This window comes from Sciurus vulgaris, assembly GCF_902686455.1.
Source record: "Sciurus vulgaris genome assembly, chromosome: 15".
Lineage (NCBI taxonomy): Eukaryota > Metazoa > Chordata > Mammalia > Rodentia > Sciuridae > Sciurus > Sciurus vulgaris.
In genome coordinates, this window is record NC_136476.1 from 20134001 (window position 1) to 20422358 (window position 288358).

A 288358-nucleotide genomic window follows, 5' to 3' on the forward strand; every position below is an offset into this window, starting at 1 on the left:
GGTTAAAATGGAAAAGTTTATGTAGATTTACCCCAATAAAAAATTAAAATGCACATAGGTCATTGGGTACAGTTCACTACCATGCCAATGAACCCTAATGAGGGAAAAGTTATCCTTATAAATAGATGGAAAAAGACACCTCTCTGCCTGGAGAGTTTCCTTGGTGCTTCAGTCATTTTTCCAAGTTGCCTCCTTTCCGAGGCCTATAATCTCTACTAGAAAATGGAATAAGTGATGGTGTGGCTCCTGTCCAGGCCTCCTCACAACCTTGACCTGGCCCAACCCTCATACTCTTCCCCTGTATGCTTAGACTTCCAGGCTGGGGGGAAGCTGAACAAAGGCCTTGGGTTCAAGGGGAGGGCAGGGTACAGGGTAGGGCAGAGACAGGAGGGAAAAGGTTCTGCAAGTATCTGCTCTCTGCCTATCTCTGGCTTCACCCACCTCTCCTCCCCCAGCCTCGGCAGGAGGCAAATGTAGACTTTTAGTCAGGAAACAGACCTTAGGTCATCAAGATCTACCTCCTCATTTTGAAATCATTTCATTTTTTAATGAGACGAGGAAACCACAGAGAGATGAAGGGGCTTTTCTAAGGTCACACAGTAGCTAGAGGCTAAGCTGGGACTGAAAGTCAGGCCCTTTCATGTCTTGAACTATACGAGATCTACGCTTTGTGTACAGTCCTGCCTCTGCTGCTCCCGAGTCCCCGTATTCCTTCTTCCTGTTCTACCCTGACATCCTGCCAGAACATTTTTATAACAACTTTATTGAGGTTTAATTCATATGTCATCAAATTTACCCAAAGTTTACAATTTAATAGGCTTGAGTATATTGAATGTTATGCAGCCACATCAATTTTTAAATGTTTTCTTCCACCCAGAAAGAACCCTGTACCCGTGAGTAGTGACTCGCCACTTCTAGTATGTGATCCTTGTGACTGGTTTTTGACTCTTAGCATAATATTTTCAGGGTTCACCCATGCTCTTGCCCTCGGGATCATTAAGTTGTCCTTGAGTAAATGGAATAAAGGGGACAGAGAGAAGAATAAGAAAGAATTCTGAGTTACAACCCAGCAGCACCATGAGACCAGGCAAGAAGTAACTCCTTCCCATGTACCACATCTTAAGCAGTCTCTAAAATCTCCTTTAGTTTCATCTTCATAGTCTAGGAGCATCCAACCCTAATTCAGATACGGAAGAGGTATTCAGTAGCCTCTCCAGGGGAACACGCAGGTTACAAGGAGCAGAACAAATATTGGAATTCAGGTGGCCTGGCCCCAAAGCCTTTCATCTCTCACTGGATTGGGCCACCCTGGAACTGGCAATGATATCCACTACTGGTGGGGACTTCTGGACAATGTGAAAAAGCAGTAATCACTGTGCTTTGGAGGCATTTACTTCCCTGGTCCAGACACTCCTCATTCTACACCCAATACCCATCCTTTCCACATTGCTACCCTATTTGCCCTATTTGGGATTTTTTGTCACTGGGGACTGAACAAAGGGGCGCTTAACCACTGAGTCAATTCTCCAACCCTTTTTTTATTTAGAGACAGGGTCTCACTAAGTTGTTTAGGGTCTAAGTTGCTGAGGCTGGCTTTGAACGTTTGATCCTCCTGCCTTAAGTCTCCTGAGTCACAGGGATCACCACCATGCCTGGCTTGCCACCTTATTTCTAAGAACAGAGGAAGAATATAGCCTACAAACCAATGTAGGGCACTGGATGAAGTGATGCACGCATGCAGAGGGCACAGTTGCAGAACGAATTGAGGCAGCAGGGAAAAATCTCCCTGAACACAGGGAACAAAAGCCACAAGCAGAACAGTCACCATTGTATTAAAAATGGCCTGGGGTTGCGGGGGGGAGTGGAGAGTAGATACACGTCTGCGTTTGCCTGTGTGTGTATATACAATAACTGAAGAAAACCAGAAACATAAAACTTACTCGCCTCCATGAGGGGAACTCCGGGACTGGAGACAGAGGTGGTGGAAATTTCACTCTTCAGCATTTTGAATCGTTTACCTTTGCAACCATCAAAAATAAATACATATTTCAAAATCTACTCACACATTCAACAAATACTAATAAGGTCCTTGGGCATGATAGGTTCTGGTCTAGGTGCTGGAGATACAGTTGAGAACAAGAACTGTTCAAACAGAAGAGATTTAGAAGACTTTTGTAGACTCTACACCTCTTTGCTTCTATGTCCAAAAGACCAGCTCCAAGGTCAGCTCCTCTGACAGTCAAAGCCACTCAGTGAATTGGACTCTTCTCTCCTCTCTGATTTGATGGCATTTATAGACTGCACTACACTGAACACTGAATCACCTGCCCCTTTAGTTCGTTATGGATTTAAGCGTGCTCAATGTAGATCACCTTTATTAAGTTGCCATCACCCTTCACATAATTGTTTGAGATTCTCCCAGGACCTGCAGAATACCCAGCTTCTCTACTTCCACCACCTACGTGTTCCCTGTTGTCACTATGTGAGGGGCAAGAGATGGACACCAGGAATGGGGTGAAGATTGTAAGCCTGGGTCCAACTCCTGCTGTTCCTCTTTTTCTTTTGGGGTGCTGGGGTGTTCCTCTTTTTTTAGATTTGGGCAAGTCACTTCATCTCCATGCACCTCAGATTCCTTATCCGCAAGGTGGGAATAAGGATAGGATATATGTCAAGGGTTGTTAGGATAATTAAATGAATTATTAGAGAAAGCACTTATAAGTGTCAGGCACATGGAAAGTTCTTCATGAATTTTGTTAATCATTGCTACTATCTTTAGTCAGGCCCTCCCACCAGTCATTCTCTGCCCCTCAGGTACAACCAAATGTAGCTTTTCCTCATTTATGAAAATATATCCCATAGGCATACACTTGCACACATCTGTACCTTTATCCTCCTGCTTGACTTCCAGGCTGGCCTGGTAAGTCTGGGCTCTGCATCTCTCTCCTCTCTTCCCTCAGTAACTTCCTCTTGCGGGTGACTGTCTTTAATAACTTTTCAGTAGAACATTTTATTTGCACAGCCACCTTCTCTGGTAATCATGAGCTTAAGTCAACTCCAGTCTGGGGAAATGGCAAATTCAGGAAAGACCCAACAAGAGCTGTCTGAAGGGCAAAGATAAAATGGACATTCTAGATCAAGCCTCTCATTTACCAAAGATTTGAGTGTACCTCCAACTGTGTTATCCCATGTTGACACAACTTTTATTTGGGACTCTCAAAAAAATAGAAGTCTATAGCAAGGGTTACACACTTTTTAGGTAAAGGATCCAATAATAAATATTTTATAATATGTGGGCCTACTGAACACTGTCCTTGCTATCTACAAAGTAGCTTCAATAAGTAAAGGACTAGGTGTGGCTATGCTCCAGTCAAACTTTATTTATAGACACAGAAACTGAATCTTCTATCATTAATGACCATTATGGTACCAGGGATCGAATCCAAGGCACCTTAACCACTGGGCCATGTGCCCTGCCCGTTTTATTTTTGATTTTGAGACAAGGTCTCACTAAATTGCTTAAGACCTCAATGGTTTATTGAAGCTGGCTTTGAACTCATGATCCTCCTGCCTCAGCCTCCCTAGTAGCTGGGATTTGCTAGGATTATATGAGTGTGCCACCACACCCAACAAAATATTGTTTTTTATTTTCTTTCAACCACTTAAAATGGAAAACCCATTTTTGGCTCACAGGCCTTACAAACACACAAGGTAGGTTGGATTTGGAACGCAGGGCTGTAGCTTGGAGGCCTTGGGGCCAGGATTAGTGGTACTTGTCTGTAATCCTAGCTACTCCGGGAGGCTGATGCGGAAGGATCGAAAGTTCAGACAGAATGGGCAATTTAGCACAAAATCCAGTCTCAAAACAGAGGGGCTGGGATTGTGGCTAAGTGGCAGAGTGCTTGCCTAGCATGCATGAGGAACTTGGTTCAGTTCTCAGCACTGCATGTAAATAAATAAAATAAAGGTTCATTGACAACTAGAAAATATTTTAATAAATAAATAAATAAAAATAATAAATAAATAAATAAGAGGTTTGGGGACATAGTTCAGTGGTAGAGTGCTTGCCTAGCATGTTAAAGCCCTGGTTTCTCCAATGCCCAGCACAGGGGGTGGGGGAAAGGAAGCCCTTCCAAACATTCTTAAGAGTAGGGTTGCTAGGTTTAGCAAGTAAAATTAGAAAACACTCAGTTAACTGAACTTTATATAAATAAGAATTTTTTTTGGGGGGTGTAAGTATATGCATGCAACATTTTTATGCATTTTATCTGACACCCCCTATTTCTGGGGTTATAGTATTATCTAAGCGTAAGGATACCAATCATACTCTTCTCACCCCACCCCCCAGCACCGCTGTGTCCCTTCCCCCGCCAGGAGTTAATCCCACGTGGAGATTCCTGGGACTTCACTGCGTGGGCGGGAGAAGAGACACAACTTGTCAATCACTGGGGAGGGGCGGGTGTTCCGGGCAGGAAATAGGGAAAGAGAAGGGGCGGGGGAGAGGCTTCGATGCAGCTCCTTCAGAGGAGCAGCGGGTGGAAGGTGGTGCCCATCACGTGGGCGAACCTCCTGGCCCGCAGGGGGCGCGCCTTCGAGTTGGAGCCGCCTGGTGGCAAACCTGGGGGCGGATTGGGAGAGCCCAGCCCAGAACCGTTCCGCTGGGGGCTTCCCAGGAAAAGGAGTTGGGGGGTTACACTTTGCCAACCACAGTGTGTGGACTCACCGCAATCACTTTGATTATTTCCTCTATGACTGCCTCCCTCTTTTACTAATAAAAGCTATTATTAATAAATAGTAATAGATAAAAACACTCCAGCCCTGTCTCAGTAAAGCTCCTGGAAGCAAAAGAAGGGCTTTGTATTCCTCCTGCGCTTATTTAGGTAGAGGAATGCTTTCAGGAAGCACAGTGCAAGCAACAAAGAGTGATGGGCAGGGGGAACTGGGCACCCCAGGATGAAAATGTCAAGGGCGGGACTGGGGTACCGTGAATGTCCCCACCCTGAGCGTCCCAGTCCCTTCTTCGAAGAGCTACTTCTACTTCATATCATTTTAACACCCCTTCTTGATTTGGCTCATTGATCCAGTTGATTGATGAATCAGGCTCTTCTGAAAGCCTGGTTCTTCTGGGAAGCCTCTTGTCCCTCGCCAATCCCCAGTGTTTTTCTCATTTAAACTCCTTAGGGCGCTTCCTGTCACTGTTCAACTGGCAGTGAATCCTGCACTTTTAGGGCACCTCTGCAAATGAATTTTTTGTTTTGTTTTGTTTTTTGTTTCTGTTACTGGGTTTTTCTATGGTGAAAATTTCACTTGCCAGGAATATGGTTTTGTATGCGTGTTTTGGGGTAAGGTACTTTTGACCCTTCAAGTCAACAGCAGTCAACTCTGACAGTTATCATATAATCAATTCAAGCAATATTTATCAATAGGAATATGGAAATAGAAAAGTGAATATAATTTTTTGTCATTTTATAGTTTTAAGTAATTTGAACCAATAATTACTGTGATGACAATCATCTAATCCTTTACATCAAATGCTGTATCAGTCCACACAATTTTGAATCTTATCATTTTTTTCTTCTGTTAATTAGGTGAATTTTAGGTTTTATTACACACCCCTAAAATTCTTTGTAGTTTTCTCTCATTAGTTGGTAAAGTGGAAACCTGACAGGCTGCCTTTGGGGTGTGAGGGGGAGAAGAAAAAAAGCTTGATAAAATACATAATAGCTCATATGTATATGACTTCTTAAGGTTTCAAGTTTTAAACTTTGAATTAGTCACAAACTATTCATTTTCCTATTACCAATTCTCTACCACATGTAAGTGGTCTATAGTTAAAAATACTGGTACGCTTACATTGTTATTTATCCCAGCAGTATCAGCTCTGCTAATCTATCTGCTTTTCTTGTTTTTATTTTGTAAGCCAGAGAAATCAGCAAGATAGTGGCTATTGAACCCAGTGGGGGATGATATGTGGGCACCTTGGCTAATGTACATTTTAACTTCCAATTCATCTTGAAACTCTAAAATGAATTTTATTTCAGGATTTGTTTTCAGCATTTCCTCTGTTCTTTTAAGTCTCTTACAGCATAAGGCACAGGAAAACACTTGAGATAGTTTTGACTTATCAGAGCACCCACTGTATAAGAAAGTACATAAATAAAGAGATGGTATTTTGGGGTGAATTTTTAAATTTAAAACACTATCATCTTTATTTTTAAATGGTTAAAATAAGGTATTTGTAAGTTAAATCTTAAGTAGCAATTTGACATTTGCTCGTCACAAATCTCAAACGATAAATGTATATTACTATTTTTTATCAAATTCAACTATAAAATAAGTCTTTTTTAAAAACTGATTTATTCTTGAAGTTTTTAAAAAAATTTTAATATATATATATTTTTAGTTGTCAGCGGACCTTTATTTAATTAATTAATATGTGGTGCTGAGAATTGAACCCAGTGCTTCACACATGCTGGGCAAGTGCTACCCCAGCCCGTATTCTTGGACAGTTCTTTTTTTTTTTTTTTTTGTGCTTTGGGGGATTGAACTCAGGGCCTTGTGCTTGCAAGGCAAGCACTCTACCAACTGAGCTATATCCCCAGCCCTTCTTGGATGTTTTAAGCAACTGTGTGAGAAAAATTTATGATAGTAAGCCATTTAAAAAAAATCACTGGGTGTTAGTATATATACTGATAATTTCAAAACAACCATCAATACTGAAAAGTCATCTACAATTATCTTCAAAAACGCATTTCTTAATTTGTCTGGATTATGAGTTTATTTTCTCTGAATCACTTTAACTTGAATGATGTCCAGTGATTCTTCTAGATGACAAACTTTGTCTTTTACATATCAGAAAATTTACATTTTAACAACTTTTATTGAGGAAATTCTAGAGTATTTATACTCTGAGACAGTAATGAACCAATCATGATTTAATCTTGAGATGACGCCTCACAGGGGCATTCCTTGAGAAAACCATTCCTTGGACAGTCTTATAAGATCATGATGGCCCCTGCGCTGAGTGACAGATGGACTTCCCCGATTTTACGGTGGTGCAGTCTCCTACCATTAACCCTGACCTTTGCTATCCTGCCAGTGTGCTGCATATGATGTGCCACCCCAAAAGATGGTATTCCTAACAGCCTGAGACTGGCTCTAGATGCTGTTGATATTGTGGGGATGATATTCCTTACCTAGAGGCTTTATCATGTACCCCGGGGCTCCAAGTTGGGCTTCTATTCCTGACCTTGCTGGGGCACCTTATTTGGAAAGAACTAGCAAACTGTGGAGACCCTAAAGCCTGCCTCCTGGCTCCCCTTCATCTTGTGCTTCCAAATTCTTCTTACAAAATCTGAAAACAATAGCTCACCCTTAGATTACACCCATTCTTTCAGGCACTGTTGAAAGCCTTTCACATATACCAATCATCGTATCCTCACCCGAGGAGTCGCCAAGTTAGGCTTCTGACGGCAAGGCCTGTATTCTTAACTGTCATGATAAGCAGAATTCTGACTGTCTCCATCTTCCCATCACTACTGGGAACTTGAATGCACAGAGAAAAGTGGCTACTGGTAAGCAGGTTTCACTACTGTAACCTCAAGCTTCCTGAACAAGTAGGTCTTTGCCAGCACTATCTGCTTTCAGATTCCTCCTGCTCCTTCAATCCAAGCTACAATCAGCATCATCTACCAATGATGAAGCCCAGTGGTAGAGCACTTGCCTGGTGTGCAGAAAGCTCTGGCTTCCGTCCCCAGCACCCTCCCCGCAATCTACCAATGATGATGAATCACTTTTTATGTGATAGACAGCTTTCTGGACATTTTTAGAGATGTCTGTAATCCCTGTGATGTTGTTGTCCCTACATCAGACTAGAAGGCTCAAAAACACTCAGTCACAGGCTGGGGTTGTAGCTCAGTGGTAGAGTGTGGGCTCAGCATATGTGAGGCCCTGGAATCAATCCCCAGCACCAAATAAATAAACAACCCAAAACAACGCCCCTCCCAAAACCCCCAAATTCTAAGTGGTAGTGGTTCAAATCACAATGATTGATCATTCAAATCACAGAGTGATTTGACACTTGCGTTCCTGAAACACCTCAAGGACAAACATCTCCATCACTTTCTATTTGCCTATAGGACAGAAGCCAAATTCCCCACTGGTAGGCAAGGTGCCATGCTATCTTCCCAACCTTATCTCCTGCTGGGCTCCAGCTTGACTCCTCTGTTCCAGACTGGCATGTCTGCATCTTCTCCCCCAACCAACAGGCTGGCACCCAATTTCTAGCCTTCAATTTGCTGTTCCCACGATCTAGAATGTCCTGCTTTCACCTTTATGCCTCTTCATACTCCTGCCACTACAGGGCAGTTCAGTCTTCTTTATGCCTATTCAGATCCGGTTCAGCAACCTGGTAGTTGGGTTCCATGTCAAGTGAGGTCCTTCCTATTAAGTGCTCAGGCCCTACAGTCCATGTCTCCCTTAATTCCTACTGCTCCTGTCAGTCATGGGCCACTGATCACACACAGCTGTACATTAAATAATTAGTTAAGACCAGCTGACTCACAGCTGCATGCGGGGACATGGAAAGCTGAATATTTTAATTCATATAGTATCTCACTATGTGTGTGTGCGCGCGCGTGTGCGCACAGAGAGGCAGAGACAGAGACAGCCCATCCAGATAATTTTCCCTTGACCTGTTTCACCAAGACCTGGGGCAAAAGAAGCTTTCCCTGGACAAAATGCAAAGCAGACAGAATTTATCATTGATGCCTTCTAATACAGCTTTCCCTCCCCATGGGTTCTTCAAATCTGTAGAAGGTGTGCCTGCATAAGTACCTTGCTTTCTCCCATTCTTTTCTTTCCGATGTAGAAATACCAATGACAGACGTTGTATTATACGTCAGATACTTTTCTAAGCACTTTGTATTAACTAACTTAGTCTTCCTAAAAACCCTTGGAGGTAGGCTTTATTATTACCCCCTCTCCCTCTTACAGATGAGGAGACTGAGTCACAGAGCGATTAAATAACTCTACTAAGGTCTCATACTGGGAATCAAAGATAAGCATTCAGTTAAAATGCCATATACTGCCTAATCAATAAAATGATGCATTTTTTTCTGATAGTGCAAGTAATGCCTGTTAAGTGTTTGAAAAAAAAAAATCAGAGGGGCTGGGGGTATAGCTCAGTGGTAGAGTACTTGCTTAGCATGCGAGAGGCCCGGGGTTTGATTCCCAGTAGTGCAAAAACAAAAACAAAAACAAACCAAAATCAGATAATAAAGTAAGAGGTATTGTCCATAATCCTATCACCTACTCAAGCAGATATAAACATACAGCAGTTGGTATTTCAAAAATGAAACTATATTTTACATCATAGGTGGTTTACTTTTTGCCTTTTAATTCAAAAATTTGAATAGCTTCATTGAGGTATAGTAAAAATTTCTTTTAAACCCATTTGTACTCACTCCCATTTCCTACCCTGAGTCCTGGTAACTACTAGTCTGTTTTCTGTTTTGATTTGCCAGTTCTGGACATTTCATATGAATGGGTGCTCTTTTGAACCTGGCCTCTTTTATTTAGCACAATATTGTCACATTTCATCCATGCTGCAGCATGTATCACTACTGTACTCCTTTTGATGGCTGAATACTATTCCATTATATAGGTAGGCCACATTTTGTTTGTTTATTCATTTATTGATGGACATTGGATTGTTTCAAATGAGTAATACTGCTACGAATTTTCTTTTTCTTTTCAGTGCTGGGGATTGAACCCAGGGCCTTGTGCTTGCGAGGCAGGCACTCTACCAACTGAGTTATATCCCCAGCCCTGAATTTTCATTTTCTGGTGTAAAAACAGAGGAGTGGAAATGTTTGATCATACGGTATGCATTTCAAAATGGTTGTATAATTTTACAATTCCATCAATAATCCATGAAAATTCAAGTTTTTCTACATTCCACTCACCATTTGCTATTGTCTTTTTTGAATATTGATATCCCAATGGTTTTGATTTGCATTTGTCTAATAACTAATGGTATTGAACATATTTCCAATTGTTTATTGGCCATTCGAGCATTTTCTTTGGCGAAATGGGCACTTATATTCTTTTGTTTTGTGTGTGGTGTTAGGATACAACCCAAGGTCTTGTTCATGATAAGCAGACACTCTATCACTGAGCTCTATCCAGCCCCTGTTTTAAAATTATTGAATTAAAATAGTTCTTTATATATTCTGGGTACAGTTATCATATATGACTTCTAAATATTTTCTCATAGACTGTGGCTTTTCATTTTTTAAATTGTCGCTTTTTGAAGCACATTTTAAATTTTGATGAGGTTCAATTTTATTTGTATTGCTTGTGCTTTTGGTCTCCTATCTAAGAAATTTTATCTAAGACATATTTTAAAACTGTCTCCTCACCCCACTCATCAGTATGTTTTGGGCATATTTCCAAGTCATTAAGTACAGATCTGCATCATCATCTTTGCAGTGTGGGCTTTGGTTTCTGGAAAGAGTTTTGAAAAGGAAGAAAGGAGACAATAGGGCTAGACTGTTAAAAAATGTCCAGTATGGTTGGACTTGGTGGTGCTCACCTGTAATCCCAGAGGCTGGGGCAGGAGGATCTTGAGTTCAAAGCCAGCCTCAGCAACAGCAAGGTGCTAAGCAACTCAGTGAGACCCTGTGGCTAAATAAAAATACAAAATAGGGCTAGGGTTGTTGTTCAGTGGTCAAGTACCTCTAAGTTCAATCCTTGGTACCAAACCAACCATCCAACAAAACAAAACAAAACAAAACAACAACAACAACAAAAAACCACATCCAGTGTGACTCTATTTGTTCCTGGGGTCTTCCTACTTCCTTTTAGGATCATTTCCTGCCTGGTGCCTCCTCTGTAGCTCTTGAATATAAACTTCACTTGGCTATGAATTTCATTACCACATTTTATGTTTGAATACTTGGGTCACACCTGTTCTTAGTACCAAATTTTCTATAGGTTTAAATCCCTCCATCACAGGTTCAAGTGATGGAATGTTTATAAGGAATATATTTCCCCCCATGATTTGCAGTGTGACAGCTACTGCTTCCTGAATCTACATTATGGTCTAAAGCTAGACTGGGCCTTGGGAATGATTCATCTTCATTTTTGGGTACTGAAGTGTAGCTATATAAAAAAAGAAAGTAGTGGATAATGGTAATTGGCTTATGTGTTTCAATAGAAGACTTTAAGGGCTAAGGTCGTCTCTGAATAAAACAGTGGTTATCATATAAGAGGTTCCAAAATGGGTGTCTGGTTGTAACTTGGTCCCTGTCAGGAGTAAAGCTTCATTGACTTCATAGCCAGGGTGTGTGGCATTGTGTAAAGCTGGAAGCTTCTTCAGGAAATAATTTTCAGACAGCTAGTACTCATGGAGAAAATCCACTCTGAAGATTGTGTAAGGAATTAGAATGGGGGACAGGCTGGTACAAGGACTTCAGACCTCAGTGGTGAACATGCCAAACTGTTGACAGAAATGGTCACTGGACAACCCTTTCAGTGAGAAGCCAAGGGGGGTGCCTATGCTCCTTTTGGGAACTACCCCCCTGAGGCTGTGGTGTAGAATGTGCAAGGCAAAATACTAACTGGTGAAAAGCAAGGAACGTGGGGGAGGGGTGTAAGCCCAAAGCACAATTGCCATTACAAGGTTAGAGAAGTGACAATGAACAAAGAAGCATGTACAGGGTCAACAATGAGCTCATCTAAGCTGGTAGGAATAAGATTCGAAGTGCTTTAAGACTAGGCCAAGGTCTTCAACTTGTTTTTCACGTGGAAAACAATACCTAGTCACCGGAGGGGCCCTGGGGCTGTGTACATAGAATATACTGAAGAATAGGAAACGGTGAGATCTATTGGAAGCTACTGCAGATTCAGATTTTAGGTGAAGGGCTGGGTTTTAGGGAGACAAGTGGATATGTGGGAAGAATTGATCAGCAGGCCTAGGGATGGATTTGCTGTGCGCCTGCAGAGGAGACAAACGTGGCAGGGGATGGGGGGTGGGGAGTTCTGGGTGGGGACCAGGAAAGGCGGTAAGATCAGAAGTCTTTTAAAATGTACATATACGCACAGATCTCAAATGTAGAATGAGTTCTGATAAAAGTCTACATCTGTGTAACCCTCCCACCTCCCCATTCAGAGTCTAAATGAAGCTGCCTCAAAGGCAAGAAGTGAGAAGAAACTAGGGCTGGAACTATACAAACAGGAAAAGTTATCTCGGGCCATGAGGTAGAAATCTTGTGAGCAGAGGAAAACAGGTGCAGGAGAGGATAAATGGGGGCTAGAAAGCTCCAACCTTTGAAATTTTAGGGTCTTATCTACCGACATAAATGTAGAGATCTCTTGTCTCAGACTTTCAACCTCACACTCAAGGGAGAAATAAACCACTTTCTGAGTGGCCTCTGCAAAAGTCTTCTCTATTCATCCTGGAGAATGTGCCTACTGGGGTGGGGATGGAGGAGGGGGAGGGGGAGGGAAGAGGGAGGGGAGGGGGGGCGGGAAGGGAGCCAGACAACCCCACAGGTGGCTGCACCTCCTCCAAGTAGCATACAGGACTCTGCTCTGGACCTGGGAGGCTAGCTTCCTTGGTAAGGCGAGCTCTGGCAGCTTGGTCCCGGCACCCCGGAGAGCTATGAGGTCATGCTCTGCACCTCTGTGCGCTTGCAGCATCCCTGCAGCAGCGCCCCGTAAGCGTGCAGCTGGTGTGCAAGCTTGCACGCAGCGGGAGCTCAGTGGTTGGAGTTGGGGTACAATGGGCGTGGCCGAGCTCCCTCGCGCCCTATCCCGCCTCTGCAATCCCGGGAACATTCTGAAAAGTATCCACAAGTTCCACGCCGAGCGCCAAAATAAAAAAAAAAAAAAAAAAAAAAAAAAAAGGGCACAACCCCCCACCACTCCCGGCGCTGCGTGTCCCGACCTCGCCACTCGGGCTGCACCTCCGGCTGCTGCATACACGCCTCCTGCACCTCCTCCTCTAGAGCCTAGCCGTCGGTTGGGTGCTGCCCTTGCAGCCGTCTCCGGGCGTGAGAGGCGGTCGGAGTACTTTCGTCGCTCCTTGGGGCAACATGCCCAATGACGACGCATTCAACAAGCCCTCGGCACCGTCCGAGACCCCGCATGCCCCCGGGGCACCGTCGCAGGGCAAGTCCGGGGGCTTCGGCAAAGCGGCTGGGGCGCTGCTGGGCGCTGGTGGAGGCTCGGGCGCCGGGGGCAGCGGTGGCGGCGGCTCAGGCTCTGGCTCCGGGGCGTCGGGCCTGGGCGCCTCCAGCAAGAAGTCCCCGCGGCTGCCCAAGTGTGCTCGGTGCAGGAACCACGGCTACGCCTCGCCGTTGAAGGGCCACAAACGCTTCTGCATGTGGCGGGATTGCCAGTGCAAAAAGTGCAACCTGATCGCCGAGAGACAGCGCGTGATGGCCGCGCAGGTGAGCGCGGGCGCGGGGAAATGGGGTTCAGCTCTGAGCTTCGGGGATAAAGTCCTTCGACGTGGCCGGCGTTATGCCGGGCCCGAGTTCGGGAAGGACCCGACTAGTAGCGCCGACGTTCGCGGCGCGCCGCGGACCCGAGTCTCCCAGCCACGGTCGAAGCCACTCTGGGGAGGCGGGAACGAGTCCCGGTTCCCGCCTGAGCGTTCTCCCGATCCTCCAGCAGAGTTGCGGGGCTGGCTGCAGCGGGGGCCCCGCATTCTCCATCCTTGCCCTCTCAGCAGAGTTGAGTTCGTTCCGCCGGGGATTCTCCACGATCTCCGGGCCGCCCTTCAGCAGAGTTGCGGGGTTCGCTCCGCAATCGGGCGCGTCCCAGGGTCTCCAGCCCCGCTCTCAGACCCGACGACCGCGGGGTTCGCTTGGCTGTGCAGCCCCCGCGAGCTCCAAACCCATCCACCGAGCGCAGTTGCGGGGTTCGCTGCCCTCTGGGGTCCCCGACTACTCCTGGCTGAGCTGTGCTTAAATCAAGTAGGGTCCTTGGGGCGCCGCGCGGGACGCTTTGTACGGGTCAGGGGAGGCCCCTGGGTCGCCGCGGAACCCGACGCCGCGTTTGTTTTTCTGGAAAAGTCCCCGCGATGGACGCCGCGCGGCGTGGTCTCCTGCTCTCGGCGCACTAGGCGTCTTGGCCCCCAGCGGATCTGGGCCAATGGCCTCAGCCATTTTGAGCACTGGAAATACTAGTATTTTAAAATTCGTCTCTTGGACCCAATTATTTAAATGTTTTGACTATATTTAAGAATTTTTTAAAAACTGCCAGGGTTTGAAGCCGGTCTATGATTTTTTTTTTTTTAAAGCTTTTACAGTAGGTTAATAATTTAGCATCTTAACGGAAAGTTCACTCTTTGGCTTCCTAAAAAGTTTTTAAACGGTAATATACATTCTTTCCAGCTAAAAGTTGTTTCATCTGTTAAAGATAGATTATTTTAAATGAAATGATGCTAAGGAAGCATTTGCCAGGGATGTGCTCCTTCTGACTAGAAATGTGTAAAATATCCTTTTTTAAAAATGACTTAGATAAGAAAGCTGATCATAACTGCACAAATTCTTAAAGATCGCATGCTTTCTACGTGCATCAGTTTTAAGCACATAGAAATTAAAACACTTAAAATTAGATGTCTTTTTGTCTTCAGATATTGTAAGGGCAGTCAATGAAAATATAGGTAGTTTCTTCATAGACTTTAACTTAATCTGTAGTGAATTGTTCCCCTGGTTGTAACAAGATGCATCACGATGAGATTTAAAAATGTCGGGACCTTTAAATATACTGGTAGACAGAAAAGTATTTGGGACATTTGGCCATTGGCTTACATATTTAACGTGGAGCAATACTCCGATGGAATTTTCCTCAAAATGTAATAAAAATATCCTAATAGGGGAATTAATTTTGAATATCCTTTTTTTACGGGGACTAATTTTGAGGAGACTGCTGAATTAGCAACAAAAACCACTCATGATTACTTTTAGAATATGAAACCAGGATTTTTTTTTTTTGTACCAGAGGATTTTTACTGTGCTAGATGAGCCCTAAAAAAACTATATAGCAATTACTTTTTAGTTCTAAAATAGTTTGAATTTGATAATAGATGAGTAAAACAATGACATTTGCAATCCATTGCCAGCCCCTTCCCTGTCTAAATAACATTTCCTAACAAACCTTGGAGAAGATCTTTGTGTAGGTGTCCTTAGTTTTTGAACTATTTAAGCTGTGTGTTTTGGGTGTGCAAGAGGTTTGTGTAAAGGAGAGTGCAAGTATGTATTAATATTTTGGAGGTTTGTAGGGTTTTTAAAAATTTATTTTTGGGCAGAGTCATTGATATGCTGTTTCTAAGCCCTTGGTTAATAACAAAAAATAATCTAAGCTATAAGCTTAATTAGTCTTAAATAATTATTTAAGGTTTATTTTTCTAATGTGAAGACTTCTTTGGTTATGAGTGAAATTTACCTCCACATTAATCAGCTAACTTTGGACTGTAGTTTCCCTAAGCCAACACGTAGATTGTATTGGGTTTCTGATTTACCATTTTTTTCAAATCTTCAAAATAGTCTTTTTTCTACATCTTTAGTATAAAAAAATCCCCAAGTTAAGTGCACCACACTGTAGATGATTTGCCATTTTGATTTTACCTCTCCTCTTGTCTTTGAGCCATTGAGGTGCAGGGTACTTCACTTTCTCATTTCATGACCACCCATGGTCAAGTTCAATAAAAAAGTCTCTTTTTGTTACAGGTAGTAAACAAAAACACAACTTGTTTTAAGCCTCCCCCCCCCCCCAACTTTTAACAATGTTATTTAAAAGACTATAAACAGAAGAAGCACCATGAAGAGTTGCCTAAGTATGTCAGGTTCTTACCTGTCCCAGTTCTGCTCTTTCCCTCCTGCCTAAGTCCAAACCCACCCCACCCCCAACCTATCCTCTCCCTTGCTCCTCACCTCCTACCTCTTCTACCAGGGATTTCCAATATCAGATTCCAGCCCCCTTACTGAACATCACTTCTCCACATGCTCCCTCACCTCTGGGAAACTGGATTCTGTGGGGTTTCACTTCCTAGCCACTCTGTTCCATACTGTTCTTCCCCTTTCTCCTTCCCTGTGTGAGTACTACTCATTCCATGCTTCAGGGCTCTGCTGCATTTCGATGGCAGGCTGATTCTTAAATTTTTGCTGTAGATTGGTCTGTACATCTCTTGTGTTTGTCACACTTTGTCCTGTCGCATAGTTGCATGCTTACTTACCTCCTGTATCCCTTTTAAATGTGGGGGAACTTGGGATCTAGTCTAAGTTTGTTGATTGATGTTTCCAGATCCCATCCATCAGTGTGTTTTCTACTCTCCAGCTTGAACTCCCCTCCTTGGATGAGTTTTTCCTGATCCTTTACAGCCCACCTTATTTCTTGATAGTTTGTGTCCTCATGTGTTTTTGAGGCACCTGTTTTGGGCCAGAAACCATGACTTTACGCCATTTTTCAGGCTTGGCTGCACATTATAGTTACCTGGGCAGTCAGGTAAGAGAAAAGAGAAATTTCTTATGTTCAGACCCTATCCTTGGAACTGGTGAATCATGTTGTGGCTTTGGCAAAGATGCACAGGTGATTGTAGAGTGCTGGAGAATGATTCACTGTCCTGTGCTTTCAGGTGGCTCTGAGAAGGCAGCAGGCGCAGGAGGAGGAACTGGGCATCAGCCACCCCATCCCGCTGCCCAGTGCAGCTGAGCTGCTTGTCAAGAGAGAGAACAATGGTGGCAACCAGTGCCTCATGAATGAGAGCAGCAGCTCTTCACAGCCGCCAGCAGCCAGTACACCCACAACGGCGGCCTCAGGTAACCTGGGGGGCCTGGGGTTCACATTGGGGTCTGTCATGAGGAAGAAGGGCCGTGGCCACAAAAACAGCCTCAGGACCCTCCTGGGTCACACATAACATTTAGAGCTTAGAGGAGTTTCTTAAGGAATTCTCCCTCTGAGGGTCTGCTTTTGTCTGTCTCACAAGGAGGAGGTCGTAGGTTCTAGAAGTGAAGGTTCAACAGCTTTACTTTCCTGTTGATTAGTTAATAGTGAGAATCAAATAATGTCAGGGAGGAGTGAGAGTGTTCACATTTCATCTTGGACCACCCCTCTGTTTTGAGGTCATGTTGGGTGGGGCAAAGATCCTTGTTTCCTAGAACTGGAAGTTCATTTCTCTAGCAAGGACAGCATCCCTTTGGCAAAAGTGTCTGAAAAGATCAAATCCTAGGTGTCAGACATGGGTGAGCCTGGGAAGGAATATGGAAAGTGTACCATGCGGGCTTGTAGTCTCTCCCATGTGCTAAGCACTGTGCCAGGGGCTGCATATGTGCCAATTTGTCATGCTTCCTCCCAGAGTTTTTCTCTTAAGTAGGAGGTGGTAATCCTTTTTAACATGAAAACAGAGGTGTAGGAAGTTAAATTTTAGCCAAGATGACTGAACTAGAAAGCATGTGAATTAGTCCATCCATCTCCCAAGCTCAGTGTGCTTGCTACACTGGTTCCCCAAATTGTCTCAGAGAGAGAGGAGAGAGAGACAGGAGAGAGAGAGAGAGAGAGAACGAACCACAGTGGTCTGGAGCTCACTGTTCACTATGGAAGCCCCTGGCCATAGCTAGTTATTTAAGTTTAAATGAATCATTGAAATAACAAGAAAACATTTGGTTTCTACTGTGATCCACACTTTGAGAGCTCACTAGCCTCATATAGCTAAGGGCTGCCATACTGAATGATGCATTTGTTTCTCAAAGTTTGATTTGATGGTGCTGGTCTAGAATGCAGAAGCTCTAAGAAATCCACCAAAGATCTGTGGAATTCTGGGGTCTGGCAATTAAATACAGTAATCCCTCCTTATCTGTGCAGCATAGGTTTCAAGACCCAAATGAATTACTGAAACCTAGGATAGTACTGAACCCTGTATACATGTGTATATTTATGTATATATAAACATGTATATATGTAATATACATTTTATTTTTTCCTATATCATACCCATGAAAAAGTGTACTTTATAAATTAGGGACTATAAGATTACTAGTATCTAGTAATAAAATAGGACAATTATAAGTATACTGTAATGAAAGTTATTTAAAACTTGTGAATTGTTAATTCAATTTTCCATTGAATATTTCTGGATCATGGTTGACCTCAGGTAACTGAAACAGCAGAAAGTGAAACTGAGTAAGTGGGCCTAATGTATACATGCTGAGACGAAAAGTGTCTTCAGGATCTACTATGGCTCCATGAAATATGGCTTTGCCTTGTGGTACCACCTTCACTAAGCTTTGATGAGTTTCTCAGTTGTCCGTGCTTAACCACTAGGCTCAACTGCGTGTCTATAATTAGCCATGCAGCTTTGGGACAAATCACTTAGCTCTCTGGGTGTTTTATTTCAGCTTCTCAAAAATGAGGGAAAGGGCTGGGGATATAGCTCAGTTGGTAGAGCGCTTGCCTTGCAAGCACAAGGCCCTGGGTTCAATCCCCAGCACTGCGGGGGTGGGGGTGGGGTTCTTAAAGATTGCATGAGTTGGGGCTGGAGTTGTGGCTCTGTGGGAGAGTGCTTGCCTAGCATGTGTGAGGCCCTGGGTTCAATTCTCAGCACCACATAAAAATGAATAAATAAAGCTATTGTGTCCATCTACAACTAAAAATAAAAAATAATAATTAAAAAAAAAAAAGATTGCATGAGTCTTGGCCATTGTAGGGAAGAAGATAAGCACACATCAAGGAAAGCAGGTAGGTGTGTCTGTCTTTGTGTTACTGGAGCTATAGATTCTGTAATTAACAGAGGACAAGGTACAGATGCTCCTTGACTTATGTCCTGATAAACCCAGGGTAAATTGAACAATTCCTAAATAAAAATGCATTAATACACCTGACCTACTGAACATTACAGCTTAGTAACAGTGCAGTGTGCAGTACCAGTTGTTTACCCTTGTGAGCACGTGGCTGATTGGGAACTGCTGTTGCTGCACAGAATTAAGAGGATTCACACATTGCCAACTTGGGAAAAGATCAAAATTCAAAATATAGTCTCTACTGATTTTTTTTTTCAGTACTGGGGATTGAATCCAGGGCCTCACGTATGGCCGGCAATCTCTCTACCAATGTCCCCAGCCCTTATGGTTTTTTCTGAAAGTGTATCACTTTTACATGGGCTTTTGCACCATTGTAATGTCAAAAAATTGTAAGTTGAGCCAGTATTCTTTTTTTCTTTTTGAATTAGTTACTCATAGCATGTACTTAGAATAGTTTCCAAACTTTGCTTTCCATAGGGCAAAACAGGTTCTGGCAAGGTATTTTGGAGTGGCAATAGGAGGAAAAGTTACAGAGAGGAACCATAGGGTAGCAGGATTTAGGGTTTAGGGTCAGGGAGGATGTACCCAGTTCTGGCAGGGTATTTTGGAGTGGCAATAGGAGGAAAAGTTACAGAGAGGAACCATAGGGTAGCAGGATTTAGGGTTTAGGGTCAGGGAGGATGTACCCAGATCCCTTACTTATCTCTGCAGTGACATGCCTTTAGTCATCCTGAAACCTGAACCAGTACTCCAAGGCAAGGGGAACGTAGGAGCCAGTATGTGTCCTGCCCATTTGCTTGGGCATAGGTGGGAAGGGTTGGCTCTGGAAGGCTGTGCCTTCCAAAGGGAATTGGGCTCCCCACTAGACAGGTTATTTCTGGGGCAGGAACATAGATGGTCTTCCTTCACAGGATTTCTGTCAAACCTCTGGAGCTGGAATTAATAACTTACTGACTGAGGATGTGAGTGAGAGGGAGATGGAGATGCCAGTAGAATACAAAATACAGAAAGAAAGAGGGAAGAGGAGGGTGAAAGAGTAAGAGAGTGAAAATGAGAGTGGCAGACAGACAGGCAGACTGGAGTCCTACAGCTTTCAGGTGGCTGATGGAGGCCAGTTTCTTAGATAACTCAGTACTAACAAGTATATAGCTTACTTTAAATTTTTCAGAGATTGCATTTATTTAAAATAACATTTAATTTATGCAAGGGAAAAGGCAAACATTTGTAGTAGAGTACAGAACCTGTTCAAGGAGAGAACATTGTTCTTCCAGCCCCAGTCTTCAGTTCTCACCTCCGTGACACCAGGATTACTTGCTGAGCGTCCAGGGTTTTGTGTCTGGTTTTTCTTTCCATATATGTGTGTGTTTATGTATGTATATAAACATAAATAAGTATATGCACACACATAATTGTACATACATATATATATATATAATATTACTTGTTTAATATAATGGGAGTGTGTTGTCCACCTGTTGTCATTAGCTTTTTAGCATTTAATGCAGCTTGGAATTTTTTAATGACCTAGAAATCTATTTATATATGTGGAAGGCCAAGGTTTGAAATGATACAGTTGAAAGTTGTAGGAGTTGTCATAGAATAGTAAGACTTACTGACCTGGCTTACCTGGGTACAGTTGCTAACCTTCCTACCCCTGCTCCCTAGGGTCTGTTAGGCCAGTTGCTTGGTGAAATTGAATAGAATTTTATGTCCTTGAAGTTACTTAGTTATCTCCTGTTGGCTCCTTAAAGTGCCAAAAGTGAGAGTAAAAAATGCTCAAGAATTACTGCAGAGATTATTGGCTGAATTCTAAGGATACTTCAAAGGAAATTGGATTTACCAAGTTGTGTTTCATTTATTGGAGAACTAAACCTTGTAAATAGTCTAATGCACATTAGAAGACAGTCTCTATAGTCCTTGGTCAAAGATCAGCCAAGAATCACCAAAGGATTGATTGGATATCCTCAAGAATGGGTGCAAGAAACTTCTGTTGTTGTTTTCTTCTATGATTGTGGGTATTACTGTGGGAAAAAAAATAACCTTTTGAAGAAATTGTTGCTAATCAGATGTTGGAAGGTATGTTATTGATTAGAAAAGTTTCTTCGTAGTCATTTTTGGGGCACATAGAAAAAAAGGTGAACATTATTGGCTATAAAGGATCATGAATTAATAGCAATGTCAGCATTTTCTGTGTCTTTGTCTTTTTAAATATTAGCATAAAGTATACTTTCTTATTTCAAGTTATCAACCTTTTAAAAAAAATTGAGCCTTCTTCCTTTGTAAATGTGGACTCCTCTGTTTTATTTTACATTTTACTTTTCCTGCAACCTCCTGCACACACATAGAATACTGTTCTACCCAGTATGTTCCCTGAAGCCTGCATAGTTTTTCATCTTCTTTTCTGTACAGAAACTGTCAAATGAAGGGCTGTATTGTAGAGAACTTGGTCCTGCATGCATGGCCTTTGTGAGGACCTGAATGTTATCTCTTGGACCCTCCCTTCTGGAGCACCCTGGACTTGCATCCACACGCACATCCACCCTCCCCCAGATCAACCCACCTCCTACCGTCTGGGGTTTTCCTTGGCAGCTCCAGCCTTTCCTGGGGCCCACAGCTCCATTTCTCTCCCCTTCCCCTGTTGGATGGGTAGCCCAGGTCTGTGCCTAATAGTGGAGGGGCCCCTCCTTCACCTTTCTTCTTTAGGAATTCATTTCAAGAGAGCGCAGACCAGGGCTGGGGTTGTAGCTCAGTGGTAGGACACTTATCTAGCATGTGTGAGGCAATGGGTTCGATTCTCAGCACCACATATAAATAAATAAAAGAAAGATCCTTTGACAACTAAAAAAAAAGCGCAGGCCAAAAGTGGAGCACATTTCCTTGTGGGTCTTGAGGGCTTAAATATTTTACAAATGTGAAGTTTTTCCTAGTCATTTTTGGGGCACACAGAAAGAAAATGAACATTTTTGGCTATAAAGGACCATGAATTAATAACAATCTCAGCATTTTCTCTGTGGCTTCATCTTTTAAAATATTAGCATAAAGTATACTTTCTTATTTCAAAACTCCAGTTTGAAAATGGAGTAATGTCCCTGGAGTTTTTTTTTTTTTTCTTTGTTTATGTGTTTTGGGTACTGAGGATTGAACCAGGGGTACTTTTCCACTGAACCACATCCCCAGTCTTTTTTATTTTTTATTTTGAGAGAGAGTCTTGCTTAAGTTGCTGAGGCTGGTCTCAAATTTGTGATCCTCCTGCCTCAGCCTCCTGAGTTGCTGGAATTACAGGCATGTGCCACCATACCCAGCTGTGTGCAGTTTTTTTTTTTTTTTACCAGTAAGAGATAGGACTGATGAATTAACAACTGAAGACACTGAATTTAAATTTATAGAAGACTAGACTATTTTTTAGAGCAGTTTTAGGTTTACAGCACAACTGAAGGGAAGGTACAGAGATTTCCCATGTATCCCCTGCCCCAACATGTGTAGCCTCCCACATTACCAGTTAAATCCCCCATCAAAGTGGTGCCTGTGTTACAAATGAACCTGCATTGTCACATTATCCCCTGAAGCTTGTGTGCACAATGGGGTTCACTCTTGGTGGTGTACATTCTATGGGTATAGACCAAAGTATGATATGTGTCCATCTTTATGTTGTCACAGCGTAGTTTCGCTGCCCTAAACGTACTCTTTGGGGTTATTTAAATTTAATATATAACATTTCAATTTTTATCTTTGCAGTTTTCTGACATTGTAAAAAAGGAAGCGTTTCATTCAAATGAATGATGAAAATGTTTTTATACACAATGAATTAGGAGTTTATTTTTGAAAGATTCTGACCGTTTACATAAGATAGGCTCCCTTTGATTTAAGACAGCTCTTAATTGCAGGTAGAATAGGAAATGATGCTAGATTTTAAAAAGCCTTCAGATAAAAGCATTCCCATGCTTTTAGAGTCTAAGAAATGGCCAACAAATGGTCTAAAAGGTAAACTGAAGCAACAGTTGGAAATTAGAAAGAAAGAAAATGCTATATGGCAGGATCATTTTGATAGCTTGCTGTTTTAAATAGTGTTTCAGCCCGTTTTATTCATTTCAAGGGTGTTGTGCTTTCACGTGTCAAATACAGCAGTTTAGTTGGCCTGATAGAAACTCTCCGTGGATAGTATTTTAGTTTAGCAGTTATAACAACAAAGTGCACAGAAAATAGCCTACCAGACTACCTTTAGCTAGAAAGGAAATTTAGGTAGAGCCATAAAGAAACATAGTTTAAAGTCACAAGTTTTATAACAGCATATATAAAATCCATAAAACCACTTGATTGACTTACATCCATATCTCCCTTGATAAAATAAGCTGAAGGACAGCGATTGCCTTTCATTCATCATTTTGTTCATCTGTGTAGAGTGAACTGTCTGACTTCACAGCTGATGGTCAATAAACCTTTGCTGAATGAATAAATACATGATAGTTAAATATAGAGTTGTTTTAAAGCACTTGATAAGTTATCACGAACCCACGTACAGAAGTCAGAGAGTAAAATCTTTGATGTTCAGTGTACAGTTTGTATATTTTTAAAATGTATTTGAATTTTAAAAATAGCTAAAAATTCAAATTAATTTAGCAGGTTAAGTAAGGTATGTTTCATACACTGCATAATTAATTTGTTTAAAAATGTTTGATACAGGGATTGGAGTTGTGGCTCAGTGTTAGTACAGTGCTTGCCTGGTATGTGTGGCACTGGGTTTGATCCTCAGCACCACATAAAGTAAATAAACAAAATAAAGGTATTGTGTCCATCTACAACTAAAAATATTTTTTAAAATGTATGATTCAATTTTTGAGTTTGTGGGCGGTTCTTAAGGTTGAACTCAGGGATGCTCTACCACTGAGCTATAGCCACAGCCCCCAGCCCTTTTAATTTTGAGATAGGTCTCATACAGTTTCTCGGCTGGTCTGAGACTTGGCAGTCCTTCTGCCTCAGCCTCCTGAGTTGCTGGGATTATGCCACCATTGTTGGCTATAATTTATTGTGTTTTAGTAAATTAACAGTGTTCAACAATCACCAGAATCTAATTTTGGAATATTTTTGACTCCTTTTCTAAAAGAAGTTGCCCATTGGTGGCCATTCTCCATCTGCTTCCTACCTGAGCTCTCAGCATTCACTAATAGACTCCCATCTCTACATTGCCTATTCTGGACATTTCATGTTGTTGAGACATTTCTTGTAAATGAAACAAGACGTGTGACCTTTTGTGTCTGGCTTCTTTGACTTAGCCTGATGTTTTCAAGGTTTATCCATGTAGTAGCATGCATTTATTACTTCATTATTACTCCTTTTTATTAGCAATTAATGTTTCATTGCATGTATATACTACATTTTATTTTTCTGTTCATCAGTTGGTGTACATATGTGTTGTTTATAAATTTTGGCCATAATAAATAATGAACATTTGTGTACAGTTTTTTTGTATAAATGTGTGTGTATTGGGGTTGAAATTGATGAGTCTTATGGTAATTGTATGCTTAATGTTTTGAGGACTTACTAGACTGTTTTCCAAAGAGGTTGCACTATTTTACATTCCCACCAACAATGTGTGAGGGATCCAGAAAATTCACACTTAAGTTTTTTTTTTTTTTTTTAAACTGGGAATTGAACCCAGCAGTGTTAACCACTGAGCCATGTCATCAGTCCTTTTTGTATATTATTTAGAGACAGGGTCTCAGTGAGTCACGTAGGGCCTCACTGAGTTGCTGAGGCTGGCTTTGAACTCTTGATCCTCCTGTCTCAAGCTCCCGAGCTGCTGGGACTACAGGTGTGTGCCACTGTGCCCTGCTGCACTTAAACTTTTTTAAATTGAAAAGACTGATGCCTTCATCCTGGTAAGTATCATAGAGAGTTCAAACCAGTGTCAGTCCCTTGGATGAGAGGTTCAGATCATGAAGGAGTCTTTAGGTTTGCATTTTATTATCACTAGAACTGTGTTAATGTTCAGTCTCTGTAGAAATTTCCATATTTACCTCATTGTCACAGTTTGTAGTGAAAGGGAGAGTGAGTAAGTCAACAATTCATAATGGAACCAGGGATGGGCTTTCCCTGACATAGTTGTATGGTTGGCGGTAGAAATACTGATCTTTAGGAAGGACTGAAGCATCTTTTCAGGCCTTAGACGACCTGTAGTTCCTCAAAATGAGGGTGCAGGAACTCTGTTGCCCTCAACACTTAGCTAGGATAATTTTTATCTTTGATTTTCTGAAAATGGAAGGCCATTGTCACCTTTCTGGAGAGTGAAAGAAAAACCTGAGAGTTGGTGAAAATAGACAGCTGTCCTTCATGGTACCCCTGGAAGAGGGTGGTTTACATGAACTCTTAGAACTTACTGCCACCGGCTGGTTACAGCTTTGGAGATTGTGTGTATGTATGGTCCTGGGGTTGAACGCAGCGCCTCACAAATGCTGGTCCTGGCACTACCACTGAGGTACATCCCTGCCCATGTTGGGAAAGCTTTTATGGATGGTGACATGAGGTGCTGTCCTTGTGTGGTGTAGCCTTTAATCTGCTGCCCTGTGAAACTCTGAAATGTCGAAAAGTTCCTGTGTCGTCTGTCCTTGCCAGTTCCCCGTGTGGTGCTGGAGTCCTTGAACTGTATTCCTAGTCCTGCTGGTCTCAGGAGCCAGCTCATTTTCCCAGCCTCCTCCTACTTTCTGGGTCTTGTGGATGCCTTTCTGTCTCATCTGTTGTTTTATTCACTTGCTCTTTTTAAACGTTTTTCTTGTGATAAAATGTACAGCATTCGAAATTTGTCAGTTCATCCCTTCTTAAGTGTGGAATTAAGTGCATTCATGTTGTTCAACCATCTCCAGAACTTCCCAAAGGAAATTTCTGTTGTCATTCAACTATGACTCCCCATTTCCCTCTCAACGACTGAGGCTAGCCTCTTGGCCCAGCTTCACTTTTCTTCAAAGCTTCATGGCCTTGGAAATCATCTGTAGATTCCTGGGTGCTAAGACAATTCCTTCTGTTTCTGCCAGCATCCTTTCTTTCCTCTGCTGCCCCTCCTCCTCCTAGTCCCCAAAGTTTTACTCTATTGCTGATTTCATTTTGTTTAATAGATGGGTCTGATCTATGTCTTTGGGGTAGTGGAAATCTCTTCCTAGGCTGAGGTTTGTAGAGAAGGGGCCAGGACAGTGTGAACTAATACCTTTTGCAGGATGAATTCTGTACCTTGTCTGATGACCTGGGCTCATTACCTCGCAGTGCAGTGCTCGAAGCCATGAAGCAAAGAAGAGGAGTTGGGATTCTTGGCCCCCTGTGGCTCTAGGTGTTGCCTCACTGGTACTTGTCAGAGGCTTGTGTGTGTGTGTGTGTGTGTGTGTGTGTGTGTGTAGTTTCACAAACAACCAGGCAAGGGCATATCTGCATTTCTGTCTCAGCCTGAGGTGTCTCTTACTTTTCACTTGATAAAAAAAATTCAATTTTGGTGACGACCTTTTTGACTCCGGTGTGAAAATTCACATAGATATTGATCACTGTTGCTGAACAAATGACATTTCAAACAGAGCTTACTTGAGTCTTTTATGTCTGTGGGCAGACTTCATAATTGCTATTTTTGCGCTTACTTGATAACACCACTGGACATGCTTTCCAGAAAAAAACATGTAATAGATTCTTAAAGTAAGACTATAAATAGCTGGCTGGATGTCAAAAGAAAATACTGATTTAGTGTTATAGTAATGGCAGATTTTCTGATGTTTATTGGCAGTAAGAGCTCTTAGATATTGCTTTAGCCATCCAATGTCAGTTCAGTTCAGTGTATACTAACAGATGACTTTCAATATTGATTTCTGCACTTATAAAACTATTCCCCATTTTTTGTACCACCCCTTAACTCTGGTTTCACAGTTTTGGGGGTTTATCTAAACTATATAGAACACGCATTAATTCAGTGAAGCAAATTGGATTTATTAAACACCAGTAAATCTTTGCAGAACTAAATTAAATTTGTTTCTGTTGGTGAGTGTGCTGTCTGATCAAGAGTCCTTCCATGCTTCCCTTTCTTCCTTCTTTTTTTCAAAGTTTGTGTATTTAACAATTATTGCTAGGGATATAGTTCTGTGGTGAGGTGCTTGCCCAGCATACACGAGGCCCTGGGTTTTATTTATCCCAAGCACTGAAAAACATAAAACAAATATTCATTGTGTGACTGCACTGGGCCAGACCCTAATGTAGGCATATGATGTAGATCAGTGTATAAAACATCTGCCTCTCATGCATCTTACATTTCCAGGGGGTGGAGACAGTTGATAAGCAAGGACATCAATAAGTACATGAGATATTTTTAGGAAGTGGTATTATGGAGAAAAACGAAGTGATACGAAGGATGTGACTTGAGAGGACAGTGATTGATTTAAATAAGGAGTCAGTACTAGAGCTAGACCTGAATGATAATGACCCTTTTGGGTCAATCTGAGAAAAGAGCATTCCAGGCAGAAAGAGCAGCAAAGTGAGACTCTACTGAGAGCAGCAGGCAGGTGGTGGGTGTCCGGAGGGCTGTGATCAGGGGTGCCAGCAGTGGGGGCTGCATCTTGAAGGGCTGTGTAGGCCAGGGAAGGAGCTGGGATTTTATTAGGAGTGCCAGGAAAAGTCATTGGAGTGTTAAAGCAGTGAATGGTGTGACCTGATTTACTCTCTTAAAAGGTCTCTCTGCTGCTGAGTGGGGTGCAGCTCGAAGGCACCAAGTGGGAGTGGGGATTGATGTGAAGGCTGGGCTGTTGCCCGTGTCGAGGGGAGAGCTGCTGGGACGGTGCTGGTGGTAGTAGAGGTGGAAAGAAGGGGTGAGACAGGAGGGTCTGTTTTGGAAATAAGTTTAAGTGGCATTTTGGTAGACGCTGTCACTGGCAGTCCCTCTGGAGAGCTGCAGCCACAGCATGTCAGGGCTAGGCTGTTGTTGGAGCTGTGCAAGTCTATAGGTGAGGCCATGTATTCAGTGTGGTCCGAGAATCATGCCAAAGAAGTGCACACCCAGTTTCTGGGACCTATCAGATGACAACTCACATGCCAGGAGGGACTTTGCAAAGGTGATTAAGGCCAGGATCTTGAGAGGGAGAGATGACCCTGGATCTTCCAGGGTCTAATGGCACGATAGATGTGTTAGCTTTTTGTCGCCATGACAAATGACAGAAAATACAACTTAGAGGAAGAAAGACTTATTTTGGCTCACAGTTGCAGAGGATTTAGTCCGTGGTTTTTTTGACTCCATTGCTATGGGTCTGAGTTGAGGCAGAACATCATGATGGAGAGCGTGGTGGAGGAAATTGCTCAGCTCATGGCAGTCAGGACGTGGGGCGTGGTGAGGTGGGCATGGGGAACAAGCCAGGGACAAGAAATACCATTGCAGGGCATGGCCCTAGTGACCTGCTTTCTCTAACCATGCCCCACCACCGACAGTTTTCAGTATTTCCCGTAGTTCATTCAGCTGTCAATGGCTTAATCTACTGATGAGGTTAGAGCTCTCAAAATCCAGTGACTTCCTAAAAGCCCCACTACTTAACATTGCTGCACTGGGGACAAAACCTTCAACACACAAACCTTTGGGGTCATTCTAGATCCAGTCATAATAGTGGAGAACTTTCCCAGGTGCCCCAGACACCACAGCAGAAGACAACTAAGAAGAGTATCCAAGCTTCTGGGACTGAACCTGCTGCGTCTGGATTTAAAGATGGAGGAAGGCCTTCCCCTTCCCCAAAGAAGGCAAGAGGCCTTGGAACAGTGCTCAGCTGACAATCGGTAAGGAAGTGGGGGCTCAGTCTTAAAACTAGAAGGAACTGAATTCTGCCAACACTTGACTGAGCAAAGAAATGGATCTTTCCTGAAGCCTCCAGAAAAGGATGCAGTGCTGCCAACACCTTTAGACTTCAGGTCTGTAGAACTATAAGATAAGGAATTTGTGTAATTGAAGCCACTAGATTTGCTGCAAAATGTTACACAGTGAGAGATAAGTAATACAGTTAGCATAGTTTATAACCCACATTTTCTTTGTTGGTGAGTTTTATTATCTTTTCTTCTGTTTATGGGCCCTGTGTATGTGGGTTGTTGCACTTTTCCACCCCTCATTATTTGTTATTTTAGACCATAGAACTGCAAGAGACTGGCTGGGGACAGAGTGCAGAGACAAGAGCAGCCATATGACTGAGTCCTGGTCACTGTTCTCAGGAGGTCAGAAGCCCCCAGCAATTCCAGCTCCCACAAGCCCATTAACCAGATCAAGTGAAAATGTCTTAAGGATGGCTAGGTTGATGAATTTATTTTATCCTCCTAACTCCACAACTCCTCAGTTCAATTTTAGCTATGAGCAGATAGGTTTCAAGTTAAGCTAAGGGCCTCAATTTACCAGACCACTTCATAGTCATGATCTTGAACTTTCAGTATTACCATTTGGTGTGGTCATACCAGGCTGAGGAATGAGATACACAGAGGTCCCTTGGTGACCTCAGGGATTGGTTCTGGCCCCCTCCTCAGATACTAAAGTCCTGGGAGGATCAAGTGCCTTATTTTAAATGGCATAGTATCAATCTTACAATCTATACAACCCTCTGTTGTACCTTAAATCATCTCTGGATTACTTATAATACTTAATGCATGTAAATGCTCTGTAGATAGTTGTTAAAACAGGTTGGGGGTTCAATTTGTGGTAGAGTGCTTACCCAGTATTCATGAGACCCTGGGTTCATTCCTCAGCACTGAAAACAAAATAAAACAAACAAAAATGCCCTGATATGACTGTATTGTTTGGAGAATGACACAAAAAGTGTGCATGCTCAGTACAGATGATTATCAAAGGCATCTCATTACACAGTATATGAAGGAGATTGAGACAAGCCATGCTCAAACAAGTGCTGGGGGGAGAGAGGACCTGTGACCTGGTAGGGGTCTACAGCAGGCATACTTACATGTGACCTCATTAATATGGATTCAGCATAGTTCCAGTTTTTCTTTTTGGAACTTTCCAGAATTAATTTTGTTCATAATTTTAATCTACAGTTGCTTGAATCCTCAGATGTAGAACCTGAGACTAGGGAAGAGCTGACTGTACTATCTAGTTCAATGTTCTAGTTAATAGACTAGTAGACTAATTTTATTCTTAGCCAATACTGCTGGTTTGCTTGAAAATCAGAATGCATATTACTCTTCAACTATTTTAAAGTCATTTTACTGTTTGTGTTGATGTGGAATGAATGTTATCATTGCTGCATAACAGTGCCAGATTTCTCTCCAAGAGAATGGCACATGATACTAGAAGCTTCAAAGATCTTGAAGATTGAAGATACCTAGAAAAACAATTCCTGGTGTTATCCTTATAACTATAGTGCAGAGGAAGCTCCAGCTGATCAAAAGAAGCTAAGACTTAGAGTCCAAAGACCTGGTTCAGTTTCTTACCCATCTGATTTGGGGCAGGCTGTTTAATTTCTTGTGTATTCATCTTTTCATTTGTGAAATGGATTAATGTTCTATATGTCTCTCAGTATTGCTGTGGTGCTCATCTTTTTTGTGAAATACTGTGGTGCACAATTTTTTATTAACTATAAGATGGAAAATTATTTGAGACCATAATGAAGTACGCAAGCAAGTTCTAGAACTCAAGTTTCAGATACTAGTATGAGGAGCAGTGGAGTGAGTTTTGGTATATGGTTTACCTTATTGTCATAAACCGGTTTTTGCAAAGACAAAGCTATCCAGACAACAAGAATCCTGTGAGATTATGTAATCCATCATGTTTTCCTACAGCCCCAGACAGGAATCTCAGATCCAGCTTCACACTCAAACATAGTAAATGTATTAAGCCTTCACATTAAATACAAGTCAACACCTCCCTTTTTTATAATGTCCCTTTTTTTGTTTTGTTGACTTTGCTGATAGATGTCTTGAGTGTTACCCATCTGTTATTCTTTCTAAAGGGAGTGGAGAGTGTAACAGAAGCCACTAGAAACCACCAGAACATTCACATAAGATTAAGGAGCAGGGGACATTCACATAGACCTGCTGGGGATGAGGGAGTAGCATGGCATGTCATACTTGGACATCACCGCCTTTGAGAGGGAACACTGAGAGGCTGAACTGGGTGTTTCACAGTTGTCCCCTGCAAAAGGGACTCATGTACTTGGTGACAGGGAGAGAATTTTTAACCATTTAATTTCAGAAGTTTTCCTTCTTAAAACACTTCAAACCTGTGTTTATTTGAAAATAAACAGTGTTGATATTTTTCCTTAGGAATAAAACAGAAAGCAACAGGGAGTCTCAAGGATACTATTCAGCTACTACACTGATTCTGAGTGCAGTGCAGTGGACAGGCAAGGATTAGCAAGTACAGTTGGTGTATAGCATGTGTAGTTCCTCATTAGCAGGTTGGAGATGGACCTGAGATCGTCCCTGGCATCCTGACCCAGGAGTGGCTAGCTCGCAGAGCCCCAGCATCCACTTGATGAAGATGGTGTTCATATCCCTTATCACTCTCTCCTGCAATTTTTATCTGAGAGATGGAATTATGAGTTATAGAAGAAAAGGAGTAAGAGGCACATCAAAGAATTTTTTTGTGTGTGTGGCTTTGAAAAAGGGGCCTTCTTGGTTTGGGGTTGTTAGCTTTGGGTGTGCTGTCTCTATCATGCAGCACCTGGGTTTGTTTTTCTCTAAAAGATGTAGATAAACTAGAGAGAATCCAGAGGAAGGGCAACAAAAATGATGTATGACTTGGAGAGAAGGAGAATAACAGTCTATAAATATTTGAAAGGTAATATAAAAGAGGGAGAGAGATTATTTACAGCAGTGGAGAGGACTTTGACAGGGAACAAAAGCTTGCATCTAGGAGCAGGAGAAAATTGGGTGGGCTGGGGGAAAAAACCAGCATAATAAGGGTGATTAAGCAAAGAAATGTAATTCTCACATTAGTTTGTGTCGTCAGGAGCCAGAGGGCAGGAATAAGTGATATTTCTTAAACCCATGCATGAGTGTGAACCATATTTTCCTAGTTTCTCTGTGTGCTTTACTCTTTCTCCCAAGTGTGTAGTTTGTTACTTTCCAGCTCTTCAGTGATATGTTTTCAGAGATGTTAGTAATGATTCTAATAAGACTAGCTCTCTTTGAGTGTCCCCCTTGTGGCAGGTGTTGTCTTTGCTGCTAGTTTGTTTATATTTTCATTTGATCTTTATAGAAACTCTTTAAAATAGAAACTAATTTTTCTATTTATAAGGAAATTGAAGTTGGATAACTTACTCAAGATCACATGTGTATTGAGTGGTTGAGTTGGGATTCAGATCCAGGTTGGTGACTCCCAACCCATGCTTGAGTCCTACATTAGATTCTATGGCCCTGGTTGGTGAGGTCATGTTAGTAGTAATCAGGACCCACTAGATGGTCAGGTAAACAGTTGGTATCCAAGTGCAGAGGTAGGTGAAATAGTTGTTGCCTGGGGTTCCCTTTGGTTTACTTTTCTCACTTCTCTTAGAGATATTTTCTCAGTGTCAGTAAATGCTGTGTTAATAGTATTACCTTTTCTTGTTCTATACATCCAACTATAACTTAGGCTTTTGGTCATCCTTGTGATAATAGAATGATCTGTACCTTCCTATTTAGGAAAGAAATATTTCATAAGGCAGGCATTTTTCTGGATCTTACATGCTAGTTGTTATGGGCATCCCTTAGCAATACTGTATAATTTCCTTGCCTTTCTGACTCTGCTGTTTTATAGTGTCTGGTGTTTAGCATCCAAACATCAAAATAAAACATGCAGAATTAACTGCTTAGAGTAAAGGTGAAATGCTGGGGTATTGGTGGTGTAGCTTGTGGTAGAGTGTATACTTAACATGTGCAGAGTCCTAGGTTTAATCCCTAGCACCTCCCCAGTTCCCACAGAATGAAAAGCTAGCTGTCTGGGGTTCTTGATGTCATTGTAAGAAGTTACTAGAGTTGGAGTTCAAAGGCCTGGATTTTAATCCAGACTCCACCTACCACCACATTTTCTTGTGTGCCAACAACCTTTCCAAACTATAGCTGAATCCTCTGCCTGGGGAGCCTAATAGTTCATGCTTTCTCAACCTCCAGGGTTGTTGTGGGTAGCCACTGAAGTATGTAAAGTGCTGCTAATTATTAATTGCAGAGTGCGACATAAGTGAAAGGCACTAAGATGGAAAGTTAGCATCATTTGTATCAATACATCTTCTCTGTAAAAATCTGATGCAATCAGCAAAGGTGGAGCTTTTGAAGAAGTTGTCATTACTCAGAAGGGCAGTGTCAGGTTTGTTGTTATTTCTATTTGAGGCAGGGTCTTGCTGTGTTGCCCAGGCTGGCCTCACACTCGTGGACTCAAGTAGTCCTCTTGCCTTAGCCTCCCCTGTGGCTGAGGACATTGACTTGTGCTTCGGTTACCTGGCTCTGGTGTCTGATGTTTGTTAAGGACAGAAGTATCAGTAAATTATCACAACCTTTGCCTCTGCCTCCCCTTTAACTTTGGTGGTGTGAAGTGAAGACCATGCCAAATCCTAGCCAGAGCTAGGAAATCCAAAATTGACTCTAGACATGGGCATTTTTCATTTACTATTTTCTATGTGCCAATCCCATTCTTCCCTTTGGAGTTGTGTACCCTTTTTAAAATAAAGAGCTTTTTGTTTTCTGTCCCTGTGCAGTTGCTCCCAGTAGTGGCCTGTAGTGAATTCCTTGCTAAAATCATTCCTAGATTACTTTTGCTGTAAACTGTAATGATTTGCCTCTGGCCGTATTTCTCCCAAGGTCTCCTATCTCGGTTACTTGTAAGGCTACTCCTCCCCTCTCTTGTTCTCTTTGATCTTTTATAATTGGCTTAAAACCCTCCATATTTAATCTGCAGTGACTTTGTTTCTCCTCCCTAGTTTTTCTTTCTCAGTCCCCGAGAATTTAATAATCTTTTTCTTACTATTTTCTAATTTTTTAGGGTGTCATATTTTCTGTGGACTGTTAATAGCCTTTTCTCTTTGTCTATCCATTTGTTTTATTTCAACCGTTAATGCAGTCTGCATTGTGTCTGTATTTTGGCCTATAGTAAAGTCCTACACCTTCTGTGGAGCTGGTGGACTTGTAGTTACAGACTTTGCAGATGCTACCTCCCTTGATGCTTGGTAATGCGATAAAATGAGTGATATAAAGAGCTGGATAACAGTTGAGCACCCACTTGGCATTGAACAGATGAATTGGAATGCGTGAATGAGTATGTTGAGCTTGAGAGCTTTTTCTCACCAGTTATCCTTTCTAGATCCAGATGCTTTGACTTCCCAACAGGTAAGAAAGAACAGCTCTGCCGTCTCCTCTGCCGTTGACGTTTTCCTGAATCCTTTCTGAACTGCATGCATTATTGTGGGTGTTTCTCTTCCCACTAAGCCCAGCTCTTGAGTTCTGAGATCCTCTCAGCCAGAGCTCTGTAAGCTCTTCTCAGAAGTTCAGATTTTCTGCCACTTTTCTGGTTCCTATCTGACTTGGAAAGATATCTCAGAGGAGTCCCAAGATTCTGCCTCTTTTGTTGTTGAGTCTTAGGAGTTGGCATTTTTCATCTCTTGCCTCTTTAAGAGGCTTTTTATTTATTTATTTATTTATTTTTAATACCTTTAATTTGTTCATTTAGTGTTTTTATGTAGTGCTGGGGATTAAACCCAGTGCCTCACGTATGCTCGGCAAGCACTCTACCACTGAGCCACAACCCCAGCCCATTTTTAAGACTTTTTACTTTGGAGCCCATGGTGGTTTTCAGGTGGGTCTCTGAACTCTTAAATCTGCATTTCCCTTGGAAGATGGCTCTGAATTTTTCTTATCTGATTCTTCAAGGGGTCTGTGACCTAACAGATGTTAAGACCCACGGCTTTAGGTTTAAACCACAACCTTTTCCAGATTCCATTTCTCATCTTACCACATTTCCTTCCTCTTTCTGTGTACCTGTTTGCCATTTTTTCTTTCAATTTCTGCATAAATAAAAGGCAAGGACTAGGGATATGGGTCAGTGGTAGAGCACTTGCCTACCACGTGGTGCAGGGCCTTGGGTTCAATCCCCAGCACTGAAAAAAAAAAAAAAAAAAAAGAAAAGACAGAAAAAAGGCAGAAATTCTATTATTTTACTATTGAGGGTATTTTTAAAAATCAGCAGCTTGCCTGGCATGGTGGGAGGCTGAGGCAGGAGGATTGAAGGTTCCAGGCCAGCCTAATAGACTTAGTGAAACTCTGTCTCAAAATAAAAAATAAAAAGGGTTGGGGCCGGGTTGAGGTTGTGGCTCAGTGATAGAGCACTTGCCTAGCATGTGTGAGGCACTGGGTTTGATTCTCATCACCACATATAAATAAATAATAAAATAAAGGTCCATCAACATCTTAAAAAATATATTTAAAAAAAAAAAAGGGTTGGGGCCATAGCTCAGTTGTAAAGAGCCTCTGGGTTCAATCCCCAGTACAAAAAAAAAAAAAAAAAAAAAAAAAAAAAAAAAAAAAAAACCCACCAAACACTGCAGCTTTATCGAAGTGTAATGTTACATACCATAAAATTCATCCTCACACAGCTGGGCAGACATCATTATTTAATTCTAAAACATTTGTATCCCCCCACCCCTGCCCCTCCGCCTCTTTTCCCCGGCCTCTGGCAGCTGTTAACATACTTGCCAGCGCTGGACTGCAGGTGTTCCTGTCCTGGACATGTCACACGGTGGAATCATGCAGTACTTGACCTTTTGTTTGGCTTCTTTGACTTGGCATGATGTTTTCAAGGCTCATCCATATGGTGGTGCACATTAACACTTGGTTTCTATTTCATCAGTAGCTTAACCGTCCATTGTATGAATACACCATATTTAGGATATCTGTTCATTAGTCACTGGAGAGCATTCACTTGCAAATTTTTGCATGAATGTATGTTCCATGCTCTTGAGTATATAATATACTAGGAGTGCAATTACTGCGTCATGATGGTGACTGTTTTTAACACTTGCAGGCTGTTTTTCTAAAAGTAGCTGCCTCATTTTACATTCCCTAACAGCAGAGGCAATGGAGGGTTCCGTTTCTTCACTCCAGCAACACTTGCCGTGTCTTTTTGGTACAGCCATTCTTGTGGATGTGAAGTGGTAATGCATTATGGGTTTCTTTTTGTTGATTTTTGTTTAGCACGGGGAATTGAACACAGAGGTACTCTACCTTTGAGCTATATCCCCAACGCTTTTTATTTTTATTTTGAGGCAGGGTCTTGCTAAGTTACAGAGGTTGGCCTTGAACATGCCGTCCTCATGCCTTAACCTCCTGAGTCACTTGGATCACAGGTGTGTGCTACTCCCCACCCCACCTACATGGCCCACTACATTATGGTTTTGATTTGCATTTTGCTGATGGCTGATGATAGTGAGCATCTTTTCACAAGCTTATTAGCTACTTCTTTATTTTTACTAGAGAAATGGCTATTCAAATCCCTTGTCTTCCCTTTTTTTTTTTTCAGTGTTGGGATTTGAACCCAGGGGTGCTTTACACTGCATTCCCAGTCTCTTTTATTTTCTATTTTGAAATAGTTTGGTCCATGCTGACCTGGAACTTGTGATTCTCCTTCCTCAGTCTCCTGAGTTGCAGGATTTCAGGTGTGTGCACCATTGCATCCACCTTGCTTTGCCCATTTTTAAAGTGGATTATTTTTGCCTTTTTATTGTGGAGCTTTTCAGCACAATTCTACATGCTCTTTAGACCCCTTGGTGTGGATAGGTGCTGTGAAGGAAGAACGAGAGGAACGGTCACAGGTTCTGTGCTATGTGCTATATGCAAACTTGTTTGCAAACTGAGTAAGTAAAGGAAAGGAAGGGAAACCATGGAAGCCATGAGTTTAGCAGTGGAAAAGTCAAGGTGAAAGGTGATGGGAAGTTGCTAATAAATGGGGGGATAACCTTCTGATGCTTTTTAAAACATTGTCTTTTTGTGGAGACTAAAGCTAATGTTGGCATACAGGAAGAGGATAGACAATGCTTAGATGTGGAAGTGAGAAAAGGAAAAGAACGAGAGTAAGTTTGTCTTCTGGTACTTCCCAAAAGTATTTGAGTTATTAGGGGGAAAGAAATATCATAGGAAATGGGCATAATTTAGCCTTGAGGTAGAAAATGCCTTGAAACTTTCAGGGAATTGAGCTGTGCTTACATATTATGGGGATGGTATATTTTATTTTTAAGATTAAACGAGGAAATGAGTTTAAAATGCAGTCCTCCTAGTGGGGGTTTGACATTGGCATGGTGCCCTCAGACCGAAGAGGGGACAGAAGCTTGTCTGTCCCTGAGTATTAGATCCTATTTGGAGGTAGTGAGGGGGTACACTTGAGGATTTACCCAGTCTTAAAGAGTTTCTGTTAAGTGATTCTGGTTTGTTTTTTTGAGATTCTGTAAGTTTTGATTAGCGTATAGGAACATTGGAATTATTTTTGAGTAGTTCTCAGAAAGATCATAGAAGCTACTTCTAATCTCTATATAGTTAAGATATTAAAGATGGGTCCATTTTTACATCTAGTAAGATCTAGTTCTTGCTTCGTTTGCTATTTTAGGTTATTTTCATAGCCTTGTATTTAAAACAATTTTTTTTTAGGTAAGTCCTTTTATTATACACAGCTGAAAGTGTACGGGACATAGAGATTCATGCAAACTTTAAATACCGTTCACACTAAATCAGATGTTTTTGTTGACAACAGTGGCATTCTTAAACTGTACAACCAAAAAGGCTGTGGCACCTTAGAGGAATTTGAGTAAAGCTGCATCCCTTTGCTCAACTCTTGATATGTTGATTCTGCAGGTGAAATTTCAGCACACATCCCTGTGGGGACAAAAGGCATTTCTTTCTAGACTGTCTCTGTCTTGGCTTCTCTTTTCTCCTTTCCTGGGGTTTCTCATAACCTTTTCTTGTCATTCTCAAAAAACAAAAAGCCAGCAACATACTTAAAAGCCTGAGTTCGTAAGAGTGTGTGCCCTTGCCTCAGGTAACTGCCCTTGTCTCATTGTTAATTAAAACAAACAAGCACTTTATTCTCCTACCCTTCCAACCAATATTGCTTCTGTTTGAAAGAAGCCATTTTGTTTTCTCATCCCACGTGAATAAACCTAGAGACTCAGGGGACAGTTGGCGGTTGACACACTCGCAGATGATATCAGGTGCTGCCCCTGAACTTGCAAGCTCCTGTTCCACAGAGAGGGCTGCCCTCCTGCCTGGGTCTGATAGCTTATAGTGCATGTCCTCTGACACAGGCTGTTACTCTCCATCAGAAGCTTTCATTGCTTCTAGATCTACTTTGGATTCTACTGAGTAGTTTTTTTTTTTTTTTTTTGAGGGGGGTGTGTACTAGGGATTGAACCCAGGGGTGCTTAACCACTGAGCTATATCCCAAGCCCTTTTTTATATTTTATTTAGAGACAGGGTCTCCCTGAGTTGCTAAGTGCCTCACTAACCTGCTGAAGCTGGCTTTGAACTCTTGATGCTCCTGCCTTAGCCTCCCAAGTTGCTGGGATTACAGGTGTGTGCCATCGCTCCTGGCCACTGAGTAGTTCTTGATGCTTGAGAACTTTTTGCAAGGTAGGATTTCTGAAAGTGTTTTAGGTTTCCAGTAATCCAGATATACAGAACCTGTGCACCATAGATCAGTAGATGAAGAAAATGAATAGAGAATGTGTCAGGTGGGTGACTGTAGTTGGTGGCTACTAAGTTTTATAGCTTTAGTCATGTTATTTGTTTCTTGGTTGCATAACAACATTCTAGTGGACAGGCCCAGCATGACTCTTGGTAATCATTTCTTTCAGTTAAGATTTGATATTCTTTTCAATTAAGACTATTTGTTGCAGTTAAGGGTATAACTCAGTGGAAGAGCATTTTCCTAGCAAACATAAGACCCTGGATTGCATTCCCAGTACCACAAAAAATAAGTAAGTAAAAATACAAAATATATTAGCTAACTTCAGTGGTGCACGTCTGTAGCCCAAACTACTTGTGAGGCTGAGGTGGGAGGATCTCTTGAGTTCTAGAATTCCTGACCAGCCAGGGCAACATAATGAGACTCTGTCTCAAAATAAAAACAAAAGGATTTTGAGATGTGAGTGTACATATGTATGTATGTGTGTATGCACGTGTGTGCAAAACACATGTATATATACCCACATATATACACATATTCCAAGTTGCCAGAGTCTTCAGGTCTTTGAGTTGCAGGAAAATAACCACCTTTGCCACTATTTAAAAGCCAGAAGACTCTTACTCCATCACTAAATAAAAAGGGTGCTATGTCTGATTGCCTGAGCTATGTCACTGGCCTGGCTGGGAATTTAAATTCCAGCCCTACATTAGGGAGGCAGGAATTGTCACAAGTATGACATTGTTTGCTGTACCTCCTACCCTCCATAGTTGGCGATAGATCTGATGGGGCATTGAGCTGTAATGCTGCACTTGAGAGTTGGGTGACAGATCATCATGTACAGTTCAGTGTAGCTTGTGCACCCTCTTTGAGAACAGCACAGAACAATTAGGTTGGCAGCAGCTGGCAGACGAGGCTGTCATTGCCAAGGGCACAGCTAAATAAGAAGTCAGTTGGAGGGGGCTGCTTCAAGGACAGAGTAGAGGAGCCACAAGTTGGGTTTTGGGCCAGTGCAAAGGACCCATGATCAAATCACTACTCTGGGCCCTGCCTTGCCAGGCATTTCTCAGTGAAGGAGAAGGACCCGACCTGTGTCATCTGTACTGGGAGCTTGAGTACTCCCCTGGCCTCTGTGTGACACCTGAGTCTGCACGATCCCTGGCAGTCGTGCATCATCTTGGGCGACTTGTCTTCCACCTGACAGTTTTGGACCACATCTCCATGCTTCCGTCCCCTTTGTGACTCGGGGTGGTGTGGAAGGCCAGCTCTCACCACTAGGTCCTCAGCTGTGGTCCCACTGTCTGTTACTTCTGGGACTTGCCATCTATACTTCTCAGGATGTTGAACAATAGGGTAAAATTGCTTCCAAGGCCTTCCCTGTGGTTCCGTTTTGTGAAAAGTTGTTGGGTTTAATTTTCTGGTTTACCTGACACGACATTGGTGAAAAAGTGTGATTACGGTTGAGAGAATGGCTGAGCTTTTATTTGTTGAGTCACCTTTCTTTTTTCATTTGAGAGGAGCTTTGTTCCAAAGGAAGGGAGGGCAGAGGAAAGTTCATTAAGGGGAGCCATAGAAGAACTGGGTGGCCTCATTCCGAGCACTGTTCACTCTTTCAGACTGTTGAGCTCTGTAATACCTTTACCTACCCGGTGCAGTGGGGTGTCTGAAGCGGGTGATAGTGGAGGAGAAAAGGAAATGCCAACGAAGCACATGATGCCCACGCATGCAGCCAAGTCAGTAGCCCCAGCCCCCTTGCTCTTTCCCTGCTAGTGTTGAACAGTGAACTGAGTGGAGAACTTACGCTTTGAGTTGTGACACTAGCTGTCCATTCTAGGATTAATATTTTAAATCTATATGAAATCCCCAAATCTTATTTTAATCACTGATTGGAATATGGTTCCTCCTTCCACTCAAACCCTCCCTCCCGAAAAAACTCAACATGGAAATGTATACATTGAATTTAAGATTTAAGTTTTCCTGTCTCCGTTCTCTTCACTATCTCCACCTTTTCCCAGTTGTAATCTTTCAAAAGCATGATACAACTAAATAGAAAAATCGAAGAAAAGGGAGTATAAAGGGCTCCAGATAATTCCCTGGTTGGGTTATCAGCTCCCACATAATGGAGAGTGGATTATGTTTTATTTTCCCTTTATTTGAGGGGAGGTAAAACTCCACAGAGGTGAGAAAAGTCTATCTGGGAGAGATCTGAAATATTCCAGATTGTGGTTAAGTGTGCCTGTAAAATGATCTAACTTTGGCTTTGGAATATACCTTTATGGTCCTAAAGGTCACTAAAGTTTCCTTCACAAATTTGGTAAGATGGAACAGTTAGCTCTTACAGTGAGTAAGCCGGAGGTCATAGACCAAGCTAGGAGGAATAATTATGTATGGTAATGGGCAATTACAGATAATGGCCTTCCGGGGGTGGCAGAAAATACACAGCCCCTCAGTCTTGGCTAGAATGAACATTGAATAGCACATTAACTTTATAGCAAGCTAAAAGTTCAGCCCTGAAACGGCAGCAGCCATTCATTCCCCCCTCCCAAATAAATAAAAGCTCTGTCTTACTTAAGGGAAGCTACTGTAGTAGCCACATTTCTCAAAAAGCAGAACTCAAAAGAGGAGTGAGTGGGGCTTGGGAGACAGAATTTTGGAAAGGGAGGAGGGCTTTACCCGGCCAGGTTGTACTTTTTGTCGCATGGTGGGGGTGTTCCTGGCTCCCAGGGGGTGCACAGTAAGCAGTTGTTGCTTTCTTGGCACCGGGCTTCTATTTGACATTTAAAATAGCCCCGTCATGATTGCCTTGTGGGAGAAACACATTGTTCCTGCATTTCCTGATTATGACTTTAGGGAGTGATATCACCCCGGCTGCACTCAAGGCTACTGTCTGACTTCAGTGAAGACCAGGAGCAGAGGATCCTGCTCTTTTCCAAGTTTAGTTGCATTTGGGAAGTCCTCCCAGGGGCCGCCCAGGCCTCCTGGGTGCCCTAATGATGAGCACTTGGAGCAGGGGCTTTAGTCACAGAGTTGTTCGGTGGCTCTCTTACTTGATAGCAGAAAATGTCACTGTGCCCTGGTGGAGTGGCAATAACTAACATTTACGGAGCACTTCCATGTGCCAGAGCCCAAGTATTTGATGTGTATTCTCTCATACGATCCCCAAGTAGTATTTCCCCATGTTACAGGTAGATGCTGGGATGTGCAGAAGTCGAGTAACTTGCCTCAAGGTCACACAGCAGTAGATTCTAGATCTGATTAAGCAGAGAGAGCCAGCGTTTTCACCCCGAGATTTTGCTGCCTGGCCACACTGTGGTCATTGCAGTGACTTAGGCTTAAGGAGAAAGCCCAAGATGCCTCGTTAGACTTTTTTGTGTAGAGAGCCAGCTCAGAATCAGACACTGGTCTTGCATTTTGAGTGAACCTTTCATTCATGCATGACTGTAATGTCATGTATTGGTCATTTGGAATATATGATTTCTCTGAGTTAGGCAGATCTTCCAACATTGACAAATTTCATTACAATAAAATCCCATTCATTAATATGACTATTGATCTAGTCAGAGGAATCTTTGAAAGGCTGTCTGTATTGCAGTGAACATAAAGTTATCCACGTACCTAGTCTGGACATAACTTTTTTCATAACAGTTTTAATTTTTATTGGAAAACTCAGATTTTGACTAAATATTGTCAGCTGTTTTTCTTAAAGTGACAGGCTCACTTTGTTCATTTTCAAGAAAATGTCTGCCTAATACCTGAGTCTCAGCACCATAGCTGCTTGTCCTTCTTTCAAGGAAATGGTATTTCTTCAAAACAAACAAACAAAAAACACAGTGGGTTTAGTTTTTAACTCCCTTACACTAGGGCCTTTTCAAGATAGCAATGTCCTCTGGTATGCAGTTGAGGGGCCATGCAAGCCCTTCCTATTCAGTCCTCAGACATGTGCTTAGGGCCGGGGGTGTTGCTCAGTGGTACAGGGCTTGTCTAGCTTGCATGAGGATAGCACCACAAGGGTAGAAAAGAAAGATGGTTTTGTACTCAGACATACAGAGTTGATCAGTTTACTTGATGTCGGCTTCATTAGGCCATCTTAAACAAAACTGACATAAATTCAAAGTTAATGTTTTACATCCCAACAACAAGGAGTAGTGACCATTTGTGCAATTTGAATGGGCTTTCTTGAATGGTGTGGAGGTAGCAGTGGTTTTCTCCACATTTCCTTCTATGTCGTCAATGCAAATGGCAACCCAGCAAAAGGCAAATAACCTCTTTACCGTGTATTGACCTTGTAGGACCCTTAGAAGGGAGTTGTGGGCAGGGACCTCCAGTCACGTTTTGACAGTTGCCACAGGGAGATTTGAAATCTGTGATGTCAGCACATCACAGATGTGATGTGCTGCCACTTCTGTAGTCACCTGGAAGTACTGAGCAGTTTCGACTCCAGGCTGCCACCCCAGAGCTGCTCAGGTCTGGAGTGTGGCCTGGTCATGGGGAATTTTGCACCCTCCAACCCTCTTGTGCAGTCAAGATTGAGAGCAGCTGCTTTAGAGGCAGGTTTCAGAACATTGTTGGGAGGCCCTCCAGTTTCCTTAGCAATTGGAAAAGTTATTGTTCCTAAGAACTTGAAACATTTAACAGGACGATTACCTGACTGAAAACTGGAAAATTGGGTATGGTCTTCAGTTGAACAAAAGTCATGTGAAACCATATGAGGCATAATTCAGTTTTTATCTCTTCACTTTTACGTGGGGTCTTCTTCACTTCACATCCCTTCTGGGGCCCTGCAAGAACAAAGGCAAACGTCTGTAATCTTATTTTTGAAAGAAATTACAGACTGAGGATGTAACTCAGTGGTAGAATACTTTCCTTCGTATACTTGAGGCCCTGGGTTCCGTCCTTGACATTACAATAAACAAACAAAGAAAAACGAGGAAAATTATGAAAGCAGAATATAAATTCTGAATCTACCTGAGACTGGCTGTGAGCAAAAATGGATTCTTGACACTTCTGTTCAGCACCTTGCATGACCCAGACCAAAAGACCCTGATAAATTAAGCCCCTCCATTTTAAGTTATTATGAATACAGTTCAGAGACTTTTCCTGTGGAGACCTAAATATGTTTATACAGACAGTCAAAAATGTTCCTAACTTGAAATTTCCTCAGTGTAAGAAATACTGAGGTCTGAGAAGGAATTACCTGTAGGATCGATCTCTCAGGATGTAGTTTTTGATGGAGGGGAACTGATTGGCAGTTCTTCCTTCTCTCATCTTCTGGCCTGTTTGTGGTCCTGCCTGCTTCCCTGAGCTGCTGGGAGGCGTTGACAGGGTTCCAAACTGTCTGTGGTATTTTGCAGGTGATAGGATGCACTGAGTTGACTTCAAGAAAGAAAACCCCTTTCTTAGCCAGGAGTCATTTTCTAGGAGGGTCAGAGAAGTGGCGTTTTCTCCAAATCTGACTCTCATTTTGGGATTAACAGTTTGCCTGGGTCATCCAGGGCAATTTCGGGCACAAGCAGAGGGTTGGAAGAAGAGGGACAATTCTGAGAGTGGAAAGGGAGAGCAGAGCCCCCTGGGGCAGGGTACACAGGGTGGCCTCAGCGTTAGCATGCTGCTGCCTGTGCCTGGGTGCCAGCCTCGCCAGGCCCAGCTGTCTTCTTGTGAGGAGCCTTAACCTGTTATGTACTATCCAGCGGCCCCTGGTTCTCATCCTGCCGTGGATCCTGTCCTGCTTTTCTCTGCAGTCTGTTCTCTTAAGTTTTGTGTTCCCAGTTTTTCTTGTGCTTTCCCTTCCCCTTCCTTAACTTGGAATTCTCATTCTCAGGCCTAAAACTTTTGTTGTTTAAAGTTCTCTTGTACCACAAAACCTTGTCTGAACCCCTCAGCTCTCCTTTGTACTCTGCGTCAGCTCAGGAGAGTGAGTACCTGGCAGCAGGCTTTGGCCTTTGTGCCTTTGCATTTCTCTCACACCAGCATTTTGGAAGTTTCTGCACACACCGGACTGCTGTGATTCCTTGGGCTCTTCAGTGGCCTCAGGGCAACTTGTTTCAAAATCAGGATAGGCTCGCCTTGAAGATCTGTGTTGGCTTTCTGTCCTGTATGTATTTTTACCATCGTCCCCTGCTGTTGTCCTTGATTTGTTTGATCTGGTTGTGCCAAACAATCCCACCCCCTCCTGCCAGATCCCCTATGCATAGCCTACCATCAGTCACACATTGAAACTTCTACTTTGAACAAGGTCTGCTCCTTTCCTTAAAAGCCAACTTCAAGTTCACTTTGTTATGAAAACCCTTCAACCTAAAAAGAAAAGTGAGTGGACAGATTCCTCCAGGACCAGGTTACAATTAAGGACTGGGTTGTGACTCAACTGGTAGACCACTTGCCTAGCATGTGTGAGGCACTGGGTTCAAGCCTCAGCATAAAAATAATAAATAAAATAAAGTTATTGTGTCCATAAAACAAACAAGCAAAAAAAAAAAAAACCTCAAAAAAACCTCTTGCTAGGAAAAAGAAGTAGGCCCTTTAACATTCCATGCCTTGTGTTACAGGGATATTAGTGGGCTTACACCTGCAGAACTTGTACTTTGCTCAGAAGAGAGAGTTTTTCTGTTTCCTTTGTGTGTGTATGTGCACTCGTGTTTCCATAGCCTTGATCAGTTGTCCTGTGTGTGTGTATTTTGGAATCTTCCCCCTTACTAAGAAGCCTTGTGGGGTCATGAGCTACATTCTTTGTCTGTTTCCCACGGTTCCCAGTGAGTTTCCTTGCACACAGTAGGTGCTTAGTAAAGGTTTATTGCATTGAACATGAGTTGTCTTTGTGATGGCACAGGTGACAGGTTATAGTACTTCTTTATTTATTTATCATCACGGTTAGCAGGGAATGGTAGAGAACAGTAGGTATACTGCCCCCTCACTTAGGTCTCTCTCTCTCTCTGTGCCAGTTCTGGATCTTAGAAAACCAGTCCATTCCTTTGATCATGATGGTGAGCGTTTCTTCTTGGAACGAGATGTGTGCTTAGATGCCCAGCTGTCAGCTCATGGAATGCCTTGTTTCTCCTGGGTATCTCCCTCGGACCTCCTTCGAGGGGAAGAGTTCTGAGATTACTCAGTTGTTTGAAGGTGTGGGAAATCCCTGGGCATGGAGTTGTCCTGCAGAGAATACTACAAGCAGGGCATCTGAGCAGGACTTCTTGCTCCAGTGAGGAGTGTCCCAGTGTTTCACAAATGCAGTCTTTTTTTTTTGGGGGGGGGGGGGGGCGGGTACTGGGTATTGAACCCAGGAGCACTTACCACCAAGCCACATCCCCAGCCCTCTTTTATATTTTATTTAGAGACGGGGTTTTGCTGAGTTGCTTAGGGCCTCACTAAGTCGCTGAGGCTGGCTTTGAATTCGAGATCCTCCTGCCTCAGCCTCCCGAGCCACTGAGATTACAGGCGTGTGCCACCACTCCTGGCCACAAATGCATAGTCTTTTTAAAGACATTAATTTTTCCTTAAGATAAATTGGGCAAATGATTTGTACTTCTGTACCCTCCTAACACTCAGTACAACCTGTTAATTTATTATGGGTAATTTTGAGGTCTCAGACTCAGTGGTGAACTATTTTGCCTAACTGGTAACTCTTAAAACTCAGAAGTTGAATAGGACAGGCACCATGAAAGGTGTGGAGGTTCAAAAACAAAATCTAAGACACATTCATCATTTGTATGAGACCATTGTATGAATCACAGAGCCTTATTGTTTGTATTGCCAGTTTGGGTTTCATTTGTGATCTTTTTTATTTCATATAGGAAATTTGGGTTTGGTTTGGTCAATGAAGAGGGAGTATAACTTCAGGTTTGAACATAAAGAACTCAAAGTGCAACAACTCTGGGAATCATGACACTAGAGAAGAGAGAGGAAAGCCTTCACTGACCTTAAAATGAATTACTGGTTAACTACTATTAATATGCCATGGGCCCAGAGACCAGCATATAACACTCCAAGATCAATAAGGGCGTTTATCACGTGTGGGTATCGATCTCTCATGAAGGAGTGAATCATATTTCACGCTGCATATGTTAGTGCAAGAAAAAAAGTAGCAGAAGAATAGTGAAGCCCTATGGAAGAACTGGATGTTCAGAAAGTTCATGTTCAGAGCCACGACTGTGAGCATGATAATGAGAAGTGATGGTTTGCAAGCAGCATCTCTGTAGACGGGTCTGCAGGGAGATGGAGTGAATTGTTACGGTCTGTGTGGTATGAATGCTGTTGGTAATTTTCCCAGATATATTCTTCTTTAGGTCCTGCTGCCTTTCTGAGCTGTCAGATCCAGGCCTGCTGATATTTCTTCCTTATCCCACACATTAGAACTATATAACAGTAAAGACAGCATTTAAAACATCTAATTTCCTACTTCCCTTTGCTTCTTGGTAGAGGACTACAGGCTGATAATTCTGTCAGGGACCTCTGGTTAAGACAGCTACCACATTCTCTTGTGAACAGTGCTGTCTTGCTTTCTATTATTGATATCATCATTAAGCAATCTTAGCCAGTTTTTATTCTAGAAAGATAACAGATGGAGATATACCTGAAGAATTTTCAGACAGATTGTTAAAATGTTTCCTTTCCAGTATACTTCTGTGCTCTTTGTATTTGGTCATTTGGCTATGAAGTTTAACATTTGTATTGGCTATAAAGTTTAAAGGTTCTGTCACGGTGTACATGATACTTGGGGACCTGTAGGAATTCACCATCAGACCAAGGGACCTCATAAACAGTCATAGATTCAACTCAGGTTTAGAGAGCTAACTGTCAATTCTTACATATCATTTTTTTCTGTGATTCAGAATGAGTTGTTTGTATGTGAAAATTTACTTGTTGAAAATTATATATGTATGTGTAAATGTGCACATTCATAAATTTGTTGAGTTGGTTTATATATTTTGCAGATTATGAGTTGGAAATCTTTCATGTTTATCACCAATTAATCAAGCTATTTAGCCTGACTTAACTAACTTGGATGAGATCCCAGTGTTGGAGAAAATGTCTCTGGTTACTCTTTGGGAAATTCTGCCCTGATTCCTGCAGTAGCAGACTTTGGTAGAGGGCATGTTCTGCTTATGTTATTACTCTCTGACTGTCTGGACCCAGAGCTGTATGTTCATTCTTAGGCTGAAGTGAGTGTTGTGTGATCTCTCAGCACTGAACGGGGTCAGAAGGAAAACCAATGGCTTCCCTGGTCCCTGGACAATGGGTTTGAATGATTAACTTAGTGGTTTGAAGGGAATTCAAACAGATATGTGTTGATTTTTACAAGGTTCCCCTCTTTGCCGTTACTGCAGCCTCCTGTGCTAGCTCCGAATGGCTTCTTGTTTAGAGCATTCCCTAGTCTATTTTTCTGCCTCCTTATTCCCCTAGATCATCTTCTGTGCTTGGTTCATATTAGTTGTCTTAAGCATTTTTTATGTTTCCAAACCCTTCATTGATTCCCTGGAGGAGACAACAGAACTTCTTGATGTGGACTTCAACATTTAAGCTCTTTGGACCCCAGTGTAACTTTCCATTTTCCTTCTCCATTGTCCCTTAATGTGAACTCTGTTCCAACTCAGCTCACCTGGTCACTGTCCCTGGAACACTTCTTCTTTTCTTTGTCACTCTGTTGATACTGTTCTTTTTTTTTTTAATATTTTTAGGTTTCAATGGACCTTTATTCATTTATTTATTTATATGGTGCTGAGAATCAAACCCAGTGCCTCATGCATGCTAGGCAAGCACTCTACCACTGAGCCACAACCTCAGTCAGCCTTTGTTACCATTTTTTGAGTGTTTCCCCATCATCTCTAAATACTCTCTGTCCTCCCTTACCACACACAAAGGCCTTTACTGACACCCTACTGTGTAGAGTTATTTGATGACATCTGCCTGTACTTCCATTGTGGCATTTAGATAATTGTTTTTTCAGTCTGTGCTTAAGTTTTCCCAAAAGATGGCAAATTCTTTTTTTTTTTTCTTTATTTTTTAGTTGTCCATGGACCTTTATTTTATTTATTTTTATGTGGTGCTGAGGATCGAACCCAGTGCCTCACATGTGCTAGGCAAGTGCTCTACCACTGAGCCACAACCCCAGCCCAAGATGGCAAATTCTTAAGAGGAAACAAAACATTTAAAATATTTCTTTGTGCTCTGACAACATCTAAAACCTTTGAACATAGTTGTTATATGATAACTAGTGAGTGAAGTAAGTCTAAATATAAAAATTGAACTTAAAAACTTAATAAGGTCAAGAATAAATGACTTTTTATTACCTGCTCCCCCAGTTGTCCAGAAACCTTATGAGGAATATCAGTGCTTGGCTTTGCAGGGTTACCCCACCCAAGTATCTGGCAAGAAGTAGGTGCTTAATAAGTATTTGTCAAATGGAGGCTGGGCATAGTGGTGTATGCCTGTAATACCAGTGACTCAGTAGGCTGAGACAAGAGGATCTTGAGTTTAAAGCCAGTCTCAGCAACAGCAAGGCACTAAGCAACTCAGTGAGACTCTGTCTTTAAATAAAACACAAAATAGGGCTGAGGATGTGGCCCAACAGTTGAGTGCCCCTGGATTCAATACCTGGTACCAAAAATATATAAGCAAACAAAAAAACAAATATTTATCAAATGGATTTCATGCTTTAAGAGTTGAATTGAGTTTTGTGGTTAGAGTAAGTGAAGAGAACCACTTGGCTACCCAACATAGAAATCAAACTTTTGGCAGTAGCATACACACAGCTGTACAGCTTGTGGTCTGAGTTCTGCCATGATCTGGTGATTTAGGTAGAAATCCAACTTTATACAACGGAATTCTTTTGTATGCTCTTGTTTGATAGGTAGGACCGACAATAATGTAGTTAGAGCTGGTAGCTGTCACTTATATTTAGGAATAAGTTATGGAGCAATTGCTTTGAGTCTTTAGAGTAGACCAGTGGTTTTCAGATGGCTCAGCATCTTCTGAGATCTTGTTAAAGCCTGGATACTGGGCCCACTCTCACAGTTTGTGATTCAGTAGGTCTGGGTGCTGTTCTAGAGTTTGCATTTCTAGAATTCCCAGGTGATGCTGATGCTGCTGATTCAGGGACCACACTTTGTTAATTGGTGGAATAGACACATAGTTGAGATGTTGATTTCAACCATGGAAAATTTTATGTACTAATAATAGCATGCACTTAGAAGATGGGAGTCATAGAGCCATGCTCAATATTTTTTTAAAAATTTTTTTAGTTGTAGATGGACACAATACCTTTATTTATTTTTATGTGGTGCTGAGGATGGAGCCCAGTGCCTCACAGGTGCTAGGGAAGCACTCTACTACTGAGCCCCAACCCCAGTCCCAGCTGTGCTCAATATTGACTAAAAGTTTTAATTTGCAACTTCAAAATACAGAGTTGTGGGTTAGGAGTGTGGCTTGTTGGTAAAGCACCTGTTTTTAGCCTAAGGTCCTGGGTTTGATCCCCAGCTCTACCAAAAAACAAAACATCAACAATAACAAGAGAACACTAGAGTTGGTGGATTATAAATAGTGCTTTAAGCAAAAAATCTCAATTGTTGCTGGGGGAGGTAATACATGCCTATAATCCCAGCTACTTGGGAGACTGAGACAGGAGGATTCCAAGTTCAAGGCCAGTTTTGCCCTATCTCAACAAAATCAAATAAAAAGGACTGGGGGTGTAGCTCAGTGGTAAAGTGCCTCTGGATTGTATCCCCAACCTTCTTCCCCCAAAACAGAAAAATCCTGAAAACACCAACCCCCGCCAAAACTCATTATGTTATGGTTTAAATATGAGGTGTCCCTCCAAAAGCTCATGTGTGAGACAATGCAAGAAAGTTTAGAGGTTGAAATGATTGGATTATGACAGCCTTAACCTAAACAATGGATTAATTTCCTGATAGGGATTAACTGGGTGGTAATGGTAGGCAGGTAGGGTGTGGCTGGAGGAGGTGGGTCACTGTGGGTATCTTTGAGGTTTAGATTTTGCCCCTGGTGACTGGAACAGTTTCTTTCTTATAGCCAAGTCCTGAGCTGATTTCCTCTACCACACCCTTCTGCCATGATGTTCTGCCTCATCTTGGGCCCAGAGCAATGTAGCTGGCTGTTTATGGACTAAGATCTCTGAAACCATGAGACCAAATAACCTTTTTCTTCTCTAAAATTGCTCTTGTCAGTTCTTTGGTCAGAGCAGCAAAAAGCTGACTCAAACAAGAGTGCTTAACCATTTAAAGAGTGTAAAATTTTTATAGGCATCTACTTTTAAAAAGTTCAGATGGTTTTATTATCTAAGTAAGTACTGGTATGAAACTGAACTTTCCCCTCTGTATCTGTTTATCCTTAAAGCTTAGTATAACTTGAAAGAGAAGAGAAAATGGGTAAGTGGAGAAATGATGGGTTGGTTAACTAATTACAGGCAGCTATAGCAAAGCACATTATTGCTTTGACCTGACATTATTTTATTTGAGGTTTACTATGCAGTTTATGGAAGCCATTTTCTCGTTAATTTGAGAGTTATTATTGCTGTCAATTTGCTACTTGATAAACTGAGTTCTGTTGAAAGGTTCTGGTCAGAATTGTGCTGCAGAAATTCAGGAACTTCTGCTCTGTCCAGATCTCAGAAGACTGGAGTCCTGGGTTTCTATTTTCATTCTTTGCATGCAGTATTTTGTTTTCTTTTTGAAAAATGTTGCTTTTGAAGGGCCCGCCCTAAGGGATCTCTAGCTTTGTCTACTGCAGAGACAGGAATAAGTGTCTAGCATGCCTTCCTAAGTGTCTGTAAGGTTATGCAGGAATGAACCACCAATGTTGATGGCCGGGTGGGGGTGGGGAATGGGAGATAACTACATTCATTCTTCTTCTGATTTAAGATGTTGACATTTATCATTTTGGGGAAGTACGGATTGCTTTTGTAATCAGGTAAATAATAAAAGATGTCAGATACTGAAAACCACCATTTGTCACCAGATTGGTGTTTTAAATAAGAGAAAGCTCTGGTGAGGAAGTTCAGAAGGAGAGAATGGACATGTGCCCTCTCTGGATACAGAGTTGGGGTGTGGAATAATGAAATTGGATCGACTCATCTCATTAGCAGGGAAGAGGAGAAGAAAGGGAAAGAAAGAAAATAACGGTGCCTTGGTAATGTAATCATGGAGCCTAGGGCGGGTTGATTTGCTGTTCATTTACACAGAAGAGACTCTAGTGCTTACTGTGAAGGGAGGTTGTATGAAAGTTTTTGTTGTAGATTTCGCCCAAGCCTTCCAGAGCCTGTACTTTTTGCGTTACACGCTCCCTTGCATCTCTTCTCTTTCTCCTTCCACACACTCAGGCAGTGGACACCTTCTGAGTGCCTTCTTTGAGCCACACACTCTGCTGAGATTTTCTCTCCACAAGCCTCCTTTCCTGCCTAGAGACTCTTAAACTTTCTCTTAATTTTTTTAAAATGAAATAGATCTTATGACTCCCTGGAGCTTCTGTTTGTAACTCATATTTGTTTTTTGATTGTAAGTTACTTAGAAAACCATTATTCATTGATCCCTTTGGCAAGTGCTTGCCACTCTGCCTGACTGTGTGCTAGGCACAGGGGACAGTGGGAGCCTAGAGGTGGGGTGGAGATTGATCTCACCTTCCGATCTTGCTTGAACTTATCTTCTGGCAGGAGAGAAGGCCATTCACTGACTTCATCTGTTTCTGTTTCCTTTGCTTGCTGTCAGCTGTCTTGCAGGACACCTACTCCTTGGCTTCTTGCACCACATTGAAATGACCTAGTCATCTGTGGCTCTTTTCCAGAGTGGATTTTGCTTCATCTCTTAGCAACAGTTGACACTGCAGCCTGCACCCCTCTGCTCTCCCATTTTCACTTTGGCCTCAGTAACATCGCATCTCCCTCCTCCATGAATCTAGTCTTGGCCACGCACCCCTACCCCATACACAGACATTGGATCGGATCTCAGCATCAGCCAAAAACACAGGTTTCCAGTTCCTCATGCTTGCTCAGCCCTCCTGGATCTAGGTTTAGCAGAACATCCTCTTCCCCTCCTGCCGCACCCAGGCTCTGTTTTCTGTCTCCAGCTGAGTCTAATTCATTGTTGGCATCCATCAGCCCTTCAGTTCTGTTGGATTTCGTTCCCTGCGTGTCACACTGGACAAGGCCTCCTCTTTAACACTTGCCATCTTCTGAGGTGTCTTCCTGGATGATGGCAGTCGCTTCTTAGTGGGTCTTCTTGCCTGTGGGCTCCCTCTCCTTCATTCATCCTGAGAATTTCCACTGGGTAAATCTCATAGCACACAGATCTGCTTGTGTAACCTCCTTGCTCAGGAATCCTTAGTGGTTCCAGCTGCTTTCCAAAGGGAGTCCAGAGTGCTGGGCAAATGCTCCCGTCACCTGGCGCCAGCCCATCTTTCAGTTTATCTTTTCTCCATTTTCATCCAGTTGTTCCCCTCACTCCTCTGCCCATCGCCCCACACTCTTCTGCACTCCACTGCTTCTGTTCCTCTGTCCTTGCTGCCCTTTTCTCCTTCCTTTCTCTTCTCTTCATTTTGCACATATATCTTGCTTGTTTCTTTCTTTCTTTCATGCTGAAAATCAAATCCTGGGCCTGGCAAATGCTAGGCAAGCATGTGCCCTGACTCATATTCCAGCCGTCCTCCTTTTCTAAGGAACAACGCAGATGCAATCTTTTCCATGAATGTCTCTGATTCCTTCCTAGGCTGCAAGTCATTTTTCTTCCTCTGACTTTCCCTAACAGTTTATGGGCATTCCTGTGATACCAGATTGTGGTGTGTTTTGTAATCCCAATGGGTCTTTCATCCTAGAGGGTAGGCCTCCTCTGGGCAGGACAGCCAGATGAGTCACCTGACTCAGCTCTTAGAACATTGTTTGATAATATCCACTGAATGGGTAACTGAAGAGTTTGTTCAGTCATTTATTTTGACAATAGTTAAAGCCTATTATGCCAGCACTTGGGAAACTTGGTTAGTCTTTACCAAATTGGCCCTCTTCCCATTTATGTGAATAAAATCTTATTGCAACATAAACTCTCTGAAACATTGACTGTGTTTGGCAAAGCCTCACATAGTTTCTAACTGACCTTTTACAGAAGGTTGTCTATCCCTGGTCCCATACTATTGTCTGGACTTCCAAAGGATACAGTGTCAGCTGTGGAAGGAAGTTAGGAAGCTGTATGCTTAAACTCTTAGCCTCTTGCTTTGACTTTCTGACATGTCTATGTGGCTGCCATAATTAGGGTGCTTGCTGGGGTGTTTATACTTTTATCTAAAGTGAACTGCATTTAATTTTATGGTAAAAATGTACAGTCAGGTTAACTGGATTTGATCTCTAGTTTCTTGACATCAAGGTGGGGATTTCAGGTTATGTGTTACACTGTCAGGCTGTATGTAATTAAAATAAGCTTTAAAATGGTTTGGTGTTTGCAGTAAAAATATTCAGTAATGGTGTTTGAGCTCTGCCACCAAATACTAGCATGAGAAATCCCGTCCATTTTGGCTGTAGATGCAGCAGATAACTTTGTCCCAGCAGATCCAGGTGGTTGGCTCTGTAGACACGGCAGAGGCAGGTGATGCATTTAGAGGGAACGTTTCATGTTCCATAGATCCCCACACGAGTAGTGTCTTTTTCTTTTCCTTTTTAGAGGGACGCATGGTCATCCAAGACATTCCTGCTGTCACCACCAGAGGGCACGTGGAGAACGCACCTGACCTGGTTTCAGACTCCACCTACTACAGCAGCTTTTACCAGCCATCTCTGTTCCCTTACTACAACAATCTGTACAACTATCCGCAGTACTCCATGGCCTTGGCTGCTGATGCCTCTTCTGGGGATGTGGGAGGTCCCCTCGGGGGATCCCCTGTGAAGAACAGCCTTCGGAGCCTTCCAACGCCTTATGTGTCTGGTCAAACAGGAAACCAGTGGCAGGTATGTTGTTACCCAGGGAGTTAACTGGGTATGTGAAAAACACACATGCACAATATGCACATACATGCACATAACATACGCAAGACATACATGTACATGTGCACACATAAATACACCATGTACCTGTACATGGTTGTACCAATTTAGCACACGTGTAGGCTGACACAATATGCAAAACATAACAGAATTTTTCTATTCTGCTAATAATGCCATTTAATCTAGAAGTTCAATTGCAAGGAATTGTAAAGAAATATGCATATAGTTGGGTTTATTTTCAAATTTTACTTTACCCATATGATCATTTTGCATAAATTCCTAGTTGGCCTGAGTTAGTTGCCTATATAGCTTACTGGATGAAGTCCCACCTCCTCTGTACACCATAGAGCATCTTAGAAAAAACTAGGTGCAACCTTCTGGCTAGCAGTAATTTTCCTGATGAGTTTACACCCTGGGAAAGAAGAATATTATAATCTGTATGATTACATGGAAGAAAGGTAAGAAAAAAGGAGTTAGGTTGCTGTTGTGCTGGGCCAGCTTGGGTGCATTTTATGCTAGGAATGGAGGTTAGTCTTTCATATGCTTAAGTATGTATTTTTAAAATGTGTGCTAAAAAGAACTTTTAGTATTTGGAGTAGAATACAGCATCTTGTTTTACCATGGAAAGAGCTTATCTAGAGCTGCTCTACTTCCTAAGGTATAACTGTTTTCACCATGCCAGTGTATTAGCAGGTTCATGGTGCTGAAAGAAGGCAGTGTATGCATGTGTCCTGGGAAGTATACACAGCAGAGGTTGGACTCCACACCACCAAGACCCCTCCAACCAATATCCAAAGAGATAATTAGGATTCTGCAAGGCCTGTTCTCATTTTGGATGCATTTACCATTCTCAGGCTTTCTCTGCTGTGATTTGACTGACAAAATGCTGCAACATAAATATTTGGGAGTAGTGCAAGTCTTTGACTTTCCTTTTTTTTTTTTGTTTTTTGAGGCGTAGTTGACAAAAATTGTGTATATTTAAGTTATGCATGTGATGGTTTGCGGTATTATACATTGTACAGTGATTAACACAGTAAGGCTAATTAACACATCCATCATCTCCATTTTTGTGTGTGAGTAAAAACACTTAGGATGTAGTCCCTTGATATTTTCAAGTATATAGTATTATTGATAGTCACCATGCTATATATTAGACACCCAGAACTTACTCATTTTGTAACCGAAGTGACCCTTGACCAACATCTCCCCCTCCCAGTCCCTGGCAACCAGTGTTTTACTTTCTGTTTCTGTGATTTCAGTTTATTTTAGGAATCTTTAATAACCTTCCTCAGCTCCCTCCAAAACATGAATTGAAAATTTCCCTTGAGCAATTCTATTTCATTTCGCCTCTGCCTTTATTTGCTGCCTGTGGGGCCTACTGGGAATTGATCTCAGAGGCGCTTTTCCACTGATCCACATTCCCAGTTCTTTACATTTTTTGAGGCAGGGTCTTGCTAAGTTGCTGAGGCTGGTCTGGAACCTATGATCTTCCTGCCTTGCTGGGGTTACAGGTGTGCCTGGTTTTGCTTTTTTTTTTTTAAAGTGTGGGGGAAGTTAGTAATATTCAAGTCACCCCATTTGGATTCTCTTGCTACCCTCAGGGATCTGACTTCTTGGGAAATTAGTGTTAGCTTTTAAAATGTCAGCTTTAATCCCCTGAGCTATAAATTTCCAAAAAGTTTTTCATGTATTTCACTTTTGGGACCATGCTTTTTTGAAGGGGGTTTAAAGCACCTTGCTACTAGAATTGAGAGGTAGTATGAGCATAAAGGAAATAAGATGATTTATGGAACTTCAAACTGAACCTCTCCACGCCTGTCAAAATGCAGTTGAAATTTTATGATTTAGGACAGATTTGAGGTTGATTTCTATTGGAGACTCTTCCCAAAGGAAGAAAGAAGCATCATGAGAATTTAAAAAACCTCAACCCCCCCACCAAAAACAAAACAAAACAAAACAAAAACACCCAGCTCATCCTGCTCCTTATCCAGGGATGAGGAGCTGCTGTCAGGTTATCCTGGTTTTCTGACTGCTTCCAGGCTTTGAGGATGAAGTGGTTGGGAGGGTGTGAGAACCTGTTTGTGAACCTATTGGATTGCATGATACAAGTTGATAAAGAAAAAAATACTTTTTTTGAAAGAAAGAACTATCTCAAGATCAACTCTAGAGAAAAGTCAGAAATCTCCTAAACCCAAGGGTCTCTTCCTCATTGTCAAACCTTTCAGATGGTAGATGGTGCATGGCACAGTGATGTTTATCATATTTTTTAAGATGTTGGTAGACATTTGTTTTATTCATTTATTTATATGTGGTGCTGAGACTCGAACCCAGTGCCTCACACATGCTAGGCACTCTACTACTGAGCCACAAACCCTAGCCCCTGTGATATTTATTCTTAATCTTCCCAGAAAGCCAGGGAAAAGTGTGACTGAGGTCTTGGATTGTCTTGGAGTTCCCTCACACCAGAGTCCACATCCCTGGGGACAATGTGAGGAGACCTGCTCTTGGAGAGCCTATCATGCCCATTGCCATGCCCAGGGAGAGATCCCTGAGGTCGTGGTGTGCTGAGGCTTAACTCAAGACAGTTTATGGCTGGTAGTCAGAGTGGGAGGAAGAAGATTGGTTAAACCTTCTCAGTCCTCGATTTGCAGTTTTGATACTTAGTACCTCCCCTACAACCTAACAGGGATGGGGAGAGGCACCACAGTTAGAGTCCCAGCACAGACACTGAAGCACCATTTCATGTATAGTTTGTCTTCCCAGAGACCCAGGTTTAAGTTTTCTTATTCCTTAGCCAGTCACTGTCATTGATCGTTTCTCATACAACAAATTATTTCACAACAACGTTATTGCATAACGTCGGTGATGAGAGCATTTATCGAGCAGGTGAGGACATTGAGATTCAGGACTGACTGACCTGAGTCACACAGGGACCAAGTGGAAGAGTTAGGGTTTGAAGCTGGGCCTGTCTGGCTCCAAAGCATGTCAGCACTATCTTGTTGTCACGGGGTCTGCAAGAAACTCAGGTCTATCAAGACTACCTCCCTCTGGAAACTCAGATCTCCAGGGAACGTGCAAAATGTCTCCACAGGTAAACCCTAACTGTGGGATGGCTTCAGTAAGAATATTCAGGCCCTTTCTAGTTCTTTAGGGCTTGGAATTACTACCTTTTATTTTCCATTGGAGATCTTTTCTTCGCTTGTAGAGGTCAGAAGTATGCAGAAATTTCTAGAACAGTGCTGATGGATGATTATGTCACAGAAGTTGAGAATAGAGCCCTGACGCTTTTCTGAAATATGCAGTTTTGACTGTCAGTATTAAAAATACGCTGAAGTCCTTGTGATTTTGAAGTTACTTTTGGAATCTGCATACTAATTTTCCATGAATGTGATTTTAAATGAAGCACATTTGAGTCCACCCACAGGTGTGTGTGTGTGTAACATAAAAATGATCCCCACAGTTTGGATGAAGGGACTCTGCTATGACCTGTTCCTTTGAAATTTGACTTTTTATGAGTTTGTGGATCAATCTTATAACCAAATGAAAACACAAATTGACTTAAAGTTTTAAGTCGTACGCACTGAAATCAATTCCACTGGAAATGAGCTTACATTAGAAATACAAGAGCCAACATAGATGTAATCCATTAGTTTGCAAAATGATAAAAATCAGGGCAGCAATGATTAGAGTTGAAATGGTTGCTAAAGAGTTCTAGTCTGCCCTTTTCTTCAGACAGAACTGGGGTCTAGAGCTGATGGGAATTACTCAGCTCCCACAGCTGGTGATCACCAAGTCTTCTGATTTGGAGGAATGATATTTTGTGCTTTAAGGAACCTGAGTTTCAGCACTGGAAGATCCATGCTCAGTTGTAACTTGCGATTGAGCTAAGTCACCTTGAGCAAAATACTTTATCCTCCAAATCTCAAGGTTTTATCTGTAAAGTGGGTATGGTGTCACCTTTGTAGGACTGTTGTATACCTAAGGCCATGTGAGAGCTGAAGGGAGATGAATAGCCCATGTCAGTCTCTATAAACCCAGAAATGCTATGCTGATATTAACTGCATCAAATTTTTTTCACTTTTTTTTTCAATTGGCCTTGCTTTCTAAAGCCCTATTTAGTTTTTCTCCATTTCTTCCTATGTATTCTAGTTAGCTGCCTTGGGAACCCCTCCTAACAAGTTGAGTATAAATATAATGCACATTTTAATTATTATTAAGACTGTGACATGTGAATATGGACCAAGTATGAATGTATATGGAATGATTTTTGTATCATGGGGGAAGAATTTGATCCAATTAGGAAACAGGAAACTTAAAATATAAAGGTTATTATAAGGTTCCAAATGTGTAAAGAAGTATTACACAGTAAAAACCTACAAATAATACGTTTAGCTAATGTTGAACAGATAGGAATGAGCAGCTCATTTTATAACTACAATCATCTTTTTTCCTGGGAACAGAAATCAGAGATGGGTGAGTGTCCCTCACCATGTTGTTTGTTTCCAGAAGATGCTCAGAGTTGGCTCTTTGGTAGATGCCTTATCCCTCCTGGTGGAATTTTCCCTGGGGAAGGCGAGTTGGGTCACTTGTGGCTGCTGCCTTGCTTTTCTGTCTCCTTTTGTGGGAGGTGTTCTTCAGCTGCTTTTGGGAGCCCCGTGTGCTCTCTGTGACCTGATGCCTTTGGTCCCACCCATGCTCAGCCCAGGGGTCCAAATCAGGTGCCGAGTCTCTTGCATTTATTTTCTTAACTTTATTGCTAAGACTCAACTTTTCTCCTCTTTGCCGGGTGGACTCTTCCTTTTATCCATTGTCCCTCATCCTTTGCTGCTTTGAGGGCTGGTGTGTACTGGGGGAGCAGGGTGAAATGTTTCTCAAGCAAGAGCTACTTTGTGATTACAACTCTGTAGTGGAGATCACCATGAGTTTTTAAATCTAGACTTCACAGGTGAGTAGGGAGGGTGTGGGATTGTTTGCAGAAAAGAATCCATTGACTCTTTGTAGAGTTGAAACTTCCTGCAAGTCTCCCTATAAAATCAAGCAAGTCATACATAATGATTCGGCACCTACTAAGCGCAAACCCTATTTAAAAATAAGAGAGAGCAGTCTCCTGGAACAGCATTCCAGAATCTCAGAGCGCCATTGTTTGCCCGCCACACACGCTGAGAGCTGCTTTAATCGCTTTTTGGTCTTGTCTCCAGCTGGTGGAGATTTGTGGCCCAATCACAGATTCCTGTCTGTTGTGAAACAGGAATAACATTTGTGACACTGGAACAAACTCACGATGAATGGCTGGTTCCGCTGACCAGCAGCTCAATTTCGCTTCTGCATTTAATTGCCTGCAAAAGCTGTTTATGGCCTTGTGCACTCCTCCACGGCAACATTATCTCTTAAATAAACATGTTGTACCAGGTTGACAAGGGAGAGGTGCATATCAAGTGAGCAGAAATAAATATGGGAGGACTCTGAGCTGTACCTCGGGTCTCTTTTCAGTCCCTGATTGCTTTTCCAAGGCTTGTGCCACCAGATGTCTAGACTTACATTCCAATCAGTTAGGGCGCAGTGTGGCTGCAGTTGGACAGCTACCTGGGGGATTTCCTTCCTCCTGGTGGTTGCTTCGCTCTCCCTCTGTTGCCTGTATGTAGGGGTTGAGGGCTTATTATGCACTAGGATCTGCCACTGAACAAATTGAGAAAATGGTAGTAGGGTGACTAGTTAACCAGAATTCATTATATATTTCAAATTATCAAATTAGATAGGGGACAGGATGTCAGATGTACTCCCCACAAATAAATGATAAATGTTTGATGATATGATTGGTATTCTGATTACCCTGATGTGATCATTATGCATTGGGTACATGTATGGAAATATCACATTGTACCCCATAAATATGTACAATCGTTATGTATCAGTTTAAATTTTTAAAGTTAATTTTATCTTTTGTAGTACTGGAGCTTGAACCCAGGGATGCTCTACCACTGAGTTAGACCTTTTTATTTTGTATTTTGAGGCAGGATTTCACTAAATTGTCAGACTGACCTTTATGATCCTCCTCCTCAGCCTCCTTAGTCAATTGGGTAGCAGGCATGAGACTCTGCACCCAACTAAGTTAAAAGACGTTTTAAAAAAGAGTTGTGTAAAGTGGGTCCTGAGGAAGCTGTGATTTTCACTTAGAAAGGGAGAAAGGAGGTTAGGGATCACTTACGTAGTCCTGTGTTTGAACTGAGATTGAGACAGGAAGGAAGACAGACCCTGGCACCTGGTACTTGGGCCACAGGAAAAGGTGCTCCTGGGATGGCATTCTAGCACCTTCAGCCTGCTGAGGGCCAGAGGGCCAGGCCCCTGCACAAGAAAGCCACTGTGAACTACTTGCATGTCCACCAAGGTTCTCAGACCTCTAAACAATGACCTGACTGGTCCCTAGGTTTCATAATGCCTCTTTTTTTCTTTTTCTTTCTTTTTCTTGTTGCATGGTGCAGCATTGTTAAATAAAAGAAGAGTCAAAAGAAGTGATTTTGGGTGGGGTTGTTTTTTGTTTTTGAGGTACTGGAGATCAAACCCACTGGTGCTTGACCACTGAGCTACATCCCCCAAGCCCTTTTTTATTTTCAGATAAGGTCTTTAGTTGCACAGGCTGGTCTTTCACTTGTGACCCTCCTGCCTCGGCCTCCGGTGTGACTGGGACTACAGGCATGTGCCACTTTACCTGGCTTTTGGCTTTCCTTTTTTTAGAACAACCTGGTTACTGGCCACTATCTGTTGATAGACAGACACTGACAGACTTTTTCCTCTAAAAAGAACTGATAAAAATTTGCAAGCAGTTGTAGAAGAATTTATAAGGACATACTGAATTTTAAACATTTTTGAAGTGATTTCTTTACTCTGGAAAGGGGATCAGAAATAGATAAGGTATCCACCTTGGACAAATAGGGCTAACAGATCTAATTTGATTTCTTAAAGGGGAAGTACAGATGCATAAATTTCTGTTCATGCCTGAAGGATTTCTTTCATATACATTCTCTTGCTATGATGTGGTATGCTTATTTTGTAGCTGGATACTTTCATAAACTCAGTAATTACAATCATTTTATTGCTTGTTTTGGAGTTTCTAGGTAGGTAGTCATTTTATAGAAACATTTTGATCCTGACATTTTTCTTTGCTCTGAATACCTCCTGTTTTAATGTAAGTTTTTAGCACATTATTCAGCTTATATACCAAAGGTGGTTATGGGTGTCATTGTCTTGTGGCTCTTCGTCTGGAGTCACAGCTGCAGGAGAGAGGTGGTAGGCTTTACTAGTACTGAGCCCAAGGGTGAGAGGTGGGGCTGGGAATATTCCTTGGCTAAACCTGTGCTCACAAGAGACACTCCTTCAGAATATTTTAGTTAAAAATGAATTCCAGAAGAAAGTTGAACTGGGCCCTGGACACCTGGCACACTAGGGACTGAGTATTTGACCTAGAGTAGGCCCCTGCTTGTCCTAAAGGAATTGATTCCTCAGCCTGGCTGAAGTGGTCCAGCAGCAACCCAGAAAATCCAGATAAAGTAACTTCAGATTTTCTGAAGCCTTTGGGAGACTTTTGCAAGTCCTGGGCTATGCTATGGATTCATTTCCCTTATGAGAGATGGGTTCAGTCTGGACTGAGTTGGAAACCCCTCTGAAGGACTGGGGTACACCAGCAACTGTTCCACAACTGAATTGGCGGCAGTCTTCTGCCAGTCTGTAACATTTCCAATATTCTGACACCATAGCATGGGGTTAGTAAATAATGTAGTCATTTGGGAATTCTGTAATCTGTTTGAAAATTGGATAATTAGATCATCGTGTTTGAAAGCTTTCAGATTTAATTTGGATGGGCTAATATCTATTTATGAGTTTCTCCCCCACTCCCCCTTTCTCTCTTTTTGGTGTTAGGTTTGAACCCAGGGCCTTGAGTATCTAATCTATTTTTAGTCTTTTCACCTATTTTTGTCTGCTGTTAAATGATGTGAATGATATAAAATTAGTTGATTTTCAGAAATGTTTACATACATGTATGAGTGATTCTCAGATTTCTTGGGTGTTCATATTTCTATGGTTTGTTAGGTGAAAATAGAGTCTCATTAATTGAATAAAGATCAAAGTCAAAGGAATGCATAATAGACAGGTTGGCCATTATTTTTAAATACCATGTTAGAAATATGAGAGACAAATATAAGAATGGGGTTACAAAAACTCTCAATATTATGGAGTATATATAAAAACCTCCTTTTTGATGACCTGCTCTGGACCTGGTGCTATACTAGCAGATGAGAAAGAACCAAGACACATACAATTCTGATTGTCCTTGAGATCAGAGTCTGGAGGTTTTCTGAGAACTGTGAGGCCTGGTGGAAAGATAGGCTCTCTACGGGGCATGCCAAGGGGCAGGCTGAGGAGGAGCGTTTCATCACTGCTGTGGTTCAGAATCGCTAGTGCATGGTAACAGAGAACCAGACCGACTTGTAGTGGGTTTTACGATTTTAAAATCCCCTACATCGAGTGCACCCCTTACTGCCCACACCCAGGAGGAATTGCTGAGAGTGTAACCCTTGATATGCACAGCTCCTGGGTTTACAAGGAGAGTGAAGATAGGGGAAAACGATGTTATCTACTTGTTTTATTTTTTACACCTTTTAAAAATCACATCCCTTCTTACGAACACGCTTTTTGTACTTTTTGGTTTTTATCAATCCATTCTGGGAGAAGGAAGGCAGACATCCTCATTCTGTGTCTTGAATATCTGTATAAAACCAAATAATGGGAAGGCCTGCAGCTTCTTTCTCCCTCTCCCCTGTGTGTGTGTGTGTGTGTGTGTGTGTGTACAGGAGGAACACATTTGATAGTGGCAGTAGTAAATCTTGAGTTGGTTTTCAACTTGTTTTAAAATTTGAAAAGCAGTAGAATTTCAGAGAACAAATTTTATTTTGAATATTTGACAAAATGCTTATGTATTTAACATTTAAATATATGATGGGTGTTTTTGTCGAAGAGTCATTTGGTGGCAGACTCAGAAGAGGGACCCATGAGTGTGACCATCCATCAGAGACAGGAAAGATGCACAAGACAGTGGTTGGCAGCCAGTGGTGCCAGGCACACTGCGGCTCATATTCTGGTTCATCCTTAAACAGATCCCTGTCTGGGATGGGTGGCCCTGGCATGGGTGAGGAGACTCAGGCTCAGGGAGGAGAAAGCACCTGCTAGTACCTCACTGCTGGTTGTGGGGAGTTGGGTCTGAGCTGGGGTGTGCTGACTGCAGGACCATCTTCCTTCTAAGCCTCCCCTGCCTGCCTTGCAGGACAGATATGTTTGTTGGTCTTGTTTGTATGAAACCTGAAAATTCTGAAGAATCACTAAACATGTTGTCTCTTTAGGCACGTTTCTCTGCTTGAGCATGCACACACACACACACACACACACACACACACACACACACTTCTGTGTGCTTCAGGGAAATGTGTTTTCAGTCATTCTTGTGTTGTATGCATTACCTAGAGGTAGCCTCTTTCTGTGATGGTCTTCTAAGCAGAAAGGGCCTTTCCATGCCACCCATGAGTCAGGTGTGTCCCCCAGTGCTCACCAGCCCACGTTTTAAACTAGTCTGGGGGAAATGTGTGGAAATGTGCTTGTGCTTCCAGTTGGAAGGTGGTCCCAGGCAGTGGCCCTTGCTCTGCAGGCAGTCTGTCATGTTCAGTACTCATAAGATACCTGTCACACCACTGATTTATGCTAAAAGTATCCTAATGTTTCTGACAGCTCATGTGTGACATGAATATAATCCATATTTCTTAGAGCAGCTAATCCAAGTGGCTTATTTCCCGATACTGCTGATAGGGCTATATCTCTTGGTGTCGCTGCCGTGGAGATTTTGATGGTAACATATTGTTTCTGGGTCACCAGTTTTGTCTAAAACAGTAGGTTGGAACAGAGTTGCAAAGGTTAATTAAGTTTGTCCATCAAGGTAGGAACAGATATGAATGCTTCTGGTCTCAAAATCAAAGTTCCTGAATGTGTGGTTACGGTCATCTTTTCTTCTCTTTTTCAGGCTATCAAAAAAAAAAAAAAAAAAAAAAAAAAAAAAAAAAAAAGTTTCATGTTTGCTCTAAAAGTAGGAAAAACATGAGTTGTTAAAAGCCAAAGGCATCGAGTAGCTCTCTAGTAAGCAGGTGTATTCATTTAAATTAGCAAGGTGGCTTGATGTAGTAGAGACCAATGGGGAGCTTCTGTGTGACTTACTTTGAATCCTGCTTTCTCTGCTTAATGCCTCTGAGCAGGACTGTGTAATTTGATCTCTCTGAGCAACTTCTTATTTGGTGATTACTAAATTGAGGACTTGGTGAGATAACAGGACATCTAATATTTCTCAGTGACTGTTCATTCTCTTCCTCAGAAGTTCCTTACTTGTATAGTCAACAACCAACATTTTCTCTGGATAATTGCATCAACAATGTCATCGATGCAGGCCCTTCCGCCAGTCTTAGGAGTGCTGCACAGCCTCCCGAGACTTAGCATGCTACGGAGGGTGGATAGTCCCATGTCTGGGTAAACATTAACAGACTTTTTAAAAAACAGACTTTTTCTTGTCCTTTTCCTCTAAGTATTTTACTGAAAATGTTTCCTGTTGGTTCTTTCATAAATCACACTTGAATTTATGCCTGGCCCTATGCGTTGAATTAGTTTGAGAGGTCAGGGACTGAATTTTAGATTGCAAATGAGATAAATGTTAGTTTCTGACCCAGGGGCTAAAATGTACTGCATAAATATGTAAAGATGAGGAAGACACTAAACTGGTCCCAGCCAGAGCCTGACCTGCCTTCTCTCTTTTGAGAACCTGCTGCATGCTGCACCAGGACCTTCCAGATTCCAGGAAGAGGAAGCAATTTTTAAAATGGACTTTTTCTTATTGAGATACCTCTTTTTTAAAGCTACTTGGCTTCTTTCTGCATGATTGGTAGATATATCAGTGTCTTTTAAAGCTTTTAGACTGACACAGTAAGAAACTGACTTAGTGTGCCTTTACATATACATACATACACAAAAGGTAAAGTTCTTTGAAACGGCTTTTATCCATACCATGTATCAGTAGGTTCTCATATACTTTCTGTTCTCTTTATTCCATGTCTTACCTTTTTTTTTTTTTTTTTTTTTTTTTTTTTTTTTGTACTGGGGTTTGAACTCAGGGGCACTCAGCCACTCAGCCACATCCCCAGCCCTGTTTTGTGTATTATTTAGAGACAAGGTCTCATTGAGTCACTCTTACTGAGGCTGGCTTTGAACTCATGATCCTCCTGCTTTGGCCTCTGGAGCCACTGGGATTACAAGCGTGCACCACTATGCCCAGCACCATTCATTTTTTTAGATGGGATCTCCTTATCTCCCTGGGTTATCCAGGCTGGTCTCTGACTTCTGGGCTCACGTGTGTCTCCCTCTTCAGCCTCCTCAGTGCTGTGACTACAGGTGCAAGCCACTGCACCCACCTGAATTCCTTATTATTCCTTTAAAAGACTATGTGATGATTGCAAACTGAATTATTTCAGGGCCTGTAAGGAGTAGCATTTCTGCATTTTGGAAAACAGAACCTAAGGGAAGTAAACTATTCTGTTTGTGCCACAGATGCAGAGGGTGAAAACAATTGAGTTGTTACATATTATTATTTTGGGTTTTTGAAAGCATATAAGTACTCACATCTTAATTGCTTTTCTGATGAAGACAAGCACAATGGAGCACTAATACGTCCAAGTGGAATCCCAGTATCCTGTGGGGTGTCTTTCCCCACATTCAAGGCTGTGTGGATCCCTGTTCTTACCTGTCCACTTCTCTGGGATTTGGCAGGTGGTTCCCTTACATTCTCATGGTCAGTTTCAGTTCTGTATTTCCCCATGACTGGTTTATTTTTCTGTAGGACATTTTATGACTATTTTGTATTATTTTGAATCTGCTTTGGTATTAATCCAAGCTTGGAATTTAGGTCCTTTCCTTTTATTTCTATTTGAAAAGCCTCATCCACACGTCTCCTTTTGTTTTTGCATATGTCACAGATTTTCTCACCCCTTGGGAACCTGGTATTTACAACTTGAAACAGCTTAGATGAATCATTTTTAAGTATTTGTGTTCTCTCTCTCTCTCTCTCTCTCTCTCTCTCTCGCCCCAGTGGCACTAGGTATTAAATCCAGGGACACTCTACCTCTAAATGACATCCCCCTCTTTTTTTTTTTTTTTTTTTTTTTTAATTTTGAGACAGGGTCTTGCTAAGTTGCCCAGGCTGATCTCAGACTTGTGATCCTCCTGTCTCAGCCTCCCGCATAGCTGGGATAACAGGCATGCACCACCACACCTAGCTAAATTGTTTGTTCTTTCTGTCACGTTGCATAAGCATCCTCCTTTTCCCCCTTTTCTCCCTCCCCACCATCTCAGGGTAGGAAAGGCATCCTTCCCGTTTGGACAAGCAGCTATTATATTCTTCAGCATCTAAGTGCGACCCTCAAGCGCAGCGTCCTCTCCTCAGGGCATTGAGTGATTCTTGGGACTCTTCAGGAATTCCTCACAAGGGTCTGAGTCCTCACAGGCCTATCTGCCTGTCCATCTCCATTTTTCCTCCTCTGAGGGCATCCAGAGGAATGGCCTCCTAAGAGAAGGAGGAAAGTAACAATGCCAGTTAGTAAAGAGAAAGCAAATCTTTAGAGGATTGTATGGACAGGGAGGGGACATGGGGAGCCGTGGATTATAGCAGTGGGGAGTCTGTGCCACATGATTTAGCCTGTCGATGTTTCAGCTATCTCTAAAATGTGTGTGTAATGGCAATCACTTTCAGCCTACATAGTAAAAATAATTCCTTCTAGCTGGTAGGTGTGCAGTGCCAGAGGATGAATGAGCTGTGTATTTCGGTAGGTGAATGGGGCCTTTTGGGTGAAGCTCCTTGTGAGGTGCAGTCTGTGAGCTAAGACAGCTTAGATTATGTGGTTAGGTGAACATGGGAACAGGTGTCCCATTCAGACAGTTTGAAAAGAAACTTACATTAAATTCAAAGATATTGTTTACTGAAGGGAGAATTCAGCCCTGACCTTCACTCTCAGTTTCACGGGGAGACCTGAAATTCTGTAGCCTGTAAAGTCCAGCATTCTTTTGTAAAATGTTTCTGATTAGAAAACCAAAGATTCACCCCAGATAATTTGAAAGACTGTGACTCACATGTCAGTGCCAAGGGACTCTTTGCAATTAGGACTATCATCGTATAAAACTCTTCTCAAGAACATCATTCCCTTTCCTATCTAAACTCCAGTGTTAGGTAGCTAAATGAGGCTTAGTGGACAGCAAGACTGTTCTGTCTTCATGAGCCCCTTTTAGCCATTCACCTAGACAAAGTGTTCAGTTCAGTGTAGAACTAGACATTCTTCCTATGAAGCACTAGTAGACACAGTGAGTAGTATTCAGGAATTTCTTTTTTAAGAAAAGAAATAAGGTCAAACATTTTTATGCTTTGTTTAGATTATTGTTACTGTGCAAGAGGGCAGTTACGATATATAAAGGGAACCTATGGTTCAGGTTATTTTGATGCATGTTCTCAGCAATTTAATAAGACAAAGGCCCAAGCTCTTAGCTTCTTTGGAGTTAAGACTTAACAGCATGTACATTCTCTGCAAGCCCAGCTCCTGTCTGTGGGTCCTGCTTTGGCTGAGAGGCTGGGGTGGGTAATAAGATTATAAAACATGCCTCTTGCTTGCCAGCTACCACGTGCTGATAATAAAAGTAGCTATAATTCACCAGAGTCCTGGGTTTTTAGGTTTTACTTGGTTTGTTTGTTTAATTTAAAGGAATTAAAAATCTTGAAGAAACAAGGTAGCATTGCATAAGGAAAAAATTACATACCCCTTTAGCAGAACTGAACAGTTCTAATTTGTTTGCAACTTCTGTCCCTCAGTTGAGCTTGGCTGTTTCTTTTTCACGGCTGGTGAAGGACTGAGCCAAGTGTTATCAGGTTAGTTTATAGCTCGGTTTCTCAACCTTGGCGCTACCAAGATGTTGGGCCAGGGTACTTTGTCATGTTGGGGACTGTCCTTTACATTGTGGGAAGATGTCACCTGGCCTTTACCACTACGTACCAGGAGCACTCCCCTCCCCCCAGTTGTGACAATCCGAATTATATTATTGATGTTGTGTGCAGTATAGATATGTAACAAGAAATCCCACCATTATATATATCTATAACGTATAAGAAAACATGGGATGGGGAAATAAGATAATGTTTCCAGACAACCAGAACTTCCCCAGGGACCAGTTTGCCCCCATGGAGAACTGTGGGTTTAAGGGAAAACAGATTTCAGAGTCTTCATTATTTGCCCATTTTGTCTAAGGTAAAAGTAGCAGGATTGTGATCTTTTTTTTTTTTTTTTTTTTTTTTTTTTTAAGTTAGAAGGGAGCAGGAAGTGATAAAGTTTTAAATAATGTTCTATCACACCTTTTCCCTGAGATTTCTGGGTGAATTGTGATTCAGTTACACAGTTTGAGAGATGTGTGCATGCACTTAGAAACATATAGGGCCATGCTTCTTCATGTATGAGTACTCATGTGGGTGTTATTTGCGGATTGTGTTGGATGGAGCTAAATGATTGATGACCTCAGTAAGTTCACATTTTAATAACGTCAAATGGAGTCTGACCCTTTGTATTTTTTTCTTTTGCTGGAAGTGTTTTGTAGCTCAGTGGTCTTGTGGGTTCATTGAGGGAATTAAATAAATACAGAGAACTCAATTCTTAGTTTCAAGTAATTCTTGTAATTTGATGCTTTCTACAAATATAGAAAGGGAATTATGGGAAAGTTAGCATATGTATACATTTGGAATTGTTTTTATTTTCCAGCAAGTTTTATTTTTTAAAAAAGAACTCTATCATTTATCTTTCTTCTCAGATAATACACATAGTGGGATTGGCACTATTTGTCAGAATTGACCTTTTGCATTTTTCAAGTAATACAGTGAATATTGTGATCTCATTCTTCTCAAGCGTATAGAGATATGTTGATAATTTTAGAGGATTGGTTTTCAATCTTCATGACATTTTAGAATTAATTACCTGGGAAGCTTTGGAAAGGCCTATAGCCCGGGTCACATCCCAAACCAATTAAGTCCGATTTTCAAGGGGTAGATCCCAGACCCTCAGTACTGAGTGAAGAAGAGCCCTTATTGTAGTGGGAGTCAAGTTTGAGAATCAGTGCACATATTTCTAAATAAAGTTTTATTGGAACAGAGCCAATTGATTTGCCAGTTGCCTAGAGATGACTTGTAAAGCCTAAAATATTTACTATTTGACTATTTACAGTAAAGAGTTTGCTGACCCCTGCTTTGGGTTTACAGTGAACATTTGTCAGACATCTTAAAAAGATTAGTAGAAACTTTCATAGTAAAAGGAAAAAATAGAGCATTTTTTCTCTAGGACCTGCAGGCTCAAGACCTGTGGGTTTCCTTGTACACAGGGAAAACTGAAAAGCAGCTGGCCCACCTTGGCACACACCTGTAATCCCCAAGATTCTGGAGGCCAAGGCAGGAGGAATGCAGATTTGAGGTCAACCTGGGCAATTTAGCAAGATCCTGTCTCAAAATAAAAAGGGCTAGGAGTGTAGGTCAGTGGTAGAGTGCCTCTGAGTTCAATTCCCAGTACCCAAAACAAACAACAAACCCCACCCCCAAATTAAAAAAAAAACTGAAAATCATTTTCCTTGAAGAACTAACATGCCCTCAGATGAGACAGGCTCCCTACCCAGAGTGGGGACGCCCTGTTATTGATTCCATGGCCTTCCGTACTTTTTTGTCAGTCCCTTGCTGCTAACTCGTGCTCAGACTGCATAACTGACTTGATGGAAGTCTGTGGAGGCAGAAATGGCTCTTAAAAATGTGCTTGAGTTTGTTACTAACACTTTCAGAAGAAACCAGAGCCCTGAAAAAATTCTTGGAGCTTTGGGGAATTTTGCAGCTAAAAAAAGAAAAATAATAAAAACAAAACAATGCCTTTTACCATAATGTCTACCCTATCTTCGTTCCACTGGAAGTTGGGTGGTTATAAGCAGTTGCTAAAGAATTTTTTAGAACATTGGTAATAGGCTCTAAGTGTGGGAGAAAGTATCATTTTTCAAGCTCTTATTCACCAGAGCGAGGTTTGGGGACCAAAAGAATCAGCTTCTCTGATTGTGAGGCAGTCAGGCCCTCCCCAGACCTAGCACATTGTATCTACACTTGACAGATCCCCAGGACATTTGTATGCCAGTTCAGGGAGTGCTGGGGAGCACTGGTCTAATTGAGAACTGAGTTTGCGTAGTAATCTACTACCATTGATTGTCCTCCCTTTTAAATGATTTTGTGGCTCCCTAATGGGCCCTTCTGACCTGGGCACACTCCTTAGGGTAGCAGGCAGTTCTTGCCCTTGGGCTATTTTCTAAGTACAGCTTACTTTGACCTCCTATTTGGTAAAGATTTTATATGACAGAAGAAAATGAAAATGGGGTGAGTGACCTAGGAAAGATGCCACTGGATATATTTTGAAAAACAAATTAAAAAGAATAAGGGTAGTTTGCCCATTGAAATCTCACTTGAAAGGAAATAATCAACTGTAATAAAGTCACCTCTGCTTCTCCAAGGGATGAGAATTCACCCCTCAGAGCATGCATTTGAACTGGGAAGATCAAACGTGAATCCTTCAAGCATTTCAAATTATCATACAGAAATCAGGAACCTTCCACCAAACAGTTCCATAATTTTCAAAGTCCACTTGAGCCAGAGCGGCTTGGGAAATTATCAGAATTAAGGTATTCATAGAAAATCTCCAGGAAACCCAGTACCTAATTTTACCTGCCAGGTGTGTTAAGTTAGCACACAGTTGATTGAAAAACACAATTGTTGAAATTAGTTCTTAATTTTGATCATAATTGACTTAGAATGACTTTTATTTAAAAGTGAATATCATCTATAGGCTAGGAGTATGTATCAGTGCTGGAGAGCTTGCTTAGCATACACAAGACCCTGGGTTTAATCCCCAGCATCTAAATAAATAAATGCAAATACCATCCAAATTCAATTTTTAAAAGCACTATAACTCATCCAGCTCTGCTATTGTCATAAGGATATGATCATGAGTTGAATGCTTAGTAGCTCTACCAACATTCATGCAGGAAACAATTCTAGATGTTTGCACAGGTGGCCCCTCTGCAGTCATCAGAAGGACTGGAAAAACTGAAGTTGGGGCCCTTTCCAAACTGTTAGGTCACATCTCCTGAGCTTTGAAGAGGTCAGGAAGCAGCAGAACGGCTCCTTACATAAAAGCTCCCCAGGGTCTGGTTTCCAGAAAAATGTGTGACTGCCAGGCTTGTGTGTCAGCTGCCAGTGCTCCTGGACAGGTAGCTTGTGCTTCCCTGCTAGGCAGCATCCCATCCCCACCCCATGTGCCCACTAGTAAAATCCAGATCCCCTCAGAATCCAGATCCAGACCTCTTCCCCTTGCTACAGGGAACAGCGTAGAATCTGGAGGTGGGAATGGACACTGACTGACAGGAGCCATCATGGCACCCCACTTGGGACAGCTTACCTCTGGGCATGGTTTGCATGTTATTGTTTACAGTCTTTTAAAGTCATTCTTATATGAATAGTGTAAGGTAACCAAGGCCAGGTGCCCTTTTTACACAGAAGGAAACATGAAGAAGGTCGTTAGCTCATTTCCAGTATCAAAGCAGCTAGATAGCCTTCCAGTGGGTTATGTCGGCTCCTAAGCACGGCTGTTCCCTCTCCACCACCCTGCTCCCTTTAGTAGTTGGGTGATTTGTTAACCGAGCATCATAAAACCAGAGGGAATTTTAGGGGTGCTTTTGAGGGGACCCTAAGATAGAAAAGACACCTTGAGGGTACACAGTTCTAGATTTTTTTTTTTTTTAATAATTGTAAAATGCAACTTTGGTCTCATTGTGTTCCTTCTTTTTTCTTAAGCAGATGAAAAACTCGGAGAACCGCCATGCAGTGAGTTCCCAGTACCGGATGCATTCTTACTATGGGCCCCCTTCCTATTTGGGCCAGAGTGTGTCCCAGATCTTCACCTTCGAGGACGGCCCTTCCTACTCGGAAGCCAAATCGAGTGGTAGGTGTCTACTCTCAGGCTGGCTTTGGGGTGGGAGGAGGATGTGCAGCCAGCGCGGGGTTACTACCTCTGATAGCTTGTCTGTTAGGAGCTGTTGGGAAGTTCATGGTGTATGAAACTTAGATAACTATCCTTTAAAATATTTAGCAGTGGATTGATTTTGCTTTACTTGATTATTAATATAACTTTTTTCTTTCTGAGTACAATAGTGATTTTGCTTTACTTGATTTTTAATATAATTTTTTTCTTTCTTAGTACAACAATAAGATGTGGGAGTTCTATTCAAAAGCTAAAAATGTATTTTCTGGAAGCTCAGTGTGTAACAGGGGCACTCTGTTGGTGGTGGTGGTGGGTGCTGGGAATCAAACTCAGTGCCTTGTGCTTGCTAGGCAAGTGCTCTACCACTGAGCTACATTCCCTGTTTCAGGGACACTTTATTTTTTATTTTTATTTTTATTTTATTTGGTACCAGGGATTGAATCAGGGGCACTCAACCACTGAACCACATCCCCAGCCCTGTTTTGTATTTTATCTAGAGACCAGGTCTCACTGAGTTGCTTAGCACCTCGCTTTTGCTGAGGCTAGCTTTGAACTTATGATCCTCCTGCCTCAGCCTCCCAAGCCACTGGGATTACAGGTGTGTGCCACTGCACCTGGCCCAGGGACACTTTAAATGTGGTTCGAGTCTGGGTATTTTTTTCTGAAGTGAATTTTTGTATACTGAATACTTGTTTTTCAAATATTTTCATTTTTAAATTGAAGGTGTATTCATCTTTTGGGGGAAAAATAAAATAACAATAAAACATTTTTTAATACAGTCAATCTCAGAGTTTATGCAGTAGCAATGCAAATAACTCTGATATAATGGCTTTAAAATAAAAAATGACTGTTTAATGAACCAAAGCACTTTGAAGTACACAATTCCTCAACTTCAGTTTTAACCTTCTCCCCAACATTTATGCTGTGATGATAGGCAGGTCTTTTATGGCTGCTGTTTCCAGATGCTGTTTTTAAGTCCTTTATATTTATACATCATCTTTTGATTTAGAAAAGTGAGGAGCAAACACAGTTGAGGCAGTAAGTGGAAATCAGGGCCTTAGTGAGTGACTTGGAAGAGACACTGATCTGTCAAAGCTTAAACTATAAAAACAAATAAAAGGAGAAGTTTGGTTTCTAAATAACTTGATTCTATAGAGATCATTTTTCTTTGCAGAGCAGATGTTTTGAGAATCAGAACTGTGCCTTGATTTCAAAAATCAGAATAATAAAATCTTAAAAATCTGGGCAAGTTATGCTTTATTTACTGTACTAAAATAAAATAATCGGCTTCCATGCCCATCTGCCTACCTTATGTCTAAATGTTGAAAGTTGTAAGTCAAGCTACAAGATGTTAAATAACAAATATTTTTAAATAGTGGCTTCCATTAATATGGAATACATAAATCATGAGGGCTGATCTGAGCTGTGGAGTCTGAAGCACACATTGCTGATTGCATTTTTACTTTTATTAATAATTTTTCTCTTGGGAGTGGACAAGACACTTCTGCTTTATAAACATTCATTCTGTACGCGCATGCTCATATGGTCCTTCTTTCATGCTGCTGTCAATTCTTTGGATCATAAGGACAGAGACACATCTTGTATGCCTTTTTATTTGCTCTGATGACTTGTTTGCTGCTTGTTGGAGTAAATGAATGAGTGACTGATACATTTTTAAGTGAACTTTCTCTGTAAGGGAACACAACCACAAAAAGTTCAGAAGCCTACTGCATTGCTTGTCTGATGGAGCCAGTGAACAATTTGGGTTTGAAGCAGTTAAAGAAACGTTTGTTCATACAGAAAATTAAAATTGAAACCCACTTGTAGGAAGAAATTGCCTGAGCTTCTTACTCCAGAAATAATGGAGTATATTTAGAAGCACTGGCATTCTTGAGACAAAGGTGTAAATTCAGAGCAGGGCAGTAAGACAAAAATATAAGAGGCAATTTATTAGAGCAGAGAGGAACGAATTTGGAGAAGAGCAGTAGGCATTGGAATTTATGGCACAAAAAGAAGCGACCAGGAGGAAAGAGGTTACAGTCCAGGAAAGTGAGCCCAGGGTAACAGTGCTCATAGGGAAAGACTATTGGAATTTCTTACATTTCTTTTCCAGAGATGTGTAAGACTGAAAACATGGGTGTGAGAAGGCTGTAGGTTTGACTGTCTCGGACCTTCTAACTCCATAACAATTAATCAGGAACTCGAGCTGTGGAAATGAGAGTTAGCCAGGAAGAGCTACAGTGAAATCTCAGCAAATACTTACCTTATGATTACTGTGGAAAGAAAGAGAATATGAATTAATAGGAAATCCAATCCCAGCTAATTTTTAAAAGAAATATGACTTTATAACTTCTAAAGATGTGCTGTCTTTGGGTGCAGTGCATGGTGTTTGTACAGAGCAGATGGGAATGGAGAGGGAAAATTGCGTTTGGGGACAAGAATGCCCAGTAGTAGATCATCTTTTGGGACATGGAATCGTGTTTCATCATCAGCACTGACACAGCGGGGAGCACTTTGGGGCAAGTTAGGCCCTTTGTTAATGGGGCTGAGGCGGGGGAAGGGTGGGGTAGGATGCAGTGGGTGGGATAGGGGACATCATTATACTTAGGAGAAATTCACTGCTGATTTACCAGTTCCTTTTAGCAGTCCTATCAGTGTTAATTTAAGTTCCTTTGATTGGTTGCTTTAACATGTTATAATTTCTAAGTGGTAAATCAATTATTCTAAATGATTTGAAGAACAGTTTTCTAAAATAGACAATGTTTTCTTTAAAGTCCTATTTGAGTATAAATGTGCCCATTAAATCCATGTATCTCCAGTTTTTAAGCATAAGCTTAGCTTCTCTTTGGCATTTGACTTCAGTGTTTTTTCCTCTGATTTTGCTGAAATTGGTAACATGAAAATAGAATGTTGAAGGGAAAGATTCACATAAGTTTTCCTTTTTCCACTTCACTTCTGTTTAATACTTTTGTTTAAAAAAAAAAAAACAAAACCAAAAATATTTGCACCATTCCCTTGCTTTTCCATATCCTAAAAAGTCTCAATGGGTAGATCAGAGAAATGGTAGGCTGGATCCTGTAGGACTTGGGGAAGCCATTGAAACCAAGTGAGATGAGAAGCAATTACAGGATTTGTAGCAGATGTTGACATGTCCTGCTTGTGGTTTTTAGAGATCACCCTGACTACTGTTTAAGAGTGGACTCTAGGGGTGCAAAGGTAGAAACAGGGAGACGAGTTAAAAGGCTGTCGCAGTCACTCTAGCAAAAGATGATCGTGACTTAGCGTGGGAGCATGTGGTGATGACAGGTGGTTGAATTCTGGATATATTTGGAAGATAGAACTGACAAAATTTGCGGGTGGAATTGGGATACAACAGAAGAAAAAGCGGAGAATGACTTCATAATTTTTGACCTGATCAAGTAGAAGATCGGAATTTCCATGTATTGAGGTAAAGAAGACCACGGGAAAAATAGGTTGGTGGGAATTAGGAGAGTTTATTTTATTTTTTTCACAGTGTTGTGAATCGAATGCAGAGCCTCACACTTGCTAGGTAAGCACTCTGCTACTGTGAGCTATGTTCCCAGATCCTAGGAGATTTGCACATGTTAGATTTGGGAAGTTCACAAGTCATCCAGGTAGATTGTCCAGTGGGAGCTGGATGTATGGAGCCTGAAGTTGAAAGGAACACCCTGCTAGAAATGAAAATTTGAGAATTTGATGCACTGACATTAGTGTCACCTAGAGAAGTGAATGTAGGTGGAGAGTAAAGAACCAAGGCTGAGCCTGGGAGCCCACCAGCTTAGTGTTCTGATGGACGGGGAGGACTAGCAATGGAAGAGGAATGAGGAGTACCCAATGAGGTAGCAAGAAACTGCAGGGCAGCGGTGTCATGCAACCAGGCGAAGACAGTTTTTCAATGAGTAGAGCCAAACAGTGCTGACAGGTCAAATGAGATGGGTGCTGGACTTGACCATTGGCTGTTGCCAGGTGGAAATGATGGATGAATGGCTGCTTTTGTGGAGAGGTGGGGACCAAAGCCTGAATGCATATTTAGGAGTGCATGGGATAAGGAACAGGGGCAGGGAGTCTAGGCAGCTCTTCAGGGAGTTCCCCATAAGGGCAGTGGTGAGATGTGGCAGTCACTAGAGGGGAGGGGAGCTCAAGGAGGGGTCTTTTCTCTGTTTTTCAAGAAAGAATAGTCTGGGGCTATAGTTCAGAGGCAGAGCGCTTACCTAGCATTTGTGAGGCATGGGGTTCCATCCTTAGCACTGCATAAAATAAACAAATAAAATCAAGACATTCTGTCCATCTACAACTACAAAAATTGTTTTAAAAAGAAAGGACATTGATAGGTGTGTGTCTGTGTGTTGATAATAGTGATGCAGTTGAGGGAAAATTTGCTGATACAACTGATGATTGGGGGCACAACTACTGTAGCAGTGTCCCTGAGGCAAGACAGGATGGGACACAGGGCAGTGGTGGGTCTGTGGGTGCTTTGTTACTGTTTCAAGAGAAGAGATGAGTAAAAGAATTTAAAGTAAATGGAAATTTCATAGCAGTTTGGTGAAGCAAGTTTGTCCAGTGAACCTAATAAAAATCTGGGGCTTATGTTTTTTTGCTTTTTTTTTATTGAGGTAAAATTCACCTAGTGGAAAATCACCATCAAACATTTTAAAGTACAGTGGCATTTGGTGTACTCTCAGTGTTGGGCAGCCATCCCTGCTGTCCAGTTCCAAGTCTCTCATCCACCCCAAGAGGAGACTTTGTACCCATGAGGCAGTTATTTTCTTTTCTTAAAACACCTGGTTAATCACTAATCTGCTTTCTGGACAACCATTCTACCACTGAGCCATGTCCTTGTCTTCTTTAAGATGCTTTCTGTCTGGATTTAGCTCTTCTGGGTTTCATGTAAATGGATTTGTCTGGTATGTGGCCTTTTTCTTCTTTTATTTGTCCTTTTTAAATATATGTGACAGTAGAATGTATTTTGGCATACTGTGTGTACTTGGAGTAAACTTACTCTAATTAGGATCCTGTTCTTGTGGTTGTACATGATGCAAAGTTACCATGGTCGTGTATTCAAATACAGGCAAGGAAAGTTATGTCTGATTAATTCTTCTGTCCTTCCTGTTCCTCTCCCTGCTCTCTTCCTTTCATTCCCCTTTGTCTAATCCAAGGGACTTCTGTTCTTCCCCTCCCCATTCTCCCTTGTTGTGGGTTAGAATCCACATACCAGAGAGATGGTATGTGGTCTTTCATGAGTGACTTCCTTCTCTAAGCCTACTGTTTTCATGGTCCATCTGAATAGATCAGTACTACTTTCCCTCTTATCGCTGATATTTTATGGTATGGACAGACCTATCCATTCATCAGTTGATGGACATTTGGGTTGCTTCCATCTTTTGGCTGTTGTAAATAGCATGGGTATGATGTTCATGTACACATCTTTGTTTGACTATCTGTATTCGGTTCTTCTAGACATACACCAAAGAGTGTATGCCAGTCAGCTTTATATAGCTGAAACATGTGTTTCAACTACAGCAAAATACCTGAGGTGATTAACTTGTACAGAAAAGGTTTATTCTGGTTCACGGTTTTGGAGGTCTTAGTTCCTGAAGAGTGGCCCCATTGCTTTGGGTCTTTGATGGAGATGCCAGATGGTAGTTGTGGGGAGTTCATGGTGGAGCAAAACCACTCACCTAATCAGCTGGGAAGCAAAAGAAAGGAAGGGACCAGGATCCCACTTTGTCCTTCAAGGACTGGACTAAGGTTAAATGGAATTGCTGGATCACCTACAGGTTCTTTGTTTAATTTTTAGAGGAACACCAACTCTTTTCCATAGGACTGCACCATTCTACATTCCAACCACAACATATGAGGGTTTCCGTTCCCCATATCCATGTCAACACCTGTTTTCCATTTTTTTCAGCTAATGGCTCTAGTGGTTCATTTATATCAAATATTTTTAAAGTATCATACCAGGGTGGATTAGAAACTGAAAAAAAAATTAATTCAAAACAAACCTCGCTCCTTTCCTACAGAGGGACGTAAGTGGAGGACTGGCTTATGTGACAGTATGGCCAGTTCCTAGTAATAGAGGCAGACTGTTCAGGGGGTAGTAGTGGGAACAGTCTGGAAATGGTACCTCTTCACCTGGGGATCTTGCAACATCTCTTTTAATAGGCGTGCACATGTCTGCGAGTGGGTAACATTTCGTATGTGTGAATAGGCACCTTTTTGACTCTTGAGAAGTGTAAGTCCTTGGGTACATGGCTGGATAACAGTAACACTAGCAGTGTGGTTTAGATTTAACTTGGTGAAGGTGAACATACTTAGATCTTGCCTACTTGGGGATCTTGCTTTCAGTGTGAGCAATGGTGCCTCCTGTTTCTTTTGTTTTGGGCTTCTCCTGACTCAGATACAGAGGCACACACTCAGCCTTCCTTCACATTGAGCCTGTGCTTTTTCCAGGAGAAAGAAACAGACATTTGAGGTGGTGCTTCTGGTTTCGAGGTATTCACATATTACTTAATACGCAGAGGGTGTCAGCAGCTCTGCCAGGTGAGGTGCAGAGCATGTGCCTTTGCCCAAAGGTCAGAAGGCCCTGTCAGTTGTAGGGCCTCTCTGAGTTGGAAGCCTCATGTTCCTTCAGTGATATCAGAGCACCGTGCAGAAGCCTCTGTGCTTCCAAATGGGACTTTTTGAGTCCATTCAGCATTAGCGGTTTTGTAGGCCAGGAATGTACAAGTGTCTGATTCAACTGGTGTGCCCTTGCTCCACAATAAGTAAAGGTAATATGATTAAGTTGTCACCCCAGCAAATGGACTTGCCTCAAGTTGCATGTTGGAGCTGGACTTTTAGGAAAAGGTCATCTGGTAGAACCTCCCAGTAGCAGGTAAGAACACTGCGGCTGTGCTGCCAGTTGGAAGTACCCTTAGATCTCCTTGCCTGCCATCCAGGAGTCCAGAGCCACCTTTTATGTGAGGTGAGGTGACATACTACAGTGAGTGATGGCACAGTAAGAGACGGCAGTGTGATCATGGCCCTCTGCTCCTTCTGGCAGCATTGGGTTGGTGCTTCAGGCAGTTCTTCCCATAAGGGAGAAGGATGTTCTGGAACTTTTAGAGTCTGACTCAGACAGGAAGGACAGTGGGCCAAGGAATCTGAGGCTGCTTTTGTGTGTGGTGTACCCTATGTCATATGGCAAGCCTGAGGAGAAACCCTGACCCTTGTCTCCCTGCTTTAAGGAAAGCCAAGTGCGTTTTATGCAACATTTAGAAAATGTTGAGCTTAATTCCAACTTGGCAGTTTAGGAAATGGCTTATCATTTGCTAAATTTCAAAGAAAAGAGCACTGAGCTGGTAAACCTGTTTTCCTTATGTGACCTTTAGCTTTAGCTTTGCACAGAGAGGTAAGTGGAGCATTCAGTGGTGAGGACTACGGAGGCCAGCACGTTGCAGGGAATGGATGCCACCCTTGGGAGGGCGAGAGGAGGTCTGGCTCAGACACCCAATTCTCAGCCTGGCAGTTAGATGCTCAGTTAGTGTATTGGAGCTTCAGCTCCCTCTTCCAGAAAGTTGAAAGCCATAATAGCTTTATCTGTTTTACATATGGATCACATAAAGAATTATGTAAAAGCATGGCAGTAGTTCTGTTGTCATATGAAGAGTGTCACTGTGTCTTACATACCTTTCTATTTGGCTCTACCCCTGAGCCCCAACCCCAGCCCTCCCAGTTACTTTTGCTGGGTGTTCTTTCTGATTTGTTTTCCCTTCCTTCCCTTCCTTTACTTTTCCTTCCCTTACAAACACTTGTGTAGCTCTTCAGTAACTATAAGACAATGCCCTGTGCACTTTATGGATGTAGCTTACCATGTTATTATCCCCATGTTACAGATGAGGACACTGAGCCATAGAGATAGAGGTTGTAAGATAGGGAAGACAGGGCAGTCTTGCCATGTGCCAGGTGAAGGAACTGAGGCCTGCTGTCGTTTATTAAGCCTCACTGACCTAAGGTCTGAGGTTTGTGTTCGAACTATTTTTAAGGGAATAGGACTGTGATCAGAGGTTGATAGTGCACTTGGACCTGTCCTGTCTGCTGGGACTAAAAACATGCTGCAGTAGCACTTTTTTCACTCTACTGGTAAAATGCCAAAGCCCGGCCCTTTCACACGGGCCCCATACAGAAATGTTCCCTCTGGAGGCGTCTTCTGTATTGTGCGGGGGTCAGCAACAAACTTGAAAGTAGCCAAAATCTACTGATGAATCAGGTGTGGTGTTTCTCTTTACACCTTTATGATGCAAAAGAACACACCGAAGTCACCTTTAGTTTTGTGGTTATATTTGGACTTTATTTTTAACAGGAGAAAGTCAGATGCAAGTGTTCATATTTGACAGGGGTGGGTATACGATTAAATAACTAGTTATTAGCTTGGAAATTATGTGCAAAGAAGAATACCACCAGGTACTTTGGAAATAATTATTTTTCATCTGTTTTCTATGATCTTAAGCTGTTAAATAGTCCCATACCCTCCTTGTTACTTTATTTTTAAATTAGTGAAAATAAAAGACCCGCCAATTTTCCCCACATAGTTTTAGAGAAAGATACTAACTTACTGTCTACCTGTTCCGTCCACGGCTTGTCAGGACTTCGCTTTTCACATCCCTAACTTGTTCTTTGAAAGCTACCAGTTTGGTCCACAGAGCTGAGCACACATCCTCAAGTTTACCTGCATCATTACTTATTCGGTGACCGGTGTATTTAAGAATTCTGGCAAGGCCAGTGTCCACATGAGAGTCCTCAGCTGGATGCGACCTGGTCACTCGGTTAGAACCTCCAGCATTGTCACTCATAAGATTTCTTCCTTTGAATCTGACTTTAGTCCTCGGGGCACTAGTGCTTTTTTCTGGCACAGTGTAGAGTAACTCAGGAGTTTATTTTCCCTGCTTGGCTCTTCAGAGGCACGGCCCAGGCCAAGTACAACTTGAATAACCTTCAGGAAAGCTGTGCTGTCCTTCTGTCGGCCGCTGTCTTTGAAAATTGCCTCCAGAGTTAGTGAGCAGGAACAGTTAAGATTTACAAACAATGATGAAGCTTGTCATGCATCTTTCACCATTCATCATCCAGGTGCCGTGCCTGGGCGGTGAAGTGTTCTTCATAAAAACCAGCTCAGTGTGAAATACACCTCGCTGCAATGTTTACTGCTCTGAAGCTCGTCAGCGGCCCTTTATAGTAAATCCAGATTGCGATGTGACATTACAGTATATCATTGCCCGGCGCGGTGGGGTTTACACTAGGAATGAGTGCAGTGCACACCAGATGAGGTGTCCAAATTGAGTTATGTCAGAATTTGGCTGTTATATGGGGATAGCTTTTGTTTTCTGAACACTGAAAGTTAGCTTTATATGTATTTATATTTATATATGGGCATATACTTTCCATTGAGCACATATACATAGGGTATACACTATATGCTGAGGTCAGGTTCCAAATGGGCTTCTGGAATAAAGAGTGGTGACCAGATTTTATGTACCTTCCAAACTGTTCTTCAAAATCGGCATAAGTGATTTTGGGGGGAACTAGAGTGGATGGTTATTTCTTCATAGAAGTGGGTTGGATCTTGCTGTGTGTAAAGTGATCATGTTCACTATCCTTTCTTACAAAACAAGGAACCCCTTCCCCTGGAATTGTTGTTGCACACCAGACTGATCCCTTTGATAGGAGGGCAAAAGAAGAAACGCCACAGGACAAATTCCATCTACTGCTGAGCACCTTACCTGTCCTCTTGAGCATGTGCACTAGGGGAGGTCTCTGAAGTCAGTTGCTTATTTACAGTTTTTTAGTGGGTATCAAAATCCAAGTGCTGCCTCTGTTATCTTGAAAGATGCTGCTTCCAAGAAGAGATTTATGGTGTTTTAGTCTAAATCTGCAAAATAAAAGAGCACACTGAATTTATTGCATGATCAGGTTTATTTACATTCATTCTAAAAGCGCCAATATTAAAAACGAGCTCCATAAAAAAATAATATTCAGAGATAACAGCAGGCTCTGCAGTCCCATGATCATTTGCTTAACACACATATTTTAAAACTCTCTGTTAACTGTAGCAGGGTTGTTGGGAGAACCATTTTGTGGTCTTTACACACCTGGCTCTTCATTGAATTCAGGGTCTTTCCACCATTTACACCTGCATCAAATCTAGGTTGGGGCCCACACGTTAGCTACAGAGGTTTTTTCTTGTCTATGTCCACTCCTTGTTTCCTCTTAGTGGCCATGATGGAGATTGATGAACAGCACCATGTCTGAGCTTTCTGAAGCAGCTGCAGGAAACTGTCAGAGTGCATGGTGGTGGCCTTAGACACCGTAGAGGAGCCAGGAGCCTTCCAGTGGCTTTCACTCTTGGGGAGGGAGAGAATGACTCCAAATCAGCCTGGGTTCCCTTTGCCTAGGTGGTTGGGCCACCGATGCAGGCACTTCATAAGAATTTTGAGATAAACACAGGATAAATTTCTGAAATCTGAATTTCAGATAATGAAAAACACTGAATATAAGCACTTTCCCCAGATTTTGATTACACTGATAATTCTTTATTGTTTCTGGAATTTAAACTTAATTAGGCATCCTGTGTTTTTCTTTGCTAAATCTGGTCACCCTTCCAGTCCATAGATGTCTTCTCTGGAACACTCCAGGTTAGAGGGCAGGAAGGAAAGTGGACCCAGGAGAGCAGTCCCTTCTTTAAGTAGTTCTGGCAGTTTTAAGAGTTGTTTAATTTTTATTTCTATAGAACAGTTCAAGTGGTGGCAGTGATCATGGTTGAAGTCATTTCATGGGTTTCTCAGTGAATTTCTGGATTGAAATCTCTCTTTGAACACACCGTTATTTCTTCCGTGTAGCACATTTTGATCCAGTGTCTCAGTAGTGTTGCCTGGCATATTAATGGCCCTTGTTCTCTCCTGTGGGGCCAACTCTTCAGTCTCTTTCCTTGATCCCTTCAGGAGATAAACTGATCACTCAGTAAAGCAGTGGTAACCGGTATGGGTGCCAGTTGTGTGTCTTTGGGCTAGGGCTTATCCCATAGGAGGTGACCATGGCTGAGCATGGCTGCAGTGATCACCAGAAGACGGCAGAGCCTTAGGGATACCTCTCTTCCCTTCCTCGTCCCTAAGCTTCTGTAAGGTATGGAATCCAGCAGTGCTACACACACCTGTCTTGATCTTATTGAAGATTTGTTTGGGGTCTTCTCCATAAACATCAAGGAGGGTTTCCTGCTTCAGCTAGAGAAACCAGGATTGCAGCCAAACTCTGGAGAGAAATGCTCCACATTGCAGCCTTATTCATGCATGTTTCACCTCTGTTACTTAAATGTCCCCAGAAGTAGGATGGAGCTTGATTTATTAGTTTATTCTTAACAGCTTTATTGAGGTCTAATTCACATACCATAAAATTCACACTTTGAAATGTACAATTCGGTGGTTTTTAATATATTGACAGCATTGGGCAACCATCACCACTATCTAGTTCCAAGACATTTCCGTCATCTCCGAAAGAATCCCCATATGCATAGCAGTAACTCCCCATTTCTCTCTCCCTCCAGCCCCTGGCAATGGCTAGTCTATTTTTTGTACCTATAGATTTGTCTGTTCTGTATGTTTTTTTATAAGCGGAACCAGACAATACGTGGCCTTTTGTGACTGCTTTCATTTTGTATGTTTTCAAGGTTCATCCATGTTGTAGCAGGTATCAGAGTTTCATTCCTTTTTATGGCCAAATAATGTTCCATTATATGGAAGGAGTTTATTTTGAGTTCAGAAACTTGTATGGGACCCGGCAAAATCATTAAACCACGAGATTTTCAAAATGAACTGTGTACTTTATCTTGGTCTGTTTAATCTTTGGCTCTTTGATCTGCACAATGTGTAATGAGGAGAGCCTACTGTATGGAGAGGAATGTGCTGGGCAGGGATCTGGAGCAATCCCAGTTGTATTAGTTTCTGTTTCATGCTGATACTATCTGTGTTGTCTGCTTGGGCTGTCATCGTAAGGTACCACGGACTGGATGGCGTAAACCACAGAAATTTGTTTTCTGACAGTTTGGAGACTGAAAGTCCAAAATCAGGGTGCCCTCAGGATTGGTTTCTAGCAAGGCTTCTACCTTTGTGGTGTGGTCTGTCATCTTCTCACTCTGTCTTCCTTACAGGCCTTTTTCTGTGTGCAATGGGAGAGAGAGAGGAAGAGGGAGAGAGAGATAGATCTGGATGTTTTCTTCTTTAAGAATTCTAGTCCTATCAGACCCAAGTTATCTCCTTATTAAATACCCTGTCTCCAAGTTCAGTCCCATTGAGGCCTAGGGCTTCACCAATCGGAGAGAGAGGCATTTCAGTCCGTAATACTGTGGAGGGCTTTCTGTCTCCAGGTGTCTTTTTTCCTCTCCGTGAGGTTCTTGGGAAACAGGAAACAGTTGCTAAGCTTTGGTGACCAGAGTGAACAGAAGAATGGAGTGTGTTTCCTGCTTACTGCCTCCTTTCTGGGGTTGCTGACCACTCCCCTCTCTCCCACTTTGACATGCTGAGCCTGCCCCTCGCCTGCCATTGGATCCCCCCTAGCCAGGGGAGTTTCTCAGATGGAGAAGTTTGCACACCCCAGTACCTGGAGCTCTTTGTTCTAGACTGTTGCTTTTCATTTCCTCACCACTCCCTGCAGTTTAACTCATTCCTTCCTTGCATTCCATCCTATTCTATCCTGTCTTGTCTGGATTAAGGGAACAAATTGCTGATTCCTCACCCTTGAAGCCTCTTCATAACCTTGAACAGTTTAGCCCTGATGTACTGCCACAGGTGAGAGTCTCTGCCAGTTTCCCCAGCAAACACGGCAGGGAATCTGGCCCCAGATGTAGGGGCAGGAATGTGAGAGGAGCACATTGTTTTCCAGATGTTGTTCTGAACCAGCACAAAGGTGGCTTCAGAGTCAACTTCTCATGGTTAGTGATACAGATCAGCCAAATATGGAAACTAATCTCTTACTCTGTGGAACACCTTGACGGGGATCATTTTGTTTAATCTTAACAACTGTCTTATTAGGTAGCAGAAGACTTTTTCTCCTTCTGACACCAACCAGTTCTAATACCAACTGGGTGTCCTACAATTCAGTTCAGTGCTCACACTAGTTAACTATCTGGAGTTTGCCCAGACTCCACAGGTGAAGGACTCAGTCCTACAAAACTGCCTCCATTTCAGATTGCAGTCAGAATCAGCACTCAGCCTTTCCGTATTTCTACCAAGCTGACTCAAACTCAAGGATTCTTACTGCCTTCCCCTTAGGCTCAGTAATTCACTTGAGCAACTCGGAGAACTTGGGAAATGCTTTTTTATTACTGTTTCTCTGTAAAGGATTCAACTCAGGAACAGCCACGTGGCGAGATGCAGCGGGCAGGGTGCTGGGAATGGGCCAGGGGTTGGAGGCACAGAACCGATATGGTCTCTCAACCTTCCATGCCCCCATCCTGAGGTCATCTAGGGACCCTCCAGAAGTCACCTCATTAGAACGAAAGAGGCTTCCATTGCCCTTATCACTCAGGAAAGTCCACGGTTTTTAGGAGCTTTGTGCCTATAACAGGCACAAAGACAAACTACCTTTCTATATCACCACAGGTAGGTGGAGCAAAGTCACCGACCTTACTTCAGAGAGGAGCAGATTGCTGAACAGAGAGCAGAGTGCACAGCTGGGAGTGAAGCAGGGCTGTGGTCTGGGTGTCCTATCAAAACTCAGGTAGAAATGTAGTCGCCACGTAGCAGGAGGTGGGACCCTTAAGAAGTGACCCGGTCATGAGGGCCCTGCCCTGGTGAATGGATCAAGACCATTACTGCAGGCAGGGCTGGCTATCCCAGGAATGGACTCCGGACAGAGGAGGAGCCCCATCCCATTCCCTGTCTTGTGCCCTTGCCCTTTTGCCTCTGCAGAGGATAACATGGAGAGAAGGCCCTCACTGGGTGCCAGCCGCAGGTTCTTCCACCTCCCAGCCTCCAGAACTGTGAGCCTAACACACTTGTGTTCATTATAAAGTCCCCAGTGTCAGTTATTCTGTTATAGCAGCCTAAATCAGATTAACACAAGCTCCGAAGGATCTCACCTCTCCTGACTTGTTGCTCAGGGACTCTTTTCTACCTCAGGCTCCAGTGTTGAAACTCCTGTCTTCAGCCTGATGCTTAGACTTGTTCCCTCCAGGATAGTAGCTAATAGCCGTATAGGGCCGTTGGGTTTTAATAAATTAATATTTAAAATCCAGTTCCAGTCATATTTCAAGTGCTCATCTGTCACAGATGGCTTGAAACAGACATTTTAGACTCTGCAGAAATCAAACATTTCCTCCACCACAGAAAGTTCCATTTGACAGGACTTTTGGACTTTCGTAGTGACAGGAATGTGCAGCTCAGAGTGAAAAACTGAGAACAAAGGCGTGAACACAAGTGCCCTACGCCACACAAGAGCAAACACCATCTTAAAAGTCTTAAGTTTGGTGGGAATCTCAGCCCTATTCAAATAACCTGTCAGGTTGAGGAGGTGCTTTTGACAGAACTGTCGAGTGAATGCTGACAAACTTGAGCAAGTCCTTGGACCCACGCTGTGATGTGCACCTTTTTTTAAGTAGTCGAAGGTGAGTAACTAAAGTCAAACTTAGTCGATCTCAGTCCAGCTGCCCAGGAGAGAGCCTGGGGGGTTGGGGGGCCGCTTGTGAGCCTTGGGAATTTGGCAAGGATAGCAGACACTGAAACCAAGGCTGGGAAAGGGGCATTCACCCTTTCAAACTCATGACTGGCTCGCGTCTTCTCCCACTCTCTGGGTTGCCTCTTAACTCTGTTGATTGTGTCCTTTGATGCTTAACATTTTAGAATTTTGATGAAGTCTAGTTTGCTTGCTTTTCATCTGCTGCCTGTGCTTTTAGTGTCGTGTTCAAGAAATTATTGCAGGGTCTGGGGTTGTGGCTCAGTGGTAGAGCACTTGCCTCGCCTGTGTGAGGCACTGGGTTCGATTCTTAGTGCTGCATATAAATAAATAAAATAAAGGTCCATCGACAACTAAAATATTTAAAAAAATAAATTATTGCAAAGTCCAGTGTCATAAAACTTTCCCCTGTGTTGTCTTTTAAGAGTTGTATACTTTATCTCTTTACCTTTTACCCAGGTTTTTGATTCATTTTGAGTTAGTACTTGTAGATGACGTTGGGTAAGGGTCCATTGGTCATTCTTTTGCATGTGGATGTCCAGTTTTCTCAGCACCTTTTGTGGACGAGGCTGTCCTTTCCCCAGCTGAATGGTCTTGACACCCAAATGAGAAGGTGGCAGAAGGGTTAAAGTTTGACACTTTCCTGTGGTCATTTTCTGTGAGCTTCAGAGAATGTCAGACATGGAGTGTTAAATTCCAAGCAGACTTGGGAAGTTGCCAGGTGATGATTCATCCCACCTCTGGTGAATGACTTTCTTGGTCATCTTCTACTTTTATTTACTTGTCTCTGCCAGCTTCCTAGTAGTTTTTACAGTTGAGAGATAGAAGAATAGGATAACAAGGGAAGGGAATCTTTCCAATCAGAATTTATAGCAGAGCAGTGAGAATAGTAGTACATATAAAAGATTGACTGATTTTGCATTTTTCTAATTGGAAGTGGCTAGAATTTTTCTATTTGAAAGTGGCAAATGTTCATCTTTTAAAAACCCAGTTTTTAAGAGTCATCTGTAGGTGCTTCTGTGCAAGATAGGGTACTGCAGTGGCAGAGCCCTGGTAATCCTTTCCTGTCCCGTGGAAATATTGCTAAGGAAATGTACTACCAAGACCAAGAGCAAGATAAGCAAAGAGGAACGGATGATAATGGCAGGCTGCTTGCAGCTCCATGTTGTCAATCACCCCTTAATGTTTACAGAAGCGAAAAGTCAATGTGTACTTGTTTTAATTTGACACACTCTTGGGTTGAGAGAGTGTAATCGCTGGAGGGGACAGTTAAGTGACTGTGCTCCTTGTCAGCCTGTCTGGGTCTAACACCAGTGCTAAGCGCTCCTCTGATGAGCAATAGATTGGGTTAAATACCAGTGTAATTGCTTGCTTCCGCATGCCGCTCTTGCCATGCCTTGTACTAACTACATTTCTATCAGCATTTGCCTGAGGCTGTGAGGGTTTATGTGCGAAGAGAGTCACATGGTCATTTTCATGAATCAATGTCAGTTTTTGAAAAGCAGTTGTTACAATGCTAAGTGGACTGTAATAAATTACACCCCCTCCAGACCCACTGGACTAAATCAGAAATGTTTATATTCGTCCAAGTGGTCTTTTGAGTATGAATGACTTTTTGTTTACTTACCAAACCAAATGTTTGTCTTCAGTAAATGGAGGCATATGAATAGTACTGTGAATAGTACTTGAAACTCTTGTGTATTCTTAGGTGGAAAAGTCATTCCCCCCAGCCCTCACCCCCATAAGTGAAGTTACTGAAGGTCATTTCCAAAGCTGGAGACACTGTTATACCAACGGTGGTGTCTACCTATCTCCAGTCACTGCTTGTATGTGTCAGTGATACACTGAGCTCTCAAAATAAAGCATTGGTCCTTGTGCCAGTAGTTGCTAAAAGCAGAGAAACTAAAGTTTGAATAATGTGTTTCTTTTTCTTTAGATTGCTTGGCTCTGTGTCATGAAGTATGTGTGCTACCTGATATTTATTTACTCTCTGAGTCTAGAGAAAACTGTTGAAATGGCCGTAATCATTTTGCAGATCAGGCTAACCAGAGGTCTGACCTTTCTTGACTGGATGCAGTTATGCAGAAGGGTTTGACTGTGGTGATGTTGTTGTTGTGAAATATCCATTTCATATTTTAAAACTATTTAAAAGGACTATATCATGACTTTCTGTTCTTCTGTGTCTTTTGGATGGATCATTATTAGCTTCCACTGATCTTTTCCTTGAAGATCTGCTTGGCCATATTAATGATGTCTCTTTTCATGTGGCCCTAATAGTTTTTCGTGTGTTTGTTTGTTTGTTTATGTGCTGGGGATGGAATCCAAGGATTTGCAAGTACCAGGCAAATACTCTTACCACTGAACCATACCCCAGCCTCATAATCATAATTTTTATCATATACATTTTCTTTTAATTCTAAATACATATAGTAAAACTTGCCATTTTAACCATGTTTGTATATATTTTGTACACAATGCTGTTACCATCACCATTATTGATTTGCAGAACTTTTTCATCATCCCCAAAAGGAAACTCTGCCCATTAAGCAGGACCTTCCCATTTTTTTACGTCTTCCAGCCCCTGAAAATTTTTATTGTGCTTTCTTGGCCCTATGAGTTTGCCAAATTCTAAATACCTCATATGAGTGGAATCATACAAAATTTGTCTTTTTGTGTTTGTCTTATTTCACTTAGCATGTTTTCCAGGTTCGTCCACGTTGAAGTACTTATCAAAGTTGATTCATTTTTATGGTTGAATAATATGCCATTATATGGATAGATCTCTTTTTTTCTTGCCTCATCTCTTGATGAGCACTTTATTTCTCCCTTTAGGCTACTGTGAATGAATGCTGCTTTGAACATTTGTGTGGAAGTGTTAGTTCAAGTCCCTATTTTCAGTTCCCTTGGAAATACCTCCAGGTGTGGAATTGCTGCATCATAAAATAATTCCATGGTTACCTCTTTGCAGAACTGCCAAGCCCGCCTACAGTGACTGCATGGTTTTATATTCTAGCCTGCAATGCACTGAGTTCCCAGTTCTCTCACAAGTCCCATTCCTGACACTTGTTTTGTTCTGTTGTTGTTTGTTTTTTAATTTATAGACTTTCTTGGGGGGTGTGTGTAATCACCCACAGTATAAATCATTGTGGATTTGATTTGCATTTCCCTGATGTCTCATGATGTCGAGTATGTTTTCATGTGTGTATTGGTCATTGGTATAAATTGGTATACAATTTCTGCTGTGCAGAAATGTTTATTCATGTTCGTAGCCTGTTCTAAGAGTTACATGTATTAGGTAAGGTTATAGGTCTCTGATCCAAGTGAAGGCAAGGGTTCAATTCAGCTTTGTTTCTGCCAATGACACCTATTTCTTCCACATGTAGACTTGCCCCTCAGAATCCTCTTTGTCTACATGATTTCTGGACCCCAATCCAGCCCCTGCTCACCTCCCAGTGTCTTGGATAGGCCAGCCTCTTCCTTGTGAGGTGCGCTGGTCAGTGTCCATCCTCTGCTCCAGGGACTCTTCACCTGGTCACCAGGGACCTCCTTTTTCACTCTGTGCTCATTTCTATTGAATTTGCTCTCAAGTTGCACTAAATGCTAGCAGTGATCTTGATTCCCTCTTGCCGGTGCTCTCAACCTCCCTCATTCACTAATTCTCCTCCTTTAATCAGCCATTACTAACACTCCAGAATCAATGAAAAGCATCAGGAATTTTCCCTGGTCAGCTTGTTTTGTGATATGAAACATCCCCATGTGTGCTGAAAATACGTCATCCTGTCGTGTTGGTCAGCTCTGCATGGCTGTGACAAAAGACCTGAGCAGATCATTTTAGAGGGATGAATTGTTTGTTTGGCTCATAGCTTTGGAGGTTTCCGTCGATAGTCTCTTGGCCCTGTTGCTTTGGGGCCTTTTCCAGGAGAGTACGTCATGGTGGAAGCATGTGGCAGTGGAAACCTGGTCACCCGTGGTGCTGGGAAGCAACAAGAGAAGGAGAAGGGTGGAGGTCCCAGTATTCCTCTCAAGGGCACCCAGTGACCTGTCTGCTCCCACTAGGCTCTACCGCCAATGGCACCACAGGCTGGTAACCACATTTTTAATGCCTGAGCTTTGTGGGGTACCTTCTAGAGCCAAACCACTCTCTGTTGTATTCTTTCTCTTCATTTGTTCTCCAGACTGTTGATTTCTTTATTGGTATTTAATGCAGACTACAAATACCTGAAAAGGACTTTGCATTATTCTCTGGATAACTCTTCATTGCAGGGCTTCATACATTACTCTAATTATTTTCCCCAAAAGTGGTATGAATTCATTGAGAAAAAAATGGTAAGATACATAATAAATAAAACCAGAAGTTTTGTACTGAAGTTCTGTAATTTCTTTCATGTAGATATTGTACATTGTTTTCCCTCCTGTACATTGTGTATGTTTTAATAATACCCGTTAATACCTATAGGAAAGGATATTATCCTGGCACAAAGATAGACTAGTGGAATAGACTAGAAAGCCCAGAAATAACTCTCACATGGATGACCAAATGATAGGTGACAAGACTGTTAGAAATGTCTGATGGAGGACGTTCAGCAAGTGGCTATGGGAAAGCTGGATATGCACTTGGAGAGTGGAGTTACTTTTTATCTGACATTACCTGTGGAAGTTAACTCAAAAAGGATCAAAGACACGAATGTGACACCTGAAATGGTAAGACTCCTAGGAGAAAACATAGGGCAAAAGCTTCATGATCTTGGTTTTGGCAATGATTTCTTGTATCGAACACTAAAGACGACTGAAAAAACAGGCTTTATGAAAATTTTAAATATTTGTTCATCAAAAGACACTATCAAAGAATAAAAAGGAACCCTCAGAATGGAAGAAAATATTTGCAAATTATATATGGGATAAGGCCCTAATATCCAGAATATACCAGGAACTGTTAGAACTCAACAACCCAGTTCAAAAATGGGCAAGAGAATCAAATAGACATTTCTCCAAAGAAGATATACAAATGACCAATGAAGATATACAAAGAAGATATACAAAGTATATAAAAAGATGCTCATTTTCACTTATAGGGAAATATAAGACAGAACCACAATGAAATATGGTCTTAACACCCCCTGGGATAGTTACTGTAGCAAACAATGAAACAGAAAATAATGTGTTAGCAAGGATGTGGAGTAATTGAACTCTTGTGCACTGTTTGTAGGAGTATAAAGTGTTGTAACCTCTATAGGAAATAGCATGGTAGTCTTCAAAAAATGAAATATGGGATCACCACATGATTCAGCAGTTCTATTTCTGGGTATATACCCAAAATAATTGAAGGCAGGGTCTTGAAGAGGTACTTGTATACCCATGTTCATAGCATTGTTATTTACAATAAGCTAAAACAAACAACTGAAGTGTCTGTCTGTAAAAGACTGGATCAGCAAAATATGGTATCCATATATAGTGGAATATTATGCAATCCTAAAAAGGAAGGAAATTCTGACTGACACTTGAGAACATAAATGAAGACATTATGTCGAGTAAAGTAAAGCAATCACAATAAGACAAATCACGTTTGATTTCATTTATAAATTAGTCATAGAGAGAGAAAGTGGAATGGGGGAAGGAGAGAATGGCAAGTTACTAGTTTATGGGTACAGAGTTTCAGGGTAAAAGATGGAAAAGTTTAGAAGATGGAAGGTGGTGATGTTTGCACAACAATAAAAATATACTTACTCTGAACTGCACACTTAAAAATTATTAAGATGATACATTTTTGTTATAATAACAGTAAAAATATTGGGGAAGAATGGACATTGTATTTGCATCAGACATCATTTTTACATCTGTCAGAATGACAGTATTATTTTTCTTTTATTAACATTGGGAGAAATACATAAAAGCAGAATCAAAGACAAGGACCTGTGTGCACGAGTATATCAGATGGAAAGTCAAAGGAGCAAGAGGGAAAGGTCAGGGAAGGAAGAAAAGCCAGTGTAAAGTTGCGAGGGTAACAGGTGTGAGATTTGGGGCCTTCTGCCGGGTTCCTAGAAAGACTTCCAAATTGTGGATAAAACAGAAGCGTTTACCTACCTAGGGGCTTCAGATGTTAACCCCGGATCCCCTCACTTTAGAGTCACCCACCTGTGCCTGAGGAAGGATGATCAGAGAAAACCTGGGACGGAAGATACCTGTCACCGGGAGCTGAGTGACACTACACAGAGGTGCTGCCAAGCACAGTCTGTTCATAGTAATACCCCAGAACGCATCCCTGACAGTACATTCACCCAGCTGTTTCCCAGCAAAGGAACAGGTGCCTAACACCAAACGTAGGCCCTGGGTTTTGGGTGTTGTGACTTCTTCGTTAAAGTCACTGGGCTGGTGAGACCTGTCTCTTTTCCGGATGGACTTCCTTTTCCACTGCGATGACCACCAGTGAGTTCAGAGGTGACAGTGTGCGTCTCATTTGGTTTTGTGTGGATCATGTGACATAGAGCATAGAAAGAACTTAGCACTGGGCTGGGATGTGGCTCAGTGGCAGAGCACATGTGAGGTGCTGGATTTGATCCTCAGCATCACATAAAAATAAATACATGGAATAAAGATATTACAAAAAAAAAAAAAAAAAAAAAACCAGCACTGCACCTGGCACCTGGTAGGGGCTTAGTTACTAGTAAAATTCTAGTAACTTTAATCGGTTGCAGGAATTCCATAATATTCTTAATTGTATATTCCTGATTGGGTTTGAGCCTGCCAAAATTCTTGAAAAGTTTTCAGTCGAAAGTGTTCCAGTCAAGACTAGTTCCAGGAAGGAGGCCAAATGGTGAGTGGGGCTGAACGGCCGCCCTTCCTCCTCTGTGGTCCCCACATGGTAAGCCCTCTACACACAAACAACTTTTTCTGACTTTCAGCAGCTTCTTCCCCTCTTGCCCCTCTCATCCCTTGAGAAAATACAATTGGATAAAGAACACAGTACAATATCGATTTTATGTCTCTGTCCTCTTGATTATTTGTGTTTTAAAAGGTAATCAGTGTTTATTGTGAAATGAATGTTTAATGATGAAGTTGGAGATATTTCAGTCCTTGGGTGAGCTCACGGCACATCTTGAGGACAGAATCTCTTGCCTCCTAATCTCAAGTCACTCGTTCATAAGTAACAACCTCTTTTGTGTACCCGATAGTTGGGTTTTGAAATGTTTTAAATGTTGCTGTGTTTCAAATTATTTGTGGCCCTATTATAATATCACATGCTGGTCATAAAGGCTGTTTTCCATAAAACACTACCACTCTGTGGTGTTTCATAGATATTGCACTATATTTTTATTCTCTTTGTCAGTTGTTTGCTTTCAAAGTTGCATGACCACTGAAGTTTAACAAGAAAATTCAATAAATCTAGATTGTTGCCTAAAGTTCACTACCCAAACCACTGGCTTAACCTATTGTCCAGGCCTCTGTTGAGCTGCCGGGTCAGTACATATTAGCAGTAATAATGAAATCCACTCTTAAGTTTTATCAAGTTAGATCTTTTGCAAAGTAGCATTTTCAAAACTCAAAATAATTTACAGTGGTTTACATCTTAACACTGTAGTTAGGCTTCAGTTAATAGGTTTTTTTCCTTTCATAATAGTTTGCAGTCAGCCATTTCATACTTCATCAAGATGAAACTTGCTACAGCTATCTTTCATACTTTACTCATCTAAAAAGTACCTTTTAAATCAGAGATTTAAAAGAGAACAGTCAAAAATAACTCTGGAAAACTGGTTTTTCAGACCCTGTTCCTGAAAGGTTATGACAGCTTTATTTTTGCTTAAATGAACAAAGAACACTGCTGTTCTTATTCTCTCCATAGATCTTAACAACTTACTTTTTTTAAAAATGTAGATTTTTTTTTAGTTGTTATCTTTCTTGGCATAATAGTCTGCTGTGGCCTGTTTCCCCCCTCACTTTGTTGCCTTGAGAGCTGAACTCATCAAGTTATGTCATTATTCTAGACCTTTTGCCGTGAAATCACACACAGACGTGTTTCTGCAGAAGTACATGGTTTGCTTGGTTTTGAAAACAAGTGGTGTGGTAGTCGACACATTGTTCCTTTCTCAGTCAGCAGTTGGTCTTGGAGATTTTTCATGTTGGTGCATGTAGGTCTTCTCTGTTTTTATTTGTTCTAATTAGTCACATGTGACAGTAAAATGCATTTTGACACATCATACATAAATGGAGCATTACTTCTCATTCTTCTGGTTGTATATGATGTAGAGTTACACGGGCCATGCAATCAAATATGCACATAGGGTAATAATGTCCCATTCATTCTACTATCATTCCTACCCCCATACTCCCTCCCCTCCCTTCACTCCCCTCTGTCTAGTCCAAAGTACCTCTGTTCTTCCCTATTCTCTATTCTTTTTAATTGGCACATACTGTTCCACAGTATGAGTGGATTGTCCTGTGTTGGTTAATTCCTCATTTATTGACAGACATGTCATTTCCCTCTTTTTTACACACAAACAGTGCTGCCCTCTCCTTGGGAAAATATGGTGGTGTTTTTCTGGGGAAGAAACTAAGAAAAGGCATTTCAAAAAGAGCCTCCATTTTGGATTGTACTGAATACTGCCAAATTAACCCCAAGACCAGGTTGCATTTCTAGTAGCAGTATTGTCCCGGCAATGTGGTATTTTCCAACATCTACATTTCTCTTATTCGGTGAGTAGAAATGAAGTCCAGTGGTGGTTTTCATTTCCATTTCCTTCAGGGCCAGAGTAGTCCTCAAGAATCCTCATTCGGCATCTGGCCAGTGCCTGGAGTGTCAGGTCACTAGACCATTTCCTCCACTACTGCTCCCTCCTCTCCCTGCAAGAAAAGTGTAAAAGTGGGTCACAGGTTACAAGACAAGCCCCTCCAGCACAGTCCATCTCTGCCTAACAGCCACCTTGCACTGAATCCCAATAAATCTCCACATTAAAACGCCAGCACTTTGTACAAGCAGAAGTGTGTAAAGAGTATAGTGATTTTCATCTCTCTTAGGTACTTTGACATTGCTAGATGATCTAGACTAATAGCTAAAAACAACTTGGAAAGAAGAAGGTGATTCCTGCTGCTCTCTGATTGACATGGTATGGTGACACTGTTTCCACTAGGGCTGAAAAGTATGGCCTGTTCTTGGTAGGAGAGGTGGGGGACATGTCCTTTCTGTTCTAATGGTAGTGTGCATCCAAGCCTGTGAAGTCACACTGGGTAATGGTTGAGACTCACACAAAAGAGCTGTGATTGACACTCCTGCTGGGGCTGGCCTCTGAGACAGCCCATTGAGATCCCGAAGAACCAATAATGTTAGGAAATTCATGGTGCAGAATTAGCTAATGATCTGATTTCAGCCAAGCTGTTACATGATTGGCTGTTGATGATGAGGCCGAGGCAGTCATTATGTCACTGGAAGCATCTCTTCTACGGTGGCCTAACAATGGAGGAATTGAACCTCATCCCATTTAGCAGCCAAATCCCAGTGATTGGAAAGAGCTCAGTTTGTTATTGACAGAAGACATTAATGTCTATTAGGGATGGAAAGGTCTTAATTTCTTCCTTTGGAAGTAATCACTTGATGCTAAATTACTCAACTCTGTTTTGTACTCCATTAATTCTGACTTTGAACAGGCACTTAAACCGCTAGAGCTTAAAAGAAATGGAGATTTGAGAAATCATAACAATGATAGAATTTAAGTTCTGGAAGAGGGAGAAGTTACAGCTCATTGAACTCAACCTCTTCCCTTTATAGATCTGGAAACTGAGGCCCCACAGATGATTGCCTGAGGGGACAGTATAATCCTTCAAGACAAATGCCAACAGAATCCGAGATTTTATTGTTGTGCTGCCGTAGGTTTCCTGTCCCTCGTGTTGCTGGTTGGAGCATGAGCTGGTCTCTGTGTTGGCTTCATTGATTGATAGATTTGTCCTGTCGGTGGACCTGGCCAGCCACTGCGGCATTTCTGTTAGATGTATCAGGAGCCCTTGATACTGCTGACCGGGAGGTGCTGGAGCTTGCTGGGGTGAATTGGTTCATTTTTCATTGTCTCTATCCTGACTTCATGGAAGGTCACATGAGGTGGAGTTGGGCAATTACTTATCTACTTGGGAAACGCACCTGTCTAGATTTGCACAGAATCTACCCTCCCATGTTGCTTTCCATTTTGGGAGCATGCTGGTGGGTGTTGGTCCATGGGGCAAGTCCTGCCCCGATGCCAACCCACCCCTGCTTGCTTGGTATCGCCTCTCCTTCCCTCTGTGTTGGGGGGGTGTGCCTTGCTGAACAGTTTTCCTCTCTCCGTCTTTAGCAGAATGAAAGGGAATCAGAGCTCTTTACATTATAGGAAGGTGGGGGTTTGTGTGTTTTGTTTTGGGTTTTGTCCTTTTTCGTCTCCTTTCCTCTGGGGACCCACCAAGAAAAATATAAGATTCCTTGAACTCTGATGATTCCTTAGTGTCATAGATCTCTAATACCGTGATCCCTATGGTTCCTTGTTAGACTGCTGCCAGAAGCTCAGGTGACTCTGTGGAGGGCAGCAACCTCACCATCACCCCTGGGTGGCCTCCCTGCAGGCCTAGGGACAGACCATCCCTGCTCTGTGCTCTAATGTCAGAGGTTCAAGAGACTCTGCAGCAAGAGGTGGTTCTGAAAGAGAATCCAGGGTTCTGCCAAGTGAATTCTAGTGTATTTTCTGAAACATCTCAAACCTAAGAGGCAGCACACAGATGAGGGTCCCCTGACCTCACTTCCCTGAGTCATGGGATTGGTCCCTGAAGTCTGTCCCTTTAAAAAAAAAAATTTATTTGGAGGTACACTGACATACAAAAAGTTGTACCTTTTTAATATATACACTTGAGTATGGAGATAAAAATATAATCATGAAACCATCTCCACAGTATGCAGCATAAATCTCATCTCTAAAAGTTTCCTTCCCACCTTCCTTTTTACATTTTTGAAATAAGATTGCTTGATGTAAGATCTACTCTCTTCTCTTAGCAAAATTTTAAGTATACAGTATTATTGCTACCTCTGGGCATGATGGTGTAGAGCTCTCTAGGACTTTCTCAGTTTGCATAACTCAAATTTCTGAGCATGTCCACAGTTCCCCTCCCTCCAGCCCCGGGCAGCTGTCATTGTTTGGCTATTTTAGGTTCCTCGGTAATCTGTTGTTCTGGGTCTGGTGTCTTTTTACTTGGCATAATGTGCTCCATGTTTATCCAGTTTGTTGGAAATGGCAAGATGTCCTTCTTTTTAATGACTGAATGTATAATACCATCTTACGTTGATCCATTTGTCTGTCAGTGGACATTATGGTTGCTTCCGCCTTGCTGTTGTGAATAATGCTGCAGTGAACATGTGTGTGCAGACATTGCTTCAAGGTCCTGGTCCAGTTCCTTTAGATATCTCCTTGGAAGTGGCCTTGGTGGTGGTTGTAGTCCTGAAGTCTCTTTCTGTTTGGAAAATGGCTTTGAGAGATGTGGGAATCAATTTCCTTGGATAGCTGCCTCTTAAGTTTCATTTTTAGAAGGCAGACCTTCAACCTGCGATTTCTTCAAAGCTGTCTTTTTGCAGTAAGACCATGGCTATTTGGAGAGATACTCGGGCCGACAGCTTTACGAATGTGAAGTAGAAGGATCTCTGGATCAGCAATCGGCAGCATGCAGAATAAAACCTGCAAACCTATTGAAATGTCCTGTGGCCTCAGATTCAAGTCCTGAGGACCAATTCTGGCTCCGGTGCTCAGTAGTTGTGTGACCTTGTATCTGTTAATCACCCTCTCTGAGCCTCGATTTTTTAAAAACTGTCAAATGAGGATATTAACTCCCACCTCCCCAAAGGGTTTTTGTGAAGATGATAGGTAAAGTCCAATGCCTGGAATGTGGTAGGGGCTCAATGAATGATAGTGATTATGACTAATAATTATGCTAATAAATTATGTGGGCTGAACCTCATTTCGCAAGCCTGCTTACCTAATCAGCACTTACCAGCTCCTGTTGTAGTCTGTGGTCTAGCCTTCGAAGCTTCCCATTCCATTGCCCAGGGCCCACCAGCCTGCGCTCATTAAAGAAGCTGTTCACTCCTACAGTTCAGCCAAGAGTACAGACTCTCGGCAGCGGCCCAGTCCTTTGATTTCCTTTTCTCCTTGCTTTCCCATCTTTCTATATATCACATTTTATTACTACAAATTATCAACTAACACAGTTTTGTCCTTTGTTATTTGATCATTCGTTTTGACATAGAAGATTCTAAATACTTTTGAAATAAATAGATAGCCTTGGTTTAGCATTATAAAAATTCCCCCAACTGGCAAGCACATTAGTTAGCTAATATTAATATTTGTCTTTTCATTTTCTCTCAGTTTTATCTGGTTCAGTATTAGAACTAGTAATATTTCCTAATGGAAATAATTAGAAGTTCATTTTATTCAGTTCTATGACAAATACTTAATTAGAATCCTGAAGCCTCATTAAAGCACTAGAAGACACTAGAGTTACTGTTAGCAGAAAAAAATAAATTTACTTTAATGTCTATTATTCTTTAAATACCAGTCATTTTTTGTTTGGTCATAAGGACTGCATTCTAATTAAGCTCCTGGAAGGCAGAATTAAAGAGAAACTAATTTTCACTGACCAGTTGGGATCATCTCACCATTAAGATAATTTATCCACTCGGTAGCAGTGCATTTTGTATACAGAGTGGTATAGGGGACACTTCACAGATTTACCCTGCCTCCAAGGCCTGACCTTTCTGTGATGTCCAGAAGCTTCCTCTTTAACATGAAAATATCATAAAAGGGTTAGCAGCATGAAGCCTGCATATACCTCTTGGGTGAATTAGTTTAATTGGATGCTTTTCTTCAAAGAGCTCCAGCTGAATACTCAAAGAATAGAACTGTTTCTGGAGCAGATTGAAGGGAGGAGCAAGGTGTAATTTGGCAGAGGGGAGACACAGGATACCTAGGAACAGGACAGAATTGCAAAGAAGTGAGGGAGAGGCAAAAGATCAGGCAGACATAAAAGAGGGAAAACCTCAGCTTTCTCCTGAATGTGCTCCGGAGTCCCTGGTGTAGGTTGGAAGGACTGACTGATAATCTGCTCTTGTATGATAGGAAGGGACTCTCAGGGGGAGTATCACTTGAATGCCTGTTTTGAGCCAAGGAGCTTGATATGCTTTATTTTTAATTATGATGGCCCTTAACATACTGTTGCTTTCCTTTAACGGGTGAGAAATTCAGGTTCAGAGCTATTAAATGATTGTCTGGGGATGAATTACTAGTAAGTGACCCCGCCTGGCTTAGATTCCAAAGTGGCTGATTACAGGTGTTTCCTTATGGGAGCAGAGACTTGTTTTATTCCCAGACACATCCCCTGTATCTAGAACAGAACTGGGTATAGAGCAGAGGCTCAAGAACTGTTCTGTAAATTAAGTAACCAATTAGCACTACCCTGCCTTCTTAAGAAGAGTTTTAGCTAGTTCTAGAGGTGAATTAAGAAATAAAGAGGACCATAGTCCTCTAGCAGAGTCCTCCCTAGCAGAGTACTTGATTTCCAACACCTTAGATGTGAAATAAAATGTGTCCTAAAGTTTATATTTAAAAAATTATGGGGTAGGCAGCCAGCTGTGGTGGTGCACACCTGTACACTACTACTCCTGAGTACTCTCCTGAGCACCCAGCTACTCAGGAGACTGTTGCAGAAGGATCACAAGTTCAGGACCAGCCTCAACGACTTAGCAAGAAGTTCAAAATAAAACTTGAAAAGGACTGGGGATTTAGCTCTGAGGTACAGCACTTTCTTGCCATGCTTCAGGTTCTGAGTTCAATCCCCAGCACAACCATAATACCATTATTATAACCATAATACCAGTTATTATACCATAATAATTATGGTATAATCAAAAGGCCAGGCAGTACATAAATTAGACAGTTTCTGCAATTTAAATAGCATTTCTGATTCCCAGGAAGCTTGCAGATAACAGTGGAAAGTATTTCTACAGGTAAATTGGTCACTTTTGAGATGAGCTGGTACTTTTTGAAATTAGCAGATTACTTGGGCTTGAAGGAGCTGAGTCGCCATTTGTTATTTGATTGCTCTTTGCCCTCAGCTTTGAGGGCAGCCAATAATGCAGTGAGTGCTGGACTTTCTCTCTTGTTTTCAAATTAAAGATTTAATTACAGTCTTCATTGGAGATGAACCAAGTGTGAAAATGCCTGATCTCCTCGGAATGTGGGATTGGGGAGGAGTGTGTGGGTTGGAGTCTGTGTCCGGGCATTTAAATACTTTCAACAGTAGCATTAAGGGTGAAATTAATTATATTGTGACCAAATGCTGGCCTGTTGGTTAGTCAGAGTCATTGAAATTAATATTCTTCTTGTTGATCATTTTTTAAAGCTGAATGGTTTCTTTTCTTAGATATTCTCATAGTTTATAGACTTAAATCTCCAGGACTTTAAAGGTTTTTAAAGACAATTTCTTGGTCATTTGTAGAGAATACTTTTGTGAACTGACACATGATTATTTTGCATAAATATTTTTGTGTGCTTGTGGTGGCGTGTGGATTTGCTTAATTGTTGGGAACAGAGTTCTAGATGTGTTGAATCAAGCTCATTTACCAAATTGTTGTCTTTTAATCAGTCAACCAGTAATAAAAGCAATCTGTTAAAAACCTAACTTGTTGGCCACATTATCTACTTTTTTCAAGGTGATAACATTCAATAACCTTCCTTTATATGGGGTAAAACTATGTTGGATTATCTTTCAATCTTCTCAAGTCAGTGTTGGGTGGGGGTCTCGGACCCTGGGAAACAGATTTGGGATCCTGGTAGGTGAAGAAAGACATGATGCTCAATTGGGATAGTGGACAGTCTTCATTCAGAGGCAGCAACACTCCCCCAGCCTCTTGCTCCAGCCCCATTTTGTTTCCTGAATCTTTCTTAAGGGCCTTTTTTATATATGCAGACCAGACATAGAATGCGCATTTGCCAACGAGCTATGAAGTGGGTGCATGCTCGCAAGCAGATGTTTGTGACCTTGAGGACATATGCTAATTAGGATGTTTATGATCTTGGCCACATACTAAAAACATGGCTGCAGGCAGCATCTGCAAGGGAGCCTAACGATGGCCATTTGGTACTTGCCCAGCAGCCATTCATTCTGAGATTTCCATTGTTGTCCAGAGTGTAGTTGCACTGATCCGAAAGCTGAGTTGAAGAGTAGATTCAGGATGCCTCATTCACTTCTCATCATTGAGAAATAATGGTTCACATAAATGAGTTTTCTAAATAACTGGAGTTTCTTCCTGCAGTTGCCAAAGGCCTCTACCTGCAGCTTTTGGAGACAGGAGCTCGTATCAAATGGAGTTCCTTCTTTTCTGCCTTCAGCATGCTGACCTCTTCTTTTGAGGCGTCAGATGCTTGTCACATTGATTACTGTTCTCTGGCTCTCCTTCCCCAGATGCTGATTTCTTTCCCTCTCCCTTTCTTTGATGGGGGGCTGGTGGCTGCCATTGGCACTGTCTCTCCGCCATTCTTTTTGTGCATATGTTTAGTGTGATTGTGACTAACATGGAAACCAGCTAGCTTTGTCCACTGAGAATTATCTTCCATTTATTCATCAACTTCTACTTGTTGAACACTGGGAACATGTAAGGCTTTTAACCAGTGGCCACCAAAGGGCTTAAAAGGCAAGTATAGCATGGACCCTCCCCGGTCTGCAGGGAGTCATTGGGTCTATAAGAGGAGGGTGAAAGTGATAGTGGCACAGGAAAGCTACAGTCCTCTGACATTGTAGAAGGTGGGAGTTATTTCTGTGTAAGGAGATTAGGAAAGCTTGGCATTTGAGTTGGGTGGGGACTTATGGCAATTATGAGAAAGTAGGCCCAGCTCAAAGGCAGGAGACCTACAGGTCTTTCCTTTGATCCAGAGCACAAGCAAACTCAGCTCAGGTGTACTGGAGAAATGGGAAGTCAAGTGTCTTCTTAAATGCCAGGCCAGGGAGCTTAATCTCCCTCTATCCACCCAGTGCCTTGCACTTGATAGGCAAGCCCTCTGCCTCTGAGCTACATCTCCAGCCTGCTTGTATTTTCGGAAGCCACCTAGGGAGTTTATTTAGGAAAGATGTCAGAGACATGCTTTCAGAAGAGTAACAGCCACCGAGACTGGGTAGGGCGGCCAGATATTAGAAACTTAGGTGTAAGATAACACTGAGGTACAGTAGGGTAAATGGAAAGGAGAGACGAAGAGAGCAGGACTTAGCAACTGCTTGGGTGGGAGGCAGGTGGGGTGGCTGGGATAATGCCACAGCCTTGAAACCTGAGCAAGGTGGGGAGCAATAAGGGATAGGTCCTTGTTGGGGGAGGTGGGAGGTTCAGTTTTAAGCTCAGTGAGTTTGCACTGCCAGAAGCTCATTCAGGTGGAAATGTCCAGCAGATTTAAAATACACAAGTAGTTCTGTGGTGGAAATCAGGGTAAGAGATGCTAAGTGTGAAGTCATCTGCATAGAAGTGATATGTAAAGCCTTCTGTGACAAGAGAGGACCACTTCTAGCAGTTTGGAGGTCTGTGCCCAGGGTTTGACTAGAGAAGAAACAATCTGGGGAGGGGACAAGATCTGGAGAAGTGACAACTCTGTGACCTGAGGACCGGGAAGAGGGATAGTTCCCCTGAGGGAGAAAGAGACCAGAGAAGGCCACCAGCAGGCTTCTGGGAATTAGCAGCCAATTTGCCAGGCTGTGAGGCCGACTTTTCAGTTGAACTTGGTAGTGAGAGAGGAGGCACAGTCTGTGAGAGCTGGGGAAGAGTGGGAAGAGGCAGAGGAAAGGACTGGTATAAAAGGACCAAATAACTAAATTCTGTGCTTCAAAACCATTATAGTGACTGTTATTTGGAAAGAACAAATAGAAAATAGTAAGCTTTGCTGAGGGTATAGGGAAGTTGATTCCTTGTGCATTGCTATGGGTGGGGGGAATGCAAAACGGCACAACCTCTGGGTAGTAAAACTGTACAGCAGTTCCTCAGACAATTAAGCAGGACCACTGTATGCTCCAGTAGTACCACTTATGGGTATGTAAGCAACATAATTGAAAGCAGGGTCCCAGGGAGATATTCATGCACCCGTTTACAGTAGCATTACCAACAATAGTCCAGTGGTAATGCAGCCCAAATGGCTATCAGCAGATGACTATAAGTAAATGAAATATACTCTATATGAAATAATGGAATATTTAGTTTTTAAAAGGGAGGACATTTTTTTTTCTCCTTAATTTTTAGTTGTAGATGGACACAATACCTGTATTTTATTTATTTTTATGTTGTGTTGAGGGTCGAACTCAGTGCCTTACACATGATAGGCAAGCACTCTACCACTGAGCTTCAACCACAGTCCCTAAAAGGGAGCACATTCTAACACATGCTATGACATGGATGGAACTTGAGGGCATTCTGTTAAGTAAAATAAGCCCAACACAAAAGACAAATATGATTTTATTTATGTGGGTGCCCAGAGTAGCCAGCATCATCAAGACAAAGTAGAATGGTGTTTGCCAGGGGCAAGAGAGAGGGGAGAGTGGGGGCCTATTGTTCAGTGAGTATAGTTTCAGGGTTCAAGTTCTGGAGTTGGATGGAAATAGTTCTAGAGATGGATGGTGGTGATGGCTGCACAAAAGAATGAATGTATTTGCTGCCCCTGACCTGTTTCCTTAAAAGTGATTAAGATGGTAAACTTTATGTTGTATTTAAAAAAATTTTTTTAGTTGTAGATGGACACAATATTTTTATTTATTTATTTTTATGTGGTGCTGAGAATCGAACCCAGTACCTCACATGTGCGAGACAAGTGCTCTACCACTGAGCTACAGCCCCAGCCCCTGTTGTGTGTATTTTATTTCAATAAAAAGTACTAAACCTGAACGTGGACACTCCTGGAACAGTTAAGAGCATCATAAGCACCTGGAGAGGGGAGTATGCAGTAACATTCTCTGAATGCCTTTGACCCACAGATTAAACCTATTAGGGTTGAAGCCCTTTCTTGAAAGATAATTGGACAAAAGGCATTTTGAACAAGATGTTTTAAGAAATGCATATATTAAAATATTTTAGTGATCGGGGTCTTTAAAAAAATTTTTTTGTAGTTGTAGATGGACAGAATGCCTTTATTTTATTTTATTTATTTATTTTCTTATGTGGCGCTGAGGATCGAACCCAATGCCTCATACCTGCTAGGCAAGTGCTTTGCCACTGAGCCACAAGCCCCAGCCCCCAAAACATACAATCTGTGCTATTTTCTTATTTCTAGTCATACTTTTAAGGCACGCCATTCCAAAACTGTGTGCTTGCTCCTGTGATCTGAACTACCCTCTCCATCCATGAGTCTGTGTTGTATTTAGATGGTAAAATGAAATCCATGACTTTGATTAGGCATATATTCACCTTCCTGGAAATGCCCGAAGTTTTCTATTCTGATTTCAAGTGGTATGTGCTTTCTTTAGTCGTGATCTGGCATTTGCTTCCTTCTTCTTTACCAGCACAAAATATTAGTAATTACTAGACTTCCTGTAATACTAGTTAGAAAGAAACAGAAGGAATAGTGGGTCTAGGATGATAGCCAACACTGATAAAGCTTTGCATTTTACAGTAATATCCACCAGAAAGTGTTTGCTTTTTGAAAAGGAGAGTCTCCTGGTAGAAGGTTAAATTAATTTGCCTCATGCAATCCTCTTCCCTGCTACTAGTTTATCACTTAGGCCTTAGTATTTATTGTCAAATTATGAACTGCAAATTCTATATAAGTTCTGCTTGAGAAATGGCTTGTGAACTCTCTCATATCCACTTAATTGCAAAATGTCAGAATATTTTTAAAAGAAAGACTTTGCAGATCCACAGAACTAAAGCTTCACATCTTAATGTTTTGTTAGTGTGTTTTCTCAAAGATCATTTAAATCCAAAGTGAAAGGCCGTTTGCAGGCTGAGGATTAAACAAGCCAAGTACATTGGGGGCCATAGGTTAGAAGTCATTGTGACCAGCTCCCCTGGCAGCAGTATTGACTCTGGAACCTTAATCCTTTTGTTTGGCCTTAACAGGCTACCCACACCAAGGCCAGGATTTCCATCAGATCTCACTCTTCAAGACTGAAGAGTGGTCCTTTCCTCTGCAAGTTTTTTCTTAGTTTGAAAAATATCTGGATAGAGCCAGTCTAGTTTCTCAAATGGTAGATGTCACAACCTGCTCTTTGAGCTTGATTCCTTTCATATCTGAGAAAATTTTCCAGAATCAAGTGACAAATCTATTCAGGGGACTTGTAGAGCCACCAACTTTTCCTGGTCTTCTGTAGTTACTGTGAAAATTAAGTACATATTTAACTGCTTTTAATGCAATTGTGTATGTGTGACCAACCCCCAATCCAAGTGTGGCATCTATACATGAGCACTTGTTTGCATTGCACAGAGTCCCCAAAGAGTGTGGACCCCCACATGCATTAGGAGCCTCACTCTCCAGGAGTTGCAGTGAGTCATTGCAAAATTAAACAAACAAAAAAAGAATTTTAAAATCCTCAAAACTGATTTTAAACTTGAGACTCTTTACCAATGTGTGACCTAGTTTTGTGATTGTAATATGTCTTATTAAGGCTACTATATTTCTTGGTGTTTCTCACTGATCCATTATTAAACACCTACTGTGAGCTCTACCCTGTGCTGGATAATGTGTATTAAGAATTCACAGCTTAATTTCCCATTACTCAGTGTTTGTGTTTTACCTTATAAACTTACTTTATACTGTTGCCATGAGGTAGGTGGTTCTTGTGGCTCTTGGCCCTAGCTGGCTTCAGTCAAGTCTTCCTGCCTGTTTGCCCAGCCTCAGGAACTGATAAGTGTAACTGGAGTCCTATGCATGATGCTGTAAAAAGCATAAATAGACTCAGGTTGCAGTTTACAATCCATGTTCACTTGCAGTCGTTAGGTGTGTAAAGAATGAAGGAAGTAAAGTCACCCTTCTCTTAAACATCATATATGAAACTTGTCTGAGAACCTTGGGGACTGTTTTGAGCTGCGTTGTCACTAATGGTTCTTTTTTTTCTTTCCAATGATATTTTATAAAAATCCTATTAATTTCTTGGTCCTATCTAAGACAGTGGAGTACAAACACATAACTCACAGTTTTTCCCTAGAGAAGGGTGCAGACTTGTGCCAGAGGAGAGAAGACAGAGAAAATAACAACTAACGGGTACAGAACCTTAAAGTTTGCAAACTAATACCTAATATAATGTAAATGCTATTTAAATAGTTGTTGTTATTTAGAGAATGACAAGGAAAAAGTGTGTATGTGTTCAGGTCAGATGCAATTTTTTTTTTTTTTTTTTTTTACTTCTACTGTATTTGGTCTGTTGGTTGAATCTGCAGATACAGAACCTACACAGCTGGGCGTGGTGGTGTGCACCTGTAATCCCAGCTACTTGGGAGGTTGAAGCAGAAAGATCACAAGTTTGAGGCCAGCCCCAGCAACTTAGCAAGACTCTGTCTCAAAATAAAAAATAAAAAGGACTAGGGATGTGGCTCAGTAGTAAAGCATTCTCAGTACCAAAAAAGAAAAGGAAAAACAGAACAACCCACAGATATGGAGTTTTAACTGTATTATTCTCCTTTTACAACCAAGGACACTGAAGCCCAAGGTGTTTACTACAGCACTAGCCTGGCAGCAGAGTTTATGGTCTTTCCAGGAAAATTCTCAGATGCACAGGTTCCTGGCAGGGGGTTAGCAGAGGGCTTGGCCCAGCCTAAGAGATCCTCCGAAGAGGGAGGGGCCTTGCCTGAGAGCAGGACCCCCTCAGTCCTCTGCCCCATCAGGGGACAGTGTGGTGAGTCCGCCTTTCTGACTGCTGCCACCTCACATGCTGGAAAAAATGAATCAGGATGTGGAGGCGCAAGTTTATAAGAGGGGAGTGGAGAGGAGGGTAAAAACCAGCAAGTGATGCTGGGAACCGACACAGAAGCCAGCAGTATTCAGTGTTGAGATGCTGCAGTTGCCACACCACATGTGATGCTGCAGTGGCTACATGGGTCCCCCAGCAATTGCATAAGTCATCATATGTTCTCTCCTTTGTCCCCCATTTTATAGCAGGGAGACCAAGACATGAAAAGGTTAAGGAACATGTTCAAGATCTTCATATGGTAAGAGACAGATGGTCTACCCCAAAGCCCACACACCTGACCATTCTGCTGTTGAATTTTGACCAAGGGACAGTTTCTAGCACCCCAACAAGCCTCATGCCAGGACTCAAGGTACCCGGCAATCATAGGAAGGAACTGATGAGACCCTGACTCTTGGTGGACATCAAAGTCTGTGCCCAGAGATTTCAAATTTTAGGAGAAACTTATGTTCAGAAACCAGATTCTCCCTGGCTCCAAATAAGGCAGGGATGGTTTGCTTGATCATTGGATAGTAATACTGTTTCTTATATGATTTGTACAGCACATCACAGATATTCTGATTCTGCTGTCAATTTGACTTGACACCATCCATCCTCCCACTTTCCTCCTCAAAAGAAAATGAAAAAGGCAGAGCTTATGTTAACAAAGGCCCTGTTGTCCAGAGGAGGCACAGGTTGTCTTGCTTCTTGGGCGTGACACCTGACAGTTACATAGACTCAGTGTGAGGTAAACATGTATTCCTGGTTCCTGACTCTTTCATAGAGGCCCTGTCTGTGTAGCCTGGAGTGACTGACTCAACCTTATACAAAATCCTGATTTACTTCTGGCACCTTCAAAAGTTAAGAAGGTAACATAAGACATGGAGATGTGGAAAGCTGACACAGGATGTAAGAAAACTACTATGGACCTAGTAAATATTACTCCCTTAGTCTTCACAACCTCCTGCTATTATTTTCATTTTACAGATGAGGAAAACTGACACTCAGAGTAGTTGTGTATTTACCAGAGGGGAGAGTGGGTCAGAGTTAGCCAAGGTGAAGCTACTATAGGATGACGTAACCAAAGAGAAGGTAAAGCCCCACTGTTAGGTTTTGAGACTGAGTATATCTTGGTTAAAACAGTTTTCTAGCAACTTTGAGTGTTTGAATTGTGTGTGTCACCAAACGCTGCCTCCCTGGACGAGGCAGGGCAGGTGAATCAATAATGGTGAGGTAACCCCTCATGTGCACACTTGCTCACTTCTGAGGGTTTAGGAAGAAATATCAGTGAGAGAAAAGTTCCCACTACTGATGGTAACTGGGGGCAAGGGAGCAGTCAGGCATATCACCACTGATGGGCAAGGATGTGGGGTAAGTGGGGTCAAGGGTGTTGACCCCCATGAGGGTGGAACTGCTAGTGAGCACACAGGCTTTGAGACTCAGACTGACTGTGGTGACCCCTCTATGAAACAATCAAAGCATGTGGGCACCCGGCAGCTTTCATACTGTCACCTAGGGGTCTCTGTTGTGGGTGGGTGCCAGGGAGGTGGGTCCCAGGTGGGGCAGAATGCTAAATGGCTTCCCTTCTATTTCTTCTCTTTCTTTATGTACTATGTTAAAACAAACAAAAAGGATTCTTCCCTTTGCGTATTAGTTGAACTACAAAGGTGGGTAAGGGAGCAAGTGTGTTATCTCTTAGCTTCTCAAGGAGCAGGAAAGCTGGTCTGTAGCACACACAGTAGGGCCAGCCTGTGAGCTCAGGTCCATGGACTCCCAGGACAGTGCTCTCCTGATGTGCTGCACAAGGGTATTGATAGGCCTCTTTATGTGGAGAATTAAAAAGTTGTTCTGCTAGTATGTGAATTGTATATGTGTTCATTTTAACATGAAATCTAGAGGGAAAGAGGTGTGGTCAGTGTTGCATAAATATATATTTCCTGAGTTCACCTAGCTTTTAAAATACGGTATTTCCCAGTGCTTGCAAAAGTGTTGATATTTTTATCAACAAGGAAGCACTGATGATTTACCCAATTCCATGTATAGGAACTCTCATTTACTGTGGCTTGGCTGCTTCACTTTTCAAAATGCCAAGTGGGGAGCTGATCCCTTATGAAACTGGTGTTGGAATTTTTTAACTGACAGTTCAGATATGGTTTTAAGGAAAACTTTATCCAGTAGAGCCCCCCCCCCCCTCTCTCTCTCTCTCTCTCTCTCTCTCTCTCTCATCACTACACTTCAGTTCCACTTAGGGGGAAAAACACATTTAATTGTTTCAAAGATTATTACGTTTTTAGTAAATTTATAGTAAATGGGGAAGATTAATAAAGGGCTATTTTTTTCTCAGCTTGTGGTTTCTAATTACATCAGTTACAGCTCAGCCTTCCTCCTAACTAGAGTGCAGGCATGAACTGGAAAAGAATGAGCTAATCCATGATAGATCAGGTGGAATAAAGATCTCCATTCATATCTTTACCTTTTATCCCTTGTTCTGATGCCAAGAATTAATGCTGTTTGAAAGTACAAACTGAACCTGCCAAGCTCCAGCAGCTGGGATAATCCTAATTATTTTAAATGTTAGTGAGAAGGGCAGCAGTTCCTCTGTGGAAAAGCGTTCTATTGTGAAACATTAAATATCTGCTAAGTGGTATTGATTGGGCATGATTTTATTTCCAAACACTATGGTTACGGTGAAGCGGAAGAATTTAAGAAATTTTCAGCAGCTTTCTATCAGACTTCCTTAAGTCTACAACCTAGTAAGCCAAAGAGACTAGCACGCTCAGACTGTCTTCCTTGGCAGCCAACAACCAGCTGCAGAGTTGCTAACCACTGGAGAATGCACTTGGCATTTTATTTTAAATGGTTCCTTGGTAGGAATTTAATAGTATTTAACATATAGAGGAACATTTTTTTTCAAGCATGAATATCTATCGTGTTTTCCCACATCACTGGAAGAGAATTATTCGTTCCAGTCCATTGACTTCCAACAGATCATTCAAGTTAAAAGTCAGGGGTCTTTGCAATGTCAAAAGATTGAGCAGTTAGAGTGGTTTTGGTTTTGGTTTTTTGAAGGTTTTTCTTTCTTTCTTTCTTTTTCTTTTTTGGCAGTATATAATGTTTTCCAAAATTTTCCAAAGTGGTTAGATGGCATCACCAAATCAATCTTAACTCTCACCCCCACATTGGTAAAAATGATTGGTAAGGGGTTTTCATGTTTGTTTTAAATAATAAAAGAATGGCCCTTCAGCTGCTGTGGACAAATAGGCTACTTGACAAAAACAGATACTAGACTTGCTTGGTTCAAACAAGGGTCAACCTCTTTGGTTTACTCACCTTTTATTGTAACACAAGAAAAAGATCAGATGGTTAAGTTTTCCTTTTTTCTTTTCCCTTCCATGTCAGTCTCCACTATATTCTCCAGAAGTCATTTCTTCCATTTCTGTAAATGCCAGGAGGGTAACAGTGATTATAGGGTAGCACAGTCCTTAATTGGTTATTGCCTGTGAATGCTTCCTGCACCCTCCTTCAATGCAGTTGTCCCCTCTCTCTTCCCCACAAAGCACAAGAGCAATGCACAAACATCTTCAGCCATGCAAACAGTGGTGTGTTGAACATCTCTGGGCCAATTTTTCTTCCTTTCTTTGGGGTTATTCCCTAGAGTGGAATTACCAGGTCAGAGGGGCTGAGCAGTTTTATGGCTCTTATTACCTGTCAGTAGATTGCTGTCCAGAAAGATTGAACCAATTTCTAGTGCTACCAGTATTATCTTTCCCTAAAGTGCCACTGACACTAGGAGTTGGTAGCATTTTCACAAAATAATTAAGACAAACCTTTTGAGTTGAAATTAGCCCTATACAGGATCAAAATATAGGATCATTTTGAGCTTTTGAATGTCTAATTGGTATAAAATAATTTACAACAGACAGTTGCTAACTCTTGCCCCCAAAATAGTTTAATTAAGTTGCATTAAAATGGACAGGGTATCTTTAGCACTAAAGTATTTGGAATTTTTACAAAGTGCTACACAAAATGAGTTAAACAGATACTATCCCTAACTTCAACAGCCTATTCAAAGACAATACTAAGCCTTGAACAAACATAGAAATAACATGGATTAAAATTCTGAGTGGAGAAACGCTTTAAAAAATGCAGGCACTTTTCAAAACAGGTTAAGTTCATTATTTACATCTTCTCTAGAGTGCAGTCATGCATTAAGTGTGCTTGGAGTCTCTGCTCTATGCAGGTGACGTGTCTGTGTGAGTCTCTGTAGTCCCAAGCCACAGGGCACTTTCCAAGAAAATTCCCATCCCTCACAATTTCAGTCCCAAATTGGCTAAATGAGGAGGGTGGAGGCATCTTCTCCATCAGATTCTAGCTGAAGGCATAGGTAGGCCCAGGACTCAACGTGTTGGAAGAGCACTTATTCCTATATAGTCTCCAAATCAGTCTGACAAAGTCAGTTATCATGTTCCCTTAGACTCACACAAGGGTTGGGAAGGATCAGTGGCCAGTGCCCAAGTGTGGTACCCAAGCGTAGGCTGCTGCAGGGACAAGGACGTGCCAGAGAGTCAGGGTTCCCTATATAGAGTGGGGAGAATAATTTTCTAAATAAGCGAGTCGAAGGTGAAATCCATCATTAAAGTATGTGGCATGCAGAGAGTAGTCAGTGATGTTCACTTCCTTCCCCATGGCCTGTATAACAGAGAAAACATCTGTCAGTGGGAGTCCCCAGATTAACTCAGAGACTCTCCAGTGGGCTCTCCAGATATGTATAGTAGCAAGATCTCAGAGCAAAGTCTATTATTACTTTTGGAAAACATGTTTCTGTTTATGTATTTAACAATCAGGTGCATGTATACACAATTCATAAATCACCTTAAATTTGCAGGGAGTTTTAAATCCATATAACAACTCAGATTTAATAAGAAGCCATTCTGTACTCTGCAATAAGGTAGACTTCAGGTTCCCAGTTTGGGGTTGCTGGTAATATATTTACATATGCACCCACATTTTTGACATCTGTAATACTATGTAATGATTCTTTCCCCTTTTTAGAGCTTAAAAATGCACCCTTTGCTTTTTATTTAAGTTACTAAAGACTAAACAGATACCATCAATACAAATATTGCTTTCCAGGAAATTGCCTAAATTGCTTTTGAAATTTATTCACTTACTAAGTTTACAGATCACCCCTTTCCTCATTGGATACTATATAAAACTATCATCTTTCTGTCCATATGTCACACTGGAGTGAGGGAGCTTTGGGAAATAATTTGGTCCAAAGGAGTGGTTAAAGGTTCATTTCCTAAATTGCAGCTCTCTTTTATTTCTGTGTGATTCTACTAGCGGCAGCAAACCTTTTCCAAATCCGTAACAGGCATAAATGGTGTTCTCTTGTAAAAAGGTCTCTTTTCAGCCTGGTAATATACCTTATTAAATTCCAAACATAATAAGTATTGATGGCAAACACATCAGGACCCAGTACAGCTTCTACTATGATTTAGTTCTCTACAAATGACTTCAGCACTCAGCTCCCAATGCATTTTGCTAATTACATCATAGATTTCCCTATTGATGAACACAAGCTGAATTAACACAGGAGCACTAATGTACCCTTTCACCATTATTGTTGTACAAGAAGCCGTGGCAGATGCTGGCAGTTAGTTACACAAACATTAGTATTAACGATTGGCCATTTGGAATTGGTGACAAACTACTGCCCGGCAGAATCCTGAGGCTGAAACCAATCAGGAAGTTAATGAGGAGAGAAATTACCACTGCAGCTTCCCCTTAATTACATTCACACTAGGCAGGAAGGGAGTTCTGGGGGTGGATCTAAACTGGGCTAAGGTTAAGAAGGTCAGAGACCCTTTTGCTTAAATTTTGTATCTACTGTGACTTGTAAGGTTGCAAAAATTTGTCCAACACATTATTACTTTTGCATCCTTCATATTTAATGTCAGTTTTCCACTGGAATTTTTATGTTTGTGTTTTTCAAAATCCTCTTTACCTAACTTCTACCTTAGTGATATTAATTCCATTTTTTTCACTTTTCCCATTTAAAAAATTTCCCTCTCATTTACTGCCTTTTTTTAAAAAAAAAAACTTTTTAAAAGTTATATATGCTCAACCCCACCCCAACACACCATGTTTGTTGTCTAGTTATAGCCAAGAGAAATAATAGGAAAATTGATTTGTTATCATCCTCACTAGATCTTACCTGTCCAGTAGTGGGAAAACATGGGTGGAGCCTTACTTGGGGACACTTTCTCAGATGGATCCCTTGACTGACAAGTTTCATTAGCATAAAGGAGAGGGACTCCGTGAGGGATGGAAGTAGTTTCCCAAAGAGGATAGAGTGGACTTTTTAATTAAAAAAAAAAAAAATTAAGAGTATAAAATTCAGGTTCCGTGACCTAACCTCTTTTTTTTTCTTTTTTTCATTCTAAAGCACTGGGGATTTTAATGAGGGTCTGTAAAAACACTTGCAACTCAAAACAGAAATGGAGAGTGCCTCTTTCTTTGTTGGAACCTAATTGAATACTGAATGTAGAAAGACTAGCCACTTTTAACATACTCTTTTCTCCTTTTCTTTCTCTCTCCCCACTTCCCAGTATTCTCGCCGCCCAGCAGTCAAGATTCTGGCTTGGTTTCCCTCTCCAGCAGCTCTCCTATTAGTAATGAGAGTACAAAGGGGGTTCTCGAATGTGAGTCTGCCTCGGAGCCCAGCAGCTTCACGGTCACTCCGGTCATCGAGGAGGATGAGTGAGCGGCGCTGGCTGCATTTGGCAGTTCACTTGGAAAAGCAGGCTTATTCCATTATCTCCAGGGTTTGTTGTCATTTTGCATTGATTCATACTGACTTAACAGTTGAGAATGTGTTTGGTTTGTACTCCTTAGAGTTTAGAGGTAAAACACACTTGTAATAATTTTAGGGTTCATGACTACCATCTTCAAGAATTAAGTGCTTTGCTCATGGAGTTTAAATAGTAGTGCCCCTCATTTTGTTTTTTTTTATGATATTGGTTTACAAATGTAGTTTTCAGGAAATACAGTCAGTAATTTGCTCAAGTAAAACCATATATTTGTGTCTAAATTAGTCATAATTAGTTTACCTTTTGTTTTAAAAATGGAATATCTTAGGTGCCTTAGATTTTTTTTTTTTTTAAAAAGTTAGTATTAAAACTGCAAGGATGTAAATTTAGCCAAGTACATGACCAGTGGGACAAAAAGAGCAGGAAAAATTATTTTTAAAATTGCAGAAAGTCAGGGTAAATGGAAATACTATTTTTGTTTGCTGTTGGATATAGCCAGGCCCACCCCCAACTGAAATATAGTGAGAAAAAATCAGTCCTTTAGAATAGCTACTTTTTCTGTAAAGGATAATTTGAAAACAACACTATTTAAAGTAACCCCAGTGAGGCAAAGCTCCTAGGTGTTGTTTCTAGAATAATGAGTTTAACATACACACTCTTTGTACTACAGGAAAAAAGTGGATGCAATCTAGACTATTTTGTAACCTTAGGTTGTAATTTGATTTGGAAATAAGTACATCTTTAAAAGTTACTTCAAATTTCAGAGTTCATTATTTTGTTAAAAATTGCTTATGGAGTACTTCCTTATGTAACAGAAGCCGTCCTGAAATGAAACTCGTCTAAAAAAAATTCATTGTTCTGTGTAGTTGCAGCTGTACCTGAAAATAAAAATGTTATCGATGACTGAATTTTCTAGTGTGTATATTTGGGTGAGCGGTATTAAACAGGAAAAAAGAAATTACTTGTATTTTCTTCGCTCTGTGCTTTGAAAACATCTATTTGATTTCACCCCCATCTGTTGTAATCAATAACCTGACCATCTTGTTTTTTATTAAATGCACTTACTCTTAATTTCATCCACCAGTGGTTTTAGAGAGAATAATGTGGAGTTACCTATATAGGTTTGACATTATAAATCACTTCTTGGGGCTGAATCGTATAGCGGTATCGATTGATCCTGATATATCACAGAAATTTACTGTCACTTCTGTTTTCAATTAAAGATACAATCAGTCAGATAATGACTTAATTGGATTTTACAGAAGATTGAGTTTTATTGCCCAGTGCTTTACGAGTTTAGTTAAGGAAGATCATTTTATCACACTTGTCAGACTGCTGCTACTGCAGCCGTGTGCCCTTCGGCGGCTGTAGCTGTAGCTATTGTGACGGCGACACTGGGAGGCTTCGGGGCGCGCAGGCAAGGGAACCGGGCCGCCTAACCGCCACCTCCAGGGGGTTGCTGGTGGCTTTCACAGAGATGAGGGTCCCTTGCTCACGCATGCATTCGCCGGCTCCAGCCCCTCCCTCCCTTTTGAGAATCCTGGCTTCTAAGGATTCCTGAGTTTGGCAGGCCAGCACGCTAATAAGGGGTGTTGAAGTTGCAGTGGCCCCTTGATGGGGGAGTGGCCCTCACAGTACTGTTCCCATCAGTGTCTGCATTTTTGAAAAGCTGGATAGAGCCTGGGTAATGTGCCGGCGGTCTCAGACTGAGCACCCTGTAGGTCCCTGATGCACGCTGAAGACCAGGGTCTGCGAGGCAGGGGCGGGCAGGGGCTCAGGAACCCAGGCCTGTCGCTTGGGAAGCGCCTGCCTCACCTCATGCCTAGAGTAGTGCAGCATCCAGGTGGCCGCGCAAGGGACACCTATTGGCGATACGTCCCCCAAAAGGCCATTCCCAGCCTGAGAGCTGGGGCCCAAGACCGTCGGGCTAGTCTGGACCACGGGTTGGTAGTTCTCTCTTCCATATACCTCTGTAGCGAGAGACCTGGAGCCTTCCTCCCGCTCCAGGTAGGGTGTAGTGACGTTAAAATTTCCTCCTCCAGCACTTGTTCTCGACTGCTAGGTGGAGGGTGCCAAACAGGCTCAAGGCTTGGCTCAGGGCAACTGCCTTCTGAACTTACCCAATTCTGGACGCAAGGTAGAGCATAAACTGTAAATCTTGACCGCTGTATTTTAGTTCTATTTTAATAAAATTCAAGGGGTGATCATTTTCTCGAAAACCTGACGCCCAGCAGTTCTACTTAGTCTTACCACTCCCACGGGCGGGATCTGTAGCATGTGCGTTATACAGTGCGCAGAACACTTGTGTGCGAGAGTGGGCGTGTCATGCAAAGTGCCCGAGGGGCTGACTGTGCCCACTACCCACACACCCCTTGCTGAACCTTTGCAGATGTTCCGCTGCTCTGGCGCGGGGAAATCAAGGCAGGTTTGCTTGGCCTTCCTCTGCCGGATGCTTGGCAACCATCAGATGCCAAGCGTCTGGGGGCTAAAACAGCTCTCACCTTTCTGCGGCCTCTGGCTTCCGCAGTTGCTGGGGCCTTTCGACCCCTCCCGCGTTCCAGCGGATGCGTTCCTCTGGCCTGAAACCCACCACGACAAAGAGCCCGCTGGGTTTGCGCCCCCTACCCGGAGGCCCCTGAATCTTGCAGACCCCGTGCTATAGAACCGGGGCCCAGAACACCCTTGGTGATTCGCCTTCTCGCTGCAGCCACCAGGTCATACCAGCAGCTGGGGCCAGTGTGCAACGAAGATCGTAATCCCGGGCAGTAGCGTAGGCCAACCCTGGCCGGGCCAAACCAACATCGCCCTCGGGAAAACAAGACCCCTCTGCTTCACTGAAACTTCCTTTGCTGAACTGGTTTTCCCCGTACTTATATTGCACTGCATCTTGACGCCGTGCTTCTAGACGCATTAACAGCTCTCTGTGGAAGGCACTGCACCTTACAAAGAAACCAGGCCTGTCAAGGACGTGGGGACAGTCCTTGGTTTCTCTGACTCCGGTCGTTTGGAGTCGGTCAGGGATATTAGTCCAGGAAAGTCACACGAAGGTCTTACCCTTTCGCTCGCCAACCACAAGCCGACAAGGCCTGAGACCCGCTGCCCGCTTGACCCTGAGCATTTTGAAGCTTGGCTGCCTCCAAAGAGTTGCGATTCATGCCTTAAGACACCCCCTTCCCGGCTCCTCACTGAAGCCCGCTTCAACCTTTACTCAGGCGCTTGTTTAAGTTTATCCCCTCCACTCCCACCCCACCCCAAACTTTTCCACAGTTTAAAGCCGCGGTCCAGACAGTGGAGTGGGCGGTACAATCAGGACCGTGGGCGTGGCCAACCGAGGTGGGCGTGGCCTCGGGCGCTCCGGAAGTAGCTCCTCCCAGGAGGCTCCAGAGCCAAGGCTCTCAACCAGCAGCAGCGGGAAATGGGGCGTCCCCGCGGTCCCTGCGTCTCCCACAGCGCCAGGGACTAGCCGCGTAGCTCTCCTGCCTCGAGTTTGCCTGCCCGCGTGGAATTCCCACCCCTCTCCCGGGGTGTTGATAGCGGAGCAATTTGTGCGTCTCCGCAGGTCGTGGTTTCCCCTTTATTATTCCCATACCCCTGGAACCAAGTGGGAATATCTTTTCTCTCAGTCTCGTTTGTCCGGCCGCTTTCTCCGCGACAGGGCGTTATTGAGGAAAAGCAGGGGGCTAGGGAGGCAAGGGAGAAATTTCTGGAAAAGTGGATCTTCCTGGAGACGGGCACTCAGTGCCCCCAGTGCCCCCAGCAAATGCTCTGGGGCCAGAAACTTGCCAGGTCCCCGAGTGTTGCTGAAGTTACCTAAAATCATTGTCTCCGCCTTTTTAGTTTTAAAGTCGCAGGAGAAAGATTGTCCTCAAACCGTCTTAAAGTCAGCGCTGCTCATTTTACCTTGCTGGAGACAAGGTTCTTCTCTAAAGAGTCTGCGACTCCCCAAAATGGCGTGGGGACTTGGTCGACGCCCTCAGCCCGCCCGGTGCCCGTCTGATACCGGGAAAGCTGGGCTCAGCCCGGCGCCCCGAAAGAACCCGAGGGACTCCGGAGGTGTCAGCTGGGAATGAGCAGTTGCTTTCTCGGTCCCTTCGAAGGCACAGGGTTTAAGGTCACCGCTTCGGAGGGCTCCTCGGATGAAGCGAAGCGGGAGGGACACCAGTTCTTCCAAAAAAGTTTGGGGCAGTCACCGTCTAGTACCCAGACTGGGTCTGCGGAATCAGCACGGGTTGGAACGCTGCTCGCAGGCCTGAGCTGCTGCTGGCTTCGAGGATTCTAGAACACGGAGGACATAAGGGCACCTGAAGGACCAGCGGGCACACAGGAATTTTGTTCATCATTTTGCTTCAAAAGGCCTCGGCTCCTGGGCATCTGGAGCAGGGTACCCACTAGTACCCATCTCCTTCCCTTCCAAAATGGTGTAGGGATCTGACTGTTCAGGACCTTCTTCCGGGAGCTCAATGGTATTCCCCCAGGCCTGACCGATGTGACTCCTCTCGTCGCCCTCCACCCTGCGCCCTAGGGTCATTTCGGGGATCCCGTGGGGGTTCATACAAGTGTCTCCTTAACCAGCTGAGGCAGAACAAAGACATTACTGCCACCTCAAGAAATAGTTTGCTGGTCTCCCCATCGCCTGACTGGACATTGCCCCCGCCCCCCTCCACCTTTAAATTTGAGGCTGGCCAACAAGAGCTACCAAGAGGCACTGACTGGTTGAGAGCTGCCTAGTTATGCTAAGTTCCGGTGCAGGGAGAGGCAACCCGTTTTTCAGCCTTTATAAAGGTTTCTGTAAGCCCTGGCCCCCGGTGTCTACCCTCATCAATGTCACTGTGGTCAGGACATAGACAACAAAATATGAATGCTAACTCCCCTCTTCATGAAAACTCCAGCAAGGCAGAAATTTTCTTGATGTGTTATATATCTAGGACCATATGAAACTGTCCTTTTGATTAATCGTTGCTTAGGAATGAGGAGTAGCCATCAGGGCTTCCCAGATTTGGAGTCAGAACTTCCCCTTTTTCTCAATAAGAGCACCCGTATTCGTGGCTTTTATACATGCGCGGCACCACATGATCGTGTGTACTAGAACTAGCACGTTATTTTTCACCCTTTCACTCTTACACCTGTCACAATTCTACCCTCTTAATTGTGGTTTGAAAACACATATACAAGACTCAGAGGAGAGCATGAGTGGGTCTATTCTGAGGTTACATTTATTTGTAGTCCCCCCACTTCCAATTTCTTTGATGATTTTTCCCATAAGTGCATAAGCTGCAGGGACTTAGTAGAAGCAGGCCGCTGCTCCTAAATGTGATTTGGACCATATGCTTTCTACATTCATTCCTGCATCGGCTTTTCTTCTCTGCACTAACTGCTAACACGTTATAGTCACCTTGAAATTTCCTCTGCTATTTTCCAATTAAAAGCTTAATAGCCCTGGAAACGGAGTTCATGTGGTGAAGTTTACCATAGCCCCTTGTTCTGAAAGGCTTTCTGCTGGGATCCCATTATGTGCTTGAATAAACCCTTTCTGCAAACAGAAATGGGACTCGGGGTTGTCAGGTGTTGGGTTACAATAGACTTTGAGGCAGGGGACATTTTACCAACATAAATACAAACCTGTCCCTATAGGGAGATGTTGTCAAATACTGGGATATGGAAAACATTCCCATCAAATATGAGAAAAGGATTACTGCGCTATATCAAATGAGTATTTAGATCTCAGCCCCCGATGTGCACTGGAGTGAAACGGCCCCGGGACCAAATAATGCCAGACTGTTTGAGTGGCATCGGGGTTGGGTGGTTAGGTGATGGAGGGAGGAAAGAAGTTTGCCTTGGGAGTGATAATGTCCCCACAAACCTGGTGCAGAGTTCCGCTGCTTTCCTTAAAAACAAAACAAAACAAAACAAAAACAAAACAAGAAAAACCCCTTTATTCTCATTTTCTTTATATGTTTCCGTTGACCATTGAAGAAAATCGGGAGAAATTAGGTTTTGAAAAAAAGTACTTGGTTCCTGAATTTCCAAGAGACTCGGGAATTTCAGTGTGAAAGTTCCCAGATCCGGTGCCATTCGCGACCCTGCGTATCTGCCCTCTTGTGAAGCGGCTGTCAGGTCCTCACTTCCCTGCCTCAGGCTCACTGGGCGACTGGCGGACCTCTGCCTCTGGTCCCGAGAATTTAGGAAAATTCCTTCCATTTGTAGTGTTTTAGGGCTTGTTTTCCTAGCGAAGGGTGGGAGGAGAGGAGGGATTAAGGGGATAAGAGAAGGGGCCAAGCGGCGGGGTCCCGGTCTGATGCGCTTTGGGGGAAATGCTTCCAGAGTTAGCTCTCAAGAGCAAGGTCTTCCTGCCTACGCCCCAGGAGGTCAGCCCCCCGCAACTCCCAGACGAAACTGAAACCCGGAACGGTTAACAGGGTCCCATTTTTAATCCCCTCCCCTCACCGAATCTTTCTAGGTGGAGGTTGACTGTTTAGAACTCTTGGCGGTGCTGTACTTGAATTCACAGCAAAAGACAGAGAGACGTTTTCGGGTTTCTTGCTTGCTTCCTGGGCAGCATGATGGGGCCTCCTGGAGCAGACAAGGGCCTCTGTGCATCAGAGGGGTCTGGCTTTGCAGCGTACTCGTCTACTCTCTCATCTAGTATTCGGTTCGCCCACGCCGCTCAGAGATCATCTTCGTGTATGGTTTTAGCATGCGAACAGACTACCATCTTCCCCCTTCGCATCATCATGCTGCCTGGCGCCTACTGTATCCTCCAGTAGCCTTTTGTTTGTTTGTTTGTTTGTTTGGGGGTGGGGGCGGTTAGCCGTCTCTGTGCGTGTATAGTGGTCTGCAGTAGGAGAGATTGTACACGTAGGAGATTTGAAACACGCAAATAACATTCTAAACAAAGTTTTATGCTATCTTGTGCAAGGTCCCTTTCCCACCTCCCACTCAAAGACGTTTATGACTGGGGTCTATGGGTTGGGGAACGGGAGTAGCTCCATCCCTTTTCCTTAACTAAATCCCAGATTCCCTGGGGATTTGAATTGGGTAGAGATACCTCCGTTTGATGAATCGATAGCTATTGGGAAATGGGAAGATTTTACCCGATAACTTTTGAGACGCTAACGTGGCTCCTTGTTCTGCTTTCTGAAAGTTTCCACCCAGCCCATAAGTAAAATATCCACGTGAGCACTTCCTGGGCGCTTCAAAACACAGAGTGGTTTTTTATTTAAAAACGGTAAGGGCGAGTAGAAAAATAAAATTAGCCCGCAATACGAGTTGTCAGACTGCCAGATTTTCAAAAAACCCTCATTCTCTTGCAAAAAGAGAAAAAAAAAAATGTTGCAAAAGGAAATCGATAACCCCCAAATTTCCTCAATCTCTACCACCCCCCGCCCCGCCACCACTAACTCCCCCCACATGTGGCCACAGGGTTAGCGCTCTTCAAACGTGAAACCGGGTCGGCCCAAGTGAGGTCTTGGGTGCACCCGCAACGCTTGCGCAGGCTCAGCCCTCGCGGAACTATGTGTTTGTGACCGAGTGTCGGCATAACAGCGACATTAGGTTCAATGCCTCCAGATCAGGCCTAAAGGGAGGAGATGAAAGTGTAGAAGAGCGGCCACCTCACTCGCTTACAGCACCCCCACCCTCACTCCCGCCGGTCCTCCCCTTCCCCGCCCTATGTGCACCACCGCGTTCCGAACCGCCGCAGTCCCTCCCGCGGCGGGAAGGGGTAGCGGAGCTGGCTTGGATCAGGGGACCGTGAGCGCCCCCGCGAGAGTGACCTGGCTGCAGGTGGCAACGAAGGTGAAGTGCAGGGACCTGAGGAGCGCGAGGAAGGTTGGGGTGGGGAGTGCAGGGAGACAAGGACCCTGGAGGGACTGTTGGGGCGGGGGGTGGGGAGGAAGGAGGGGTTGAGAGAGGGAGGCGGAGGAGGTGCTGGGCCCGGCCAGCAAGCAAAGGAGCGGCAGACGAGCTGTCTCAGACCTTAATCAGAGCTCTTGCCGGCTCCTTACAGCCGCCGCAGCGCCTCGGCTTAGGACGACTTTCGGGCCGGGCTGTGCGCCCAAAGCAGCATCCGGCAGAGACGTGGCCGGCGTGGGGATTGGTGGGGGCTCAAGCCGGTAGGCCGAAGCTGTGATCGCCACCGAAGGAGAGTCGGCTGCAGTACCTCGGACCTCCCCAGAACGCACGCGGCCTCCAGGGCTGTCTGGGGCCGCGCCACCCGGAGACCGCTCCCTGAGCCGACCTCCCAGCTCAGCAGTCCACCCTCCGCTGGCCTGCCCCCGCCGCCAGCCCGTCAACTCTTCCCGGAGCCCAGGGCATGAACGGCTACGGCTCCCCCTACCTGTACATGGGCGGCCCAGTGTCGCAGCCACCGCGGGCGCCCCTGCAGCGCACGCCAAAATGCGCGCGCTGCCGCAACCACGGCGTTCTGTCCTGGCTCAAGGGCCACAAGCGCTACTGCCGCTTCAAGGACTGCACCTGCGAGAAGTGCATCCTTATCATCGAGCGGCAGCGGGTCATGGCGGCGCAGGTGGCGCTGCGCCGGCAGCAGGCCAACGAGAGCTTGGAGAGCCTTATCCCCGACTCACTGCGCGCTCTGCCCGGGCCCCCGCCGCCTGGGGACGCCGCTGCCACCCCTCAGCCGCAGCCAACCTCGCAGCAGTCTCAACCGCCGCCGCCGCGCCCAGCTTCTGACTTGGCCGCGGCCGCCGCGTTACGCTGGGCAGCCGAGCCCCAGCCGGGAGCGCTGCAGGCACAACTCGCCAAGTCAGGTAAGAGCGTCAGCGGTGCGCGAGCTTGGCCAGGCGTGTGGGAAACTTCGAACGTCTACTGTGGCTCTGCTCGGGAGGCAAGTTTGGGAAGTTGGTCTGGCCAGGCCTACCTCCACTAGGTTGGTTCTTACTTTCCCTTCAATCTGGTGGATTCGGGATACCCGCGGGAAAGGCAAGCAAAATGGCTGGACTGTGCGTCGGGATCGCCAGGTACCTTCCGCAGATTAAAGGGGAACCAGTCAAATTCAAAGGATAGAGAGGTCGAGACAGGACCAGATTTAAACTTATGCGCACGCACTCATTATTGTGCGGTCAGTTTTTCCTGGCTACGCGTTTTGGAGGGTCTAACTTTTGAGGGTAAGAGTGGGTAGGTGCAGCTTAAAAGCCAAAGCCTAAAGCTTGGTCGTGCTTCTGAGCTTGATCTAGGGTAACTGGAGCGAGGACACGTTATCTTCAACTTGGGGGAACCCTAACCTTTTTAGGTGCGCCCAGTGACCTCCTGCGATCTGGTTAAAAAAGCCCCATTTAGGAGCGATAATAAAAAAAAGTTCCTGATAGTAAAAAAAAGACTCCTAACCTGATAGCGGACCAAAAATCTGGGGTGTCCAGAGTCATCTTTTGCAGAACCACTTAGGTCCTTTAACACCCTTTGGCAGGCCATTTCAGCTGTCCTTCTGGTTTAAAGAAATAAAAACAAAACTTGATCTATAGTGAGAAAAACTACTCTGGCAAGCCCTTTCCAGGTTATAGGCGGGATGGGCCTCAGGCTGCTAAACCCTGGGTCTGGAGCAAAGACTTTCTTGTCTCCCCTTCCCTTTGCTGTTCTTGCCTGGCTTCTCCGAAATGCTTTATTGGCGGGGGTGTGGGGGGGCGGGTCATGCTCTAAGCCCTGGAGGTGCCTAAGCGTGGCACCCCCAGTTGAGTCTCATTCTCTTTCCTCCTGAGAAACCTCTAGCTTCTGTCCTGGTTTTGGGTAGCCCAAACTTTCTTTTGATGGCTCTTGGAACTCTGGACATGTGTTCATTGCTCCCCTTTCACTGGTGCAAATGTATAAAGAAAAAAAAAAAAAAAAAAAAAAGCCCATCTCCTCAGGGAAGTAGGCATGCTGCAATTAAGAACCAGAAGGCTTAGAGCCTTTCTGTAGGTTGAACGGAGGAAGAGGTGTCGCCCCCCACCCGGAAAGACAGTCTCCCTGCCTTCTGGAGAGAGGTTTGCAGAAGCACTGAACTGCTGGTTGGAGCTGGGAAAACTGTGCACTCACTGGGTTAATGGTGAGTTGATAGGTAGCCTGGAGGGTCCCTTCTGCTGCCCTGTTGCTCTGTTATGCCCTCCAGGCCTGAGAGGAGCTTATGTGAAGGGTAGGACTAGGTGTTTTAAGGAGAGTAGAGTTCACTGCACATGGATTTTTCAGATATTTGGTCCAAAGGAAAATATAAGTATTTCTCAGGTCGTGCCCTCCAGTTGTCTCTCTCTTGTTCCCTCATCTCCTCATATATGCAAATTTTCCACAGAGGAACACAAGGGGGCAAAAGAGGAATTTTTGGTTTTGCTTTTTGTTCCTTAAGATTGTTTGCTTTCCTTGTTTGCCTAAGATTAGAACTAGTGAACTAGGAGAGCTTGGGCTCACTCTAAAAGTGATTACAGGCTAATATATTTTCTTAATTTTCTTTTTCCAGTTTCCCTGACTCAGTTGCCACCAGGATTAGAGCAGGTGTCTGAGTTCATGTCAGAGGTAGCATTTTACAGTGACTGCCTGTCCCAGAACCCCACTGTAATATGGCATTGGTTTCTGTGGTTTGTGTCCAAGAGGGGACTCCTTTCACATCCTGTGCTTTCCAGATTGTTCTTTGAGATAACCAAAGCCCATGGTTTATAAAGAGTCACAAAATCCAAGAGTACAGAAAGGAGGAGGAGTAAAGAGGCCAAGAAGGAAGGCGGAGTTGAAGCTGCAGAAGCAGCAGGACACATCCTTTGGAAGAATAAAAAAAAAAAAGAAACAGATTTCAACTGGATAAACCAGACCTAGTGCTCTTTTACTTCTACCAAGTATTTAGGGATAGCCTGAGCCCTCCAAATTGAAAGCAAGTAATTGCAAGGAGAGGTCAGAGTGATTACTTTGAGTGATTGAGCCAGCAAACACCAAGGGCTAGGCTTCCAGACTACCACATACCTTGTACATTGATTTGCACAACTTTAGTTTTCTTCTTTCAGTCGGTTTCACATAATTCCATTCTTCTTTTTAAATAGCCAGTCACCTACCAATGGGGTGGGACAGGAAAAGAACAGACAATTGTTTTTCGCTAAGAATTACAAACACACAGGCAGACCCATTCTATGCAGGAAAAAGGAGAAAATCTATTTGGGGTTTAAGTTAGAGAAAACTGACCACGAATGCTTGTTGCTATATGTTACACCTTTTTTTTGGAGGCAGTTAATGTATTTGTATGTAACATACCAGGGATATTTAGAAGCACAACCGAAAATCTTTTATAAGTAGCTCATGATATGTAGAGAGTAAGCAAAGCTGTATTTGAATGGTAGATCCACAAATACAGTAAACACTCACACATCAGGAATCTCTAAATATCTGCTGGCAAATGATGCAGATCTGCTTCTTTGTGAACTTTGAATTAAAGAACATGGTTAGTCATTTTGTAGGGCAAAGGCTCTCTTTAGTACATAGCTGTGGTGAAAATTTTTTTTCATGGGTAGAAATGCAGGTGTTACCAGCACACGGAGTGTTATTCCTCTCTAGAAATTTTTGAGAAAAGCACATGCCCTGGAGAATAGTATGTTTGCTGGGCATCCTGGAGAAAAACCTACAGGTTTAGGGAGCAGCACCTTAATACCAAAGCTAAATTTTGTAACTGGAAGATACAAATTATGCTTCAGATTCTTTAAAGGAATTCAACAGTGTGTTCGAGCATCCCTTTCAATGTGGTTCTAAGGAGAACTTCCATATTCTAATGATTAGTACTTCTAGCTATGGATTGTAACATTTTTTTTTCTTTTCAAGTATAGATTTCTTCTCCTTGATTACTATCTATGACTGACTTGAAATTACTACATTTTGATATTTTGATTAAGCCTCAAATTCTAAATAAGCTTCTTTATACATACTATGGAATTCACTCTGCTTTTCCTCATACCCCTCCCCCCCATGAAAATGTCACAGGAAGCAGGGCCATCTTTCAGCTGTTAGTGTGTCTTAATCAGCAGTCTCAACCAGCCAATCCAGCCTTTCAGGACCATGGGCTGCAGAGCGGAGGGAAGTTAAGGGTCACAGCCAAGGTGAGAAGCTGAAGTTACAGTCCTGTGTTCTTGCTCTCCTCCTTACTCCCAACTTTTCCTCCAGTAGAGTGTTCTGGGTGGCTACAGACCGTGGTACCATCTGTGGCTGTAGATTGTTCTTAGGTCTATGTCTACTATCAAAATAAATATGTATACAAAAATCTTGTAAATGTTCTTAGAGAAAGAAATCAAAACATATTTGGTCAGAAATAGGACCTACTTTCCAGTTGAATTCTTTTAAAGGAGAGAACAAGATTAACTACAGGGAGAGGATTTGGGGACCTGCCTTTATTTTACTTTACCTCTTACATCCCTCTCTGCTCCTGGCATCTTTACATCTTTATGGTTGCTCTGGGCTTTTCAGCTCCAGTTTGATTGGGTCTTCCCTGTTTCCTAATTTTAATTTTGGGTGGGTTGTTTTGTTTTTGTTTTTGTTTTTGGCACCAGGGGCACTTAACTACTGAACCACATCACCAGTTCTTTTTATGATTTTTATTTTGAGACAGGATCTCACTAAGTTGCTTAGGGCCTCCCTGAGGCTGGCTTTGAACTTGTGATCCTCCTGTCTCCTGCCTGGGATTACAGGCATGCACCACTGAGCCGGCTTAATTTTGCTTTTTTGAAGGATTTTTTTTTTTTTTTTTTCCTCTCCAAAAAGAAGCACCTGGAAGTATAATAGCTGTTAGGGGAATACTCATCCAGGCTGGGAAGGGAAATTCTCTGTGACTGTAGGCTAGGAGGGAAGAAAGAAGTGGGAAAGAATTAAAAGTCATCTGTGAACTGTACATATGAATTGAAAAACTAAGTCTGGAAGTGAGGGCCTTAAAAAGCAAAAATCAACTCTGTAAAAAATGGAATAACCAAATGTCATTGCCTCTTTCAAACCTGGCTGGGGATGGGACTGCGCGGCATGGCAGGCAGGGGTGGTTTTGGAGTTCTAGCCCTTGGCCTTGCAGGCGGGCGCACAGCGCTGTGCACTTGCTGCAGGGCGGTGGGGGTGGGGTGGGGCAGGGGGAGCCGCTGGCCTGGACAGGGACCCTGGCCCTGCGGCGCGGGGCCTTTCCTCTCGCTGTAACGAACGGCAGGCAGGGAGCTCGCAGAGGCGAGCGGTTGTGGTGTCACGCGGCTTCCCTGCTGCCGCACGGGGCTCCCTTGCTCCGCCCGGGACAGCCCTGAGGCCAGCACCCCTTGCCGGGCCGGGTCCTCACTGACTCTCTCGGCCTCTGGGGAACTGGGAGCAGTGTCCGCCAAAGAGCAGGCGCTAGCCTTCGCCTAGCCATTCCTGCACTCGGCCTCGGGGACGCTCTGCTCCTTTTCCCACTGTCTTAGGGCTTCTTAGCCTCGCGTTCCAAAGGCCGGGGCTCTGACTTGGTTTGCCAGATTTTAGCAAAGAGCTTGCTAACCGACCTCCCCCATCGCCACCACCACCATCACAAAACAACAACCACAGCCAACAACAAAAACAAACAAACAAAAACCCCAAACGCCAGATGTTACTGAGACACCTTCTACTAAAAAAATTTCATTTTATATCTCAAGTTCCAAATGTAACCGGGCATCCCATTATTTTATTTAGCCACCGTGGGCTGCAGAGCTCTGCGGAGCCAGCTGCCTCGAGGGCCGGAGGGTGGTTGGTGTCCATCTTGTGGCCTGAGGACTGGGCGAGCAGGAAAAACGAGGGTGTTCCACGTCTGGGAACCAGAGTCCACTGCCCTCCGGGGAAGCCTCCCCCCAGCGCACTCCCAGTGTTATAAATCTGGCGGATAGCCGTGCTCTCCACTTACACAACCAACTTTTCTTTTCCCTGATGGATGAACTCCCGAGTTTAAAAGATTACAGTAATCACAGGAGGACAGTGTAAATCGAATCTGATAGCAATAACTTTCGGAGAAGGTCAGGCTCAAGTGAAATGTTACCAAGCAACAGGCATTTTGTTTGCAAAATACAATCAAAGAGCATTGATGAGAAATTCTTTGCTGCAGCCAGTCAGCACTTTCTGCTAACAGCTTTACAGAGGGAAAGGGAGTAAATCTTCATAAATCAAAGTCCCTGGAGGACTTGGAGCCCCTTTCTGGAAATGTTGCACTTCTTCCTCACAGGGAGGAAGACGGAGCCCAGTGAAAATCCATTTGCCTGGCTGCCTCCTCTTTTCTTCCTTACTTCTTCACCTCTTGTTTTTCTCCCTTCTTCCACCTTTTGATCCCTCAGCCATTAACCTCTCAAGTCCTGGGACCCCCTTGTCTAGTCCCATGGGCTCTGATAGTCTGGTGGTCCTCGGACATCACAGGTCCATCACTTTGTATTTGTGGCATGTTTTGACCAGACTCCCACTTCACTTCAGTGAGTCCTTCCCTTGCCCAAGCAACACATACTACTGTCCTCAGAAGGGAAACAAAAACATAAGTAGACAGGATTCTCTCCAATTTATTATGCAGTTAAACAGCTATAAAAACTCAATCAACTACCAACTAACAATAACATTATGAAAAACAACACCCAGGGCATCGGTTGTCCATAGAATCTGTAATTTCTCTATTGCAATTACTAGGCACAGAGATTTTACAAGCTGAGATCAGTGTTCTACTTTTCCCCACTGATGATTATTTTGTTCGGTGTTCATACCTGTAGCACCCATAGTCTTTAAGTGTGAATGTTTACAACAACATTCCCACCCAAGAAGACACTAGTCTGCCCAACTGATGGCTTCTGAGTTTCTTACTGTGTTTCATGGTAAAATCTGACAACTGAGCAGAGAACTTGGAATTTTGCAACATCGGTTAGTAAATCTTAAGTCCCTTGGTGGCCTAGAGGTAATGTTTTGATCATCTATGTATAACCTTACCTAGCATAGTACCTTAGGCGCATAGTAAGGGATTTAAGAGTATTTGTTAAATAGAAGGATAAATGAGTAATCGGCTGTGATTTTGTAAATTACAATATGTAGATTTGTAGGTAATTTCCTTTCTATTTCTTGAAAAGTGCTCCCTTCTGAGTTGAGAAAGAGATCTAAACTGAAATTTTGCAAGATATATGAAGTCCACAGACACAAACTATACTTCCTTAAGCCTACCCAGTCCTTTATATACCAGTGTTGCCCCAAAACATTGGTTCTAGGGAACCATCTTGATTCCTTTATAAAGTATTAAACCAGTGGTGTTATTGATTTTTAAAAAGCAAAGCATGACAAATCCTGCCCCTAGTAAGAAAAGGAAAGTTTTTAGACTGAGATTCATTCCCTGTTACACTTCAAATTTCCAACCATTCAGCTTTTTATGACTTATCACTTCTAGAGTGAGCTAACTACAACAGAAAGTGTAAAAGCTTGTCCCTGGCTAGAATACTGGCTGAGCAGAGGTGCCTCCATCATGCCTGTGCTCTTCTGCCATTGCTGAGATGCTATGCTTAGAAATCTATCAGGGAACTGTTACTTAGAGGTGCATTCCCCAAAGCTCAAATGAACAGAGCTTTGAACATAAAATGCATGACATGATTTCAAAAGGGGAAAGAGTTCTTTGTGATTTCTGAGCTAGGAAATTGCTCTCTACTCCAGAGCTTTTGGGTTTTCATTCTGGTTGTCAGATATATTTTGTTTTTGTAGATATAATTGGGAGGAATGTAGAAAACCCATGACATTTAAGTCAGAAAGATTTTCTTTTTTTAATGTGTTTTGTGCAGAATGTTTGTTTCACATATGTGGTGGTCTTTCTCAAAGTATTTGAAATGGATACATAGATTTTCTGTATTTACTGAGCTGTGTTTTTTTATGAAGAAATCCAAAGAAAGTTGGATTTTGCCAACTGTACTTTTGGATTTGGAGGTAACTTCTAAGTGAATGGATGTTCATTTTCTCTACTTAGTTAAAAGTTTTGCAGTTAAAAAAAAAAAAAGGTCTTGTAGCTGTTATGCCATACACATTTTAAAGTTGGTAGCATGATTATCCATAGAAAAACTTGGCTTCTTAACTGAATAGGTACTTCTTTCAACAAACCATTATGTTAGTGAAAAGCTTATGGCTGTATTTTTACCTCATGAAATATGAAATTGAATCCTGAATGTTTAGTAAGAATTTTAACATTTAGATGTTTCACATTGGAAATAGCACATTCTATGACTGTCAATTACTAGTTTATAATATCAGATAAATTGATTTCTTCCTATTTTTGACTCATAGTTTTATCTTTCTCTACTCACATACTAGAGTTTAAAATGTCAGTTGAAATATACTCTTATTCTTTATGTTCTAGGAATTGAGATCTCAGTTTCAAGAATAGAGAGAGGAAAGTGTTTCGGGAGCATTTCCTGTTTCATTTTGTTAGTTGGCAGTTTCACATTTCATCATCTAGAAAGGCCTTTGTGTTTTAAGCCAACATGAACAATTTTTAAAGTCCATTTAGAAAAAAAAACCTAGAGATGTAAAGAAACACCTGTTATTAAATTATAATTTATCATGATTCAAAACTCACCCTCTATAATTACTTCTGAAAGTCTATATTTAAAACAGAATAATTTAAAATTCTAAAAGAATTAACTAAAACTAAAAGTTGAGGTACAATAATACAACCAGTCCTAGACATCGTAGTGTCACAAATTTGCAGGCACTATATAGTCTGCCTTTCTGAAATCATTGTTGGATAAGGAGTTGTCTTGATGTAAGTTCAGAGGCCAGTCTTTCTTTGCTCAATTTTGAAACCACAACAGCCTTGGATGTGAATGGGGATTCCATTGGCCCTGGACCTCTTAGTAGGACTTTTATGTGCTGCCAAGGTGCATGACCCCTGGTCCTTGTTTCTTTCCTTATCTTCTATCTTCTCTTTAAACACAGCATAAACAGTGCTGAGCCCAGTTGGTTGGAATGCCCTAAATTTGTAGATTTGATTCCTTTGACATCCTGTTAGCATTTCTCACTTTTTAACTGTAGCCTGGATACCCAAATGGAGAGGGCTGGTCAAATGTGGACAAGGGTGGATGATTCAGCACAGCCTCTCATCACTCCTTAAGAAGTAACCAAAGTGCATGATGCCCTGGCAGGGGTCAAAGCTAGCACAACAAACAGGAAAGTGCTCTTGTGATCGGCAGAACCTAGGAAACTCGGTACAAAATTGGAATTTGGGGTTTCTAAAGTGGATTTAGTGGATCCTGCCATCTAGTATCCAGTTGTTAGGGAGAATATATCTGTTGTCATCTTTAAAAAATACTTCATTTTTGTAATGTAGATCTGCTAGATTAGTCAGAATAACATTCCCTAATTCTCTCACTAACCTTCTGCTCTTTGGGCCACTTTCTTCTGGAGACTTAAAGTGTGATATGGAAGAGTGAATTTGGTTGAGAAACTTCAATAATTTTTTTCCCAAAATGCTGTCAGTGTTTGAAATTCATTCAAGGTGAGTAAAATTTACCTTTTTAAACACAAAGCTATTTTTAGGTTCACACTTTTAAAAGAATAGCTGAGTTTTGAGCTTTCTACCTGTCCTAATGTACCCTTTATTCACAAGAACAATCAGTCATTGCTTTTGCTTAAAAAATTCTCCTTATCTCCTATATTGCTAATTACTGTGTATTATATTTTTCTTGTGTGTTGTGATAAAATTTACATAAAATAAAAATTTCCATTTTAGCCACTTTTAGATACACAATTCAATGGCATTAAGTGTATTTACAATGTTGTCCAGCTATCACCACTACTCATTTCTAGAACTGAAACTTCTCATCCATTAAATAATAAATCCCCATTCTCTCTTCTTCCACCTCTCATAATTACCATTCTATTTTCTGTCTTTATGTATTTGCCCATTCTAGGTATCTCATAAGAGTAGACTCATACTATTTTTCTTTTTGTGTCCAACTTATTTCAGTTAGCTTAATGTTTTCAAGGTTTATCCATATTGTAGCATATATCAGAATTTCATTCCCTTTAGGTACTGAATAATATTACATTGTATGTATATGCCACCTTTTATTTATTTATTCATCTGTTGATGGACATTTGGGTTGCTTCCACTGTTGACTATTGTAAATAGTGCTGCTAGAACATTGGTATACAATGTACATCGTGTTGGATGCTTAGAAAGTCTTGCCTGGCTGCAGTTGCTTTACCTTCTGCATCTTAATTTCCCCAACATGATAATAAGTTCCATATATTAGGGGTGAGTCTTATACTACCTACTGTTTTTCCACACTTTGTTCTGTTTCCTGTCATGTCTTGATTGAATATTAGAGGAATATAAATACTTGATATTAACAATAATGTAAACTAAAATTAAAGAAATAAGAAAAGGGTTTGGAGACACATAATATTTTAAACATTATTTTATGTCCATATTTACCTGGCTAGAGTATTTGACCTGTTTTCCCAAGCTCCATTAAACAGGGACCAAAATCTAATTGTATTCTCATTTCATTGCTCAGTTAACATACTATCACTGTCTACTCATTTTCAAGCATTTAATAATAGAGAAACAGCCAGAGATATGTATGGAGTTGTAAGGAAAATTTAAATGGGTCTAGTTGATTGGAATGTGAATCAATAGAAACTTTTTTTTTGTTGCTGCTTTTGTCTTGTGAATTAAGGAGATGGAATTCATAAACCACAATAATTGGGAGGAGAAAGTTGGGTCCTCCGTTTCAGGAAGTTGTAGGAGAGAAGATGTCAAATTCTTGTAAAGATAGATTGTGTCCCAGAATCATTATACAAAGCAAAGCTGACTTCATATGTGTGGATTGCAAATGAGCCCCACCTTAGATACTTAATATTTTGCATTAAAAAGAAGCTACTTAATTAAATTTGCATAAGTATGAATTTGTATCAGACTTATGATCAAAAGTTGCACTCATGTAAGAAAATTTTAAAAACACATTTACTTAATGTTTTACTCATATTTATTGTCATGTAAGGAACCAAAGTTTTGTTTTTCCTTTATATTTAAAACACATAATGCATTAGAAAAATGTTCATAAATGGGCCTTTGTTTAAGGCTTTTAAAATAAACAACAACAAATAGCAGGAGATGGTTTCTGGAAGCTGCTTTGATGAAATTTTACCAGCTGGCTATCTGCACATGATCAGGTGTGCCCACAGAGAGGTTGACAATGAGGCTATTCAGGCAGGGGAGTAGAAAACACAGGCAAACCAACTGTTGACAACTGAGTCATTAAGAATTTTTATCTTCAGATTAGTTACCCTGGATTGAGTAGCCACAACTAGTACATGTGTATGGTGTTTTGTTGTTTGTATGTTTTTATTTTTGTGGTGCTGGGTAGCAAACCCAGGGCCTTGTACTTGCTAGGCTGGTGTTCTACTACTGAGCCACATCCCCAGTCCAAATACATGTTTTTTAAAAAAAGGATAAAAATCTATTTGTATATTGCTTGGTAGTTAAAAAAAAAAATAGGTCCCTTTATTATAGAGGTCTATTAGAATTTACAACTGCAAAACAAACCACTTTTGCCTTCTTTCTGCTGACTTAGCCCTGTAACACTGACTGGCCTTTATTGGGGGCAACAACTTTAGTCAAAATGTGAAATTTGCAACTGATTTGTCTCATAGCAAGCCTTGCCTTTATTTGGGAAATTTTCCTGCTTCTTCTTTTAATATAATTCAAAATCTACTTTTGGGGCTGGGGGTGTGGTTTAATGGTAGAGTGCTTACCTCCATGCAGGAGGCCCTGGGTCCAATCCCCAGCACTGCAGAAATCAAGCAAGCAAGCAAGTAAGCTTTAAGTTATTTCCATGAAGGCTACTGACAAAACAGTTCATGCAGACATGTCTACCTCCTGCTACCTATAGACCTGGAGCTGTGGATCTGTGGTGTCACTGATGGGTGTTACTCCCCGTGCAGTCTCACAAACCCTTTCCAGCCATTTCCTTTTCCTCTCCAGTAATTTGTCCAGTCATTCAGAATTCACAGCTGGTTTTGTTTGCCCTCTAGTGCAAGTTACAGGCAACTGAGTTTGCCAGGCCCTCTGAGTAGGATTTTTAAAAAGATTTCAACCCTATAGAGATATCTTTCTTTTGCTCTGGGAATTCCATTAACTAGTTGTTGTACTTGGCAACCTGGTGAAACATACTGTCTGGTACATGGAGACATATTTAATACAAAATCAGCCTCTGGGAAACAGATTTTAAAACCTTAAAATTCCCTATAGGTATGTGGGTTGTGCAACAGCTAATGATGTCTCATCTTCAGAAGAGGAGCTGGAGGACAAGTCAGAGCTTTTTTTCCTGGTTTCCTAAGTTGTACTCTGGTGCTCCCCTCCCTAGCCCAGACTCACAGAGGCGCAGTGTGTTGCTGTTACTGCTCCAAAACCAGGTCTTCTACCACTATAGGATCACATAGCAGTTCTATGGTTAAGGCAAACTCCCATACAACCAGCATTCTGAGAAACCACTCTGCTGTCTAGATTTTATTTACAGTTTTTTTTTTCCATTTGCCAATAGTTTGTATTTCTTTTCTTTTCCTTCTTCTTCGTCTTTTTTTTTTTTTTTCCTTGCAGACTGGCAGTATGTTATAACCCACTGAGTTGCATTTCCTCTTCCAACAAGCCCGTGTGCAGCTCTCTCCTGAGCACATCTGTTCCTCTTTATGCACACCAGGAAAGGATTAACCCAGCTGTCCTCTGCTTTTCAGATTTGACTGAAGAACGACTTGGAGATGGCAACTCTGCAGACAATACTGAGGTCTTCAGTGACAAAGACACTGACCAGAGGAGCTCCCCAGATGTGACCAAAAGTAAGAGCTGCTTCACCCCTGAGAGCCCAGAAATAGTGTCAGTGGACGAAGGGGGCTATGCTGTCCAGAAAAATGGAGGCAACCCAGAGAGCAGACCTGGCAGCCCTAAGTACCATGCGGAGCAGAATCACCTCCTGATTGAGGGCCCGTCAGGGACTGTTTCTCTGCCCTTCAGCTTGAAAGCCAACAGACCCCCCCTTGAAGTGTTGAAAAAGATCTTCCCCAACCAGAAACCCACGGTGCTGGAGCTGATCCTGAAAGGCTGCGGCGGGGACCTGGTGAGCGCTGTGGAAGTCCTTCTGTCCAGCCGGTCTTCAGTGAGCAGTGCTGAGCGAACTTCTGCAGAAGCCGAGAGCCTCGTGCTGCCGTCCAATGGGCACATCTTTGAACACACCTTGAGCTCCTATCCCATCTCCTCATCCAAATGGTCAGTGGGCTCAGCCTTTAGAGTCCCAGACACGTTGAGGTTTTCTGCAGACTCTAGTAATGTTGTCCCCAACCCCTTGGCCGTGCCTCTGCAGCACCCTTTCCCCCAGCCACCCCGGTATCCCCTGATGCTGAGGAACACACTGGCAAGAAACCAGTCGAGTCCCTTTTTGCCCAACGATGTCACTCTGTGGAACACCATGACGCTGCAGCAGCAGTACCAGCTGAGGTCCCAGTATGTCAGTCCCTTCCCCAGTAACTCCACCAGCGTCTTCAGAAGCTCGCCTGTCCTCCCCACCCGCTCCTCGGAAGACCCTCGGATCTCCATTCCTGAGGATGGGTGTTCAATTGTGACAAAGCAGTCTATTTACACCGAGGATGACTATGACGAGAGATCTGACTCCTCGGACTCCAGAATACTCAACACATCATCTTAGAGTGGTAGCGCATGTGTGGTGACCAGACGACACTTTCTGTGCATTGCAATCCTGGGGTCCCCAGGAGAGGCCACATCTAGTGTATACCCTTTCCTTCTGTTTGACAAAGTGACTGTGCTTGATATTCTATACATTAGCAATAAAAACATAACTTATTTAATTTCTTGCACTTCACTGGAAAATGCCAAATAGCTCTGCTCTGTGGCTTTAGTGCTGAATGTTTATTGTAAAAGAGAGTCTAATGCAAAGAATAGTGCTGGGAAGGCTGGGTCCATGGGAGATTTATTTGGGGATGTAAGCTGAAGGTCAGCCTTGCTCCTAAATTCAACCTGGAATATTAAATAAACTAGTATACTTGAATGCTTTTTTTTTTTTTTTTTTTTGTAAAAGAGGGTTCCTCAGGACTTGTGAAACCTAAAGGAAGTGGTTCAGTTGCAAATGGACTATAAACAGGGACATTATACTCTTACACTAAAAATCCTTCTTGCATTTTAAAGAGAGACTGCACTTCAGAATAGAGTGAACTGCTCAGATGCTTATTTAAGCTTGGACAGTTTTCAGAGACAAACTCCATTAAGAATATTCTTTTCACATGGCTGAATCGAAACATGTGTAATGTCAATGTAAAACCAATCACAGCTGTGAACTGCATGAAATGTATTGTGAAATGAACACAAGATTAAGCTTTGTCAGGTTAATGTAGCATGCTAAGGACTCTAGAAAAAATAAACTAAGGAGATGATCTTGGTTTATGTCATTTCTACTTGTGGAAAGAAGATCTCTGAATATAGAAACTTGATATAAAACCTTGCCAATGGGTGGGTCAGGAACCAAGATATCAATTAAATAAAACATTTTTTGAGAAATATGAATGGCAGAGTTTTGGGGCTGTAGTCGGAAAGATAAAACTTTGGTTAAGAATAGAGTTAATTCATTTCTTCCATTCATCCATTCATTTCTCCAATAAATAATTATGGAATGCCTGCCTGCTGGCTTAAGACAACGGACTATCTGTATTATTATCTGAATTCCTCGTGAGTCCAAGATAAGCAGGGAATCCCATTAAGAATGACGAAATGAAAAATTCCCAACAGTGTACAGTGAAATGTGGGAAGGAAGGTGCTTAGCACAGCACCTGACAGAAAGTTCTCAATACATGAAAGCTATTGCTCCTATTAAGTTCAACAACCTTGCATTCAGCATAATAAAATGTGATGCCCTCATTCTCACTTAGAGAAGATGCCATTCTAGTTTGAAGCAAACCATCAAGGACTTTTCCCTTTCATTGTAAAAACATTTCTCAGGGGTGCTGGATATGGCAAATTCTCACTCAGCTCTTTTTTTTTTACAGAGAATTTTCAAATAGTAATTTTCAGTGATGCCCACACCAGCCACCTCTCCGGCTTTCTGTTTCCATTCTTCAGAGTGCTTGAAAGGTATGACTGCTTAGGTCAGACAATAAAGTTACGAACGTGGAAGGGAAAGCAAATAAGCAAATAAATAAAATCTTCTACACAGTCAGGATGTAGAGAGCTCCCAAAGCAAGATTAAGCCTTGAAGGGCCCTTGAGTGCTTTGGAGGGGGAAGGGCAGGTGTGTGAGCCTCAGAAGCTCCTGGCCTAGAGTGGGCCCCAGGGGAAAGGGTCCTATTCAAAATAAAAGAACTTTCCCACTTTGTTTCCATGGGGGAACTTCTGGTATGAGAAATCTTTGAGGAGGCAAAATTCCTTACATTAGGAAGACTAATAGGTATTTAATTGACATAGTTACATACCAAAGTGTTTAAAAGTAAATGCAGTTTATTGTTACTTTAGTGTTTATGTAAAGAAGAAAAGTGAAGGAGTGGAGAGAATAATTTGCACCTGATTCTAAAGACACACATCCAGGACATTTTTGTGTGGTAGCAGTGGCCTACTTAGGGCAAATGTGCTTTCAAAGGCATCTTCACCCCCATGGCTTATCCATGTTTACTTAACAAACAACAATGATAACGTCCCATGTAACTAAGTGGCTGCAAAATCTGTTTCTAGATGTTACTTCTTCAGGGTGAATGACCCAAATTGAGCAAAACTTGGCCGATAGATGTCCTCCCAGCGTGATTTCACCTGCAGATCACCAGTGTCACTGACATTTTACAATGGCCAGCAAAATGGAATTATCTGGAGAGCAATTTATTTATACACTACCGCAGGTGTATTTGATCTTCAACCTAATGTTCCCAAGAAAGAAATGTTTGCTTTGGTTAGGTAAGATTGGTCAGGGGTCTGAAGTAAGAAATTCGTTGTTAAGTTCCTGTCTTGCCCCTAGCATCCAGTTTTGCTCCCTCTGCAGTCCTGATGGCTGAGTCCATTAGATCCTAACTCTGCTCTCAAAGACTATTCTGCCGTGGCATGCAGAATTCAAGGGAACTGTGTTCTCCTCTGCCCACCGACACTCAGCTACTCTTTCACGTGAAGTGGACATCTGGATGCATACAGAATAAAATCACCCAATTTCCAATTAATTTCCAGCACTTAGACCAAACATCTGGGTGTTTGCTCTATGCTCCACCCAGTTTTCATCCATCCACTGATGTTTGACCTGGGAGTCAGTCCAGTCTGATAGAAAGTTAATTCATATTCAGTTCCTCTTTCTCCTCTGGTGAGGATCTGCCAGCTCATAGTCTCAGTGTAAATGCTTTGTTCATCTATGATGCTGTGAGTGTGGAGTGGGTTAGTCATGTTCTAAATCATTCTGTCTTAGAATGCCCGGGGCACCCAGATACTAACTTCCTAGTGCAGATTCCTGGGCCCTGCTTCGTGAGTCAGAATTCCTGAGACCATCTTTATCATCCTTTTCAGGTAATTTGTAAACTTATTGAGATTGGAGCATGACATCTCTCTTCACTATGTCCTTGGGTTTTTGTCTCAACTGTATGCCAAATAAAAGAACTGAGGAATATAAACTCTTATGCTGAGATTTCTAAATCACCCCCCACCACTCCCTTCTACTTTACTATGGCAAGGTGAACAAGTTAGCACATACCCTAGAACAGTTCAAATGGCTTTGGCAGCAGTGTCAATAATTATTAGGTTGGATACACATTTGGGATCAGCAATACCTGTTTCTGGAAACTTCTCTTTGGGAAAGGGCTAGACAACAGCATTAATATGCTATCCTTTTCCCAAAGGAAAGTTTTTTTTTTTTTTTCCCCCCCCTCCTGGTATCAATAATCCTGGTTGATACTAGTTTACTTGTGGCATCTGGGGTTTTAAGAATTAGCAACACTCTTGATGGGGCAAGAGAGTAGTTTCATAGATAAATTGAAAAGCAAGACATTTATTTTCAGTAAATGGCTGTGGTTGATATTATTAGCAGGGCAACTGGGAAGGCAACAGGTCCTAGGGAAAAGGGGCAGCAATCCTAAACCACTGGTTAAGTCAATCAATGGTTCTCCAAGAGCCAAAGAACATTTAAAACTTTAAAAAGAAAGAGGACTAGAGAAGAGGGTGAGAAGTGTAGCAGTCAGATATCACAGGACTTGCTCTTCAGGGACTCTATTTCCAAGGTCCTCAGTTTGCCCTATGGGTAGATCAGGCCAGAGGTGGTGGGAAGGGGGGCATCTTGGGAACATTTGTTGGGTGCCCAGAAAACAGGCTCTGAATGCATTTGAACTGACATATTTGAAAAATGAACTTGATTTCCCTGCATACTGTTTCAGTGATTCATTCTTTATATGTGCATTTACTCAGCAGAAGCAAGTCGAAAATAAGATGGATGCTAAATTTATATGTTAATTTTAATATTGAAGCTATCCTCTATTTGAAAAATAAGATCAATGCTTCAATTTCATTTCTTATGTGAAACTGAATGTCATCGTTACTGGAAAAAAATTATTTCCAAATGCATCCTCCCCAAATTCCAATCTCAGAGGGCAGAGGAGTTTTGGAAGAGGCAATCTTGCCTTTTGCTGATGGTCTATTCAGGATATGCTTCAATGTTCCCACAGTATCATTTACTATTTCAGTGTCAGGGGTAAATAGCAAGGGTAGTGATTTTTTTCTTTAAATTACAATGGAGTTTATTTGCTAATTGGATTCTGAGAGTTTGCTGGGGTTGTTGGACTGTGTCAAGAGTTTCATATATCCCACAGGCAAAGCCACTGGACTTAACCAAAACTAAACTCAGCAGTTGTTGAGAAAAATTATCCTTCCAGAAAACCTGAGTCACTGCTTGGTGGTTTCAGACCACGACCTCACACTTACACTGGGATTTAGATGAAAGATTTCAAAGGTCTGTGGGAAGTTCTTTTGCGGGGAAAGGAAGGAACCTCTGTCTCCCAGCCAGATATGGCAGAACCAGATGTGTGAAGGCTGCTATGGAGGAGGCAGGAGAAGGTGGGCTTGGGATTCTCTTTAGCTCCAGGCTGCTGTGGAGATATCAATGGGCTGTCTTTCCCAGCAGGGGGCAGACTCTCCAAGTAACCACTGCCCTCTTTTGTTGACTTCTGCCTTCAGAGAATAGTGGGGACCATAAACTACTGTGGTGGTTGTGGGTTTCCTATATCCCACCAAAAGGTCCAGGGAAGGCGGCCAGTGGGGCTCAGATCTAGAGTGGTGCCCTTTCCAAATTTGCCAGGCCAGAAAAAAGTGCTATTTAGGGAGGCTTTTTCTACTTTATACAAGGGTACACTAACATGTAGCAGAGACCTTAGAGAAAGATAGAGTCAAGGACAAAGAATGATGGATTTGCAAGAGGACGACTTGAGCATTAAAAGGAATAGCTATGGAAACCATGGATAAATCAAGAAAACAGGAAGTAGTTTCAGTTCACTTAGTTTCAAAAAGCCTCACTTAATGGGGTTGAGATTAGAAATGCAGGAAATATTGTGGTGCTTTTTTGTGATGCTGTGGCTAGATTTCAGGCATTCACTAACATTAGGCAAAGGTTCTTCCACTGAGCTACAACCCCAATCCAGCTTAGTCCTCCCTACTGACCTCAGTATGTCTCTAAAGATTCTCCCGGTTCTAAAACCAGCTCAGGTTACCAGCAACCAAGGTGGGCAGATATCATTTAGGACTGTCTGAGTAGACGACAGCATAGGAAGAACAAAGCAGGTGGATCAATGAAAACCTCTGCAGTGAACACTGATCTATACAGTTTCTTGACTGCAAGTGAAGCAGTCCATCTGCATATCTCTAATACAGTAATAGCCACAAGTCACTGCAGATCCAGAATCTTCAAGAAATCTTATGTTTAATGAGGCTTTGTTATTTAAAGTTCTGAAAATTGGAAACATGCTCTGCACCTGATTATACCCACAGAGAAAAACCTAATTAACCCAACACCGATGTATTCAAATTAGCAATTCAAAGTACTGCTAGATGTCATTTTGAAATGTAATAATCTAAATTCAATCCAAATGCAAATTAATTTATTAAAATACAATTCTCTCAGCATCTCCCATTTTCAAAAAATTATCTAGGGTTATGTGACGCAGGGATGAGCATATAGGATGTATTTTTTTTTCTGTGCTAACCACTGTTCTAACATCTATTAACTTGTTTAATATTTTAATGACCACATGAGATTAGTTAGATTACTCTTCCCATTTGGTAGATGAGGAAGTAAAAACTAATTTGTCCAAGGTTAATTACCTGGAAGTGGTGGATATGGGCTTCATTCTCAGCAAGTTGGATCTAGATTGTGGACTTTGAGTTCATAGGGCTTTTTGGAGCTCTTGGGTCTTTGTCCAAATCACTTGGTTTTCTCCTGGAATGGGAGATGCCTTCACCTGAGCTTTGAATTGCAGCCTGGTTGTTGAGAGAAGTGCCCGGGAGCCTAAGAGGACAAGGCTGCAGAGTCTGGTCTCAGACCAATTAGAACACTTTCTTTCCATCAGCAAGCCAGTTAAGTCTTGCAGCAAAGACCAGAGGGCCTAGGTTTATTGTTTTTCCTGGCTCTGCTGCCCTCTGGAGGTTAGTGGTAGTAAATGGGTGAAACCAGAATTTTCTCTCTTGTCTCCTCCCACCCACATTTTAAAATTGATGTATCATAGTTGCACATAATGGTGGAATTTGTTGTTACATATTCATGCATGCACCAATCTAGCAGTATAGTTTGACCAATATCACTCCCAGGCACTTCCCTGCTCTCTCTCCTCCTCCTACCCTCTGGTCGCTTTCCTTTATTCTACTGATTTCTCTTTGCTTTTCATGAAATACCCCCCACGCGTCTTTCTTTTCCTTTTTCCTCTGTATCTGCCACTTATGAAAGAAAAAATATGACCTTTGACCTTCTGAAATTTGCTTAACATAATGGTCTCAAGTTCCATCCACTTTTCTGCAAATGATATTTCACTTTTAATTATGGCTGAATAAAACTCCATTTATTTATTTCTTTATCCATTCATTTGTTAGTGAACACCTAGGCTGATTCCATAGTTTGGCTATTGTGAATTCTGTTGCTATAAGCATGGGTATAAATGTATCACTACAATATGAAGACTTTAATTCTTTAGGATAAACATTAAGGAATGGTATAAATGGGTCATATGGTGGTTCCATGCCTAGGTTTTTTTTTTTTTTTTTTTTTTTTTTTTTTTTTTTTTTTTCGGTGCTGGGGATTGAACCCAGGGCTTTGTGCTTTTGAGGCAAGCACTCTAACAACGGAGCTACATCCCCAGCCCCCATGCCTAGTTTTTTGAGGAAACTTTGTATTAATTTCCATAGTGGTTGTACTAATTTACAATCCCACCAACAGTGTAAAATGTTTCCTTTTCTCCGCATTCTCTCCAGCATTTACTGTTGTTTTTATTATTGATGACTTCCATTCTGACTGGTGTGAGATGAAATCTCATGTAGGAACAGGTAAACAGCTTTCTCAATAGGACCCCTAAAACTGAGGAAATAATTCCAAGAGTTAACAAAAGGGATGGCATCAAATTAAAAAGCTTCTGTACAGCAAAGGGAATAAAAGTGTGAAGAAAGAACACACGAAATGGTAGAAATCTTTGCTACTCTTCTGTCAGAGGATTAATATCTAAAATACACAAAGAACTCAAAAAACATAATACCAAAAACCCCTAAATAATCTTTTAAATAAATGGGCAAATGAATTGAAGGAACACTTCGCAAAAGAAGAAATATAAATGGTTAACAAATATATGAAAAAATGTTCAATATCATCAGCAGGTAGGGAAGTCCAAATCAAAACTACACTGAGATTTCATCTGCTTCATCTTAATCTTGGTCAAAGAAAGATGTGAGGCTATTTCAAAGATATCTTTGCTATATTCTATTTCATTCAAATCCAGGGATCTCTCCCCAGTTCAGCTATAACTACAGATTATGACATTCATACTCCCCATTCCTACAGGAGTACTGCAGGAGATTCCTGAGAAGCCCAATCCCATTGACATGAATAGCCCCACCCAGGAGTTTCTGCCTCTCAGAGGAATGTGCATGCTGACCACATATATTCCCAAGACCAACTTGGAATGGAACCACCATTTGACCCAGCTGTCCCACTCCTTGGCTTATACCCAAAGGTTTTAAAACCAGCATACTACAGTGATGCAGTCACATCAATGTTTATAGCAGCTCAATTCACAGTAGCTAGATTATGGAACCAACATAGATGCCCTTCAATAGATGAATGGATAAATAAACTGTGGTATATATACACAATGGAATATTATTCAACCATAAAGAATAATAAAATTATGGCATTTGCAGGTAAATGGATGGAGCTGGAGAATATCATGCTAAGTGAGATAAGCCAATCTCAAAAAATCAAAGGCCAAATGATTTCTCTGATAAGTGGTTGATGATACATAATGGCTGGGGGAAGTAAGGGAAGAATTTGGAAGAAGGATGGATTGTGTAGTTGGAAATGAGGGGTGGGGAGGGGGTCGGGGAAGGGAAGATAACAGAATGAGACCAACATCATTACCCTATGTACATGCATGATTATGCAAATGGTATAACTCTACTTCGTGTACAACCAGAGAAATGATAGTTATACTCCATTTGTGTACAATGAATCAAAATTAAAAAAGAAAAGAAACTGACAAGAAAATGACTCCAGGATTTAACTCAAATATGAATTTTCATATTTGAGAATTCCACCATGGAGGAAATACAATAATTCGCAACTTTATTAAACCCACTAGCAAACAATAGAGAGCCAGGAAGACCATTTTAGCCAAAAGTTCTAATAGTATAGTTTACACTCACTGGATCTGGAATCCCCTGAAGTGTCTGCTAATAATCTAGATTTTAGATATCCCCCTAAACCCTCTCAATCACAACCTCTGGGAGCGGACATATTCCTTCCTCCAGGAATCCACAATTGCATCAAGAACCACCGAAGTCTACTCCTGTCCAGAGAACAGTCTTAGGCAATGCAATCCAGCCCTCTAGTGAAGGAGGAAAATACAAACCTACTACTCATAATACTTGAGAATACATTGCTTATCTTTAAATTACTTCCCAGGTGCATAAAATACTCTTTCAGGGCAGAAGCACAGGTGAATTTGTCCAAATCATTGTAATTAGGTCCTGGGGAGAGAAGGGGTTAATATCAGTGTTCAGAAGCAACTAGTAATGTTAAGAAAATCACTTCCACCAACCTGGGATGAGAGGACAATTATTTGCCCTTCACAGTTATGGACTGGTTTGATCAATTACAAGAAAAATTACTCAAAGAGAAAAATCATAGGCTTTTTTTTTTTTTTAACTTGGAGTGTTTTGGAATGTAGGTGGAGTACTCAGTTGCCTAACAGGGGCTCCTTGTAAGAAGGGAGAGGGTGGAGGACGGAGGCAATGAAGATGGAGATACTCTGGGGCAGAGCAGCATTTCCATCCTGTTGGTTGTGCATTTCCTACCCTGCCTAACCTAGGGAGTGACCTGTGCGTCAGAACGGGTCTAGGGTGGGATCTGGGGTGGGCTGTGGGGGGAGGTTGTAGCATCTGGAGTTGACTTCCTGGCCAACAGGAATACCCACTTAAAACAGGAAGGACAATGGGACAGCTGAGTCTGTGGGAAGGAGGGAGGACTATGATTTCTGAGCAGGGCTTCTTCTCCTTGTGGGAGGCTTGGAGCCTCACAGTGCCAGCCCCCACTGGGACTATGGGGGTGACGAGTGTTCAGAGGGCAACAGAGGTGAGCACACTGATGCCCTGGATTCTGAGCATCACACTGCAGCCATCAAGGCAGAGACACCATGGGAGCCAGTGTGGCCTTAGGAGAGTCCACCCAGGGGCAGTGGGCCTGTCCCCAGTGGATGGGAGGGCTCGGGAGAACAAGAGGTATTCCTACCATCTGGAGGGAAACCGGCTTGCTCCATGAGTTCTAGGGCCCATTTGCCCAGGAGAGTGGCAACTGCAGGTGGGATTAAGTCCTTCCTGCACCATCCCAAGCCGTAATCCACACTGCTGAGCCCACCAAACTAAGTTTTGGCAACTTGCTCTGAGCCGAGCTGGTCCCAAATACCTTTGTTTTCCAGATTTCCTGGCTGATTAAAGCCAAAGAAAGAGGAACTCACTAAAGAGCTGAGATGTCCAATTTGAATTTCAGACAAGAAATGAATACTTTATTATTATTATTTTTGGGTCATGGGATTGAACCAAGGGGCACTCTACCACTGAACTATATCCTAAGTCCTTTAAATTTTTTATTTTGAGAAAGGATCTTGCTAAGTTGACAAGGCTGATTTGGAACTTTAGATCTTCCTGCCTCAGCCTCCCAAGTTGCTGGCATTACAGAGGTGTGCCCTTGTGCCTGGCTGAATACTTCTTTTTTAATATGAGTATGTCCCAGGCAATATTTATGTGAGTGTATATGCGATGTGTGTATGTATTCATAGAGCACAAATATGCCCAGGCAATAGTATACAAGTGTAACATACAATATTATTATATTATTATGTATATAATACTGTCTGGACATATGTGTGGTACCAAGCTAGGGCTCACTGTCCAACACAGAAGGCATCAACACCATGCAAGAGTTTTAAAAAGCACTTTACTTTCAGTTGCCTGACAAGGAGACAGGAGGCACTCTCATGCCTCCCCAGCTGGCTGGTAGTGAAGGAATTAAGGTGACCAAAGCTAGGGCCAAGTGGAGCTTGTTATTGGGGATTCCCAGTCTGTTATTCTGGTCCACCCTGTGACTGTTCCATCCTCCTTCTACTGGAGGTCCTCCAGATCATGTTCTTATTCTTTGGTTTCCCCTTGACAGAAACTTTTGGTTCCAATTGGTTCTCAAGGTCATTTCAGGTCAGGTCTTAGGTTTCTGTGCCTGTGTTCTGCATAAGAGCTTGAATAGTTTCTAGGAACAGAGAATTTGCTGTTTTACTTTTATGCTACAATATAAGTATTTATGCTTACCTATACAAAAAATTGTTTATTGTTTGCATGGAGTTTAGCCTAATTGTGGCTTCTGTTCACCATGGCTGACAGCCCTTCCAGGAGAGGCCCTGCTCCTGGCCTGGCTGGCTGTGGGCCTGAACTTCCAGGAAACGGAGCAGACAAGGTTGCACCTCATGGGCTACATGTCCCATCCAGCTCTCGGATACATTTTGTGTGGCCAGTACAGAGGTTTTATTTTTATTTCAAATGATTTCCAGTACTTACAAATTGGCAAATCTCACATAGGCACCAAGTTGTCAGGTCTTTCTGGTAAAAGTGGGAGATTGGAAATATCATGGGAACAAATCAGTGGGCACCTGTCATGGCCTCACTCATTTGTGCCTGGTTTCTGTGAATTTGGGGCAAATGAATCTAGAGCACTTGACTTCCTGAATTTTGCTCTAGGGTGGGGGGTGGTTATTTTTGGTGCCAAAATCCCCTGGTTAGGTTGACCAAAGATGTGAGGTGTTTTTACTCTCCACCCTCCACTTTCAATGTGCTCCTCATAGGGGCTTTGATGTGACCTGCCTCCTGCCTATGGACCTCCATTTATATCTTTAAAATGAGGGGTAACCATCCATATTTCCCAACTTTGTTGTTGTTATAGTACCGAAAGTTTCATTTTGTCAACCTTAAGCCCCTTCGGGTCCTGTAGTTTGAAAGCTCTTGTCTGCCCAAGAAGGCGACATCCTACAGGCAGCTTATAAATTTTGACCAACCTGAAAGCTAAATGGTGGTACCACACCACGTGGGTAAAATCCCCTCTGAAAAGAAAAACATTTTGTACACTCACAGACCTTTCCGAAAATACTTTCAGGCCCCCAGTTGCCACCTAGATCCACTAAAGGTGGGGGTACTACAGTAGGTTAGTCGAGGTGATATGGTAACAAACTCCAAAATTAAAGTGACTTTTTGCTTGAAAGTTGATTTTATGCCCATGCAAAATGTGTCCTGTTTGGCAGCTCTCTAGGCTGGGACACAGGGACTCAGTTTCCCTCTCTCCTGTGGCTGATCATCTCAACCTGTGGCTTTCCAGGCAGGGAAGAATGCTGGAGACGGGTGCCCTGCCTCACCTCTGCTCATGGTCCATTGCTGGATCAGTCACATGGCTGCACACATAGGCAAGGTTCTGAGAAGTAGAGAGCGTGAACACTGAGCCATCACCACAGGGACAGGTGACAACCTGCAGAATCCTTTTCAGTTCCCCAATCCTATATTCTGTCATTGGCCAGAGCAGTCCTCTAAGTAGATGCACCCGTTCCTGCCTTATGTGATTGAGCCATGGAACAGAAAAGATGTTCCAGACATTCTGATCTTTGAGCATTTCCAAGTCTCAGCTTTTCCTTCCTGAGACTGAAACTGATATTAGACTTTAAGTCTCACCATGAGCAAGTGCCAACTCATTTGTCTTCACAACAGTCCTGCAGGGTAGGAAATTTTTTTTTTTTTTCCATGCTATTCTTTTTCCAGGAACTATTTTATAGATTTAAAAAACAGGCTGTGTTTTCACTTGACCTATTTGCAAACTGAACTTGATCTACTGCACACCCTTTCAGTGATTCATTCTTTTTAAGTGAATTTACTCATAGGAAAGCCTAGCGTCACCAAGTCACTCCTTCAGGGTCACAGGTGGTTGGTGTGGAGCCAGATGGCCCCGCTGAGAGGTGCGTGAAGAGCCTGGTTCTTGATGGCTTTGTGGAGGCCGATGCTAGGATCACCAGGCTTAGGGGCTCTGTCAGGCCCCGCTTCCAGAGGGCCTCCTCAGGATTTCAGAGACCATCATGTCTAGAGAGTTAAATCCAAGTGTAAGATGAAACTGGCATTAGTTGGACCAGCTACAGTGACTTGGTTTTAATTTGATATAAAATGGATTCGATTTTCCCCCTACAGGGAGCTTTAACTGTGTTTGGGTCTTCTTGCTGTGTTGTGGTCCATATTCTAGCAGGCACATTTTCCAGTTTCTGGTCCCTTCCTGGTCCTCAGTTACAAAAAAAAAAAAGACTTTTTTTTCCCGGAAATTATTTTTATCTTTATTCAACAAGCCATGCATTTATAGAGTTTCTTTACTTTTTAAAAAAAATTTTTAGATGTTGATAGACCTTTATTTTATTCATTTATTTATATGTGGTGCTGAGAATCTAACCCAGTGCCTCACATATGCTAGGCAAGCACTCTGCCACTGAGCCACAATCCCAGCCCTACAGATTTCTAAGGGAATAAAACATAAGAGAGTTCAGTGAAAATTCTCCGTTTCCAGCAACCTGAAGGCAGCAGTATTATTGACATGTCTGGTTAATATTCCAGAAATATTTTGTGATATACAAGCATACATATTCTTTTTTCTTGTCTTCAATAACAATTGTATAATATACTATATGCACAGATATTTTACTTTGCCTTCTCCCCACCCACTTACTAGGTATTAAAGATAGTTTGAGATGATTATAGAAATAGTTTCTTCATTAAAAAAAAAATAACCTCTTGTGTGTGGCTGTCTCATAATTTCTTTAGCAGTTCCCATCTGATTAGTAAGTGTTCAAGTCATCTATTATGAACAATATAAGCAATGACAAATGTGACTTGAGGTGGGAAAGAGTATGAACTGAATAAATTCATGGAAGGGGAATTTCTGGCCAAAGGCCATATGCATTTCACTAGATGCTGCCAACTGGCCTGCTATAGCTATTGTTCCAGTTTATACTTCAACCAATGAAGTCTGAGAATGTCTCTTTCCCCATGACTCTGACAAGTGTGTTTTAAGTTCTGATTTTCCATAACATGAACATCTCAGTAAGCTGTGCACGTGTGTATGCATGAGTTCTGAGGCCAGTGGTGCCAGGTCCAGACCCAGTGCATGCTAAGTGAGTGCTGCTCCACTGGGCTATGCCCCCAACTCCTTAGTGTGTTTTAATTTGCATTCTCTCACTATGAACGAGGGTAAGCATCTTTTGATGTTTTAGAGTCATGTGCCTCAACAAGAATTTCTGTCTTGGAGTTCTAGAAGAACGCTTGGTTTTGAATAAGTCCTTGGCCTACGTTCAAAGTTGGTGGAACCTACTGCAGCTAACCACCTGAATTTGTAGTGGAATGTCTTAAACAAGGTCATTGCTGGTATCTAGTGTATTACTGTTAGAAATGCTTAGTCACCAAAGCCAATCCTTACCTGGCTGATGGCGCCATCTGTCTTTCTGAGATGAATATGGAATACAATGCAATTTGACCAAGGGACACTAAGAACCTAACATGAGCTCTATTGTGGGCTATGGATGTGGTCTATCAAAGCCAAAGATCATTTCATTGGTCCGCTGAATTTTCTTTTGTTCCACTTAATATCACTGAAGTAAGCATATCTTTTTTTTAATCATTAAAACATTTTTATGAACAATAAAAGGCACATATAAAGAATAGCAAAATGAATCTCAGCATACGTGTTACCACCAACATTAAAAAATTATAGTGGGCTGGGGATATAGCTCAGTTGGTAGAGTGCTTGCCTTGCGTACAAGGCCCTGGGTTCAATCCCCAGCACCACCACCGAAAAAAAAAAAAAGTTATGACAACTCTGCCATGGCATGTATATTCTCATATCTTATTTTCTCTTGGCTGAAGGAAAGAATGTCACTGAGGCAAATAATGTCATTTCATCCTACATACTTCAATAAACAACTCTAAAAATGGGTATGTTCATACATAATTACAATGCCATTATTATACCTGTCAAAATCAAAAATAATTTCTTGGTATCATCAAATAACCAGTCTTCATAAAAATTCCCCAATATTAAGTCTGTCTTCCTTTACTGCTGTTTTGTTTGATCTCAAAGTCCACACACCTCCTTGGCTCTACCATTAAGTCTCTATTTCAGAGCAGGCTCTTGCCCTCTATGAGGAAATGCTGTGTAGAATTTCACTTGTTCTGAATCTGTGGAGTCAGTTTGGTCCCTGCGTTTCCCCCTGGGTAGAAGCTAGCTCTAGAAGCTTATCTGATGGGGGTTAAAGATTTGAGTGAGAGTTCTTCCCAGGACATCCTGGCCCCTTCCCACTTCAACCACTTCAGAAGGGGCACCAAGCATGGTCACTGGGTTCAATAACATCACCAAGACCCCTCCATTGCAAATGTCTCCTTCAACCTTTCACATATGCATTTATTTACAGACTGGGTTGCCTGAATTGATTATTATTATTATTACTTTTTTGGCGGTGCACAACTGTATTTATTTTTATGTGGTGCTGAGGATTGAACCCACTACCTCACATGTGAGGGTCAAGTGCTCTACCACTGAGCTGCAACCCCAGCCCTGGTTATTTCTTTAGGGGTTGAAAAATGTGCCTTTGCTCATTCTTTCATTCCTTCCACATTTATTAGCTGGAATTTGTTTTCATAGAAAGAAATCTAGGGCTACAATCAACCTGGAAATGTTCATACCATTTAAAACATTTTTTTTTTTTTTTTTTTTTTTTTTTTTTGGTACCAGGTATTGAATCCAGAGATACTTTATCACTGAGTTACATCCCTGGCCCTTTTATTTTTTATTTTGAGGCAGGATCTCACTAAGTTGCTTAGGGCCTCACCAAGTTGCTGAGGCTAGCTTTAAACCTGAGATCCTCCTGCCTCAGCCTGCTGAGTACTGGAATTACAGGCATGCGTCATTGTGCCTAGCTCATACCATTCTTAAAATAGACAATGATTTCCTTCACTTTGTTTCTTAACTAGTTTATCTTTTTCAATTGAGGAAAATAAAATAAAGGGTGGCATCTTGTGTTCAGATCATGGAATTAACCTAGGGAAAAGAGAGAGCATTCTCCTAAGTTTTGCTGATTTATCCTCTCATGTTCAGCAACAGGTGTGTGTGGAATTTCAGAGTTACTAATTGATTCTTTAAACTGTTGGTCTTATCCTAGTCTCCTGCCTTTTGTCTTCTCAAGGTCTGTCTCCTTGAATAAGCAGACTGTTAAAATACAAGCAAGAATGTAGACTGAAATATCGCAGAATTCTCCTTTAGATCAAAGCTAAAATCCCTCTTATTTGGCTAATATAGTGCAGTGACTGGCACTTTAGTGAGAATTAATGCACCTGGCTTGTTTTCCATTTCAAGGTTTTCCTAAGGAAAAATAAATTTGTCTGGGGTCTGGAGGAGGAAAGAGAGGCCTGGGAAGAGAAGCAGCAAACAGAGGGAGTTTAAGCACTGCCTCTAGGACACTTGCCTAGGGGGCGATGGCAAGGCTGAATCTTGGGTTGGAAGAGGAGACCGAAAGCCTTTTGTGCTCTAAAGGGGTCCAAAAGGAAAGAGAGAGAGAGAGAGAGAGAGAGAGAGAGAGAGAGAGAGAGAGAGAGAGAGAGAGAGAGAGAGAGAGAGAGAGATTGATTCTGTGAAACTTGCTGAGCAAGAGTGAGTTGGGTTCCCATAACCCATTCTTCCCTACCAGGGATCCCTCTGTCAATCCAAATGAAAGCAACCTGGTCTGCTGCCTACACAGGATTCCTTTCAGATACTGGCAGGGGTCAAAGGGTTCAATGTCAAAGGGTCCCGCCTGATGAAAAGCAGCTTTTAGCAGTTCTGTTTTTTTTCCACTCCTGATGTTTTCCTCTCACCAGTCTCAGGTCTAAGGACTGATCCCTAAAGCAGGGCTGAAACAAAATTCCTACCATCCTGCACAGGCTGTGTTCCTCGAGCCAACAGCGCCATCGTGTGGTGATATTGTGTTAACACAGTTGTCGCTGGTCCCAGTTTTTGTATCAGTGCTCAGATGTTCAGTGGGATGCCTGTATCAGTGACATCCTGTCTTTCGTGTTTACTGGAGAGAATGCTGTCTGTTGCCCCGCTTCCTATCAGCTTCTCGGATGATGACACGTTAATCATTGTCCCTCTCTGGCTCCACCTCGTTCCTGTGCCTTTCACTGGGGCAGCTCGTGAAAGATGCCTTTTCTCTTCATGTGGCATTTTATTCGCAGAACTGATGACAAGTGCCTGGTACCCAGGTAAGAACAACTTAAGTCTGTTTCAAAGTAGGATTTAAAGTGATATGGCTTTTACTTGTCCTTCCCGGAACCCTCAGAATTTGTGAATTTCCAATCTCTCAAATTGGAATTGGCCATCAGGATCTAAGGTGCGATTTTCTCTTTCTCTGTGATGACCCAAACTTATTCCACACAAATCTCCACATGAATCAGAGCAAGTTTCAAACAGTAAATTCTAAATCCCTTACTGTACCTCTGTCTGGCATGGCATTGCCACACTGAGGAAATGACAGGAGGCCACTATGTCAGTCTAAGGACATGAGAGACTGAGAGTATGGGGGAAAGATTATTAATCAAGTGTTATGGTTTGTATCTGCAATGTCCACCAAGTCTCATATGTTGAAGGCTTTGTTCCCAACACAGCAATGTCCAAAAGTGGGGCTTTTAGGATCATGATTGAATCATGAGGGCTCTGACCTTCTTAGTGGATTAATTCATTTGGTGGATTAGTAATTCGAATGAACTGCTGGGAGGTGGTGGAAACTGTAGGCAGGTGGAGCACTGTTAGAGGAAGTAGGTCACTGGGATGTGACTTTGGGGACTATATTTTGTCCCTAAATTCTTCCAATTCTTCCTCTCTCTGTCTCTTTCTGTTTCCCTGCTGCAGTGAGTCGAAAGCTTTCCTCTGCCATGCCAAGATGTTTGGCCTCACCTCAGGCCCAGAGCAATAGAGTTGGTGGACCATGGACTGAAATATAGGAAAATGTGAGCAAAAATAAATCTTTCCTCCTCCAAGTTGTTTGTGTCAAGTAGTTTGGTCATAGCAACAAAAAGCTGGCTTTGACACTGGCTTTTTACTCTAGACCTTTCTTAACAAGTATTATCTCAGGACTAGGAGCACCATCACTAGCTTAAGAAATACAGACTCTCCACACCCTGACCTATTGATTCAGAAACTGGATTTTGGCTAGATCCTGTTGATTGGTATGCATGTCAACATTTTAAAAGCACTAGTTAAGTGTGGTGGTGCATGCCTGTAATCCCAGTGATAGGAGGATCACAAGTTCCTGATCAAACTCAGCAATTTAGTAAGACTTTATTAAAAAAAAATTGCAAAGCACTGAGCTACAGCAGTGGTTCTTAATTTTGGTGGCATATTATAATTACTCAGGGAGCTTTTAAAGATCCAGATACCCAGACCTCACCCTATCCCAACTGATTTCATTGGAAACTTTTTGGGAGTGAGGGTGGGACATACATTTAGAAAGAAACTTTAGAACAGGGCCATTCAGCCAGGCCCTGTGTCATTTACCTGTAATCCTAGCTACTCAGAAGGTTGAAGCAGGAGGACTGCAAGTTCAAGGCTAGCATGGGCAACTTAGTAAGACCCTGTCTCAAAATAAAAAATAAAAAGGGCTGAGGGTGTAGCTGAGTGCTTTGGCACACCTGGATTCAATCCCCAGCATTGCAAAAAAATAAACAAACAAACAAAAAAATATTCATTTACCTAGTGTAATGATGGTTCAGGGAAGTTGGATCTTTCCCAAAGATCTCACAAGAGGAACTCAAAGTGCCAAACCCAGAACAACAATTTTCTAGTAGAAAACAAAGAAAAAGGTACAAATTCTTACTATAAACTTTAAAACATGAAGGCCAAGAAAATAAACAGAGGATTCTAGTGTGGACCAGAGAAGTACCCACCTACCCTTTTTTGCTCTCCAGATGGGATTTAAAGTAAGGAAACCTAGTGAGAAAACATGAGAATTCTTATTAATATCTGCCAATGCAAGGACAAGAAACTCAGAAAATAAATAGGCAGCCCAAAGGAAAGGTTAATGGTACTGTGAGTTCTTGAGACCTCAGCAGAGGCAAGAAAAGCAACAAATCTGGTATTTTTCTGGGATCCATCAGAACTGGATGGAGATATCCCTTCATGGGAATGAGATTCCTCTCCCTTTACCGGATATGTGCAAACCTTGGTGTTGACACAAAGAACCCAGGGCCTTCAACAAGGAAGTTACACAGGCCCAGCAGAGCTCTCTATGCCTTTAGGCTGGGACATGTATGAAAAATACAATATGCAGGTCTCAAATAGCAGTGTGGACTGCAAATCACCAGCTCTCTTGTCATCAAGGAAAATTAAGATCAAATAGATCACAAGTGCTGTGAACACAATTACATAGAGGCAGGTGAAGTGATAACACTAAGGTATGAAATAAGGAGTGATGGAGTACATACATGGTCAATTCAGAGTAAACGCTTCATCTCTTAAGCAATGGCTCTTCAAGTGTGGTCCCTGGCAGGAGCAGGATGCACACTTGTGATCCCAGCTATTCCCTGGGCTGAGGCAGGAGGATTACAAGTCTGAGGCCAGCCTGTGCAATTAAGTGAGAACCCTGTCCAGAATAAAATAAAAAGGGCTGGGGGGGTGTAGATAAGTGGCAGAGAACTTACCTAGCATGAAAAAGGCACTAGTTTCTATACCCAGCAGTGGGGGGGAAAAAAAAAAGAGAGAGAGAGAAAAAGGAGTCCCTGGATAAATAGTAGCAGCACACCTAGAATTTATTAGAAATGCAGATTTCTTAAATTCTGGGGGTGGAGCCCAGGAAAAATTGTGTTTCAAAAGCTTCACTTATTGATGCTCACTAAATTCTGAGAATGGCCAAAGTAAAAAGTCTCTGACTGATTGTTGCTATTTGAGAATGGAGATACTGTATTATCATTCTTTTGGTTTTTTCAGTAGCAAGTGTATTTTTGAAATTTTACACGAATCTCCCAATTTTTACAAGTTGGCAACAAATTTGCATTTTGGGAAAAAAATTCCAACCAATCAAGGAGTGTCATCAGATGACGTCAGCCTACTCATGCCCCTGAAATCTTATGTGTAATCAGCACCTTCTTCCAAACTCTTAAAGTGAGAATTTGCTGACCAGCACAGTTATTCCTTATAAAGCAATAACTCCAACTTTGTCTTTTTATTTCAGACAAAGGGATGGTGTTCTCATCCTTTGACAAATTGAAGAATGAAAAAGTTGAAATAAAATAAAATTGTATTGAGAAGTGAATAATGGAAATGAGAAGAGTAAACAACCATGAGATGCATGGTTACTGAATAAGATGTAAATGCTTTAAGATGACAAAGTATATAACAAAACTAGCCACAACACAACAAAAACACAAAGTTTGAGGGAGGAAGTGGGAGGAACTTTAAATTCCTGATTTGTTATATTTCCTGGTTTTTATATGTAACCACAATCAGTACTATCTAAAATTCAACCAGGGCGTTAAAAGACGATTCAGTCTTAAGGTTTTCCCCTTTTATGTCTTAAATTATTTTTATCATGATATATTTAAATATGTTCTAAGAGACACTACATATAATCTTCACATCTTCATAGTTCTCTTCCAGAGGAGATACAAACAAAACCAATAAAATTCAGATTAGTAACAGTTTTAAAATAAATTTTGAAGCTCTCTCTGCTTTTTGATCATCACGTGAGCTGTTTTCCTCTGCCACACTCTTCTACCGTGATTCTTGCCTCGCCTTGAGCCCCCAGGAATGGAGCCTGCTGTTTATGGATTGAGACCTCTGAAAATGAAGGAGTAAAAGAAAACAAGAGAAGAGAAATGGAAGAGAGGACGAGGAGGGCAAAACTTGCAAAACAGAAAGCCGAACAAGAAAAAGTGTTCCACTAGAAGATAAAGAAACAGCTCATCAATATATACAAAGAAGGCGATGAGACTGGAGCGATGGATATGCATCTGGAAGCCTTACCATCGGGTGCAGCATTCTGAGACCGCAGAAAGCAGATTCTAGGGAATCCAGATAACAGACAGGTATCTTTGGAAAGGTCATGCTCTCGCCACAATAGAGCTATCGCATCTAAGTGATTCCTGATGCCAAAGAATATAAAAAATATTCAAGTAAGCAAAATCATACATTTTGAGAAGAATAAAACTTACATTCAATAGTTGGAATGGAAATAAGTGTATTTCTGCAAAGGTCAAGCTAAACTGGAATGAAGTGATGTGCATTTGTAGAACCATTGCTAGACTCCTCTCACAATACCTATCTGAACAGTTTGCAGAACTTGAAATGTTTGTTCCATGTTAGCATAAAGGTGTGTGTTTGTGTGTGTGTGTGTGACCTGACTCTGAAGAGGAAATTGTAAAACATTGAAGAGTCTGAGACTTTCAAATATATTCAAAGATATTAAAAGATATAAAATTCTAAATTTTGAGGTCACTCCCACTAAAAGAAAAAGAAGAAGAAAAAAGAATAGAAAGCACTACTCACTATCTGCTTCCAATCTGATAGCAAAGGAAAAAGCCAAGAAAAAATGTGCACGTTAATGATTTGGAATGGTGCTACTACTGTACACACTGTAAGAGAGGTAATTTTGAAAACTCAGAAAAGTACCACTCCATGCCAGTCAAATTATTTAGAACCTATCTCAAGTAAAAGCGGATGGATTCATTTGCTTTGGCTGAAATTAAATTTATCATTAGTCTAGCATTTCAGCATGATATTGCAAGCACTTATCATTGCTAAAAGTAAGCCAAAGTTTAACAGAATCAGGGAAAATGACTTCAACTTTATTTAAAGAGGTATTTTCTAATTATGCGTAGATGTCTACTTTCTACAAATACTTTATATGACTATTTTTTGAGAAAAACTCCACCTTTTAATGTTTGTGCTAGGGATGAACTGAAAATTCTGTTACCTTTATTTAGATTTTAAAAGCGAATATTAATTTCTATTCATGGTTTACTTTTTCTCTCTATTGCTCTTTTCTCCCTTGATCCCCTTGAAGGCAGGGAATGGAGTTCTAGAAGACTTGGGAGGAAAGAGATTTCTTTCTGTAGGAGGTGGCAGAAAGCTGTCTGAAAGACCAACTGTTCTATCTCCCTTTCTGCTCCTCTTTTCAATTCTGTTTTGGTGGTCTGAAGAATAAAAAAAGAAATTCTATGTATGTATTTGTATATACATGTGTGCATATATTTATATCTCTTGCTGCAGTAATTGCACATCCCAATAACTAAATGAACTTCTCAGTCATCATCATACTTACCTTATATTAGCAAATTTAAATGATGCTGCCAAAGCAACACTGGGAAGAAAAACAAGGTCTACATTTTTCTCAAAGAGATGAGAGTTAAAGTTATACTTAACTTGTCTATTGTTTTTAAATAGGCATTGAAATAATTGGTGTAACTTCTCTGGGGTGCAGTTAGAAGGCCAATTCATGTAGGTGATTGTGATTACTGTGAAAGTTATTATATGTATATTTCTTATATAGAAAATCCTATTTCTATTCCTGCACTGTACATTATAGACAGAGAGAACAAATGACTGGCTTGGCAAGTCACTATCTGAGATAATGCAAACAAGTGACCAGTAACCAAGTTCAATTCCTGGTATCCACCCCCCCTGAAAAAAAAAAAAAACAGATTCCTTTATATAGATGTTTAGTAATTTAAATGGTTGCCTTGACCTTCAGTGCATTCTGACTTGAGTATTATACTTCAAAATTCTCTGAAGCGGCTATAATAGAGAAATCAAAGAGTCATAATATCTGAGATTTTTTTCCACTTTTTCCTGACTGAAAACACACACATGCACACATAAACATGTGTGAGGACACATCAGTTTTCACATACTATTTTTAACAACAGCACCAAAAGTTTAGGTTCTACAAATTTGGTAAATAACAAATATGCATTTTTTTACTTTGCAAAGTTTTTTTTCTGAAATTTTCATGGTATTGCTTCTTTGAATATTTGGGCTATAGAAAAATGATTTGAATGTCAACCCTGACTAAAATTTGGGGTCATTTGCCAAGCCATATTATCGAACTGGTCAAGGTAGAGATACTGACGTGTATCACCTTTTCCAGATGCAAACATGCCTTATTTTCTAGTTTGTGAACAAGAATGAATGAAGTCCTCATCTTGATAAGTTATCTATTTGTATTTACAGCAATTTTGCTTTTCACAAACATTGAAAAACCTTTCAGGGTTGAATAATTAAGTTAAAAGATTAACTTATCAGTTTGTAATGGTCCTGCTCTGGCCACTTGCATTTTTGTTTTAGATTGAAAAGTATTACTAAGAAACATACACAGTGACATTTTTTAGTATAGGACCAAATTATGTGAAAATCTTTTGTTTATTACTACCACACATGGGAAGTACGATTTATGCAGATTTTTTTTAGAATGTTGAAATAAATAGAAAATTCATAAACCTTAACTGGTTGTATTTGTTTCCTTTGCTATAATAAATGATCACGAATTTGGTGACTTAACACGACAACAAACATTTTGAATATAACATATATAGAGAAAGGAATACAAATCACTGTAGGGCAAAATGTATTTCACAAGATGAGTATAGCCATGTTCACAGTAGCTGGATCAAGATGAAAACATGATTAGTACCTCACAGTCGTTTCTCCTTCTTCTTTTCCTCCACCAGAGGAAACTCTCAATTTGATTTCTTTTTCTTTCTTTTTTTTTTTTTTTTTCCTGTGGATGAAACCCAAGGCCTCATTCATGCCTCATGCATACTAGGCAATTCTACCCCTGAACCATCCCCACAAAAACCTGATTTCCAACACTAAAGCTTAGTTTTGCCTTTGTTGAACTTCATAGAAATGGGATCATATTGTTCGTCCTCCTTTGTGACTGGTGTCTTTCACTCAACATTGTATCTGAAACATTTTCATATCATTGCATCTAGTTGTACTTTATTTTCATTTTTGTGTTTTATTGAATGAAATACTGTAGTTTACCCATTCTACTGATATTGGACATTTGAGCTATTTCAGGGTGTTGGCCACAAGCAATGGTGCTTCTGCAGATATTCTTTTTAAAAAATTAATTAATTTTATTTTTACAGATTGCATTTTGATTCATTGTACACAAATGGGGTACATCTTTTCATTTCTATGGTTGTGCACGATGTAGATTCATACCATTTGTGTAATCATACATGTACACAGGGTAATGATGTCTGTCTCATTCCACCATCTTTCAGACAATCTTACACATGGCTCTTGATAAGCATATGTACCCATGTCTGTTATGTATATTTGCAGAAGTAGAATTTCCCAAGGAGATAATACATTTGTTCAGTTTAAATAGATGCTGCCTAACACTTATCCAGAAGTTTGTAGCAATTTATACTTCCACCAGCAGTGCATCAAAGTTGCAGATGTTCCATATCCTTGCCAACAGCTGGTACTGTCAGTCTTTTCAATTTTATCCATTATGGTGTGTGTTCAGTGATTATCTCAGTGTAATTTTATGTGTATTTCCCTGAAGATTAATAATGTTGGGCACTCTTTCATATGTTTATTAACCATTTAGGTGTTCTCTTTATGTAGTAAATCTTCACATCTTTTCTGTCTTTTTCTTATTTATGTTCTGAGTTCAAGTCTGTTGTTGACTGTGTTAATAATGGAGATTCTTGGTGAGGGGGGGGACAAATAAGGGTTCAAGGTTCATTTTCTTTTTTTTTTAACCTATAGACTTCCAGTTGACCCAGCACTACTTATTGAAAAGACCATCTTTCCTCCACTGCATTGTATTACTGTCACAAATCAGGTGAATATATGAAGGTTTATTTCTGTGCAGTTTTAGGGTATATTGGTTAATTTATTTATTCTTTTGCTGATCTCAAATTGTCTTTAGCTACTATAGCTTCATAATTGGTCTTAATATCTTGCCACATAAGTCCTTCAGTTTGGTTGTTTAAGATTTTATTGACTTTTCTTGGTCATTTGTTTTTTATATAAGTTTTAGATTTAGGTTATCAATTTCATCAGGGAAAACAAAACCCGAGTTTTTTTTTTTTCTTTCTTTTTTTAAAGAGCTGTGGATCCAGCCCAAGGCCTCAGACAAGGTAGGCAAGGACTCTACAACTCACCCACATCCCAGCCTCCTACTGAGGTTTTGATTGCAAACAAATTGAGTTTATAGATCAATTTGGGGGAACTAGTATCTTTATAGTATTGAGTCTTCCAACTTAAGATGTATCTTTTCATTTAAGTATTCTCTAGTTATGCTCACTAATACTTTGTGGTTTTATATAGAAAAATGTTACATGTTTTGTTGGATATTTGAATTTTTGATGCCATTGTAAATGGCACAGTTTTAAAATTTTCATTGAAAAAATTTTCCTTTAAAAATTTCTTTTTAGTTGCAGGTGGATACCTTTATTTTTATTTATTTACTTTTACATGGTGCTGAGGATTTGACCCAGTGCCTCACCTGTGCTAGGCCTCTGCTCTACTGCTGAGCTATAACTCCAGCCCCCCAAAATCTTTTCTTGTTGATATGTACAGAAACAAAATTGATTTTTGTACTTTGCCTTTTTATCCAGTGACCTTGCTAAGTTCCCTTATTAATTCTAATAGTTCATCTGTTGATTCTTCTGGGTTTTTTATTTCTACAATCATGCCATCTGATTTTGGCAGCCAGTTGGACTGGGGGTGTATTACCTTCTGCAGTCTGGGTTTGAACTAATGAGGAACTGGAGTTTTGTATTTGGAGTGCTATTCCTTGACCTTAATCTAAACTAGAGGTTTCAGGAGCCTAACAGAAAACCTGAGATGTATCACAGGGTTCTCCTTCTCAGAGCCAGCTCCCCAAACTCAGTAGTGTCTCAGCCTTTGTCACAAGTTGTATTTTGTGAAAAGCTTGAGAAAAAGTGCTGAATGTCAGGACTAACTCACCTCACCACTCTTCTTTTGGAAATTCCACCTTTCTTATTAATTTCTTATTAATTCCTTATTAATCTTAGTAGGTGTGAATGGCATCTCACTGTGACTTTGATTTTCATTTATGTAATGTCTAATGATGTTGAATATCTTTTCATGTGCTTATTGGCAATTTGTATAATATTCTTTGGAGAAATGTCTATTTGGATCCTTTGTCTATTTTAAAGTTGTGTCATTTGATTTTTATTATTGAGTTGTAAGAGCTCTTTATATATACTGGGTACCAGTCCCTTATCAGGTATATGCTTTGCAAATATTCTGTTCCCCTTCTGCAGTTTGTCATTTCATTTTATTGATAGTTTTATTCGTAGCTCAAGTTTTTAGTTTTGATGAAGTCCAAATTATTAATTTTTCCTTTTCTTTCTTGTGCTTAAGGTTTGACCTGATCCAAGGTCACAAGGGTTCACACTTGTGTTTTCTCATAAGAATTTTATAGTTTCAGCACTTACTCTTAAGTCTCTGATCTTTTTGAAGAAGTGGGCCCAGATCCCTTCATTTGCACAGCTGTGTCAGCATTATTTGTCTCACATCTTCTACATAACCCCTTCATTGCCTTCTCCTCAGTGACCCCAGGACCCTTAATCATCATGACCTTATGCTTGCCCATGGACTGCTGACCCCTGAGACCTTTCCCTTATGTTGCAAGTGGTTCTTACCCAGCCCTCTTCAGGACTTGGAAGTTGAAACAGAAAATATCTCACTGAAGAATTTTGTCAGGGTATGTGTTGGTATCTTCGTGATTTACTGCAGAGTAAGGAATGTCAAAATTTGGTGTGGGATATACATAACCTCAGGGAAGGCTTGGAGGTGGGGAGTTGTCTGGCAACACTACTGCAAAAGAGATCCACTCCACAGGCCCTCAAAAGCTGGAGGAAGGATGTGTCCTGGCAGCCAACAGCCAGCAGCCAGCTCTGCTCCAGTACTGGTTCTTTCTGCTGAAGCCCCACATCCCTCCCCTCTTCCCCACTGGGCTCTCATGAGGTCTGATTAGCTCCTGTGGTCATTCAAGTAAAGTGACTTTTTCCTTCTCAAAAGGGGACACCACGAATGCAGGCTGCAGATGTCCTGGGTCTGATTCCCATTCCTCAGGAAACCTCTTTTTTCATACTCCGTAGAACTTTTCATGTCACTTTGAATATGTTCCTTTTATTTCTCTTTCTATAAAGTAGGAATTTGTCACCTCTATACGTAAGCCTCAGGACAAAATACTGCTACCCTAATGAATATGAAGAATGATGTTCCTTCCCCCCATGTGTCTCTCCTGGACCCATGTTTCAGTAGTCATTTACATCTGTAATGGTTTTTCCTCTGGAAAATTACAAAAATGCTTGCCAATTAAGAAGGACCTCGTCCACTTTCCTATCACACCGTCCCTGCATTAAAAAAAAATCAGGAAGCAGAACTGGCGCTAGGAGGGAGTGTTTAGCCACCAGAGGGAAGCCTTTCTGGGTACAGGTCTGATATGCCGGGGCTCTGAGCTGCATCAGATCACGTGGATCTGAGCAGTGGGCTCTGGATCTCACATCCTTAGTTGCTGAAGAGCACAAAAAAGAAAAATAAAAAAAGTTAGAGAAAGCATGTGTAGCAAGTTGAGAACATGAGGCTGATCTTTCAGTGAATTCCTCTGCCTCTGGCACCTTGTCATGCCAAGTTTGCAGATATTTATTCCACACCTACTGTGTGCCAGGCATGGTGCTTGGAACTTGAGATAGCAAGGAACAAGAATTGATGGGTTGTGGAACTTACAGTTCAGTGGGGGAATTTGGACATAGATATAAAGCTGTAAATAAATATGAATAAAGTACAAACTGGTAAGAACTCTGAAGGGAGAAAGTAAGCGATGCAATAAGATAATGATAGCAAAGGTTCTAATTTATTGGGAGAAAACTTTTCTGAGTGTGAGACAGTTGAGCACAGATTCGAAGGGAAATGAATGGGAGGATGAAGGCCCCAGGGAGAGAGAGCAGCAGGCACTCAGGGTCTGGGATCAGGAAGAGCTGTGTGTCCTTGAGGAATTTAAGAGGCCAGTGGTAATGGGCAGGGAGCAAAGAGTTGAGTGTAAAAGACTTAGGCTGAGCTAAATGCCTGGCATTTCTTTTCTGTAAAAAACCACTCTAGGGTTTTCAGTGGGGGAATAAAATAATGGTTTTACATGCATGTTCTGAGTGTCTCTGTGAAGCCAGTGAACTCTTTAAAGCAGGGCCAGGGCTGTATGTTTCTTTATATGCTTCACAGAGCCAGCCATGTGCTGTGTGTCCTAGGGCCTGGCAGGGTGTGTTCTGATGGTGATTCATGTAGGAATTAATTTTCTATTCAACTCTGGTTTGTTTGCACAGATAAAAATAGCGTATCTATGTTCCCTGTAACACAGTATGGTCTCTTCATCACACACACAATTTGCATATACATATGTATATTAGACATATGTATAATGTATGTATGTAGACATTTCCTTCACTAAGATCACTTCTTATTACTGGAAACCCATAAATAATTTATTCCTTTTTCTAACCCCTCCACACTTCTACTTGAAGTCGATTTCTTTTTTCAATTTGCCTACAAGAATTGTTCAGCTAATAAATAGGTTCAAAGGCAGACAAAAGGAGCTTCCACAGGTTATGAGAAAATACTGGGCTCTTGAAAGACCTACACGGATACAAAAACATAAATCACAGAAAGCTCTTTTGAAATGTCATTCACCTTCCTTTCTCATAGGAAATCAGGGTCCAGAGAGAAATTAACTAACGTTACAGTTCATCTGGATCTTGTTACTCAAACCAGGATAAGGATGGTCAAGGAGGACAGACCCAGTAGAAGCAAATCCATTTAGAGTTTTATAGTTTCCCATTAAAGAAAAACTCCTGAGCTTTCCAGTAAGACAGATGTATTTATCCAACATCGGCACCTGGAAAATATTACTCACTGATGACAATCCAAAGAGTTATCTGTTAGCCAGGGTTGGGATGGCAGATGAACAACACAGGAACAGAAGTCATCATTTGGTTTTGAAGCAACAGGGCCTCTAGAAGACATGAAGCCATCAGGGGTGCCTCAGCATCTGGAAGCCTGAGTTCCTGGCAGATTGGAGAAGCTTGCTCCTGAATGTCACTGGTTGCTGTTGTTAGTATCTGAAGAAAATATGGATGTATTCATTCCTCCCTGCCTTTCTTTCTTTATTCCTTTCTTCCCTCCTCTTCCCTCCTTCCCTCTCTCCTTCCCCCTACTTCCTTCCTTCCATCTACTTGCCAAATGTTATGGTCTGGATGTGAGGTGTCCCCCAAAAGTTCACATGTGAGGTAATGCAAGAAGGTTCAGAAGAGACATGATTGGGTTGTAAAAGTCTTAACCCAATCAGTGAATAAATCCCTGATGGGATTAATTGAAGTGGTAGGGTGTGCTGGAGGAGACTGGAATTGGAGCATGGCTTTGGGATATATATTTTGTATCTGGAGAGTGGAGACTGACTCTCTCTCTCTCTGCTTCCTGATGATGCAAGCTGCTTCCCTCTGCAACGCTCTTCTGCCATGATGTTCTACCTCACCTCGAGCTCCGAGGAATGGAGCTGGCCTTCTATGAACTAAGACCTCTGATACCATGAGTCCTCAGATAAACCTTTCCTCCTCTATAATTGTGCTGGCCAGATCATTTAGTCACAGCATCAAAAAACCCGACTAAAACACCAAACATCTTTCAATAACTAATATGGTAGATGCTGAGGTGGGGTCCCTGTCTTCATGAAGTTTTCATTCTCTTGGGAAATTAAAAAAATATAAAATGTGTGCAAGACAGAATCATATTATTAAGCAATGTAGAGCTCAGGGTACCACCTCAGGTTGGGGGGAAGGAACTTTTAAGGCAATTGTGATGCAAGGTGTTTGTGGGACAGCCCCCAGAGGTCCTCCTGCTTGTTTGTTTGCTTGGGAAAGAACTGACTTGTCCTTATGCCTGCCTCGTCCATGGTCTGGTGATATCATTGGCTATCTGGAAAGATGCCAGGTACCAACTTTAACCTCCCTTGATCCCCACCTGTAGGCACCAGCCAGGGAGAAGCTTTGCATGCTCTTGGAAAAGTGGGCATTGAGATTTTATTTCTCATCTTCCCAGGGTATTTCTTTCTGCATGAGAGTCACCAGATGTCCCTGTTGAGAAAGGACCTTTTTCCTCATCCAAGAGACCTGCTAAACTCTTCTTTTCCCACAGTATTTTCCTTGTTTCTTCTTTTTCTGCCCTTTTTTAGATTAACTAGGTTAGGAATTAGCATAATGTGCCAGGTGTGTGTCTCCTTTACCCAGGACACAATAAACCATCTTACAAATTCCAGAACAGACAAGGGATGGGTAAGAACTTTCAGGAATTATTTCAATCCATTTTATCCTGCCCCTGGGATAAAAAACCAAACCAAACCAAAACCAAGCCAAAACAAAATAAAGAACAAACAAACAAAAAAAAAACCTGTGCAAAGAATTGCTCATACTTTCAAAAGTCTTTTCATCAAGAAAATCTACTCATCCTCACTGGGAAATGCTCCTTCTGCCATTTAGAGCAGTTGTGTTGGCTTTTCATTGCTGTAACCAAAAAACTTGGCAAGAACAACTTAGAGGAGGAGAAGTTTATTTGGGCTCACAGTTCTAGAGGTTCAGTTCATAGTGGGTTGATTTCATTGCTCTGGGCCTGGGGTGAGGCAGAACATCACAGCAGAAAGGTGTGGTGGAGGAGCATTGCTGTATTCATGGCAGCCAGGAAGCAGAGAGAGGGAGGGGAAGAGGCTGGAGGCTAGATGCACCCTTCCAGGGCACAACTCCGGTAATCCACCTCCTCCAGCCATGCAGCACTTGTCCACCATTTCCATCCAAAAAGTGTGTTCAGGATGGACTGAGTAGGTTACAGCTCTCATAATCCAATAATTTTACCCTGAATGTTCCTGCATTAACACAGAGGATTTTGGGGGGAAGATCTCCATACCCAAAGCATAACAACTGTTCTAGGGTTGCTTCTGTTCCTAAGAGACCTCTAGTTCGGGAAATTTAAGGTCTCTAAGAGAGGCAACATAGCAAAGTAGTTAAGGAAGCTGATATACTACCTGGCCTCTCCCCATCTGCCACTTATCAACCAATCACTTGCTACCCAAGGCATCCTCACTGTACCTTGGCTTCTTCCAAGGCTCCAGAGAGACTAGAATGCCTGAATTATCTAGAAAGGTTCCTGCCACATAATAAGTATCCTGTAAACTTTCTCTGTTATTTCACCTTGGATAAGAGGGAAAAAAATCTATTGTTAGATCAAATTCGCATTAGCAACTTTTTCTATTTATAACTTGGTAGAAATGATTTTGATAAGAAATATTGATATTTATGTTCTAAGCTAAAGAAATATATGTATTGAGAATCACTAAATTTCTTACGTTCCTTACCCAGTCTCCCCACCACACTCACCCCATGCAACCACTGTCACTGTGCATTAGTTTATTTTCTAGGGAGTCATATAAATAGAAGCATATGATATATAGTTTTTAGCATCTGGCATATTTTGCTCAGCATATTGTTTTTCAGATTCAACTATGTTTTGTGTACTAGTTTAATTTCTGCTGATTAGTATTCAATAGCAGGGATCTATCCATATCACAGTTAGTTTATCCACTGCTGTGGTTTAGATATGAGTTGTTCTCCAAAGGTGCTAGAAACTTGGTTCTTCATATAACAATAATGAAAGATGGTGGATCTTCAAGAGGTGGGCTTAGTGGAGGGTGGTTAGGCCTTGGAAATGCCACTATTAGATGGGATTAATAAAGTTACTTCGGGGCTGAATGTGTTCTCTAGAGATCAGTTGGTTTTAAAGAAAGTTACTCCATATACTTTGCCCCTTTTGTACATTTTGAGTTCCCTTTCTGCTTTTCCATCATGTTGTGATGCAATTGGGGGGACCTTTTCAGGACACCAGCTCCGTGTTGTTTGGATCATCTAACCACCAGAATTGTGAGTCAGATAAACTTCTTTAGAATTTACCAGCTTAGGTATTTAACTATAGCAAGGAAAAACAGACTAAGACATTTATTTGCCTGTCAATGACAATTTGCTTTATTTACTTTTTTGGGCTATTATGAATGAAGTTACTGTGAGCATTCATGATGAATTCCTTTTGAATTCCTTTTGTAGACATAGTCTTTTATTTCTGTTGAGTAAACTCATACCAGTGGGATTGCTGGTTATATGGTCAGTGTATCTTTAACTCTATAAGCAAATTCCAAAATGTTTTCCAAAGTAGTCTTGCCATTTTTCTTTTCCACCAAATAAGTTTGAGAGCTTTCTAGTTGCTCCACATCATCAGTAACACTTGGTATTGTCTGTTGTTTTTTTTTCTTCCTTTTAATCTTGGCCATTCTACTAAGTACATAGTACTACCTCATTATGGTTTTAAATTGCATTTCACAGATTATTAGTCATGTTAAACATCTTTTCATGGACTTACTAGAAATTTGTGCATCTTCTCTGATACAGTATCTGTAACAGTTTCTACTCATTTTTTCTTTAAATTGGATTGCTTGCTTCTTTCTTATTGAATTGTAAGAATTATTTATGTATTATACTTTGGTTATTTTTCTTTAGACAAATCACTCTGGCTTTTAAATCCTTTGCTCCTTTCAAACTATATGGGGTAGTGATTGAGAGTTAATTTTTCAACAAGTGGCCTCAAACTAGCGAATCCCTTAAAGAAACATCATGTAATTATTTGCTCCTGCACCCTGGTATTTCTTCTATTTGGGGAGCTGAATGTTTATATTTGGAGTTGAAAAGACATCCTTTGTGAGCATAGAAATAGCATCCCATGTAATGCTGTCAACAAAAAAGCAGCTCCCATATCAAGACTTCCCAAAACTGCAAGATGAAACAAACAGATGTGCCTAGCAGGAGGGAGTACATCATGTTTCTGAAGAGCTGTCTCTTCTGCTGCATCCTTGGCTCTTATTAGACAACAGTCTGTCAAATGGGTCCTTCATGGCCCTTAGATTCTCTTTCAGCAAAGACAAGGTAGGTCTGGCCTGTTGCTAAGAGGATGGACACTGGAGGTCACTCCAGCTCCACATGGATAGAGCCTCACAGGTATTTGTCAGACCAGGGAAAACAGACCTTTTAACCAAAAGCAGAGGAAAGAGGAGGTGGTGATTTAGGCAACCAGTAAATTTCTAATTTCCATCATTCTTTGACATTAAAATCTTGAAGTGCTTCTTAATGTTAATAGGGCACTGACTAGTTTCTAGGAATTGTGCTAAACAGTTAATACACATCTTTTCATTGGAACTTCACAATAACCCTCAGTGAGGAAGGTACTTTGATTATTTTCCATTTTCAGATAAGGAAACTGAGGCTTAAAGAGATACAATAACCGACGATCACAGGACTGGGACATGGACATGTGTCTGTCTCTCCACCTGTGCTTTGAGGTACTTAGAAAACTTTTCCCCACAGACAAGTGTGGTGCCATGTCTATCTTTGAGTCAAGAGTCTGCCATTCATTGTCAGCTGACACTTTTTTTTTTTCTTTCTTTCTTATTGCCTTTGCTTTGCTGATCCTGATGGGGCTCATTGCTTTTCTAACTCCTTTGCTTAGGAATTGCAAGCCAATTTCTCCTTTGTATCTGTCCCTTCTGGCCTGCCTCTGGCATGACTGACAGGTTCACCACAAGAAAACCCACATCAGGGGAGCCATGGAATCCACTGGGCTCCTGGGTAGTCCAGCTTGAGGTTTTCGATTAAGCCCACACCAAAAGCTGTTAACATATTCCTTTACCAAAACTAAGCAGTGGATAGAAGGTTTGGTTTGGTTTAGATTAGCCTAATGGTTCTAAGGCTTTGGGGAAGAATAAAAGCACACTTATTTCCTTTTAATAATAATAATAAAAACCAGATCAGTAACTAGGTTAGTACCAGTCAGTTCCTGATTTTGAAGACTATGAGGAGGAAGATGTAAGGAGTTTGATTCTATGAAGGAACAGGTTATGCAGACCTAGTATAGTCAACACTGCAAGGTCAGTAAAATGTGTTGCCAGATCCCTGTTCCTGATCACTACCTCCTTTTCTCCCATCTTTCAGGCATTGGTTTCTCCCATATCCCCAAAGTGCTTGCAGGAAGGACTGTGTCTTTGTCATTTACTGATAGTAATGGGCAACTTTTTTTGTTAAGATTTAATGGATTTAATAATATATGAATAAACATAAAACACATCAATCCTTTAAAAATTTAATAATATATTTAACTATAATTTAACATTACTGTTAATATTCTCTGCACTTAATATATGTAATTAGCAATAAACAAAAAAGTAAAAAGAAGAAAGGTGCCAATTATATTTTAACTACAGAGATAGAACTGCATTTTTGTTTTCATATATTTGGTATTTATTTTTCCTGAAGATTAGATCTTTTTTCTAGATGATTAGCACTGTACTTTCAATATTATGCCCTGCTTATTTACTTAGAATTGTTATTTGCCATTTTCAGTCCATAAACATTTTGGATGGTTGTAAACTAAGAGCATTAAAAATGGTTTTCATTGTTATTGTTTCTAACTTAGCTATGATGAAGTGGCAGCTGGTAGGCTAATGTGCCTTGGGCTCAGATAGACCTGGCTTTGAATCCAGCTCTCATTATCAGTGTGATTTTGAGCACATTATCTTATTAACTATGTCTTTGTTTTCTCTCTGTAAAATGGATAGGATAACAGTGTCTTCTTCATAGTATTTTTGTGAGGACTAAAAGAGAGAGTGCCTATAAAGTCGTTAGCAGTGACTCATATACAGTAAATTATATTTAGTGGAATAGACTGATGTAACTTGAGTTTCGGAGTTCCAATCCAGGCTCTAAACCCACTAATATTCTGACCCTGAATGGGCAACTTTCGGTAAAACTATTCTCTTTCTAAAATGGTGCAGGGGTGTGGTGAGGGTGCTAGAGCCAGCCTGCATACTACAAATCCTATAAATAACTGAATACATTTACTTAGCCATTCTTACTTGTTGCTCTTTTTAGGTTGCTTCCAATGCTTTCCCCTGTTAAATAATGCCTCTCTAAGTGTATTTGTATACAGAGATTTTTCACTCTTTTACTTATTTCCAGAAGTGGGATTACTGGGTCAAAAGGTCTCCTGAGAATGTGTGACCTTGGCAAGTCCCTCATTATACTTTAGTTTCCTTGCCTGTATAATGGGATTGACAATAATAGTACTGTCTGTATAGGTTTATATAAATTAATTACTCCATGTAAAGCTCTTAGAATAATATTTGGCACATAGCAAGTATTATACTTAATACTTAATTTGTTATGATGGATAAAGAATTCTTATCTCTGCCAGGGGAGGATTGGTTTTAAACCTATTTCTAAGTATGAAATGAAGGGTTATCTTCTGCTGGAAAGATATCTTAGGTTTTTGGGAGAAGTGGAGAACAGTTTCTTCTGAGAGAGGCAGCTGATACCCCAACTGATTTCCTAAAGCAGATGTTCAGGTCCAGTGCCACTTTCAGAGGCAGCCTGCTCTTCTGGGGAAAGAGTGGGTTGCAAGATTGCAGCCAGAAGGGATGTCTTTGGCAAGATCACCCAAGTGGCCACCAACCCCACTGGTGCATGTCTGCTGCTCTTCCTGCTAGGCTCAGTTCTCCTGGGCTCTCTTCCTGGACAGCCAGTGGGGCTCCCAGGAGCTGGAGATACAGGGGCAGGCACGGAGTAAGGGCCAAGGGGAATGTATTTGAAGGAAGGATCCCCACTGGGGAGCCAGACTGCTTCATCTCCTGCTCCTGACTGTCACCTCCACTACCCCATGACCAGATGTCATACAAACATTCACAGTCACTGGTCTCTCAGGCTCCAGGAGTCCAATACACTAAGTTCAAGTCTTTTAAAGCAGAGGACTTGGAATTCTGGGCTACTGGGAGTCCTTGGTGTTGCTGTCTACCATGATTTTCTTAAGGCCACATCCTGATTCCTTAAATCATTAAGTGGGTCTCAAGGACAATTACCACTAATTTCCTTGATATTTACACTGGGCATTTTATTCTTTGATATTGGGAGTGGCATACATGTCAATCAATGATCTGCTGCAGGTTGATATTTCTTGATTTAAAGGAAAAATTTTAAATGTATATTCTGTCTTACCTGTTAATTCACCATTAGAAGGAGTGATTGGCACATGGAGGGTGATTAGTAAACATTAGTGGAATAAATGAAAGATGAGTGTGTCACAGTTCACTTAGCCTTCCCTAGAGTTGGGTTTTTTGCTCACTTGCATTTTTAAAATATGATAAATGATGTCACCTTGGATGTATTTGTATCTATAGCTTCTTCTTTCTTTTGGGTTATTTCTTCTTGTAGAAGCAGAATTTCTGGATCAAAAGGGATGAGTGAATTTATGGTACTTGCCCTTTCCAAACTGCTTTGCCCACAGGTTACAGCAGTTGCTAACGCTCTTAGCAGTGTTGAGTGCCGTCTTCACGCTACCCTTCCTGCCTTGACTGTTCACAAAAAAATTCTCTTTTGGTACTTTGTTAGGTGAAAAATGGTCTTTTGATATTGTAATTTTGTATTCCTCTGATTTCCACTGGGACTGTGAAAATTTTCCTGTATTTGATTACTAGTTGTGTTTATTAGTTTGTGAATTGTGTTCATTCCTATTTTGTATTATCAGTTGAATAACACTGGATTAAGGTATCGACTATCATGTTTGCTGCAAATGTTTTCTGTAGTTTGTTCTGATTTTTCTTTCCTCTTTCTTTATACTTCCTCTCATCCTTTTTTCCTTTTATTTGTTAATGTTTGTGTAGTTAGCTGTTTATCTTCTCTCTTAACCTTTGTTTATAAGTCATAAGAATTTCTCTAGTTTTACTTTGCTGGCTAATTTATACCTCACTCCATGTTTACTATGGGATTTTCTAATAGTTCACTTAGTTCATCATGATATAGTGCCAACATTTCTGGCATTGTGTCTGGTTCTGTGAATTGACAGGCAGGAGACTGGCTGTTCTGCCTCCTTCCTGCTTCCTTTGTGGAGATACGAAGAAGGCAGGAGGGAGAGAGAGGGGCAGCTGGTTCTGGTATTGCAGGAAGGAGGGGGATTATCATAGTGAAATGCTTTTGGAGCAACCAGCTACCTTCTGAATGAAAAATGTGGAAAAGAGAAAGGATGGAGCCAGTGTTTCTTGGCTCTGGCATAGCGAGCCTAAAAGGGCTGAGGTTGGGGTCTGTGCACAGTGGGAATGTTTGTGCTGGCTCCAGTGTGGAACTGCATTACATAAAAGGGAAGAAGGCCATTAAAGTAAGATGGAAATGTTAGGCCAGTCGTTTTCTGGGTATATCTGATCATCAGAACATAGAGCATTTAAAAGGCTAAGGTCCATGGAAAATCTGAAGCGCCTGCCTCCCCAGGGTTTCCCATCTGGGTTTTCAATACTCTGCTGTTTCCTGTGGTCCGTGTGTGCAGGGCAGGGATGGTGCTGGTTGTTACATAATCACACAGAGCATGTGTCTCAGCTTCCCAACTGCCGGGAACTACTGTCCAGGCCGTTCACGTGGGAATGGGGGAGGTATGCAACATTTCTGTTCCTCAGTTGGTGAGCCCTACTTTGCTTGTGTTATTTTAAGCATTAAGCTACTGTTACCCTCTGGCTTGACCTCAGACTATGGCTTGAAGTGGTGTATTTGAACAAAAAATAAGTATTTGATATAGTAGCATAATTGACCTAAAAAGCTGAGGACTTCACCATTTCTGGGAGGTTGGATAATGGGTACCAAAACATAGCTGGATAGAAGGAATTGCTACTAGAGGTCTGTAACACAGTTAGGATAACTATAATCCACAAAAATTTATTATATATTTCAAAACAACTAGAGGAGTCTGAAGGTACCCAACACAGAGATATGATAAATGTTCAAAAAGAGGAAAATGCTAATTACCCTGATTTGATCATTACATGCTACATATCCATACGGAATTATCCATACCGTACCCCATAAATCTGTACAAATATTATATGTCAATTGAAAAACAACAATAAAAAAAAATCTAACCATTCCTACCTCCCTTCTTGGTTATCTAGTGAATACAGTGGACTTAGGGCAATTAGTAATACCAGTTGAATATGTGAAGTGACATGTCTCTGAGCTGTTTTAGGATAGTGCATGCAAAATTCAAAGTGGGGGATTTGTGAAGGATTAGTGACAAAGAATATGAATTAAGTCCTGGTGCTTCTCTCAAGATTGAGTCAGATAAGATGCTAAGAGTAGATTCTATGGGCCCTGCTGTCGTCAATAAATATCAGTACCATTCAGGCATAAGTAGGATCAACTCATGAAAACAGTCAGGCAAATGGGAATGCCTCAGGTAATGACAGCTGGCCTTTGGGAATTTCTCCTGCTGGGTGGCATCCTGGAGAACAGATCCCTTTTGATTTCTAATGTATGTGCCTTTTAGACACACCAGATCTTCCTCTCTTAGAGCTGACACACACGGTGGGCACTTGGCTGGTACTGGTTTGTTGACTGACCCATGCAGGGAAGTAAGGGAAGCAGGGCAGCTCTCTCTGCTCTTTCTTGTTCAAGTGCAATGAAGCTTTCTCTAGATGGTCAGAAGAAGTCCCTCTAGGATGGTACCTTCATGTAGGGGGAGCCTGGGGTCTTTGTGGATGGATTTTATGTGATGCACTCATTCAGTTAGGTGGCTTTCAACATTAGCCTGCATTGTTGATGACCAAATGTATATATGTATTTATCCCAATCTAGCTACCCACATACACACATTCAAATAGATATTCATTAAGCATCTCAGAGTTAACTTAACCCAATATATTTTGAATTTTAATCTTTGTCCTATGCCTTCATCTCACCCAATCTATCTCATTTTCATTAATGGCTTTATTGTTATTTTTATTATACCATCCATAAACCCCATGACAGACTGCTCAGATAGTTGATTGCTGTATTTCCCCCTCTCCTACTGCTCTAGTGAGTTTAAGTAGGAAAGCCTATCAGTACTTTCATATTTGATACTGCCTGCAATTCTCCCCAGTTATTTCTAGGCCAGTCAATTTTCATTAGTTTGTGACTCAAATGGGACCTCTCATAGACTTCCTTCCTGGCCTTCTTGATCCAGCATGGCCTTGCCTATGCTGGTCCATTTGAAACCCAAAAAATCTATAATAGTAGGTTTTCAGAAGGCATTTATGAGCAAAAGATTTCCTTTTAGAGAAAAATGTACATCATTTCTAAACTTTTGCATCAATTTGTCTGCTATATGTATATTCACTATATAATGTTTAAAACGTAAGTTTGGTTTCTTAAGTAATCTTTCTTATAAAGCAATATGCAAGTGTAAAATATGTATATTATTTTTCCAGGTTCATCCACGTATAAATGTATTTTGATTGTTTTCTAAAAGTAAAGATTACTGTCATTTCACCACCTAAAAAAATAATAAAAAAAGAAGCAATGGCTCTGATTTTTTGAAATTGATGGTAAAACAAGTCAGTATTTAGTGAATCATACTGAAACCTTTAGGGTAGTGGTTTGGCAAGTGTGGGCTTTGGACTAGCCATTTCATCATCATCTGGGACTTTATAAGAAATGTAAATTCAGGTCCTACCTGGAAATGTGATAGAAATGCAGTTTCTCAGGCCCCAACCCAGATCTGCTTAGTCAGAAACTCTAGAGGTGGGGTTCAGCAAGCTGTTTTAGCAGGCTGAGGCGATCCTCATGCACACTGAAATTTGAGTATCACTGTTTTAGGGTATGCTACATAAGTATTTATTTATTCCTTCTAGTATTCCTATTAAGAATTTTAGCTTTATTTAGGTATAACTGGCACATAAGAATTACATTTAAAGTATACAATGTGACCATTTTCTATGCATCAAGTTAATTAATACAATCATCAGCTCATGTATTTACCTTATTTTTTTTTTTGGTGGGTTTTTGTGTGAGAATGCTTAAGACCTACTGTTCTAGCAAATTCCAAGTATACTAAACAGTGTTATTGTGTGTTAGGTCCCCAGAACTTTTTCATCTCATAATTGAAATTTTCTTTTCCTTTTGAACCCAGGGGCACTCTGCCATTAAGCTACACCCCCAGTCATTTTAAAATTTTTATGTAGAGACAGTAAGTTGCTGAGACTGGTCTCAAACTTGCGCTCCTCCTGTCATAGCATCCCAAGTCTCTGGAATTACAGTGAGTGACACCTTGCTTGGATTATGATTGAAAATTAATACCCTTTGGCTGACATGACTCTATTTCCCTTATCCCACAACTCCTGGTAATGACCCTTGTACTCTGAGTAGAACTTCTTTTAAAAAGTCTGAATTTGCAGGTGAGGAAAGAGACAAGGGAATGTATCTAAAGGTTGCATACAAGTAAGGTAAAGATGTGACCCCAGATAATCTGACTTAGGACCCAAAATCAGAAAGTGACCCAAAATCACTTTACAGATATGGAGGAACAGGAATGATTTTTATTCCAGTTTATCTCACTCATACTGGTGTGCTGGGCCTACTTCTACTGGCATACTTCCACTGGTATGAGATGGTCAATTGTAAACATCTTGTCTTCCCAACTCCATGTTCAATGATGTCAGGTTGGGAGCTGGAACCAGCCGTGGTAGGAATATTTACACCACAGGAACTGCAAACACTGCTATCAGGGCTCTGCCCTGCACAGGCCCCACCCACCCAGCCAGTGTTAAACACTGACCAGTGCACACTGCCTAAGTGTGAGTGTGTTTTGCTATATACATTAGTGTGTGAATATATACATACATTATATAGTCTTAGTAGATGTAACACAGATTATACTGCTAATTTATTGCCAGTACCATTCACAAATTCATTAATGTTTTTGCCACTCCTGTATTTTCTTATATCTACAAAATTGCTTTGACAATGTTAAGCCTCCAGAACTTTAGAGTCAGACAGAACCTGGGGTTTTCTTTTTTTTTTGGTGGTGGTGGTGCTGGGGTTTGAACCCAGGGCCTTGTGCTTGCAAGGCAAGCACTCTACCAACTGAGCTATATCCTTAGCCCTGGGGTTTTCTTCTCAAAGGTCATCTGAGTTAATAAAAAATAAGGATGAATTTAATAAAAAACAGGTCAATAATAATGCCCTGCTCTGAGGAGTCCTAGGATTTTGGACTTCCTCTTGTGGCTGTTCTTAGTACCCTTACCCTGCAGTTGGGGTAGATCCAGCTGGTCCAGGCCTCAGAGGCAGCAGCTGCTGGAAAGTTGGGTGAGAAGGATGGCAGAGTATAGTTGCCTTCTTTGTGGCTTGGCGAGGGTGTGGGAGAGAGGGGGTCTAGGGCGCCCTGCTTCTGGAACAGGGCAATGAATTGAAATGTCAACACAGAGCCTTCTCTGAACTTCAGCCTCAGAGGGATTCACATAGGAACAACTGAGGATTTGAGATTTCAGGGTTCCCAGGCCAGGGGGCCAGGGTTTTCTGTAGTTTCCCGCCAGCCTCTAATTTCATCTCTGTCTTGGATAACGGGTTACGCTACTCGGGAGCAGTGGATGGGGTGTCCCTCTCCCCAGACAGTATCAGGAATGAATTAGCATGTTTCCCTCCTGTAAGTGATCCTCTTTTTGAGTAAACATCCCCTGGGTTTCTGTGATGTGTAACTAATGGAGTGCTAAACTCTCAGGGCTGGTTTAAGACTCAGAGTGCACACGTGTTGCCAATCCATCATGCTCCTAATACTAATTAACATAGCAGGGACACAATAAAGCCACAGATCCTACACACATTACCTGGCTCGGGTTTCACTCTCATAACAATCTCGCTATTGACCCAAGGAGAGCGCACGTTGGGAAAAGGAGCTCCGGCCCCTTCTTCCTGGCTTGACCTGCCCCACCAAATAAAAACTGCTGCAGCGCATCATCAGTGGGGTGCCCGCTGTCTGCTGGGCATCTGTGCTTTGGGCTGGTGCCTGAGTCCACAGGGCAGCAGCTGGGGCAGCCTGGGAGCTCGACTCTCCAGCTGTGCCTGAGTGGGAGTGTGGAGCGATTCTCTGACCCCCTGGGCTACTGTTCCCATTGGGATTTCAGAGGCTGCCTGGTTCCCAGCTCTTACATGAGAAAGAAAGGCCTTCTGCACCTATGAGAACCAGCACACTGCAACAAGCATTTCTCCCCCATCACAAATTCAGTCAAACAACAACAAATGAATCTGTATTTGGATCGGAATGTCCATTATGTGGTTAAATGCACTTGTCCAAAATCATTGAATGGTAAACTTAATACCTGTACTTTTCATTGTATATAAATTCTCTCTTAATAAACACTAAAATTTGTAAACTGACATTTTGCAGCTACCTGTCTAAATAAACCAGGAGTTTCTTAATGATTATAATCAAAGCAAGATAGAGTAATAGATGCTGAGACTAATATGATACCCATAATTCTGTCTGTCAAATCTTGTGGTCATTTTTCTCTAATGGCATTATTTTATTAAGGTAAATGATGATGGATGTAAACCTAAAACTTATTTTTAAAATGAGGAAGTGCTTGTGCAAAGCCCTTTTGGGGTGAAGAGTCATGTTCTAGTAGTTTTTAATAGAAAATATTAAAACCTCCTGCTTTAGAGATCTCCCATGGAGGAGCAATCTGAAGGACACATGATGAAGTGTCCTCAGTCTGGTGTTGAAATGTTCAGCAAACAAATGCTGTGTAATACAGGGTCCGACTAAGTCTCACTTTCCTCAATCAGTGCCCGTGATTTAGGGACCCTGTACTGGGCTGGTCTGGTCTCAGGGAGGGAGGGAGGGAAGCTGAGGAACTCCAGATCCTCACTTGTGTTTTGATCAGGATGTCTCAGAATTTACCAGTGTCTTCTGTGATGCTTTCTTTTGTAGAAAGAGTTCTTGAGTTAAATGTGTTAAAATCGCTTGATTCAGTGGTCTCTAATGTCCCCGACCCTGTTCTCAATTTTATGTGCTTTTCATTCTATAGTATTAAATGTTTGCATGAGTACATGTTATCATGGGATATGTTCATTATTTTATTCCGAGAATAACGAATCTTTAAAGCCAGTATGTCTGACTTTTTAAAGAATTTTCTTATTTAATTGTAGATGGGCACAATATATTTTTATTTTTATGTGATGCTGAGGATCGAACCCAGTTCCTCACACATGCCAGGTAAATGCTCTACCACTGAGCCATAACTCCAGCCCCAGAAGTCTAACTTTTAATGTTAAAAAAAAAATCATAGTTATGCATAATGTATTACAGTGTTTTCTTAAAACCACACACTAAATAGTTACATGAAATAGGAAATAATAGGGCTGGGGGATGTAGTTCAATGTCAGTGTGCTGGCCTAGCATGCTCTAGACCCTGGGTTTGACTCTTAGTACTGCTCAGGAAAAAAAAAAAAGGAAATAATAACTATGTATCTTTTAGGATATTATAATATCGAAAACTTGTATATGACAAATAGTTCCATAAAAATAGGAGAAAAATTAAACATAGGTTTTTTTTTTTATTGTAGACAAATGGGATACATGTTTCTCAAACATAGTTTCTATAGTTGTTTTGCCTGGCAAGAGAAAGATGACCTGAGAATGATTTGTTTGTATCCTTCCCTGCCTAAATATTTTTAAAGATCAGGCTAGTATTGAAATGTTCAGCAAACAGATGCTGTAAAATGTAATATCCGACTAAACCTCACTTTCCTAAGTCAGTGTTCATGATTTAGGGACCACTACACTGGGCTGGTAGATGGTACTCTTTCACATATTCCCAGCCTAAGAATTTGCTTATTTAATTGTCTCAAAACTAGGCACTTCAAAAGAATATTAAAACCAATTCACAACAAGCCTTGGGAATGAAGACAGAAAAGCAAACAACATCATACTTTCAGTTTTATAAAACATGAGAGCTGACGGGTGTGGTGTTGCATACCTATAATCCCAGCAACTTGGGAGGCTGATGCAGGAGGGTGGCTAGTTCAAAATCAACCTCAGCAACTTAGTGAGACTCTAAGCAACTTAGAGAGACCTTGTTTCAAAATAAAAAATGAAAAGGACTGGGGATGTGGCTCAGTGATTAAGTGCCCCAGCGGGGCGGGGGGATCAGAGCTAAAAGTCTATAACAGAGATAGTAGGCAGCAGTTAAATAAATAACCCATTAGATTAAGTGTCAGTATATTGACAAGTTGGTAATTAGCTAATTGTTGATGACCCTGATCCAGATGCAGGATTACACTAAAATAGTTTCATTAACCATGATATGCTTGATAAGCCAGTTGATAATTAAATTTATCCTTCCTCGTAAGTATTAGCATTATGTGGGCAAGTTAGCAAAAAATATCTCAAAGACTGGGCTTTCTACTGAGATCTCATTCTGAATGCTCCTATGGTTCCATGGGGAATAGCTATTTACCTGCTGAATATAGTTTGAATGTTTTCTACAATTTAATTTCTTTTAAAACACCAGATAGGAAGTCTTTCTCTAACATGATATCCTCCCATATAATTCTCATGTGTTGTTTCATATGTACACCTGTGGCAGGGTACACACTACCAATCAATCACAGTCTTCCTGTCCCAGCCTGAGAGTCTGCTTCATGGCATTGTGCTCCTGGCAGCCACACACTGTCGATCTGATTGATACTGGAACCGAACCCACTTGCTGCCCTGCTTTGGACTACAGCTGCCTTCCAATTCAGGCATTCAGTTGGCCAGTGGGTCCCTCTCTTTGCGACGACTGTGCTTCCCACTCAGTTTTTGTTTAGTAGAGTACTTGTTAATGCCTGTTCCTTTTACATATCCAGACCTAGATTCCTAGATTCTGAGTCTAGAAATTCATCCAACTGATACAATGTTTTCTTATTCTAAAATGAAAAAAAAAAAAAAAAAAAAAAAAAAAACCCAGAAGAATTTATTAGATAGTTATTTACCTAGTGAACTTTTCGGTTATTAAGTCAGAGCTAACAAATTCTCTGGATACTACAGCACTAATAGATTCATGATTTTAAATCCTTAATGGGCTTTAAAGTTCTGGTTCCCACTTCAGATTTGCTGATTTAGACCTACAGAGCGGCTTGCCTGAGCCTATTGTGAGGAGTACAAACGGAACTAAAATTTCATAGGTGGTTTCTATGTGTACCAGAAGTTGAGAACATCATCTCCCTTTGGGTATTGATGTGGCCAGTGAAGACTGCACAGTAACAGGATGCTGAGGTGATCCAAGTGCAGGACTCTTTTTTTTTTTTAAAGTAGTTTTAGTCATAGATGGACAACTTTATTTTTTTACTTTTATGTGGTGCTGGGTATCAAACCCAGTGCCTCACACATGCTAAGCAAGTGCTCTACCACTGAGTCAAAACCCCAGTCCCCAAGTACAGGACTCTTGCTCTCAGGGCCTCCATTCAACTTATTTAGAGAATTGCTAGAAATAAGTTGATGGCAGTTAGCTTACCACTCATCAATGTAGTAACACTTCCTAACAATCTATGTTCAGATCTGCAAACGTTAGTGGGGCTAATGGGAAGGCTCATACTGATGACATGATGATATTGACTATTTTATTTACAAGTCATTTGTGTTCAAATGCTTGCGTGCACCAGTGGAAGGTATGTCTGAGATATCTGCTGTTCCATGGACACAGGTTAAGTGAGTGAACTTTCGAGTATGATCATCCTGGTTTGAATTCCAGGTTCATCAATAATTGATTAATTGTGTGACCTTGGAAAAATTTCTTAACCTCCATAAGTCTATTCTTTCATCTGCAAATGGACATGATGCTTGACTCAGCACTGTTTCTGACCACCCCCCTCCTCCCCTGGGGCTGGAGATAGAACCCAAAGCCCACCTGCATAGAGTATTGTTTTCAGGAATGAATTAGATAATTTATTTATGCATCTGACCTAGGTAAGTGCTCTATACATATAGTAGTGGTTTCATTTTACAGAAATCACTTGAGTCCTAGTTAGATCTTAGACACTGGCATTCATGCTAAGTAACACATACTGCTTGAATGCTTTACATTTCTGTTTATTTGGAAAGTGACAGTATATTGCTCTATGTCAATACCCCAAAGGTTCCTCATCCCTTTCAGAGCAAAAGCTCTAGGCTCTTTGTGGTCTGTCCCTCCCCAAACACTCATTGACCTCCTTATCTCCCTCACTCAGTCAGATCCATCTGCATTTACCACATCTTGTTCCCTGTTATTTCCAGGCACATTTCTACCTCAGGACCTTTCCACTTGCCCTTTTCTCTAGCTAGAGTGTTCTTCTATCTGGTATCAACGCCTCCCTTAGTTCTGTTCTGTTCAAATGTTCAATTATTAGTGAGGCCACTTGTGTTAGGTTTTTTGTCATGGCAATGGAAATACCTAACAAGAATAATGTAGAGGAGGCTGGGGATATAGCTCAGTTGGTAGAGTGCTTGTCTAGCATGCACAAGGCCTTGGGTTCAATCCCTAACACCACCAAAAAAAAAAAAAAAAAAAAAAAAAAAAAAAAAGAAGAGTAATGTGGAGGAGAAAAGGTTAATTTTATTTTGCTGCTCAGTTTCAGTCCATGGTTGGCTGGCTCCATTTCTCTGGGTCTGAGGTGAGTCAGAACACCATGGTGGGAGGGTAGTGGAGGAGTGCAGCTCATGGCACCAGGAAGGAGAAAGGGAAGGTGGGCAAGAATGGGGGAGGTGAGAGAGAGAAAGAAGAAGGTTGAGGAAGAGGAGGAAGTGGAGGAGGAGAAGGAGGAAGAGGAAGGGGCCTGAGGGAAGATAAACCCTTCCAAGGTACAACTCCAATGATCCCTTCAGCCATTAATGGATTAATTCGTTGATGAGGTCACAGCCCCCAGGGTCTAATCACTTCCTGAAAGCCCTACCTCTGAGCACATGAGATTTTTGGGGACATTCCAGATCTAAACCATAATATCACCGTATACAAAATAGACCCCATCCAGTCTCTTCTTGTCTCTCAGATTCAAGTATTGCTTCATGGCAGTTATCACCATTTGACATATTTTGTACTTTTTTGTTTATTTGTTTATTGTTTGTCTTCCTTCCATAAGGCCAGGGGCTTCTGTGTTGTCCTCAGAGCTTAGAACTAGGTTTAACACATAGTAAATGCTCAGGAAATGTCTGTTGGGTTAATGAATGAAAGCCCTTGGTTTACAAATTACTGCCATTCATTTAATCAGAAAATACTCACCAACCATGTATGTTCTTCAGGAATGATTGGGAACATGAATGGTTTTAAGGGCTAGTACTTAATTAACTTAAAACCTAACTGTGGAAAAATGATTTACCAAAGGTGGTAAAAACAAAATAACAATAAAAAATAACACAACATAAAAAGTAATAGATTATGAAGAGCACAGACATTAAACAAACCAGAGGGCAAAGGAGGAAGGTATTTCTCAGATGGGGTGAGCAAAAAAGGTTTGGGCACAATTTGGTTCTGAGCAAGAGATATAGACTATGGCTGGTGGAAAATTTTAATGTGGAAGGATACAGGGGATGGAGGTCAGTAAAAACCTGCAGAGACTGTTAGAGAGCATCCAGTTCACTGTGGGTGGGCTTTCATAGGCAAAAATGGTTCTGGATGTCTTTGCAAGCCAGACAGGAATTAGGGCTGATGGCCTTGATTTGGTGGCTCTGGGAGGGTACAGTGTTGGAGGGTGGGCTGCAGTGACATCTTTGGTTACTGCAACCTGGCTGATACATACAGAAAAGCAGAGTATGGAGACAGGCCAGGCTGAGGGCCCAGAGACCCAGTTATATACCAGAGAGGAAACTGGCCTTGAAAATTAACTTGACCACACAGAGGCTAGAACCAGGCCTGTTGTCTCTTTATATCTTTCTTCTTTCTTCTGTTAACATTAAGTCTTTTGGTCATTGGTACTTTTAACCAGGTAAGAAGAATGAAACCTAATCTTTTAAAACTGATTTCAACTTGTGTTTGCAGAGAGGCAGAGACTGTGTCTAGGGATTTTATTGGTTTGTAGAGAGGCAGAGACTGTGTCTAGGGATTTTATAAATACTTAAAAAACAAACATCATAAACATTATATTTATAATGGTTCATAAATTTACTTAAAACAGGCTTCTTGTTTTGCAAGTGCTGTTCAAATCACCTACCTATCTCAGTCCCAACACGCAGAGATAGATAAGGGCTCTGTCCCGTGAAGTACTTTAGCTGTTTTACTGCAGTCCTCAGAAGTATGTTTTGCTTAGACACTGCTCTACTGGCAAGGCATAACAGTGGAGTTAAACAAATGTTTTGCTGGTCTCTGAGGCCCTATCAGGTCAATGGGCTACTGTTTATGCCTATAAGAATTCTTCCTGTCTGTTTGGAGACATGGCCCACTCCCTAATCCCCAAACCCAAGTGATAGAGGCAGAGGAGTCTGAGTCTCTGAATTACTTGTTACTCTAACAGCCTTCTGTGTGTTCTGCTAAAAGCCTGTGTGATGAATATGAATTTAATTTCTCAAACACTTCAGAATGATTTAGTTATGACTTGGAATCTTGGAATGCCATCACATTTAAAATTCTTAAAGTTTTACACACCACATTTAAAATGTCTTAAAATTCTACTTATAAATTCATTGATAATTGAATTAAAAAAAATGACACCTCATTGCGTACAAATAAAGGAAGCTTCTTCACTGTTTTTCACTATTGAGGTGATAAGAACAAAATTAGAGTTAAAAGAAATGCATTCATAGAAATGCCTGCAAAAATCTGTTAGGATCTGTTTTCACAGAGGAAATGAGGTTGAGTATTATGTGTAGCTTTTCTTTCCATCCTGACTTTCTATAAGCAACTGCCCAACATTTCAGCATGACTCTACTGAAGTTTAGTAGGACTGATCTGGATTGAGATTAATTACTTCTTGGGTGAATGAGGCTCCAAACGAAGCAGGGACTGGGATCAGAGTTTCCGAGACTGGATATCACATAACACAGAAGCATAAAGCCAGCAGCATCACGTGAAAGATCCCTTCCCTGTCACCTGTATAACTCCAGTGCACATGACGAATTGCTCTCCAAGTTCCTTTGTAAGAATTTGCAATTATTGAACAATCTTAAAATAATCTACTTTGCCCATCTTTATTTTAAATTTTGCAAACAATCAATAAGGCATAGAAATACAAAGATTGGCTCTTCTGAAATACCACTCCTAAGACTGGATACTCTAGACTTGGTATTTTCCATAGAGATTTACTTAGTTTTATACATTTAGTGGAAACTAATTTTATAACAGAAGTAAAAGCCAATAGTACTTTTAAAGAATCTTTACATTCTATTTCTGATTTGTAACAAGTAGGAGAAATCTGGTTAATGTAGTTTTTATGCTTTACAAATATATAGACAAGAAGGTGAGGTTAGTCCCATTATGACACAAATTTATAAAAATTTCTAGAGGAATTTCCACATTTAAGAATTAACAACTTTCCAGAAAATGCCATGTATGTAAATGTGAATTTTTTAGTGAATATTCTAAAATTTCTGTATTCTTATCTCATATTTCTGTACAATACAGAATCAGAGTTGCTCTTATTCCCTGTGACTTTTTTTAAAAAATAGAAGAATTGCTTGAAAAATGGCACTAAAACCAACAAAACTTTTCCTGTAGCTGAGATAATGAAATTATAGTATTTATCTGAGCTATCAAATACATAGATTCCCATAGCAATGAGTACTTGTTATGATTCTGGCACTTCAGAGAAATGGAAATAAGTCTGTCAGCCTAAACATGTAATAAATGTTGTTGAATCTTTGCTCTAAAATGATTTATAAGCCACTTTTGCTTTTACTAAATACTCAGTAACTTCCAAAGGACCCAGGAGTCTTTCTTACTTCAGGCTAAATCCATGGATCCTTCTCTTCTTTCAATGTTAATGATCAATGTACACAAATCTAAGTTTAAAAACCAGTGTATGTGTTAACACTCTCAAATAACTGGGAATTAGTTTCCTCAAACTTTCTTTAAAACAAGGTCACCAGTTGAACTGAGTTTATGCGTGAAAAATTTCACCCCAGAAGGATAATATTTTTGGAAAGGAGTGCAAACAGGAGCTTTGAATGGAAGCGTGTGTGTGACTGTAAATGGAGGGCAAAAAGGTTGTAATTGACAGGTCCCTTCTGTGGTGCAAAAGACACCATTAGAGTAACATGAAGTTACACTCAATTAGGCAGTTCTTTACTTGTGTCTTGACAAAAAGTGCTTGAAATTCAGGAACTACGATCCTGTAGCTTAGTAAGGAAAATTAAAACATGCAAAGGGAGGAAGTTCATTGACTTTAAAATATTTTCTCTTCAGTCAGGAACAGATAGGAAGACTTTTGAAGAAAAAATGTTTTAAAACATCAAAAATCCACAAGGACCTATAAAAATTTAAAGAGTTGGAAAACATCATAATGAAACTCTGCATCTGGTTGACATTTAAATAAAGCTGCCAGAGTACAAACTAAATTCAGGACAACAACGCTAGAGACATATTTCTAAGAGAAAGTGTAGAAAAATTTATTTTTTGGCTGAGTAAATCTTAACACCACATGTGAGGGAATCAATATTTCTTACATTATAGATTTGCCAGACAACACAGAGCATCTGGGAGTACCATAGAGAATGCTGTAACTGGGGACTTGATTATGTGCTTTCATGTATTGGATTGCACACTGAGGCCAGATCTAGTTCTTTTGGAAAAGATAAGCTAAGTCTACTGACTCTGTAATGCTTAAGTAGATGAAAGTTAAGTGCACAGATGTCTGCAGGCATTGTGCAAACTGGGATGAAGAAAAACTATAAAAACGAAAAAGCAACAAAAACAATAAGAACCCTGTGTTTTGACATGCCAGGAGGCTGTCTGTTGACATGAATGTGATGGAGTTGAAGAGGTCTCAGGCTGGGATCATAAGATGTGTTTACTCCTGGGCAAAGAGTCAAAGTCTGTGAGTGGGGAGGAGTCCAACAGGTTCCTTGTTATAAACCTAGGGCTGTGATCGACTCTGCTAAAGAAACTAATCTAGGCTTTTAGTGTAACAATCCTAAACCATTTAAAGGAATCATTACTGTTTTAGAGGAAATCTCCCCAGTTGGTTAGAAAATCAGGTTGCACAGAATTCATTTTCTAGTCAGTCTGTAAAATCTAGAGCCATGATTCACTTGTTACTAGTGTCTCTGTTGCCAGTTCACAGGCATTAAGTTTGGTGCTTCAGTTAACGTATTTCTGTGGTAGTCAGATTTTTGTTGCTGTGACCCTTATCCAGTCACTTCCCAAAAGTCCCACCTCTGAACGTTGCCAAATTAGGGCCCAGGCCTTCAACATGTGAGCCTTTGGGGCACATTTCAAATCCAAACCATAACAATGAGTATCTTGCCCAGATGGTTTATAACAAGGTTGTGAATTCTAGAAAGTATCATATCTGAGGCCCCTCCCATTCTATCAGTATAGTTAAATCTTACCAAGTCAATCAATGGGGCTGCGGGTTCTAATTAAAAGAAATGCAGTAAGCCTTCAGAACCTTACTTCTATGTAGAGAGGGTGGAAGAACACTGTTGAATCTGACTATTGGATTTATAGATATTGACTATGCATATATTTATATGGTTATATAGATAGCACCAATATTATTCTATTAGATAATATTAACATATCATATACTTTGACCTACTTTTGAACATTGTTAAAAATCTCATAATGAAAAGATAAATAAAAGATAGGAAAAGAAAATAGCTCAGCTTATAGTCCAGATGGAAACCAGCCTTAGTTAACTGAGACACAGGAATGGAAGCCCATCCCTTTCTACACAATAACAGAATTTCTTTGGAAGGGAAATGAAAAGCACTGTTTAACTGTTATGAAACCGTTCTGCATCTCTCCTTCTTTTCAAAGTGGCATTGCCTTTGCAATGCTTCTACAAGGATAATGAAGAGTACTTGAACATTTGGCCACAGGGAGACAAGGCACAGGAATCTTTTGGCTGATGAAGAAACATAATGGCAACTACATGTGAGAGACACGCATTGTTTGAACAATTATTAATCAAACAGCACCTGTATCTCCCTGTGTGGAGACAAGGAAAAACAATATTTTATTATGCAAATGAAGAAACTGTGGCTCACAGAGGTAAAGAGAATTATGCAGAACTGGTTTTGGGTCTCCCATGTCTTCAGAGCTCACGTTGATCTGCACAGCTCTCTGTGACCTGTCTTATACAGATTTGTCTTTGGGTCATTTCATACCACCAGACTTCCTCGCTGGTTACAAAGTGCAATTCTGAAAATTTGTTTCCCATTCTCTGTTTCTCAGAATAGTTTCTGTGTGGAGAGATTTGCAGAGTTGCAGCAGGAGTGGAGGGTGCAGGTGGGGAAGGACTGAGGAGCAAGGACAGTTGAGGTAGTATGGGTACAGGCCATTCTGAGAAGACTGTCTGCGGAATTTGTGTTCAGGGAGTTAACTTCTTCTGGAAGAAAAACCTAGAAGCTGGGAATGTCGGGGTTAGGTTTCACAGCAGAAGCAGCTGGGACCAAAGTTCCTTTTCCTAAGGGTGTGCTAGCTAATTCTTCTGAGAAGCACCCTAGAATGAGATGGCTTCCAATGTAGATGTGGGTTCGGTTACTCCCAGTCCTGTACTCTAAACAGGATATTCTCCTGGAACCTGTTTTCTTAAACTGTGAAATAAAGAGTTGTAAAGGGTCAATAATAACACCAAGCTGGAAGGGTCGGACACAGAATCTGAGGAAAGTTGGACCCAAAAGAATTGTGATTCCTTCTTCTTCTTTTCCTTCTTGGCAAAGCCATCGCAAGAATCAATTCAAGAAGGGACCTTCTCCATTCTTCAAAGAGGATGATGCTTCCAGGCTGGAAGAATAGGATCGCTGTGATCCCGAAAAAGTAGAAGACTCCCACATTCTCCCCTTCCATCACCGATGATCTAAACTTCTAAATCTATCGTTCGCTGTTCGCCACTACCCGCCGATCTCTGTCTGGAGAAGAGGGACTGCTGGGCGAGGATTTAACGTGGCGGGTACTGTTAGGTTCCCTGGGCAGCTGGATCCCGGGCTGCTGGGTCTCCTGCTGGGTTATTGAGCGCGGTCTACGCGCCCGCCCCACAGCGCCCCCGCGCGGTCTCCTCCCGCTGGGCGGCAGCCACTGATTTGGTGAAGCTTAGTTGTGGAGCCGCGACCCACCGCGGGGGTCCCAGGCGTTTGGCAGCGCTATCCACTGGGGACCACTAGAAACTGGAGGGGGATCAAAGCATTCTTGTGTAGCCCGAAGCGCCTGAGGTTGCAGTTTTGTTAGCCTGGCTTCACCTCGTCAATAAATTTTCCGCAAAAGAAGGGTCAAGTGATGGAGGGCTCAGGGGCTTTTGGTGGCCTGGAGAAGGGGCCAGGAGTTTCTCGCACCTGCGCACCCGTGGCGTTAAATCAGTGTGAAGCAAGTGACATTTCCCCCTTGCCGACCCCCTTCCAACGGCTCATCTCTTTCGGAACACCCGCCTGCTCTCTGGGGTCAGCGTTTTCAAAGAAATTTCCTCCAGCCCTTAAAGTTTATGTAGCGCCTCTTTGTAAGGGACTGGAGCTTCAGCTGGTCTGGATGTCTCCCTCCACGTCTCCTCTCCCTACAATCCCCAGGGGAAAACAGGCAAGTCTTTTTTGTATTTTCTTCATGCCACCCCTCCCCCCCCCGTATTTAAAAAAAAAAAATACAGGAAAGGACTTTAGAGATGATTCGGTTCCACTTTAATCCCTTCATTTTGCAGAAGCTTTAAAGGGAGTAATGGTGAAGAAAGTGGTCCAAAGTCAAGGTTACTTTAGTTGAACAGGATAGTCCCTAGAGAGTTGTTGTTTTTGCTATCCCCTCCTCCCCACTTATTTAGTGGATGAAAAGAATTGATCTTTTATGCAGGTCAAGTACTCTTTAAGGAGTCCTCCCCCCGCCCCCCCATTGACTGCAAGACACAGGATCACTCTTCAGTCACTCAGATGTCATGGATCTGACTTGTTATCCAAAGGCATAATCAAGTACCATCTGATCCCCCTCTTGTACACTTCTTCCCAGCCCAACTCCATCATGAAAAGCGCCATGGAGCATCTGCTTTATTCAAATCTTCTCCCAGACTAAGGAGAAAGTTGAGCATAGGGAATATCTGGCAGAAACTGGGAGGAATCCCTCTTCCCAGCAAGAACACTTTGCAGAGAGTCTTCCTGAGATTAATAACAAAGGAAATACTTTGGGCCTCCCTAGAGTCCAAACATAGACCCCAGAGTGAGCATCACACTGGATGGGACTAGGGAGGTCTGTTTAATTGGCCTGGTTATTTATTTATTTATTTATTTATTTATTTATTTATTTATTTTTGCTTAAAAATCCATCCAGGACATAGGTCATCTAGAAGCCACAGGCCCTTTGTGACTTGCGGGAACCCATTTTGTCACTTGAATGAATTCTCATTAGGTCTAAACTGTAGGGAATTGCATCTTTGTGGAACTCCTCTATGGATAGGATCAATAGCAGAAGTATGAAGGAGCAGAAATATCACCAAAATGTCAAAATCAATACCCAAGTTTGTTTCTTATTCCTTTTCTTCTCATCTTTTTGTCCTTCTTGGGTTTTCTTCATATCCTGGATATTGTGACCTGTGCAAGCAGTCCATGGACTAGAATTAAGATTTGTAATAGCTTCTAATGTTTGAGAAAGAAATTAGAAATCATTGAATTTTGTTTCTTAACTTTATAGTCAAGGAACCCGAGGCCCAAGAAGCGCAAAGATTTGCCCAGGAGTCTATACACAAGGAAGAAGTTAAAATTTCACCCTAGTACCTGCTCCACCAAAGCTCTGCTCCTTTCTTCCTCTCTTGATTCCTCTCTACCTGGTGGTTGGACCATTGGGCAAATATGAAGTGTGGATTTGAATGTGGCTAAAATCTGCCCCTTGAAATGTTAAACTCCAATATGGGAGAGGAGTAGAGGGTGGAAAGTTCTTAAGGGTAAGGGCTTACTGTTTGTCAGTTCTGAGGCCCCCTAGAGGATGCAAGGAGGCTCTGACACTGTGTTTGTCTCCTGATGTGACACCAAACCACATACCCTCCATGGCAGCCTTCCATAGGAAGGCCAAAAACCGCGGGGCGGAACCCAGGTCCCAATACAACCCCTAATCTCTACCTCCCCTGAGAACTATTTGGAATGGGTACTGAGAAGTCAAGGAAGTCTGCAGTTGCCTCATCTTCCGGCTGCTGTATGATCCCCAAGTGAATTGAGCCACATTCCCCAGCAGGAGGTTGGAAATTGCAGGGAGTTGGGGCAGGCAGGCTGGCAGATAGACCCCTCAGATATGGAGGGAAGATTGCTTCACAGTCCATGCATCTGACTCCATATCCTGCAGCAAAGGGCACATTAAAAACAAACAAACAAAAAACAAAAAGCAAAATAAAACAAAACAAACCCCCAAACAAAAACTGTATGAAGACATCAAGCTGGAGGGAAAATAACGTGGTCTCTTTGATCCTTCACAGCCACTATGTAGCTGTGTCTATCCCTTTACTCAGTCCTCCATGAACTCCTCTGAGTCTTTCCATGTGAAAATCCAAGGGCGTGGACTAAGTGTGTCCCTTAGGGTCTTCAGTATCTCTGGTTTAAGCCCTGCTCCCCACGGTGGAGCGATGTGAGCCCAATTCACCTTGTCCTTTGCTTTTGGACACTCAGGGAAAGGGAGAATTCTAGCAGCCCGGTGGAGAACAGTTATCTCCCCCAAGTTCCCTTCCCTCACCTCCACCCCCACTGATTGTGACAGGTCGTATATTTGATTACGCAAAATAAATTGGGAAATCATATCTTTGCATTCCCATCTGGGATTATTTATTTCGCCGCATCCACAGCCGGTCAAAGTCGTGAGACTGTACAATGCTAAGAGTAGCTTTCCACGAGAGAGGTGGATTCGAGGTCATCTTTGGAGAAACCAGAGCCAAAACTAGCCACAGAAAAGTCTTTCTACAAGATGCCCAGAAGTTTCCAGACATCAGTCACCACCCCTGGTTCTGCAGGTTGATTTAGCACAGCTATCTGAGCTGGTGGTAGAAAGGGGGAGGATTCCCACCGGCCGCCTTCTGCACCTCGAGACCGGAGAGGCTGGGCATTTGGGCGGAGTCGGGAGGAAATCAGGACTTGAATTTCCCCCAGTCTGGAGCTCTCTATGGGCCAGTTCGTTGAGATAAAATGATAACAATAATACAAATAATTCTCAAGTACTGAATGCTCAGCATGGGCGAGTCACCGTGTCAGGTTGCCAAGTCCTCTAAGACTAATTTCATTTTGCAGTTGAGGGAGGGGAGGTACAAAGGAAAGTTATGGATCCTTCTCTGCATCCCCCGGCCAAGGAGTGGTTGGGTTGGTCTTCCCGCGCGGAGCTCGGGCTGGGAACCTGCAGAGGGGCGGCCGGGGCTCTGTGAAAGGTGCAAGCACTTGGGAGTAGGGCAGCCAAGTTGCATGGCTCCAGAGCAGCCCGGAGGTATTGGATGAGTGAGTGAAAGACAATTTGAAATGCTCTTCCTTCGCTTATTTAATTTTAGTTTTTATTTTTGGAGAGGTGTTTGGAGAAAAGAAAAAAGATAAAAGATAAAAAGGGTCACACCAAGAAAAGAAAAAGAACTCTACTCCCTCCTCTTTTTGGTTTCGGGTTCCCTTGGTTGACTTGCTAAAGGGGTCATGGGGTGGAGTTGCACAAGGACCAGAAAGGGTGCAGGGCAAGAGAGATTTGGGGAAAGGGAAAGTGGAGCATGGGGGGAACTGCGCCTTGCTCACGCACCCCCACGGAGATTCACTTGGTGTGTCAACTGAGGTGCTTTGGGCTTGGTAATTTGCAAGAGGGACTCTGAATTGTACCTTGTAATTTGGTGTCGGTTTACAAGCCAAAAGAATTTCACTGAACACATCCTTGGTCTCCCCTTGACCCCTTTTAAGAGAGAGACCTCCAGAGCAGAGCCAGAGTCCCTGCGTGCATCCCTGTCTTTCAGTCAAGCTCGAGAAGCATTTCGCAGTCACGCCCTCCGCAGGCTGGTACTGTCACCTCATGAGGAAAGGAATGTCTATAAAGGAGCTCCTACTATGAGGAAGAAGATCTATCCTCATTATTACTGAGCCTTCACAAGGAGCCAGGCCAAGAAAGGCGACCCTTCCCATTTTGCAGATGAGGCAACCGAGGAGCTGAAGAATACTTGACCAGGGCCACAGGGAAATGGAACAAGTTGGAGCCCAGACTCTCTATTTCTTCTGAATATTTAGTTTACTAACCAGTTTGTGTAACTGTGGATTCCTTTCATAGCTGGATCAAGAATATGATCATTTTCCCCCCAAGAAAAATGCACATAATTTCCAATTCAGTTTGGTAGCTTCTCAGACTTCCTGAAGTTCTTCCCAGGAAAAACCTTAACCCACCTCCCCCACACCATTTCACTTCCCGGAGATTAGTGGGAGATTGGTTCTCTGGAGGCATTCAGGGCGGGAGGATGGAGTGTAATCCAACAGGATCATGGTTACAGCTGCTTGTCCCCAAGTGAGGCAGATGGGGGTGTAGGGAGGGAAGGACAGGCTGGGAGGGGAATACGTGGAGATAGGCAGGGTGTCTAGAAAGGGCAGCTGGGGCTCTTGCTGAGGAGTTGAGGGGGTGCTGGAGTGCTGGACAGGAAATGTTCCTGGGTCCATCCACCTGGAAACCACCAGCCCAGCTCCTCCAGGAAGCTCTAATATGTTGCTTTTCCCATCTGCAAGCCCCGTGAAGTGGACACAGGGGGAAGGCCCGCTCCGACTCAGCCAGAACATTCCTGTGGACTTGTCTTCTTTTTCTGTTCCAAGTCCCAGGTGTCAGCTCCACTGTTCTAGGGTCCCCCACCCCAATCCTTTCTCCCCTCTTGAGTTCAATTGTCATGGTTCACTGTTCTCTCTGTATAGTTTTCAGAGTTCAAACTAGTTCAAGGGCTGCTCAGTTAGTAGTTTACTTTCAGTTTAGGAAACAGTTTTTCCTTCTTCTGTTCCCTCTCTCCTCCCACTGTGCCGCTTCCCCTCAATTTAGTTACCAAAGGTAGCAAGTCTGTTTTCTGGACTTTGTTAACATATAAGATTACTGGTGAAGGGTTAATGATTTCATCTTTACCCCCATGCTTGGGTTAAAAGCAATAAATAAAATTGCCAACCCCTGCACACACAATCTGCTGAGGTGGTGGAAGTATATAATTTGCTTGAAACAGGTTTGCGGGGCACAAGAACTGAAACGCCTGTTTGTAAATGTAGAAATGTAGTTAGCATTGGGAAATACGGAAAAATGAGAATTATTTGATAAACAAACAATCAGAAAACGTTTTAGGTTCTATTACAGGGGTACCACTCCTAACTCCAAGTGCTAAAATCAGAAGTGGTGCAGGCAAGTAAACGAAACAAAAACCGAATAAATTATGACAAATTGGTAAACCCACTGTGAGTCTTTCTGACCGGGAGCTGGGAGATCCTCCGCCGAAATTTCTGAGACTTCAGAGCAGAGGCCAAAGTAGGACCAAAGTGCTTGCGCCAATCCATGACTCTCCCCGAGACCGCTGGCTGAATCAGGACTCATTTCTGAACTTAGTTTCGTCACTGAAAAAACAGGGATAAAAGTACATTTGTGCTGTGGTCAAGAATTCAAACGCTCCAACGGAGGTGGAAAAAAAAAAAAAGTCATTTTATGAGGTAAGCTACACAAAATGTAAAACTCATTGGTGTTTATAGCAAACGCGCAGCGCTCCCAAATTAGTCTCTGAGACCCCTAGAGAGACTGAAGAGTCTCAAGGAATAAGTCTCCTCCACTGGGCATTGCCAGCGGTGCTGGGAAGAAACATCAGCACAAATGAAAATTAAGTATCTGGTCGCCAGGGAAGAACTTAACAACATCACTAGGGGCTCCAGAATACCTGCGTTTCTGATTGTTAGCGCCAGTTTCAGTCCTTCCATAATAGTCTTTCTTCCCACTTCTCTGAGCCTGGTTAACTTCTAACATTCTGATAAGAGAGAAAAATAATATTAGAAGCAGTTACGCAGTTTCCTTCACTCATCAAATATTTATTGCGGGCCTACTATGTGCTCAGTACAAGGGCATTCGATTTCCTAATTTGTTTCCTACGCTGATCCTACTTGAGAGGGCTTGACTAAAGATGACTAGAAAAGCTTCTATGTGATTTTAAATATTAAGCTCAAAAGTAGAATACAGCATTGAAATAGGGGACTAATTCTTTCGATTTGTTGGAAATTTTATTTTGTTTTAAACATTTTGTGAAGGATTTTTGAGGGAGACGGAAGAAAGTTTTAAAAAAAATACATTTATGCACAAAAAGTAATTCTTTTCTTTTTAAAAAACGCTTTGTTTAAATGCATTCTTGGAGCTACTCCGCTGTACTATATTTCTTAGAGGCGTGCATTTCCATTCTCTCCAAAGTTAATTGTAATAGCTATTGAAGGCAGAAAAGAGTAAACTTGTAGTTGAGTTGGCCACCTGCCTAACAAGCTCAATGAAAATTAATGACCTATTTTGCATTTCTGAGGATGAGCAGCTACCCACAAAACCACCCACAGGTTATTTGTTAACTAGGCTTTGGGGTGCAAGATAACCATTAATTTCCGTTTGCAGGAGAAAAAAAGGATGCCGCTGTGCTCCCCATTGCAGTGGCCTTATCTCCGCGCCCAACTTTGCTCAATGATTGAACCGCAGAACTACTGGAGATGCTGCTAACGCAGGGACTAATGCTAGCTTCTCTCTCTCCTCTCTCTCTTTCTCTTTTACCTTCTGTTGTGGACAACAGGATTCGTAAGAGTGTGTCTCTGCCCATTTCCTAGTCGGTGAGACAAATGGCGATTTCTTCTCCGCAGGTGCCGTCACACTTAAGATTTAGCTTCAGGACCAGAGACCCGGCTGCATCGAAGGCCGGGCGGGCAGACTCTGGCGGAGTTCGGCCGGGAGGAGCACCTCTATCGCACAGAGGAGGAGGGCGCCGGGCCGGCGAGCCTTGACCAATCAGCTTGCACACCGCCTAACATCCGGCCAATCAGAGGGCTCGAAGCTCGGGGACCAGAGTGGATAATACAAGGAAGGGGAGCCGAGGCTGGAGACTGCAACGAGTGACTCGGCGTAGAACGCAGCTGTGCCTGCTCCCGGATCCCGAGGTCTGAGTCGAGCCGGCGCTGTTCGACCTTTCCCCACCCAGCTTGGGTCAGAGGAAGCCGAAAGCGGCCTCAGCGAAGTGAAACGCCCCAGGCTGCGGAGGACCGAACTGAAGTTTGCTGTGTTCGGGATGTGTCGGGCGAGGTTGCTGAGGACTTGACTCCCCTCCTCCCCTCTTCCTCTCCCATCCTTCCCCACTATCCAGTGGGCTGGGGGCTCCAGCAGTCAGCACACTCCCACCCCCGATTTCTTGGCAAGGGGTGCGACCCTGATTTCTGTTTGCATGCACATCCTGCAGCCTGAGAACCAGATCTTCAAGCTGGATATCTTTTGACTCGGCTGCTAGCCCGGGCCTCAAAGAGTTGGTGAGTTCTCTGATGCCGCTGTGATTCAGGGAGGGCTAAATCATCTTTCCTTATCTTTGCTATTTTACTTGGATACCTTGTTCTAAAGATACAAACCAAGCCCTAGGTCCATAGAACCCTGTGCCGTCCAAGTACTATTGATGATAGATGGGCATCTGCATCTTTATTTCCATTGTCTCTGGCTAATGACATTCTAACTAATGACACTATAATGTTGATTTTCAACTGAATATTTGCGGGGTAGGGGAGTGATGAGAGGATCTCTTCAAGTCCATAGAGGAGTACTTGTGGTGTTGTAGGTTGATAAAAGGAGTGGTAGATCTGAAGGGTCCCTTATAATCAAAAGAAAGCTAATTCTTCCATCCATATTTTTATATTCATCATGGCCATGCTTGTTGGATATGGGAAAGCTTGACAAATGGCCTAAATTGGCCTAGTTGGACACAATATGTATGTGTTTGGAATCAGTGAGTTTCTCAGGGACTGTCCAGAAAGTCGTGTCAAACCAAAGAGGGCTCATGTTAAAGGTCAGGTGCTCTCAGAGTATTTGGAATTAATAAAATATAATCATCGCTGAGTTTCGGATCCCTGGTATCCCTAGAGATAACAAGACAGACATGGGAGAGACGTGTAGAGGACAGGATACATTAAGGCGATAACCCAGCAGACAAGAAACTCTAGACCTAAAACTCAGGAAAATCTCAGGGACGGTTCCTAATGGAGGCAGGTGGGTTTTTGGGATTCTTTGTGTCTCCCCAGAGTGTGCGCAGCGGAGCCAAGCGAGTCACCACGCGCAATGGCCGACCGGCAGGCAGGCCCAGGGGTCGGGGACTGGGAGATTGACGTGGAGAGCCTGGAGATGGAGGAGGACGGCTGCGGGGCGCCGCCGACAACGCCGCCCGGGCCCAGCCCCTCGCCGGCCGACGGGGATGGTGAGGACGACGAGGAAGATGATGAGGAGGACGACGACGCGGAAGAAGAGGGCGGCGGCGAAGAGGCAGGAGCGTCCCCGGGGGTGCCCGGCCGCCCGGAACAGCACCCGGGACTGCTGCCCCGGCCGCCGCCGGCGCCTCAGGCCCTTCCAGTCCCTGCCGGGCCCGCAGAGCGCTGCGCGAACGCCGGCGGCAGCGCGGAACCGCGCAAGCTGAGCCGCACGCCCAAGTGTGCGCGCTGCCGAAACCACGGCGTGGTGTCCTGTCTCAAGGGGCACAAGCGATTCTGCCGCTGGCGAGACTGCCAGTGCGCCAACTGCCTGCTGGTGGTGGAGCGCCAGCGCGTCATGGCCGCCCAGGTGGCGCTCCGGAGGCAACAGGCCACCGAGGTGCGTACCCACCAGGCCCCGGGCGCGCTTCGCCTGTGCGTCTCTGGCCACCACGATAATCTCGGCCGGAAAGAATCTGACACTTGCTTGGTGTTGGCCTAGGCCCTCTCAGCGCTAGGCACTTCCGTGAAAGGGTGATGGAGACCAATCTGCACACAGGGGACTTTCGGGTTAGGAAGGAGGGAGGGAAAGCGCTGGACCTCACTGGGGTACTTGGCGTAAAAGAAAATTTTGTATTAAGAAGGAAGGAGACATAGAGATGGATATAGACACCTAGAAAGTAATGAGGCCTATTTGAGTCGTTATGAGAAGATCGTTTTATTTTTTTTATTTTATTTTTTTACATTTTAAAGTTAATTTTGGTGATGTTGCGGCGGGGAGGGGAAAGAGAGTGGTTGTCACAATGTGAAAACCTCTTTGCGTACTCATAGCGCGCATCCCCTAGAGGAAGAGCACACTCAGTACGCAGTGCGGACAGTGCTTGCGGACAGTGCTTCCGCGGTTACCTGGCTTTTGGAGTTAGCGTTCTACCCGGGTTACAGAGGAGAGGAAAAGTGCATAGGGAGTTAGGTGCCCGCAGCTACTGTTTATGCAAATTGTCAAAGAACCAGTGGCTCTTTGGTGCGGCCTCCCACCGCGGCGGCTCCGGTTGTGAAGAGAGCCAGGGTTAACTTCAGGTTCCCTGCATTTGGAGTCTCAGGCTTTCCTGAACTTTTTTTCCAGACTCAGGGCAAAAGAGGACTTTACTCCCCTGGTCCCCCAAGCTTGGGCAGGATCGACCCTAAGTATCCCGCCTGCTAGGCAAGCGCTCTACCGCTGAGCTACATCCTCAGCCCAAGGGGGAATTTGTTGGTGGAGAGGGACTGGCAAGTGGGACATCATACATACTGCAAAGTCAGTGATCCCCAAGGAAAGCCTCCGAGAGAGCGCTCAGGGCCACCGTGGCGTTCGGCCACTCCTGTGATGGCCATGGGTCATCGTGGGCCCTCCATTTCTGTACTTCCCTGCGGTCCGCTGGATTGGATGCGAGCGTGGAAGGGCCCGGAATCTCACCGACCTGGTGGTGGCCGAAGGGATGAGGGAGGGAGTACCGTTATTCTACCTCCTCAGCTCCTTCCAAAAGTTTTGTGAGCTTTCAAGCGCACCCCAGTCGTCCAGTGAACAAACTGAAATTTACAACCAGACTCTGGAGACTCTGTCTTCCCCCGCACTACCCAGCACTCCATCCTTCCTACCCCACTTCTCAGAGAAACCCATCCCTCATTACTGTCCCTGGGCATCTTTGGCCTACTGGATGTGTACCCAGAATAGTCTACTCTTGAAGCAGGGCTCCTACTGTCTCCTTACTATGAATTTCACCTTCCTCCAGTATACCTCTTACTTCTGGTCACAGCTATTCCTGGGGCGAGTCTGTGAGTGACTCTGGTAGGGAAAGCCTGGAGTCCTGCTCACCAGTTGTCAGTTTCAGAGATAGCCTTCAGCTTCTTGCCCAGGAGGGCTGATATTAATTTGTTTGAAATCTTTTTTTCACATGGGATGACAAAATAAATATATTTAGGCTGGGGGAGGGTTTCTAAATGCTTTGCTGATACCCCTTCCTTCTCCCTTTCTCTCTCTCTCTCTCTCTCTCTCTCTCTCTCTCTCTCTCTCTCACACACACAAAATCTTTCAGGACTTTATTTTGTTTCTTATGTTTACAGGACAAGAAGGGACTTTCCGGGAAACAGAATAATTTTGAACGCAAAGCAGTGTACCAGAGGCAAGTCAGGGCACCTAGTTTGCTGGCCAAAAGCATTTTAGAAGGTAAAGTAATGCCAAATTATCCTTTAGCTTTTAAAACCGAGTTGAGTGACTCTCATTGCTCAGGCACATGATATCTTTATTAACCTCTGAAAGAGCTATCTGAGGAGAAGGCACGGTTTATTAGAAAGTTTTGCTCTCCATCAGCTTAATAATCCTAATATTTTTGTCATCTGCTTAATAGTTAACAGTTAAGATGGAGGACATGAAAAATCAACAGTGTGAGAGGGATGTACAAGATATACCACCAATTGATCCTGGGGCAGAAGTTCTGCAAAGAAGGAAAGAAATAATCTCTCTCTCTCTCTCTCTCTCTCTCTCTCTCTCTCTCTCTCTCTCCCTCACACACACACACACACACACACACACACACACACACACACACTTTCCTTAGTTGTAGCAGGAGCTAAATGTACAGAGTGAACTTAACAGCTACACATGGCCAATAAAGACCTCTCATCTGGGTCTTGACATCAGAGTCCACGATTTTTCAATGTACAATCTTCCTCTTTGGATATCTAGGTAATTGTTATTCCACTCTTTATTTTACTATCTGTCATCATGGTCAAGGTTGTAGAATCTGAAAAAGATGCTGAATCAAACAAGCAGAGTAGAGGTTGAAACTGAGTAGTGTGAAATCTGTAACTCTCCTAAGGGTTTCACTTTGTCTAAAGCCTAAGGATACATTAATTTTTTTTTTTTTGGAAAATATTACTTATCTAAAAATATCTTTATTTGGATATGAAATTTATCTTTTGACATGCTCAGCAATACATTGACTTTGCCATTTTCTATAAATTTTCTTTACATTTAACTTTATACTAGTTTCTACTTGATTCTTCATAAAATTCCAACTGAAAAGTAGATTTTTTTTTTCCTTAGACATTTGACTTCTGCTTTTTTGTGTGGCTTCTGAATTTGGTTGGTTCTGGAGAAGTTTTAAAGTTTGTTCATGTCCTACCCTGTGTTGTGCACTTCTGACCTTAGAGCAGGTTCTCATAATTAAATATGAATTTGGTAAACAGATGTATAACCATAGGGGGCACATCGATAAACTGAAATTTTGCCAAAGCAACTTAAGAAGTTTGAGGACTTAAATGGAAGAGTGAATTCAAGTAAATAACTTCCTGGAAAACACTTGGCATAGAAATGGAAACATTAATTTTCAAATTTTATTTTATTTGCAAATGAGCATGATGGGTTTATCACTATGTAAACACCAATATCACAATGAATCCTTCAAACAAATTTGATAGTGGTAAGTGTCTGGGGATGATGAAATACTCAAAATGTTTTAGGCCATCAGGAATTCTATTTATGTTACACTAATCTTTGTTTTCGACTTTGTCTCTATTCATGTAATGTGCAATGGCTTAATCTGTGTTCTAATGATAACTTGTTCAACTGTTTTGGTATCTGGCCAACCTTACTGGAGCTTGGGAAAAATGCTTTAAACCTATTATTTTCGGTATAGCAGGGCCTATTTCCCCCTCCCCCCTTATTTTGTTTTGTTTTGCTTTATTTATACTCGTAGTCAGGGGAAGGCCTGATGAAATTGTTCACTGCAAAGCGCGTTGGGCTAGTTAACAGCTCTTTTCAATTTTCTATGCTTCTCTGTTTCCTTAAGTCTTTTTTTTTTCTTTTCTTTTTCTCCTCACTAACCTCTTTTAACTTTCTTTCTCTTTTTTTCCTAGTTCTCCTTGGATTATTCTACAACTGTATCAATGTGTACCTATGAGCCACCTTTAGAAAATAAAAGTGACATCAGTTCTAGGTATAGATATCTTTTTTAATAGCGAAAAAAATGACATGGAAAATAAAACAATGGAGCAAGATGGGAAGCTTTGTCTCTTAATATCTAGGGATCTGGGAAGAATATTAAAATCTCAGTCAATAAAGTGTTCACTTGAGAACACTTGTCAAAGCAAACAAACAAACCTATACCTACAAAACAACAGTAATGAGAAATTATAGAATGAATATCCTTTTCCCCAAAGGGACCTATTTTAAATTAAACCTATAGTTGTGCTTTCTGTATAAAAATATTAGTGACCTTGAACTGTACACAGTTGTTCTGCTGATTTGTGGTGTTTCTTTTGCCTTCTGAGTTTCCAGATTTTTCTTCCCTAGTTGTTAATCTCTATCCTGTGCTTTGTTTATTTTAGGCTATCGCCCCATAACAGCAGAGACCTACCTAGGAGGCACCCTACCTCTTCCTCCCCCAGTTAGTGACAGGATGAGGAAAAGAAGGGCCTTTGCTGACAAGGAGTTGGAGAACATTATGCTGGAGAGAGAATATAAAGAGAGGGAGATGCTGGAAACTTCACAAGCTGCTGCCTTGTTCCTGCCCAACCGCATGGTGCCTGGACCTGAATACAACTCCTACAAAAGTGCCTACAGTCCTGCCCCAGGGGAACCGCCCAGCAAGGACTTCTGCAATTTTTTACCTACTTGTCTTGATCTCACCATGCAGTATTCAGGTTCTGGGAATATGGAACTAATTTCTTCTAATGTCAGTGTGGCTACGACGTATAGACAGTACCCCCTGTCCTCCCGATTTTTAGTTTGGCCCAAGTGTGGCCCCATTAGTGACACTCTTCTCTACCAGCAATGCCTGCTAAATGCCACCACCTCAGTTCAAGCCCTGAAACCTGGGGCCAGCTGGGACCTGAAGGGAGCACGGGTTCAGGATGGACTCAGTGCAGAACATGACATGATGCCACCCAAACTGGAAGGTTCCCTTGTGCTGCCTCACACTCCCGAGATCCAGACCTCTAGAAGTGACCTTCAGGGTCACCAGGTTGTCCCGGAGAGGTCTGCCTTTTCCCCACCCCAACGGAATTTCTCTCCCATTGTTGACTCGGACTCCCTGGCAGCTCAAGGGCACATCTTAACCAAGATCAGCAAAGAAAACAGCAGGCACCCTCTGCCACTTAAACATAATCCATTCCACTCATTATTCCAGCAAACGCTTAATGACAAATCAGGTCCTGAGTTGAAAACACCATTTGTCAAAGAGGCCTTTGAAGAGACCCCAAAGAAACACAGAGAATGTTTGGTCAAGGAGAGTCAGAAGTACGCATTTACAATAGATAGGTGCGCAAAGGACCTTTTTGTAGCCAAACAGGTTGGAACAAAACTCTCAGTGAATGAACCGCTGTCATTTTCTGTTGAGTCTATTCTTAAGAGGCCTTCGTCTGCCATCACTCATGTCTCTCAGTGAAAGGCTGCTTAAGTGGAAAGCTGGATTTTCTGCAGTCTCAGTTCTTGCCATGTGCTTATTTTTTTTTTTTTAAAGTTAAAATGTTTGTGTAAAGAAATTTCTAATGTAAGTAATGATGATTTCTAAAAATTCTATATATTCATATGCATGTACCTTTTATTATCACATAAATATATTTAAACTTAAAGATGGACATTGCTTAATGTGCAAATTGTAAAGTTCTATGCTTTGCACAACATTTCATAAAGCAATAAAATCAACACTATCTTTTAAAAGACCCAGTAAGTGCTGAAGCAAATAGCTGTTTTTGTCAGGATGAAAAAGCTAGTATTTATGAAATATGTTCTTTATTTTTCTATGTTTCTATGTATTTTTCCAGGGCTCTTACTGATCACTGAGCTCCCTGGAAAACTCTTACAATTCATTAGCTTTTCATACACACACACACACACACACACACACACACACACAGACACACACACACGTAATTTGTCTGTTTGTGTGTGTGTGTGTGTGTGTGTGTGTGTGTGTGTGTGTGAGCGCGCTGGTGGGGATGGAACCCAGAGTCTTGATCATGCTAGGCAAGTGCTCACTGAAGTTCATCTCCAAACCTAGCTTTGCATTTTGAAGAGCACCTATGTTTAGCTGTGTAAGACTGAGGCCAAAATAACTTTAAGGAGAAGGTTAGGGCTGTTTGCATTTTTTTTCCATGTTTATAGAATAGTAATTTCATGTAGTGAATTGATTTGAAGAAAAATTTGGAGGAAATTAATTTGAACCCACATCTTTTTTCTGTGATGATGTGGGTTCTTGGAATGAACTTCTACTAACTGTCTGGGCCCTGGTTTCTCTGCTGTGAGTGTGTGTGAGGGCCTATAAGCCTCCTTTTTTCATGTTTTTAATTTTTATTGTTATTTCAGGCAAATAAATTTTAGTAACATTCAAAATAGAATGGACTGTCAAGCCTCCGTTTCAGGAAAGGAACATCTCTAAACATTTCTAGTTTCCTTTGAACATTTTATGATTTTAGGTCATTAGGGGCCACAAAACAGATTCCTTGGTTGGGTGTGGTCAGTTCAGCCCGTGACAGTACCGCATTCTCTTTTGGCTCTTGTGTCAGTCTTCTGTCTGAGAAAGGTTGGTGAAAATGGGCATCTAGACACAGGCTCAGGCACAACTCTCAGCTGGTACCTGGGTACCAGCTTTCTGCCTTTGCATTGGAATCAGTGTCAAAGATCTCAGTGTAGTTTTCTGAGATAAAAGCATTGACTATTTAAATGGCTTCAGCTGACAGTTGCTGAGGCCTGCAGATGTTTATCACAGCATGAGGGTGGCTTCTCAAGTCTCACACTTTTTCTTCCCTGTTTTAAGTTCCCTGTTACCCTCTTGTTGTGCTCATCAAAATATTAACTACTGTTACTCATTTTATCATGAGTGATAAGAGAAAGACATTTATAAGAGTATTAAATTTATCCCTTAAGATCTCACCTGTGGGTCCTAAATTGAGTTCTAAGGTAATCTTAGTCATCTCAATACAGAAAACAAAAAGCCCAATATCTCACCTTTATTGTTGCTGTGAGGCAGGTTTGGTTAACAAGAACACTGGGGTTGGGGTTGGGGGTGGCTGTGGAATGTGCCAAGTGCTCAGCAGTATAAAGATTTTATTTCTTGCTCTTGAAAACACTTAAAATTATTTAAATATGATTTTGCTACTGATGAGCTCATGTAAACCTCCAGGGGGTCTCTGAATTGTTGCTTAAAATTAGCATCAATTTCAAAAACAACAAACCAACCCTTAAGTTGATTTTCAGTCTGTGCTTGTAAAATGATATTCAGTTGTGTTGAGTCAAATTTATTTACTTTTACTATTGCAAAAGCCAGAGTGAATGGACATTTGCCAGAGGAAAGAAAATGAAAGCAGACAGAGATTCCCAAACTGTTGAAGATTATCATTAAGTGGAAAAGTGTTTTCCAGCCAAGTATGCCCTGGTGTTAGAAGCAGAATCTAATTCCAGTTTCTGCCCCCACCTCTGCTTTATCTATACAGTCACTTATTTTTGTCTTCTTATCAGAAATTTAATTTTTGTGTCAAGTGTTAAATGTAAGCAGTATTGAATCACATTGCTTCAGAGGGAATGAGAAGAAACACATTAGAATAGGACCACATTAAAAAAAAATCTCAACGAGAAGTCCTTCTTAACCCAAACATAGATTTTCTTTGTTACTCCATATTTGTATTTTTGAATATTCATATTTGACATTTTTCCTTTTGTATTCAATGAATATATTGGGGCTTATTTTCTGCCTGTCTCCATATCATTTTAATCCCATTAAGTGAATCCAGTTGGCTGTGGGTATTAGTGGTTTCTCTCACATTACTAGCGACCAGAATTTTATTGTTCTTGAATGTTTCTGAAGGTCAGTACTTTTCCTGGCAAATTTATTAGCATACATGCATTAATTCTGCTATAATGATGAGTTCTTAGAATTTCGAACCTACCAAATCTACCACCAGCTGCTTAGTAAGAGCTTTGTACTTGGCTCTGCTTTTAAAAATCATTTTTCTTTCATGAAAGTGACTCTAGTCTTCAAAGAACAGTGTCATTGACATATTAAATCAAACTTGTGGTTCAGTTTAAGCATTTTCTGTGTTAAAGGCAAAAAGTGGAGTCAGCTTTAATCATTTTTTGAGAACAAAAATAGTAAAACATGCAACTTTTCTTTATCTTAACTCACAGTACAATAATACAGCTTTACTGACTTATTTTCTTCTATCTGAACCCATCGAGTGTCATTTTTTGCTCTATTTGCATTTTTCAAAAGTTTACAACAGTACTTCTCAAACTTTAATGGATAACTGAATCCCCTGGGAATCTTGATAAGATGCAGATTCTGATTCCATGGGTCTGGGTGGGCCCGAGGTTCTGCCTATCTAACGAACTCCCAGATGCTGATGCTGCTGGTCTTAAGACCACACTGAGTATCAAATGTTTATATTTCTGTTATTTTAATGCACATTTAACAAATCTGTTATAGATTTTAGGTTCTCATATAATAGTACTACCATGAATAGTTTAATATATATGAATATTAAAAAAAACCCTCATTTCCCTTTCTCCTGACCCTTTGGTGTCTGCAGTAGGACAAGACCTAGGCAAAGACATTCAGTACACAAGCTTTGCTCTCCTTTTATCAGTCTCTTTTTTCCCCAGAGAAGATCTTTTAATTTGGTTAAAAAATATACTATTTTTACTTGTGGAGAGATAAATACACATAACATAAAACTTACCAACTTCACCATGTTTAAGTTCAGCATTATTAAATTCATTCATAGTGTTGTGCAGTTATTACTACCATCCATCTGCAGAGCTCTTTTATCTTGTAAACGGAAACTCCCGCCCATCCCAGCTCTGGCAACCACTGTTCTACTTTCTCTATGAATCTGACTAAGTACCTCATCTAAGTGGCATCATGTAATTGTCTCTTTGATTCTATTATTTTATTTATCATAGTATTTTCAAGTTTTATTTATGTTGTAGCATGTGTCAAAATTTCCTTCCTATTTAAATCTGAATAATATTCCACCACTTGTGTGCACACACATCCACCCCATTTTGTTTGTCCATTTTTCTCTTAAAAGATACTTGAGTTGCTTTTGACTATTGTGAATAATGCTGCTGTGAAAATGTTTGTATTAGGCCATTTTCTGTTGCTATTATTGAAATACCCAAGGCTGGGTAATGTATAAAGTAAATGAGTTTATTTAACTACGGTTTTGGAGAATGAAAGTCTAAGATTGGGCAGTCTCAATGCTTTAGCCTCTGGTGAGAGTCTTTTGTCTACATCACAACATGGTGAATGGCATCATGGTGAGATCTTGTGGGAGGGAGAGAAGAGTCACACAGCATGAGGGGTTCAGGGGCCAGGCTTACTCTTTTCATAACAACTTAGAGCTACATTATTCCCTTCTAAAGGTGGTGCATCCAATGACCTAACCAACTTCTGCTAGGCACCACTTCTTAAGGTTTCCTACATCTCAGGACCACCATATTGGGGACCAAGTTCCCAGCATATAAACTTTGGGGGTCACACTCACACTATGTTCAACTGTAGTAGCATGCAAAGGTCTCTTTGAGGCCTTGATTTCAACCCCCTTTCCTTTCCCCAGTCCTCATTGCCTACTTCAGCTGCTTCCTGTGTTTAGGAACTGAGTTTTCTCGAGTACACTCTCTTAGGTATACATCCCTCCCAAGCCATCCTTCTTTCCCAGCATGTGGGACATGTTCACTAAACACTGCCATTGCCCAGAGAGGCTCCAATATCAGTTTTTTCCTTTTAATATGAGTTTAAGTGAGCATGTTATCAGATCATCTGTACTTAACAGTTTGATTGTGTAATGAAAGGCTGTGACTTATATTAAGAAATGTCCCACAATTCCTTAAGCAGTCTCAGAAGTGCTAAAGAGCAAGGAAGTGACTGAAGGCCAAGATGAAGAAATAAGGAGAATTCACAATTCCCTGTAGAATAGCAAAGATATCACTTAATATCAAGGCTGGGGTTTCAGCAGGGACTAGAGTTAAGTTTTCTTTGTTTCTATTCTTGGTCTTCAGGCTCAGGCTTATTTTCATAACTAGTGTACAACTTGTGGGTCTGCTAGTTCTTGAGAAATATAAACTTGGGCTTGTGGCATTGACTTATTTTAGTTATTATTCTACATTTTTATCATGTACTATGCCCTTAGTTCTCTTGGTGTCTAACCTGTTAGGTATAAATCTGTTTAGGGCATGCTGGACAGAGACACCTGGAATTAGGTCAGCATCTGGTGGAATGGTAAATGCATAATAATAATTAACATGTGTTACAGCCTTCCAATTTACAAGGTACTTTCACATATTCTCTCTTATATTCCCCTCATAAATTCTATGAAACTTTGACAAATGGCCATATTAAGAACTGAATTGGGCTGGGGTTGTGGCTCGTGGTAGAGCGCTTTCCTGGCATGTGTGAGGCCCCGGGTTTGATCCTCAGCACCACACAAAAATAATTAAATAAAATAAAGGTATTGTGTTCATCTACAACTAAAAAAAAAAATAAAGAGTTGAACCTAACATTTGATTATAATGCCCTAATAAAAACATTGGAAGAGAGTTGAATCTACACCTGTGTGTTTGTGTGCATGCGTATGTGGATTTTTCCAATTACAACATGACTTGATACGTCTTAATCTATCTTGATACTTCAATGTATAAATGCTAAGTACATGAAATGCTTACATGAAAAACATAAGATACATTATATTTGTATAATTTTATTTGAACTACAAAATATATCTCTATGTAGAAACATGTGCATACTCACATTAAGTTACACACTAACATGCACAAACACGTACACACATCAGTCTCATGGGATTTAAGGCCAATTGAGATAAAGAATGAGAAAGAGGATTACTAGGGAAGAACCACTGACTAACAACTCCAGCTGTCACAACTTTGGATCCACTGTGGCATTCACACCAGGGCCACACTTTCCTTGGGCTGCTTCCAGTTCATAACTGAGTAGAACTGGGTTGCTAGAAAGGAATCATTTTTGCCTTGTCATGGGACTCCTCTAACAGGTATTCTTGGTTGGGGAACTCCCTTTTCAAATATATTGTTATTAATGCTTGATGAGCCTCAAAACTAACACCTCTGTTCCACACCTGGTCTTCCGAACCAGTCAAGACATAAGATGAAGTGGTTGGCATTTGGAGATTAGAATATTCTTACCTATTTCTTTCTTTATTGATTACCATTACATGGGAGAATGGGACTTATCTCCAGGAGAAGGGGACTTCCTAATACTAGATTCCCAAATTACACAGACTACCCACCTGGAAATACCTGGCCCACCATACCTCCCCTGCATGTGGGGAGTGATTGAGACTCTGTATTCTCTGCATGCAGGTAGACTCTTGGAAGGAAGGGGAAAGGAATGGGAAGAGTTACCATGCCTTGTACCTATCCCAAACTCACCAATCAGGTAAGTTACTCTCCTTTTACCCTTTACTTCATGTGTGATAACTTGACCAAAGATTGGTTACTTTTTAATTTTAAGAATAAAAGAATAAAACTGGATGACTTCATTTAACTCAGCTGGAACTAGGACATTCAAGATAGCATGCTGGCAAGCTCTGAACTGTTATTGTACTAGGGAGTTTATCATTTGACATAGCATGGTTCAAGGGTATATATGCTGCTTCTCTGAGTCATCATCAAATTGTTTTCATGAATTTATCATAAAAGGTTATCACAGGAAGGTGACTGAGCTGTTGTAAAGCTGTGAAGACAAACTAATATCATTTCCCCCTTTTACAGAGTTATTATAGAAGTATCAGGAGGATGTCATACACAAGTCATGTCCCAATTTAGCAAGGCATTTAGCAGTCTTTCATTGTAGGGAATTTTAGGATCCACAACAATGAAGTCAAGGGGATGTGTATCTATTTGACTCCTAGCTTCAAAAACACCGAGTAATATATCAACAGCAATTTTGAGAAAGGTTGTTCATCTCCTGGTCCCTGGGTCCTTTTGTTTTAGACCCTTGCTTGGATGGCAAGGGAAGACATAAACAGTGTGTTTATCAAATCTATGAATGAAATTAAGTTGGGAGATCTGGCCACTATTGTTGATGGTAGAATTGGGCTAGACTAAAACTCTTGATCAAAGGGCAAATCTTATTTGGATTTTAAAAACACCTGTCATCCAGTTAGGAAACTACTTATTGTAAGAGAGTTAATGTGATGTTTGTTGTATGTAAAAATGATCTGGGAGTCATAAGGACTATAGAATTCCAAAGGAACCAACAATGAGTCATGGTTATAAGAAATTGCTAATAAAAAGTTGGATTCCATTATTAGAGATTCCAGATCAAAGAGCATGCTAGCTATAGTGCATTTTCCTCCATCAGATCCCATTCTTTCCCAGATATGGATATTTGTGACTGCTTCTGAGGATTGCATTTTTAACAGGGTCATTAATGGATTTGATAATGTGGCTGGTGAGAAGACTGCAAGTCTGTCTAACTATACAGTTAAGGGCATTGGAGATGTGGCCTGGAGAAGAGTTATAAGGGAAAGAGCTTGATTTGTGTTTTCACCCATTGGAAATATTTTGAAGAGGGAATTAGGTTCCTTGAGAGTTTCTGGAAGAAACAATCAGGGTTAAGAAGAGGATGTCCAGGGGGTCCGATAAGCACAACAAAAGGAAGACCACCTTTCAGCTTGGATTGTCCATACATGGATTGGTCTGCTTTGTGGAAGATTGCACTTGGAGATCTTCATGTGGAACAAAGAAGAAAACCTTTCATTGAGCATGAGATTGAGTTAGCAAGCAGAGACCGCTTGGTTTATCTTCATACTACACATTCTAGCACACAACTGGTGTGCCTGAATGATGAGACTCTTCAACTCTGATAATCCCAGATTTCTTGAGAAATTACTTGTAGGAAGGATTAGATGAAGTACTTCTTTTTTACAAAAATCACACCACCAACTTGTTCTTTTTATTTTCTACTTCTTAAAAAATTGCACATATTTGAGTATACAGCATGATGTTTTGAAATACTTATACATGATGAAATTGTTACTACTGTCAAGCAAATTAATACCTCTACACTCTCACATAGAACTCACTTATATGTGAAAATGTCGAATATATAGAAAAAGAGATTGGAAAGTTTCTGCTGGGGCAGACAGTGGTGGGGAGTGGTGTAGGTAAAAGGATATAAAGTTGAATGCAACAATTATAGTTAATAACCTTGTTTTGTATACTGGAAATTTGCCAAGAGAGTAACTTTTAAGTGCTTTTACCACAAAATTTATTCTTTTAATTTAAAAGATAGCATAAAGAAGCAACCCACTCAGGATCTAAAATCAAACATCACTGTGTATAAGAACATTGTGCATTTATTGCCTTATAGCCCCAATATGAGTTCTAAAATTCCCCCAAATAGCTAGGAGAACAAATGCCTAACTTTGTTGCTTTTTCCCATGTTGATGTTCTTTGGAGTTTAGTGGCAGGGAACATCCTATTTATATATAAACCATTAGTTTGCTTTTGAATAAAATTAATTTTATATATGAATTCTTGGGACTAATTATATTAAAATAATTTTCTATATGATAATAAATACTAAACTCTGAAAATGGCTTCTCCTCTGTTTTAACTACTTTAACAACTAGTCAATTTTGATTAAAAATTATATTTAATATGGTTAAAAAAACAAAATAGATTGAATTGATATTATTACTTTAGGTAACGTCTGGGTTTATTCTTGCACAGTGAAGTTAAACCATTGCAGTTGGAGTTGTTTATATAAATCTGTAAATCTGATTCTTTAGATTTAATGTACTGTTGTCACGAATTTGATAAACATCTATTAAGCACCTACTGTAGACTGGACTGTGTTAACCTCTGAGTGGTAGGGACAACTAAGATTTGGCCTTTGAAAATGCATAATCTGGAAGGTTAATGTAGATTACTTTCATTATACTTTCATATACTTTCTGCAGATAGGCAGCCCTTCTGCTTCCCAGCTGCCTCTATTTCCTGCTTAAAGACAGTCCATAATGATCTCCCATTGTTCCAAGCATGAATCGGTTGGATGTGACCAGCTCTCTTTCACTTACCCTCGCTCCGTACTATGATCAGAGCTTTTTAGGTGGAATTTATAGATTCAGGAGTGCCATTCAGGGAAGTAGTGGCTTTAGTTTCAGTTGCCCCAATTTGCTATAAAACTGGAGATTGGTGACAATGGCCATTAAATCAACAAAGGACAATTATTCTTCAACCTACACACTAAAGTGACTGGGAATCCAGTGTGCTCCACCAGCCAGAAGGCACCTAAATTCTTGCTATTAATAATGATTTTGTTTGATCCCTAGGACTAGGGGAAAAAATCATTTGCAAAATCCTAGTGAAAACAACCTTAGCCCTGTCTTCTGAGGTTGTGTCTAAAGGGTCAGGGCAGACAGAGAGCAGATAGGGAAGCAATACAGCCATGTGATTCTTGATGGAATTCACTTCAGTTTAATGAGTATTTATTGTGCTATGTGCTAGATACATGCTCAAAACTGGGGCTATGCACTATGTAGTTTCTTTGAGGTAGAAAAGAAACCCTTATTTTAAAAATAAGGGTTTACTTTAAGGAGAGAGAAGGGAATAAAGAAGATGGGGATCTCAACATTTAGCAGGACTCTCAACCACAGAACTTGGTCTGGATACTAAAAGGAGGCTCAACACAGATCCAACAACCATGCCTCCCTGTCATTCTCTTGGCAACTAAATGCTTCTCCTAGGGAGAGCACCAGAGACTGTTACTTGCCTCTTCAGATCCACCCTCCTCTTTGTTAGTGACAGAGCCCTGGTTTTATTTGGACTGGCAATATGCCCAGTTAAAAGGCAGCATTTCCCAGCCTAGTTTGCATCTAGGTGTGGCCACTGAGATGCAGGTGGACAGACAAGGGTGGGATTTTAGGAAATCTCTGTAAAGGGACCTAAACAGCAAGGAGTAGCACCTTTGGATTTTTTTTCTCTCCTTTTGTTTTTTCCTGGAATTTGGACTTTTCTTAGCATCTTATGACTTTAAGTTTGGCAGCCATGTTCAGAGCAGGTTGGAATAGAGAACTCAAAGGAGGAAGATGCCTGTGCCCTTTGAGGATCTGCAATACTCACCCTGGACTGCTTTCCTCTGCTCATTCCTGTTTTTAGGAGATTAACTCCTTGTGCATAAATTTATCACATTTATGCACATTCTCACTGGATCTTGGTTATAAGCAGCTGAATGAAGGAGGATTCTACTGATTTTACCTGCTTTCCCGTGGTCTCCACTAACTCCTATTTTCCTTCCTCTTGAAGTTTCCCTTCACTATTTTCTCTATTGGCTTCTTATTACCTACTATTCTTTCAGACTGTAAGTCCTTCATTAAAACCTAAGAGTGAGATCTAATGAGCTCAGTTAATTCCTGTTGTCCCCTTTGGGCCAGGTTGTACAGCACAGGGACTTAAGGACTAAATGAGATAATGTACATAAAATGCCTGATGCATAATTAAGTTTCTCTCCTGGCCTTTGACCTGTGCTCTTCTCTAGAAGGTATTTCCTTCTCACCAGGAGTCAGCACCAAGGAGAATCAAGTGGTTTTAAGGAATAAGTTAGGATGAAAAAAATTCAGCCTCAAGTTCCCATAGGACAGCAGTCTATATCACATAATTTTAAAATATTATAATAAATATTACATTATTATGAAAATAAACTACAGGTAGGCAGAAATACACTGTTGTAAGAGTTGCTCATTTTTTGCCCACTTGGAATATGGGCCTCTTTTTGAGATTCTAAATCATTTAAAAAATAGGAAAAGATTTCACATGGTATATGACTACAAATTGTATATATGACAACGTAAATCTCTCTCCTCCTGTGCTCCAAACCCTCCCTCCAGAAGCTACCATGGTTCTCAACTCCCCACATTTCCCTCCAGATAGTGTATGAGCACATAAGCATATTTAGCCTTTCCTTTCTACACAAAGGAGAGTATGTTATGTGCACCATCCTGTATCTTGCTTTTCTCCTAGTGGTGGATCTTGGAGAGGGTTTCATACCAGTTTCTATTAACTGCTTTAGTGTGAACTCAGGCTGTTGCACTAGATATCTTTGACAGGTTCTTAGAGATGAACTAGTCCAATCTTTGCTTATAAAGAGGAGAGCACTGTGGCCCTTCAAGGAGGTGTGAATTGCTGCTACCCAGCAATGTCTATAAAAAAATAGGGTTTTGTATACTTCAAATTTTGTTAAGAGGGTTGATTTTTTTCTTAAGTGTTCTTATCACATAATAATAATGAGAGGAAACTTTTGGAGATGATGGATAGGTTTATGACAGAGATGTTTCACAGGTGGTATATACTTATCCTCTGATTCATGGAGGTGTCTATGTTAAATATGTATAGCTTTTTCTATGTCAATCTCAATAAAATGGTTTAAAAATGATCACATTCAGGACTAGGGATGTAGCTCAGGGGTAGAGCACTTGCCTGCATGCATGAGGCCTTGCATTTAATCCCCCAAATCCCCTGTCTCCCAAAAAGCTATAAAAAGGGTCACATTGAAAGACTATAAATTGAATTATTATATACTCAAAATTCTTGACTTTTATTGTCTGTAAACAATATCTTGAAAAAATGATTTTAAATACAGTGGCATAATATTTTCCCATTGGGCCAAATTAAAGAAAGATTTTTCAGGAGTAATAGATCTCTGCCTTTTTCTTTTTTCTTTTCTTTTCCCTTAAATGCTACCACAAGTAAGAACTGCCTAAATTTGCTCTGAGATAGTTCTAGCCTAGCAAAGAGAAAATGAATAGCCAGAACGCCACTGGACTTTAGAGAGAAAAACTGATTCAGGCAATATTCCAAAAGCTAGAATCTGATCCAGACACTCCCAATCAGATATAGTGGATATTTTAAGGTTTAATCATACCAGCTATTCTATGAATTGAGGTTCTCATAACTCACAACTTTTGTTGGTTTTCCCCCTCCACCTTATAAGTTTAAGCTTGCAAATTTAATATCAGAGCTCCTTTTGCTCTTATTTTACCTGCTACCAGGTAAAGGTGATTATGATTGTCTCTGGGTCAGATATCTACTGAGAACATGGAGTAACATGTTTTCCCGTTCAACTAAACTGCTTCTATTCATGTCAACTTCTTTCTGAAACATTAACATTTTTATTATTTTATTTTTAAAGTAAATAATTTGTTAATGCAATTTCAAAACCAAGTGAGATTTCAAGAAATATACACATCCAGGAAAATGCTTTATAGACCTTTTTTCTCAATCACTGTTTTGATCATACCAATTTTCTTTAAGCTTGAGTAGCACCCACCTATCTTAAATTCCTGCTTAAGTTCAAATATATTTGGAGAATCGTGGCTTTGGGTTTTAGGACTTTGGAAAGATTTCCAAGTCTTCTGGTAAGCTTTTGGTTTATTTTTGGTCTTCCATGGTGCTTTTGCATATGCTGTTCCCTTTCCTTGGGATGCATACCGTTCTTGTATGACTTTGTGGAAGCTACTAGTATTTCATGTTTTTCTTGTTGTTGTTGTTGTCCACAAAGTGAAAATGTTTATACACACATCAAAGGGATGCTGCATAGACTAAATTGTATTGTGTGGACTTAATAAATATTTGCTAACTTTGAATCGTTACTGTTTTCCAAGCCTGTAATATTCCAAAAAGGGATTTCTGTAGCAGTTATAAACTATCTTCTAAACTGCCTTTCCTATTTGTAAAAAGGTCTTTTAGCTTGTAACCCACCTTTTTGATACAGGGAGAATTTTATAATAAGAACATCTATAACTATTAGGCTTCTAGCTCATTTCCAAATCTACTACTGATTTTAAAACATGATATATTTTCCCAGAGTATATTATTTTATTTGTATATAAATATAAAAATACAGTTTTTAAAACATCTGAATCGAGGGCTGGGGTAGGGATATGAGGAAGATGTGGTCATAAATCCATTCATGCTTGTTCTCAAAACCATCTGTCTTGAATAATTTTGACTATGTATCCTATAGATTTAGATAAACTACTTAGTACCACAGTGTAGACTGTAAGTTCAGGTTTGCAAATACATAGTTCTACCCTTCATAAGTGTAAATAAGCTAGGAAGAAGAATGCCCATGATTCATCTTCTGCTTGTAGGATCCTGTGTTGGGTGCTGTGTTGTAATATTTCGGGTTGCAAGTGATAGAAACTCAACCCTTAGGCAAAAAAGAGAATTTTTGGAACATAAGGGCGTTCTTATATAATTAAAGTATTTGGAAATAGAGTCTCAGAAAAGGAAAGGAAACACTTGAGTCTCAGGAACAACCGAAACCAGGACATATATCTCTGTGTCATCTGTCATGTTTTGTTACATTTTCTCTGTCATTACCTCTTATAGCAGACCAGGGCCCTCCCAAACATCATATTTAATAGTGTCCACTTCTAGGAATACAGAATTTCTCCACTTGTTCTAATTAAAAATCCTGGAAAAGAACTCTGGTCTTGATACTGTTGGGAAAAATAGCGTCCTTGGACCAATAAACCTTGAGCAGGAAGATGAAGACAGAAGACAAAGCAAGGCTACTGGAGATCAGAAAAGAGATTCTCATTCCAGGTAGAATGCCATTTGGTGCCCACCACAGTGTGCTGGTCATAGTTCTTTCCAGATATTACAGTATGTCTTCACATTTCCTGAAAAAAACTGTGTGTACCTGATCCATATGCTTCTGGGACGATTTCTTAGAGCAGAAACCTGGGGTAATCTGGGTGATATACCTGCAACCTACATGTGCTCTCTGATAACAGAGGAAAAGATCCTCTTGGCCAAAAGAGAAAGTATGCAGAAGGTATAGAGATGTTTCGTATGCTATGCATCCCCAGAGAGCACACATTTCTTAGAGCCAAGGGTGAACATGAGCACTCTGACATTTTCTTTTGCTCATGAAAGACATATCACACTATCCATTCATTCATTTTTCTCGCGATCCTTCAGAAGAGTCTCATCCCATCTTTCCATCTTTGAGACACTCAATAGACACACTCACTGGGTTTTATATCACAAATAATCTGTTCTTTTGGATGAAAGTGTTTGCTGAGGCAGCAGATTCCCTTGATTGAGTCTTTATTTGTGCATTAAAATATAATAGGTCTGCAGTTTTAATCCTGGACCAGAAGGAACATAAAAGGCGTTTGATCTCTGATTCATGGTGGAGCTCCTCAGGTCTTGGATAGATTATTTCTGAATAGGTGCCCTTCACCCAGAATTCCAACAAGTCCTCCAGGGTCAAAGATAAACTGTGTATGCAAAGATGAAAGGACAGTTGTTTCCCTACAAAGCCTCATAAATCAGTTAAGATATCATTCCTGTTTTATTTTATTTTTTTCTGGCACCACAACATTGGGGCTGTTTGATGCATTCAAGTGAAAATATTTGTATAGGGTTCTTAGCTTTTCTTTTGTGATGAAAAGCGCTGCCTCAAAAAATGAGCTGATAAACCAAGAGGCAAAGCAGAGTGAGCATCCACCCAGCATCGGACTGAGAATCCAACATCTGATAGTACTTAGTACTGGGGAGGAAACTTAAAAAAACCCAACCCAACTTTCATTTCTTGCTTCTTTTATCCTTAAGCTCAGCAATAAACTAGCACTCTTTGGTTAAAAAGTCAAGGGAACATATGTATAATTCTGGTGCTTCAGCATCAATATTTCAAATGGAGCACGTAAATTAGATCACTTCTCAGTTCTCAATGGGGAGAGCCCCCGGGAGCATGCTTGACGCTGCTGTCGGTCACCTGCATTCTACCCATTTTGGGAATAGCTCCTCCTCCAGGGTGGTTGGATTGGCTGGCACACAGTACAAAGGAAGCCTCCTAAGGAGGCTGTGCGTTTCACAGGGAGGAAGTAAGCCATTGAACTGCGCAGAACTGTACCAAGACGTGGCAGCTGGTAGGTCACAGGAAGGGCCTGGAAAATGATACTGCTGATAACGAGGGGCAAACCTCAGAGACTCTTAGAAAAGGCAAAGACAGTGTAAGGTCTTAAGCTCAGTCCCAGAAGACCTCAGTTGTGTTCCACCCAACCCTTTGCCAGTTATGTGACCACAGGAAGGGGACTTCAGTTTTCTGCTCTGAATACAGGACATCCACTTTAGAGGACTATTGGAAGAGTGAATGAGAAAAACTATGTGTAAAACGCTTAGCTTAGTGCTCCAAAGTACGTCTATTTTAAGATTATGTTAATTAATTTTCAGTTTTTTAATATATGGGTTTATCTTTAATTGACACAATTATTATACATATTTATGGAGTACAATGTGATATCTCAATACATTTACATATGTATAATGATCAGATCAGGGTAATGTATCCATCACCTCAAATATTAAAAATCCTATCAACTATGTATTTCAAAATAATTTAATTGTTATTGCCAACATAGTTACCTCACTGTACTGTGGAACATTAGAAATTATTCCCCCTACCCAACTTCGCTCCTGATCCAGTTACCATCTCCTCTTCATATGCTCTTTGCAGCTTTTGGTAATGAAAGTCAATATCTGGTGTATTCTGCTTTGGTGCTACTCAGCTGATAACTGAAGATTTCATGTATATTTATTACTTTGGTTTGGTTTCGTATGTTTATTATTTCTATATTGTACACCTCACTTCCTTTCTGAACCTAGTGGAGAGATGACTGTGCTTTCCACCATTATCATGGATCGATCTACTTCTTTATGTTGACCAATTTTCATTTCTTTATACATTATAACCTGAGTTGTGAAGGTAATAGGTGATAATTGCTATATCACCCCAGCAAACTGAAGCTTTTATCAGTATAGTTTTTACTCCATCTCTAAAAGTGGTTTTTGTTCTCCAGCTAACTCAGTATGGAATGAATACAGTTTTTTTAAAATTAGAATTTATTTTATTTAAGAAAGGTGGTAAATATTAAAGTGATGTTCAATATTTCAAATTCAAAAGCTGGAAATGTCTTTTGAGACCATCTGGTCTGACACTTGTATTTTCAGATGGGCAGTGGCTTTCTCCAGGAAATGATGAGCAGAGAAGCCCACCATGTCTGGATGTCCTAACCATAGCCCTGGGCTCCTTCTTGGAAACCACATTAGATTCCAATGCCACCAGGGCAGGGCCTCCAAAAGTGTATTTCAACACCTGCTACTGTGCTTGACACCCAGTGAAGATTTGTTCAATTGGCAAATGCAACTGAGGTATGCTAGACATGTCACCCAAAAAGAGCAGTTTTTGCTTTGTGTTTTGTTGCTAAATCTTTCTAAAGAAGCAATGAGCAATGATATTGTGAATTGCTTAAGGTACCATCAACTTAACATGTGAAGTGAGCCAAAAGAATTGGGATGTTAAGGAAAACTGCTAATTGATGTATAAAAATAAGTTGGAACCCCAATTCATTCTCTGGCAGTCAGAAAACACTTTTTTTAAAATGCTTACTTTACATCTCAGGTTAAATGTTAAATGAGTTGAGAGTGAAGGTTAACGAATTGTGGATTGACAAACATTCTGAACTGATGTACTCAAACAAAGGGACACTTCTCTTGTTATTCCCAAAATGCCATTAGGAATGAGTGGTCCATTTCCCTTTCTTAAGAATTGGGATAATAGCTGGGTGTGGTGGTGCACACCTGTAATCCCAGTGGCTCTGGAGGCTGAGGCAGGAGGATTGAGAGTTCAAAGCCAGTCTCAGCAACAGTGAGGCACTAAGCAACTCAGTGAGACCCTGTCTCTAAATGAAATACAAAATAGGGCTGGGGATGTGGCTCAGTGGTTGAGTGCCCCTGAGTTCAATCCCTAGTATCCTCTAGCCCTCCTAAAAAGAATTATGATAATCAAAGGACACCTACCAATCTTCTCAAAAATACTCTTGTAGGATCAGACCAATATTCCTGGTCTGGTTTTAGGCAAGAGCAGCTCACTTTGTTGCCTTAGTAAATGGAATTCACAGAGACCCCTATATCAGTCAACCATAATTCCTGCATGTTCCTGCCACTTACGATAGGATGGCCAGATGAAGAGTACACTGAAGACCTGCCACACAAAGTGATAGTGGACTTCGATATCTAAAATGAAGAAACTTCTGTAACTCTGTCCTCCCTTGTTTGGGAGTAGAGCCAGGCGGCAATAGGTGGCTCTCCAGAGAGCCTAATAACTTGGTGCCTTGGTAGTCTTTGAATATGCATCCCATATTTATTTAGAATGCATGGGGGAAGGATGAAACCCCAGCAATGGTGTTCAGATTTTCCTCTTTCTTCCCCAATTAAACTCCAGTCTTAAATGTGAATTTTTTTTTTCCTTTATCCAATGTGGGAAACAACCCTGAATTCTGATCCAGGGGGATATTTGTTCATTCAAATGGTTAGTTACCTTCTTAAGAGGCAGGTTATCCAGGGCCACCAAGGACACTGCTGGAGTTGTGCATAACTCTGCTTTGTGGCCTTGTGGCCCTGAGTTTTAAAAACTCTTATATTATGCATTTATTTCCTTGGGAGAGGGGCCACACACAGCCCCACCCCACACAATTTATTACCAGATTCTTTTTAACCTCACAAAGTGCTCTCTGTAACAGGAGTGCTAGGAAAAATAATTTTTTCCATCTTGCTCTAATTCTAGTGATATTTTTAGCACCTCTTAAATACTAGCACCCCAGGCAACTCCTGTCTAACCCACCCTTAAGCTTGCTCTGTATGGAATAGAGGACAAAAAAGAGGAAAGAAGAAATCTGTGGTAATGAGCAATCACTGGCAATATTTAAAAGCTCACAAAATACAGATGAACTTAAAATGTGTGATTCTCAGTCAATGTGTAAATCATCACTTGTCAGAACACACTGAAGATTCAAAATATTAGGAGCAGATCTATTTTGGTTCATTTCACTATACTTCAAATAAAGGAAATAACAAAAACTATAAAACTTCATCCTTTCAAAGGGTTTTCACATATATGATGTCATTTATTTTTAATCAACTGTGCAAACTTCTCACTTCATAATACTGTATTGTCATCCATCATTGGTCCATATAACAACCTTCTTATTCCATTAATCTTTCCCTAATCTCCCAACCTCTATTCTTAGCCCCTCTCCCCAATAAGTTTCAAAGTAATGTGTTGATAATGAATCCTTAGAAATGCATGTGTCCTAGGGAAATATTGACTGTTGATTAGAATATGTTTCTGTTTTTAATTTATCATTCAATTCTATTTTTAAGATTGATGTTGCTATAGCTACAGTTTGGTCATTATTTTTAACTCTTATAAAGTATTCCACAGTGTATGTTTAATGTTTTTGAAGCCTTTCAAAAATTGTGATAAAATATACACAATTAAAAATTGACCATTGTGTGCATTTTTATATGCAAATTCTTGGCATTATGTATGCCCATATTGTTCTTCAGATGTCACCCCCATTTTTCTGTAGAATTTTTTCACTTTCCCAAATCAAACTTCCCTGTAGCTATAAAACACTAACTCCTCATTCTTCCTAATTCCTAGTCCTTGGCAATCACAATTGCATCCAGTGCGTTTACTATTCCCCTATTGATAGACACTTAGATTGTCTTCAAGACCCACTACAACAAACTACATCACAAACAATGACGTCCTTATGAGGTTGTGCAAGAATTTCTCTGACAAATAGACTCAGAAGGGGATCTTGGAAACAAAGAGGATACACTGCTTTCTAGAACAACTGTACCAATTTACAATGTCCTCCTCAGTATAACAGCTTTTTCAGCTTGTCATAGCCTGCCATTTTCTAACCACCCCCATGATAATCTTATTTTATTTAGACTTTTATAAAAATTTTTTTGTAGTCGTAGATGACCACATGCCTTTATTTTATATGTTTATTTTTCTGCGGTGCTAAGGATCAAACCCAGTGCTTCATACCTGGTAGATAAGCATTCTGCCACTGAGCTACTGCCCCAGCCCTCAATAATCTTATTAATTACTTGAGCTTCCCTTTTCTGAGAATTGCCTATTTCACACTTTGCTCATTTTAAAGTTGGGGTCCACAGTTTGTTTTGTGCTGGTTTTCAGTAGTTGTGTATTATAGGTATTTAGTTCTTGCTGGTTTTGAATGTTACAAATATTTTCTCCAAATGCATGTGTTTGTTTCTTTGTGGTGTCCTTTACTTAGAATCAGATTTTATCAATTTTTAAAATCTGAGTGTTCATGTTTTTAGGGTCTTATTCTAGAGGTTTCTTCCTGATGCCTATATAATAAATATACTGTTCTATATTTTCTTTAACATTTTCATTACATTCGTTTAGTTTCTTTATATTTCTTCTACTATATTTTTATAATTTTACCTCTCATTTTTATGACTTTAGTCCATCTGAAGAGCATAAATTAAATAAATTAAAGGTCTAACTTTTATTTTTGCCTCAAAACCATGATATACTTTCCCATAACAATTGCAGTCCATCCTCCCCCATCATTTTGTGGTGCCAGAGTTATCATATATGAAGATCATATTATGCAGCGTTCCTTTCCCCAGAACTGTCCTTTTTCAGTGGCCGATTTCCCTGTTCCTGTTTATCTGACTTCATCACGTGTCTCCATCTCTGGTGGGTGAGTATTTCCTCTTTACTTACCTATTTCAAAATGATCTTATTTGCTTTTAGCATGTTTTCCACATAAGTTTTAGAATGAGTTTGTGGCATTTTAAAAAAAATCTCATGGAAATTTGATGAGTTTGCTTTGAACGTATAGATTAATTTGGTGAGCACTAACACCTTTACTTCTTTATGTCATAGAACAGGAACAATTGATCTTTTTTCCCCCCTTGGTTTAATTTTTATTTGTTCTCTTTAGTTTTACATGATATAGAATGTATTTTTACATATCACATATACATGGAGTACAACTTCCCATTCTTGTGGTTGGTCGTGCATGATGTGGAGTTACTCTGGTTGTGTATTCATATATGAACAGAGGAAAGTTATGCCCAATTCATTCATTTCCATCCCCCTACCCCCAGTTCAGTCTGGTGAACCTTCACCTGGCAACTCCCCAAACCCCACACCTATTGTGAGTCAACATTTGCATAACAGAGAGAATATTTGGTCTTTGGTGTTTTGGAATTGGTTTATTTCACTTAATATGATAGTCTGAGTTCACTTAATATGATAGTTTGAGTTCTTCTTAGACCATTTTAGATGGACAAATGATAACAGGAGTTCTTGTCTTATGTCCAACACTATTGGGAATCAAGTTCTCCTTTGTGAGGTCACTGGAAGTTTTGTGCAGGTAGCCTGTTGAAAGCCAGGGAGGTTAACTTATATTCATAGTTTTCTGGGGCCGTTGAGCTCTTTCAAGAGCTGAATATTTTTAGATAATCAAGTGATTTTTGTCCTCCATATTATATTGCCTCTTACTCTCAGGAAAAGAGGAAGGGAAGAGAAGGCAGGACTATTAGATAGTGTGGCAAAGAATCCTGGTAGGCTAAAATGAGAATGGGAGATTATGGGCAGATTTCAAAAAACACTATCACTGTCAGATAATCTGTGGTTTTTTAAGACTTCATAGGAAAAATCTGAAGGGGTTATGAGAGAGAAAAATCAAATTAAAATTGTATATTGCTGCAATTAGAGGAGGATAATAGTAATGTAAATTTATTGAGAAGTTGTATGCCAGGCTCTGAGTTGGACAATTTTAAACTATGTCCCTTAAGCCTCATAATAATCCTGTGAGGTGGATATTATGTACCCCATTTTAAGATGAGGAAACAAAGGCTTACAGAAATTAAATTAACTTGCTCCAGTTCTTATAGCTAGCAAGTTATGGAGTTGGTGTGCAAACTTGGGTGTCTTTCCAAAGCTCAACTTTCTCTCACATCACATTACGTTCCTTATGAGGTGTCCAATGATAACAAAGTCTTAGATGTCTTAGATACAGAACAAAAGCTACTCAATCACCAAAACCAAAACAGTTCCATCTCAACATATGACAAATTTAGGAAAAAGAAAATGAACTAGGGCTTCTTTGAGAAATGAGTGATTCCAGGACTAGAACAGGGAAGGTGCAGGATGAGTTTGGAATACATGAAAGTAAAGAAGTCCTTGTAAAAAGTGATGGGGAAAGATCAAAAAGATCATGGGTACCAATCTGAAGGGGTCCCAGCTGGCCAAATCTGGAAAAATTGAGGTATCAAAAGAAATAAGAAGTTGGGTGTGGTGGTGCATGTCTGTAATCCCAGTGACTTGGGAGACTGAGTCAGGAGGATCATGAGTTCAAAGCCAGCCTTGGCAACTTAGCGAGGTCCTAGGCAATTTAGTGAGACCCTGTCTCTAAATAAAAATACAAAAAAGGGCTGGGGATGTGGCTCAGTGGTTGAATGTCTCTGGGTTCAATCTCTGGTGTGTGTGTGTGTGTGTGTGTGTGTGTGTGTGTGTGTGTACTCATTGCAATCCATTGCAAATAAAATAGAATCTGTCCTATTGATAATAAATAAACAAAAATAGCAGAGAAAAAAGGTTCTTCCCTGAGTTAGAATATCAACTGATAAAGGAGAAAGGAATGGAAAAGAAATCACTATTTTAAAATAGTCATAGTACGGATGGTCTTCGGCTTGAAGCATCACTGGATGCTCCACATAGTGTGTACATTGAGATGCAGATCATGATATTTTCATGGTCTCAAATGTTTCTTCAAATATTATTTATTAGGTACGAGGGAGGAAAGCAGTAAATATACAGTGGAGAAACTGGACAATTAATATCACTGATGATGGTCTCCTGGGCCTGCAGGTGGGATGCTTTGAGGACACAGCATCACTTTATGTAGCATTCCAGTGAGCGCGTATAACTCAAAGCCAATCAATCATAAGGAAACACCAGTCAAGCCCAAATGGAGGGATATTCCATAGGATAACTGACCTCTCTTGAAAGACTGAGGAATTGTTCCAGATTCAAAAACATTGAAAATATATATATAAAATCCAGTATGTGATCCTTCACACGATTGTGTAGTAGAGAGGCAAACATTTTAAAAGACAGTAATCAGTACAATTGACAACACTGAATTATGGGATATAGATTAAACTATTTTGTCTGTTCACAACCATGAGGTCTTTGGTAAATCAATGTAATCCACAAGTACTTTAATTTCTTTATCTGAGAAATATGCATTCTATCTGGGAGTAGTTCTCAAACTTCAGTACAAGTCTGAATCACCTGGAGGACTTGTTAAAACACAGACTGTGGCCCCCCACCCTCAGTTTCTTATTCAGTGCTTTTGGGTGGGCCCTGAGGAGTGCATTGCTATAGATGTTGCTAACCCACAGACCACACCTTGAAAAATCACTGCCCTATGGATTTGTTGTAGGAGTGAGAGAATATATATCCCAAGATAGGTAGTGGAATCCAAGAAAGCAGGACTTTTCAGTACTAGACTAAAATTTCGGGCGTTGATGATCTGAGAAGTGGACTGATGAGAAGAGAATGTTAAAAGAAGGAATGGATCTATGGGAATGAAGCTGGGAAGGCATCAAAAACTCAGTTTAGCTATGGGATAGTTGGCCAAGAAGCACTTCTACTTCCTCTTTGAGGCTCTTTGGCTGCAATAATACCTACTTAAACAATTAAAGCTTTTTTTTTTTTCCCCTCATGCAACAAGAATCCTAGAGGTAGAAAGTTACTGGCATTGATTCTGTGGCGCAAAGATTTCAGTACTGAGGTTTGAAATTTTCTGGTCCTTTTACATGTATCATATAGTTGCCCCAGGCCCAGCCGTTATATCTGCTTTCCTTGAAGGAGATAAAAAAAAAAAAAAGACAAGAAAAAAAAAAGTCAGTGTTAATGTTAGGATTAAACATTAAAGTTTCATCAAAGTTAATGTTAAAAGTCAGTGTTAATGTTAGGATTAAACATTAAAGTTTCCCAGCAATTTTTGGCATTTTCTGCTTAGGCTTCAATGTCCAGAGCTGTTTCTTGGTCCTTCCTAGCTCTAAGTTCACCTAAAAAACGTTTTATTTGAGTTCCTTGGCACTCCAAACTAAATTAGAATTATTTAGTAAATGGAATGTGGTCATAGTCTGTTCCAGCTTCATAATATTTCCTGCACCTGTTAATTTCAAAGTAAGGTAGTGAGTAAGCTGTTAGTCTCTCTGAGTCCTCTTATTCCTCTCATAGAATTGAAACATTTTGTTCTTTTCTGTGGTGTCCGTGTGGCTATTGTCATTACCGGTATGGAAGACTGAAGCTTCAGAGTACTTTCAATCCTATTAGCTCAGTTATTTCTTTGAGTCACTTGGAGGGTAGTCTTGGCCTGTTTTGCAGGTATGGAAATAGTGACTCCCTTTCCCTTTGTGTCTCTTCTGAATCCTGCTGTTTCATCCTGTAGATTCATGTAGCTGTCATCACCTTTTGGTCCTTCCTAGAATATGGCATACTTTTCAAAGTTCCCAGTTGATATCCCAGCCCTTCCTAAGTCCCCTTCTAGGTGCTGTATTTTGACCAAGAAGATGGACCCATTCATGGAGAAAACACACCTACTGGTTAAACTCAAAAATAAACCATGGCTATCACTGTATGGACAACTTTTCAGTCTGTTTTCTACTAGTGGTTAATGATTTTCTTAGCCTTGTAATCTACTCACCATGAAGTAGGGGTCCTAGTGAAGCCTTGCTTTCACGTTCTTGATAATTTCCTTGGAAATGTGTTTTTAAACACAAAATAGTGTATTGATTTGTGTTTTTTTTTCACTTTGCATTTTTACTTGTGAACTTGTGAAGAAAGAAATGTCTTACCGAGAAGCTAACATTGAAAGCTTTTTTTTTTTTTTTTAAAAAAGTGGATATTTAGGAAGATATGAAAGAAGGAAGTGTGATAACTGAGCCAACAGGATGATGGTAGGCAGGTGGCCTTGGGAAAACAGGGGAAAGGAGGGGATGGGGGGGGAGTATAAGTGGCTTGTGGACAGGTCTGGGTAGATGAGATTGGAGTGGGAGGAACTGAGAGCTCACACCAATAATTTTGATAAATATAGCATCGAGGGACAGCCGAAGGGTGCTGTGGTCCAGATATGAAAATTTAAAAGGAGATAACGTCAGGGAGATGGACCACAGGCTGGGAGCATTGAGTGTTCCTGAGAAAGTAGGAGTATGGGGAGAGCCCTTATGCATCAGTTTGTCCCATTGGAATCCACATTAGCAGACTTTGAGTGTCAAGGGTAATGACTCAACCAAGAGGTCAATGCTCAAGGGCCTGGAACTGGTGTATGTGCTGCCACACATGGAAAAAGGGGTGTTATGTTTTGTATGGGGCCTCCCCCAAAAGTTCACATGTGAGACAATACAAGGTTCAGAGAAGAAATGATTGAGTTATGAGAACCTTAATCCAACCAGGATCAATTGAGTGGTAGCTGAAGGCAGGTGGGCTGTGGCTGGAGGAGGTGGGACATTGGGGGCATGGCTTTGGCAAGTGAAGACCTCTTTCTCTACTTCCTGATCATCATTTAAGCCTCTTCCCTCTACTACATTCTTCTGCCATGATGTTCTTCTTCACCTTGAGCCCTGAATGGAGCCTGCTGTCTATGGATTGAGACCTCTAAGACCATGGGTCCCCCAAATAACCTTTCCCTTCTATACAATTGTTCTGGTTGGATCTTGTAGTCACAGCGGTGCAAAAGCAGACTGAATCAAGGGACTTTGAGAGTCTGATTGAATTGGTTATCTTGAAGTGAGAGATTATTTTGGATTACCAGGTGGGCCCAAAATGGAGGCAGGAAAGAGAAAGAGGGAGGGAGAGAAAGTGAGAGCATAAGATCTGAAACAAAGATGCTACACTGCTGGCTTTGGAATTTGAGGTAAGCCAAGGAATGTAGGTGGAAGGTAAATGGGAAAGGATCTCCCCTCCAGCCTCCAGAAGAAACAACCCTGATAACACCTTGACTTTAGCTCAGTGAAACCAACTTTGCATTTATGGCCACCAGAACTCTAAGGCAATAAATATGTTTTGTTTTAAGCTACTAAGTGTGGTAATTTGTTACTGCAGTCATGAGGGACTACTATATTGAGCAAGTACCATATGGCACACTGGATTTGGAACCAAAATGAATGGAATTTGATTCTAACCTTTGGATGATTACCTGCTCAGTGATTCAGGTAGGTGATCTTCAGTCTTTAAGGTGTATGGAAATAGTCTGGGTTTTTTTCCTAAAATGCAGAATCTCATTAACTAGGTCTGGGTTGGCTCTGAGGTTCTACATTTCTGATGATGGCCAGGTGATATGATGTTGCTGGTCTGGGGACCACACTTAGCAAAGGCCTAGGCTGGAGAACCAAGAACAGTAAAGCTTTTTAATTATTACAAAGGAGAAAATTATTGTGGTTTTAGGCACAGAAAATGCTTGGAAGGATTGTCTGACTTCAGAGTTTAAAGATAGGAAACTTATGGAACCTGGTGATCCAAACTCTTAAAAGGTTGTTGCGGTAATGAAACAAGAGGATATGTGTAAAAGCAATGGGCAGCTTAGATGGCACTACTCACTATTCACACTACTGTTACCTGTGTTAATGTTGTGTGAGAGCAGATTTGGCAAGGAGGCTCACGTGCCATTTGGGACTCCTCTTGCTAAATTGCAGTAAAAGAATACATACCCGGATGAAAAAAAATCCCAATGCTTATCCCAGCCATTTTTCTTTTATTTATTTTAAGTCTTACTCTTACGTTTATAATACATATACAGAGTGGAAAGATTTGAAAACAAAAGAAAAAGCTTACAGAGAAGAAAATAATATCTACCTATAATCCCACAAAGATATTTGGGAACTAGAATTTTCCAGGAGTGTGTTGAGTTGGTGTTTGTCTTTTGAGGGTCTTTGCAAAATTTTGTCTCCCTTAAGTATTACAGAAAAGTGTAACTTTATAATTTTGTGTTGTGTACTGTTATTAATATTAAGTGTTTTGTCCATAATAATTCCAACCACACCAGGAAATGCTTTATCCTAAAGCAGAAGTTCTCAATGGGGGGAGGTTTGGTCTTCTGGGGACTATGTCATAATCTTTGGAGAAAATTTTTATAGTCCTAAGAGGGGTTTGCTATTGGCACCCAGTGGATAAAGGACAGGGATACTGCCAACATGTAACAATGCACAGGGCACACAATTATCTGGCTGAAAAGTTTAACAGTGGGTTAACAGAGCAGGTTGGGAAATAAGCAGTGGGTTTCAAACTTTGTGGGCATTAGAATCACCTGGAAGTCTTTTTAAAACACTGATTGCTCACTTAACATTCCTTCCTCAATTTCTTGTTTAGTGGGTCTGAAAGGAGGCTGAGAATCTGCCTTTTTAACAAGTAGTCAAGTGATGCTGTTGCTGCTGGTCTTGGGGCCACACTTTGAGAACACTTGCCATAGGGCTTAATACTACACAACGTCATTGGTCTCATATAAATCTTAGCTCCGTACTTTGTACTCTCACTCATGTTTCATTAGACTGACTATATATCTGAGGTATGTTGCAAACATCTCCTGGGCATGGCCCAGGTCTCCTTCTTCCCTTGGCATGTCCTGTGGTACTCAGAACAGGTCTGTTTTGTGGACTAGATGGATTTATTTGACTCTGTGAACCTGGCACCAGATAATGGCTCCAAGAACATACAAGTCAGCTGTGGGCTTGTGGGAGATTGATGGAGAGATGGGGCAAGTGAAGGTGGAAGGAAGAGAAAGTCATTTTTGTTGTGTTTAAGGCAGAGTTTCATGGTGTCCTAAAAATTAACATGCTTGTGCATAGCTTTGCAGTTTTAAAATACCTTTTAAACTAGTGTTCTAGTCTGGAGGTAAGTTTAATTTTCCCTGCCCTTGCCTGAACAGGCTCCAAACTGGGGAGGTTTCTCTCCTGTGTCCCTGACTTCATATATTTCCTCTTCTCTCCAAGGGGCCTTTCTTCTGCTATTGTTTCCTGTTGTCTTCTGCTCAGACAGTCTGGCAGACATCATATTGATACCTTGAACAGAGGTGGTCACTGGATTCAGCACGGAGAACAGAGGCCAGATTGGGAATGGAAGGCTGGAGGTCAGCTCCGGGAACAAGATGGGCCAGGATGTGCTCAGAAATCATTGGTCAGAAAGCAAGGAACACATTGATTGACTTTTGTGCTCAAAATGAGAAAGAGGGTCAGCATGCAGGGAAAAGGTTAGGAACACGAGGGATGAGGTGTCCAGGAATGGGAGAGCTGAAAACCAAAGAAGCCTGGCTTTGAATCCTCTTGTATGACCTCTGTTGGGCCAGTGAACACACAGGTGCCCTCAAAATGATGAACTGGTTAGTCTGGCTGATTGGGCAGACTTCTGGGCAGAGAGAAAACAGCTCATAGTTATCTTGGGGTGGGGGAATGGAGAAAGGGGCACAGGGCATTTCAGAGGTATTGCTAATACTGTGAATACAAAAGTATTTTAATTGATATTTTAATATGATAACATATTTTTCTGTAATATTCAATATTTAACAATGAAAAAAGATCACAGGTGGCATTGAGTGTCTCTTATTCCTATCAGTAGTGTTGTAAGGTAGATTTTCTTCCCATTTTAGATATAAGAAAACTGAAGCTAGGAGAAAGTTGTTTTCCCAAGTAAATATTGAGCTGGAATTTGTACTTATTTGTCTTCAAGGTCTGTACTCCTTTCATTAAATTGTGAGGCAGTTTGGATCACAAATTGTTGTCCAGGTTTCTTCTTGGACTATTCTGGAATTTATTTTCCATAGAGGGTCACCCTATCTCCTGATATGTTCTTTTTTTATTTTTTTTTTCCCCTTGCAGTACTGGGGATTGAACCCAGGGGTGCTCTACCACTGAGTCACGACTCTAGCCCTTTTATTTTTTATTTTAAGATAGAGCCTTGCTAAGTTGCTGAGGTTGGTCTTGATCTTGTGATCCTCCTGCCTCAGCCTCCTGAGTAGCTGGGATGATAGGTGTGTATCATGGTACTCGCCAATAATGTGTTTTTATAACTAACATTCTAGCCTAAAATTCAGCTGCCTCTTAAGAAAAGTGTTCTTTTTTTTTTCCCTTAAAATATTAAAAAAGCTCAAGCCATAAAGATATCAATTCACTTCCATTCTAAACTGCAGATCTTTAGGGGAGAGAGTAGACTTTTAAAAGCACTGAAAATCAGCTTGGTAGTATGAGATGTCACCCTTATCTTCCCTATGACAGTCACTGGTGCCACAAGCTGCAGTACATGGAAGAAAACACCCCCGTTCATTGTGCATGCATCTCACCTTGTAAAGTCCCCTCTTTACCTTGGTGAGAGTTTGCCCCAGGGTTCCACTTAGAACAGCACTGTGTCACCTAAGAATGCTTTGGGCTCTCACATGACTGGAGTTGAGTCTGAGTGGTACTATAAAATTGAGTTTATAGCACTGATGAGTCATGGAGGAGGAGAGGCCTGGGTGACAGCTGGAGGCAGCAACAGATTCAAAGAGGAAGGCAGAAGGTGGAGACTCTGGTTTAGAGGCCACAGGGGCTTAGGAGTCAGAGACAAATACCCACATCAGGGTTCCCTGGCAAACCACAGCATTCAAAAAAAAGAACAAAGCAGACAGACCACGCTGGTAGTTCTTACAGGACAAACCCTGATAATAAGCCAGGGCTTTGTCATTTGGCTAGAGCCACGCCAGAGATGTGTGTCTTTATTTCAATAGTTCTTGCTTCCAAACCCAAAAGGCAGGAATGTGATAAATTTGTCAGATTTTGAGTTTAAGCATGGTATTTAAAATATGTTACTCTTTAAAGATATTTTTTCATCTTTCCAGCTTCCATAGAGCAGCTTTGCACTGCTTGATTAGAATCCCAGCCTGGATCTTCCTCCCTGCCTCACGACCTTGCTTGCAAATCGAGGTTTCAGCAGTCTCACGCAGCTGTGTCACAGGGTGTCAGGCATGTGTGACTGCCTCCCAGGTCCCTTCCCTCTCCACAATGCCCACTAGGTGACGCCTGTGAATGGAGCAGGCTCTCTGGAGCATGAGCCGCCTTCTTCGTCCCTCTCAGACCCACATCTGGGGTAGAAGATGCATGATCCTGGCATGATCCTGGAGAGATGTTTTGTGCCTATGCTTACAGAGCATGTGATGACCTCAGCTAGCTCCCTTTCTTTTAGTGGGGGATCCTGATGTTTCTGTGCAGTATATGCCACAATTGAACCATAAAAGCAGGAAAAACACCCCAAACCTGTGGATCCTAAATTTCTGGGTAGGATCATCACTGCTTCACAAAATGCTAACAAAATTCCCCAAACTTAGGTTACTTTTGTGGTCCTGGGGTGGTCAATTAAATATAGGAGCTTTCTGGAAAGAAGATTGGAGACAGGTGTGATGATCTTGAACTACACAGTTGGTTCCCGAACTTGAGTGTGAATCAGAATCACATGGAGGGATTGTTAGACCTCAGATTTCTGAGTTCCACCCCCAGAGGTGCTGATTTAAAAGGTCCTGGGAGGGGCCTTTGTGTCTTGTTTTGCGAACCGAAGCACAATACCATTTTGTTGTACGTGGAAGAGAGAAAATGGCGTGGAAAGAGGCAGAGGATGCACTGTGAACCGGTATGAACAGGGATTCCCCTTTGCTATGGCAAAAGTCACTTTCCCTCTTTCCTCTTGCAGTTTTTCCAGCATTCTCCTTACTCCAAGGAATGCCAACTGCACAGTGCACTTTTATCAGATAAATCTACCAGGCAGGGATACATTAAATGTAATGGCAAGGCAGGGAAAAAATAACCAGGCAGCTGGTCCATTGCTGGAGATACATTGAGGTGATTTATTTAAATTTGCTTGATTGTTTTTCTAGTAGGGAAATGAAACGCTCTCTCTGTACTGCAGGTGTTCAAGTGCTTTTTTTAATGGTTAAATATTTAAAGTGACAGTCAAGTCAAGGTTAAGAAGGTTATGAGCGTAGATTAATAACCAGGGGTTTCTGAACATTCTAAATGTAGCTCTTTTGGTTCTTATAAATTATGAGAGAGTGGGCACATGTATGTGTTTATGAAAATATAATTACTCCCTGTGTACCCAAAACTAATCTTGACATGTGTTAGTACTGCTCAGAGTTTCCTCATATGATGTAGCCTCTTTCTATAGATTGTTGGTTGTTTATGCCTTTCAGTTCTTCTCTCTATTCTGTGAGCACAAGGTAGGTTTCTTTGATGATCTGCTTTCTACAAGTAAGGACTCTGGTCTGTGGAGGCTAACAGGTCAAAGTCGCTTGGTTTAGCACTCAAACTGGATGCAAGAAGTCCTTGGACTTTAGTTTCAGGCTCTGTCTCTGTTTTTCAGCCCTGCCCTTCCACCTTGACTCTATTAAAACAACTCTTGGGGCAAATTCCCACTAACTTTGCTATAGCTGGGTCTTGTCTTCAGTTATAATTGGCGTCTCCTTAAGAGATGGCGTTTCTCCCACACTGAAATATTCATCCCTCAGGTTGATAGCATGGCAGACAAGCATTTTCCTTTCTATCTCTCATATAATGACCGTGAAATCCCTTCCACAGGAACATAAAGGTTTTGTCCTGTTCTGTTTCTAATTTCAGAACAATAAGTCTCCAATGCACCACCACCCACCGGAAAAAGAGCACACAGTGACTGACAAGGTGAGGTCTTTGTTTGGTTGTATTTCAAATCGTTTGCTTTCCGAGATCCCTAACACTTTAGCTATAAATCACTAAAAGGTGGATGTTCTCTAAAATGAATTTTGCATGAAATGTCAGCCAGAGTCTAGGGGACAGCTACAGTATTTACGACTGGTGGTATTTCTTAGGGGAGGTAAAAGAAAATGAAGCCAATATAGTTTAGCTTAGGAGTGGGGGGCTGGGAAGGAAGGGAAGATAGCAAATTGCTTTCTCTCACCCAGTTATTTTGTTTCTGCCATTTTTAGTGCAAATAAAACCTGCTAGTTTCAAAACAAAGGTTTCTGGAGTGTTTATCCATATGGGTAAAGTATGAGTTGGAAGAACGTGGGCAGCTGTGTAAGGGGAAAATAAACAAACCTGAAACTACTACAGGAATGTACTTGTTAATAGGGAGATTGTTTTACTAAGTCCTCTATTTCTGAGAGACAATTCGATCCTAGCCCTAGCTTCTCATAGTTTGCCTTGGAAAGCAAACTGCTGTGTTTATTTGGGGGAGGAAATGTTGCAGAGCTAACGTGACATCCACGTGTCCCCATCATGGATAGCAAAATACACAAAACAGCTCAGCCAGCCTTTGAGGGCCTCCAAGTCTGATACTAACTTAGATTTTCAACATTTTCTCCCATTACCCTTCTTGCTGGCTAGATTTCTGTCACTTGGGCCTCTTAAGTATATTTCTGTCCTGAATGAGGATTTTGATAGACTCGGTGCTGAGTCTGTAGTCTGTTTTTTTTGCTAGAAAAATTCCTATGGTACAACTTTTTCCTTTTTCTCTGCCTGTGTGACTCTAGTTCATTTAAAAAGTCTTGGAAAAAAATGCACATACCTTATAAAATCCTCAATCGTAGTATACAGTTCGAGCATTTTTGGTACAAGTTGTGCAACCATTAAGAGAATCTAAATTTAGAATATTTTCATCACCGCCAAAAGAAAACCTGTACCTATTAGCAGTCTTTATCTAGACACATGATTTCTTGATAGATTTGCCTTTTTTGGCTACTTCATATAAATGGGATCTTGCACTCTGGCCTCTTGTGAGCCACTTTTTTCCACTGTGCAGACTATCTTCAAGGCTCATTCAAATTTTAACAGGTATCATCACTTCACTGTATTGCCAAATAGTATTTCATTGAATGGATGAATCACATTTATATATTCATCAAATGATGGGCATTTGGGTTATTTCTACCTTTTGGTTATTATGAATAGCATTGCCTTTAATGCTTGTATATAAGTTTTTGTAGATTTTATTTCTCTTGGGAATATTCCTAGGAGTGATATTGCTGGGTCAGATGGTGTCTTGGGTTAAGTGTTCGAGGAACTTCCAGACTGTCTGCTGGAATATCTGTACCATTTTACATGCCTACCAGCAGTGGATGAAGTTCCAGTTTCTCCACATCCTTACCAACACAACCTATTATTACTTTAAAATTTTAGCCAACCTAATGGGTGTGGTTTTGATTTGCATTTCATTTACAGACCAATGGAATGACTAATGAAAACATTTTCTAATTGGATATATGTCTGACATACATGCTGTGGAGTAACGGTTCAGTGTTCATTCTTAAATTGTCCAAGCATAATTTGTTGAGATGTTTTCCCTTTTGAATTGTTGTACCTTTGTCTATGATCAGTTGGCCATCATTGTGTTTAGGTACTTAGGGACTCTTAATTTCATGACATTGAACTATATGTCAGACTTTATGCCAGCAGCATACTGATTTAATTACTGTACTTGTAGTGAGTTTCCAAATGGGAGGTGCAAATCCTCTGACTTTCTTCTGTTTTCAGCTTGAACCCAGGGCCTTGTGCTTGCAAGGCAAACACTCTACCAACTATCTCCCCAGCCCTTGATACTATTTTTAAGTGGAGTTGTTTTATTCTTTTCATGTTTGGGTTGCTTATTCCTGCCGTGTGGAAGTAGAATTGATTTCATTTATTGATCTTATATCTTACAATCTAGTGAAATTCATTCACTAATTTTAATAGTATTTTAGTGGATTTTATAGGATTTTCTGTCTATACACAATCATGTCCTCTAGGGATAGAGATAGTTCTACTTCTCCTTTCCAGTGTGGGGGGCTTTTCATCTTAGTCTTTTTTTCCTGGCTAGACTCTCCATTACAGTGTTCACTAGAAGTGGAGAATGGACACTCTTGTCTTATTTCTGATCTTAGGTGAAAAGTCTTTCACCATAAGAATGATTCTATACCCCATATATGATTTGACATAATTAGGATTTGATTAAAATAATATCAATAATAAAAGGATACGTCAGCTAAAAGTAAGTTCGGTAACAATGCAGGTGTGGCAAAATATTTCAGATTATTGAACACATATGGGTGATGGGAATGGGAAGTTTCATAATACCATCATCCTTATTGTGTATATTTGAGACTTTTCAAGATTAAAATTAAAATATAAAGCCGTCATTTCAGAATACAAATTGCCTGTCCCAATCCCCAGCTTTCTTTTTACATAAGTATTTCTGACATCTGTATACAGTGTGGAATGATTAAATCAATCTAATTAACCTAAAAAAGTATGATTCTAGCTGTTTTTTTGTATCTCTTTTTGGTTCTATTTGGTTATACATAACAGCAGAATGAATTTTGATTCATTGTACGCAAATGGAGCACAACTTTTCATTTCTCTGGTTGTACATGATGTAGAGTCACACCATTCATGTAATCATTTATGTACAGAGGGTAATGATGTCTGTTCCTACCCCTGCCCCCTCCCTTCCTCTCATTTCCCTCTAAGCAATCCAAGGTTCCTCCATTCTTCCCTTACTCCACTGCCCCCCTGTTATGTATCAGCATCCACTTATCAGAGAAAACATTTGGCCTTTGGTTTTTTGGGATTGGCTTATCTCACTTAGCATGATATTCTCCAACTCCATCCATTTACCTACAAATGCCACAATGTTATTCTTCTTTATGGCTGAGTAATATTCCATTGTGTATATATACCACAGTTTCTTTATCCATCTATTGAAGAGAATCTAGGTTGGTTCCACAATTGTGAACTGGGCTGCTATAAACACTGTGCATCACTGTAGTATGCTGATTTTAAGTCCTTTGGATATAGGCCAAGGAGTGGGATAGCTGGATCAAATGGTGATTCCATTCCAAGTTTTCTGAGAAATCTCTATACTGCTTTCCAGAGTGACTGCATCAATTGGCAGTCCTACCAGCAATGTATGAGTGTATCTTTTCCCCCACATTCTCACCAATACCTACTGTTGCTTGTTTTCTTGATAATAGCTATTCTAATTGGAGTGAAATGAAATCTTTAGGTAGTTTTGATTTGTATTTCTCTAATTATTATAGATGTTGAGCACTTTGTTTGTTGATAAATTATATTTCTTCTTCTGTCAAGTGTCTGTTCAGTTCCTTACCCCATTTATTCATTGGGTTATTTTTATTTTTGGTGTTAAGTTTTTTGAGTTCTTTATAAATTCTGGAGATTAATGCTCTATCTGAAGTGTGTGTGGAAAAGACTTTCTCCCACTCCGTAGGCTCTCTTCACATTGTTGATTGTTTCCTTTGCTGAGAAAAACCTTTTAAGTTTGAGTCCACTCCATTTATTGATTCTTGCTTTTATTACTTGCACTTTGGGAGTCTTGTTAAGGAAGTCTGGTCCTAAGTCAACATGATGAAGATTCAGGCCTACTTTTTCTTCTATTTAGTGCAGGGTCTCTGGTATGATTCTAAGGTCCTTGATCCATTTTGAGTCGAGTTTTGTGCAGGTTGAGAGATAGGGCTTTAGTTTCGTTTTGCTACATATGGATTTCCAGTTTTCCCAGCACCATTTGTTGAAGAGGCTATCTTTTCTCCATTGCATATTTTTGGCACCTTTGTCTAGCATTAGAAAATTGTATTTATTTGGGTTTGTGTCCCTGTCCTCTATTCTGTACCATTGATCTATCTGTCTATTTTGTTGCCAATACCATGCTGTTTTTGTTACTATTGCTTTGTGTATAGTTGAAGTTCTGGTATTGCGATACCCCCTGTTTCATTCTTCCTGCTAAGGATTGCTTTAGCTATTCTGGGTTTCTTATTCTTCCAGACGAATTTCATGATTGCTTGCTCTATTTCTGTGAGGTACATCATTGGGATTTTAATTGGAGTTGCATTGAATCTGTATAGCACTTTTGGTAGTATGGCCATTTTGACAATATTAATTCTGCCTATCCAAGAACATGGGAAATCTTTCCATCTTCTAAGGTCTTCTTTAATTTCTTTCTTCAATGTTTTGTAGTTTTCATTGTAGAGATCTTTTACTTCTTTGGTTAGATGGATGCCCAAGTATTTTATTTTTTTTGAGGCTATTGCAAATGGAGTTGTTTTCCTCATTTCCCTTTCAGCTGTTTTGTCGCTTGCATATAAAAATGCTGTAGATTTATGTGTGTTGATTTTATAGCCTGCTATTTTGCTGAATTCATTGATGAGGTCTAGAAGTTTTCTGGAGGAGGTTTTTGGATCCTCTAAATATAGAATCATGTCATCTGCAAATAGTGACAGCTTAAGTTCCTCTTTTCCTATTCATATCCCTTTAATTTCTTTAGTCTGCCTAATTGCTCTGGTTAGAGTTTCAAGGAAAATGTTGAATAGAAGTGGTGAAAGAGGACATCCCTGTCTTGTTCCCGTTTTTAAAGGGAATGGTTTCAGTTTTTCTCCATTAAGAATGATGTTGGCCATGGGCTTAGCATAAATAGCCTTTACAATGTTCAGGTATGTTCCTACTATCCCTATTTTTTCTAGTGTTTTGAGCATGAAGGGGTGTTGTATTTTGTCAAATGCTTTTTCTGCATCAATTGAAATAACCATATGATTCTTATCCTTAAGGCTATTGATATGATGGTTTCCATTTATTGATTTACAAATGTTGAACCATCCTTGCATTCCAGGAATGAACCCCACTTGATTGTGGTGCACAATTTTCTTAATATGTTTTTGGATACGGTTTGCCAATATTTTGTTAAGGATCTTTGCATCTATATTCATTAAGGATATTGGTCTAAAATTTTCTTTCCTTGATGTGTCTTTTCCTGGTTTGGGTATGAGGGCGATATTGGCTTCAAAGAATGAGTTCAGTAGGGTACCCTCCTTTTCTATTTCTGGGAATACTTTGAGAAGTATTGGAATGAGTTCTTCTTTGAAGGTCTTGTAGAACTTGGCTGAGAATCTGTCTGGTCCTGGGCTTTTCTTGGATGGTAGATTTTTAATGGCTACTTCTATTTCATTGCTTGATATTGATCTGTTTAAATCGTGTATGTCCTCCTGGTTCAGTTTGGGAGGAGCATATGTCTCTAGAAATTTGTCAATGTCTTCGGTACTTTCTATTTTGTTGGAATACAGATTTTCAAAGTAGCTTCTCATTATGTTCTGTATCTCAGTGGTGTCTGTTGTGATATTTCCTTTTGCATCATGTATTTTAGTAATTTGAGTCTTCTCTCTCCTTCTCTTTGTTAGTGTGGCTAAGGGTTTATCTATTTTGTTTACTTTCTCAAAGAACCAACTTTTTGTTATGTCAATTTTTTGAATAGTTTCTTTTGTTTCAATTTCATTGATTTCAGCTCTGATTTTAATTATTTCCTGTCTTCTACTACTTTTGCTGTTATTCTGTTCTTCTTTTTCTAGGGCTTTGAGCTGTAATGTTAAGTCATTTAATTGCTGACTTTTCATTCTTTTCTGGAATGTGCTCCATTCAATGAATTTTCCTCTTAGTACCGCTTTCATAGTGTCCCAGAGATTTTGATATGTTGTATCATTCTCATTGACCTCTAAGAATTTTTTAATCTCCTCCCTGATGTTTTTTGTTATCCATGTTTCATTTAATAGCATATTATTTAGTCTCCAAGTCTTGGAGTAATTTCCTTTTTTTATTTTGTCATCGATTTCTACTCTCAGTCCATTATGATGTGATAGAACACAAGGCAGTATCTCTATTTTTTTGCATTTCCTAAGGGCTGCTTTGTGGCATAACACATGGTCTATTTTCCAGAAGGTTCCATGTGCTGCTGAGAAGAAAGTGTATCCACTCGTTGATGGATGGAATGTTCTATATATGTCTATTAAGTCTAGGTTATTGATTGTGTTATTGAGTTCTATGGTTTCTTTGGTTGGATTTTGTTTGGAAGATCTATCTAGTGGTGACAGCGGTGCATTAAAGTTGCCCAGAATTATTGTGTTGTGGTCTATGTGATTCTTGAAATTGAGAAGGATTTGTTTGATGTACAGGGATGCACCATTGCTTGGGGCATAAATATTTACTATCGTTATGTCTTCCTGATTTATGGTTCCCTTAAGCAGTATGAAATGTCCTTCTTTATCCCTTCTGACTAACTTTGGCTTGAAGTCCACTTTATCTGATATAAGGATGGAAACCCCCACTTTTTTACTGAGTCCATGTGCGTGTCCATCCTTTCACCTTTAGTCTTTGGATGTCTTTTTCTATGAGATGAGTCTCTTGCAGGCAGCATATTCTTGGGTCTTTTTAATCCATTCTGCCAGTCTATGTCTTTTGATTGAGGAGTTTAGGCCATTAACATTCAGGGTAATTATTGAGAAATTATTTATATTCCCAGTCATTTGGCTTATTTTTGGTTTTTAAGTTGGCTTGGTTTCTCCTTTGAGTGTTTTTTCTCTAAGGTAGTTCCTCCCTTTGCTGACCTCCATTGTTGTTTTTCATTTCCTCCTCATGGAATATTTTGTTGAACATTCTGTAGTGCAGGCTTTCTATTTGTAAATTCTTTTAACTTTTGTTTATCATGGAAGGATTTTATTTCATCTTCAAATCTGAAGGTTAGTTTTGCTGGGGATTCTTGGTTGGCAACCATGTTCTTTCAGAGCTTGAAATATGTTGGTCCAGGCCCTTCTAGCTTTTAGAGTCTGGGTTGAGAAGTTGGCTGCTATCCGTATTGGTCTCCCCCTATATGTAATCTGATGCTTTTCTCTCACGGCCTTCAAAATCCTATCTTTATTTTGAATGTTAGGCATTTTCATTATAATATGCCTTGGTGTGGATCTGTTGTGATTCTGTGCATTTGGTGTTCTGTAAGCCTCTTGTATTTGATTTTCCATTTCATTCTTCAGATTTGGGAAATTTTCTGATATTATTTCATTGAATAGGTTGTTCATTCCTTTCGTTTGTATCTCTGTGCCTTCCTCAATCCCAATAATTCTTAAATTTGGTCATTTCATGATGTCCCATAGTTCTTGGAGATTCTGTTCATGATTTCTTACCATCATCTCTGTTTGGATGACTTTATTTTCAAGATTAAATATTTTGTCTTCATTGTCTGAGGTTCTGTCTTCCAAGTGGTCTAGTCTGTTGGTGATGCTTTCCATTGAGTTTTTTATTTGGTTTATTGTCTCCTTCATTTCAAGGATTTCCATTTTTTTTTTGAGAATCTCTATCTCTTTGTTGAAATGATCTTTTGCTTCCTGCAGGTGCACTTTCAGCTTATTGGTATTATCATTTATTGCCTACATTTGCTCTCTTATCTCATCCTTTGCTTCGCGAATCATCTTAATCATGTATAATCTGAAGTCCTTTTCTGACATTTCTCCTAACATACTGTCATTGGATTCTGTTAATATAGAATCTAGATTTGTTTGGATCATTTTCTTCCCTTGTTTTTTCATGTTGTTCATGTATTTTCCCCTCTAGCAGTGCAGATCTGGGGTATTGCAGATTTCCCCCTATAGGCTTATAGTGGCCCTATAGGTTTCCAAAACCCTTTCTTTAAGGGGAGATCAATATTAGCAGTGCCCAAATCAGACACTATGCAATCCTAGACCAAATAGCCCCTATGGGGACAATAACAAAATTGTCATAATAAACAAAATGTGTTCAAATGTTCTATTCAGTAAAATAAAGAGGTTTGCAATAAGGTCTGCAGTTTCTAATGGAGGACAAAGAGGATGCAGAGGGATGTAGAATATGGCTGTTAATGGAATAAGAAAAGAATATACAGAAGTTCTATAAAATAGGGTGAGAGTATAATCAAAAGAAATCAGATGTTAACATGCGAATAAGGGAGAAACAGACTCTGAGGGAACAGATAAATAAAAGGAAAAGAAAGCAAGAAACGTAAAGAAATAAAAACTTCAATTTTTTTTTAAAAGGAGAAAAAAGAAAATCTACAGTATAACAGTCATATACTAATGAAACCTCCCAGTGTTCAGTAGCCTGATGTATGAGAGGTACCTGACAATGAGCTTCAAGCCTCCAGCAGGCGTCTCAGGATGGGATTTGCTCCACCCAAAGATCGGAGCTATGGCTTCCAGGATTATCCAAGATGGCTGCTCTGGCTCCAAATGTGTTGGCAAGTGGGGAGCTGGAGGTCCTGGAGACAGGATGAAGTTGGTCTGGCATGGGTCCTGGAGGTCTGGTGTGTTTGGTGTGGTTGTGGGATCCTGGAGGCCGGGTGCAATCAGTCGGTCTGGGTTCCCGGTGATAGGGCGCAGTCAGTTGGTCTGGGGGTCTTGGCAGCAGTGAGCAGTCAGTCGATGTGAGGGCCCCAGAGGCAGGGAGTGATCGGTCGGGCTGAGTGATCCTGGAGACAGGGCTCAGTCAGTCCAGTCCGGCCAGGGGTCCTATGGGGCCTGGCTGTTGTCTCAAAATGGCGGCAGCCACGTGTAATCAAACCTGCAGGTACTGTAACAGTGAACTTCCAGGCGACAGCAGGTAGCTGGTTCTCCACTGGCAGTCTGCGGTCAGTCTGCTGGCAGCTGTCGGACGATTGGGAGGTGAACCTCGAGCATTGGGTGATGGATAGGGGTAAGGCAGGCGATGGACAGGCGAGAGGCAGGCAAATGGCGGATGATAGACACCTGACAGTGAGCAATCTGCTCTCAAAAAAGGCGTCGATATGCTGGCAGATTGCAGGTGATCACAGCAGACAAATGGGGTAAAGAGCAGGGGATCGATAAGCAGCAAAAACCGCCTCACCGAGAAACAGATATCCTCTGCTTGAATCCGGCGTTACGGAGCGACAAGGAACGCAGCCTCCCTCTAGTCTGCCATCTTGGATCCTCCTTCATTTGCTCTTTTAACTGTTTATTGAAGTGATCTTTTGTTGCCTGCATTTGCTCTCTTATATCATCCTTTACTTTGGAGATCATTTTAATTATGTACATTCTGAACTCCTTTTCAGACATTTCTTCTACTGTGCTGTCAATGGAGTCTATTAATATAACATCTTGGTTTGTTTGGGTTGCTTTCTTCCCTTGTTTTTTCATTGTGTTCATGTATTTTCCCCTCTAGCAGTGTGGATCTGAGGTATTACAGTTTTCCCCCTATAGATTTATAGTGCCCCTTCAGGTTTCCAATATCACATCTTTAAGGGAGAGATCAATATTAACAGTACCCAATATAAACAGTATGTAGCCTTAAACCAAATAGCCCTGTTAAAATGTTAGTAGTATTATCATAATAAGCAGAGATGATGAGTTTGATTATTATCTTCAATATAAACAATAGGTTTGCAATTTATAATGGTGGATAAAGATAAGATGGGGGTATAGGCTGCGATGTTAATGAGTTCAGAGATGAGAATATAGAGGTAATAGATCATAGGAAGTGTGGAAGAGGAATCAAAAGAAGTTGGTTGTTAGCATGAGAAAAGATAGGAGACTCTGAGTAAACAGATCAATAGGAGGAAAATAGAGTGAGTAAAAAAATAATTGACAACAAAACTGTAAAACTATTCAAACTTCCTAGATTTCAGTAGCCTGATGCATGAAAGGTTCTTGTTTTCAAAGATGATGTGCATGTGAGTGTGGGAAGTGAAAAAAAGAAAAGAAAAAGGAGGTGGGAAAGAGTCTTGAAGGAAAAATGAACAATTGTTTCTTTTGGAGTTCAATATCTTCTCTGCTTCCCTTCTCTTCTGATAAGTGGGGTTGTCTGGAGTTTGATGGTAACTCCACCCTCAGGATGATGACAGTAAGGTGGGAGAATTATACTTGGAGGTAGGACTCCTGGAGGCAGGGTATAGCAATTGCCAGTCCATCTGGGAGACTGCACCCCAGGACTCTCCGTTGGGTCCACTTGTGTGACATAGGAGCCTAGTCTTAGCCTCTTCTCTCACTTGTGGACCTCACAATTCCTGGTCTATAATTTAGTCTCTAAATCATCTCTCTCCTGTCCTGCCCTTTCCACTTCCCAACCAGGAATCTCTCTCCCCAGAGGTCCTGAGTGCTGAGTGCCAGGACTTGTGCACCTGTTGTGAAAAACCATTCCGCATTGGGTACATCAGGACCAGGCATTGAGAGCTGTGGTCCAGCCATGTAGCTGCAAGTGCTGGGCCAAGTTGGTGGCTAGCGGGTGGTGGGGACCCTGGGGATTGAGGGGTCTGAAGGCCCTGTTGACCTCCAAACTGGTGGGACCAGGTGATCAATGGAGTCCTGGACCAGGTTGATATTGGGTCCCAGCAAGTGCTATCCGAGTTGTCTCTGGGATCCAGGTGGATGCTGGGCTGGTTGAGATGTGAACAAGTTGCACTCATACCCTTTTCCCAACCATCCACCCCTTGAAAGACTCTCTAGTGCCTCTGCAGCAAGATGGTGGCTATTAGCATACCTAGCAGGGACACCTCAGATGTAACCAACCCTTCAGGGCCCTTGATGATGATCTTTCAGGTCCTGGCTATTATTCCTGGATATAAGTGGCAACATCCCAAGTTGGTGGCAGCAGCAGTGGCTAACCAGTAGGTACCTTGATAATGAGCTTCTAGTCTCCAGCATGTGTCCCAGGATAGAAGATGCCCCAACTAAAGATGGTGGCAGTGGTGGGGATAATCCAAGATGGCGGCAGAGGTGTGCCAATGTGTTGGTAATCGGGAGCCACAGTGTGGGGCTGGATCCATGCAGAGCAGCCATCCGGGCTGGGTTCTAGATGGTTTTTATCAGGGGGAGGAAGTTCCTTTTTTATTCCTAATTTGACTTTTTATCAGGAAAGCACAGTGAATTTTGTCAATACTTTTAATGCATCTATTGAGATAATCATATGGGTTTTATTCTACCGATGTGGTGTATTGCTTTTATTGAGTTTTGGATGTTAAACAACCTTGAATTCGTGAGGTTAACTATCATTTGATCACTCTGTAAAATCCTTTTTGTATGTTTCTGGATTCATTTTGCTAACATTTTCTTGAAGAATGTTGCCAAGAGATATTGATTTGACTTGAAATTTTCTTTTTCTCCTTTTCTTTTCATTACTGAAAAATTGAACCCAGGGGTGCTTTACCACTGAGCAACCCCAGCTCTTTTTATATATTATTTTGAGATAGTATCTCTCTAAGTTGCTTAGGGTCTTACTAAGTTTCTGAGCCAGGCCTCAAACTTGTCTCCTGCCTTAGCCTCTTTAGTCTCTGGAATTATAGGCATTTGTACCACTGTGCCTACCACGTTTTCTGTTTGTTTTTTTTTAATGATAGTTTTTTTCTGGTATTGTTTATGGTATCTGGATAATACTTGTCTCATAGATTGAGTTAGGAAGTGTTCCTTTCCATTCTTTTTTCCAGAAGTGCTTGTGAAATGTTGGCATAAATATTTCTCAAATGTTTGATTAAATTCCACAATGAAGGCGTATATACCTATGCATTTTTTTAAGTTTTAAAATCAGTAATTTCTTACTCTAGGTTTATCTAGTCTTTCTATAACTTGAGAAAGTTCCAGGAATTATTGTCTTCCTGGGAATTTGTCATTTCATCTAAGTTGTCTAATTTGTAGTGTGGAGTTATTCAGAGTCTTATACTTTTTTATTTTTGTCAGTAATGATTTTAACCTCTATTTTTCATTTTAGCCATTCAACTCTTCATTCTCTTTCTTGATCAATTTAGCTAAAAGTTTGTCAATTTCGTTGATCTTCTTAAAGAACTGACTTTGGTTTCATTGCTTTTTCTCTATCATATTTTATTCTTTCTAGTCTGATCTTTATTATCATATTCATTCTGCTTGATTTGGGTTTAGTTTGCTCCCATCTCTTGAGGTAGATGGTTAGGTTTGATTTGAGATCTATTGTCTTGTTAAATACAGTTATTACATCCATATGTTTCCCTCTGTGCACTGCTTTACTGACATTCAGTACATTTTGGCATGTAGTATTTTTGTTTTCATTCATCTCAAAATATTTTTAAATTCCCTCATGATTCTTCTTTTAATCTATTGAATATAGTGTTTAATTTTCATGCTTTATGAATTTCTTTATTGATTTTTAATTTAATTTCGATGTGATCAGAGAAGATACTCTGTATGATTTTAATCCTTTTATATTTATTGAGACTTGTCTTATGACTTACTACATGTTCAAGGGACTCTTGATAGTAATATATATTTTGCTATAGATGTCTATAGATGTCTGGTAATCTAATTGCTTTATAATGATTTTTAAGTCTTCTATTTCCATTTAGCCCTTCTGATTTCTTCTTGAATCCATTATTAAAAGTGGGGTGTTAATGTCCTCAATTGTTATTGTTTAATTATTTGTATCTCCCTTCATTTGTGTCAATTTTTGCTTCATGTATTTTGGGTCTTGGGTATCCATGTGTCTTCCTGATCAATTAAATTTTTTATCATTGTGAGATTTTCTTCTTTACCTCTAAATTCTCCTTCAAAGACTGCTTTGTCTGACGTTATGGTTGGCTTATGAGGAATCCCCCAATGAACTCATGTGATAGACAATGCGGTAATGTTCAAAGGTGAAATGATTCGTTTGTGAAATCTGTAACATAATGGATTAATCCATTGGCTGGATTAATAATTCAAATGGAGATTACTGGGTGGTAACTGTATGTGGGTGAAAATTAGCTGGAGGAAATGGGCTCCTGGGGGCATGCCCTTGGGAGTGATATTCTGTCCCTGATTCCTCTGTCAGCTGCTACACCCTGAGCTGCTTTCCTGCACGTCCCTCCCACTGTGATGCTCCCCCTCACCTCAGGCCCAGAGCAATGGAGTCAGCTGACCATGGACTGGACCCCAAATAAGCTTTTCTTCCTCTAAGTCACTCCTTTCAGGTGTTTTGATCACAGTGATGAAAAACTAAATAACATGTCTGATGACAATATATTTATTCCAACTCTCTTAGGGCTTCTGTTTGCATGTATGTCTTTTCCATCACTTTTCTTTCTTCTATTTGTACCTTTGGATATAAAGTATGAATCCTGTGTATATAATGTAGTTAGGTTTTTCTTTTTCAATCCAATGACAATGCCTACTTTTTGGTTACCTTGTTGAATTGAATTCCACTAAGTGTTACTAATACATTTAGATTTATACCTGATATTTTTGTTTTCTATGTCCTGATGTCTTTTCGCTCCCCTGTTCCTCCTCCTTTATTTTGTACTCTTTGATTTTTTTCTCTAGCCTAACATTTAATTTCTTTAATAATTTTAATGTATAGTTTTAAATATTGTTTAGCCAGTTGCTATTCTATGGCTTATTATATCCATACTACTTCATATTTATGCTAACTCAATTCCACTGGAATACAGAAACTTTACTCCTAAGTAGCTTCATCCCTTCTGCTTTTCATGCTATTATCATGCATATTATGTTTATGTATGTCACAAACTCAAAAATATGTCGTTGAAGTTACTTTGTTTTTAAAAAACTGACAAGAGTACAAACATATTTATTGTCCATTAACATTTTCTCCTCTCTCCTCCTTCCTCTCCTCTTTCTCCTCACTCCTGTTTCTGAGTCTCTTTATTCTTCCTCTGAACTCAAGTTGCCACCTCTTTCCTTGTGGAAGTAGAGCTTTGGTGACACTTCCTTCCGTCATGGTATTGGATTCTCAATTTCACAGAATGATACGATTCCAAACTCGTTTTGGCAATTGATCAAGGGATGCCAACTTTGTCAGTATGGGCAGTAAAAAAATTCCAAACAACTATCCTTAATTATAATTATCATTTTAAAAAGGGAAGGATATTTTCCCCGACCAAACAGGAAGTCTATAATTCCAGAGAATGAACAGCCCTTACTAAGAAAGAACAGGTGAAATTGTTACACTAACTGTTTTGCAGCAGTCTCATGAAAACTTTGTCACTGACCAGCATTTAGGAACTTTGGGCTTATGTAAATAACATCATCTTCTTTAACAGTAACCACCAGTTTTATTTAGTACATATTGTGTGAGTCAGGCATAGTGCTGGGAATTCCATATTAATTCATTTACTAACAGAATAACCTGTGAGAAGATGTGATTATCATCATTTTACAGTGAAGGAAGCCAAGGTACAGAGATGCTGGGCACCTGTCTCAGGTCCTACAGCATCAGGACCAGGATTCACACCTCAGAGCTCTGACCCCAGCACCTGCATCCTCTGCTGCTACCATGTCCTATGGCAGGCTGACTGAGTGTGCTCCTAGAATGTGATGGGTTATCAGAAGTCACTCATGCAAACAGTGGCTTTATTAGGAACCACGGAAAATGAAGTTCACTGTTGTGTCCCAGAGAGGGACACTTGGGTCTTCATTCTGTGAGTAATGGGCTGACTCAGGTGATAGTGGTGTTCACTTTATATTGAACCAGAGAGCATACTGTTTGTGCAGAAATATTAATAGAATAAGGTAGATTTTTTACAAAAGTAAAAATTTTGAGAATAGTTTTGCTATTTCTTTACTCTGATGTCCTGTAAATCACCAAATCTTTTTAACAATTTTATTTACTTATTTTCTTTTTAATGGACACATAATATTTGGACATATTTATGGGGTAGAGTGACAATTCAGTCCATGTGCACAGTGTGTAATGTTCAGGCCAAGGTAATTGACATGTCATCTCCTTACCATTTCTTTATATTTGAGGCCTTTTAACTCCTTTGAATTTTTCACACAATACCTAAGAGGGTGTTGTAAGCTGTGGTTGCCCTCCTGTGCCGGGGGCCTCTAGAACTCAGCCTTCCTCTCTCACTGTATTTTGGCACCCATGATCCAGCCTCCCTCTATGCACTTGCCCCTGCCCTTTCTGGACTTCAGCACCGCTGCCCTGACTTCCTTAAGGTCAGCTTTTCAAACCTATGAGAGAGAATGTGCAGCATTTGTTTCTGTCTGGCTAGTTTTACTTACATAGTGACTCCACCACAGAGTCTTACTGATTGAACACCCTACGTGTCTTTCATGTTCACTTTCCTCTTTCTCATCTTCCTGGCTAACCTAGAACATTTTGGGTCTCCTCACTGATCTCCCTTTCTCTAGTATTGTTTTTCTCTAATCCATCCACTCTGTAACTTGTTTTCTAAAACATCAATCTAATGATGTCACACCCTTCTTAGGATTTCTTCTGCCCTCAGAATACTCTTAATATGCACTATATGGCCTTCAGTCCTTCCCCTTCTGCTCATTAGCCATTTCTTTTAATTTATGGCCATAATAAATACTGAGTTTTCTCAAAAATGCTTTGTAAATAGCATTTGTTGAAAAAGTAAACTCTTAGCTTTTCATTGCTCTGATCAAAATAGCTGAAAAACCCGACTTGGGGTAGGAAAAGGTTATTTTGGCTCATGGTTAGAGAGGTTTGGTGCACGGTCAGCTGCATCCATTGCTCTGGGCCCAAAGCGAGGCAGCACCTCACGGTGGAAGGGTGTGCTGGAGGAGTGCTGCTCCGTTCAGGGCAGCCAGGGAGCAGAGGGAAGGAGGGAGGGCTGCAGGGAGGATGCTCCCTGCCAGGGCGCACGCCCCGTGACCCACCTCCTCCAGCCATGCACCACTTGTCCACAGTTACTACCCAGTCAGTGCATCCAAACTGGGATGGACTGATTAGGTTACAGCTCTCCTAATCCATCATTGCACTCTGAACATTGCTACATCATCTCCTGAGATTTTGGTGGACACCTTGTGCTCAAACCACAATTCAGATCATAATTCAATGTTCAAAGGATTGAATCATGAAAGTTAAAACAGTTTCCTCGGGCTGTCACGACCAGGTACCACAAACTGGGTGGCTTCAAATATCACCATCTGTGTTCCTGGGTCTCTAGCTTATGGACAGCTGGTGTGGGACTTCTTGGCCTTCGTAACTGTGTAAGCCAATTTCCATAGTAAATCTCTTCTCTTCTTCCTCCTTCTGCTTGCTGTTTGTATCTGTCTACTTATCCATCCGTCTATCCATCCCCTATTGATCCTATTTCTCTGTTGAATCCTGACTACTTTGTCTTCCTTGTAGGGTTCCCCACCCCCACCCTTTGAATCTGAACTGGACTTGTGATTCATGTGAAAGCAACAGAATATGACAGAAGTGAGCCTGAGTGACATCCCAGGCTAAGTCAGACTGCCCTCACAACTTCTGCTTTCTTCTCTTGTGAAGCTCACTTTTGGGGTGCTTTCTCTCATAACTGAGACACCCTACTGTGAGAAACCCAGGCTACACAAAGAGGTCATGTGTAGTTGCTTTGGTCAATAGTCAGTGACAACTGCCAGCCTGGGATTGAGCTCTGTATGGCCAGCTGGTCCACCCTTGATGTAAGAATCCTAGGATTTGGGGTGGTTGGTAGGTAGCCAACCATCCCAATAACAATGATAACAAGAGAACCTCTCCTTCTGGCCCCGAATGTTACCAGCATTGGCCTATGAGATGCTCCAACGCAAGATTCCAAATGTAGAACAAATGATGTGAAGATGAAGGACAGTGGAAATTTTCTGATGGAAGCAGTGGAGGCTGCAGCAGCACGGTCACCTGTGCTGTGGGGTCTGGTGCTGGCAGCAGTGTCCTTCCCGGATGCCCCTGTTGTGTGCTTTTAGTGTTACGCTGGTGCTTCCCAGTCTATCTCATTCTGGTCGTTTTTCTGACCAGATTCTCCAGACTTCCTTGGAGTCCCCTAAGTTTCCTTAAACCCTCCCAATCAATTTCTCTTTTCCTCAAATCAGCCAGGGTCAGTTTCTGTTGCTTGCAACTGGTAACCCTAATCAATAGGCAGTTATGTTGGTGTTCTTTGCTGTCCTGTTTGGGAGCAACTGTAGAATCAGGGGCATAATCTTTCAAATCTCCTGAGTATTTTTGCCCACTAAGCAGATCTGATGTTTAGAAGGATTAAAAACTACTGAGAGGAGGCATCCGTGGTGGGGTGTGAACAAACCAACCCAGGGCAGTCTGTGTTGTAGCCCTGGAATTGTCGCTAATTCACCATGTTGACCTTAAGCATGTTGCTTCCTCTCTCTGGGCCTCAGTTTCCTTGTCTGTAAAATAAGAGTTGGACAACATTAGATAATTCCCAATTCCTTTCAGCTCTAAAAAATTTCCCAAGGTTTCCTTTGTTCATTTTAAACAGATGTTCACTTCAGACCTTGTCAGGAGGCAATCCATGCAATGAACTCTAGACCCCAGAGCCCTCAGGATCCTCTAGGGAACTGGGCAGCACACTTACAGATGCTCAGTGAATGTCGTTTAACAAATGACCGAGTGGTACGTTCCTGACTCTGGGAGTTAAAGGGAAATAAATTGTGATCTCAGAGAGGCACAAACAACTACAATCCATGTGGCAAACATTCATATTAGAGACTCAAGACAGAGGCTCTGGCAATCCAGAGACAGGGATGCCTACAGGGGTGTGTGGGTATGCCGGTATCAGTGAGAGAAAAATAACAAAAATGCTCAGAGGGGAATTCATGTTTATGCTGGAGAAGTCGGTGAAAGGAACTGAAGGAGAATAGCAAGAGTGAAAATGTCTCAAAGGGCTGTGGGGGTATTTGGAGAACAATGGGTAGGTCTCTGTGCTGGAATGAAGGAGTTATATTTTGGATGTGAGGTGTTCCCCAAAAGCTGGTGTGTGAGACAATGCAAGAAGGCTTAGAGATGAAGTGATTGGATTACTAGTTCATCCTATGATGGCGATTAACTGAGTGGTAACTGCAGGCAGGTAGGTTGTGGCTGGAGGAGGTGGGTATTAGGGGGCATGGATTTAGGGTATATATTTTGTATCTGGCAAGTGGAGTCTCTTTCTGCTTCCTGATCATCATGTCCTGAGTTGCTTTCCTCTGACACACTCTTCTGCCCTGATATTCAGTCTCATCTGGATCTCTGAGGAATAGAGCTGGGTATCTATGAACTGAGACCTCTGAAACTATGAGCCCCCAAATAAACTGTTTCTCCTCTAATGTTCTTGTCAGGGCTTTCAGTCACAACAGTGAAAAAACTGAAACGGAAATTTTCTTATAGGACAGAGTAGGAAAGAGGTTGTATTATAAGAACCTTCTTGAACAGGTCAAGAGCACTTGTCTCTAAAATTTTAAAGAACTTACAAAACTTTACGCCAAAAATAGAAAGAACCCGATCAATAAATGGGTCAAGGAACTGGACAGACACTTTACGGAAGAAGACATACAGGCAATTAATAAACATATGAAAAAGTGTTCTATATCTCAAGTAATTAGAGAAATGCAAATTAAAACAACTCTAAGATTTCATCTTACTCCAATTAGAATGGCTATTATCAAGAACACAAACAATAATAGATGTTGGTGTGGATGTGGGGAAAAAGGCACACTTTTACATTGCTGGTGGAGTTGCAAATTGGTGCAGCTACTCTGGAAGGCAGTGTGGAGAACCCTCAGAAAATTTGGAATGGACCACCATTTGACCCAGTTATCCCACTTCTCAGTTTATTCCCAAAAGACTTAAAATTAGCATACTACAGTAACACAGCCACATCAATGTTTATAGCAGCTCAATTCACAATAGCTAGATTGTGGAACCAACCTAGATGCTCTTCAACAGATGAATGGATAAAGAAACTGTGGTATATATACACAATGGATATTATTCAGCCATAAAGAAGAATAACATTATGGCATTTGCACATAAAAGGATGGAATTGGAGAATATCATGCTAAGTGAAATAAGCCAATCCCCAAAAACCAAAGGCTGAATGTTTTCCCTGATAAGTGGATGATGATATATAATGGGGGTGGAGGAGGGTGGGGAGTGAGAGAAGAATGGAGGAACTTTAGATTATGTAGAGGGAAATGAGAGGGAGGGGGTATGAAAAATCATAGAATGAGACAGACATCATCACCTTATGATTACACGAATGGTATGAATCAACATTGTGCACAACAATAGAAATGAAATAGTGTACCCCATTTGTGTACAATGAATCAAAATGCAGTCCATAAAAAATAAAAAAAAAATAAAAAAAACCTTTCCTGGGGGCAATTGAAATCCATGAATATTATTAGATCTGAGAATTATTGGATCAGATAAATACCCCAAGGTTGTTTGTAGGTTTTTTTTTTTTTTTTCTTTTGGTCAGGATGTTGGCAGCCAAGAAAATTCTTTTCTTTTTCTTGAGATACTTGTTGTGGGGTTATATATGGACAGACGTTTGTTGTTTCTTCAGGGTTAGAGTTCAGCTTCTGAAGTTCTGAGGTATTAAGGAACTTCTTGGAACAAGATACCCAATTTCTGATGCTATTTTCTGGCTCTATCTGAAGGTGGGATTAAGAAGACCTTGAATGAAAGTATCAAATATTCTAAATCACATTTGGATTAAGTTGGTGAAAGATGAAATTTCTTCAGGAGCTAATAGTCTCTCCTTAAAAATTAGAAACTTTACCTGGAAATTTTTAGTCCTTAAACATCTGCACACACATAGATAGAGTGATAGAACACATGCTTTCTTATCTAATGTAGTGACATCTTAAAAGGCTTTCCTTTGGTGTGTGTGTATATTTAATTTGTTCTAATTAGTTATACATGACAGTGGAATACATTTTGATTCACTGTATACCAATGAAGCACAACTCTTCATTTCTCTGGTTGTATATGATGTAGAGTCATACCATTTGTGTGATAATACATGTACCCAGGGTAATGATGTCCATCTCATTCCACCATCTGGCCCACCCTCATGCCCCTTCCCCTATCCTTACTCCCCTCTGTCCCATCCAAAATTCCTCCATTCTTGTCTTGCCCTCCTCCCCCATTATGGATCAGTATCCTCACATCAGAGAAAATATCTGGCCTTTTGGTTTCTGGAGATTGACTTATTTCACTTAGCATGATACTCTCCAACTCCATCCAGCTACCTGCAAATGCCATAATTTTATTCTTCTTTATGGATGAGTAATATTCCATTGTGTGTGTGTGTGTGTGTGTGTGTGTATACCACAGTTTCTTTATGCATTCATCTATTGAAGGGCATCTAGGTTGGTTCTATAGTTTAGCTATTGTGAATTGAGCTGCTATAAACATTGATGTGACTGCGTCACTGTGGCATGCTGATTTTAAGTCCTTTGGGTATAAACCCAGGAGTGGTGTATTTGAACTTGCACATCAGATTATTCTCTGCATATAATTTATTCTGTATTTACTGAATGTGCCTGCATGGCCATGTTGGTTCAGAGAGAAATGACATAATTTCCAGTTTTAATCTGCAGTTGGACAAGGATCTGGATGGTTGGACAGTGCTGCATCCACAGGCTGACAGTGTAACCAAGCTGAGAGAAGCGGCTCCACCACCCGGGTAAGGGGCAGGTTATCTCAGGCTTCATGGGACCAGAATTCACTTTGATGTGTGTTGCCAAGTGAGTTTTCCTGGGAGCGCGAATGTCTCAACCTGCCACCCACGTCTTCATAAGGAAGGGACCACAACAGGCCATCTTGTGAAATGGAGGAAAGAGCCGCACAGATGTCCGTTCACTTCCGTTCAGAACCACGTTTACCCTTGTCTTTCAGATTTTTCTTTCCTATTATGTTTTACTACTCAGTCCCCATCATATGGGAAAACCTGGGCCTTGATAAAAATCTTCACAGTATGGCCCTCACCAGAATGTAATAGAGTGCTCCTCTTTCACGTCCTGTCTCTTGGTGGAAGTGGGAGCAAGCAGGCATCGTGTAGAGACAGGTGTCCTCCATGTGCCCAGTCAGAGCCCTTGACTTATAGAATCCCTGAGCATAATACTATGGTGGTGATTTTATGTGGCAATAGAAAATTAGAACAGTAGTTTTTATTATGATTGCTACCTGGACAGTCTTGAATAAGGTACTTAACATTAAAACTCAGTTTCTCTTTGACACGGTAGTGCATGCTTGTAACTTGGGAGGCTGAGGCAGGAGGATCACACATTGGAGGCCAGCCTCAGCAACTTAGAAAGATCTTATCTGAAAATAAAAAATGTTGGAGATATAAGTGGTAAGGTACCCTTAGGTTCATTCTCTAATACAAACAAATACCTGAGTTCCTTCATTTTTAAACAAGGTTGTTGATGGCCATATTGACCATCTGCTGGCTGTTTATTACTTGCTTGACACTCACACAAATATGCTTTATACACACTTGTGTATAACTGATTCCTGTCATCATGTTGGTTATGTTCTGTAAGGTCACTAGAAACCCCAAATTGGCACATAGTGAAGGATTATTATGAGGGGAAATACCAGAATTTGACTTCTCTGAGTTTCTGGTCACAGTACTTTAACTGACCTGTGAATAACATAGCTTTGTTTTGTGTTTCTATTAAAGATGCCCTGCTTCATATTCATTTTTTGTGGTGCTGGGGATTGAACCCAGGGCCTTGAGCATGTGAGGCAAGCACTCTACCAACTGAGCTATCTCCCCAGCCCCTGCTGTGCGTTCTTAACCATTGGCTTTGAGCTCACAGCCCCCAGCATCATCACTCCTGCTGGAATGAACCTTCCCTAGCTCGTGTTTTCTGTGAGGCGTGTCACAGCCTCCTGTGCTTAGGAGCACTAAACAGCACTTCAGCCCTGTGTCCGGAGCCACCTCAAACAGCAAAGTCATCAACAAAAGTGAAGAACAGGGCGCCAAACACGCTATGAAAAGGACATCGCGTAAGGACTGGAGCAAACACCAATGTGTTTCCCTCAGGGGAGAACGTGGTCTGCTCTGGGTGAGTCGCATTGTCACCCCCTTTTCGGGTGTCCGCAAGTGACTTCTGAAGTGTCCCTGTACTGTTTGGGGGTTAAAAATAAATTTTAAAGAGTAGGTGAATTTGCAGACCTGGAATATGGAAATGATGAAATCAGCTGTCCATCTAATCTCCTTTAGTGTCTATCTTCTTGACACTTCTGTCTTGTGGCTCCATGACTGCTTTTTAACTTCCTGTACTTTAGCTTTTTGAATATTAAATGAGATACTGTGTGTAACAATATTACTTGAAACATCTGATTTCTCTTCTGCATGACTTTGGGCTTGACTTCTATTTTGCTGTTTGTCTCAGGATTCATAAGTTATAGCAGAAAGGCTAAGAGAAAGAGCACCAGTAATAGTGGCAGCCACATTTGCAGTGTATACTAGTGTCTGATACAGCTATCTGTGCCTTACAACTGTGTTGATTTGGTCCTGACAGAGCGGGTGCTATGATGGTAGGAGCCCAGTGTTTAAATCAGCTTTTTGGCTCCTGTGACTAAACGACCCGACCAGCACAACTGTAGAGGAGAAAAGGTTTATTTGAGGGCTCATGATTTCAGAGGTCTTAGTCCATAGAAGGCCGGCTTCATTCCTCAGGGTTCGAGGTGAGACAGAACATCTTGGTGGAAGAGCCTGGCAGAGGGAAGCAGCTGTTATCATCAGGAAGCAGAGAGAGAGAGAGACTCCACTCTCCAGATACAAAATATATGCCTAAAGACACGCCCCAATTCCCACCTCTCCAGCCACAACCTACCTCCTCAGTTACCACTCAGTTAATCTCTATCAGGGGATTAAATCACTGATGGCGTTAAGAGTTGTACAACCCCATCATTACTCCTCTGAACCTTCCTGCATTGTCTCACACGTGAGATTTTGGGGGACACTTCATATTCAAACCATAATACCCAGGCAGTCTGGCCACAGTCTACTGTTTACCCTCAGACTTTAGGGCACCCCTCAACAGTCAGGTTTTGACATGCAGAGAAAGGTTTTATTAGTCCCAGGTGAGACATGATGCTTATTTAATGCTTCGTTAGAGGAACAATTCCTTAATTTTCCCTGCTCACACCAAGGTCTCAATTGGGTGGCTGGAGATTTTCTTCATAATGTAAAAAGGTTACTTCTTCACCTTTAAGGCTTAGAGTCTCTGGGAAGAAGTGGGATGTAACATAAGAGTCTAGTGAGATGGAAGAAATAAAAAGCTTGCCCCTTCCTTGATAGCAGCCCATGAGGAGAAGGGAGACGGAAGAAAAGGAAGTAAAGCATTTGGCCACTTGGATTGTGGCTCTATGCTGACTCTCCCATCGCCAATCATGGCCAAAATCCTGAAGAAGGGAAATGTTAAGTATGTTGAGAGTAAAATGGAAAGCGGATGGAGTTTTTCAGGAAACAGAATTGTAGGATGCCCTCTGAATCAGAGAAAATTGTCACTGTGATGCAATTAAGCAGAGGAAGTCCTGACACAGGGTAGCTACATACAGTAGCACAGGTTGTGTACAGCACAACTCCATTGATGACCACACAATTGATTGCTGGGACTGCTCTGTCCCCTCTAGTTGTTCTTTTTACTGACTCTGGCCTTTGTTGAGTTTTAAAAGTTTGTTTTGATTCCCATGGTTTGGAAGTATCCAGAAACTCCCCTATGCTTTGTGAAGATACACGGTGGGTAGCTGATGTGTGTAGCAGTGAGCACTATCAGAACGGGTGTTCTAGCTGGTGAAGCTGAAACTAAGGGCTGATTAAATATCCAGAGGAAGTTGTGTTTAGCTCAGAGGGGTGTGTGGTTCTGGGAGCTCAGATGGAGGGCCAGTCCAGCTGAAGGGACCTGCCAGGACTGTATGGACCTGAGATGAGAAATCATGAGCTCATTGGCACGGACTTCTACTGGCAGCTGTCCACAGTGTGAGCAGTGACCAGGTCAACACTACCCTTTTATTGCAAAGGCCAGAAAGGACTCAGCCAAATACCTCCAGGGATTTGGGGGGCATAAATATTAAACTTGCTTTCAAATGTCTTCTAGGCTCATGACTAGACTAGACTGAAATAAGTAAAGGAAAATAAAGTTTGAAAATACTTTAAAAATTTGCCCAAGATGATGGGATACAAAGGAGAGTATAATCGGTGCCCAGGGAAGAGTGGATAGGAAGGGCTTCACAGGAGAAGGGATGCCCCCATGGGCTTTGAAGGATGAGAAAACAGTCAGGCTGACTAGGTGGGAGGAGATCCTATGGGAGACAGAGGGACCTTGGGGATGGGAGGGGATCTAGACTTTGGGCTCTACAGGCCTGGACAGGACTTAGCTCTGGAGCTTCCAGTGAGTGAAACGCCCTATGCTCGGGTCTATGGGTCATAGTCTGGAAATCCTTAATGCTTTCCCCTTTGAATTTATGCTTGTTAGTATAGTGACTGGGAACATGGCATATTCCTGCGGGTGTCGGAGCCTTGGATCCCCCAGTGTTTGCCTCCCCAGAGGACTATCTTGGCTGCCTGTTCCTTTTACCCTTGGAATCCTGGACCCTCTCCAGTGTCCCACTGTCCTTCCCTCTTCCTTCCCCTGGTCAAGAACAGCTGCTGTCCTTTTCCCTAGTGGGGGTCTGGGCTGTGTGAGGGCTGGGAGGGCTGGGTCAGGTCCATGTGCCCCAAGGCATCTTGGAGTGGCAGCACCACAATGCATTCTGCAGGTGACTTGGTGGGGCCAGGCCTCTTCCCTATCCCTGATGCACACTGTGCATCCTGGTGCAGAGACTGCAATGCCCATGGGGTTTCCTGATCCATCATGGATGCGGGGAGCAGGTTGTGGGAAGGGGTGACCCAAGCCGTCTGAAAAGGGAACAGACAGCCAAGGGATTGCACATGTGCCAAGTTGCCTTAGCACCTCAATGTGCCTGAGGGAGTGCCACATCAAACAGAAAATAAAAAATACTGTGGTAGGTCAAGGAAAAGACTGTGGACAATGGGAAAATATTTCCCATTTTGGAACCTTTAATGGAACCTCTTTCCCTCCCTCCCCACCTCTCTCTCTCTCTGTTTCTCCCTCTCCACCCCATTCTACATTGAATTCTGAAAATTATGTAGCCAGTTCTCAGCATGAGAGGAAACAATGAGTGAACGAGTGAATGAATGAACGGGCGGGCACACCTCTGAGCAGAGACCTGAGCCATCACACCTTCCTGTTCCCCACTCGGGTGATTTTTCATTACTTCGCAGGAGCCCCAAAAGTCACTTCCTGCTTTAGGAATAAATAAGGCTCAGATCATGATTCCAGTTCACCTGGAAAACTGATGAGAGAGTCAACGTCAGAGGTCCCAGCTCCAGGATTCGCCCTGCTGTTAACCTCCAAGGCACCTGTTCTTTTGTAATTCTCCACGGCCAGAGTGATGCAAAAAATGTAAGGTCAATGCAAAGGGAAAGGAGGGCTGTTGATTTATTGCATCAGGAATGTGTTAAATTGCACCCCAGTGGCCTCGGAGAGTTAATGCGTCTTCCAAAGCAGGCCATTCACTAGCCAGGGACTGAGGGAAATGGATGTGGGATCAGAAGATACGAGTGTGGGTGGGTGAGGGTGTCCTTGGAAATCATATAGCCCAACTGAGGCTGCATCTGAGGCTCAGGACCCAAGTGACTCATAGTCACACAACTACTTGCTTCTAAGGCTAAACTTGACCTGGCTTCTCTGACCTCAAGGATCATACTTGTCTAGTTCTCTTACTTCTTGATTCCAATAACTAATAAAAATGACTATAAATCTTGTAAGGAAGAATACATTTGAAATTTGCATAGCCACGATAAGTTTGTAAATTCAGAGTTTTCCCTTTTGACAAGAAATGTCAATGACCTAATCTCTATGCTGACTAGTATTTTTCCGAGGATAAAACTTATTATGATGCAAATGAAATTGGCTCCCATCATCAGGAATTCCCAGCCTGGATCTGAACGTAACCACTAAGAGGTTCATTTTGAAGTGAGTCCATCTCACTCTTGTGGAGTTAGCAGCACAAGAGCATAATTGGATGCAAAGGTCTTGCTGGTGTGGGCAGTGTGAGAACTGAGAAGATTGAACCAGGCCTTCCTGGAACAGTTGTGCAAAGAAAATGGTCTGGCATAGTCCCCTCCCAAACTATACATTTATTATAACCCAGACTGGTTTTATCTGCTGTTTAGGACCAGTTTTCTCCACTTAGATCGGTCAAAGTCAGTCTTTGGAATTATGAGAACAGCCGCACAAATCCCAACCACAGAGCGTGGATGTCATGTGGTAGCTGAGCAGGCAGGTGCTGATGTGGGAAGTTGAGTGGGTTATTATTCCAGAAGAGTGATCTCTCCATACCGCAGTGTTGGTAACAAGGCCCTAGCTACTACTGAGATCCTGAACAGAGGTGGAGACGGTTGCTTTGCTTAGACCTGAGAACACTGTTCCATTGTTGGACTCTCTTCTTGGATGAGAGCTGGAAAGAATCATGTGTTATATCCTGACTGTCCCAGCATGGAGCTGCATGATTGCCTGATTCAGCCCTACTCAACACTCCCCTGGTCCCTCTCCATTATGTGGTGCCTTGTGCTCATTGTATAGACTGTACCCTAAATAGAATCTTGGAATGTTATAACTCAGGAAGACTTTGGGACCTGGGAATCAAGCTCCTTATTGTACAGATGGGGAAACTGGGAACCCAAATGTAGTCATTTTCTCTGGATGATCCAGTGTGTTAGTGGCAGGTCTGGGAGTAGATCCTGCATTTCTTCCCACTGTGCCAAGCTACCTGGAAACATGCCTGTGACACAAATTATTAAAGTGTCAGGAGAAACTTGAAAGAGTAAACTGGGGTTTCAGGAATAGGATGTCAAATAATGTCTTTGAAAGGCTGTTTCTGATCATTTCATGTGAACTCTGGTAACTGATATTGTAATGCCCTTTGTATCCACAGTTGGGGGATATGGATGGGGAATGGACAGGTGGCTTGGCTTGTCAGTTCTTCAGTTAATAGGAAGAAGGAATATCTGCTCAAGGTGAGAGCTTATTGTCTTCACTGTTAACATTCAAGTGCCTGGTATAGTTCCCAGGGCAAGGTAGCTACTCAGAGGTGTCGTGGATTCCAGGGTATGTAAAAAGAAACTCCTGCTGATGCCCTTCAAAGGGATTCTAAGTGGTTTTATCATGTGTTCACTTTACTTGATGCTGTTGATCAGAGTACATCAGAATAAAGAGAACATCAGAGTTCTCATTACTTAACAACCTTCTTGTTTTTCTGGCTCTTGGAGAATTCTTCTGATTCTTTGGGACCCGAGTTTCCTCATCTGACAAGGGAGTCAGAGTTGGTGGTTAGTTTTCTTCCTGTGCTAACATTATATGACCAAAAATGACTTTTCAATAACAGGAATGGCTACTGAGACTTTGTACATGGGTATATATGTGTTTGGCTTGTTCTATAAGACATAATGTATGAGAAAATGGTTTATAGTTCTTAATATCAGATGAACATGGGTCTAAATGACTCTCTAATTGAATATAGGCTGATCATTTCTTCTTGACCTGGATGATCCCAGTAAAAATCAAAAGCTTTTTAGTAGTTTATAGAGAAAAAAATTACCAGAAAATTAATAGTTAAGTTAAAATAAAATTTGAGGAAGGTATTTGCTTAATTTGAAAGGCACATTGCATGTGTACAACTTATTCCTCTGCTTGGCATAAACCACTGGGCTGTGACAATATGGATCCCACAGTGCTTATTGTGTTAAAGCTGAAGATGCCGTAACTCACATACAGGTTGTTGGATTGGGCTCTAGGCTCCAGAAGTTGATTTATAACTTGAGGTGAAGCCACGAAACCACATGGACTGCTGTCTGAGAGCAAGTATGACCAATTGCACCTGTATTCCTCAAAGCAAATGCTACTAAAATCTCAACTCAGCATACTTTTACTCTCAATAGTATTCAGAAGATATTAATCACACTCTGCTACATGGAAAGAATTTACTGAGGGGGAATTGACAATACTTTTACATTTTTCTCCAAAGTTCAAGCAATAGGGGGTCCTGGAATCAGAGACTGTGAAGAGTGAAAAGAGACCATTTAATTTAACCTCCTTATTTTATAGATAAGAAAATTGAGACAGGGAGGATAAGGGACTGGCTTATGGGCACACAGCTAGTACAAAACTAGTCTGGAATGCAAACACATGTCTCCTTAACTCCCAGTCCAGTACTCTTGTCTATTCTCTCAACCCGCTAGAGTTACTAATACTTAAATCTTAAGATCTGTCTGCTGTAATTGTTTCCTGTTTGCTAAGCATTTTATAAGGTTCAAGTCATTTACTCCTCAAAAGAACTCATTTTACCATTAAGGAAACTGGATTTAGAGTTGTCGCTAATTTGTTAGGGTCACATGAATACTAAGAAGAGGTAGGACCAGGATGGAAATTAAGGCAAGTTAATTTGAAGCCCAAGTTAAGGTATATAGGACACTCAGGTAAATTTGAATTTCAGATGAGTTATGTATAAATATATGCCAGATAATGCACAAGACAATTCACATTTTGTGAAGCATCCTATACGCTCACTTGTCAAATATGTCAATTGTAGTGCAAACTATTCCAGGATTGTCTATCCTGTGATTACTTCATCTCCTTGACTATAATAGTGAAGAAGTACGCTAGGATTGCCTTTCTGCTGGCATTTCTCTGATCCCATCACAATTTGAAATTAAAAGCATCTATTATCACTTATATTTTTATTTTCTTACAGTTCAAATTTTTATCTGGCTTCACCGGGAACGTGATGCTGAGAAGATCTGATGGTGAGCAGGGACGGCATGTTTCTGGTGTGGGAGTCCTCAGGTACTGGTCTCAGCACGGAAGGCACGGTGCAAGCAGTGTTCTGACCAGGGGTGTCTTTCCTTGGGTGTGATTTCTGCTGGTTTAGGCTTTCCATGGGCTTTACTACTTTCCCATTTCCTCCTAGTTAATGATGTGTAATAGTGAACTGGGCCTGTGATGTGTTATGTTTGGTGTTACTCCAGGACATGAAATGGAGTCAACTTAGCTCAGACAAACTCAAACTAATGGAAGACTGCTCTTTTATTGCGTCCTGAAAAATACATTTTCCCAAGTGTGAGGAAGAGAAGTTTTTCCAGGTATCAACTCTTTTCTTTTTTTTTTTTTAAATTTGTTCTTATTAGTTATACATGACAGTAGAATGTATTTTGACATACTATACATATATGGAGTATACATATACATATATGGAGTATAACCTCCCATTATTCTGGTTGCACATGATGTGGAATTACATTGGTCATGTATTCATATATGCACATGGGAAAGTAATATCTGGTTCATTCTACTATGTTTCCTATTCCCAATTCCCATCCCCTCCCTCATTCCCCTTTGTCTAATCCAAAGTATTTCTATTCTTTCCTACCTCCCCCGTTCTATTGTGAGTTAGTATCCTCATATCAGAGAGAACATTTGGCCTTGGTGTTTGGGGATTGGCTTATTTCACTTAGCACGATAGTCTCCAGTTCCATCCATTTACCAGCAAATACCATAATTTCATTCTTCTTTATGGCTGAGTAATATTCCATTGTGTTGTCCATTCATCTGTTGAAGGGCACCTAGGCTGGTTCCATAGCTTGGCTTTATGAATTGAACTGCAATAAATACTGATGTGGCAGTGTCACTGTAGTATGCTGATTTTAATTCCTTTGGGTATAGGTCAAGGAGTGGGATAGCTGGGTCAAATGGTGGTTCCATTCCAAGTCTTCTGAGCAACCTCCATACTGCTTTCCAGAGTGGTTGCACCAATTTGAAGTCCAATCAGCAGTGTATGAGTGTACATTTTCCCCCACATATATTTGTTGACTGATCATATTTCTTTTTCTGTGAGGTGCCCATCCAGTTCCTTTGCCCATTTATTAATTTTTTTTGGTGTTAAGTTTTTTGAGTTCTTTATATGTCCTGGAGATTAATGCTCTATTTGAGGTACAGTTGGCAAAGCTTTTCTCCCATTTTGTAGGCTCTCTCTTCACATTCTTGATTGTTTTCTTTGTTGTGAAGAGACTTTTTAGTTTGATTCAGTCCCATTTATTGATTCTTAATTTTACTTCCTGTGCTTTAGGAGTCTTGTTAAGGAAGTTGGTTCCTAAGCTGACGTGATGTAGATTTGGGTCTACTTTTTCTTCTATTAGGCACAGGGTCTCTGATCTATTGCCCAAGTTCTTGATCTACCTTGAGTTGAGTTTCATGCAGGGTGATAGACAAGGGTTTGATTTCATTTTGCTAACATATGGATTTCCAGTTTTTCCAGCACCATTTGTTAAAGAGACTATCTTTTCTCCAATGTATGTTTTTGGTGCCTTTGTCTAGTATGAGAAAACTGTATTTATATGGATTTGTCTCTGTGCCTTCTATTCTGTACCATTGGTTTACATGTCTGTTTTTGTGCCCATACTATGCCATTTTTGTTACTACAGCTCTGTATGATTTAAGATCTGGCATTGTGATACCTCCTACTTCACTTTTCTTGCTAAGGATTGCTTTGGCTATTTTGGGTCTCTTATTTTTCCAAATGAATTTTATGACTGATTTTCCTATTTCTATGAAGAATGTCATTGGGATTTTAATAGGAATTGCATTAAATCTGTATAGTGATTTTGGTAATATAGCCATTTTGACAATGTTAATTCTGCCTATCCAACCAAGAACATGGGAGATCTTTCCATCTTCTGAGGTCTTTTTCAGTTTCTTTCTTTAGTGTTCTGTAGTTTTCATTGTAGAGGTCTTGCACCTCTTTTTTAGATTGATTTCAGAATTTTTTTTGAGGCTACTGTGAATGGGATAGTTTTTAAATTTCTATTTCAGTGGATTCATCACTAATGCATAGGAACATAATTGATTTTTATGGGTGTTAATTTTCTATCCTGCTATTTTGCTGAATTCATTTGTGAGCTCTAGAAGTTTTTCAGTGAAGTTTTTTGGGTCTTCTAAATATAGAATCATGTCGTCAGCAAATAGGGGTAATTCGAGTTCTTCTTTTCCTGTTTGTATCCCTTTAATTTCTTTCATCTGTCTAATTGCTCTGGTTAGAGTTTCAAGGACGATATTGAATAGAAGTGGTGAAAGAGGCCATCCTTGTCTTGTTCCAGTTTTTAGAGGGAATGCTTTCAATTTTTCTCCATTTAGAATGATGTTGACCTTGGGTTTATCATAGATAGCCTTTAAAATGTTGAGGTATGTTCCTACTGTCCCTAGTTTTTCTAATGTTTTGAACATGAAGGGGGTGCTATATTTGGTTAATGCTTTTTTGGCATCTATTGAGATGATAATATGATTCTTGTCTTTAAGTCCATTGATAAAATGAATTATGTTTATTGATTTCTGTATGTCAAACCAACCTTATATCCGTGGGATGAACCCCACTTGATTGTGGAACACTATCTTTTTAATATGTTTTTGCCAGAATTTTTTAAAGAATTTTTGCATCTATGTTCATCAGGGATATTGGTCTTATGTTTTCTTTTCTTAATGTGTCTTTGTCTGATTTTGGTATCAGGGTGATACTAGCTTTATAAAATTAGTTTAGAAGGGTTCCCTCCTCTTCTATTTCATGGAATAATTTGAGGAGTATTGATGTTAGTTTTTCTTTGAAGGTTTGGTGGAACTTGGCTGCTAGTCCTGGGCTAGCAGGACTGGGCTTTTCTTGATTGGTAGGCTTCTATTTCATTGCTTGAAATTGAGGTTTTTTTTTTTTTTAATTTTATTGTAAGCAAATGGGATACATGTTGATTCTCTGTTTGTACATGGTGTAAAGGCATACCATTTGTGTAATCATAAATTTACATAGAGCAATGTTGTTTGATTCATTCTGTTATTTTTTCCCTTCCCCCCACCCCTCCCACCCCTCTTTTCCCTCTATACAGTACTTCCTTCCTCCATACTTGCCCCCCTCCCTAACCCTAACTCTAACCCTAACACTAACCCTTCCCTCCCCCCCATTATGTGTCATCATCCACTTATTAGCGATATCATTCGTCCTTTGGCTTTTTGAGATTGGCTTATCTCACTTAGCATGATATTCTCCAATTTCATCCATTTGCCTGCAAATGCCATAATTTTATCATTCTTTATGGCTGAGTAATATTCCATTGTATATATATACCACAGTTTCTTTATCCACTCATCAATTGAAGGGCATCTAGGTTGGTTCCACAGTCTGGCTATTGTGAATTGAGCAGCTATGAACATTGATGTGGCTGCATCACTGAAGTATGCTGATTTTAAGTCCTTTGGGTATAGGCCAGGAGTGGGATAGCTGGGTCAAATGGAGGGTCCATTCCAAGTTTTCTAAGGAATCTCCACACTGCTTTCCAGAGTGGCTGCACTAATTTGCAGCCCCACCAGCAACGTATGAGTGTACCTTTCTCCCCACATCCTCGCCAACATCTGTTGTTGCTCGTATTCTTGATAATCACCATTCTAATTGGGGTGAGATGGAATCTTAGGGTGGTTTTGATTTGCATTTCTCTTATTACTAGAGATGTTGAACATTTTAAATTGTATTTAAATTGTGTATGTCCTCCTGATTCAGTTTGGGTAGGTCATATGTCTCTAGAAATCTGTCAATGTCTTCAGGATTTTCTATTTTATTGGAGTATAAATTTTCAAAATAGTTTCTGATAACCTTCTGTATTTCAGTAGTGTTCACTGTGATATTTCCCTTTTCATTATATATTTTAGTAATTTGAGTTTTCTCTTTTTTGAAGTGATCTTTCATCTCCTATATTTTCTCTGATTCACTCCTTACATCATCCTTAACCTCCTGGGTCAGTTTAACCACGTGCATTCTAAATTCCTTCTCTGACATTTCTTCCACTGTGGTGTCAATGTATTCTATTATTGGAGCATCTTGGTTTGGGGTGGTTTATTGCCTTGTTTTTTCATGTTGTTTCTGTGTCTACCTATCTATCAGTATGGATCTGAGGCAATGCAATTTCTATCCTGTAGACTTACAGTGTCCCTGAAGGTTTCTCATCATTATGGGAGAAACAAATAATGACAGCAACCAATGCAAAAAATATACAATGTTAAACCAAATAGCCCCTGCTAAGACATCTACAGTTTTGTCTCAATAAAGAGAAATGATATATTCAGGTTTTGCCTACAATAAAAGTAAGTTTGCAAAAGCATTTACAATTTTGAATGGTGGACAAGGAGAGAATGGAAGTGGTGTAGGATGTGATGATTATGAGGAAGGCGGAGAGATAACAGGAGTAAAAAATTAAAGGAAGAGTGAAAGAACAATAAAGATTGTTAGCAGGAGAAAAGAAAGAACCGAGAAATAAATAAGTGATTGGAAAAATATATATACGGTAAAAATTTAAAAAATTAAAAATAGAATAAAGTAAAAATAAAAGAATACAAAACAAAACTGAAATATACTAATCACACATCCTAGCCCTAAATAAACTGATCTATGAAAAATAATTGGTTTCAAAAATGGTAGAAATGTGTCAGAGAGAGAGAAAGGGAAAGATAAATCTCAATGAAAAATTGAAGAATTGTTTCTGTTAGAGATCAAAAGATTTTCAACTTCCCTTCCTCGAGGTGTTTTGTCTGGAGTGTGATGCTTGCTCCACTCTCAGGGTGGGGTTGCTAGGTGAGAGGGTAAATCCTGGAGGTGGAACTCCTGGAGTGGGGGTGGTTGTTTAGGCTCAGTTATGCTCCAGGCTCTTTACTGAATGCCGATTGGTCTGGAGATTTTAAATCGGAGCACCTCAGGGGTTCAGCAATTGTTGGTTCATGCTGGAAGACTGCACCCCAGGGATCTCCTTGGCTTGGCTTGTGTGGTGTAGGAGCTAGTTCTTAGTTCACTATGTCATCTGCAGACCCCACCATTCCTAGTCTTGGATTCAGTCTCCAAATTCAATCTCTCCCACCCCCACGCTTTCAAATTCCTGCTCAGGTGCTTTTCTCCCAGTTGGTCCTACAAGCAGCCAGATTGAAGGGGGTGGGGGAAGCCGGATGGGTTTCCACCACCAGTGTTCCCTGTGTGAATCTCTATCCATGCTCGATTATCTCTTGGTCACTTAAGCACACTCTATCTTGCAGCAGGGGTTTGCCTGGCTTGTTTTTTTGGGCCAGACTCAGGTCCGCCAGAAATTGGCTCCCTCAGTTGTTAGCACCGTGGCTATAAAACGGTTCCTACCTCTGTCCTCTGCACACTGCCAGGAGATATGCAGTTTCTTTCCTGTACACCTTACAGTTTAGTCAGGCAGTGTCTTTGATCACTAAACTCTGTACCCAGACATGCCTCAGGCCTCCCAAATATGAGGGTTCCTTTAATTCCCTTATTGCTTTACTGTGTTCATGGAGAGACTGCTCTGGCTTGTGCCTTTGGCACTGGAAATTTCTTCCTTATTATATTCCATCTCTTGAGTTCCCCACATGTTTTGAGTGTACAGTATTAAATTCCAGTAGTCCCCCCTAATTTTTGCTCATTTACCCACCTTGCTGAGAAGCTGTCTGATTTCTTGTTTTCCCACAACAGAACAGCCAGGAAAGTGACCTCTCTATTCCACCTTCTTCAGCCTTCCCTGTCATGTTTCATCTCTTTTCAAGTCCATCCTCTGCTGACATCTGCATTGAGTCATGAGCCAATGCAAACATAACCCAGGAATGGGAGTTTTCACTGTTAGGAAGTCTCTCAGTGTAATTCACTGTGTTTTCTCCCATGAGATCATCCCAATGGACATCAAATGTTTGGTAAGACCCAATACCCATTCCCATCAAAACAAATGTTGTAATCTAAGAGTAGAAGCAAGATTTCTTAACTTGGAAAAAGAGCATATGCAAGAATCCTATAGTTGGTCACGGACTTAACAATGAAATATTAGAAGCATTATTATTAAAGTCAAGAATAAGGCAAGGAGTCAACATTTTTTTGGAAGTAGTTGCCAATGCAATGAAAATAGAGTAATAAGAAAAAGATAAAACTATAATTACTAATATATGAGCTAATCATAAGGTAAGAAAACTCTGGACTATTAATTGGAAATTATTAGAGTTAATAAAAAGAAGTTTAGGAAGATGACCAGATATAAAAATAAAAGGTATAAGTTAATAGCATTCTTATATTTAACAGTAACTAATAAAATGAGTAGACAAAACATTAGAATAGCAGTAAGAGAGATACATTTCTAGTTGAGAGCACTGTAGATACAGGTGTTCATTCTGTCCAAAGTAAGCTTTAAAATTCCAACAAAAGTCCTGAGAGGCTTCTCTATGTAATACAATGAGCTGACAAGCCAACAAGAAAGAAAAAGAGCAATAACTCAGGAGAGATGTCATTTAGAAGCAATGAGGAGGTGCCCATCATACATCTATTGGATGGTGGTAGTTTGGGGAGAGATGGGAAATCTTATATACAGTTTATAGAATGGTAAGCTGGTACATATCCTTTTTGGAGTTTATCTTGGTGGGGACCATTAAAATTTAAAACTTATTTCAAGGAATTTGTCTTACAGAAACACTCATATGCTAACACCCACATGTGTGGACCATATATAGAATAACTTTCATTTTAAGTAATTTGCATAAGACTTCTTATACGAGTAAAATTTTAGAACCAGCTGAAATGGTTAAGTGAATCGTGGCACACATGTCCTTTGGATTACCATATAGAGAAATACACTGAGGTAGAAAAATCTCTAAGGCACTGTTAAGTAGGAAAGCAAGTTCCAGTATGATCCAATTCATTTTTAAAGTGACTATACACAAAGGACAGGGAGGTGAGACTTCAAGCTGTTAGCAGTGGTTCCTTCTGGGAATGAGATGTGGTATAGGGAAGAGGGTTGAAGGAAAATGTTCCCTTTTTATTCCATCTACAACTTCATTAGAAATCTTCATCAGTGTTCATACATGTAGTATCCTTTGTGCTGTTCTTTTAAAACATGTTCCACAAGGATTTTAAAAAGGAAGCCTAGATAAAGTCTGAATTAGTAGTGAGTAGTTGATGTGGGAGAAAAACAAAAACTTGATAACATTTGACAAATGTGCTTATCTGTATGAATATATATATATATATATATATATATATATATATATATATATACACACACAAAGTGTGTAGCAAAAATTTTGAAGGATACATCTTGAATTAACAGTCGTTATTTTAAGAGTATGGAGTCAAGAGTGATGGGGCCCTAGTTTTTCTTCTTATATACTTCTGTATTGTTGGAATCTTTTGTGGAACTCAGAATGAGGTTGTTTCATTTTAACCTTCAAGAACTGGAGTGGGGTGAGCTGAGGGGAGTAGGAAAAAAATGGAGCTAGAGTCTTTAAAAATTTCTTTTAAGACCTTGAGTGGTAAGAGAGGTATGAAGAATGAACCTGTTTTTAAGCAGGGGCTATCCATTTGATATCAACTTTGCCTCTTCAGTGATGAGTTCTTGCCAGCACCTGCTAAATAGAGGCTTCCTGGATCCTTCTAGAAGTGAAAGAAGGAAGATCAAAGTTTCCCACAAACTCTTGGTGAACCTTGTAAAATACTGGCTATTGTGCAGGTTGAGAAAGATGTGACTTCCATTTGTCTTTCATATTCTAAATATTTTCTGTGATTTAAAGCATTCATTGCTTCCTTTTGCTGTCAAGGAAATGAAGGAAACACATTTCAGTAGCACTTCCCTGAATGCACTTATCTCTAACTACTGCTATAAATATGTGGTGATCAGATTCTCCCAGTGCCCTATAAATCAAGATCTTTGGCCAGAACTTTACTTGTGTCCTATGAAGAAATAGTCTCCGCCCCAAGTTATATTGTGAATTCTACAGTAACTTCCTTCCCCAGGGATAGAAAGTAACCAAAGGAAAATGTGGGTTTAAGTAATTCTAATTTCATGGCTTGATTTACAACAGGCTGTGGAACATCTGTGTGAGCTGGTGACTGGCTGGTGCAACTGAGTGTCTCACTGAGCCCCAGTTGGAGCCAGGCACTGTTTTTGGTACAGAGGTACCAAGAAAAGCACGTTATGGTTGCTATTCGCAGGGAGCACAAAGTCTTGAGAGAAGAAAGTTATATTTGGTTCACAATCAGAGGTTTGGCAATGAGTAGGCTTAAAAAGAGAAATCCAGCTGAAAAAGAATATAGAAATCAAAAATTTTGAATATTTGGTGGCTTTCTCTAATTAAAATGCTAGAAAAACATTGCCACTATTGGTGTTTCATTCCTGTTCTGGGATTTATCTATTTGAACTGTAGGCATCCTGAAGGTTCTCTGAGCACTAATGGATAATGATGTCAGTTGAGAGTGTTCTAGAAAACAGTATAACAACTTCTTGTCTACTGCTGTCCCTAGGATTTCCCTAGAAAAATCCCTTGTTGTGGTCTGAGTATTTGTGTCTCTCCCAACCCCAAATTCTTGTGTTGAAAGCTTAACTGCCGAGGTAATAGAGCCCTCATGAATTGAATTAGTGCCCTTACACAAGAGATACAAAGAGCTCATTCATCTTTTCTACCACTTAAGGATAGAGCAAGAAGACTACTATCTATGAACCAGGAAGTTGGCCCTCACCAGACACTGAATCTGCCAGAGCTTTGTTCTTGTGCTTCCCAGCCTACAGAATTGTGAGAAGTTAAGTTTCTATTGCTTATAAGCCACCTAGTTTATGTGTTTTGTTATAACAGCCTGACTACACTAATAGTTTCCTCTTAGAATGAATGTAAGTAGTCAGTGAAAAATAAAGGTTCCCAGATACAGTGGGATAAAGGTGTAAGAGTATAGACATTCTTAGTTTAAAAAAAAAAATCTCCTTTTTAAAAAAAATTTTTTAGTTGTTGACAGACCTTTATTTTTATTCATTTTTTATATGCGGTGATGAGAATCAAACCCAGTGCCTCACCCAAGCAAGGCAAGTGCTCTACCACTGAGCTACAACCTCAGCCCTAGACATCCTTAATATATGAACTAAGCATGCTTAAAGCAACTGTTCTGACTTTAGCATGCATTGGAATCACGTTGTCAAACCACAGATTGCTGGGTCCTGTCCTCAGAGTTTCTAATTCAGTAAGACAGGAGTAGGGTAGAAAATTTGCATTTCTATCATGTTCTTGGAAGATATAGATATTGCTGATCTGGGGACGATGCTTTGAGAAACATAGCCTTCAAGTTAGCTGTTTTGAAGAAAAAGCTGATACTTTAATGTTAATCATTCAGCTTTAACTTAGGTGCTGAGAGGTTTGTCTGCAGTGAGTTCAGCGATTGCTTTACTTCTGGAATAGAGGCAGGAAGGTTCAGTGACTGAATGTGCAGACTGAGCCAGCCTAGGGTCACATCTTGGCTGATCCTCACGAGCTGTGTGGGGTTGTGGCTTGACAAAGGGTGTGTGCCTCAGTGTCCCCATCTGGAAAACATGAACTCTAAATAGTATGAGGATTCGGTGAACTACTGTGTGTGAAGAAGCTAGCAAGAGTACTGTTACAGGATAAATACTTGACTAGTACTGCATGTTGCCTCACACAGGTGCTGTGTTTTGCTGTGCAGTGATGATCTGGGAGATTTCCTTTTTCATCTGAATGCTTGTATTTATGTAGGCAGAACTTTTGGTACTTCTCCAAATGGGACCATGTATTCTAATGTGATAAGAAAATCTATTATTTTAAAATCTTTTTATCCCATTAAATATTGCTGTGGAGCCATAGGACCACTGATATCCTTGAGAGTCATGTTTTAAAACCTTCACAAAACCCTGAAGTCACACCTGGGAGCAGGTTTGTATAGCTTCTTCATGTATCTGAATATCTTACTGGTCAGAATTCTTTTCTTGGTTTGTATGTCCTAATGGTCCAAGGAATCATTTTTTCAAATTTTAACTGAAGTTCTAAACTCTCTAATTTATTCACTGTTTTTCTCAAGACTAAAAGCACTTACCTATTACTGCTTTAAGGCATTACAGGAAGGTTTCTGTTATGAGGTATTCCCTGAAATGTCACGTGTGAGACAATTCAGGAGCATTCAGAAGTGACATGATTAGATGATGAGAACTATGACTGGATTAATCCATTTGATAGATTAATAACTTGAAAGGACTATTGTACTAGGTGATAACTGTGGGCAGTAGGGTGTGATTGAAGGAAGTAGGTCACTGGCGGGCATGATTTTGGGATGTACATTTTCCCTCTGGCTCCTCATTTCTTCTGTTTCCTGGCTCCCATGAGCTGAGCAGTTTTTCTCCTGTACACTCTTCTGTCTGCCATGATGCTCTGCCTTACCGCAGGCACAGAGCAATGGAATTGGTTGACCATGGGCTGAACCTTTGAAACAGTGAGGCCAAAATAAACTTTTCCTTTAAGTTGTTCTTGTCAGGTACCTTAGTCACTGACAAAAAGCTGACTCACACAGTTACTAAACAACCCTAGAGGAACTGTTTTACTGTGCAGGTTTTATTATTACTCAGATACAGTGAAACTGACAAATCAGATGATTGATTATCACTGAAAAGAAAATGTGTTACTCACAGTTCCTGAGGGGAGGAGGCAGGCATGCCAAACAGGGTTGCAGGGGGAATCACCAGGGCTAGGCAGAAGGCAGAAGGAGCCAGGGGAAAATGTGAGGAAAGCCTTCATTGTGGCTTCTGTGGGAAAGGCTGGGCAAGGTAAGTAGGTTTAGGGCTGGCTAGTTTGAATAACTTGAGCAGGCTGTGGGGCATAGCAGTTGTCCCTAGCTGTCTGATACTTGGTCTTGGGGTGGCTATGGCAGGAGAATAGTGGTTCACCTCTCAGACCCCTGAGAGAATCCAATGAAGAACACGGATGGAGCATGGGATTTGGATTGGATGTTTTATTTATGAAAGGCACATTTCCAGGTGACTTGCCTACCATTTCTAGGAACTAACCCTGGGAGGGGCAGACCCTCTAAAGTCAGCAAAGCCCCAAAAGCTAGAATGTCAAGAATTCAGAAAATAAGAAAACATAATTAATAGAAAAAGGAAATGACAAAGCTCCCTTGACACAGGACTGGTTGAACTGTCAGAGTGACTCATACCTGCCCACTAGCATCAGGGTCTCACTCATTCTGTTCTCCACTGTATGAAAGCCCTACATGCCATGGAGCTTTGTAACAACTCATTCATCTGAAGCCAATTATTGATTTACTAGGTCCAAGGGGAATGGGAGCATATCTGTTTTTCCATCCCTTTAGAGTTGTCCAATAAAATACAGGATATCTAATTAACTTTGAATTTCAGATATGCACACACAATTATTTTTTAAGCATCAGTATGTTCCAAATGCTCAAAACTCCATTTCTTGTTTTTCGGAAATCCAATCGCAGGTGGGAATCCTGTATATTTGCTAAATCTGGCAACTTAACTCTTGTCTATTCCATCACCTATTCAGAGTTTTAACTATTGATTGAAATAATTAATGAGTCCATAAATATTATTCTGGATCAAGAAATTTTGTTTCCTGTGTGCCTCCATTCCATCCTGATGGAAAACTGATCCATTAGATCAGTTCGTATGTGTGTTCTTCTAAGTCTATCCTTCTTTCTGTCTTCCCTTCCTCACATCTGAGGAGACTCCCCATCCTAAACCCCAGCTCTGGCACCAATTCTGAACTTGGTCAGAGTTTAAGGAGATTCCAGGACTACATAGAGATCTTGGCACCAAGTCCAGCTTGCAGCCCAGGTGTGGTAGTTGGATGAACTCTGGATAAAATGACCAATACCACAGATCTTCTAAAGCCACGTTATGAAACTCTGCCCAAGTCTCAATGATATCCATGTTCCCAAATCCAAAGAGTATTTATCCACACTTATTTTTACTTCTGAGGGCATTTGTCACAGTTGACCTTGACCCTTCTTGAAACATTATCTTGTTCCTCATGGTTCCCTCAGTGAATACTCATTTTCCCGTAGTAGGTTGTACTTTCTAGTTCTCCTTTGCTGGAGTCTCCTCACTTACTATTCCTCTACTTGTCTGAATGTTGGAATCACCTGGTGTCTTTAAAAATCCATACCACTACCCCTGATCTCTAATCTGATCTCCATATTCTTAGTTCTGTGTACTTGGTATCTCTGCTCCAGGAACTTACAGATATCTCTGTAACATCTATTTTTACTCTCCAAATCCTTCCCTCTACCCTCTAGTGTTCTTCAGTGTGGAAACTGACAATAACAGTTGTTCTGGCCAGATATGCAGAAGTTGCTCTTAATTCTCCTCTTCCCTAATTCTTTGCCCTCCATCCATTCCAACAGTAAGCCCTCAATGTAGATACCAAGGTGTCTGAAGCTCATCCCTTTATCTCTACCTCCACTATTTTCACCAAGTTCAGTGTTTTTCATTGTTCTTCTCTTAATCTGTTTCCCACTATTCTTCTTACCCTCTAATCATTTCTTTCCTTAACAGCCAAAGTGATACTCTCATGTTGAAGATCAGATTGTGTCTGTTTTGTATATACTTTTTAAATAGTTACCTATTCATCAAATTTAGAATAAAGTCCAAAACTCCTTACTATGATCTACAAGATCCTTCATGACCTGACCCTTGTTAGTATCTGTAGGTCCTGTACTAAATTTTACTCTACACTACCCACACTGATCATTTTAACTCTTTAAATATACCAACTAATTTCTTACCTCAGGGTCTTTGGACATGCTATACCTCTCTCTGAAATGCATTTTCTTATCCTTTGCATCTCAATTTAGATATCATTACCTTATTCCCAGAGAACATGCCCTGAACACTATTTCTAAAGTAGACTTTCTTTTCCATTATGTTCTGTACTTCAGCCTTTTGCCATTTTTTCATAACAAAAGAACAATTATTATCCTAGTCTCTTACTTTTTGCCAACTGGTCACCACTAGAACAAAATTATTGTAAGGGAAGGGACACATTAGTTGTATTCATTGTAATACTTTGGGTCCCAGTCCATGTTCCTGTACAGAACTAGCTCCATAAACATTTTTGAACAAATGCCTGAATCGGGACCTATGTTTTTACCATACCCTGCTCAACATCTGTAGCTCTGTCACTTAGTTAAACTTTTGTGCCAAAGTTTTGTACCTGCTTCCAGAACCTACCTATTTGCTTGCCTATTTACCTAGATCTTGGCAGAATGAAGACTGGTTTCTCTTGTTATGTTTAACCTGCTCACTTGCCATGGCTTAGCTGTCAGATTTACAGGTTATTGTACTTCCCTTTACACATGGAACTTTCTGAAACTAGGTCTGTTCCCATTACATGGATACTTTTTTTCTCTAAGTTTTTCTCCCTCTTTGCTGTGGGCTGCTACAATTAACCTTCTCATGCCTAACTCATAAGAAGTGACACATTAGGTTAATTTATTTTCCTGATGCATTTGAAATTCAACTTCACATGTCCATGGTTGCAGGTAATGTTCACCCTCCTTTTACAGCAGGGCAAACTTATAGAGCAAAAGAGTAGAACTTGAAGGCTGGTGTTTTGGGGATGCTCCTCCCGTTCTCTCTCTCTCTCTCTTTCTCTCTTTCTGAAACATCTTTAAAGAAAACGTAGCGAATGTTATCTGTGGCACAATGAACCCAGTTTGGACAGGATTACCTGAAGCTAACTGTTAAATAGCCTGATTGTTAAATAGCAATTTTGGCATGTGTTCCTAAAAAGACTAGAAACTTGAGAGTAGGAACTGTATCATACAATTTTTTTTTTTCTAGAGCATTGGTGGCAATAAATGAGTACATTATCATCTTGAAAGATATTTGACAGGGAAGGAAAGACCTTAGACAACCATAGATGTGAGAACATGTAGTCCAAATGGCAAACTGTGGAGGGCATTGTGGATACCAAAAACAGGAGTCATACCTTATTAATCTGTTGGTTCATGACAATCACTTAATAGGCAAATGAATAATTATTTATACCTCTCCCAAGAGGGGATCAGAAAAACCATGGAAGCATTTGAAATGGTATCTGCTATTAATAAAGATCACCCAGGAAAGACTTAGCCTAGGAGATCCTGATGCCTCCCTGTGTGTTCTGGCAGACATTTTGCTGTATTTGAATCATGTCCCAGTTTACATCCCTTTAAAAAATAATTAAATATTTTGTTAGAAGAATGGTTGAGGTACTTGAAAAAACTGACAGTTCTCATAACAGGGAAATTCACTAAATTTTTCCAGCACAAGTTTTTACTATCTCTTGCATTGTTCTGAGGTTTCAGTAGAATTGGGAGGTCTCCTTTGTTTGGCCATGGCTGGGTCACTGGATGACCAACCATCCCTATTTTCTCAAGTTGTCCTAGGTTTAGTACTTTCTTAAAAATCCCAGGTCCTGAGAAACCCCTTGGTCCTGGACAGTTCAGGAGTGTTGTTGACCTTGCTGGGTAGAGAACTGATGGGAGCTCGGGAAAATGGAAAAGAGGTTGAAATGCCCACAATGCTCTTGCCCAGTGTCTTTTCCTCCAAAGCATTGTCTTACCTGCCCCCTCTCGACCCTGAGTCAGTTCCTGATAAACACAAGATGATATTTAATAATGTGAACATATATGAAATTAAACACTCTAAGGCATGGAAACCTGCTTCCATTGTAGATTCTGTCAGGTTCCATGCCCTCCATGGCGCCCCTCATCTGCAGCACTTTCTCCCTGAACTTCATCTGCCTTGTGTGGTATACTCCCATTTACTCCATTCTAGACAATCTCTTCTCTTTAGCCTTCAGTGTCCACTTTTTCCCAGAGGTTGAGTTAATTATTTGTATATCTTTGCAGGGTACATGATTAGGACATATACTGACATCTAGCATCTGAGCCTGTTAACTTGGGTCTTCTAAAATCTGCCTAGCTTCGGGCACTCAGTGATGGTGTGAGGGCAGAGATTACCCTTGGAAGTAAATATATGGGTGAAAATTTGTTACCTTTGTATTTCTGTCCCTGGGGACATCTATACCACCTCTTTGATAATGGAGATGTAGAAGAGCAATAAAAGAGTAACTTTGTGGTAGCCATTTTGGGGTTAATGGCATAGGAAAGTAAGGTAATTACATATGAGTGATGTGAGTATTCCATAAGTCAGATTTCCCCCTGGGGTCAGTCTCTGCCCTGTGTTCTAACAGGAAAGGGGTCACTGTAGATTCATGTGTCAGCAGAGCTGAAGAAGTGTGTTCAGTGTAGCTCTTTGACATGTGGTTTGAGAGATCCAGGGTTCAGGTACTACTCTGTTATTCTCCCATTTCAGTGGCTCTTGTGATGTTGGAATGCAGCTTTGGATTTCCCCAAATTTAGAAGGGAGCTGATTCTAGGTTGGATTTCTTGGTTTGTGAAGGCAGCAGGCTTCTCCAGGTGGGTGAGAAACAAAAATATGAGCAGCAGAATTGCCTCTGCCTCCTGTGTCCATAGTCACGTTGGTGTCTGACTTTTTATACACAGGATTCTTGGTAATAGGAATCCATGTGCTTCCTTGGTCCTCAGTACCAAAAAGAGTTCCAAGCAAATAGTAAGCCCTCATCAGTAGGTACTGATCGACTTGGATGTACAAATGATTGGTAATGACTAAGAGTGGAATTGTACTCCTAACATGAGCAAACATCCTGTAAATCCCTGTTGTTATCATATTTATACTGGAAACTGCTACACACAGTTTCTCAAAGTCCAGCATGGATGTATTTTCCCCTACCTACTTTGAAATGGCTTCCAGCACAGTGAATTCATTCACATGTTTCAGGGATATTGTGTAGGGCCTAGGTGCTGTATTTTTAAACATGAGAATTACATTTGGGAAAGATACATGGGAACTAAGATGAGGCAACAGCAGATTCACATCTCACATTACACTCTTATACCAAGACATCTGCTTGATAAAATAAGTTGTAGAAACAATTGAATTTTAAAAATTGTTTTCCTAAATCTTTACCACATGCACCTCAGAGCATTAATCTCCAGGATATATAAAGAACTCAAAAAACTTAATACCAAAAAACCCTCCAAAATAACCCAATCGATAAATGGGCAAAGGAAATGAACAGACACTTCACAGAAGAAGAAATACAATCTATCAATAACTATATGAAAAAATGTTAAACATTTCTAGTAACTGGAGAAATGCAAATAAAAAGTACACTGAGATTTCATCTCACTCCAGTCAGAATGGCAATTATCAAGGATACAAGCAACATTAAATGTTGCCAAGGATGTGGGAAAAAGGTCATACATTGCTGGTGGGACTGCAAGTTGGTGCAATCACTCTGGAAAGCAGTATGGAGGTTCCTCAGAAGAATTGGAACCAACATTTGACCCAATCATCCCACTCCTAGGTTAATACCAAAAGGACTTAAAATCAGCATACTACAGTGACAAAACCACATCAATGTTTATAGCAGCTCAATTCACAATAGCTAAACTGTAGAACTAACCTACGTGCTCTTGAACAGATGAATGGATAAAGAAATTGTGGTATATATACACAATGGAATATTACTTGGCCTAAAAGAAGAACGAAATGATGACATTTGCCTATAAATATATGGAACTGGAGAATATTATGCTAAGCAAAATAATCCAATCCCAAAGAACCAAAGGCTGAATGTTTTCTTTGATTTGCAGATGCTAATTCACAATAAGGGAGGGTGGGGAGAATAGAGGTATTTTGGACTAGACAGAGGGGAGTGAAAAGAGGGGAAGGGACCTGGGAGTAGGAATGATAGTGTAAAAATGTCCAATTCATTCTACTATGTGCATATATGATTACATAACCTGTGTAACATGTACAACCAGACAAATGAGAAGTTATATTCCATTTATGTATAATGCATCAAAATGCATTCTACTGTCATGTATAACTAATTAGAACAAGTAAAAAATATACATTACAAATTATTTCTCCTTTTCTGTTTAGTAAATTGAAGTAGCATAAGTAAAAAATGTACATGCATTTACTGTAACTTTTGGGGGTGTTTGCATTTGACACTACTAAAACTCTTAAGCCAAAGTAATAATCTACATGTGAAATTAGATGATTTCTTTAAAAATATATTTATTTTTGAATAGGCAATATAGTCACTTGATTGAAAATTTGAAAGGTATATAAAGGTACACAATGAAAAGTCTCTCTCCACTATCTGGGTCCCCTCTAGTTTCTCCCCTCCTTTGCTCTCCTCTCCTCTCTTTAGTGACCAGTGTTTCCTATTTCTCAGGTATTTTTCCAGTGGCATTTGATGCTTATGCAAGCAATTTTGTTTCAGTAGATTTTTCTCCTTCTGCTCCCTTTATACTTCATCAAATGTATCCACCCACCCAGGTACCCTCCTAGGTACCCATCCATCTACCCACCCACCTTCCCACCCAGTATAATTGAGGACCTATGATATGCCAGGCATTAAGATAGATGCTAGCACAACAGGGTGAATAAAGACAAATGTGTATACTCCCAGGGTGTGTTCACTACTGGGATTTCATCTCACTTCAGTCAGAATGGCAATTATCAAAATAAGTAAAAACAAATGTTGGTGAGGATGTGAGGAAAAGGGAGTGCTTATATGTTGTTGGTGGGACTGCAAATTGGTACAACCTCTCTGAAAGCAGTATGGAGAGTCCTCAAAAACCTAGGAATGGAACCACCAAGTGAATCAGTTATACCACTCCTCGGTATACATCCAAAGGATTTAAAATCAGCACATTACAGTGACACAGTCACATCATATTTATAGCAGCACAATTCATTATAGCTAAGCTATGGAGCCAACCTAGGTGCCCTTCAATAGATGAATGAGTAAAGAAATTGTGATATATACACACAATGGAATGTTATTCCAAATGTACATGGTTAAGGTATGACTTTATGACATTTGCTGGTAATTGGATGGTTCTAGAGACGATCTTGCTAAGTGAAATAAGCCAATCCTAAGATACCAAAGGGCAAATGTTTTCTCTGATATGTAGAAGCTAAACCACAATAAAGAGGGGGAGGGAACGAGGAGAAGTTCAGTAGATTAGACAAAGGGGAACAAAAGGGAGAAGGGATAGAAATAGGAAAGACAGTAGAAGAAATCTAACAATTTCCCCATGTACACGTATGAAAATACTCCAATGAATCCCGTCATCATGCCCACCCACAGGAATGGGGTTCTAACTAGTATAAGATATATTCCATGCTTGTATACTTTTATCAAAATGGATTCTGTTACATATAACCAATTTAAAAAAGAAGTGGGAAGAAACAATGGGGGAAAAATAATTTTTATCCTGACTTGTGACTTGTGAGGTTAAGCTGACTGAAAGCCACAATATTTTTTAGGTCACAAACAAACATGCCTCTTGCTCTCGTGGTGCTTACAGCCTAGCCAAGGGGATGGACAAAGTAAAACTGCAACAATGGCAGGTTCTATGAAGGAGATAGTAGGCACGGTGAGGGCCTTCATTAGGATCTGGCTGGCCTCCCTGAGGATAAATGGTAGTTAACTAAATGGAGAGGGGAGGAAAGAACATTCATGCCAGGGCCAAAGCATAAACAAGTCCCTCTGGTGGGAAGGAGCATAAAGACTGAAAGAAGGCTAGTGTGGTTGGAGGGCTGATGGTGGGGGGACTGAGTGGAAAATGAGCCTGGAGAGGGAGGTGGGCTTCTTCCAATACAGGCAGTGAAGGTGTGTTAGGAGTTATGTTTTCTTTGAGAAATGTGAAGCCATTGAAAGGTTGCAAGTATTGAGATATAACAGATGCATGTGTCAATAAAGTAGATCTCTCTGGTTGCAATGTGGAAAATCATCTGGAATGGTGGAGGAAAAGTGGATGTGGGTGGATATGGGTTAAAATCCAGTAGTTCAGCTGAGGAACGTTGGTAACTTGAATTAAGGTGATGGTGTTGGAAGTAGAAATGTGTGGAGTTGAGTGATATTTAGGAAATGTTCTTAGTACCTGGTAATGAATTTTGTATGTGGGGTCAGAGAAAAAATATCAAAGACAAAGGCTAGGTTTGATGGTTAAGCACTTGGATAGATGTGACTGAATCTTTTCCTATGTTAGGAAATCTTGGAGAAGAACTCTTTTATTTTCTGAATTCCTAAGAGCCTTATTGAGTTGTTATCAACATATAAAATGTACATAGGGTATACAATTGATGTTCTGATAAATGTATACATTGTGAAATGACCCCACAGTCCAATTAATAGATAATTAACACTCTACCCAGTTACCTGTTGTGTGTGTGTGTGTACACATACTCTTGGGAAATTTCAAATATACAACATAGTGTTGTTAATTGTCACCATGTGGTACCTTAGGTCTCCAGAACTTACCTTGCATAACTGAAAATTTGTACCTTTTTGACCAGAATCAACCCATTTCTTCCTCCCTTGGCAACCACTATCCTACTCTGGTTCTGAGCTTGACTATTCTGGATTCTACATACAGTTTCATGTATGTGATTGCAAAAGGCAGGATTTCCCTGTTTTTAAAGGCTGAATGGTATTCCCTTCATAGATCTATATGGTATTTTCTTTACCCATTTATTCATTGAGAGATATTTAAGGTTTTTTTTCCCCCATATCTTGGCTATCGTGAGTAGTACTGCACTGAACATGGAGTGCAGATTCTTTTTGTGGACCTATTCCAATTCTTCAGATGTACTGAGAAGTGGGGTTGTTGGATCATATAGCTCTATTTTAAATTTTTGAGGAACCCCTGCCTTGTTCTGTGATGGCGTACTGATTTATGTTCACACCCACAGGGTACAAGTGTCCCCTTCTCTCCATATCCTTACCAGCACTTGTTTTCCTTTTTTTTTTTTTTTTTTTGATAACAGCAGTCATCCTTGAGTGTGAGATGACATCTCGTTGTATTTATGATTTGCATTTGACAATCAGACTTTGGATACTTTTTCATAAACATGTTAATCATTTGAATTTCTTTTCTATTTATTTATTTTTAATTTTATTTTTTACAAACTGCACTTTGATTCATTGTACACAAATGAGGTACAACTTTTCATTTCTATGGTTGTACATGATGTAGATTCATATCATTTGTGTAATCATATAGGTGCATAGGGTAATGATGTCTGTCTCATTCCACCACTTTTCATACCCCTGCTCCCTCCTCCCTCTCATTTCCCTCTATGTTATCTAAAGTTTCTCCATTCTTCTCTCACCCTCCTAACCCCCACCCCCATTATATATCATCATCCACTTATTAGGGAAAACATCTGGCCTTTGGTTTTTGGGGATTGGCTTATTTCACTTAGCATGATATTCTCCAATTCCATCCATTTCTCTGCAAATGCCATGATATTATTATTCTTTAATGGCTGAATAGTATTCCATTGTGTATATATACCACAGTTTCTCTATCCATTCATCTGTTGAAGGGCATCTTGGTTGGTTCCACAATTTAGCTATTGTGAACTGAGCTGCTATAAACATTGGTGTGGTTGTGTTACTGTAGTATGCTGACTTTAAGTCCTTTAGGTATAAACTGAGGAGTGGAGTAACTGGGCAAAAGGTGGGTCCATTCCAAGTTTGCTGAGAAATCTCCACACTGCTTTCCAGAGTGGCTGCACCAATTTGAAACTGTATCAGCAATGTAAAAGTGTACCTTTTTCCCCACATCCATGTCAACATCTATTATTGTTTGTGTTCTTGATAGCCATTCTGATTGGAGTAAATCTTCACCATGTTGGCTTAGGATCAGACTTCCTTAACAAGACTCCCAAAGCACAAGAAATAAAAGCAAGAATCAATAAATGGGATGGATTCAAACTGAAAAGCTTTTTCTCAGCAGAGGATAAAATCAATAATGTGAAATGAGACCCTACAGAGTGGGATAAAATCTTTTCCTCAAGCACTTTAGATAGAGCACTAATCTCTAAAATTTATAAAGAACTTACAAAACTTTACACCAAAAATACAAACAACCCAATAAATAAATGGGCCAAGGAACTGGATAGACACTTTACAGAAAAAGATATACAAGCAATTAATAAATGCATGAAAAAGTGTTCAACATCTGTAGCAATTACAGAAACGCAAATTAAAACAACTCTAAGATTTCATCTTACTCCAATTTGAATTTCTTCTTTTAGGAAGTATCTATTTAAATCCTTTGTACTGTTTTAAAATCAAGTCATTTGTATTTTGGGGATTGAGTTATGTTCATCATATGTTTTGGGCATTACTCCCTTTATAAATATGTATGGTTTGCAAATAAATATGTTTTTCCGTTCTGGTGGTTACCTTTCCATCTTGTTGATGGTTTCTTTTAATGGGAAGCAGCATTTTAGTTTTATGTAATTCTTCTTGTCTTACTTTTGATGCCTGTGCTTTTAGGGTCATATCAAAAAAGTATTGTCAGAGACCGAGATAAAGACGACTTTCCCCTTGTTTTCAGTTAGGAGTTTGTTGGTTTCAATTCATATGTTTAAATAGTCAATCCATGGTGAGTCGATTTTTTTTTTTTTTTTTTGTGTATGGCAGGGTCAAATTTTGTTCCTTTGCCTGTTGATGTCCCCTTTTCCCCACTACTACATGTTTAAGAGATTCTTTCCCCAATGTATATTCTTCTTGGGTTTTAAGCGTGCAAGTCTTTTGTCTCTTTGGTTAATTCCTAAGTAAGTTACTCAATTTCTTGCTAATGAAAATGGGAAATTTTAAAAAAATTCCATTTCAGATGGTTCTATGTTGGCATATGGAAATACCATTTATGTTGTATGGCAATTTTGTATCTTGAAACTTTACTGAGTTGGCTTATTAGTTATGATTGTGTGTGTGTGTGTGTGTGTGTGTGTGTGTGTGTGTGTTTGTATTTGTATACATTAGGGGTTTCTATATGAATGATTGTACAGTCTGCAAACAGATAATTTTACTTTTCCCCCTTTCGATTTGAATGCTTCTTATTTTTTTCTCTTGCCTGATGGCTCTGGCTAGAACTTCCAGAACTATGTTGAACAGCAGTGGTGAAAATAGGCATCCTTGCTTGTTCTACATGTTAGAGGAAACACTTTGTTTTTTGCCATTGAGTGTGCTAGCTGTGGCTTCTTTATTGTATTAAGCTCTTTCTGTATCTGGTCTCAAAAATTTTTCAAGATAGACTATTGAATTTTGTCAAATGTTTTTTCTGCATCCAGTGAGATGATCATGAGGTTTTTGTCTTTCATTCTGCTAATGTAGAGTGTAACACTGATTGATTTACATACATTGGACCATTCTTGCATCCCAGAGGTGAATTTGACTTGGTCATGGTGTGTGATACTTTTTAATGTGCCTTTGAATTTGGTTTGTTTGTATTCAGTGAGTATTTTAATATTGATGTTTTTCAGGAACATTGGCCCAAAGTTTTCTTTTGTTTTTGTTTAACTTTGGAATCAAGGTAATTCTCATAAAATGAGTTTGGGAATGTTCCCTCTTCTTCTTATTTTTTAAAGCTTTTAGAAGGATGATATTGGTTCTCCTTTGAATGTTTTGTAGAATTACCCAGGAAGCTCTTTGGTACTGGGCTTTTCTTTGCAGGGAGAATTCTGGCTGCTGATTCAATCTTGTTTCTTACTGGTTTGCACAGGCTTTCTATTTCTTCTTGACTTGATCTTGCTGTCTTGAACTTATCCATTTCTTCTGACTAATATTTTGGCATATAATTGTCAAAATAGTTTTTTATGATCGATTTTATTTTTGTGTCATCAGTTGCAGTTTCTCCTCTTTCATTTCTGACTTCATTTGTATCATCTTTCTTTGTCTAGCTGCTTGTTGATATTTTTTTCAAAACACCGACTCATTGTTCCATTGATTTGTTCTCCATTTCATTTATTTCTGCTCTAATCTTAATGTTTCTTTTCTTCTTCTAACTTTGAGTTTAGTCTGGTTTTTTTTTTTTATTTCCTAGTTTTCTTGTGAAGTCAGGTTGTTAAACTGGGTGCTTTCTTTTTCTTTTTAAATGTGTAAACTTCCCTCTTAGAATGGCTTTTGGTGAGTCTTCGAAGTTTTAGTAAAGTGCATTTTCATTTTTGTTTTTATAAATGCCCTTTGATTTCCATTTATACCCCGTGGTTATTCAAATCTGTTGTTGAGTGTCTGTGTGTTTGTGAATTTTCTTGTTTTTTTTTTTTTTTCTTTTATTGATTTTTTAATTTCATTCAGCTGTGGTCTAGACAATAGTTGGCATAATTTCAGTATTCTTAAATCTGTTAAACCTTGTTGAGTGACATAACTTGAGATCTGTGTTGGAGAATGTTCTAGGAGCACTTTAGAATAATGAATATTCTGCCATTTGGTGGAAAATGCTGTATGTGTCTGTCAGGTTCATTTGATCTTGAGTTTGTTACAATGCTTCACTTCCTGACTGATTTTCTGTCTAGAGAGTCTGTTAATGAGTGGGGTATTAAGCCTCCCCATATTGTATGGTTCCTAATTTCTCTCTTCAAATTAATCTATTTTTGGTTTATATATTTAATTCCTCTGATGTTGGGTACACATATATTTGCAATTATTGCATCTTGTTGATTGATATTTTTAGTATTATAATGACCTCTTTGATCTAGTAACAATTTTTGACTTAAAGCCTTTTTCTTTTTCCTAATACAAGTACAGCCACCACTGCTTTCTTTTGATTGCCATTTCCATAGAATATATTTTCCCAATTCTACACTTTGTTTATCCTTATTTATCCTATAATTCCATTGTAGATAACATATCATTGGATCTTTCTTGATTCATTCAGCCACACTATACCTTTGAATTGGACAGTACAATTTATTTACATTTAAGAACTTAATATTGTCATTTTTTTATTGTAAACAAATGGGATACATGATGTTTCTCTGTACATGGAGTAAAGGCATACCATTTGTGTAATCATAAATTTACATAGGGTAATATTTTTTGATTCATTCTGTTATTTTTTCTCCCCCCTACCCCTTTAATCCCTCTATACAGTCCCTCCTTTGTCCATTCTTATCCCCCTCCCACCCCCCATTATGTGTCATCATCCACTTATCAGTGAGATCTTTCGTCCTTTAGTGTTTTGAGATTGGCTTATCTCACTTAGCATGATATTCTCCAATTTCATCCATTTGCCTGCAAATGCCATAATTTTATTATTCTTTATAGCTGAGTAATATTCCATTGTCTATATATGCCACAGTTTCTTTATCCATTCATCAATTGAAGGACATCTAGGTTGGTTTACAATCTGGCTATTGTGAATTGAGCAGCTATGAACATTGTTGTGGCTGTATCTCTGTAGTATGCTGATTTTAAGTCCTTTGGGTATAGGCCAAGGAGTGGGATAGCTGGGTCAAATAGTGGTTCCATTCCAAGATTTCTGAGGAATCTCCAGACTGCTTTCCAGAGTGGCTGCACTAATTTGCAGTCCCACCAGCAATGTATGAGTATACCTTTTTCCCCACATCCTCACCAACACTTATTGTTGTTTATATTCTTGATAATTGCCATTCTAATTGGGGTGAGATGGAATCTTAGGGTAGTTTTGATTTGCATTTCTCTTATTACTAGAGATGTTGAACATTTTTTCATATATCTGTTGATTGCTTGTACATCTTCTTCTGTGAAGTGTCGGTTTATTTCCTTAGCCCATTTGTTGATTGGATTATTTGTATTCTTGGTGTAGAGTTTTTTGAGTTCTTTACATATTCTGGAAATTAGCGCTCTATCTGAAGTATGAATGGCAAAGATATTCTCCCACTCTGTAGGCTCTCTCTTCGCATTGCTAATAGTTTCCTTTGCTGAGAGAAAACTTTTTAGTTTTAATCTATCCCAGTTATTCATTCTTGCTTTTATTTCTTGTGCTATGGGAGTCCTGTTAAGGAAGTCTGATCCTAAGCCAACAAGTTGAAGGTTTGGACCTACTTTTTCTTCTATAATCTGCAGGGTCTCTGATCTGATTCTGAGGTCCTTGATCCATTTTGAGTTGAGTTTCATGCAGGGTGAGGGACAGGGGTTTAGTTTCCTTCTGTTGCATATGGATTTCCAGTTTTCCCAGCACCATTTGAGAAGAGGCTATCTTTTCTCCATTGCATATTTTTGGCCCCTTTGTCTATTATGAGAAAATTGTATTTATTTGGGTTTGTGTCCCTGTCCTCTATTCTGTACCACTGATCTACCTGTCTATTTTGGTACCAATACCATGCTGTTTTTGTTACTATTGCTTTGTAGTAGTGTTGAAGATGTGGTACTGCGATAACCCCTGCTTTGCTCTTTCTGCTAAGGATTGCTTTAGCTATTCTGGGTTTCTTATTCTTCAAGATGAATTTCATGATTGCTTGTTCTATTTCTGTGAGGTACGTCATTGGGATTTGAATTGGAATTGCATTGAATCTGTATAGCACTTTTGGTAGTATGGCCATTTTGACAATATTAATTCTGCCTATCCAAGAACATGGGAGATCTTTCCATCTTCTAAGATTTTCTTTAATTTCTTTCTTTAGTGTTCTGTAGTTCTCATTGTAGAGGTCTTTCACCTCTTTTGTGAGATTGATTCCCAAGTATTCTATTTTTTTATTTTTTGATGCTACTGTGAATGGTGTAGTTTTCCTAACATCTCTTTCTGAAGATTCATCACTTATGTATAAAAATGCATTGGATTTATGAGTTGATCTTGTAACCTGCTACTTTACTGACCTCTTCACTTATGAGTTCTAAAAGTTTTCTGGTGGAATTTCCAGGTTCCTCTAAATATATAATCATGTCATCAGCGAACAGGTATAGTTTGAGTTCTTCTTTTCCTATTCGTATCACTTTAATTTCTTGGGTTTGTCTAATTGCTCTGGCTAGAGTTTCAAGGATGATGTTGAATAGAAGTGGTGTAAGAGGGCATCCCTGCCTTGTTCCAGTTTTTAGAGGGAATGCTTTCAGTTTTTCACCATTTAGAATGATATTGGCCATGGGCTTAGTGTAGATGGCCTTTACAATGTTAAGGAATGTTCCCACTATCCCAATTTTTTCTAGTGTTTTGAGCATGAAGGGATGTTGTATTTTATCTAATGCTTTTTGTGCATCTATTGAAATAATCATGTGATTCTTAACTTTAAGTCTGTTGATATGATGAATGACATTTATTGATTTCCGGATGTTGAACCAACCTTGCATCCCTGGGATAAAACCCACTTGATCATGGTGCACTATCTTTTAAATATATTTTTGTATGTGATTTGCTAAAATTTTGTTGAGAATTTTTGTGTCGATGTTCATTAAGGATATTGGTCTGAAATTTTCTTTCCTTGATGTGTCTCTGTCTGGTTTACGTATCAGGGTGATATTGGCTTCATAGAATGAGTTTGGGAGGGTTCCCTCTTCTTCTATTTCATGGAATACTTTGAGGAGTATTGGAATGAGCTTTTCTTTAAAGGTTTTGTGGAACTTGGCTGAGAACCCATTGGTCCTGAACTTTTCTTTGTTGGTAGGCTTTTGATGACCTCTTCTATTTCATTGCTTGAAATTGATTTATTGAAGTTGTGTATGTCCTCCTCATTCAGTTTAAGTAATTCGTATGTCTCTAGAAACTTGTTGATGTCTTTGAGGTTTTCTGTTTTGTTGGAGTATAGATTTTCAAAATAGCTTCTAATTATGTTTTGTATTTCACTCATGTCTGTTGTGATATTTCCTTGTTCATTCTGAATTTTAGTAATTTGAGTTTTCTCTCTCCTTCTCT

General features: G+C 41.1%; 3 protein-coding genes and 1 long non-coding RNA gene across 8 annotated transcripts; 3 read left to right on the forward strand and 1 right to left on the reverse strand.

The window, feature by feature from the left end:
- Window positions 1-13094: 13094 nt before the first annotated feature.
- Window positions 13095-116452, forward strand: DMRT1 (doublesex and mab-3 related transcription factor 1; the record flags this gene model as incomplete). The annotated part of the gene is made up of 5 exons (XM_079112046.1): window positions 13095-13451; window positions 16643-16826; window positions 54084-54367; window positions 72390-72534; window positions 114807-116452. 5 exons carry the CDS (start codon window positions 13095-13097, stop codon window positions 114959-114961), a joined length of 1125 nt encoding a protein of 374 aa, XP_078968172.1. The 3' UTR covers window positions 114962-116452.
- A 4470-nt stretch (window positions 116453-120922) lies between these two features.
- Window positions 120923-127273, reverse strand: LOC306644783. Its single transcript, XR_013759470.1, has 5 exons — window positions 125943-127273; window positions 123590-124446; window positions 123343-123479; window positions 121452-122580; window positions 120923-121230 (listed from the first exon to the last, which is right to left on the reverse strand). It is a non-coding gene; the product is annotated as an uncharacterized lncRNA (long non-coding RNA).
- On the forward strand, window positions 122620-137969 carry DMRT3 (doublesex and mab-3 related transcription factor 3). 2 transcript variants are annotated; one of them, XM_079112044.1, is made up of 3 exons: window positions 122620-122801; window positions 123013-123772; window positions 135687-137969. In XM_079112044.1, the coding sequence occupies exons 2-3, from the start codon at window positions 123319-123321 to the stop codon at window positions 136649-136651; spliced, it is 1419 nt and encodes a 472-aa protein (XP_078968170.1). In that variant the 5' UTR covers window positions 122620-122801; window positions 123013-123318; the 3' UTR covers window positions 136652-137969. The 2 variants fall into 2 exon arrangements, with proteins under 2 accessions (XP_078968170.1, XP_078968169.1); XM_079112043.1 differs by having other exon boundaries at window positions 122620-123772.
- Window positions 137970-195894: 57925 nt separating this feature from the next.
- DMRT2 (doublesex and mab-3 related transcription factor 2) lies at window positions 195895-202901 on the forward strand. 4 transcript variants are annotated; one of them, XM_079112198.1, is made up of 5 exons: window positions 195895-196302; window positions 197062-197623; window positions 199324-199426; window positions 201118-201197; window positions 201589-201716. In XM_079112198.1, the coding sequence occupies exons 2-4, from the start codon at window positions 197099-197101 to the stop codon at window positions 201159-201161; spliced, it is 672 nt and encodes a 223-aa protein (XP_078968324.1). In that variant the 5' UTR covers window positions 195895-196302; window positions 197062-197098; the 3' UTR covers window positions 201162-201197; window positions 201589-201716. The 4 variants fall into 4 exon arrangements, with proteins under 4 accessions (XP_078968324.1, XP_078968322.1, XP_078968321.1 ...); XM_079112196.1 differs by lacking the exon at window positions 201118-201197 and having other exon boundaries at window positions 195899-196302; window positions 197030-197623; window positions 201589-202901; XM_079112195.1 differs by lacking the exon at window positions 201118-201197 and having other exon boundaries at window positions 195899-196302; window positions 201589-202901.
- Window positions 202902-288358: the final 85457 nt, after the last annotated feature.

Coding starts and splice junctions, on each gene's coding strand:
- DMRT3 (XM_079112043.1), top strand. CDS start 123,319: ATGAACGGCTACGGCTCCCCCTACCTGTACATGGGCGGCCCAGTGTCG. Junction 123,773..135,686: donor GGCACAACTCGCCAAGTCAG/GTAAGAGCGTCA, acceptor TCTGCTTTTCAG/ATTTGACTGAAGAACGACTT.
- DMRT2 (XM_079112196.1), top strand. CDS start 197,099: ATGGCCGACCGGCAGGCAGGCCCAGGGGTCGGGGACTGGGAGATTGAC. Junction 197,624..199,323: donor GGAGGCAACAGGCCACCGAG/GTGCGTACCCAC, acceptor TTATGTTTACAG/GACAAGAAGGGACTTTCCGG. Junction 199,427..201,588: donor GGCCAAAAGCATTTTAGAAG/GTAAAGTAATGC, acceptor TGTTTATTTTAG/GCTATCGCCCCATAACAGCA.